This window comes from Oncorhynchus kisutch, linkage group LG11 (assembly GCF_002021735.2).
Source record: "Oncorhynchus kisutch isolate 150728-3 linkage group LG11, Okis_V2, whole genome shotgun sequence".
Taxonomy (NCBI): Eukaryota; Metazoa; Chordata; class Actinopteri; order Salmoniformes; family Salmonidae; genus Oncorhynchus; species Oncorhynchus kisutch.
In genome coordinates, this window is record NC_034184.2 from 41938132 (window position 1) to 42226489 (window position 288358).

The 288358-nt window shown below is 42.7% G+C and overlaps 10 protein-coding genes across 24 annotated transcripts; 5 read left to right on the top strand and 5 right to left on the bottom strand.

Moving 5' to 3' along the window:
* Positions 1–2736: 2736 nt before the first annotated feature.
* LOC109899671 (synuclein) lies at positions 2737–19184 on the top strand. Of its 2 annotated transcripts, XM_031835806.1 has the most exons (6): positions 2752–3152; positions 11575–11616; positions 11765–11892; positions 12220–12282; positions 16734–16772; positions 17835–19184. In XM_031835806.1, the coding sequence occupies exons 1-5, from the start codon at positions 3032–3034 to the stop codon at positions 16770–16772; spliced, it is 393 nt and encodes a 130-aa protein (XP_031691666.1). In that variant the 5' UTR covers positions 2752–3031; the 3' UTR covers positions 17835–19184. The 2 variants fall into 2 exon arrangements, with proteins under 2 accessions (XP_020350690.1, XP_031691666.1); XM_020495101.2 differs by lacking the exon at positions 12220–12282 and having other exon boundaries at positions 2737–3152.
* A 7646-nt stretch (positions 19185–26830) lies between these two features.
* LOC109899670 (RNA-binding protein cabeza) lies at positions 26831–29800 on the top strand. Its single transcript, XM_020495100.2, has 3 exons — positions 26831–26982; positions 28118–28345; positions 29504–29800. The coding sequence occupies exons 1-3, from the start codon at positions 26913–26915 to the stop codon at positions 29620–29622; spliced, it is 417 nt and encodes a 138-aa protein (XP_020350689.1). The 5' UTR covers positions 26831–26912; the 3' UTR covers positions 29623–29800.
* Positions 29801–31869: 2069 nt separating this feature from the next.
* Positions 31870–33131, bottom strand: LOC109898837 (glutamate dehydrogenase, mitochondrial-like). The gene is made up of 2 exons (XM_031835005.1): positions 32966–33131; positions 31870–32026 (listed from the first exon to the last, which is right to left on the bottom strand). The coding sequence occupies exons 1-2, from the start codon at positions 33129–33131 to the stop codon at positions 31899–31901; spliced, it is 294 nt and encodes a 97-aa protein (XP_031690865.1). The 3' UTR covers positions 31870–31898.
* A 3962-nt stretch (positions 33132–37093) lies between these two features.
* On the bottom strand, positions 37094–60305 carry LOC109899669 (glutamate dehydrogenase, mitochondrial-like). Its single transcript, XM_020495099.2, has 13 exons — positions 59303–60305; positions 50287–50367; positions 50107–50162; positions 48996–49059; positions 47572–47666; positions 44654–44833; positions 43409–43546; positions 43023–43160; positions 42736–42816; positions 40921–41044; positions 39923–40014; positions 39080–39142; positions 37094–38200 (listed from the first exon to the last, which is right to left on the bottom strand). The coding sequence occupies exons 1-13, from the start codon at positions 59703–59705 to the stop codon at positions 38081–38083; spliced, it is 1635 nt and encodes a 544-aa protein (XP_020350688.1). The 5' UTR covers positions 59706–60305; the 3' UTR covers positions 37094–38080.
* On the top strand, positions 59282–85473 carry LOC109899668 (nuclear factor NF-kappa-B p100 subunit). 10 transcript variants are annotated; one of them, XM_031835815.1, is made up of 25 exons: positions 59363–59676; positions 69447–69539; positions 71664–76141; positions 77913–77955; positions 78081–78153; positions 78489–78529; positions 78887–78985; positions 79277–79431; positions 79628–79740; positions 79931–80089; positions 80260–80364; positions 80486–80571; positions 80709–80847; positions 81018–81146; positions 81290–81484; positions 81598–81739; positions 81861–81975; positions 82101–82308; positions 82716–82885; positions 82989–83091; positions 83320–83531; positions 83673–83754; positions 83841–84007; positions 84357–84468; positions 84657–85417. In XM_031835815.1, exons 3-25 carry the CDS (start codon positions 76125–76127, stop codon positions 84731–84733), a joined length of 2742 nt encoding a protein of 913 aa, XP_031691675.1. In that variant the 5' UTR covers positions 59363–59676; positions 69447–69539; positions 71664–76124; the 3' UTR covers positions 84734–85417. The 10 variants fall into 10 exon arrangements, with proteins under 10 accessions (XP_031691676.1, XP_031691675.1, XP_031691670.1 ...); XM_031835810.1 differs by lacking the exon at positions 69447–69539 and having other exon boundaries at positions 59564–59676; positions 71664–75231; positions 76072–76141; positions 81018–81161; positions 84657–85414; XM_031835809.1 differs by lacking the exon at positions 59363–59676 and having other exon boundaries at positions 69441–69539; positions 71664–75231; positions 76072–76141; positions 81018–81161; positions 84657–85414.
* LOC109899667 (PH and SEC7 domain-containing protein 1-like) lies at positions 85268–136004 on the bottom strand. Of its 2 annotated transcripts, XM_031835807.1 has the most exons (16): positions 133329–136004; positions 133003–133114; positions 130110–130650; positions 129507–129968; positions 106087–106278; positions 105639–105719; positions 105415–105527; positions 105208–105266; positions 104912–105001; positions 94386–94429; positions 91061–91239; positions 90817–90887; positions 90563–90720; positions 89896–90040; positions 89412–89555; positions 86225–89106 (listed from the first exon to the last, which is right to left on the bottom strand). In XM_031835807.1, the coding sequence occupies exons 1-16, from the start codon at positions 135813–135815 to the stop codon at positions 88912–88914; spliced, it is 5073 nt and encodes a 1690-aa protein (XP_031691667.1). In that variant the 5' UTR covers positions 135816–136004; the 3' UTR covers positions 86225–88911. The 2 variants fall into 2 exon arrangements, with proteins under 2 accessions (XP_020350685.1, XP_031691667.1); XM_020495096.2 differs by lacking the exons at positions 129507–129968; positions 130110–130650; positions 133003–133114; positions 133329–136004 and adding an exon at positions 120617–121261 and having other exon boundaries at positions 85268–89106.
* Positions 136005–166809: 30805 nt separating this feature from the next.
* On the bottom strand, positions 166810–169803 carry LOC109899665 (uncharacterized). 3 transcript variants are annotated; one of them, XM_031835817.1, is made up of 8 exons: positions 169713–169803; positions 169050–169131; positions 168795–168932; positions 168497–168661; positions 168194–168316; positions 167985–168064; positions 167717–167801; positions 166810–167318 (listed from the first exon to the last, which is right to left on the bottom strand). In XM_031835817.1, exons 3-8 carry the CDS (start codon positions 168835–168837, stop codon positions 167287–167289), a joined length of 528 nt encoding a protein of 175 aa, XP_031691677.1. In that variant the 5' UTR covers positions 168838–168932; positions 169050–169131; positions 169713–169803; the 3' UTR covers positions 166810–167286. The 3 variants fall into 3 exon arrangements, with proteins under 3 accessions (XP_031691677.1, XP_031691678.1, XP_020350681.1); XM_031835818.1 differs by having other exon boundaries at positions 169689–169788; XM_020495092.2 differs by lacking the exon at positions 169713–169803 and having other exon boundaries at positions 169050–169607.
* A 10-nt stretch (positions 169804–169813) lies between these two features.
* LOC109899666 (elongation of very long chain fatty acids protein 6-like) lies at positions 169814–174328 on the top strand. Its single transcript, XM_020495095.2, has 4 exons — positions 169814–170122; positions 170696–170827; positions 172158–172309; positions 172500–174328. The coding sequence occupies exons 1-4, from the start codon at positions 170025–170027 to the stop codon at positions 172925–172927; spliced, it is 810 nt and encodes a 269-aa protein (XP_020350684.1). The 5' UTR covers positions 169814–170024; the 3' UTR covers positions 172928–174328.
* Positions 174329–192045: 17717 nt separating this feature from the next.
* LOC109899664 (ninein-like protein) lies at positions 192046–229339 on the top strand. Of its 2 annotated transcripts, XM_031835820.1 has the most exons (28): positions 192046–192440; positions 199081–199289; positions 204347–204443; positions 209125–209324; positions 212718–212784; positions 212969–213159; positions 213440–213595; positions 214825–214992; positions 215647–215783; positions 217100–217240; positions 217426–217600; positions 218128–218238; positions 218365–218454; positions 219029–219173; positions 219950–220018; positions 220123–220247; positions 220454–220821; positions 221070–222506; positions 223490–223594; positions 223725–223794; positions 223968–224252; positions 226482–226595; positions 226707–226853; positions 226988–227137; positions 227694–227807; positions 228126–228335; positions 228411–228524; positions 228612–229339. In XM_031835820.1, the coding sequence occupies exons 2-28, from the start codon at positions 199107–199109 to the stop codon at positions 228801–228803; spliced, it is 5361 nt and encodes a 1786-aa protein (XP_031691680.1). In that variant the 5' UTR covers positions 192046–192440; positions 199081–199106; the 3' UTR covers positions 228804–229339. The 2 variants fall into 2 exon arrangements, with proteins under 2 accessions (XP_031691680.1, XP_031691681.1); XM_031835821.1 differs by lacking the exon at positions 221070–222506 and having other exon boundaries at positions 192049–192440.
* A 13902-nt stretch (positions 229340–243241) lies between these two features.
* On the bottom strand, positions 243242–257857 carry entpd6 (ectonucleoside triphosphate diphosphohydrolase 6). Its single transcript, XM_020495090.2, has 14 exons — positions 257615–257857; positions 256891–257218; positions 256089–256165; positions 255817–255960; positions 253455–253530; positions 251660–251695; positions 251072–251160; positions 250405–250484; positions 248763–248827; positions 248092–248196; positions 247797–247937; positions 247626–247682; positions 247290–247402; positions 243242–247154 (listed from the first exon to the last, which is right to left on the bottom strand). The coding sequence occupies exons 2-14, from the start codon at positions 257156–257158 to the stop codon at positions 247071–247073; spliced, it is 1335 nt and encodes a 444-aa protein (XP_020350679.1). The 5' UTR covers positions 257159–257218; positions 257615–257857; the 3' UTR covers positions 243242–247070.
* Between the last annotated feature and the right edge of the window lie 30501 nt (positions 257858–288358).

The following is a 288358-nucleotide window of genomic DNA, read 5'->3' on the forward strand; positions in this document are numbered from 1 at the left end:
CACAAGCATTACGCTAAACCCGCAATAACATCTGTTAAACACGTGTATGTGACCAATAAATTTGATTTGATTTTGATTTTGACTTCTACGCTTTCCGGTCTTTCCCTCAACGACACCACAGCACTCTCCTTGTAGAACATCCGGAGCTGTATTAAACTGAAGCACAAATATACGAAACCGTATCTATATACAATTTATCTCTACATCATTTTAAAAAATGTGATACTATATCTGCACCACCTTTTAGCATGTGCTATGATTATGGATAGCTTTTCCAGGTAAATCACTCTAAAGGGGCTCTCTTTGCCATTCACTTTGAAGTAGAGAGGAGCCATATGTAACTAACTTCACATGCGCTAATTATAGCTCTGGGCTTCATGATCCATTCCCCCTCCCTGTCCTCCTGCTGCCAATGAGATCAAATACAGCGAGCTGGATTAGAGCGGCCACTTAAATCTCATTAGTGCCTCTATGGTTTTCTGTATTATTAATGGGAAATATCGCAGTGGCATCTCGATTTCTATTAGGGGAAAACCTGCCTGTCAATGTACAAGTAAGTGTGGTGTGTATACGGGCTATGCATTATATAATGTGTATAGTGGGATGTACAACATATACATTTTGTTTTGTGCTGCTTTTGTTTGTTATTTTGTTCTTTATTATTTTCAACCAACCCTACCACCCCTCCCCTAATTGGAGTAAACTAATTAAACAACAATAAGGCTTCTACTTCCAGCTTATAAACTTAGCAAAAAAAGAAACTGTCTTTCAAAGATAATTCGTAAAAATCCAAATAACTTCACAGATCTTCACTGTAAAGGGTTTAAAACACTGTTTCCCATGTGTGTTCAATGAACCATAAACAATTAATGAACATGCACCTGTGGAAAGGTCGTTAAGACACTAACAGCTTACAGACCGTAGGCAGTTAATGTCACAGTTATGAAAACTTAGGACACTAAAGAGGCCTTTCTACTGACTCTGAAAAACACAAAAAGAAAGATGTCCAGGGTCCCTGCTCATCTGCGTGAACATGCCTTAGGCATGCAGCAAGGAGAGACGAGGACTGCAGATGTGGCCAGGCCAATAAATTCCAATGTCCTTACTGTGAGACGCCTAAGACAGCGCTGCAGGGAGACAGGATGGACAGCTGATCGTCCTCGCAGTGGCAGACCACTTGTAACAGCACCTGCACAGGATGGCAACAACAACTGCCTGAGTTACACCAGAAAGGCACAATCCCTACATCAGTGCTCAGACTGTCCGCAATAGGCTGAGGAAGGCTGGACTGAGGGCTTGTAGGCCTGTTGTAAAGGCAGGTCCTCACCAGACATCAACGGCCTCATCGTTGCCTATGGGCACAAACCCACCATCGCTGGACCAGACAGGACTGGCAAAAAGTGCTCTTCAGTGACGAGTCGTGGTTTTGTCTCACCGGGGTGATGGTCAGATCCACGTTTACATTTCGAAAGGAATGAGCGTTACACCGAGGCCTGTACTCTGGAGCGGGATTGATTTAGAGGGTCCGTCATGGCTGGGGCTGTGTGTCACAGCATCATCGGACTGGGCTTGTTGTCATTGCAGGCAATCTCAACGCTGTGCGTTACAGGGAAGACATCCTCCTCCCTCATGTGGTGACCTTCCTGCAGGCTCATCCTGACATGACCCTCCAGCATGACAATGCCACCAGCCATACTGCTCATTCTGTCCGTGATTTCCTGCAAGACAGGAATGTCAGTGTTCTGCCATGGCCAGCGAAGAGCCCGGATCTCAATTCCATTGAGCACGTCTGGGACCTGGTGGATCGGGCCATTCCCCACAGAAATGTCCGGGAACTTGCAGGTGTCTTGGTGGAAGAGTGGGGTAACATCTTACAGCAAGAACTGGCAAATCTGATGCAGTCCATGAGGAAGAGATGCACTGCAGTACTTAATGCAGCTGGTGGCCACACCAGATACTGACTGTTACTTTTGATTTTGACCCTCCCCCCCTTTGGTCAGGGACACATTATTCAATTTCTGTTAGTCACATGTCTGTGGAACTTGTTCAGTTTATGTCTCAGTTGATGAATCTTGTTATGTTCATACAAATATTTACACATGTTAAGTTTGCTGAAAATCAACGCAGTTGACAGCGAGAGGACATTCCTTTTTTTTGTTGCTGAGTTTACATATTATATAAAACATTTTCAGACACAGCTTATTTTACATGAGTTATCTTTTGTTTATTTTTAGTCCCATCCTTCAGCTCCACTCAACCCCTCCCATCTCTGAAGACTATCCAGTTTTGATTTACATGTACTGTTTGATGTGTTGCAAACTTCACAAAACTATTTTTATTATCAAATTGGGCAATAAAGTGTAAGATCATATATCTTACTGCTATATTACATTGCATCATATCAGTATCAGTATCTGTATCGCATACTGCTGAGGATGGCATGTCATTGAATCTTAGGGGGTAATGAAAGAGGGGGAGCAGAGAATTAGCAGTTTTGGTGTTGAATAGCATTTAAAATGTGTCATTCCAGGTTTGACAGACAGATTAATCCAGGCTTGAATTATCCACTAAACCTGTGAGTGTATTTGTGCCTCTGTGTGCATGACAGCAGAAGAAATGGGGCAGCATAACTGCAGCATCCATCTCTGCATTCCTCACCCACTTGCTCTTTCTTTCTCCACCTCTTCTCTCCCCATGTCCCTCCCTCCCTCCCTCTACCCTCCCTCTCCCCATTTCATTCGCTCAGCTGCTCTCCTTGTTAAGGGTGTCCCAATCTGCCTCAGCAGCACAGATCAGTCCAGCCCCTCTCTCGCTCTCTGTCTCTCTCTCTCTCTGTCTCTCTCTCTCATAAGAGCAGCGCATGCACATACACTTGCGCACACACCCACCTACCACGCAGAGACACAACCTCAGGCGCGCACACGCAGACACACACGCAGGCACGGAAGGGCACACCGAGCAACCTCATCTACCAGCTCCAAGACACAGCCAGAGCCAGCTAAAAGACACAGCCCTGTAACAGCAGACCAGCATGGATTACCTGAAGAAGGGATTCTCCATGGCCAAGGAAGGCGCGGTGGCTGCAGCGGAGAAGACCAAGGCAGGGGTGGAGGGGGCAGCTGCCAAAACCAAGGAGGGGGTAATGTATGTGGGTGAGTACAGGAGTGATGATGGGGAAAGGTGTGGAAGATAGACAGCGGTGGAGAGGGTTAGCTGAAAATAGTACATCACAGTTTTTATGTGGGATAATCTGGCTTACATTTTGATCCTGTGAAGCCCTCCTGGTGTGCTTGTATTTGATGGATGAGTGATGGATGAGTGATAGGTGAGTGATGGGTGAGTGATGGGTGAGTGATGGGTGAGTGATGGGTGAGTGATGGGTGAGTGATGGATGACTGATGGATGAGTGATGGGTGAGTGATGGATGAGTGATGGGTGAGTACACTAATTGTTCTGCAAGGTTTGAATAAAATGGGACAGACAACCAGACAGGGCTAAATATGGCTGGTGATGGAAACATGGATACAGATAGGAAGGGAACGTTGAACAAGAAAAGGAGAATGATGGCAAAGGACTGAAGGCAAGACAATGGAGAAAAGCAGAAAAAAGGGTCAGAAAGGGAGAGAAAGATATTGATGTATTTTAGATTGCATATGCCTCAGGCAAGAGATGTTCTATTCAAAGAGGGAAAAGTCTGGTTGAGTGGTACTGAGGTACTCTATTCATTATGTAGAGTGTAATGACCAACAGAACGTTGACAAACAATATTGATGGTCATATAAATTATTTGCACGCTACCATCTCTCTACTCACACACACACACACACACACACACACACACACACACACACACACACACACACACACACACACACACACACACACACACACACACACACACACACACACACACACACACACACACACACACACACACACACACACACACACACACACACACAGACACAGTACACCTGTTACTTTCCCCAATCGGTGCGTATGTGATAATACAGTATAGTGGTGCTGGGGAGAGGTCTATGATTGTGAGTATAGTTGAAATCAGCTCATCTCTGCTGTACCACCCACCTGTCTGTCAGCCCGCTGCAGCAGTAAGATTTAACATGGGCGTCTCGGATTCTCAGAGTGACTAATGCAGCTAGCTCCACTGTCGGACCCCCCGTCAACCCAGCCCAACCCAACACAGCACAATATAGCACAGCCCAACTCTGCAGCCCTGAGCACCACTGACACACACAGAACACTGACACATACGTTCTTAGAAAAAAGGGTTCCAAAGGGGTTCTTCGGCTGTCCCCATAGGATAAACTTTATTGGTTCCCGCTAGAACCCTCTCGTGTTCCCTGTAGAACCCTCTGCAGAAAGGGTTCTTCATTGAACTCAAAATGATTCTACCTGGAACCAAAAGGGTTCTACCAGGAACCAAAAAGGGTTCTTCAAAGGATTCACCTATGTGGACAGCCGAAGAACTGACACATTAGAACTGACACACTGACACATTAGAACACTGATTCATACAGAACACTGATTCATACAGAACACTGATTCATACAGAACACTGAGACATTAGAACACTGATTCATACAGAACACTGAGACATTAGAACACTGATTCATACAGAACACTGACACATTAGAACACTGAGACGTTAGAACACTGATTCATACAGAACACTGAGACATTAGAACACTGATTCATACAGAACACTGACACATTAGAACACTGAGACGTTAGAACACTGATTCATACAGAACACTGACACATTAGAACACTGACTCATACAGAACACTGAGACATTAGAACACTGATTCATACAGAACACTGAGACATTAGAACACTGATTCATACAGAACACTGACACATTAGAACACTGATTCATACAGAAAACTAACCTTGCTCTATGTCATTGTCTTTCACCACTTTAATGACCAGTGTCCCTGTAACAGCACCAATAACCTTTGGGCACAGCACATTTAATCATGGGATATCAACAATTCAAAGTTGGCCTTAGTGGGAGTGGCCATAGAATTCTATGGGCGTGACCTATTAAGAAAAGTACACTACATGACCAAAATTATGTGGACACCTGCTCATCAAAAATCTCATTCCAAAATCATGGGCATTAATATGGAGTTGGTTCCCCCATTGTTGCTATAACAGCCTTCTGAGAAGGCTTTCAACTAGATGTTGGAACATTGCTGCAGGGACTTCCATCCATTCAACCTCAAGAGCATTAGTGGGGTCAGGCACTGATGTTGGGCAATTAGGCCTGGCTCGCAGTCGCATTCCAATTCTTACCAAAGGTGTTCGATGGGGTCAGGGCTCTGTGCACGCCAGTCAAGTTCTTCCACACCAACGTCGACAAACCATTTCTGTATCGACCTTGCTTTGTGCACGGGGGCACTGTCGTGCTTAAAACAGGAAAGGGCCTCCACAAACTGTTGCCACAAAGTTGGAAGCACAGAATCATCTAGAATGTCATCGTATGCTGTAGCGTTAAGATTTTCCTTCTCAGGAACTAAGGGGCCTAGACCGAACCATGAAAAACAGCCCAAGATCATTATTCCTCCTCCACCAAACTTTAGAGTTGGCACAGTGCATTGGGTCAGGTAGCATTATCCTGGCATCCGCCAAACTCAGATTAGTCCGTCTGACTGCCAGATCACTCCAGAGAACGCGTTTACACTGCTCCACAGTCCAATGGCGGTGAGCTTTACACCACTCCAGCCGACGCTTGACATTGCGCATGGTGATCTTAGGTTTGTGTGCTGCTGCTCGGCCATGGAAACCCATTTCATGAAGCTCCAGACAAACAGTTATTGTGCTGACATTGCTTCCAGAGGCAGTTTGGAACTCGGTAGTGAGTGTTGCAACAATTTTTACACGCTACACGCTTCAGCACTCGGCAGTCCTGTTCTGTGAGCTTGTGTGGCCTACCACTTCGCTGCTGATCCGTTGTTGCTCCTAGACGTTTCCACGTCACAATAACAGCAATTACAGTTCCCCGGGGCAGCTCCAGAGGGCAGAAATTTGATGAACTGACTTGAACTGACTCGTCCTATGACGGTGTCACGTTGAAAGTCACTGAGCTCTTCAGTACGGGCCATTCTACTGCCAGTGTTTGTCTATGGAGATTGCATGGCTTTGTGCTCGATTTTATACCCCTTGGCAGCAATGGGTGTGGCTGAAATATCCAAATCCACTAATTTGAAGGGGTGTCCACATGCTTTTGTATATATATTGTATTTGTCATCATTTGGGGGTCCGGAACATAATTACAAATAATTTGTAGACTGCAAATTGACCTCTAGAAGCCCAAACATGTATAATATTTGACTAAAATATAATAATTTTAAACCTTTCTTACATTCGTATACGATCACGTCTCCATATTATGCGTGGGAATAGTTGAAGAGATTTCTTGAATTAAAATCACTTAATTTACTGATGTTTTTACATTTTATGTCCATCAATGAAAATAAGAAAATAAAAAATAAAACTTGTAGGGCCAACTGAAACCACCCGCTGGCCAAATTTGGCTCGAGTGCCACCAGTTGAAGAACCAAGTTTGATGAGTTGGTCCACCAGACTCTTCACACATTTGGGCGGAAGTGTCTGGGTACCAGATTACAGCACTAACAACCTAGAGAAGAGGGGCGGAGAGGAAATGGTAGAGAACGAAGGAGAACAAGAGGGAAAGGATAAATGAATTAATAAATTAAACATTTGAGAGTGACGTGATTCCTGTTGGGAGAAGAGGAGAAGAGGATGGGAAGAAAAAAGAATAAGAGAGAGAGGCAGAGAAAGAGAGATGAGAGAATGAGAGCGAGGGAACGAGATTATGAATGAGTGGGTGCTGCACTCAGAATCCAGTTCGTGGGATTATCATTCATTGGATGTCAATAAGCAGAGACAGAGGAGGCTGTATCCATCTTCATCCATCATCATAAATCATCCCCACCACACGGAGGCGGTCTGTCATCCACCCCGTTCTGCTGAACGACCTAGTGGAGCCATTCAGCCACAGAGGGCAGAGCCCATCACATTTCATTGGTGTATTGATCTTCACAGCACTGTAAAGAGATCATTGAACCTCTACTGCACAGCCAGATATCTCATCAGCATGACCAAGCTACATGTCGGTCTATTCTCCTTTATTTTTTCATCTTCGTTGTTCTTTCCCCTTCTTCTGAGAGAGAAGGGTGTAGCCCCCCATCAGATCTGTGATCAAACAACTGAGTGCTCTGAGACAGTGCTGTTGGAGCAGTTGAGCGTGCGGAGCATACTGAAGCTTTTACACACAGCCAAGCCCCACCAGGCCTCCATCACACACGTTACTGTGTGAGTCATCTACAGAGTGTAAGAGAGAATGGATTATGTTTTTTTTTAAAGGAGGAGATTTGTCACGAATCCCCCCTAACCCTGATCTGCTGCCTCTGTTTATCTGCACAGCCTCTCAGTGAGCCCTTATCCTGTGTGTGTGTGTGTGTGTGTGTCCATGTCTGCCCGTGCCTGTGTTCGTTGACTACGTTCATCTGTTTGAGTGTGAGCACTTTATTCAGTGAGTGCGGGATTGACTGATGTCTGTACGCAGTGTACTATCGTGTGAGGCGATCTAGTGTGAATTCACTACTGTGTGGTCCACAGGATGCTGGTGCTAATGGCTGGAGCGGAATCAGTGGAATGGTAGCAGCCTCCTGTGGTATGGGCGTATTACAACATACTAGGCTTTGAGCAGGTGCATTATGTGTTGTTTATATATATATATATGTGTGTGTGTGGGGGGGGGGGGGGTGCGTGTGTGTGTGCGAGTGTGTGTGCATGTGCAGGCATATATCTATATATTGGCGTGAGGTGTAGGTGTAGGTGTGTGTGTGTGTGCATGTGCAATGGTGCAGGCATGTATCTATATTGGTGTGTGTGTATGTGATGCTCAGCTGCTGCTGGGTGGGTGGCAGACAGTCACGAGGCCCAGTGCTCCAGGACAGGGAGTGTGCAGAACTGAGAGGAGGGAGGGAGGGCACAGGCTGTCTCCCACAATCACAGATGAGAGGTCACAGTGTGCCAGAGTGTCCCCTCACATCACAGCTGAGACGTGAATATACTACCACCACTACCACCATCACACACACACACACAGTTGCACGTACGCATGTACACACACACACACACACAGTTGTGTACGTATGTCTACACACATACACACACACACAAACATGTGCACACACACACACAATGGTAGGTAATGATCCCATTATGTCTGGATTGTACTGCTCTCCATTCATTTAGCCACAGTGTTCTTTTGTTCATCAAACGATAACTGAGCTGTACAGTGTGTGTCTTTCAATTGATAAACAATGTTAAAATGCAATATTTCTTATTCCTCCTCCTCATTCGTCCGCTGCCTTCCCACTCCCTCTTTCTTCTTATGGTTACAGAATAAGCACCATCTTACCATAGAAGGATTAAGATGTGTGTAGATGAATCAGAAGCAGTGAGAAGAGACAGACAGAGAGAGAGAGAGACTGGATGGAGAGAGAGAGACTGGATGGATGGATGGAGAGAGAGAGAGAGGGAGAAGAAAATGCAATGAAACCCACCAATACATCTCTCATGGCAGACAAAACATTTAGCTGGCCAGCACGCATGTGAGATTAATTTCTGGGTGCCGAGATTACTACACACAGAATCAAAGATGCTATAGCATTCTGATGAGACAATGAGGTCCTGTGTTTCAGTTGTTATCTTTGAATATAAACACGCGAACAGGATGTTTTGTGGGTGTGTAGTCATGTATTATAGTAACAGTATTTACCATCTCAGGTGCAGGGGAGGTAACTGTAGCCACAGTCACAATCTCCCTCTGCTGATATGAAGTCATGTTAGATTCCTCACGAAAACTGACATCAAGTTACAACATTGATGGCTGCCTGGTGATGTTACCATCCTCTCTATTGATTTTACAGCATTAACAATACAATAGCCTGGCTCCTGTGTCTGTGTTTTTTCCTGTGTTCTACATTGGACAGTTGGACTTTAGCTCATGGCAATTTCCATGTCCCTAGTACTAAATTAGCCCATTGTCGTGTAGGGAGTTAAATAACAATGACACGCTTGACTTGAGCAATGTGTTTGTGTGTGGGGACAGGGGAGGGATTTTCAAAAACGCCCAGCTCAAAGGGTCAGCAGGGGGAACAGAGCAACGGCTTGTTGTGCTGGTGATTTGCATGAGAGGTAGAGAGGTAGAGAGGTAGAGAGGTAGAGAGGTAGAGAGAGAGAGAGAGAGAGAGAGAGAGAGAGAGAGAGAGAGAGAGAAAGAGAGACAGAGAGAGAGAGAGAGAGAGAGAGAGAGAGAGAGAGATCCACTCCAATGCTCCATGCCAGTTGTATTGAGGAGGTTGAGTGGGTTTGGCCGGCCAGCAGGCCTCAACCCATACAGCTCTATGGCTGAAGGAATGGCTGACCTTTTCTCTCCTCAAGGAGTCTTTGTGAGCCAGAGATGGGCTGAGCTCCAGAGGGCCCAGAGAGACAGAGCAGAGCACTGTGACAGAGCCTGGGAGAGAACAGACAATACTGGACCAGCTGAGCAGAACCCATTGCTCTTAGAACAGACAACAAGGATCTGGCCCTATGTAATAACCATTAGAGAGGGAGACTGATTCTCTGTGCCTAATTCATCAAGTACTGAAGTGTTAGGGAAGCCTGGAGATGTTGATCCTGGTGTCCTCGCTAAGTTATTCCAATTTGCCTTTTGATTTGGAAGCTGAGTGCCCCCATCCAATGTTAATCCATCTAGAGAGGAACCAGGCTCTGAGGGGTGGCCAGTCCTCTTCTGGATGTGCCGGGTGGAGATTATAAGAGTACATGGCCATTTAAGGCCAGAGTGTTTTTCTAGATGTTCAAACGTTTATAGATGAACAGCAGGGTCAAATAATAATCAGTGGTTGTAGAGGGTGCAACAGGTCAGTACCTCAGGAGTAAATGTCAGTTGGCTTTTCATAGCCGAACATTCAGAGGTCGAGACAGCAGGTGTGGTAGAAAGAGAGAGAGTCGAACGTAGAATGTCCGGTGAACATGGCAGGGTTCCCTAGCCACAGGCAGAGCAGTTGAAACAGGAGCAGCAGCACGACCAGTTGGATTGGGTACAGCCAGGAGTCATCAGGCCGGGTAGTCCTGAGACATGATCCTATGGCTCAGGTCCTCCAGGAGAGGGAGAGAGAGAGAGAGAATTCGAGGGAGCATACGTAAATTCACACAGGACACCAGATAAGACAGGAGAACACCAGATATAGCAGACTGATCCTAGCCCCCCGGCACATAGACTATTACAGCATAGATATTGGAGACTGAGACAGGGGTGGGTCAGGGGACACTGTGGCCCCGTCCAACGATACCCCCGGACAGGGCCAACCAGGCAGGTTATAACCCCACCCACTTTGCCAAAGCACAGCCCCCACACCACTAGAGGGATATCAACAGATCATCAACTTACTACTCTAAGACGAGGCTGAGTATAGCCCACAAAGATCTCTTCCACCGCACGAGCCCGAGGAGGAGCAAAACCGAACAGGAAAATCATGTCTGTGACCAGGATAAGACCAGGATAAAAGCCACTCAAGTGACGCACCCCTCCGAGGGACGGTACGGAAGAGCACTAGTAAGCCAGTGACTCAGCCCCCATAATAGGGTCAGAGGCAGAGAATCCCAGGGGAGAGAGAGGAGCCGGCCAGGCAGAGACAGCAAGGGTGGTTCGTCGCTCTAGTTCCTTGTGGTTCACATTCGAACCCCTGGGCCAGACTACACTCAATCATAGGACCAACGGAAAGTATGAGTCTTCAGTAATGACTTAATGGTCGAGACCATAAAAATTGAGCTCTATAGGAGAAAACCCTGCCTCCAGGTGTTTGCTTAGAAATTCTAGGGACAATGAGGCCTGCGTCTTCTGACCGTAGCGTACACGTAGGTATGTAAGGCAGGACTAAATCGGAGAGATAGGTAGGAACAAGCCCATGTAATGCTTTGTAGCATAGCAGTAAAACCTTGAAATCAGCCCAAGCCTAACATGAAGCCAATGTAGAGAGGCTAGCAATGGAGTAATATGATCAAATATTTTGGTTCTAGTCAGGATTCTAGCAGCTGTGTTTAGCACTAACTGAAGTATATTTAGTGCTTTATCCGGGTAGCCGGAGAGTTGAGCATTGCAGTAGTCTAATCTAGAAGTGACAAAAGCATGGATTAGCTTTTCTTCATCATTTTTGGACAAAAAGTTTCCGATTTTTGCAATGTTACGAAGATGGAAAAAAAGCTGCCCTTTAAATATTTTCGATATGTTCGTCAAAAGAGAGATCAGGGTCCAGAGTAACGCCGTTGTCCTTCACAGTTTTATTTGAGACGACTGTACAATCATCAAGATGAATTGTCAGATCCAAAAGCAGATCTCTTTGTTTCTTCGGACCTAGTACTAGCAACTCTGTTTTGTCCGAGTTTACAGTGCTTGGAGTTTGAGAAACGCCATTCAAACATAAATCCTCTAGCATCTGTTTCTCTCTTTTACAGGGAACAAGACAAAGGATGGAATGGTAGCAGGTGTGAACACAGGTAAACGCAACACTACCCACAGAAAGTATCCTGCGCTACATTTCATAAGTATACAGGGATCAGGCTTTTTTCACAAACCAAATTCTGAAGTGAAACATTGGTTCCCCCGAGGATAGACTTTGACAACCTCCTGTCCCCCTTCTCCCAGTGGCCCAGAGAACAACTGACCAAGCCAATATTGTCGGGGACGCAACGGTCGCCGGAGCCAATGAGCTGTCTCAGCAAACAGTGGAAGGGATGGAGAACGCAGCGGTGAACTCCGGATTGGTGAACCAGGTGAGTCACATCCTGTCTTTTCATATTGTGAAGATTATTACAAACCCCTCTCCACTACGGGGAACTGTGGGCAGGAGTAGAGACTTCAACAGGTCCATCCTTCAACAATCTTATCCTGGTCTCAAAAACACTGATTTTTCCAAGTTGACTTGTCGTATTAATGTTTGTGTGCATATCTCTGATTTTAGTGTCTCTGTTATAAGGAATGCCGAGGAAAAGGATCAACGCTTACTTGTGTCTTTTATGTTTGTGTGTGTCTGTCTGTGCGTATTGTTGGTAACTTGTATAATTTCTTCTCCTTCCACCCATAACTGTTGTGTCTGGCAGGAACAGGAAGAAGCTGTAGCTCTGGACGCTAAGCCTGAGGTGGCTGGTTCTGGTTCTGAAGGGGTGTGTGGTGGATAGTTTCGTAGAATGAATGAATGAATGAATGCACGGCATGATGCTTGCTGCCTTTATTGTCTTCTTCTCATTGAAGCACCGTGCCTTTATATGCAGTAATACGCTGTCAACTTGGGTGCTGGCTGGTACAGTAGTCTATAGGAGTGATTGGGTGCTGGCAGGTAGGCAACAGTAGTGATTGGGTGCTGGCAGGTAGGCAGCAGTGGTGATTGGGTGCTGGCAGGTAGGCAACAGTAGTGCTTGGGTGCTGGCAGGTAGGCAGCAGTGGTGATTGGGTGCTGGCAGGTAGTCAACAGTAGTGATTGGGTGCTGGCAGGTAGGCAGCAGTGGTGATTGGGTGCTGGCAGGTAGGCAGCAGTGGTGATTGGGTGCTGGTTGGTTTGAGGGTGGACAGGTGGGTGTGCGACCGGTCAGCTCCAAATGAGCTAATATTTCCTCAAGCTGGGAATTTATGTTCACATTGAGAAAACATTTCCAATCACAAATCATACAATGAATTCAAAGGAATGTAGACCATGTAATTGTTTTCTATGCATATACATGAAATATACATGAAATATACATGAAATATACATGAAATAACACAACACATGTCAAGGTAGAGTATGAATACCTTTAACAGATTACATTGATTAAGATTCATTTAAAAGCTGCCCTTCATTATTGTGTTGTGGTCGTTTGTACTGCAGTGAAGATACAGCAGTTGTGTCCCCGCTATATTACAGTCGGAGGCATCATGCCCAGAGGGGGCACAGGGGCACGTGCTCCCTCAGATTTGTCTTGTTTGTTTCTCTGTAATACTAATAGCCACCTAGCAATTTGATGAAGTTGGCTTTAGCTAGCCCAGATAGATCCAATCTCCCAACCTCATAACTAGCTACCAAGAAGCCATTTCAGGCTATCAATCAAGTTAGAGTAGCTAGCTTGTCTAACTAGGTTGGCGGACTTTGGAAAATGAAGCTAAATGTACTGAATAAGACTCACATTCCTTTCTCCCATCTTTTACCCAGAGATCATAGCAGAGATGCAGAGAAGCATATTATATTCCTTAAAAAAAGAAAAGAATGACCAGACTGCTCAAGATGCATGCTTAGATATGCAGATTTTATTTCACCTTTATTGAACTAGGCAAGTCAGTTAAGAACAAATTCTTATTTTACAATGATGGCCTATCCCAGCCAAACCCTCCCCTAACCCTGGATGACGCTGGGCCAATTGTGCTGCGCCCTATGGGACTCCCGATCACGGCCGGTTGTGATACAGCCCATGGATCGAACCAGGGTCTGTAGTGACGCCTCTAGCACTGAGGTGCAGTGCCTTAGACCGCAGCACCACTCGGGTGCAAAATTACTAATTCCACTCTAAATCTATATTCTGTGTTTGTGGGTGAACATGCAGGCATGGGTGAGTGTACGTTTATGTATGCCTGAGTGCGTGGGTATGCGTGTGTGGGTGCATGTGTGCATTTGTGCATGTGTAGACTTGACGTAACATAGTAAATGTCAATCCGAGACACTCAAATTAGTATGATATGTTACGTTAGGTATGTTAACAGATGGTTACTTAAGGCAAAAATGAAAGTAGGATGGTTGGTCGGGGTCGATGGATGGGCGTATAATGTGAACGTCTAGCAACCCAAAGGTTGAGAGTTCAAATCTCATCATTGACAACTTTAGCATTTTATTTCTTACTTACACATGTTTTACTACTAGCATGTTAGCCAACCTTCCCCTAACCTTAACCCTTATAGCTAACCCTTCCCCTAACCTTAACCCTTATAGCTAACCCTTCCTCTAACCTTAACCTTTATAGCCAACCCTTCCCCTAACCTTAACCCTTATAGCTAACCCTTCCCCTAACCCTAACCTTAACCCTTATAGCTAACCCTTCCCCTAACCTTAACCCTTATAGCTAACCCTTCCCCTAACCTTAACCTTAACCCTTATAGCTAACCCTTCCCCTAACCTTAACCCTTATAGCTAACCCTTCCCCTAACCTTAACCTTAACCCTTATAGCTAACCCTTCCCCTAACCTTAACCCTTATAGCTAACCCTTCCCCTAACCCTTCCCCTAACCTTAACCCTTCCCCTAACCCTAACCTTAACCCTTATAGCTAACCCTTCCCCTAACCCTAACCTTAACCCTTATAGCTAACCCTTCCCCTAACCCTAACCTTAACCCTTATAGCTAACCCTTCCCCTAACCCTAACCTTAACCCTTATAGCTAACCCTTCCCCTAACCCTAACCTTAACCCTTTTAGCTAACCCTTCCCCTAACCTTAACCCTTATAGCTAACCCTTCCCCTAACCCTAACCTTAACCCTTTTAGCTAACCCTTCCACTAACCCTAACCCTAACCTTAACCCTTATAGCTAACCCTTCCCCTAACCCTAACCTTAACCCTTTTAGCTAACCCTTCCTCTAACCCTAACCCTAACCTTAACCCCTTTAGCTAACCCTTCCCCTAACCTTAACCCTTATAGCTAACCCTTCCCCTAACTCTAACCTTAACCCTTTTAGCTAACCCTTCCCCTAACCCTAACCTTAACCCCTTTAGCTAACCCTTCCCCTAACCCTAACCTTAACCCTTTTAGCTAACCCTTCCCCTAACCCTAACCCTAACCTTAACCCTTTTAGCTAACCCTTCCCCTAACCCTAACCCTAACTTGAACCCTTTTAGCTAACCCTTCCCCTAACCCTAACCCTAACTTTAACCCTTTAAGCTAACCCTTCCCCTAAACCTAACCCTAACCTTAACCCTTCCCCCAACCCTAACCCTAACCGTAACCCTTTAAGCTAACCCTTCCCCTAACCCTAACCTTAACCCTTTAAGCTAACCCTTCCCCTAACCCTAACCTTAACCCTTTAAGCTAACCCTTCCCCTAACCCTAACCTTAACCCTTTAAGCTAACCCTTCCCCTAACCCTAACCTTAACCCTTTAAGCTAACCTTTCCCCTAACCCTAACCTTAACCCTTTAAGCTAACCCTTCCCCTAACCCTAACCTTAACCCTTTAAGCTAACCCTTCCCCTAACCCTAACCTTAACCCTTTAAGCTAACCCTTCCCCTAACCCTAACCTTAACCCTTTAAGCTAACCTTTCCCCTAACCCTATGCTTAACCCTTTAACCTAACTCCTAACCTTAACCCTTTAAGCTAACCTTTCCCCTAACCCTATGCTTAACCCTTTAACCTAACTCCTAACATTAACCCTAACCCCTAGCCTATCTAATATAAACCACCTAGCTAGGATTTGAAACATACTGTATCATACCTTTTGCATATTCATAACATATTATAAATTTAGCAAATTTGTAACCTGTAATACGAATTGTAATTCGTTACATATTATGCGTAATGGGTGATGGACGTCCACAAATGAATACTTACCATACGAAACGTAATATATCATACTAAATGGAGTGTCTCCGATTTACGTACAGAATAATATGAATGCCCTGAGCCCCGAGACCAGGTTGCTGTGTGTGTGTGTGTGTCCTTTCTTCTTTCAGGCTCTTTATAATGTAAATCAAGAAGATCCATCTGTAATTACATCCACAGCTCAAACCATCTGTCCATCGCTCCTCTCCACAGCATACATTCAACCCCCTCCCCTTTTCAATCTCCTATCTCTCCGTCTCGCTCTCACAGCTCGGTCATGTGCCATTTTCAAAGGCACTTAAAAGCCTTTTGTGGGAGAGAGTACAGTAGAGGCAAGGTCAAGTATAACAACCATATCCATACCCGATGACATGCTACAATCACTCTCATTTTCACAATCTCAGTCTCTGATATATGATGTGGTTAGGACATGATTAAAGTCAGTTCCTGCTAGAATTGCCCGTATGAATTATAATCATTATAATATTGGGGATTGAGGTCATATTTATTCCCACAGCAATAACTTTAATTATATTAACATTTCTACAACCAAATCAGGCAATATTGCCACTGCCATGAATGATCAGAATCAAACTTGATTATCAAACTTTAGACCATTCACCAAACTATTACCATAATGCCATGCCGGGAGTCATAATTATAATTGATATCCTAGTAGAGATGATTGCAAAGGTAATTGTTGGGCATGAATAAACTCGTGAGGAAACTGTCTAGGACGTATCTTTTTTCCTAAGTGCCTGAGCAGTAATATCGCAATGCATGTTCTCCCATTGAAGCCTCAACTCCCCTACTAAAGAGATGCCCGTGCATGTCTACTAACCAAAACCGTGGTTTAAATACACGGACATCCTTATTTCTTTCCAGCTTAACCCTCCTCCAAATCCATTACTCACATGCTCAGCTGGATATTGCATCAGAGGAAGTTGTCATCGCCATCCTCCTCTGTAGCAGCAACAGGCGGCTGCAGCAGCAATAGGAGTAGAGACGGTATCTATTCATTCACATGCTGATCCCAATTCTCTGTTTGTACCACACAGAGTGACTTCTCTCAGGGAGCTGAGCAGGCAGGACAGTAGGTGAGTGTGTTTGTTTGTACAGTAGGTGTATAAAGGGGTGGGTTCTGTGTGTGCTTTGCGTGTTGAAGTATACCTATGTGCATGTGTTTATGTATGACCAGGCGTAAGGTGGTATGACACCCATCTCCTCTTGGAATAGCCATATGCTAATGTGACCTGCTTAAAGGGGCAATCAGCGGTTGCTACATCAATCTTTTGGACTTAGAAATGAATCATATGTACCCATTGATTCTTGAAGAACATAACTTATCATCATGAGCTTAGTTCATCTGTCGTACCCCATCAGAACTCAAGATATCAGCTTGTTTTACTCCAGCGTTTGTAAACAAATGACATGTAAACAAACACTATATAGTCTCAAAACATGGTTAAAACTATCATTTTGATATCATGGGTGGTCAGTCCTTGCGTCCATAGCTCTGCCTATGAATTTGAGAGTGGGTACATTTCTCCAGCCCCATCCCTCAGCTTTTTTACCGAAACAGGGCTGGGGAGCTTGCTTTGATATTATTTCTACTGCTGATTGCCACTTTAATGGGGTTCTAATATTGCTGTGACATTTGATTTAGTGTTAAAATAACAGAAGTGATCTACTAATGTGAAAAGGTTTAGTTTTACTCGAGAGGCCATGGGGAAAAAAAGCCTTAGCTCAAAGACTCAAGCGGTTACGATGACCCCACAGCTCCAGATATGGGGTTAGATGTGAGCTGGGGGATTTGGTACACCTGTGCATCATTCACACATACCCTATAGCAGGAACTATATGCTCTCGTAAATTGAAGCAGACCTTTTTATATACTGTATTTATATAACGTCCACTTTCTAAAATGGGGCACGAAATGAGGGTGGCACCCAAAACTGCCAGATAATCCAACACTCTGCCTAAACAGACACATTGGATAGTCTTTATCCATTATAATCGCTTCATTGGAACGTAAAGTGTACTGATGTGTACCATCTGCAGTGGAAATATGTGACTTCTGCTCCTCTCATTCACAATATGTACCCTTTCTTTCTTTCTTTCTTTCTTTTTCTTTCTCTCTTTCTCTCTCCTTACCTCAGGAGTGTTGGTTCTGACATCCGTGATCTGCAGCAGCCTCCCTCGTCCTCTCTTCCGGAAGAAATAACGTGTTAGATGCTGCTCGTCCCGCGTCTCCCATTGCCAACTTTTGTTTCTGGGGAGGACAACCAACCCCGGTGTGCCCCCCCCCCCTCTGATGCTTTCTTTGTGTGACTCGATGGAAACTAAACATTCTGAAAGATCCTCCCCATCCACAACATCCCTCACCATACAAGCTACACATTCCTGCCCCGTATACCTTTACCGTCCATGTCCGTCACCCCTGACTATTACCCACCTTACCACTGTGACCCCCCCCCCCCCCATTCCCTTTGCCCACCACTCCAGGTCATCCTACACGATACCACACATACACATACACAAACATACAGTTCACACATGCATACACACCAGGACATTGAGAAAGACTTCGCAGAACAATACTTTTAGTCCTCTCCGAGAGGGTTGGCAATGTGAGACTTCCTGGTAGTGTGCACTCTGTCAGATAATGTAACACCGGTACTTATACAGTAGATGTACTTATGTCAGTGTATGCGTTGGTCAGGTTTGTTGATGAAGATGTGTTTTGAAGTGAGTTAATTTAACCCCTTGTGTCTTAATGCCTGACGCCCCCTCATCCTTATTGTGACAGAACAGAGGGTGACACTTTATTTACATAGCCTGGATTTTCCATCTGTAGACGCTCTACAGATGGCCATGCGATCAGCAAACTATCTTGCTAAGGTTACTGCTAGGGTTAGGTTTAGAATGCGGGTTAAGGTTAGTAGATAGTTAGTTGAAATGTTACTGATAGTCTATAGATGGTCCATCTGTCGATACTCTACAGACTATCCAAATAAAGCGTTGCCAAACAGGGTTCAGGGTCAGAGTGAAGGTGAAGTTATGGATTAACAGCTCCCCCATCACATGACCCAGGCCGTCTCGCACCTGCAATGGGGCTGCAGTACAGACAGGCTACTCTGTATCTCATAAACAGATACTGTCTGTGGTGTTTCCTGCTGTCTCTCTGCCCCGAACCCTGGGTCTGCTATATAGAGAAATCAAAGAGAGAAAGGTGACGTTAGGAGTTTGCAACGGCCTTTATCTTGTGTTTGACTAGTTGCAATGAAAAAATTATATGTATGTATGTGATCAGACTAAAGATATAGTATAATGGCCCCACTTCCAGATTCAGTATGTATGTGATCAGACTAAAGATATAGTATAATGGTCCCACTTCCAGATTCAGTATGTACCTCAGAAGTAGGATACGAGTAGTCGACAGGTCAAATACCTTGACATCCCATCTGGTCTTCGAGGAATACAATTTCTCCACCCCCTCATCATGCTTTCACTCTGATCCTTCATTCAAGCGACGCCCTACGGTCACTCAACAGTGTACCCTGCCCCCTCCCCTGTCTGTCTGCTTTCGGTGACTTGAACAGGTCTTTTAAACCATCACGGTGTTTGTCCTTTGAAGCCGTCTCAAACGAGACTGCGTGTTGCCTTACTAACATCCAGACACATAGACTCAGACACACATTCATTGGTACTAAAAACACAACCTCACACAAATTCTAATTCACCTATTACACACACGTATCCAAGAATTAGAGGTTACATACACACTGACACACACATTCATCCAAAAATACAAAATATATATGTTCGCATCAAAGCAGACTGCTTCTTTTATAAACAGTACAACTGAACTGAAATAAATACAATTTTATTTAAATCCAAAATGATTGTTTGTATCTGTCTTGTTTTATTCTCTTTCATTATGGGATAATAATTATTCTCAAGCCTGACACAATACAAAATTGGGGCAAACACCAATAGACTGCTCATTTAATTATTTACATTTTCTCTCATGCATGATATTCTTGGCTACTCCTTTATTATTCTGTCTTCTCTCTCTTGTTCTCTCTCTCTCTCCATCTTTCTCTCTCTCTTTCCCTTTCTATTTCCATACTCACCAGACTATCTGTGCAGTGGAGCCTAATGAATGCCTCTAGAAAGAAATGGACTGTAAACTGTATGGTCATTCTGCAATGCTATTGAAGCAGGGTTCTTTATTGACTCTTTGTCTGGTGTACTGATGACCTGCAGAGAGACGAACAGCAGAGCAGCGGCCGTAATAGACAGAACGTCGTCACAGACTCCCAACTGCCACCTAGTGTTGATTTGTGAAAAGCAGAGTGGTCCGCTTGGCTCTAGTTGAAAACAACAGAGCAATTACTTATTTAAGCCACATGCCCTGCACTTCCATTTGCTTCCGAGAGTGATTCCCCAGGGATAGCCGAAGAAGCACACACACACACCTGTAAACATGTCAGAACTAGAGTTGAAATGTATAAGACTTTGAGTCCCAATATTACGCTTCATATACACTTTAGTCATTTAGCAGAAGCTCTTATCTAGAGGAACGTATAGTAGTGAATGCATAGGTTTTCATTTTTAATGGCCTTCTGTGGGAATGACATATTAATAACATTCCACCCATGAGGAAATTTGGTAATGTATGTACTTTGCAGGTTTGTTGCAAAACCCGATCCTGAATCAAGTTGCTATGGAGACATTCCTAGAAATAATATTGATGTTGCCCCGTCCTTCAACCTGGTTATCACAATTCGTCTTCGGACATGTTTATGCTTGTTATGCTATGCATATTATTCATTGTTTCAGTGTTTGGACCAGCTCAGCAGGAAACAAAAAACACCAATTCAACTCTGCAACAAAGGCTGCGTTCACACAGGCAGCCCAATTCTGATCTATTTTCACTAATTGGTCTTCTGACCAATCAGATCAGCGCTGAAAATATCTGATGTGAAAAGATCTGAAGTGATTGGTCAAAAGACCAATTCGTGGAAAAAAAGATCAGTAAAGGACACACACACACACACACACACAAAGTCACAAACATACACAGGAGACAGGGCGGTGAGAATGTTTTCACACACGGGTCCGTCTGCGTCACACGCATACTGTACACACACACACACACACATTGTTTACCAGAGGGGCTGTTTCTGTTCCCCCCTTCCTTCTGTGTATTCTTGTCCTGATTTTAGCATGTATAAGCATTCATCCCTCAGTGGACAATGTAGGATGGTAGTCCCAGGAGGACTTGATATGGTCTGTAGTTATTCTCTGGTCAGGTCACGAGGCACTAAGGCAGTGTTGGAGAAAAGTCCTTTAGTAAAAGTATAGCTACCTTAATAGAAAGTTACTCAAGTAAAAGTGGATGTCACCCAGTAAAATACTGCTTTAGTAAAAGTCTAAAAGTATTTGTTTTTAAATATACTTAAGTATCAAAAGTAACTGTAATTGCTAAAATATACTTAAGTATCAAAAGTAAAAGTATAAATAATTTGAAATGTCTTATATTATATTTTTTGTTTTAAATTCAATTGAACATATTTTTGGCAACAGACATATACAACCAAATTGACAATGTGGACCCAGAGGATATCACTTGAAGGTATTAATTAAAACGCTTATTTCTAAACTGATAAAAACAACAACACATAATGATTAAAAGACAAGACAAAATGACAAACAACCATAAATACATGTATTTATATTGACATCCTAAAAAGTGACACTATTCACTGCACTTCTCCCTAACCTTAAAAATCAACCATATTCATTTCACATCAAACCGATCCTTTAAATAAATACACCTGACCAGCAGTAGGGGGCACAAGGGGCAGAGGAGTGGTTTCCCTTAGACAACCTTATCCAAATTAATAACTTTGCCTGCTTTTTAAAGCTATTTTATTTGCTTGATCTCCAAGGGAAGTCTATTCCATAGACAAATGCCTGTATGGAAAAACTCAATGTTTACTCTTGGGATTTTACGAGACATAACACTAGCTCTGGTATTGTGACTGTGTTGGTTATAGACCATATCAATGTGGTTTTTCATGTAACCTAGGGCATGATCATTTAAGTTGTCAAACATATGATTAAGTTTAAGTTGGTCCACTCCACTCTGGACTCCAAAGGCAACAAGCCCACCTCCCGGAACTCCTGTACCCCTATGTGGGTCCTAGGGGGGACATTCAGCATATTCCTGCTAACATTATTTTGCATAACCTGCATGATCCTTTTCTGCTTTTTCGATAGCCCTCTATACCAAGCAGAGCAGGCATAATCAAAATGACACTGAATCAAGGTTGAGACAAGCAGTTTCTTAACTTTAATGTTAAAATATCTAGTGTTACGATATAAACATCGTACACACTCCCAACACTCAGACATTATTTACAAAAGATGCATTTGTGTTTAGTGATTCCGCCAGAACATGGGCAGTAGGGATGACCACGTGTTCTCTTGATAAGTGTGTGAATTTGACCATTTTGGGTTGTCAGGGAAAACCTATGGAGTAAAAAGTATAATATTTTCTTTAGGAATGTAGTTTAGTAAAAGTAAAAGTAGTCAAAAATATAAATAGTAAAGTAAAGTACAAATACCCCCAAAAAACACTGAAGTAGTACTTTAAGGTATTACTTAGCACCACTGCACTAAGGATAGGTTACCAGGCGGTGCATCTGATGATACCGACACCGCCAATCTGAACCTCCGGCATGATGAGAGCACAACAGCAGTTGAGATGACACATTCAGGACCTAATGTACAACACAGCACTCACCCTCCTATTCATTCTCCCTGTGCCCAGGTCCATCTGCTCCCTACTATCAAATATTCATCAGGGCCAAATAGATACACAGCCGTCCTACATCACCAAACAATAACATGAGCCTAATGGGGTCGATTCCACACTAGCAGGAGCGGAAAATATTTTTGCTACCTCAGATTGTTCTGGCAATTCTCACATATAAATTTCATTGGGAGAAGGATGTTTGAAATCCTTTTTACATTTGTATCACAAACCATTTTTGAGAAAAGCATGATGAAAGTGGCCATTTTAGGCCCATACACGCTTCCTATAAGACCCTTTGATCTGTGAACCGTACATGAAACAGTCAACATCTTGGTGTCATTAAACTCCTGCTCTAAAATATAAAGTATGTCTTGATTCTGAAAAACAATTTTTCACCTAAATGTATTCAACATAAAAAATATGAATTTCTCAAAACTACTTTCATTTTGTTCATTTATATTGTTTGGAACAATATCCATCACATATTATGAGCACCACCAACACAGTGACTGGTAAATATTCTCAAAAACTCAACCCTAGGCAACACAGGGACTAGGAACTGGTTTCAATGATGGTCTCTTTTGGCATAGAGAAACTACGTCACTGTCTATGTTACTACTTTCCCCTCTTGAATAAAATACAAAAAACACTGAACAAAAATCCCATGTTTCATGAGATGAAATAAAATATCCCAGAAATGTTCCATTCGGTACGCACAAAAGCTTATTTCTCTGAAATGTTGGCGCCAAATCCCTCTGAATTTGCATTTCTCCTTTGCGAAGATAATCAATCCACCTGACAGGTATGGCATATCAATAGGCTGATTAAACAGCATAATCATTACACAGGTGCACCTTGTGCTGGGGACAATAAATGACACAACACAATGCCACAGATGTCTCATGTTTTGAGGGAGCGTGCAATTGGTATGCAATACAAAGGACCTGATCGTGGACTACAGGAAAAGGCGGGCCAAACAGGCCCCCATTAACATCGACAAGGCTGTAGCGGAGCGGGTCGAGAGTTTCCACTTCCTTGTTGTCCACATCACCAACAAACTATCATGATCCAAACACACCAAGACAGTCGTGAAGATGGCACGACAAAACCTTTCCCCCACAGAAGAATGAAAAGTTGTGGCATGGGTCCCAAGAGCCTCAAACATTTCTACAACTGCAACATCGAGAGCATCCTAACCGGTTGCGTCACCGCCTGGTATGGCAACTGCTCGGCATCTGACCGTAAGGTGCTACAGAGGGTAATGCGTGCGGCCCAGCACATTACTGGGGCCAAGCTTCCTGCCATCCAGGACCTATATAATAGGCGGTGTCAGAGGAAAGCCCATAAAATTGTCAGAGACTCAAGTCACCCAAGTCATAGACTGTTTTCTCTGCTACCACACGGCAAGCGATACCAGAGCGCCAGGTCTAGGAACAAAAGGCTCCTTAACAGTTTCTAACATCAACCCATAAGACTGCTGAACAATTAATCAAATGGCCACCAGACTATTTACATTGACACCCCTCCTCCATTTGTTTTATACACTGCTGCTACTCGCTGTTTATTGTCTATGCATAGTCACTTCACCCCTACCTACATGTACACATTACCTTGACTAACCTGTACCACCACACACTGACTCGGTTCCGGTACCCCCTGTATATAGCCTGGTCATTGTTATTATTTTTTACTTTAGTTTATTTGGTAAATATCTTCACTATTCTTGAACTGCACTGTTGGTTAAAGGCTTGTAAGTTAGCATTTCACGGTAAGGTCTGCATTTGTTCTATTTCATGCATCTGACAAATACATTTTGATTTGATTTAGATTTAATTTGACTGCAGGAATGTCCACCAAAGTTGTTGCCAGAAAAGGGTATGTTCATTTCTTGTTTCGGATTGAAACGTTGCCAATAAAGCGGTGAATTGTGAGCTTGTTCTATACTATGTTCATTTCTCTACCATAAGCCGACTCCAACGTCATTTTAGAGAATTTGGCAGTATGTCCAACCGGCCTCACAACCGCAGACCACGTGTAACCATGTCAGCACAGGACCTCCACATCCGGCTTCTTCACCTGCAGGATCGTCTGAGACCACCACCCATAAAGCTGATGAAACTGTAGGCTTGCACAACAATTTCTGCAGAAACTGTCTCAGGGAAGCTCATCTGCGTGTTCGTCGTCGTGGAGAAGTTAGCTCTTCTCACATGAATCCCAGCTTCAACAGTACAGGGCAGACGGTAGAAAGCGTGTATGGCTTCGTTTGAGCGAGACGTTTGCTGATGTCAACATTGTGAGCAGAGTACCCCGTGGTGGCGCTGGGGTTAGGGTATGGCCAGGCCTAAGCTACGGACAACAAACACAATTGCATTTTATTGATGGCAATTTGAATGCACAGAGATACCGTGACGAGATCCGGAGGCCCATTGTCGTGCCATTCATCTGCCCCGCCGTCACCTCATATTTCAGCATGATAATACACTGTCCCATGTCGTAATGATCTGTACAGAATTCCTAGAAGCTGAAAATGGCTCAGTTCTTCCATGGCCTACTCTCCAGACTAGTCACCCATTGAGCATGTTTGGGATGCTCTGGATCGATGTGTATGACAGTGTCTTCCAGTTCCCACCAATATCCAGCATCTTTGCGCATCCTTAGAACGGGAGTGGGACAACAGGCCACAATCAACAGCCTGATTAACTCTATGCGAAGGAGATGGTGGTCACACCAGATCCTGACTGGTTTTCTGATTCACACCCCTAGCTTTTAAAAAAAAATCTGTGACCAACAGATGCATATCTGTTTTCTCAGTCGTGAAATCCATAGATTAGCGCCTAATGAATTTATTTCAATTGACTGATTTCCTTATGATCGGTAACTCAGTAAAATGATTGAAATTGTTGCATGTTGCATTTATATTTTTGTTCAGTGTAGTAGCTAGCAAGATGCAGATCATGGAGGTTATTTTTAAGGAGTGCATTTGGCAAATGGCTAGTTTGCATCAACTTCCTTAACTAAAACCACTGCAAAGGTTTTGCCTGTGTTTTGAATCGCAATGTTCTGGCATGTCTGCCTCGTGATTTGGCAGACATACCTCGTGATGATTCATTTTCCCTTATCGATGTAGGCAGCGACATAGCTCCTTTATGCCAAGAGGGTCTATCATTGAAACCAAACTTTAGTCACTGTGTTGTCTAGGGTCTGGCTTTTGAGACTTATGTTGCATTAATGTGCTAGTCGGAACTAGGAAATATCTAAAAATAGTCAAGAAGGGTAGTTTAGAGATATTCATATTTGTAATGTTGAATAAATGAATGTGGAAATGTTGTTTCATTATCTAGACATACTCCGTATTTACAATTTACTATCATATGTGAGAATTGCCAGAACAATCTGAGATACCCAAAATATTTTCTGCTCCCACTGGCGTCGAATCCTCCTTCCTGTCTAACTGTCTTATATTATGTGTACAGTGTAGGTCTACATCTACTCAAAAAGAAGGCACTCTTATACAATTATAGATAAAGTCAGGATAAGCATGTCTGACATAAAAAATAAAAAATAAAGGAAATTGTGAATGCACCATCCCACCTCAGATCCCATGCAAACTCAGATATTAGTACATTGCAAATTGATGAGTCATATGGCACAACCACAGAAATAGAATCCACAACAATGCATCATCAAATATTGATGAGAGGTAAGTAGTCTTATGGCCGATTGATTTCTTACTTTGTTACATTGTTCATTGCGAGCATAGGTCTCGTGGATGCAGTATTTTTCTGTCACTCATGAGCTAGTGGAATGTTGAACCAATCACACGAATGATGGCAGATGGACAGTTTCTTGTTTTTCCCACCACTCTTCATGGCGCACTTTGAAGACAGACTCAAAACAGAGCTCTGCTCCAATGGGCAGACTTGTATTTTGGCTACTGCATTTAGGCCCCTTTCATCTCTTCGTCTGTGACAGAGAGTATCATTATGGTCATTTCAAGCATTCCTACTGAGGGTGGAGACAGGGCAGCGTGCCAATCTTTCCTTTCACAGTTTCCAAGAGCCAGCCTCCCCAACACACACATTCACAGGCTACTCACTCCTGTACTGCGTTGTAGCTACCGAGCCCTACAAAGAAGCTTTTATTCGGGGGGAAAGGCAAGCAGTCATGGAATTCACTCTCAAAAGCAAGCCAGCCCCCCTCCCTTCCCCTTCCTACCGCCCTGAGTTACACCCTCTTGCCATATCCTGAACTCTCTGGCCAATCGGTAGAGCTATGAGAGGCGTAGGCTTAGGGACTGAGAGTGCCAACCTCTATAAGACTCCATGCCCTCCTCCGCCCCCACATACTACTCCGACATACTCTCTCAGGCTCATACACACTGCTCTAGAGACGCTGACTACTCTTCAGAGACATGTCTTTCCTCTCAGGCATTTTGGGTGACTCGGCTGACAAATATGTGGACCAGGCAGTGGATACGGCAGGTGAGCATTGGGGGGGGGGAGATGCGGGAAAGGGGGGAGGAGATGGGGTTGAGTGAGGAGAAGAGAGTGACGCACAGCTGGAACTTGTTTGTTTGACTTTTGTTCTGCGTGATTCATTTCTGTGGAGCGTTCCACTGTCCTACTTTGCATAGGCTGGAGTGAGGCTGGTAGCAGCTGGAAATGATTAAACATAGATTCATTTCACTTTCCTCTAAATATACACTTTTACACATAAACACACACAAACTGACGTTTACTTTTAAAACTCAGCATCCTTTGGTATAAGTTGGGCCTCTGTCATACAAACCTTGGCATTTAAGGGCGGTTGCTAGGCTTGGACAGACCTGACTTGTTTTTGTCATTTTTTCCATTGCCTTGGCCTCTGCGCTCAGATCAGCGTGTAAACTCAGCTCAATGACATTCCTCTTTCAGCTGCAGTAAATAATGATCCGACCATCTCTCCTCTAAACTCTTTGTAAGCATGTCAGCACGCTTTGAATCAATCTGATCCTCTGTTTTCACAGTTTCTCATTTACTCTAATTAGATGTTACAGAGAAAGTGAGATGAATCCTTCTGGATTTGACTGGCAACTGGAACCTCGGTATCAGCATCAACTTGTGCTTATTAACCATGTAATATATGGACAGCTCATGACGGGGAAGCATACAAAATGCAATACATGGCATTTGTCTTTTAGAAATGTACTGGAAGCTAGGCCACAATTATGTTCAAATATGCATGTCCTGTTTGTTAAATGTGCATATCCTTGAAACTAGCTGCATTACAGTGTAATTACCGAGATGTCAACAACATGTAGGCCTAAGAAATGTTTGCTTGTAATGTTGCCTGACAATGCTGCCAGTCCACTATGTAAAGCTACACCCATAGAAGGTCATCGTGAATGTGGCATCTGCGACCAAATAAATAAAACCACAGATGTATTTTATATCGTAGACTGTTGCTGTCTCTGAAATATCACACAGTTTATTCAACTTTAAAATACAGTAGAAGGGTGTCAGTAGAAGGGTGACTACAACAATAATAATAATAATAATAATAATCACATTTTAGTTTCATGCATCATATATGTTTCTGGTCAGATTTCTAAACAGTTCACTTGGTGATGTTTTGCAGCTAAAGTTGCCAAAGAAAAGGTGAAGAGCATGCTTGGAGGGGATGATTCAAAGAAGGAGGAGTCCAGCGGGGGCAGCAGTGGGGGTATTGGAGGATTGTTTGGAGGATCAAAGGATGACGACAAGGGCAAAGACAAAGAGGGAGGCGGCTTCGGAAGTCTCTTCTCTGGCAAGGATGAGAAAGAAGAGTCAAGTACTGGAGCAGGTGGAGCCGGAGGAGGTAACAGAGGTAAATCAACTTACATTTGGTAATAAATAAATACCCTACATTACATAGTACAATAATGTACAAATGACATAGTATTATGAAGTACAAACCTCATGCATCCTATTCAGGTGTGCCTTAGTATGTTGTATTTCCTGTATATTCTCCACATGAAGCAAGGGGAACTGCCCCTTACTTGCTTAAGGCTACTTAAAGTCAATTTAGAAAAAGCCCGATCTTAGGGCCACGAAAAGTCCATCTAGAAAAAAGCTGTATCCCTTCTAAACAAAACTCTGTCAGAACTCTTCTCTGACCTGGCACCCAAATCGTTGAAAAAACTTCTCCCTAATGTCAGGACCAACTATGTGTATAAACCCTGGATTGATTATGTTACTGTCACCAATGAGAGGCTTTGAAGCCACAAGCCGCCATATTGGTAACTCTCATTAGGAGCAGTCCTCCCTCTATAGGAATGAATGGAATTCGACAGTATTTCAAAAAAGTGACAAAATGACATGTATTTAAGTATGTATTTGTTGTAGTGGGGACAATAACATTAGTACTCTCTAAAAATGGAATGTTTTTATATAACATCTTTATGTTTAGTTCACCTAATATCATTTAAGAGTCTGCATTAAGGTGTCTTTTCAAAAAAGCTCCAAAGTATAGCATCTTTAATTTTTTTACAATGGAGGAGTACAAAATGGCTGCGATGAGGCTTCCAAACAGCACCCCCTGCCGGTCATCTAGGTTTAATACATATCATTGGTCAGGGAGGACGGTCGAAAACGGCTGAAAACCTGTCTCCAACCTTTTATGTGCACTGTCAAACACAGGCTTTTATCCGCAACAGGTCAATTTGATGGAAATACATTTCTGGAAGGGAAAATGTGCATAGGCCTATTGTTTTAATGCAGATTTTAGAATGTTCAGCATGAAAATCTGTTGCCAATTGGATGGAGAGAGTGATATATGGTTGTGTCACCTAGCTAAATCACTCTGCATAAGATATTCTACTACATGACTCAAATGTAAATATATTGTCTGATATAAGCTTTGCAGCTGTTTTTGCTGCTGCTGTTTAGACAAGAATTCATGTTGAGCTCCATCTGTAGCCTTGCAACCTATGGTCATGTTTATTTCTAAATTCTACAATTCTGCTAACCTCTGCTTATCCTTCAGACCTGACAGACACACTGGGAGACATTGCAGGAGAGATGTCTGGTGAGAGTGACGACAAATCTAAGGACAACAGCGCCGCAGACCAAGTGCTGTCATTTGGGAAAAGTCTCTTCGGCTGAGTCAGACTTTGAAAGGGTTTCTCTTCCTCTCATTGTCAGTCAATCTGACAGACCTCTGGTTATAGCCTATGAAGAATATATTATTTTACCATCATAATCTGTTACTGTCACTACAGTACATTGTGAAATGTTATGTATTATATTTGAAAAGTAAATAAAAATGTTTATTCCAAAAGTCTGTTGAATTAGGTACAGTGGGGATTATGCAACCAAAACCTAGCTATTGATATACAAAATAAGCAGAATTTACCGTTCTCACATATTCCCTCCCATCTCCCCTTCCAGTAGCCTTCAGCACAGAAACCATTCTGATATGGGTCAAATTCTGAGGCAAGACAAAGCGTTCAGGTTTAGAACAAAGGCACCGAAACGGTGAACAGAACAATCTTCTGGAATTCAGCGTTTTAGTGTTGTGCCAACCTACTTACAAACATATAATAAGTCTGTATTTGTAACAAATATATTTTATGATATCATCTTGAATAGTGTAGAAGCACATGTTGTGCACTGCTTTATAAGCACACTGAAGTCTTAGTGGGAGACTTTAAATAGAAAGAACATTCTGGTGTAGGTAAGAAAACTTTCTCCATTTAGGTAAACATTTGCTCCATTTCACCACAGAAGAAACCGGTGCAATTAAGGCTTTAAGTGTGTTTCTGATATGCTCTACATTCTATTATATTGACTAACTTACTCAAATCTGTCTGTAGATCCATAACAGATACTGAAATTCCACAAAGGATGGATCCTCAGTCAGACGTGACATTAAAGTCATCAGATTGTGTGTTAATGGTAGAGGGGAGCAGGGTAACGGTCTGAATCTTCATCCTATCTCTGCTCTCTCTGGCATCAGTGCTGGGCCTTAGCAATGATGAGAGACTAACAAAGTCCTGGCTGCCCCAGTTACCACTGCTCGCACGCACAGCAAACCGGTGAGATAGGATGTGGGTGTGGATGTGGGTGTGTGTGTGTGTGTGTGTGTGTGTGTGTGTGTGTGTGTGTGTGTGTGTGTGTGTGTGTGTGTGTGTGTGTGTGTGTGTGTGTGTGTGTGTGTGTGTGTGTGTGTGTGTGTGTGTGTGTGTGTGTGTGTGTGTGTGTGTGTGTGTGTGTGTGTGTGTGTGTGTGTGTGTGTGTGTGTGTGTGTACCATGTTCGAGAGTGATTTATTTTATGAGCTTGAATGGGGAACAAAAAAAATGGTGGCAAGATAGCAGTGAAAAGGCAATATGAGCTTAGTGCTGTTTGGGTAATGAGATGTGTAAAACAGAAATGGAGCTTGTCACTGGACCATTGAAGCATGACTTCAACTTTCAAGACTTCATTTCCCCGAACAGGAGTAATGGGATGCCTCAGGACCTTGTGTTGGATTAACACAGCATTTCCTTTGAATAAAACCCCTGTCCCTGGACCTGTGAGGAACCGTTTAGCCCAGATAATCATGTTTAAGCAATCGGCCTCTTACCCTGGCAGACCTCTCCATGGTGTAGGCCAGTCCTGAGTGCACAATGTCCTTCTCTGAGGCTTCCTGGAACCAAACAGAGAAAAATCATTGAAAATAGGGCTCAGAGCTCACATTTAGCCCACTAAACTAAACCCTTACTCATCTCTGGAGAAATGCAGCTTAACTGTGATATACAGAGTTCCAAACTGCATCTGGAAGCAACGTCAGCACAATTCATGAAATGGTTTTCCATGGCTGAGCAGCCACACACAAGCCAAAGGGCACCATGCGCAATGCCAAGCATTGGCTGGAGTGATGTAGAGCTCACCGCCATGATTCTGGAATGAGATGTTTGACCAGCAGGTGTCCATATACTCTTGGTCATGTAGTGCTACATTTTGGCCATGTAGAGTGTTGCAACCAAGGACAGACGATTTTTACGCTCTACGCACTTCAGCAGCCCTGTTCTGTGAGCTTGTGTGGCTTACCACTTTGCGGTTGAGCCGGTTGCTCCTGGACGTTTCCACATCACAATAACAGCACTTACAGTTGACCGGGGCAGCTCTAGCAGGGCAGAATTTTGACTGACTTGTTGGAAAGGTGCCACGTTGAAAGTCACAGAGCTCTCCAGTAAGGCCATTCTACAGCCAATGTTTGTCTATGGAAATTGCATGGTTGTGTGCTCAACTTTATACACCTGCCATCAACGAGTGTGACCGAAATAGCCAAATCCACCAATTTGAACGGGTGTCCACATACTTTTGTATATATAGTGTATATCATATCTTAATCAAATATTAGGGGTATTGTTTGATTGAAGGGAGAGTAATCCACGATCATAGAAAGGCCAGTGTGGGGAGGGTTGTACTCACAGCGATCCTGGCCTGGAACTCAGAGGTAGGGACCACAGGGATGGCTCCTCCGTGCTTCCCAAACTTCCTCTCCAGACTCTCCTGGACGGACACTGAGGGAGACCACAGACAGTTCATATGTATATGACTAGATGATGTATATTATGTTGTAGTGAATATGGATATGAATCTGACTAAATCCTCATTGAACCATCATGAAGGATACAGCTCATAAATCTTCACTTTTAGGTCATTTTATAGTTAGTTCACCTGCATTAATAATCTGGTATAAATGTTCTCTTTCTACAAAAACGTTACGTGTTTGGCAATTCACAGCCTTATCTAATCTGAGCTCTTTTCCACGTCTCCAACACTGCCCAGTCTTGCCACTCTCGTGAGACTAGGGAATGGCTTCAGCTTCTGAAATATTCAGAAACCATCCCACTCAGCTACTAGCTTAACCCCAGCTCAGTCCTCCACTGCAATGTACTGACAACCAAATCTACATACATGTTCTGAGGGGCTTTTGTGTGAAAATGCATGTGCACAATATCAGACTGCCTCATTGATGCTGCTGATAGACCGGGAAGAGAGAAAGAGGGTGAGTGTTAGACAAGGCCTGCAGACAGTCAGCATCCACCTCTTCCTGGAAACCCTACATAAAGTGACTGACAATAATTTTCTCGCTCACCAGGCACGGAGGAGGGGCTGTACTGTGTGTGCTGTGCGTGTGTGTGTGTGTGTGTGCTGTGCGCGTGTGTGTGTCTGCGTGCCTACTCTGCAGTCCAATACATTTTTTATGTGCAACATGAGTCACAGCTGTAAAAAAACAAACAAAAAAACAGTGTGTTTAATCAGCCTCGGGTTTGACATTTCTAATAGTTCTCATTCCCATTCTAACAAATCTCCCCGTTGACACGGGGAAGTAATTAAAGATTTACACTTTAGTATAATACAAGATCAACAACATCCATCTTTGTGACATAACAGAGAGCAGGCTGAACTTAGTAGAAGCGAGTGCTTCGCTACAGGTAGAGAAATGTCAGACTTACTGAGCAGGTGGTAGTTGGAGTCCCTCTCGTACTTGAAGGTCAGACTACCGTAGCTGACATGGTTCAGGTTCTTCAGCCACTCAAAGTAGGAGACAGTCACTCCACCAGCATTCAGGCACATGTCCTGAATAAACAAGAGATGGTGAACGTTTACAGACACCAACATTACAGCTTAATGTAACATACAGTCGTGGCCAAAAGTTTTGAGAATGACACAAATATGAATTTCCACAAAGTCTGCCCCTTCAGTGTCTTTAGTTATTTTTGTCAGATGTTACTATGGGATACTGAAGTATAATTACAAGCATTTCAAAAGTGTCAAAGGATTTTATTGACAATTACATGATGTTGATGCAAAGAGTTAATTTTTGCAGTGTTGACCCTTCTTTTTCAAGACCTCTGCAATCCGCCCTGGCATGCTGTCAATTAACTTCTGGGCCACATCCTGACTGATGGCAGCCCATTCTTGCATAATCAATGCTTGTAGTTGGTCAGAATTTGTGAGTTTTTGTTTGTCCACCCACCTCTTGAGGATTGACCACAAGTTCTCAATGGGATTAAGGTCTGGGGAGTTTCCTGGCCATGGACCCAAAATATCGATGTTTTGTTCCCCGAGCCACTTAGTTATCGCCTTATGACAAGGTGCTCCATCATGCCGGAAAAGGCATTGTTCGTCACCAAACTGTTCCTGGATGGTTGGGAGCAGTTGCTCTCAGAGGATGTGTTGGTAACATTCTTTATTCATGGTTGTGTTCTTAGGCAAAATTGTGAGTGAGCCCACTCCCTTGGCTGAGAAGCAACCCCAGTAGCGCTCAACTTGTCTTCTCCGGACAAGCTTTATTCCGGATGCCCCAAACAATCGGAAAGGGGATTCGTCAGAGAAAATGACTACCCCATTCCTAAGAAGTCCAATCCCTGTACCTTTTTCAGAATATCAGTCTGTCCCTGATGTTTTTCCTGGAGAGAAGTGGCTTCTTTGTTGCCCTTCTTGACACCAGCCCATCCTCCAAAAGTCTTCACCTCACTGTGCGTGCAGATGCACTTACACTTGCCTGCTGCCATTCCTGAGCAAGCTCTGTACTGGTGGTGCCCCGATCCCGCAGCTGAATCAACTTTAGGAGACGGTCCTGGCGCTTGCTGGACTTTCTTGGGCACCCTGAACCCTGAAGCCTTCTTCACAACAATTGAACCGCTCTTCTTGAAGTTCTTGATGATCCGATAATTGGTTGGTTTAGGTGCAATCTTACTGGCAGCAATATCCTTGCCTGTGAAGCCCTTTTTGTGCAAAGCAATGATGGGATTCCATTCATTTGCATGGCAAAGAGGGACTTTGCAATTAATTGCAATTCATCTGATCACTCTTCATAACATTTTGGAGAATTTGCAAATTGCCATCATCTAACCTGAGGCAGCAGACTGTGAAAAATAATATTTGTGTCATTCTCAAAACTTTTGTCCACGACTGTACAGGCAATCAAGAGCTGTGAAGTCAAAGAGTAAGTAACACAGAGACAGATGAAGCATCTATCTGCACCAAATTGCTTTCTAAACTAAATGTATGATAATTGTTATTGTATGCATTGTCTTAAAATATCCCTGGACTATGATTCATCTCCACTCAAAGAAGTAGAGTCAGACTCTGGAACCCAGAGGTATGCAATCCAACTCATCAATGTTCCTGAAATCCAAGTCTTCATTGTAGATTTAACATGTCCGAATCTGGCCTACTTCCAGGCTATTTTTCTGTTGTTGATCTTGGTCTGTGAAACCGACTCTAAAAATATCTACGTCTCCAGGACCAACATAATCTAATGGAACCTGCTACAGGTGTAGGGCGGGCCAGCCCCTGAAGGGACTCTTATCAACTCTACGTAAGTGGGTTTGTCTTCTCAAGAATTCAGCATTCTCCGTGTTGCTCTTGCCATTCCCCATTTTCTTACATCTCTGTGAAGCAGTAGGTTCTGTTGTGAAAACATTCTGTAATCTGATTGGAAGTTGACCAATAGGATTACTGTTGAGTTAACTCAGAATCAGTCCATTTAAATAAATTAACTATGACCTAATCTATGGATTTCACATGACAGGGAATACAGATATGCTGGTCACAGATACAGTGGCTTGTGAAAGTATTCACCCCCTTGGCATTTTTCCTATTTGGTTGCCTTACAACCTGGAATTAAACTAGATTTGGGTGGGGGTTGTATCATTTGATTTACAAAACATGCCTACCACTTTGAAGATGCAAAATATTTTTAAATTGTGAAACAAACAAGAAATAACACTAAAAAACAGAAAACTTGAGCGTGCATAACTATTCACCCCACTCCCTCCTCCCCCAAAGTCAATACTTTGTAGAGTCACCTTTTGCAGCAATTACAGCTGCAAGTCTCTTGGGGTATGTCTCTATAAGCTTGACACATCTAGCCACTGGGATTTTTGTCCATTCTTGAAGGCAAAACTTCTCCAGCACCTTCAAGTTGGATGGGTTCTGATGGTGTACAGTAATCTTTAAGTCATACCACAGATTCTCAATTGGATTGAGGTCTGGGATTTGATTAGGCCATTCCAAGAAGACATTTAAATGTTTTCCCTTAAACCACCCAAGTGTTGCTTTAGCAGTATGCTTAAGGTCTTTGTCCTGCTGGAAGGTGAACCTCTGTCCCAGTCTCAAATCTCTGGAAGACTGAAACAGGTTTCCCTCAAGAATTTCTCTGTTTTTAGCACCATCCATCATTACTTCAATTCTGACCAGTTTTCCAGTCCCTGCCGATGAAAAACATTCACACAATATTATTATGCCACCACCACGCTTCACTGTGGGGATGCTATTCTCGGGGTGATGAGAGGTGTTGGGTTTGCACCATACATAACGTTTCCTTGATGGCCAAAAAGCTCCATTTTCATCTCATCTGACCAGAGTACCTTCTTCCATATGTTTGGGGAGTCTCCCAAATGCCTTTTGGCAAACACCAAACGTGTTTTCTTATTTTTTCTAAAAGAAATAGCTTTTTTCTGGCCATTCTTCCGTAAAGTCCAGCTCTATGGAGAGTACGGCTTAAAGTGGTCCTATGGACAGCTATTCTCTGTTGTGGAGCTTTGCAGCTCCTTCAGGATGTGTTATTTTAGTGTTCCCTTTATTTTTTTGAGCAGTGTATAATATATACTGAGATCATGTGACACTTATATTGCACACAGGTGGACTTTAACTAATTATGTGACTTCTAAGGTAATTGGTTGCACCAGATCTTATTTAGGTGCTTCATAGCAAAGGGGGTGAATACATATGCATGTACCAATTTTTTTCATTTCACTTTGGACTATTTTGTGTATGTCCATTACATGAAATCCAAATAAAAATCCATTTAAATTGCAGGTTGTAATGCAACAAATAGGAAAAACGCCAAGGTGGCTGAATATATATATTTTTTAAGGTAGGGATGTGAATCAGAAAACCAGTCAGTATCTGGTGTGACCACCATTTGCCTCATGCATAACACAATATATTCTACTAAATGCCTCAAATGTAAATATATTGTCTGATTTAAGCTTTGCAGCTGTTTAGACAATAATTCATGTTGAGCTCCATCTGTAGCCTCACCACCTCCGGTCATTTTATCTATAAATCCTACAATCCTGCTAAACTCTGCTTATCCTTCAGACCTGACAGACACACTGGGAGACATTGCAGGAGAGATGTCTGGTGAGAGTGACGACAAATCTAAGGACAACAGCGCCGCAGACCAAGTGCTGTCATTTGGGAAAAGTCTCTTCGGCTGAGTCAGACTTTGAAGCTGTTTCGCTTCCTCTCATTGTCAGTCAATCTTACAGACCTCTGGTTATAGCCTATGAAGAATATATTATTTTACCATCATAATCTATTATTATCACTATGCTACATTGTGTAATGTTAATGTTATGTATTATATTTGAAAAATAAATAAAAATGTTTATTTCAAAAGTCTGTTGAGTAGGCTAATGTTGGATGAAATAGTTACAGTGGGGATTACGCAAGCAAAACCTAGCTATTGATATACAAAATACGCAGAATTTACCTCAATGGAAAAATCTTTGCATACCCCATGGGGAATCATGGTTTCTGGTTTGGATCAATGAATACAATTATATAAAAACAATTGAGCATTTTAAAGTTTAATTCTGTATCAACAAAAAGGCAGTACAAATTCTCTTACATAGAATCCCCAAGCAGTCAATCAAGGCCATTCTCACATATTCCCTCCCATCTCCCCTTCCAGTAGCCTTCAGCACAGAAACCATTCTGATATGGGTCAAATTCTGAGGCAAGACAAAGCGTTCAGATTTAGAACAAAGGCACCGAAACGGTGAACAGAACAATCTTCTGGAATTCAGCGTTTTAATGTTGTGCCAACCTACTTACAAACATATAATAAGTCTGTATTTGTAACAAATATATTTTATGATATCATCTTGAATAGTGTAGAAGCACATGTTGTGCACTGCTTTATAAGCACACTGAAGTCTTAGTGGTAGACTTTAAATAGAAAGAACATTCTGGTGTAGGTAAGAAAACATTCTCCATTTAGGTAAACATTTGCTCCATTTCACCACAGGAGAAACCGGTGCAATTAAGGCTTTAAGTGTGTTTCTGATATGCTCTACATTCTATTATATTGACTAACTTATTACTCAAATCTGTCTGTAGATCCACAACAGATGCTGAAAAAGCACAACACTGATTCATAAAAGCAGTATCCCGTGAAAGCTGTAGACCAGAATTTTTGGTGTTTACTGACATAAGAATATAGTAACAGGAATAAATGGGTTGGAGTCCATAGAATGACTGAGGTTTCTACAGTAAAGGAAAAAAATGACCATAGACACAGTAGCGTCATAGAACAGCCCTACTGGGTTTAAGGCAAGCTAGAACATGGGTTCTCTTAAAGACATGAGAACGCAAAAGAATGTGCATATTGCTTGGCTGGTTTTACATATACAACGAGTAAAGCTAACGGTCATGTGTAAAATGTAAACACTTGATATGTTGTGTGATTGTTGGGGGGGGGGTGGGGGTGGGGCCTGGGTCTGCTCGGGTGGACGGACAGACAGACGGAGGCGGGCGGGGTGGTGAGGAGCCGCCTATGTGAAGGTAACACCAGCCTCGTTGTACACCTTGAAGACCTTCTCGATGGCGTTGACGTACGCTGCCGTCCTCAGGTCAAGGCCCAGGTTGTACTTGTTAGCGGTGCGCATGATTTGCTAAAAAGGGGAGAGAAAACAAAGAATATAAACTCAACCAAGATATTCATCTCCGTGTCCCTTCAAGTAATCATTATTTTCCCATCCTCCATTTCTTACCTACAGCAATACACCACTATTGTTCCATTATCAATGCAGTGATCCATTTCCACAGGACAATAAAGCATCTCTATGTGTACTTTTAAAGAAATAACCCCCAGGGAGCAATAAGCAAGTAACAAACCAGCAGACTCTCATGCAGTATGTCTGCACAGACTACGACATTTCCTGGGAGATGGTATAGGCAACCCCATATGATGCAGGGGGATGTCATTCCACAAAGGCTGGATCCTCAGTCAGACGTGACATTAAAGTCATCAGTGTTTGTGGGATAGATAGTGTGTTAATGGTAGAGGGGAGCAGGGTAACGGTCTGAATCTTCATCCTATCTCTGCTCTCTCTGGCATCAGTGCTGGGCCTTAGCAATGATGAGAGACTAACAAAGCCCTGGCTGCTCCAGTTACCACTGCTCGCACGCACAGCAAACCGGTGAAAGAGGATGTGGGTGTGGATGTGGGTGTGTACCATGTTCGAGAGCGATTTATTTTATGAGCTTGAATGAGGAACAAAAAAAATGGTGGCAAGATAGCAGTGAAAAGGCAATATGAGCTTAGTGCTGTTTGGGTAATGAGATGTGTAAAACAGAAATGGAGCTTGTCACTGGACCATTGAAGCATGACTTCAACTTTCAAGACTTCATTTCCCCGAACAGGAGTAATGGGATGCCTCAGGACCTTGTGTTGGATTAACACAGCATTTCCTTTGAATAAAACCCCTGTCCCTGGACCTGTGAGGAACCATTTAGCCCAGATAATCATGTTTAAGCAATCGGCCTCTTACCCTGGCAGACCTCTCCATGGTGTAGGCCAGTCCTGAGTGCACAATGTCCTTCTCTGAAGCTCCCTGGAATCAAAAAGAGAAAAATACATTGAAAATAGGGCTCAGAGCTCACATTTAGCCCACTAAACTAAACCCTTACTCATTTCTGGAGAAATGCAGCTTAACTGTGATATACAGAGTTCCAAACTGCATCTGGAAGCAACGTCAGCACAAAAGCTGTTTGTTTTCCATGGCCGAGCAGCCGCACACAAGCCAAAGGGCACCATGCGCAAGGCCAAGTGTCGGCTGGAGTGATGTAGAGCTCACCGCCATGATTCTGGAATGAGATGTTTGACCAGCAGGTGTCCATATACTCTTGGTCATGTAGTGCTACATTTTGACCATGTAGAGTGTTGCAACCAAGGACAGAATTTTTTACGCTCTATGCACTTCAGCAGCCCTGTTCTGTGAGCTTGTGTGGCTTACCACTTTGCGGTTGAGCCGGTTGCTCCTGGACGTTTCCACATCTCAATAACAGCACTTACAGTTGACCGGGGCAGCTCTAGCAGGGCAGAATTTTGACCAACTGACTTGTTGGAAAGGTGCCACGTTGAAAGTCAGAGCTCTTCAGTAAGGCCATTCTACAGCCAACATTTTTCTATGGAGATTGCATGGCTGTGTGCTCAACTTTATTCACCTGCCATCAACGAGTGTGACCCGAAATAGCCAAATCCACTCATTTGAACGGGTGTCCACATACTTTTGTATATATAGTGTATTTCATATCTTAATAAAATATTGTTTGATTGAAGGGAGAGTAATCCAGGATCATAGAAAGGCCAGTGTGGGAAGGGTTGTACTCACAGCGATCCTGGCCTGGAACTCAGAGGTAGGGACCACAGGGATGGCTCCTCCGTGCTTCCCAAACTTCCTCTCCAGACTCTCCTGGACGGACACTGAGGGAGACCACAGACAGTTCATATGTATATGACTAGATGATGTATATTATGTTGTAGTGAATATGGATATGAATCTGACTAAATCCTCATTGAACCATCATGAAGGATACAGCTCATAAATCTTCACCTTTAGGTCATTTTATAGTTAGTTCACCTGCATTAATAATCTGGTATAAATGTTCTCTTTCTACAAAAACGTTACGTGTTTGGCAATTCACAGCCGTATCTATTCTGAGCTCTTTTCCACGTCTCCAACACTGCCCAGTCTTGCCACTCTCGTGAGACTAGGGAATGGCTTCAGCTTCTGAAATATTCAGAAACCATCCCACTCAGCGACTAGCTTAACCCCAGCTCAGTCCTCCACTGCAATGTACTGACAACCGAATCTACATACATGTTCTGAGGGGCTTTTGTGTGAAAATGCATGTGCACAATATCAGACTGCCTCATTGATGCTGCTGATAGACCGGGAAGAGAGAAAGAGGGTGAGTGTTAGACAAGGCCTGCAGACAGTCAGCATCCACCTCTTCCTGGAAACCCTACATAAAGTGACTGACAATAATGTTCTCGCTCACCAGGCACAGAAGGAGGGGCTGTACTCTGTGTGCTGTGCGTGTGTGTGTGTCTGCGTGCCTACTCTGCAGTCCAATACATTTTTTATGTGCAACATGAGTCACAGCTGTAAAAAAACAACAGTGTGTTTAATCAGCCTCGGGTTTGACATTTCTAATAGTTCTCATTCCCATTCTAACAAATCTCCCCATTGACACGGGGAAGTAATTAAAGATTTACACTTTAGTATAATACAAGATCAACAACATCCATCTTTGTGACTTAACAGAGAGCAGGCTGAACTTAGTAGGAGCGAGTGCTTCGCTACAGGTAGAGAAATGTCAGACTTACTGAGCAGGTGGTAGTTGGAGTCCCTCTCGTACTTGAAGGTCAGTCTACCGTAGCTGACATGGTTCAGGTTCTTCAGCCACTCAAAGTAGGAGACAGTCACTCCACCAGCATTCAGGTACATGTCCTAAATAAACAAGAGAGAGGGCGAATCAAGAGCTGTGAAGTCACAGAGACAGATGAAGCAACTATCCGCACTATATTGATTTCTAAATCAAATGTATGATAATTGTTATTGTATGCATTGTCTTAAAATATCCCTGGACTATGATTCATCTCCACTCAAAGAAGTAGAGTCAGACTCTGGAACCCAGAGGTATGCAATCCAACTCATCAATGTTCCTGAAATCCCAGTCTTCATGTAGATTTAACAAGTCAGAATCTGGCCTACTTCCAGGCTATTTTTCTGTTGTTGATCTTGGTCTGTGAAACCGACTCTAAAAATATCTACGTCTCCAGGAACAACAGAATCTAATGGAACCTGCTACAGGTGTAGGGCGGGCCAGCCCCTGAAGGGACTCCTATCAACTCTAAGTAAGAGGGTTTGTCTTCTCAAGAATTCAGCATTCTCCGCGTTGCTCTTGCCATTCCCCATTTTCTCACATCTCTGTGAAGCAGTAGGTTCTGTTGTGAAAACATCCTGTAGGTCTGCTATCTGATTGGAAGTTGACCAATAGGATTACTGTTGAGTTAACAACTCAGATTTAAATATAAACATATTCAAAGGGTTAGAAAAAGGGTATTAGCTTCATTGTGTCTCTCTTTGTTCCTGACCTGCGCTGGTGAGACACACTCGCCCTCTTTCTCTCGCCACCCCAGGGATACCTGGGGCGTGGCTTTTCAGGCTATGACGTCTCTCTCTCAGTCTCCCTCTCCCATGAGCTAAGGCACAAGCAATGGATTCTTTGTCTCGTTCTCTCCCTCTCATGCCTTGAATAATGCTTTGAAATATTAGTAATGCCTTGTAACTTAAAGGGATATGTCGGGATTTTGGCAATGAGGCCCTGTATCTACACTATCGTTCAAAAGTTTGGGGTCACTTATAAATATTCTTGTTTTTGAAAGAAAAGCACATGTTTTGTCCATTTAAATAACATTGAATTGATCAGAAATACAGTGTAGACATTGTTAATGTTGTAAATGACTATTGTAGTTGGAAATAGCTGATCTTGTATGGAATATCTACATAGGCGTACAGAGGCCCATTATCAGCAACCATCACTCCTGTGTTCCAATGGCACGTTGTGTTAGCTAATCGGAGTTTATCATTTTAAGAACGCTAATTGATCATCAGAAACCCCTTTTGCAATTATGTTAGCACAGCTGAAAACTGGGTATCTACTAGCATGCTAGCAGATACCCATAGACTTCCAGTCACTGCGCTGACGCTAGTTAGCAATTGCGTTAGAGCTAGTTAGCAACTCCCTTCAAACTGCTAGCACATGGTATCCACGAGTTCATCTGACCCTGGGGAAGTAGATAAAGGGCCTCAATGACAAAATCCCAAAGTATCCCTTTAAGCCTTGTATGTGAATTTGTTCATTTTACAATGTAATTAAATCAATTAGCCTTTAGAATTCCATTCCCAGACCTTTCTAATACTTTAACTCAACTACAGTCTCTTGCACATTGCTAAATCATCTTTATGGAGTCAGATAGTTAATTTAATAGAATTTGTTAGCATACACGCTACAGTTATTACGGGTTGCATGCGAGGTATAAATAATATACAAACATGATAAATATTTCCCAACTACACAAGTGGATAAATGGATAATTAATTCATATGCAGTCTGAAATATGAATGCAGCCTCTTACAGGAATCACCATGATATTCCTCTCCAGGAAGATCTTGTCAGCGTCCGGAGTGGTGGGGCCGTTGGCTCCCTCAGCAATGATCTGGAACAAACAGAGGATTTAAATACAATCAACGTACAGAATACAGCTCTCCACAAATGTGTTTTTACTGTTAGTGATGATTGTGTACGTTTTACATAACTTACATAAACATGACTAAACACCCCCGATTAGCCTGCTCGGGTCAAACTGACTGGAACAAACACATTCATGTGGAATTGTTGCACATCGCCCAATGCTGGTCTGACCTTGGCTTTGATTTTGTGCGCATTGTTCCTGGTCAGCTGCTTCTCGCTGGCGGCGGGGATCAGGATGTCACAGTCGGCCTCCAGGATGCTGCCTTCGTACGGTGTAGAGTTGGGGAAGCCCACGATGGTGCCGTGTTGCTGGTGAGAAGGAGGAGAGACGAGAGAGAAGGAGACACAGAGAGATAAAGTAGACAGACAGTACCACTTGTCATCCGTCTCAGATGGCTGTATGGCTGTGGGGGACTTTCAGAGTGTAGCGACACTGTACGTCCTCTAGGTGGTAGCCTTAGACAGTACGCTCCACTGTGCTCCCCACAAGGACAGGGAACAGCCAGAGGTCGGGCGACCTGCAGGCTATTGACCGTAGCTAGGAGTTGTGTACTGACCAGCTTGTAGTCCTCCAGCTCCTTGGGGTCGATGCCATTGGGGTTCCAGATGCTTCCATCCATCTCTCCAACACCGACACACTTGGCACCGAAACGGTGCAGGTAACGCATGGAGTGCATGCCCACGTTACCGAAACCCTGGGAGAAGAGGAAGAAGAATGACACGCTTCAGAATAAAAGAGAGAAAATGGGCCAAAAAGGTTCCAACCTAGGTGCCCTGTGGTAGACAATTCACGCGTTGCTAAGCCTGTTCCGCTTGTTTGCACCAAATGTCCATTTACGTTTATGTTCTTGTTCATGAGACACATGCTCGGTTGGCACAGTAAACATGTCATGTAGTGTCTTCTGGTCCAATGAGTTTATTGTTCGGTAACGCTAATGAGGACACAGTAATAAGTAGAGATTGTAATTAGCAGTAGCAATGTGTTCTACTGTAGGAGGGAGGACAGTCCTCTACACATCCAAATGGAACACCTTGCTAACGAGCCATTATCCCGTCTGTTCGTGATAATACCGACCTCGTGGGTTCCATCCAATAGTAGCCTCGAATGTTGCTACCTCTAACCAAAACGAAAATACATGTTGTGCTTGATCTGATGACAACCAAGCAGAGTGGATATTCCAATACCTTTTAACATCCGGGAACATATTCATACATCACTCAGATATCAATTATTTATGTCATGAGGAAAGTAGGCAGCTCCACTACAGCAGCGGCCAATAGAAAGACACAAGTCAGCAACCTAGATTACTGACGGCACTCCCTCCCCACGGTCTTTCCAGGCGAGCAGAAACATGCTCGTGAGGTATGGATTTCAAGGGATAAGTATGCGTTAGATTACAGACACATTTTTTAAAAAAGGCATCTGGATCGAATTAAATCTGGCCTCCAAGATGTTTTCCTAATGACATTTCCCATAATTACATTAGAAGGCTGCAGAACAGAGGAATTGATTCTCTGGCCAATTTTGCACTGAATCACGTACAGCTGATATCTTGTCAACATGAGGGGGGGAATCTATATGTGGAACATAAAGGCTTATTGCTTGGTCTCAGTGCCAAAAGGTACAGTCATTCTGTAGACATATAAGCAGTGCTGAAGTAGATGCATACATTGCATTAAACAGCGCTGCCATAACAGAAGACACTGTTAGGTGCAGAGCCAAACCTCTTATTGCTTTGAAACCTGATGAAAGACGCTTAATGAAATGCCATTCCTAATCAATAAGTGCCGTGTCTGTGTACCTGGATGACAAAGGTCTTGTCGGCGAAGCCGGGGCTCAGGCCCAACTGGGTCATGTAGGCCGTCTCGTTGATGAAGTTCTCGATGCCGTGGAATACTCCACGCCCGGTGGCTGAGATCCTGCCGTGGATGCCCCCCTGGCTGATGGGCTTACCAGTCACACAGGCATGGGCATTGATGTCCTGGACACAGAGGAGAGGAGCGTGTGGTTGGTTAGTGGTGGAATTAGCAACTTCAAAGAAAACAAATTCCTCAGTCGGCCATTTTATTATACATATTTTGTAAACCTTGTATTAGGTACTCTGGACAGTGTCGACAACATATGTTGGGATCTACTGAAGACAAATCTTTCAAGGGGAAAAGATAGGGATCTAGCGAGACTCCACGAAAGAAATATTTGACTCAGAAACAAATCTAATTAGAAATCTGCAGTCGATGACTATGCCAAAAAAACAAAAGTCACACTGTGCCCTCTTCTCGGTTTTCTTCAAGAAGTTAAATCCGCTTTGTGTTTCATTTCCTTGCCACGATACTAACAAATATCACAATACTGGTATCGTCCACAGCACTGTCCTGTCCTCAAACTATGATAAGCCTAATCCTAGACAGCACAAGAGCACACGTCTCTTCATAGTGCTGTTTTTAGACTGAGACCAACTTCTATGACTATGCTATAGGGTAGAAGTTGTAGTGTACAGTTGAAATGCTTTACCTTTTGGAGTGCTCCCTGACCTCTTCCCTGACAATCAACAAAACATATATGAGCATGCAATACAGCAAGAGACTGGTTGAGCTTCGTCTTTCGAAACGCTGTCATTAGAACTGGAACAGTAGCCTTATGACAAGAAAATACTGGTAGAAGTGTCAGTTTATGGAAAGTCAAAGCACTTCCTCTACCGCCAGGGCGATTGGAAATGGATCTCAGAATACTGTCTGGAGCCAAGGAGCGACGGTTACGAGGCCAGCAGAACTTCCTGGAAAAACGCTAATCAACAAAAGGGATAGGGGAAAAAAACAGTGACATAGTGGAGATGTTTACTCAGCAAAGACAATAGGGATGGCTAGTGTGCAAACAGAATAATCACAACTTCAGCAACCATACACAGATAAGCTCAGCTTTGTGGTCTGCGGTTGTGTAACAATCGCTTCGTTATCAGGGTGATAAGACACGAACAGATTAATGGTGATAAAATATGCAAAGCAGAGGAACACCTGAGAAAGTTACGTATATACTAGCCTAAATAAAGCAAACACCTGAGAAAGTTACGTATATACTAGCCTAAATAAAGCAAACACCTGAGAAAGTTACGTATATACTAGCCTAAATAAAGCAAACACCTGAGAAAGTTACGTATATTCTAGCCTAAATAAAGCAAACACCTGAGAAAGTTACGTATATACTAGCCTAAATAAAGCAAACACCTGAGAAAGTTACGTATATACTAGCCTAAATAAAGCAAACACCTGAGAAAGTTACGTATATTCTAGCCTAAATAAAGCAAACACCTGAGAAAGTTACGTATATTCTAGCCTAAATAAAGCAAACACCTGAGAAAGTTACGTATATACTAGCCTAAATAAAGCAAACACCTGAGAAAGTTACGTATATTCTAGCCTAAATAAAGCAAACACCTGAGAAAGTTACGTATATACTAGCCTAAATAAAGCAAACACCTGAGAAAGTTACGTATATACTAGCCTAAATAAAGCAAACACCTGAGAAAGTTACGTATATACTAGCCTAAATAAAGCAAACACCTGAGAAAGTTACGTATATACTAGCCTAAATAAAGCAAACACCTGAGAAAGTTACGTATATACTAGCCTAAATAAAGCAAACACCTGAGAAAGTTACGTATATTCTAGCCTAAATAAAGCAAACACCTGAGAAAGTTACGTATATACTAGCCTAAATAAAGCAAACACCTGAGAAAGTTACGTATATACTAGCCTAAATAAAGCAAACACCTGAGAAAGTTACGTATATTCTAGCCTAAATAAAGCAAACACTTGAGAAAGTTACGTATATACTAGCCTAAATAAAGCAAACACCTGAGAAAGTTACGTATATACTAGCCTAAATAAAGCAAACACCTGAGAAAGTTACGTATATACTAGCCTAAATAAAGCAAACACTTGAGAAAGTTACGTATATACTAGCCTAAATAAAGCAAACACCTGAGAAAGTTACGTATATACTAGCCTAAATAAAGCAAACACCTGAGAAAGTTACGTATATTCTAGCCTAAATAAAGCAAACACTTGAGAAAGTTACGTATATACTAGCCTAAATAAAGCAAACACCTGAGAAAGTTACGTATATACTAGCCTAAATAAAGCAAACACTTGAGAAAGTGAGGGATACAAAGTATATTGAATGCAGGTTATTCCACATAAGTGAGGTTCTTGAGTTAATTAGGCAGTTAACATCCCATCATGCTTAGGGTCATGTATAAAAATGGCCAGTTGCTAGTAGAGGAGATCTCGGTGACTTTGAAAGGGGGTCTCAAAGGAGCATAGGTGGTTTAATGGGTGTATGCGTGTCTCTCAATCCAATTGAACACTGATGGAACATTCTGGAGCGGCGCCCGAGACGGCCTTTTCCACCACCATCAACAAAACACCAAATTATGGAATTTCTTGTGGAAGAATGGTGTTGCATCCCTTCCAGGCAGAATCTAAGCCAAGGCGCATTGAAGCTGTTCTGACGGCTCGCGGTGGACCAACACCCCAATAAGACACTTTTGTGTTGCCATTTCTCTGTATTTTGGCAGTTACCTGTATACGCATTTCCTTTTCCTTCATTTCAGTGGTTTACAGTAATTGTTAAAAGCCATTTAACTTAGTTGATAGGAAGTTCTGGGGAAAACTCAATGTCTATTGTTGGAGAGGGCAGTGAGTTTATACAGGGAACACGTACATGATGGCCCATGGTGTTGGCATAGGTGTCAGCGATCCATGACATCTCCCGCTCTCCAGTGCTCATGTCAGGGGCAGGGACATCAATGCCAGGTCCTGACAGGAGAAAGACAAAATAATGTCATTTTAAAGTAAACTTATAGGATAACTAAAATGGCTTCAGTAAAAAAGAAACAACCAATACTGAAACATGCAGACCCATCTAAATATATTGCTGTGAAACAATAGAGGCACTCATGGCCCACTTTGAAGCTATGGCAGTGTACGGAAGACACAGTGCCAGAGGGTATGGTTGCCGTGCAGGGTTACACACCCCTTAAGCACACACACACACCGTTCAAAAGTTTGGGGTCACTTAGAAATGTCCTTGTCCATTAAAACAACATTGAATTGATCAGAAATACAGTGTAGACATTGTTAATGTTGTAAATTACTATTGTAGCTGGAAACTGAAGATTTTGAATGGAATATCTACATAGGCCCATTATCAGCAACCATCACTCCTGTGTTCCAATGGCACATTGTGTTAGCTAATCCAAGTTAATCATTTTAAAAGGCTAATTGATCATTAGAAAACCCTTTTGCAATTATGTTAGCACAGCTGAGAACTGTTGTTCTGATTTGAGAAGCAATAACACCGGCCTTTAGACCAATTGAGTGTCTGGAGCATCAGCATTTGTGGGTTCGATTACAGGCTCAAAATGTCCAGAAACAAAGGACTTTCTTCTGAAACTCGTCAGTCTATTCTAAAACATGTAGCTATACAAACAGTCCCCTCCTCCCTCTATGGGAGAATGTTGGGGATGCCTTTTAATAACAGGCTCCTCTGGACTGGTCTGATACCTTGCTGATTGGTGACCATGTGGACCACATTTACAGCTTTGGATAACAAATAGCGACAAAGTGAGCAATTCTTGTCTTTTGAAACAATGTGGACTTGTCATGCTAGAAGCCCCTAATAGGTCACAGGCACAAGCATTGAATACATAACCCTAAAATAACTCTTAAACAAGCGGACATCCTCGGGAGTGATAGGGAATTGTTACAAGGAAATGTGACGTTAATGTGAACTCCTTCTCTAATTGCGATGTCAAAACCCCCAAAAAATATTTTGTGGATTATTGCGTTTTAGATAGTTTCTGGTGTACCGTTTTCCCTGTATTCCCATCCTGAGAGGTTTCCCCTTGTGATTCCTGGAAGGTCAAGCTGCCTTCATGCCTTGTCAAGCCTTTTGTTTAACCCCTCTCGCATCGTGGCCATTTGTGTGTACTGCACTGTGGGCTCATGAAACCCTGCCTCTGACAGTATGGGCTAGGGGGAAGGCAGACCCATTCCAGGGGACCATGTGTTCATGCGGCCATAGACATTACCGCCAGATATTCACCAGCAGCCTTCAATGTTCCCCTGGACACAGACACAACTCACCAATAAAACCCTTCTTGGCCAGCTCAATGGTGAATCTTCTGGTGATTTTCTCCAGTTCATTGTCCTGCACACAGAGTATAACGGTATGATAAAAGGGCATTGCATATTTCACTGGTAGTAAAGTCAGACAAAAGAAGTAAAGGCACTACTATCACAGAACAAAAACGTCCTACTCAAATATTAAGAAGCAACATCGTCTTCAGGTAAGTTAATACGACTAAATTAAAAGCTGGATTACTTGAATTTATTCAAAAGAACACCAAAAGTGACACTCATCCACCTGGCTCAAGGACAGAAAGTTCTTGAGTATCAGTGACTAAAATGCTTCAACTTTCAGAGCCAGCAGCCTAGCAGATAAGAGGGGGGTGGGTGTCCCAGTCATGATGTCTACCAGCTGATGGCTCAGCAGTTCTCCCCCAGAGCAGAGCTGCCAATGTCTAATGGAGCCCTAGGGCCACTGGCAACAACAGACGGGATGGGTCAGCACTGGGCTGGCAACAGGAAGGGGAGCGAGATCCCACTGACTAACAGCTTCCTGTGTAGAGCTCTATAGAACACTGAATGGGGCGATCTATTATTTTACACAAGATATTCAATATATTAATAACTTCTGATACAGTATGTACAACCTGCACTTAATCAAGTCATTTGCAAATTCAAAAGAGAACCTTATTAAGTGCAGGATATGCATATTTTGTATTCATGATAAATCATTTTCTATACGTAATCTCAGCTATTTTGGGGTCAAAGTTGAAGGTGGAGATTCCCTCATCCTTGTTCCTATCACTGCGAAAACAAACTCCACTGTATGGTCACATACTAGAACATCCTGCACAAGGGGTAAATACAGAGCAACGAACCAAGGGAGGTAAAAATTAAATGCCTTGACAGCACTCTAATCACTAGTTTAGATGACTTGGTAATGTGAGCCTGTATGCTAAGCTCTGAGAGTCACAGATAAACCATTTCACAATAAAAGACCAAATGGCCTTGTTGAAAGGGAACACACCCTAAAGCTAATGTGAAAGTGACACGTGACTGGGTGAAAGGACATCAATAATAAGTAGGTCATCAAATACTCTGGCGAATCCAGAAACAAACGAATACCCACAGTGTAATTCTTTACATTGATCTTCACTCCAGCTTTGGCTCCTCCAAACGGCACATCTGTAAAGGATTTAAATGGACGGGGTTGCAACAGAAAGAACAGCAATAGGCCATATAAAAAATGACTTATGTCTGGAGGACTTGTGTCTAGAATATACTGTGTAGGCTTAGAAAAAGCCCTTACCCACGACAGCACATTTGTATGTCATCAGCGAGGCCAGGGCTTTCACCTCGTCGACAGACACCTCGGTGCTGTAACGGATACCTGGAAAAACACAACATGACAGAGTTAGTAGAGCGAAACCTGTGATATCAGACTTGGCTGAAAAAAAGTTGTTTCCCCCATTTTCATCTCTAGCTAGAGTACGTGTGTATAAGAATATTAGGAAAAATGGTATACTTTAACTTTATACTTTCTGCATAATGAAAACAATGTCTTAATAAGTTGCTGTACAATAAAACCAGCGATCCCACTAGCTTCATCAGTTTGGGATTTTATTCTCCAACACAAGGAGGTGGACTAATGCAATTAGCCTACTCACACACAATCACAAGCTAGGGGGTATTTTGCACCCTGATTACTAAGCCTTTAACTGGTCTCAGAACCACTCATAAAAAAAATAACTTGTTAGAGGAGTATGAGCGGGAGAGAAATAGAGGGCACAATTTGTCCAATGTAGACTAGCCCTGGTCTATGCCAGCCCAGTCAGCTCTGGAACAAGACCCCATTTTGTTTATTTTACAAAATCCAAATACTCCATTTCATACTAGGCCTCTTGTAGTTATCGCAGGGAGGCAGTTTTAGGAAATGCACAAAATGGTTGCAGCTGCCCAGTGTCTGAGAGTTACACTAGAGCTCCGTAGGAGAGGAGACGCTTGCATTTGAGGGAGGTAGAAACCACACACACACCGCCTAGCGCTATGACTCACTGAGGGGATTCAATTAGGCTGAACCGGGTTGCACCAGGCTATGGCCTGTAATGCGACCGGGCAAAAGCAGGGAGGTAGGAGCGCCCTTCTCAAACAGTAATCTGCTCCGCCCAGTCCTATTGTCAACCAGGCAGTATGGTGCATTGTTCAGAAACACAAATGTATGCTTAAACTTTCAAACTAGTTTTCCTCGTGAAGGCAGATAAAGCCCCCCCCCCTTTTAATCAAAACCAAAACACTTTCGCGTGCAAAAACTCAGAATCCTAAATCATTACTCCATGTGTCTGACATACGTCACTTTGTTGAGTAGACTTCACCATAATGCTTTGAATGGGGTGCCCTGCTCACGCCTGGAAGGCAGCCAGGTTTTAAAGCTAATACCATCAATCACTTTCACCCAGTGCAAACTCCACCCACCCGGGGCCAGCTTAAAAAAACTCCCTCACTCCTGAGACCGCAGGCCAGGCCCCCTCCACTCCTCTCCTCCACAAAGAGAAAAAACATAGTGAGATGGAAACTGGGTGTGGTCCTGGCAGGTTTGTCTTGTTCACTGACTACCACTATATACTACACATATTACCTCACAAACCCTTCTACTTCTGAAGACACTGAAGCTTTTAATAGCTGCATAAAAAGTAGGATATTTCTAATTAGTGCAATATGAAGCTAATGGTTAAAACTTGATGCAGAGAACAGATTTTGGGAAAGGTGTTCTATTCAAAAGCAGACCAAACAGGATTTAGGATTGAAAGGAGATTAATGTATTTCCCCTGGGGAAATAATTGTGGTTTGGTGTGATTAGTTTAATCACCACCACTTTCCTTCAACAAATCAGATTTCATTCTTAACAATCTGCCATAGGCGATAGGCATACACCTACTGTATGCCAGTGACATATGGACAAGTGACCCAACTGTGGTTTGTGACTACTATGAGTTCCCATTGTAGACAATTCAGCACAGTAAAGTAGATATGTTCAGTACAATATCAAACAAAAACAGTGAATAAATAAATCGCCAAACACTATTTTTCAATGGCGATTGACGAGACTAACTGAAATAGACCCAGAAAAAAAGTGTGATATATATATATACACACACACACACACACACACACATCATTTAATTTTAGTTGACTAAAACAAGACTAAATTATCTGTGACTAAGATCTGTCACCACCAGCCTTCTAGTTAGCTACCCTTCGCCTGGTTAAGAAACACCAGCTGCTATACTTAATTACAAAAAAAATGCATTGAATTTAATAGTAAAACAACTGTCTAGTTATGTTTCTCTCCCTTAAGTATAGAAAAGTAGACTCTTTGTAGTGACGTTCAACCCTCCCCCTTACCCACTACATTTCATAGCCAGGTTCTGTAGCCAAGTCTTACTCTTTTCCGAATAGAAAACGTCTTGATTCTAGCCCTTAACGTTCAAAATATATGACCCATAATAGCGGCACTGCATTTTACATTCATAAAGCATATCGTGGTCCGTTCTAAAAGTAAGCTACTTGCGGACTGGACTATTAATCATTGGTTTAGGCTACACCTTGTTCAGTCATGATACCTCATTAGCTAGCTATAGCCAACAACCTGGGGTGCGGTCAGCAAGACTAATGTTTAGATAGAAATATGCTATGTAGAACAAGCATACTTCTGACATGTTGAATAAGGAATAACGTTGGCTCTATTCATGGTATTTCTACCTGTAACGTTCAAGAACGTTTTGCAACTGAATGTGGGCCTGGTAACATTACCAGTAATCTATATGCAAACGTGGTGGCACAGAAAGAAAGGAAAGAAACAATTTGACAAAATTCCTCTTACCACTACACGATATCTGACTTTATTTTGAGTTCATGTGGATCCAGTGACTCAGAACAGGATTCGAGCACTGGGACTATGACTTGTCAGTCACCAATGGTCGAGTCACTTGGTCTTGAGTACAGGGGACTTGGGACTCGATTTGGACTCTAGATTTAGTGACTCGACTACATCACTAGGTGAAACAGTCATTAGCCCCCGTTCTACTTTTGGACACCAATGTGGCTGCAGCGTCTGTGGAACGTTGATAACAATGGCAATGATGCGACCTAGTGACGGAGGTGCAACCCATACTACTTTGTGGCACCATCTGGTGATTGTGCTACTCTCCCTCGCTCTCTGGTGTGTGTCGGTTTTGTATGTAATGTGGTGTTGTTACGAGGGCCCACGAGGAGGCCATGCACAACGGGGGTGATTTACAATTACACATTAACACGGGAACCAGGATCGCCCTTCCTGCCTTTGATTTGGTCACCAGAGCTGGAATGGGTTTCATTATATGACTAGGTCATAAAGGCCACCAGGGACAATATGTAATCTGTTTTCCCCCTTTGTTTACGAGTGACCCCTGGAAAGAGCACAAGACAAAATGCAACCCGTTTCAGAAGCTAGGAGTATGAGGCACGTCCCTACTTCACAGGAGAGGCATAGAGTGCTATGAGCCACGTAAACCCTCCCCTAAACCAGACGACGCTGGGCCAATTGTGCACCGCCCTATGGGACTCCTGGTATGGCCGGTTGTGACACAACCTGGGATCAAACCCAGGTCTGTAGTGACGTCTCAAGCACCGCAATGCAGTGCCTTAGACCGCTGTGGCACTCAGGAGGCCACGTACGACAGCTTAAAAAAAAAAAAGATATAAAAAACTGCAAAAGTGTTTCTGCTGCTCACAACTGAATTTAACAGGTGTTATCGACAAAGATCAGTGCAGTGGGAAAATGTTGTGATTGACTATTTTCTGGAGGATGATCATGCCTTGCTGACTCTCTCTTACTCTGAATGAATCAGACGATGAGGAAATCCGATTTAGGTAAAAACATTTCCATTGAATCAAACATTGCAGAGTCTTCTGATGTCAGTGATGGGGAAGAAACAGCAATCAACAGTGTTGTCATGGAGGAAGTTGATCAAGTTTTGAAATCATTGGAATGCTTGGTTGAAGCAGAGTATGATTGCCAATGCGGTGGGAGTCGAAAAGAGAACACGGGCGGCTGTCGTATAAAATCTCCGGATTACATCTTCAAATTAAGGGCAAACATGGCATCCATGATAGAGAGGGAGCAGCGTTCATCCATGTATACGGATAAGAGTCTAGCTACATTTTGAGATATTATACATTCTAATTTTGTCAGATAGTTGTTTTTATTGTAAGTTAAGGCGTACTGTTAGCTAGCTAGCTAGCTAACGATAGCTGGCTGGCTCACTGGCTAACATTATGTGCAGCCTCCCTCCGACTCTGATCACCCCGAGGATTTGGTCATATTCTGGGGCAAGAGAGAAGATGGCTGTCCTTAGCCACTTTCCTACCGGCTTTCAGCTCCTCAGGAAAGCTAACTGCTTGTGCATGCTGGAGGAGTAGTGTCTCTGCCGCGAGGGAGGTGGGTATGGAAGCCACCCCATCTGAGGTCCGGTGTGGCGGCGATCAGATCCGGCAGTGTTAGGTATTGTGCTAGGTCAGGGAGAGCGGTTGTTGGTTCCGCTGTAGCATTGGGCGGATTTCCTTAACTCATGAGCTTCAGTTGGTTGCAGAGGGGCCGCACGACAGAGCTGTCGACCACTCGTTCTCTGGTTGGGACAAAAATGGTGGTCCCAAGTTCCAGCAATGGGGTTGAGCCAGTTCCTTAAGGGTTTTACCACGAGTAACGTCATCAGCAGGATTGTTTATGCTGTCAACATACCCCCAGTCCTGGACTTCAGTTAGGTCTTGGGTTTCTGCAATGCGAATTCCGACGAACACTTTATACCTGCAGGACTCCGAGAGGCCAACTGGGCTCCGGAAAGGGCAGCACTGAGTTCCAGCCTAGGCATTGACAACTGCGTCTTGGGTGCGACACTGGACCTGGCCATGACAAAGGAGACATGGGTGTCCTCCACTCTTAGATGCACTCTGAAGCGTCACAGAACACATGCAGTTCCAAGCATGATCCCAGTTGGTCAACACAGGGTGGTACATACCATCTTGGCATCTGTTCCCCAACATATCCATCGTTCTACTAGGTCAGCCGGGTGGATTGGTTCATCCCAGTCCCTCTTGGTCTGCCACAGGTCCTGGACTAAGACTTTGGCCTGGGTTGTGTATGGCAGGATATACCCAAGGGGATTGTATTGACTGGCCAGGTTGGGTTAGATGGTGCGCAGAGTGGGGGTTGCCGTACTCAGGGCTGAGCAGTGCTTGTGCCTCACGGTATCTGGTATGCAGCTCCATCTCAGTCCTAGAGTGGGCTCTTGTGGGTTAGCGCCAGACTGCGAAAGCCATAGTTCACTACTACTGGACCTAGCTTATGGCGGGAGGTGCTGGATAACCTCCGCTCTGTTACTCGCCCATTGTCGGATCTTGAATCCCCTTTGGACAGGACATTCTGTACTTGATCAAGTACGGAATTAGACAATTCTTCCTTCTCCATTTCCTTTTCACCCGTCTTTGGATCAGTCATCATCCTGCTCGAAGGACCATTGAAAGATTAGTGGACAGGTAGGATGACTGACAGTGAAGGTGAACAGGTGGTCACAGGTCAGGTGACAGGAATGGATGAGACTGAGGCAGGAATTCCTTTAACCATGAAGTGGTATATTTAATGGGTAGTCTGTTGATTCATGGACGCACAGAACGTCTGGATTAGACAGAGTTAAGGAAGAGAAAGCAGCGAGATCGGGCGATGGCGATTTCCTCTTTTTAATGAGTTGAGATCTGTCTGACATTTCCACCTGACCTAATTAAAGTGCCCCTGGCCCAGCTGAGCAAGTGGCCATGACTTAAGAGATTCTTCCACCAACTCCATGGGCCTTTTCTACAACCTGTGTAGTAATATTATTGGTATCTCAGAAAGCCATTTACATTGCTAGTTAAAGCCTAATGTTAGCTAGCCAGCCAACATTGAATGCAGTTGGTTAGCTAAGGGCAACCATGGCATCCATGACAGAGGAGAAGAGTTCATCCAGGTATATGGGTAACAGGCTGACTACACCGCTCACGTCGCGTACATTTAGAAATCTATGTTAAATTATTGCGCCAACGAGGGTCTGCATTGCCAAAGGCTAACACGGAACCCAAACCGGCTGCGTGCATGCGCCATCGTACATGATTTTATTTTGTCCACCTACACCAAATGCGATCACGACACAGGTTAAAATATCAAAACAAACTCTGAACCAATTACATTAAATTGGGGACAGGTCAAAAAGCATTAAACATTTATGGCAATTTAGCTAGTTCGCTAAATAGGACAAATTAGCTAGCAAGCTAACTTGCTGTTGCTAGCTAATTTGTCCTGGGATATAAACATGTGGTTGTTATTTTACCTGAAATGCACAATGTCCTCTACTCCGACAATTAACTTCTTTGGGAACGGGGGGCAGTATTGAGTAGCTTGGATGAATAAGGTGCCCAGAGTAAACTGCCTGCTACTCAAGCCCAGAAGCTAGAATATGCATATAATTAGTAGATTTGGATAGAAAACACTCTAACGTTTCTAAAACTGTTAAAATAATGTATGTGAGTATAACAGAACTCATATGGCAGGCAAAAACCTGAGAAGAATCCAACCCGAAAGTGGGAAATCTGAGGTTTGTAGTTTTTTAAAGTGATTTGCCTATCTAATATACTGCGTCTATGGGGTCCGAATGGACTTCCTACGGCTTCCACTAGATGTCAAGAGTCTTTAGAAAGTTGTTTCAGGCTTCTACTGTGAAAGGGGAGCGAATAAGAGCTGTTTCAACCAGTGGTCAGGCTAAAAGCCTTGAGTTGTTTATCGGGCGCGAGCTCCGTTCCCTTTCCTTTCTAATGACAAAGGAATTGTCTGGTTGGAATATTATTGAAGATTCATGATAAAAAAATGTGTCTTATTTGTGAGTGCACATTGTGCATTTGGATTACTGGACTAAACGCTCGAACTAGAGGTATTTGGACATAAAGATTAACTTTATCGAACAAAACAAACATTTATTGTCTAACATGGAGACCTGGGAGTGTCATCAGATGAATATCATCAAAGGAAAGTGATTAATTTTAATGTTAGTTTTCTGTGGCTAGGAGCTGACCTAACATAATCGTATGTTGTGCTTTCGCCGTAAAGCCTTTTTGATATCTGACACAGCGGTTGCATTAAGGAGAAGTTCCTTTAATCGTATGTATAACACTTGTATCTTTCATCAATGTTTATGATGAGTATTTCTGGAATTTGATGTGGCTCTCTGCACTTTCACCAGATATTTGTTTGAGACGATGCATTTCTGAACATAACACGCCAATTTCAAAGGAGATTTTGGACATAAAGATGAACTTCATCGAACAAAACACACATTTGTCGTCTAAAATGGAGTCCTGGGAGTGCCATCCGGTGAAGATCAAAGGTGAGCAATGAATTTTAATGCTATTTCTGTCTTTTGTGACACCTCTCCTTCTTTGGAAAATGGCTGTATGTTTCTCTGTGGCTAGGCGCTGACTTAACATAATCGCAAGGTGTGCTTTCGCCGTAAAGCCTTTTTGAAATCAGACACTGTGGCTGGATTAACAAGAAGTTTATTTAAAATGGTGTATAATACTTGTATGTTTAAGGAATTTTCATTATGAGATTTCTGTTGTTTGAATTTGGCGCCCTGCAATTTCACTGGCTGTTGGCGAGGTGGCGTACCACATATCCTAGAGAGGTTAATCCACACATAAAAACGGTAAATCGAATCGTTTCTAGTCATGTTTCCTCCTTCCAGGCTTTTTCATCCTTGAATTTATATGGTGATTGGCATCTAAACTTTCATGGTATTACCACGACAACCAGCAACACAGTTCATCTTTCAATCACCCACGTGGGTATAACCAATGAGGAGATGGCATGTGGGTACCTGCTTCTATAAAACAATGAGGGGATGGGAGAGGCAGGACTTGCAGCGCGATCTAGGTCAGAAATAGAAAGGAGTTCTATTTTAGCCCTTGGCAACGCAGATACTCACGAGCAGTGTGGGTGCAATAATTGAATAACAGACTTCTAAATTTATTTTGCAAAGCATGTGCGAGCGGTGTTAGCTACATTTTCAGATATTATGGTGCTTTCAAGACAACTGGGGACGCAGAAAAATGCGAGGTCAAATCCTGAGGTCAGTGATCTCCAGGTCTGAAAGTCGGAGCTCTAAAAAGAGGCCTGAAGATTTACGAGTTCCCTGTTCCCAGTTGTTTTGAACACGGCATGACTTGTCTTGGAACTGTGACAACAGGAAGCCTCTCCCAGCCTGGCTAGATGGGATATGTAATGATTTTGCCAACACAGCCAGATATGTACATATTCTTGTATCCTTAACCTTTTTTAAACTGAACATCTTATTTGGTGCCCCACTCTGTCAGGTGGCCATGTCCTCTCAAAAACCAAACGTTAAATAATTAAGCACTATAGTAATTAGTATGATTCTGTGTTCCCATGCAAAAGTGACCGCTTTTGATAAGTTCTTAATCTGCCTTCCCAATGAAAATTCAAACATTTATTTTATTACAAAATAGATGTATGTTTCTGGACGATGCACCATGCTGCCTGGTTGACAACATGACCTAGAGGCAAAGATTACGGTTTGGTTTGAGATTACGGTTTGGCTTTTCGCCAGATGACATGATGGGCCATTGCCCGGTTCAAACCTGGACAGCATAAAATAACTCCCTCTATATATCGACACACCCACTACTTTTCTTTCGACACACCCACTACTTTTCTTTCGACACACCCACTACTTTTCTTTCGACACACCCACTACTTTTCTTTCGACACACCCACTCGCCCATACTCCAGCCGCCCTATCACAGACAGAACAATGAGACAGATATTTCACTGGATGTTTAAATGTGAAGCATCCAATTGGCGTTTCCACTCACTGCCAAATATGGAAGTGGGAGAAGATGGAACGAGATGGATTTTGGCCGAAATTCTGCAAATGTTCTCAACGATGAAACATTTGATCTCAATACAGTTTTATGTTCCCAAAACTAGAATCTGTTATGAAAAGTTTTTTTGAAATAGCGTTGTTATGCAGACGATAGTAGATCGAGCCAATAGGATCTCGCTAGGTCGTGCTTAGTTCTGCCCACTATGGCTCATTTGTTCCAATTGGAACTGACAGGGTGTAGTCCAGTTGGGTTAGTTCTAAAAACCTTAGGCCATTTGTTTGCAGCTACCCGCTTCTCAACTTGATAGGCTAGATAGCATGCTAGCTATACTCCGCTTCAGCACCACCCATTCGCCGGCTTACCTCCTTTACAGGGGGTCCTGTGTTGGCTGTGCTGGGCACGATATCCCTCAATCACCTCCCATTCGCCATCGTCTCGCTTGATAGGGAACGATACACTCAGTATATGGTTGCAGGGCTTGATGATCTTGAGAATTCCGCGTACTCGGTGTCTCTTCTGCACTGGCGTCTCCTTGTTCTTGAGGTCCTCCACCAGTTTATCCTCAACGATATTGGCACCGCGGTCAAAGAATCCCTCCACCATGCCAAAGAAGTTGGGGTCATCTGCATCTTTCTCTCCTGCGACCTCGCTGTAGTGGCGCATCCGCATCAACGACGCGGAAACTGGAAGAGTCGACTTGACACATCCCGAGGCCAGAGCACTGCTTGCTCCACGAGTAAGTAATTCTCCGAAATACCTGTACATTTTTCACTGAGTTAAGGCGTTAGTAACGAATGAAACTTAAAGCAAAGTGAGGGGAAGACAATGAAATGGGTAGGGGGAAAACAAACGTGTAACGAGACAACTGCTCTGCTTCTGGTCCTGTTTCGTACTGATCTGACAGCAGTCGTGCATTCCGTTTCTTTAGAGAACAGGCGTGTTTGTGTGTATGCCCACCTCACTGGGGAGGGACCCACTTGAACGCGCATGCGAAGTAATGCGCGTCTCCGTGACAAATTCAGGTAGTTTCCACCCAGTTTCGTTCAGTTTGCTTTCGGTTAAGAAACGTTTTTTCAACAGAATCGGCGTAATGAATACCCCATTACAGGGCAGAGCCGCACATGTTTTGAGCCTCAGTTTGAAAACATCTGTTTAGCAAAAAAAAAGTCGTTTGTCTGTTTTGCATGCTATTTTAGCATTAAAGGTGTTACATATCAGTTTGAAAACAGTGTAACAAAAAACATTGAATTATTATAATAAAAACATGGTATCTTTTTTGCTTTCTAGAGTAAGGCAGCTCCAAAATGCGGGTGTTTCAGGCTAGCTCAGTCCTATCTGTGGTGGTGGAGCAGCCAGCAGAAAAATACAAAGAGTAGGGAGGGGTTGGTTATGTTCTCTAGTTGCGCTGTGATTATTGGCTCAGTGTTATGTCACTCATATTTTGGAGTCCGTGGCAAACTGCAAATGTTGCAAAGCAATCACTAGCCTGCTATTTAGTAGAGAGGGTGTGTGGTTCAAGTCTTTTTCAAGCTTTAAAGGATAAACATTCACATGCAACCCCATGGACCAGAAAGGGTGGAATAAACAACTGTAAACTCACAACTGGGAACTCGGAAAAACGAGCTCAGACTGGGTAAAACGGTTATCCAAGTCAGAAACTCAAGCGTCTTTCAAGAGCTCCGACCTGAAGATTACTGATGTCATGATTTTACATTTGTTTTTTTTTAACGAGTTCCCAGTTGTCTTGAACGCACTATACATCCAGAGAATGACAAAGTTGATGACAATTTGCCCACAAGAAGGACCTCTGCACCACCTTCCTGTTCAAGTGAGCATAGAACAAAGGTCCAAAAATGTCATCTATGCTACTGCATAAATTATGTGATATGTGTACTGTAGCAAAGAAAGTAATACTAAGTCTATGTTGTGTATTAAGCTGTTAGTAGCCCATGTGCCTCACCCTAATAATTTGGTCCCTTTCCCCCTCATAACTTAGCCTACTGTTCTGACTTGGTGTTGCACATGTAGCCTATAGCCTGCTTTAGAGAAATGTCATCAACTATTGTAAGATATTTAATTGTCTGCTTATAGGCCACCTTTATTTATACTACGGTTCTGACTTTGTGTACAGGGAGAATACTGTAAGAACGGCCCATGTTCTGAATTCTGTCACTGTACATTCAAAAGTGCTAAACAAATTGTTACATTGACTCCGTCCGTCTTAGCTCACTCATTAATGTCTTAATCAAAATTACGCATTGCTTATCGTTCCCTTATGCCATAGTTTGTACATCTCAATTGTCAGTAGAAACCACATTTGTTTAAGAAAGTCAGCCTTATCAGCTATGTTTTTAAAAAGGCAGTAAATGAGGCTGAATGAACTCTTTCGACAAGGCTCCCCGCTGATAGCCAGCTGTAGCGGTGGTAAGGATTCACTCCATGGGGCTGAAAAGAACATCTTTATGGAACAGCTTTATGTAGGCACTGTTTGTCACCGTTATAGTGGAATTAATGTATTGTTTATTGTTGAGTTTGGCCTCCTGAGTGGCGCAGTGGTCTAAGGCAGTGCTAGTTGTGCCACTAGAGATCCTTGTTCGAGTCCAGGCTCTGTTGCAGCCAGCTGCGACCGGGATACCCATGGGGCGGCGCACAGTTGGCCCAGCCCTGTCCGGGTTAGGGGCTCTCTACCTTCGCCTCTCCCGAGTCCGTACCGGTGTTGCAGTGATGAGACAAGACTGTAACTACCAATTGGATATCACAGAATTGGGGAGAAAAAGGGGTAAAAATAAAATAAAAAAATATGTTGATTTTGCCCCACCTAGATTTACATTACTAAAATTGCCACTGATAATAAGGAATCACATCAGCTCTAGTCTTGGCATTTCTATCTGCAAGCTCCACAACGTTCTCTTACTGAACATGGCCCTGTTGTCTTGATGTTGATTTAAAGCTAAATGTCAATACTTTTGTATAATCCTGTACAGTGAATTATGTGGTAGCATAGAGGGTTAATTTGCATTTGTAGAATAGAACCCCACAGTGGAGGTGTCATAATACCCATAAAACCTAGCGGTCAAACAGGGAAATGGTTCCATCCATTTTTCCATAGGGGATTTTAGAAACACTTAAAATAAGGTCTGTGTTTTGTGTAGGCTTACCCTGGCGTGACGTTTTGATAACCATGTAAATCTCACTCTGACAAGGTGACTTTTATCAATATATTAGTCTCTATTTACTCGGATTCAAAAATGCTACTTAGCATCAAAGTAGACATCATGCAAAACTACAAATCCCTGCAAGCTCCTGCACGTCATCTCTGACACCTTTGCTAACAGGTTCACAGAATTGTCAATTTAAAGACATTTTCCCAATTTATTCATAACTACATTTAGCGAACATTAGATAGTTCATCCAGATATTGTTACCTTTGCCTCGATTTTGAGGTTCTTTATGGCACATCATTGAACGAGGGAGAGCTCAGTTTGTTGTTTTGGAAAGTTTTTAAAGTCTATTGAAAAGGTTTCGTAACTAGCTAGCTGCCTTTTTTGAATTTGGATCCTGAACGCGGTTGGCATAAGTTGCTCGGCTCTCTATCTGTCTATCTGTCGTTCTGCCCCTGAACATGGCAGCTAACCCACTGTTCCTAGGCCGTAATTGAAAATAAGAATTTGTTCTTACCTGACTTGCCTAGTTAAATAAAGAAAAAAAAGAAAAATAGCTAGCCTAGCTGCCTATCAAGCTAGCAGAGTTTTCTTGAGGGCTTGAACGCAGCCCACTCCGCAGTTAGCCGTTGTGGGACCGTGGATTGTCCTGGGCTTGTGGCTGTCTAGATCCCTGCAGTTTGTTGTTTCCTATCTTCCCTGTAACCTGCTCCTCTGGAACGGCGAGGAGTACGTTGCTACCATGACAAAGACCAAAGCCGGCAGGAGTATCATTGAGGACAGTGGTGTCTCTCTATCACAGGTGAAGGATCTTTTAAACAAACAAAAATAGTTCTACAAGCAGTTGTTCCAACAAGAAGAAAATAGCTTCAAGTGTTGTCCAAATACTAGTGGAGTCAACTAATAAAAGACGATCTGAAAATGGCAAGATGACAGCAATCTGTAAATCATTGAGCGAGGACATCAGTTCTATATTTGAATTCATAATAACAATGACAGAGAAATCAGATTATCTCGAGGGACAGTCCAGGCAGAACAACAACAACGGAATTTCAGAATCTCCACGAGCCCTGGATGGAGTCTGGGGACAAAGTGAGGTAAATAATCTTGGAGAAACTGAAGATGGACCACAGGAAGATTGAGATGGAGTGTGCCCACAGGACTGGAAAACCCACCACCAACCCAGGTGACAGGCCCAGGCCGATAGTGGTCCAGTTCCTGAAGTTCAAGGACAACGTAGCTGTTCTGGAAAGAGCCAAGAACTTGGGAGGAACGTACTTCTTCTTCAACGAGGACTAACCTGAAGCTGTGTGCCAGAAGAGGAAATAATTTATCCCAGTCAGTATGTGGACACCCCTTCAAATTAGTGGATTTGGCTATTTCCGCCACAACTGTTGCTGGCAGGTGTATACAATTGAGCACACAGCCATGCAATCTCCATGGACAAACATTGGCAGTAGAATGGCCTTACTGAAGAGCTCAGTGACTCTCAACGTGGCACCGTCATAGGTTGCCACCTGTCCAACTAGTCAGTTCGTCAAATTTCTGCCCTGATGGAACTTCCCCGGTCAACTGTGAGTGCTGTTATTGTGAAGTGGAAACTTCTAGGAATAACAACAGCTCAGCCGTGAAGTGGTAGGCCACACAAACTCACAGAACGGGACCGCTGAAGTGCGTAGCGCATAAATTGTCTGTCCTTGGTTGCAACACTCACTACCGATTTCCAAACTGCCTCTGGAAGAAACTTCAGCACAAGAACTGTTCATCGGGAGCTTCATGAAATGGGTTTCCATGGCAGAGCAGCCATACACAAGCCTAAGATCACCATGTCGAATGCTAAGCGTCAGCTGGAGTGGTGTAAAGCTCACCACCATTGGACTCTTGAGCAGTGGAAACGCGTTCTCTGGCGTGATGAATCTTGCTTCACCATCTGGATTTGGCAGATGTGAGGAGAATGCTACTTGCCCCAATGCACTGTGCCAACTGTAAAGTTTGGTGGATGAGGAATAATGGTCTGGGGCTGTTTTTCATGTACACTACAGCATACAATGACATTCTAGACGATTCTGCCCTATGCACGAAGTGTGTTCAATACAATAATGTTTTTTCAAGATAGGTGTGGAAGAACTTGACTGGCCTGCACAGAGCCCTGACCTCAACTCCATAGAACACCTTTGGGATGAATTGGAACGCAGACTGCGGAGCCAGGCCGAATCTCCCAACATCAGTGTTCGACCTCACTAATGCTCTTGTGGCTGAATGGAAGCAAGTCCCCACAGCAATGTTCCAATATCTAGTGGAAAGCCTTCCCAAAAGACTGGAGGCTGTTATAGCAGCAAAGTTGGGACCAACTCCATATTAATGCCCATGATTTTGGAAGGAGATTTAGAAATAAGGTTAATGAATAAGGTTCATGAAATCAATAACTTGCTAACATCATAACATTCATATATTAGCCATTTCTGAGACTCACTTAGATAATTGACTTGATGAAACAGCAGTAGCAACACAAGGATATAACATCTATAGAAGAGACAGAAAAGCTTATGGGGGAGGTGTTGTATATATTCAGAGCCATATCCCTGTAATGCTTAGAGAAGATCTTAAGTCAAGTGTTATTGAAGTGTTGTGGTTGCAGGTTTACCTGGCACATTTATAGCCTTTTCTTTTGTGATGTTGCTGTAGGCCACCAAGTGCTAACAGTCCGTGTCTAAATAATGTGTGAATGCTAGATAGTGTATGTGACGTAAACAGAGAGGTCTACTTTCTTGGGGACCTGAATATTGACTGGTTTTCCTCAAGCTGTCCGCTCAAGAGGAAGCTTCTTACTGTAACCAGTGTCTGTAATCTGGTTCAGGTTATTAATCAACCTACCAGGGCGTTTACAAGCACTACAGGAAGAAGATCATCCACATGTATCGATCACATTTTTACTTATACTGCAGAACTTTGTTCTAAAGCTGCATCCGTGCCCATTGAATGCAGTGATCATAATATATTGGCTAATATCCAGGAAAGCCAAACATCTAAAAGCTGGGCCTAAAATAGTGTATAAGCAATCATACAAAAGATTTTACTGTGACTCTTATGTGGATGATGTTAAAAAAAATGTTGGTCTGATGTGATTAATAAGGAACATCCAGATGCTGCACTTGATACATTTTATTAAATTGATTCTTTCAATTATTGATGAACATACACCTGTTAAGAAACTGTTAAGGCTTCATGGATTAATGAGGAATTGAAAATCTGTATGATTGAAAGAGATGGTGCAAAAGGCTAATAAATCTGTCTGCACATCTGACTGGCTGACTTACTGTAAATTGAGAAATGTTGTGACTAAACTCAACAAAAGAAGAAGAAACTGTATTATGGAGCCAAGATTAATTATATAAAGAATTATGGAGAAAAAATATACTTTAAATGAAATGATGAGCAGAAAGACCCTCAACTCCATCTTTCATCGAATCAGATGGCTTATTCATCACAACCATTTGGTGTTGCCAATTATTTTAATGATTACTTAATTGGCAAAGTGAGCAAACTTAGACAGGAAATGGCAACAACGAACAGTGAGCCATCGTACTTATGCACAAAAAAACAAATAATGAAAGAAAAGCATTGTAAGTTTCAATTTTCAAAGGTTGGGAGAGGTGAAAAAATTGTTATCGATCAATAATGACAAACCTCCTGGCATTGACAACTTAAATGGAAAGCTACTGAGGATGGTAGCTGACTCTATAACCACGCCTATCTTTCATCTGAGCCTAGAGGAAAGTCTTTGTCCTCATTCCTGGAGGGAAGCCAAAGTCATTCCGCTACCCAAGAGTGGTAAAGCAGCCTTTACTGGTTCTAACAGCAGTCCTATCAGCTTGGTGATAATAAGAAGATTGCGGGAGCTGTGCTGTTAGATGGCAGTGCAGCCTTCGATATTATTGACCATAACCTGTTGTTGAAGAAACGTGTCTTTGGATTCAGAGCTATCTATCTAATATAACTCTGAGGGTTTTCTTTTAATGGAAGCTTCTGTAATGTCAAACATGTAAAGTGTGGTGTACCACAGGGCAGCTCACTGGTGTTAAACAAAGCATGTGTGTCCATGTATGCTGATGATTCAACCATATCATTTTGGACCATTCATCTTTACAAACTGTTTCAGTTCAGCAATATTCTTATGATGTCTGGTGTGAACCGCTCTCTTGAGGTCATGCCACAGAATCTCAGTCGGGTTGAGGTCAGGACTCTGACTGGGCCACTCCAGAAGGCGTATTTTCTTCTGATGTCATTCTGTTGTTGATTTACTTCTGTTTTGGGTCGTTGTCATGTTGCATCACCCAACTTGTGTTGAGCTTCAGTTGGCGGACAGATAGCCATACATTCTCCTGCAAAATATCTTGACAATCTTAGGAATTCATTTTTCCATCTGATAGCATGCTGTCCAGGCCCTGAGGCAGCAAAGCAGCCCCAAACCATGATGCTCCCTTCACCATACTTTACAGTTGGGATGAGGTTTTGATGTTGGTGTGCTGTGCCTTTTTCTCTCTCCACACCTAGTGTTGTGTGTTCCTTCCGAACGACTCAACTTTAGTTTAATCTGTCCACCGAATATTTTGCCAGATGCGCTTTTGCCAACTTTAGACGTGCAGCAATGTATGTTTTTTTTAACAGCAGTGGCTTATTCCGTGTGCCTTTCGTTCGCTTTGCAGGCTGTATCCAGTGCCCTAAAGTTTAAATGCAACAATGTTTCACACAAGTTATTTTCAAAGAGATGGCTTATTTTTTATTTTGATTTACCCATCAAAGAGATGGCTAGTGAGTGAGCTCCAATAAAATAAAAAAACAGATGATCATTTAAACTTAACTTCTTGTTAAAAGTGATTCTTGAAAACTTTTAGCAACAACATCCTTTTCGATAAGACCTGTTGCAGCCACCGCAAACTAGCCTTCAACAAAAGATCGCTAGCTAGACTGGGAAAACGACTGCTTGCTATTGCTCAGTGACCTGTTGTTCTTTGAGAAGGCAGACGTTTTCATAAATGTTTTGTAAAAATGGTCCCACCCATTACAAGTAAAAATGTGATTGGTTGATTCTACAGTCATTCCAAAATGTTGCCCTAATACAGTTGAATGGCAGATGCCTTCTATCTAGCTTCTGATGGCCTAACCAATGGCTGACTTAGCTAGCTAGATTTATCTCCCCAGAGACCACCAAAGAGAAATCCTGATTGGATCTTTTTTTCTCATCAGCGTTAACCCTTTCCTTTCCAACAAAAACTGAATAGATTAAATCAGAAGGCCATTGAAAAAAATAATGTTATTAGAATTATAAAAAAAAAAAACATTTGTCCTTCTCTGAAGGTGTAGAAGGCCTTCATTGTTCCCCACGATGTTTTGGATGAGTAATAATTAGTATATTGGCTCTATTTTCCCTCAGCATGGATTCCCCCCCCCCCCACCCCCCCCCCCCCCCCACCATTCTGAATTTCTAAAGAATCCGTTATGTTCTTCTGAAATATGAACACAGAAATACTGGACATTTTCAACTCTTATGCTGGCGATTTGACAAAATTACAATCGTGGTCTTGAATTGGACTTGCATTTCTCTGGTCTCGGTCTTGACTCGGTCTTGGATCCTTGTCCCCCTCCCGCGCTCGGTCCCACCCCCCCTTCGGTCTTGACTCGGACTCGATTTGCTCTGGTCTTGAATTGGTCTCGCTTTAGGTGGTCTCAAACACTACACTGCTAATTTGCATTGCATTTTTTTGGGGGGGGGGGGGGGGGTAAAAACAGGTGAATATATTGATAAAAGCCACCTTGTCCTAAAGAGATTTACATGGTTAACAAAATGTCATGCCAGGGAAAGCCTACATGAAACAGTTTGACTGCTAGTTTTTATGGGTTTTATGACTCATACAGTGGTACTTTATATATATTCATGAGTTGGAGGGGTGTGTTCAAGGGGTGTGGGCTATACAGGAAATACTGAATTATGAAAAGGAAATGGATTGGGATACACATTCTGGGTCTTTCCTTCTGACCTGCAGCACCATCAAATTGACCCCAAACCGCCTTCAAAAAGTGTCATGCCACTTTGAAAGACAGCAGGTTCACCCATGGTATGGGAGTAACGTTGAAGAGCACTGTGGAGAATATATTCCATATGCTGTTTTTTGTTTTAAACATGTAGTTATTTTGCAGACTTTAGCAGTTGTAGAGACTGTAAAAGTCATACACCACTACAGCCCAATTTTTTAGGAATGAACACCAATGAACACCAAGGTAGTTAGACAATGCACGTTGGTGTGTTTTATGGGTGTCCTCATGAAGCCATAGGATGGCAGGGAAGAAGGATGTCGTGTCACATCTGTACCGGTGACTCCCAATCTGACATCTGGATGTAGATCTATCACTAATAATTTGAGATTGAGTGTGTCCAACCGCAAGCCTCAGTGGGCTCCAAAGACCCAGCACTGGCTGATGCAACCTGATATCAAACAGTAGGTAGCATGTTGCATCCTTGCTATACGAAGCTGTTTCATTTTGTAAATCCTTACTACCTCTAAACTGGTGTTAGTTGTGTAGGGAATACCGACCCCCTTGCTGTAGACTCTACCCTGAGTAAATAGATAAGATCACCCCTAAGGTCGGACACACAGTCCACCACGCTCGCTTAAATTAGAAATCTAGCAATGATCAACCACAGCTCTTTTCCAGGGGCTTCTGGAAGAGAAGTGTGTCAACCAGTAAGACTAGTAAAGGACTGGCCTTGGCCAAATTACTGTATGAGACATGATGGGCCAGTTTGTGTGTGCATATTATATTAACTGGGTCGTGATGGTATTTGTCATGAGGTCAGGGAGAGGTGCTTCTTCTTTTCACATCGCTATAGGAAGTGGTGACTTTTAATGAAATAAGACCAGTACACCTCAGGACGCGACTCCAGGAGATATTAAACCTGTTTTAACCTGCAGCAAATGGATTTGAATGGTATTAAGGGATCAGACTAGGGCACTCCCCAGTACAAAATGCCATTGTTTTTGCTCTAGCTAGATACAATTTGACATTTCCATGTATTTCCATGTATTTGTGACCTAAGTGCTCTATTTTTATTTTCATGAGTTCGGAACACATTGCATACAAACTTTGGCAGTTTTTCTGTAGTATAAGCACACTCATAACATTGATAATCAGAAGGCACACTTCAGTCATTTCATAACTTTCGCTTCCTTCTCTCTAGTCTTAACATACTTTTTCATTGACCACACTTGTATATCCTTTCATTTCCCTCTCTCTCTCTTCTCTCTCGCTCTCATATTTTCCTGTCTCTCACCCCACCATTCTGTAGTTTGAGGGCTGCAACGAATCTCGATGTGGTTTCAAAGAGCACGGTTCTAGTGTGTCATTGGCTCATGTGCTCACAACGCCCATCTTCTGATTGGTGAGTTCTGTGGAGTTTCCCAATTACACTGCCTTTTTGTCTTTTTTTTTCCATAGGAAAAAAAACCTCACATGCCAGGAATGTGTACATTTGTCTCTGACAAATGACCTCTGTTATTGTTGCCAGGTGTGGCGCTGTATATCTCTGCTGCACTAAAGTCCCTGTGAAGCTGGGTTTTCAGAACATGGGGTCTCTACCATGTGTTGTTCAAATCACCACTTCTGCTGACTCGTGAATTATACATTTTTAAAAAATCTCATGTTGACTTGATGAAAAAGTTAAATGTATTGTGCTTTTATCATATATCCTTGGAAGTTTTTATGACAAGTGTGCCATGTTTGAAGAGAGAAAGGGGGCGGGGGAGGATGAGGGTAGGATCCATGGAATTGACGGTCGAGATTGGGTTGACGCCTCATCGGAGCCCGGCGAGGTGCCCAATACCAGCAAGCACGGTACCAGACTCCAAGGTCCTGAGACCCAAACCGGATCTCCCTTAGAGAGAGAACCGGGCTGTCCTGGGCCCTTTGGAGAGCTCACCTGCCCAGAATGAGCAAGCAGGTGGCAATGATGAGGACCTGTGTTCTGAGTCACTGAGGGAATATCTGGACAGGGCTTGAGTCTGCCCCTAGGTCTGACCTGCAGTCATACCCAACCCCTGCTCCATCTGTGTTTGTGGAGACTGAGTACCTCAGTGTATGGACAGTCAGCCAGGCCCTGCTCCTGGGAGTAAGACTGTGGACACAGCCAGAGACCCACACCATTCACTTCCAGCTCCCCAGAGCTGTACAGCCCAGCAACCCCCACTCAGACCCCTATACAGACCTCACCTGGAGATGTGCTACTCATCACTGTGGAATGTTGTCCCACTCCTCTTCAATGACTGTGTGAAGTTGCTGGATATTGGTGGAAACTGGAACGCGTTGTCGTACACGTCGATCCAGAGGATCCCAAACATGCTTAATGGGTGACATGTCTGGTGAGTATGCAGGACATGGAAGAACTGGGACATTTTCAGTTTCCAGGAATTGTAGACGGATCAGTGGAGGCTGCTGATCATAATAATGGCCTAAAATGGAGCGATGGACTGGCATCAAACACCTGGCGTATTTGATACCATTTCACTAATTCAACCCCAGCCATTACCACAAGCCCGTTCTCCCCAATTTAGGTGCCATCACCTAAATTGATACAAATCCTTGCAACATGGGGCTGTGCATCATCATGCTTAAATATGAGGTGATGGTGGAAGATGAATGGCATGACTATAGGCCTCAGGATCTTGCAGATGAGCTTCCCTGAGTTTTATTTTTTTTGCAGACATTTTTCTGGTGTGCAAACTCCGTTTCATCAGGTGTCCGGGTGGCTGGCCTCAGACGATCCCGCAGCTGAAGAAGCTGGATGTGAAGGTCCTGGGCTGGCGTGGTTTCACGTGGTCTGCGGTTGTGAGGCCGGTTGAACGTACTGCCAGATTCTGTAAAATGACATTGCAGGTGGCTTATGATAAAGAAATGGACATTAAATTCTCTGGCAACAACTCTGGTGAACATTCCTGCAGTCTGCTCCCGTAACTTGAGACAAATGTTCACTAACAGGGATCTAAACAAATTTGTTCACAAAATTGGCAAGAAATAAGCTTTTTGTGTGTATTAAACATTTTCGGGATCTTTTATTTCAACTCATGAAACATGGGACTAACAGTTTACATTTAGCGTTTTTATATATATTTTTGGACAGTACTTATTCCAACCTGGGCACCTTTTAGGCCTTTGCCCAATCTGGTGACTAGATGGGAAATTACACCATGATTTCTCAAGTGCCTTTTTTAAATTTAGCTTGTGGCATATTTATCACCCCTTCCTAGAAGTTGTAGAATTTCTAATATCACAGTTTTCTTTTTTGATGGTGTAGATTCACACACTCCCTATTGCTTTCTGCACTTGGCATAGTGTGATCATCCGAATAGCTTTCTGATAAGTGATGAATTAAACAATCAATGCGTTTCAGAGGGTGTGTCTTTACGTGACAGTATTTGTGAAAGCCCCTTGCACATGTTAATCTTTGACCGTTGAGTCACAAAATCCCACATTACATCTAGAGTTGATTTAATGTTTCTGTGTTCTGCAGTCTCTCATCGTGTGAATGGCCGGTCGCTGTGGTTACCTGCGCGAGATTCCCTGCTGGTGTCCGTTCCTCCTCACGTCCCTCAGAATCCTAATGCCATCCCCTACGCCCCTCTCGGGACTCTGAGGCCAGACACACTGGTGCAGATGTAACAGTGTTGCTTCCATCCCTCTTCTTGCCCCTACCTGGGCTCGAACCAGGGACCCTCTGCACACATCAACAACAGTCTCCCGCGAAGCATCGTTACACATTGCTCCACAAAAGCTGCGGCCCTTGCAGAGCAAGGGGAACAACTACTTCAGGACTCAGAGCGATTGACATCACCCGATTGAAACGCTATTAGCGCGCACCAGCGCTAACTAGCTAGCCATTTCACATCAGTTACACAGACACTGCTCTGAGTCACAGGTCACGCCTCAGACTAGGAGAACGCATAATGTATATCCACATAGCATGGTCACATGGACAGAGATTACCACAGCTGTCACTCAAACCAGTATATACACACGTCTGAATCTATCCCTTTTGTCTGATATGCATTTTGTTTGACTTTGATATGGAAGGTGGTTGTATGGACATTATTACATGAGACATCATTACAGCCATCACTACATGAGTGTGACAGCAGCAGCCTGTGTGTCTGGCTCTGTTTGTGTCTCCCAGTGTTGCAAGCCTTGGCAGAGTACTGTGAAGGCTGTGCTGACTGTAGAGCAAGGGGATAGACAGCAGGGGGCAGTGTTGCTCTGGGGAGCTGCATTGACCTGGCTGCAAAGCAGCCGCATCAACAGGAACAAAAGTAAAGTCAGGACAAGTAAAAATGAGTTACAGGGATTTTTACGATAACTTTGTTAAACATTTTGCAAAGTGCTAGAAATCATTCTACTTGTATGCATTACATAATCCAGCTAGCTATTTAACTATTTAGATCATGCTTAATGTGTGAGCTGCCGTCCCCTGCTCCTGTGCAGATGCCGTGTGGGAGTTCAGGGTGCTGTTGGTGAGGGAGAGTATGACGTCAATCCTGCTGGAGCTCTACTCCACCCCCCCTGGGGCTTCTGTGCCAAACATAGCAGCAACAGCCTGGAGACAGATCTTAGCACTCTTGTCCCAGAAGTACACTGGTGAGCAGCTACAACAGGTTTTGTTTGCTAAATGGTGGGTTGGGGCCTACTCGTATGACTCATGGCCGTTGCAGTTCCTACAAAAGACTGGGCTGTGGCCAGAAACATTACTTATTTGGAGGGTCACAGGAAAATACAATTTGTATTTTTTTGGTTGGGCAAGGCACAAAAATGTTTGCCTGGCGACTCATCCTGAATTTAATTCTGCTGCTCCTATCAGTGCATTTGGAAAGTATTCAGACCCCTTGACTTTTTCCACATTTTGTTCTGCTACAGCCTTATTCTAAAATGGATTAAATACATTTTTTTCCTCATCAATTTATAGACAATACCCTATAATGACAAAATAAAATACATTTTGGGGGGATGAAGATATTATTTTTTTATTTTAAAAAAGCATCCAGCTTCTATGAATCAACCTTGATGTTTCTACAACTTTATTGGAATCCACCTGTGGTAAATTGAATTGATTGGACATGATTTGGAAAGGCACACACCTTTCTATACAAGGATGTCAGAACAAAAACAAAGCCATGATGAGGTCGAAGGAATTGTCCGTAGAGCTCCGAGACAGGATTGTGTCGGCACAGATCTGGGGAAGGGTACCAAAACATTTCTGTAGCATTGAAGGTCCCCAAGAATACAGTGTCCTCCATCATTCTTAATGGGAGAAGCAAACTTTTTTTTTTTAAACAGATTTTTGCTTTGTCATTATAGGGTATTGTGTGCAGATAGATGAGGTGGAAAAACGAGTTAATTTTAGAATACAGCTGTGACCTAACAAAATGTGGAAAAAGTCAAGGGGTCTGAATATTTGCTGGACAGTTGTTGTTTTTTTTGTTTTTGCTGGACTTTTCTTTTTTTTTCCCCCCCAATGTCTTTCAACCCATGCATCTTATCTCTTTCTCATCTGCAGTTTGTGACCGTCTCACCGTCAGTATTATTTATTTCTCACAGCAACAGATTAGTGCAGGTATTGGTTGAGTGCAGGTATCCTTACTTGTCATTCTCAGACACACCTTCCTCCTTACCATCTGATGAGAGCAGTGTCCCCACTGCCGGGTCTTCTTACTGCTAGATTTGTAAGTAATCTCTACTCACTTGATTCAACTCCAAATGTCATATCATTTTACCAGACACTCTTATCCAGAGCAATTTACAGTAGTGAGTGCATACATTTTCATACTGATCCCTACACAGAATTCTACATGGGAATGACCCTGGCGTTGCAAACCGACTGATCTACCGACTGATCTACAACGGCTGTGTTTGAACTACCCTACCAGACTGCTCGAGATTTGATATTTGGTTCTGATCGAGAACACATGAAGCAGTGCAGTCATCATAGTCACAGATCTTTGGGGTGTTCAGGCACAATCCCAGAAAGTATTAGTCTGATATGTAAATTGACTTTATTTTTGTATGAATTGGTTGGAATATTAATAACTTTGCCTCATGTGAAATACAAAGTTATTTTCAGTATACAAATTTTGCAGTATAGTGCCGTAGCATATTTTGTTTGGTCATATCAAAATTTATTACAGAAACATACAAACCTCAATACGTTCTTCCTTGCACCTCTTGATTGCAAGCCACGTCATTTTATAGCTTTTTAAATGAGGGTGGGAATTTGTAGGCAAGCCACTTCCCTTCATGTATATAATCACTTAGTTGCTAATGCTATGTATTGCTTATTGAGAGGCTTTGAGAACCACCGTTCGGCCATATTGGCACTACCCAGTAGGAGCAGTCCTCTATAGGAATGAATGGGATTCTACAGTATTTCAATGAAATGTTTCATAGACAAAATTACATGGATTTAAGTGTTTTGTTGTAATGGAGAAAGTAACCGTAGTAATCTAAAAAATTATACTTTAAGGATAAAAAATTAAAAAAAATATTTAGCTCACAATGTAATTTAAAAGTATGCATTAAGGTGTTTGTAATATAATACATGTGGCAAAAACGAATGTAGACATAAATAAGAGCGTTTCTATAGCTTCCAAAATATGTTTTACAATGGTGGGGCTGCCAAGATGTAGTCAGTGGCTTCAACACAGTGCCCCCTATTAGTCATCCAGTGTATATATAAATTATTTTGTCACTTCCCACAACCAATCGGTAGCTCGAGTTTGACACGTGTGTCTGCGGAATTCCCCCAACACTCCGGGGCTTTCCAGCTGACTGATAGACGGTATGCGATCATAACAGTCTAACTAACCAGATAGAGTGGATACAATCAACGGTTGACTCGATGGAGAAATACATGGAACAGAAATGCATGGAGCAAATCCCGGATTTCAGCTGACACTGAAGTGAACACCACTGTGTGCAGTGTGCTTTTGAGGGTACGCCGTGACATTCTACAATCGGTTTGATCGACTACAACAGCAGCTGTTGTGCTGTCTTGTTCATTGCGTAGAGGTGGATCAAGTTCAAGGAGTTCAAAGGTACGGAATTACATTAACAGTTATTGTCTGTTGGGCCAAAATGCAGTTTGATGTGTATTGTGGTGTATATAGCCTATTGTAGTCTGTTCCCTGCTACAGGTTTATAATCATATAACGTTACATTAAAAACCGTGGATAGTGATAGTTTATAATATGCAAGGGTAATGGGGCCATTCCATGGTAACATTGATGCGGAGACTCGTTTTTTTTCTCTCTCACTTAGATGTATATCAAATAAAAACCAATGATTGCAAAGTTAAACAAACAATACAACTTTATGCACAAGGACGACTTCTAACAATGTCTACAGAACATTTTACGAAAACACGTACACGAATAACAGTGCAGATGCGAAGTTACGTAACAGGATGACGGCACAACCCGTAATTCTGTTACCCAACTTTGCATCTGCACTGTTATTCGAATAAATATATTTTAAAGTGAAAAATCAGGGAGCCCCAGTGACACTCCTATTGTTGTCACTCAAACTCATTTGACAAGAAGCCCATCTTGCTGGAAAGTTGTGGCTATTGTATAAATGATGGTTTATGATACAACTTTAATGGCCGAATAAAGACTTTGCTTCCAACTGATTGTCTGTGATTTGCATTATAATTTGTTCAGGATTGTTTCATGGGGAAAAGTGGGTTGCGGGTTTGTCCCCATCTCAGCAAGCAGGGCCTGGAAATTCTGTTATTAGTCTGTACCATTTGGATATGAGCACACACACTTGCTGTACAGTTAGCTACTAGTGGAGGTTGTAGGGGCAGACCATAGGATGACGTTAAACCCACAGGAAATACCCAATGGACTAATAACAGCAGGTTAATTTTATTGCAGGGAGGTGACAGTGAGCCTGAAATATCATCATCTATGATCCACTGACGGGCATCATGTCTGGAGCACTGAGGTATGTACTGCTGCTAGGATTTGTTGTGCTGCTTTTGTTGGCCTCTACAGTCTTTGACAGCTGATTGTTCTCTCCAGTAAGATTGGGGTCATTTTTGAACAGACTGGGACTATGAGTCCAGTTCAAGGACCTGAGGTCTGTTTTTTTTTTTTAAAGGAATGGACCGTGAAATGGTTGTGCATGTTTTTGGTGTAAAATGAAGTTACACACAAATACAATTTTACTGTTTGGCTAATTCTGCTGTTTTCTAGCTTTGATAGCTGAGGTGGAGTAGGCCTATCCAACGTATTGAGAGTTAAATGGTGGCTATGTCCATCTTTCTGCTGCTGCGGTGGTGTTTGCCAACTTTTATCTAGTTGTAGTCTTTGCCGTATTCATCCGGTAATGCATAATTGCACATTCTTGAGTCTTCTGATACACCCACACGTCGTCTTATGCCACTCGGAATGTAAGGGCTCGGTTCTGTTTAGTGTTTTCACGATACCTCTATTGCGATGCTACAATACCAGGTTTTCCTTGGCGAAAAAACAAAGCAGATTTCACTCTTATGGTCCTTTTTTTTTTTTTTTTTTTTTTTTCCTACTTTTGCAAAATAAACTATTGACTCTGGGTGACAACCATAAGTCAGTTTTTAGGACTGTTTTAGGACAAAATTAGCACCGTTAGCCTCAAGAAATGAAGTCTGCTTCATGTTTTTGTTTCCTGTCCTTCCTTCCTTATCGCGATACTGGTATTGTGACAACCACCGTTTCTGTTCTGGATTGCAGATGTCACTGCTGGCATTGATCAAACCTCCGATTTACTGTCAATTCATCATCATGACACTGACAGTTTGCGTGACAATGTTACACATGTCATATATATATATATAACATGAACACGGCCCAGTCAGTGGAAGCAACTGACAAAGAATGTAGAACCTGACGGGCACAGGAGATGCATACTGAAGGTTTCATTATTCTAGAATAGAATAGATCCCTTTGTTGGCGTCGATTGTCCCTATTGTTCAGAGTCGGAAGACTGTTTCAGGCAAGTCATTTAGCAGATGCTCTTATCCAGAGCGACCCTCAGTTAACATCAGTTTAAGTCAGGACTTTTATCCAAGTAGCCTTATTCTATAGTACTTAAGTTCAGTAGGATTTTTTTTTTTTATTAAAAACTTTTCTCTGCGCTTGCGAGTCAATTTAGAATGGTAGCTACTGAAGGAAAAATCTTCAGGGAGCTGAAGAGGCGGAACGCTGAAGGTTGGATGTTATCTGAGGGAAAGAGACATATAGAGGCTGAGACCCTTTTTATTAAAAAAACATCAAGCTTTTGTATCTGGTGTAGTGCATCAATCTGACATCCGTGGCAGCACTGAGCTGGTATTCTGGGGGCTTTCCTCTGTCCCCCCCCCCACTCAACTTCTTTGAAGTGATGTGTGAGGTAGAGGGGAAAGAATAGAACACTACAACACCCTTCCTTGTTCACTTACTGTAGATTATGAGAAAGTGAAACCACAATGTTCGAATCCAGTGTATGGGATTGAACGTTTTATCTTTTGTTTTTTGTTTTTTTAATTGTTGGTTTTGAGGGGGGAAGGGGGGGGGAAATTACACTTGAGTCAAGTGAGCATTGGGTAGTACTGAAGTAAACCGCTTCCTGTCTGTGTTACGTCTCTACAGTACATAACTGACAGGTCGGGTGACTAGTTGTTCATGAACAGAAAGGAGAAAAGACATTTTATTTGGCAAGCCAGTACATTTGGTCATTTGTATTCCTCGTGTTTCAGAATGGATGAAGCTCAGTACAGCATGAAAATGATTGAAAATGAGGTAAGACCTACAGTATATTGACATGTTTTTTTTGCTTGGCTGTGTTAGAAAAAAATTAAATGAGTTAGTGTTAAAGAAATGAAGTGGTAACAACGCGCCAATAACAACACCTGTAATCTCCCCAGCTGATGATGAATTTGTCCTATGAGTTCATGCCCCCTGTGGATGTCAAGATCGAGCCCTATGTACCGGAGACCGGTGAGTTTCTACTTTCTACCCTACATACACATGGTAACAGCATACGCGAGTCGTAGTGATGTAACTTGATGTGGCTGTGGTACTGTGCACTCAAGTGGAAGTGATCTCACCACACGTTTTTGATATGGCTTTCAGAACTGCGCACATGTTCTGCATGGTTATTATGACGTCGTACACACTTGAAACAGTTTTTTTTTTTACACTATGTAATGCATGTGCTGTCTGTGTATTTTTGTTCGGTGGGTTCTCTGCCTTGGTTTATTTGAAGGGCTTGGATGTGAACCTCTATGTAGCCACCCCCTTCCAGTGACAGTGACTCTGTTTCTTTGTCACAGCTCATGGACCCTACATTCAGATCATTGAGGAGCCCAAACAGGTGAGCTCAGAGTTTCTCGAAACAGTGCAATGACGTCGTCGTTTCTGTTCAAATAAGAGCATAAGACTGAACAGAAGCTCTTCCCTCTTTTCATTGTGAAACTATGACATTTACATAATCGGGTTGATTCACACCCCAAAAATGATATCGGTACGTTAGATCTAACTCTACTCTCCCAGAGAAGATACCCTTTGAACTAGAATGGAATGTACAAATGTAAATAACCCCCACTCCGGTCTTTAATGGCATTAGAATATGACGGTGGGTTGGAAAGTCCAGGATTTATAAAGTTACAGTAAGTGCTGTCACTGCTGTTGGGGATTATCCCTTGACTTCCTTGTCCCCCCGTGTCTGCAGAGAGGCTTCAGATTCCGCTATGAGTGTGAGGGTCCGTCCCACGGTGGGCTCCCAGGGGCCTCAAGCGAGAGGAACAGGAGGACCTATCCAACTGTCAAGGTCAGCTATTGTACTGTAGTACACAGGGTTGGATACTTGGCTGTCTTTTAGTTTGACTGACTCAGCCTGCTTTTCATCAGGCGTCTTGGTTCAAGGGAGTTGAGATGCATTGCTTTCAGCCCAATAAGCTTTCGAAAGTGTATATGGGATATATTGACATGCTAGAATTATTTGAGATGCATGTTATGAATAAAAACAATTGTTTTAGTGTCATCGAGTATTGAGAGAAATTCTATCATTATAGAGCATGGACATGTTTCTCTTTAATAATAGTCTAACCCCCCCCCCCAGGTGTCTAACTATGTGGGGATTGCCAGGGTGGAGGTGCAGCTAGTGACCCACTCAGACCCCCCCCAGGTCCACGCTCACAGTCTGGTGGGGAGGCAGTGCTGCACGGAGAGTGGCATATGCAGTATGGATGTGGGCCCAAACGACCTCACAGCACAGTGAGTACTGATGGGTTGTCTAGCATTGTCATATTTTATTGTGTTGAGACTGTAGTAGTAATAACAAGCTAGATATGTACCGCTTGGATTAATTTAACATAGTCTGTGAATGGAATATGTGTACAATAGCTGCAACATGACTGGCGAATGTCAACATCTCTCTTAACTTCCCGTTTCCATGTCTCTCTCTCTGTAGGTTCAGTAACCTGGGCATCCTTCATGTCACTAAGAGAGGGGTGGGGGAAGTGTTGTGCAAGAGACTGAGAGATGAGAAGAGGAGGCAAGGGGGGCAGCACTATCATTTTACTGGTAAGAGCCTGAAACCCTATGTCACTGTCTTTTTTTTAAAATGAGGAAATCTAAGGAATCCGAACTTGAGATATACTATGTGCAACCAACATATTTGTGCAAATCTTAATGCATGACTTACACACACATAAATACATTTCTTTGTGAAAACTGCAACAAAACACGCCCACTCTCTGTCTACCTGACTCAGATGCAGAGGAACAAGCCATAGGGAGAGAAGCCAAGGAGCTTGGGAAGATCATGGACCTGAACATAGTGAGGTTAAAGTTCACGGCCTACCTCCAGGACAGTAACGGCGGGTTCTCTAGGGCCCTGAAGCCGGTGGTCTCCAACCCCATCTATGACAGCAGTGAGTACAGCCCCCTTCACCCCAGTGTTCTTCAATCTTGGTCCTGGGTGTGCAGGCTTTTGTTCCAGTCCAGCACTAATCCATGTTATTCAACGTGAATACCCAGTACCCACCCTGGGGTAGTTTTATTTCAAGTTATCAGTAATTAACTTGATGTTTTCTCTACTCAGAGTCACCCAATGCCTCGAACCTGAAGATCTCCCGTATGGATAAGACCAGTGGGTCTGTGCTGGGAGGAGATGAGATCTTCCTACTGTGTGACAAAGTACAGAAAGGTGAAGGACCACCTCCTACCTATATGGGGGCCGATTCACCCCGCACTGATTTTACAATAGTTTGTGTGGAAAACAATTTACACAATTTCACTCATTTATCATATTTTGGTGTACTTTCCAGATGACATTGAGATCCGCTTTTATGAAGAGGATGATGGAAGCTGGGAGGCCTTTGGTGATTTCTCTCCAACTGATGTCCACAAGCAGGTACAGAGTCATTACTCAGACGTGTGTGTTTGTTTTGTCGGTGAGGATTTAAGTATTTGGAATCAGTTGACGTCGCATCATGTGTCATCCTACTCATAACTTTCTCGTTGATGTCGCTGCGCTCCCCACCTGTGCAGTACGCCATTGTGTTTAAGACGCCGCCGTACCACAGCGCCGAGATCGAGCGTCAAGTCACTGTATTCCTCCAGTTGAAAAGGAAGAAAGGCGGCGACTGCAGCGACCCCAAGCAGTTTACCTACGTTCCCAGAGTTCAAGGTGAGTTAGTCTGCTACTCACAATCCCTTTAGTACGGGAGAAGGATGTCGAAATGCAGAGCCAGTGACCCCCCCCGTTGGATTGAATCAAACCCTTTCAACTCTCTCTTCCCCCCCCTCTCTTTTCTCTCCCTCTTCTCTCCATCACTCCTCTATGTGTGTGTAACCTAGATAAAGAGGAGGTGCAGCGTAAAAAGCAGAAGCCCTTCTATAATGACCAATGGAGAGGACCTCTGGGAGGAGCTGGGGGTGCAGGGAGAGGGGCCGGAGGATTCGGAGGCGGAGCAGGTGGCGGTAGCGGTGAGGAACCTAGATGTACATACTTGAACTCCTGTTTCTGTCGGCCCTTCGTCTCGTTGCTATTAGATGAAACGCTGGCCTCATCCGTTAACCCTTGTGACAGCTATGTCATCGGCACTTAATCGTTTCTTTCCTATCCACAGGCTTCCAGTTTAACCAGCAGATGAATGGAACGGGGTGGATGGGGGGTGGATTCTCTGGTTTTGGGGGAGGTGGAGCCCAGATGTCAGGCACCACTGCCCAGGCTGAGGGGACCCAGCAGCAACAGGCAGGAGGGATGGCCGGACAGACGCCAGGACAGACATCCTCACCACTACAACAGCAGCTCTTCCAGATTGGTAAGCCGCATTTAGAGCAGTGCTGGGGCAGGGGGAAACTACAGCTAGCTAGCTGTTGGCAAAATAGTCATTAGAGTTGTGTTGTACTAATGAGACAATCCTGTTGTTTCCAGCTGCCACTCTCCAGAGCAGGGCCACTCGGATGAGCAAGCAGACAGCTGGAGCTCTACTACAGTACTGCACCACTGGGGACGTCCGGGTCCTTCTGGCAATGCAGAGACACCTATGTGGGGTCCAGGATAAAAACGGAGACACGTGAGTCGAACTCTGGCTTCACAGTAAATCTTTTGTTTTTAAATATCTGAGTTGAATGTCTGCCTTCATTATGTATACACGTGTTTGCTGTGCCTCACTTGTGTGTTTGGTCTCCCCACAGGCCTTTGCACCTGGCCATCATTCACCAGCAGTCAGCTGTGACCCAGCAGCTGGTTCATACACTCCTCACCATCCAGCAACACAAAGTCCTCAACAAGCTCAACCACCTCAGCCAGGTACTCGTCCTTCTTCCTCTCACACCTGGACAAGACCGCTAGCTGTTCAGTGTCAACGCGATAATTCCCAACGTGCCCTTGTCTTCCTTCCTGACCTTGTCCGCCATCTCTCTCTCTCTCTGAAGACTCCTCTCCATCTGGCGGTGATCACCAGGCAGGTTAAGGTGGTGGATGTTCTCCTCCGGGCCGGAGCAGACCCCACCCTGCTGGACCGGGACGGCCGGAACGCCCTGCACCTGGCAGCGCTGGCCGGGGATGACGTCACACTCCGGGTCCTGCTGGGCCACCTAGGAGAACGCTACCTCCACCTGGTCAACATGGCCGACTATCATGGTGATTTGGGATGGTGGAAAGAAGGGGTTTATTCCGCTTATGAGAGACTTTAACATGATAAATGGCCAGTCTGTTTTTTAACCCTATGTGAATTACCAATCAAGCAATGGTGTACAAGGCATTTTATTGTTGCTGCTTAGTCTCAGAAGTAAACTCAGCTGTAGTATTTCTGTTCATTTAAGGCTGGGATTCAATCGAATCCGCATTAGATCTCCGTTATATCGCACTTAGCATTTTAAAGGTAATTTCCGATTGAGCCGACATGTGCAGGAACAATGCCTTTTTAGAAGACTCATTGCCTACAAGCGCGGTTGGATTGAATCCCGGCCTTAAATTGGAAAAACTACAGCTGAGCAGTATGTGCTTATTGATGTAGTACATTGTATTAATCTCTCTCTCTCTCTCAGGTCTCCATCCTCTCCACCTGGCTGTTAGTAAGGGAGGAGAGCGCTGTCTGCGTCTGCTGGTGGAGGGCGGGGCTAAGATCAACGCCCCGGAGCAGAAGAGTGGATGCTCCGCCCTCCACCTGGCTGTTAGAGAGAACTACTTCAAAGTGGCCTGCACTCTCATCACAGAGGTACCCGTCGTGACACACACACACCTTATATAAACTGTGCTACTCATACTATTCTTACTCCGACTCTGTTATGTAACCTGGCACGTCCCCTCCTGTCCTACAGCTGAAAGCAGATGTAAACATGTGTACGTTTGGAGGGAACACTCCTCTCCATCTGGCCGCCAGTCGCAGCTCCCCCCCTCTCTGCTCCATGCTCATTGCTGCAGGTGAGATGCATGCATACCACCTCCCCTGCTAACCATCCAATGCATGTCATATGCATGGGATGTTTTTATCTCAGTCTGTTTGAAAAGGGGCTACAGTAAAGTCCAGATTCTAGTGCGTGAGCAGTAATTTGTGGATCGCCGGGGTGTTTTTGTTTTGGAAAAGCATCTGCTAAATGGCTAGTAAATGAACGTGAACAGAACGCTGACGACTTTCCCGTCTCTCCTCAGGAGCCGACAAGAATCTGGAGAACGACGAGCCGCTCTTCTTCAGCTCCTCCTCGTCAGATGAGGAGCAGGAGGATGGACCAGTAAGCGATTTCAGAGAGTCGGCGATCCAACAGCTACCGAAAACAACACCACTTTCAGAGGGAGAACAAGTCAACCCTCGTAAGAGGTCAGCGACAGGACATACACCCTTTGACCTGGCTAAATGTCATAAGGTGAGATTGATTTAGCCTTATCAACCCAACGTTTGTGTCGGGGGAAAAAGTGATTTCAAAACAGTACTTGTTGTGGTGTGGATGGAGAGGCTGAGTTTTTTTTTTTGCCATTGCGCTTACATAAAGCTTCCTTTGCTACAGGTGAGAAACCTTCTAGACACCAGACAGAGTCCCAAGCCCAGTCAACAATCAAGTAAAAAGCCTAAACCGAGCAGCATGGAAGGTAAGAACTTTCATATCACCATTTCGACTCTGAACATTTACCTGTGGTCTGCCTAGTAATCTAACTGCTGTTTCCGTTCCCCTCAGCAGAAAGAGGGCAGCTAGACAGTGAGACGCTAAGTAAGCTGTGTGAGCTCCTCAGTCTGAACGATGTGCCCTGGAGACAGCTGGCAGAGAAACTCAACATGCTCTCACTGGCACACCTATATCAGGAGAGTCCCTTACCCTGTCACAACTTGCTGGAGAATTACCAGGTGAGCAAAGGGGGCTTTTTATGCACGTTTGCGCATGCGCACATGCACATGTCAGTCTAGTTAGGGGTAAGTATGCATTACTTAAGGGCTTAATTCAGTCCATATCGCCGAAGTTCAGCACTGTAGCGCACTTGAAAGTTAAAGGTAATTTCTGATTGAGCCGACATGCGCGGCATTTACCGCGGCTACAGCCTCCGAACGTTGGAACACTGCATTTACATTTAAATCGCGTTGAACTTCAGTGGTATGGATTGAATCGAGCCCTGAGTATGCCGTTTTAGAACGGCAAGACTGTGCTTGATGAGTATTTGGCTAATAGTGCCAAAGCTGACAGTATCTCTCTGTGTAGTTGGGTGGCGGTCCAGTGGAAGGCCTGGTGGAAGCTCTACAGTCTCTGGGTCTGACTGAAGGAGTGAGACTACTGAGACAGGCTGAGCTGAGAGAGGACAAACAAAACACAGGTACTGAACTCATCCTACATTGCAGAACCACTAATATAGTCATAAACATTATCTCTCTACCATACACTTGACCTTGCAAATACATACGGTATGTAGTTCCTTTCCAAAAACAGATGATTTGTATTCTATTTGACTGTTTATGCCTTATAAAATAAGAACAAATCTTTTTTTTTATCTCTGCTAATCAGATCAGACAGTGGACAGTGGCTTTGCTAGTCAGCCAATGGAGGAGGAGATGGAGGAGCCAGCCTTGGCCAACCAGTGAGCAGCAGGAAGGGTGAGGGGTAAGACCCTCGTGTGAGGGAGGTTTCACCCCAACGTTTCATCATGGAGATATGACTAACTCTGTTCAGCACGCACATTGGGAATCTGATGTCATACCCAAGCCTCTACTGATAAATGCAGAATTCTCTCTCTGCCATGACTGACAGTCAACCAGTTTGAATTTTCCTAACGAGCTGAAGGGAAGAAAATCTCAATGTACAATTTTAAGTGGCGTTATATCTTGTTCCGTTATTTCTGATGGTGACTGAAAGGTTGGGTTTTTTTATGGTCCATTTGTGCCTTTCAAAAAGTCCCAGTATAAATGAATTCTTAAATGTGCAACATCAAATTGATCAATGGAATTATCAATTTAACTCCTATTTATTGGCTGACAATCTTACTAATACTGTGTATTCATTTGGTTTAACATTCAACCAAATATAATTATACAGCCTTATTTCAAATGTATGTGGAAGGTTTGCTATGTAACGTTTTGAAAACTTGTCAATGTTGAATCAAATGCATTTTTTTTTTTTTCTGACAAATGGATCTTTTCAAAATGTTTATTTTTGTCCTCTGCCCCAAACATACAAACCATTTAGTATATTTCACAGAGCGCAAAATCTTAATGTGTTATTGACAATATGTACAGCTAACGGGAAATTAAAGAAATAAGTTGCATTCAGATGCAGTGTCTATGGGGTCCATTAAAAACATGCTTCTACATGAAGCAGTATACTATCTTTTTTTGTTGACAAATACTTAAGACCAAGTTGACTTGATAAGCAGAAAAGAAATGGGGCCTACTCTTGAAGTAGAATATCTAAGCCAAAGTGTAAAAGGGTGTGACACATTATAACCCCTGTTTTTATATCACAGAAGCCCTACTCTGGCTTGTAATTCTGTCTATCCATGGTCTCTTACCATACCACCTCACATATTTACACTGGGGGAAAGAGACACACCCAAAAGTGATTTGTGACATTCTGCATGACTGCACATATCATGCCTTACCGTGTCATGGTCCCTGTAGAATTACACTGACAGCCAACATTGCTAAATGTGACCAACTGAGTTTGAACCGTGTCCTCTGAGCAACAAGACTGTTAGCCCGCTGAGCTAAAGCCTAGATAATAGTTTGAGGCAAGGGCACTCACAGTTACACTAAGCCATTTTGTGGTTTTCTTCAAACAGCCATATTTGCGGATGCCTAACTCAACAACAATCATCTCATTCTGTTTGCAGTGGGGGTCCTCATGCATAGAATCACGTCACCATGGTCAAAGTTTAACATGGGGGGGAGGGGGGGTGATCCCTGTGGGTCTATGATGACACCCAGATAACTATCACGCACTCCTGTTACTCATACAGTACAACCTGCGGCCATTGTTTCCCATTGGAACAGCAAGCTCTGGTGACCATATGGTGGCATTACTGCACTGGTTCACAGACCACACTGCAAGCCTGAGAAGAAAATGGCTATGCCTCGGCATGAAATTTATTTGTACCTTTATTTAACTAGGCAAGTCAGTTAAAGAACAAATTCTTATTTTCAATTCTATATACACAGTGAGAAATTGTTGTTTCGGTTCTCTACTCAAGTACTTTGGATTTTAAATGACTGAGGTTAAAGTGCAGTCAGTCCGCTTTAATTTGAGGGTATTTTCATCCATATCGGGTGAACCATTTAGAAATTACAGCACTTTTTGTACATCGTCCAAAAGTATTGGGACAAATTCACTTTTATTAAAGATTGTGCCCAAAAGAAATGGTAAATAGGTGTAATTTGAGTCACTTTTATTGTAAATTAGAATATAATCTTTCTAAACACTTACATGAATGTGGATGCTACCATAATTACAGAAACTCCTGAATAATGAGTGAGAAAGTTTGACAGACATATACTACCAAGACATGCTAACCTCCCCTGTTATTGTAATGGTTTGAGGTTAGCATGTCTTGGGGTTATGATATAAAATGCTAACCTCCCCTGTTATTGTAATGGTTTGAGGTTAGTGTGTCTTGGGGGTATGATACTGTATTTGTGCTTGATGCAGTCATTGTGTGCTCTGAATATGGGACCAAATACTTTTAACTACTACTTTAATAGACTAGAACGTCCCTAAACTTTTGGTCTATGTTAAAGAAACATATATTTTTTTAAGTGCTATAATTTCTAAACGGTTCACCCGAAATGGTTGAAAATACCCTTAAATTAAAGCTGATACTCAGCACTTTAACCCCATAGTCATTGTATCATGTCAAATCCATAGTGCTTGAGTACAGAGCCAAAAAATTCACTGTCCCAATTTTGGGACTTTTGGAGCCCACTGTATTTACACATGTTACATTCTTTTATGCATATACACCGAGTGTACAAAACATTAGGAACACCTCTTTCCATGACACTGACCACATGAAAGCTATGATCCCTTATTAAATACACTTTAATCAGTGTAGATGAAGGGGAGTAGACAGGTTAAAGGATTTTTAAGCCTGTGGACAAGTGAGACATGGATTGTGTATGTGTGCAATTCAGAGGGTGAATGGGCAAGACAAAATATTGAAATTCCTTTGAACGGGGTATGGTAGTATGTGCCACGTGCACTGGTTTGTGTCAAGAACTGCAAAGCTGCTGGGTTTTTAACACTCAACCGTGAACATCCAGCCAACTTGATAACTGTGGGAAGCATTGGGGTCATCATGGGCCAGCATCCCTGTGGAATGCTTTCGACACCTTGCTTGTAGAGTCCATGCCCCAACGAATTGAGGCTGTTGAGGGCAAAAGCCAGTGCAACTCAATATTTGGAAGGTGTTCCTAATGTTTTGTCCACTCAAGTGTATACTAGATTGGGTGTGGTAGGCAGGCAGTGCCTTATTTTCTTTCCTCATTACAATTCACGATACTGAATTTAAATCAACATTCAACCAACATTTTAAATCAATCCGTCATCAATTATCTGATGAGTTGTTCCTGTAGAGACATTTGCCCTCAGCGGAGATGTACTGTAAACTAAGCCTTCTGTCATGTTTATTTTTTTTCTTCCTGTTATACAAATGAAAAACACCATGTGAATCACATAAGGGAAAAAAAGGGATAGTCTTGATACCATAGCGAAGCATGTCCTCTTGAGTGAGTCTTCCATCTCCTCGTACGCATGCAGTCCTCCTACTCTTCAAGTTCATTAAACCGATAGACAGCCAGTCTGTGTGATCAACCTACTTCATCAACCCATTAGTAAGACAAAACACTCAAGGATTAGTGGCGGTGCCATAGCTGATGTGTGTAAATGTCCTTAGAAATAACAATGAGATCCAGCAGAGCTTCACAGTTACAGTAGAAGGGCCTGGCTCTGGGCCAGTTCATTTTGCCACAATAAAAGTCCTTAGAATAACAAAATCATAGCAAAGACTTTGGAGAACATTTGTATGTGCATGCAGCATCATAAATTATGTCCAGTAACCTGCTGTATTCCTTCCAATTGATCATGTCTCTCGTGAAGAGCCCAGCGTTCGCCCAGTTTCCTCCAAATGCATTGTGGTTGGGTTGAGGTTCTGGCACTCTGGTCGGACGGAATGATCCCGGGCTCCGTTTAGTCTCCATGGTAACAGTCAGATGAGCCGATGCAGCCCCGTCTCTGTCCATCCTAGCTGGTCGGCACGGCATCTCACTTTACACGTGGAGGTGGTGGGCTGTGTGCAGTAATCACATAGATGTAATTTATGGAGACAGTGAAGGGAGGGAGGAAAATAACCTACGACTCTCAACATAATCAGATCTAATGGCATAAGTCCATGTCATCTTTAGATCTCTAAACAACAATTGGTCCAAAAAGCACGTTCAAATAAAATAAATGTGGATATGACCCAGAATTTAGGACCACACAGAAGTTATGTGTATAGTAAAATGAAGGACTGAGTGCCCTGGAGCATCCAGTGCCTGTGGTTTCTCGGGATAGAAGCATGCAACAGGTCTATCCCCCATCATCTTCCTCCATCTCATTTTCCAGTCACACCAGTGGTTCCCGTCTATCGATCAACACAGATAATCCAATTGTTTAAGCCAACGTGTCCACCGCAACACCCTCCAGGGTCCCCTCTCACTGTTTGACAGCCTTCCTGTAGCTGTTTCTCTGGGGCTCAGAGCGCTTGGTCTTGCTGCTCCCCCTGGTGCTGGAACTACTGCTGCTGCCCCCCCCTCTTGGCACTGCTGGCCTGGCTGCTGCTGCTGTGTTCCTCCCGCAGAGTGGGGCTGGAGTGGGCCCTCTGGAGACCCCCGTCGTCAAAGAGACGCGACTCGAACAGAGACAGGTCCTCTTCCCCACTCCGGATCTTAGCCCTCAGTAGCATGGCGTACGTACCGTAGCGAGTTTTCTGTATCAGAGAGATAAAGAGTACTTGATGTCAAACAGGATTCTCCATAGCTGATATCAGAGCCAGTTCGGCAATAGAGCTTGGCAATCGGTCCTGGACTCTGGCACCAATCTAAATCATTCTTATTTCCATTCTGGCTGACCTGGAAGGGAATTGTCTTAAAACATTTGATAGCCAATTTGGCAGCCATTCAATTCTGAATATCAAACAAACGCAGTCTGCCAAACTCGGCTAGACTACGGCTCTGGTTGCAACTATCAATCCCTATAACCATATTGAACCAGACAACAACAATAATCACTCACCTCAAACTCCAGGTACTCCTCACGTTGCTTGTGCTCCTCCAGATCACGAACTTTGGCTTTTTTGTCTGGAATTACAGCGGTTAACTCATTCAGCTCAGAGGAGATGGCCCGGAAACGTGTCTCATGGGATTTCACCTGCTCTTCCTGTCACATGACAAAGGAGGATCATTAACATAAGGCTACACCAAAGTCAGGTTAACTTATACAGAATTCTGCTCAGCATGGATGCTTACTTACGCATTTTAGTAATTTTATGGTTGTAAATAGCAGTTCTTCTCTGTTTTTAACACAAAAAGAGGTATACAGGAGTGTGTATTTAATGATTGCCTTAAGTACACAAGTTTTTTTTAAATGTGGGGATTGATCTAACTACAGAACAGATACTGGATGGTGGAAATAGGTTTGGACTGGGAGCTAGTATGTGGAAGCAGAGAGAGAAAAAGAGAGAGAGAGGGTCATGGTGTGAGTGGAGGCCTCTGTGTACCTGAGACAGCTTGGTGTTGGAGCCTGGCAGCAGCGGACGGCTGAATTTCTTCTGAGAGCCGATGGCCGCAGGGAAGGGTGGCGCTGAGAACATGGCTGACACCGCGTTGATACGGGTGATCCACGACTGCATCTGCTCTGCATTACTGAGATGGAGGACAAGAGAGTTGAAATCTGGATACTGACTAAGGGCACAATTCTCAGCCCCAGTAAACAAAAAAAGATAGAATAGAAACAGGCAGATAGACAGGTTTGGGGTCAGATATCAATTAAATAAGAGGGACAGTTATTTTCAATTAGGATTTGATTTTATTCCACTTCCTGAATTGAAATAGAATTGATCCCAACCCTGAAAGAAAGTGTGTATCTAGGACATACCAGACAACTGTGTCCTCCAGGGACACAAAAACATAATGATAATCTATCTGAGCCTGGGGTTCTATGACAGGGGCACTGCCCACTCTGTACTCAATCACTACTGTTTCGGGGGAACGTAGTACAGCCTTAGTACTGTACAGCCTTGTAGAAGGCAGAAATAGCCATGTACCAATACAGAGCACAAAATTGGGTCAGATAAATACTTTCTTAATTGTATGGAATTAGAGGTGGACTTGGTGGAGATAAGAAATGGGTGGAGAAGGGTGGAGATTGAGGATGAGGAGACCCACGGTGCTTGGAAGAGGAACACTCTCCAGTCTGCAGTGCGCAGGTAGAAGACGTTGGGCCTCTTGCTGTAGTCTGCTGCCCTCATGGCCAGAGAGTGGTGAATGGACACAGCATTCTTCAGATCCTCTTCAGACAGCTGCTTTTCTGGACGGTACTCTCCCTACAGACCAATCAGAGAGCAGAATGTTATCACACACGTCCAATCACGGAGTGGGATATACTGTTAGGATGCCGCGAGGGGTGTGGTTTGGTGTACCTTCTGCAGGTAGAGGACCAGTCCCTTCAGCATGACATAAAACGTCTTCCATCCTCTCTTACCTCTGGGCGCTGAAAAACAGACCATAGAAAGAAAGTAAATATCCACTCAATATCCCAAATGTGATTTTGAATCGAAATTAGTGAAAGTACAGCATTGTTTAGACAGACATGGTCGGATTTATCAACCGTGAGATAAAACAGATATGGTTGACAGGTGACAGGGGAGGGTAGAGGGAACCTACTTTTCTTGCCGTCAGAGTCTGCGTGGACCTTCCGTACCAGGAAGCCGTTCTTATAGATCAGGGCATCAGGATTCTGGGCCACGCCTAGACCACTGCCGATTCGCTTCATGGTGTGGGAGGCGGAGTCAGTGCGCAAATCGGCCAACTCGGAGAAGGACTTGCGCAACTCCTCCTCATCGCTATGGAGAAGATACAATTCAAATACAAGTTGTAATTCCCCTCGTCATCAACAAAACCCGCTAGTCCCCAACTCTTTTCAATCATCTCTTCCAGTTCAGATCCAGGGCGTTTGAATGATCAGTCCTCATAGCTTGGAGGGGAAAGGGCCATATGTCTTAATGCACTCAGCATGCCACTCATGTGAGAGCCTCTGGATTTCAGGGTCACTGGCTGGGTCACCCAGGCTGAGAGGTAACATCCCATAATGCTCCAGCTGAGCAGCTTACGTGCATCTTACTGGCCAATCAGAGAAATATTTGCAAAGTTCTCCTGCAATGCTAACAAACTGAAACCCAGCCCTGACACTGACAACTGATAGAACACACTTTGACAAGCATGAACATAATGACTATCATCCAGATATCTATAATTCATCTCTTACAGAGACCTGTTTTTGCTGTAAGAGCAAGGATCCACATCGGTCTGAGTGGTGAGAGACTCACTGGCTGTTAGATAACAGGTCCTGGTATCTCTTTGACTGACTGTGGCAGTTTTAAAGATGCCATTTTCCCGTGAACTCAGGAGCCTGAGTGTTCCGCGATGCTATAAGAGAGAATCTGACGGTACTGACATTTGGGGATGATGGTGTCTCTCACCCACTGAAGACACGGACTGAATACAGACCAGTGAAGCCTTGCAGCTGCTCGCATAAACATTCATTAATGTATGAGCTTTAAATTGCTGTTTGTCAGAGGGGGTGTGCTGCTGTGTCACACGGTACTGTCCACCTCCTCTCTCTCTCTCTGCTAGACACACACTGATATATAAATAGAGGCACACACACACTCGATCTGTAAGATTCAATCATCCACTGTCACAGAAGTAACATACCTGTGGACACAAACCACACACAGAGTCTGCTCGTCCTTCTGGTGTGACCCTCCCCGGGATCTGTGTCTTAAAATAACTCTCCATCCCTCTCAATCAATCTTTCGTTTATCATATCTCTTACAATATCTCCACAAAGCCATAGGGAACACTTGAAGCTGGCTGTTGGAATGCATTATGATTCAAATATACTGCATTGCAAGACTTGTTGTAAGCACGCATGTCCCTATAATAATGTCTTAGAATCATCTCATAATGTTTCTGACTAAATACCAGTCATTATGAGTCAGTACAAATATAAATGTATAGCGATAACACAATAAGCCTTACTGTAAGACATAAAATGGCTTATGAATGCCTATAACAAGTTATGGCATTATACCTGCAGGTACAATGTAAAGAGTTACAGGATGTTATCAATTTATCTTTAAAAAGACAATGCATAAACTAAGCGACGAACCACTTGTGTTGCCACTGCTAGATTCATTCTGAAGAGTATAAAATCGGCCAGTTAGCACTCAGCACATACCATACACAAAAGCTCTGATCTGTTGCTAAGTAACTGCTGACCTCTCTGAATCCACAGGAGCATGTGGTGGGAAAAGGCACAGAGAGAGAAAAAACGGGAGAGTGAGGCAAAAGCGAGAAAAGGGGAGAGGGAGAAAGAGAGGAGGCTACAGGCAGAAAAACTAGGATGGAGGAGAGAATAGAGAGCAAGGCACATGGCGAGCCTTGGGATGTTGGGACCGGGAAAGATTAAAGCAGCGTGCAGAGTGAAAACGAACGCGAGAGAAGATGATTTTCCCACTGCTCTCTTTCAGAGGCTGACTGAACCCCCAAATGTGGGGGCGGACGTGCGCGCGTGCCTGCTTAAGAATTGGAGTGAGACGTCGACCTGTAATTACAGAGAGAGGCAAGTCGGGACCTGTATCCATGGCAACGAAGTCTGGAGAGCTTAAGTCTTAAATTAGGGTCTCAGGGCATCACAAAGGCTAGGTCCAGAATAGCAACCATTGGCACACACACACACACAGTCTGGCAAATGCTACAGGGGCACAGTTGGTAGTTGATTCTGTAAGGGGGATATTGCTTGTAGACTGATTACAAGTAGATGTATAGCTAATTCCATATTCTGATATGCTGATTTTGTAATGTTATGAAAATGTATCCAAACCTGAGATTAATCATTATTCAGGAAACCTGAACAGCAGTTTTGATTAAATAAGGCAAGTGCAAGCAAATAAAGTCAAACATATGCCCAACATTAACATGATTCGTACACTGTATAAAAAAAATATTACAAAATCTAATTTATTATTAAGTAACTGGTTCCACAGCCTTTTTTGTTTGTTTGTTTACTCAACTTTTCAGTTCAAGTGTTACCTGAACAAAACAAAAACATACTTGGCCCAAAAATTCTGTTAACAAAATGATGTGTTTGCTCAACTTGTCACATATGTTCATTTAACTAGAAATTATTATTTGGGCATCTTACTTTGAAAAAAGTCTGTGGAACTAGTTACACACACAATGCTTTTAACATGCAATGTTTTCAACCTATATATTTGACACGCATGATCATTTTTGTGCATGCTCTTTTATACAGTAATTATTATTCAACATGTCCTCACCTGGGATTTGAACTCTTGGTTCATGGCATTTTGATCTTCCTGCTACGCCAGCTTGTCTGTGTTAAATGTCAGTTAATCTGACTATTCTCTTATCATTTATTAGAATTATTTATTTCAGCAATTTTTGTATTTTTTGTATGGTTGTTTAATGTTGGTGGGGCATATTACTCTGTTTAAAATGTTACTCCTTAACCACTATAATAAATCAAATTGTTTTTCTTCTCGAGTGTACTTTTAACAAAGCTGAGATTTACTTTGAAGTGCCAAATGTAGCAATACGGGTGAAATCAGTTATTGACATGGTGTTGTAGCAGGAAAATTGGAATGCCATGAACCAAGCAGTTAGGAGTTCAAATCCCAGGTGAGGACATGTTTAATGACATACTACTTCCTCAGATGTTTTTATGTAAAATGCCCAAATAATAATTTCTAGTTCAATGAACATATAAGACAATTTGATCAAACATACATTTTAAGTTGACTGAATTTTTGGGCCCCACTTTATTTTTTTTATTTTTTTTCTTCTTCAGGTAACACTGACTGTAATGTTGAGTTAACAACAAAAAAATAGGCTGTGGAACCTGTTATTTAATAATAATTAGTTGAAACAAAAATATATATATATATTTTTTGCAAAGTACACTTACATGGTCCACTGGAGCTTCTCGTTTCTGATAGAGTTGTACAAGGCCTAGAAAAAAAAAGACCAGACAAAACAGACGTCACACATATGAAAACGTGTGTGCGTGCATGTGCTCGCTGAATGTGTAATGAGTGGGGTGGGACTTTTGGTCATCCTGGTATCATGTCGGACAACAAATCAATAGAGCTCCTAAATAAACCAGTTCACATTGATCTTATTAGTCACACTGATCGCAACACAAGTCTGCTCCTTCGACCAAATTAAACCACATAAATTTACCCTGCATTTTCCAAGCTGTGCCTTCTTCTTGCGGGCCTGTGGGTGGTTCTGTCCATCCTGGGACCTTCCCAGCAGGTCAGGAAAGGACAAGGGTTTGAGGGAACGAGAGCGGGGGGCGCGGGGGTAGCGGAAGGGATCCATCACCCTGAAGTCCCGCCGAACACGCACAGAGCAAAGAGAGCGGGAGCGATTTCGCCCATCTGAATGGATGCTGTTTACACCAATCATGATGACGGACCAATGAGAGCAGGGTCCAGAGGGTAAGAGTTTGTGGAGGGAGGGATAAAGCGAGATTGGTCGAAGGTTCTATGGATTCTGTATATGGCCTCTTTCAAAGCGTAACACCGAAACGTACAGGATTCAGTTGAAGATAGGAGAGAGAGAGAGAATACAACATAAATAAGTGGCTGTAAATAGAGAGGTCACTCTTCAGACAGACAGAGAGGCACACAGTCACTGTCACTGGTGGCTGACAACAGGGGTCTGTAGGTCTTACTAACAGCGCTTCACTGTTCTTTTGAGGAAACTACTGAGGAGGTTAACATGGGCTTCAAGCCCTCCGAGGGGACTCCAGTTCCTGCATAATGGATCCTTATGCATTCATTATGCATGTATGGCGAAACAGTGGTGTGCAACTGCAAATCCTTTAGCACCATTCCGTGTCAAGTCCATGAAGGTGGAAGTCTTTCTGGAAGGATGTCATGCAGTTGGCAACATGTTACGCAAGAGCTGGTGCATACATACAGTTCCACCATACAGTTCCAATGATACCCAAGAGAGTCACACACACACACACCTACGCACTTACACACAAACACTCACAGGTGAACAACAACCCAGTTAGAGGCTGAAGGATGACTAAGACAATTGTAACAACCAGAGACAAGCAATTGAGTTCACATACACATCGGTCAGTGCGCACAAACACACACACACACTCCCAACACAGCAGAGCGCAGGCGGAGGGAGACAATTCCACCCACTCACTCACAGGCACAGCTGTCGAGGAGAACCCTCAAACTGACGCCTTGCCACGTCCTCTGGGACCCAACAACATGTATCCAAGGCTTGACAATACAGATGTTGTGTCCAACATTGCAGAATACAGATGTGGGAGAGAGGCAGGTGGACAGGCAGGTGGAGCTAGGACTATCCTGTTGCTGTCTAATAATGACAGTTTGGTGGCATGAGGATGAGGGACTGAACAGGTCCCCTCTCTCTTCCACTCTCTTTGTCCTCTCCGTTCCTGGACCCTCTCCTCTTCACAGGTTTGTCTTCAAACTTGTAAATGGTTTCCCACACATCCACTTATTTCACCTCCGTATGAGTCAGTCTCTTATTTCCCTCTCAGAAAATCCTGAAAATATCTTCTGCGCTTCGCACTCCTTTTTCCTTCGTTTACCTCACTCTTTTCAACGTTGTTCTATTTTCCCGTGTGCTGCAGATGAAGAAGCAGACAGAATCGCAGTGACAAAAGAAAGCTGACGATTAGGAGCGAGAGTTCCCTCTCTCCTCCCTCTGTTCTCACTCACTCTCTCTTTTCTTGCTCACCCCCCCAGTCTCTCTCTCTCTCTATGCGCATTTCTCTCCAGCTGAGCAACAAATCCCAGTCCATGTTTCTGTTCATATCCCTCCCTCCTTGAAGTGTCTATCATTTGCCTACATATCACCGTTTTCTTAAAATGCAGACTTCCTCACACTCCATTTCCACCAGTCTAACAGTGTAATAGAAATGAATGCTCAGTCTACAGTGCTGAGTGAAAGTCTACAGACCCCTTACAGAAACAGATTTTTTTACTGCCAATTTACACAAACTACTCCACATTCCCTGACGGTGACAAGCATACACATAACATGATGCTGCCACCGCAATACTTGAAAATACAGAGAGTTTCACTCGGTGTTGTATTGGATTTGACCCAAACCTGAAGTTTATGTATTTATTTGCCGTGTTGTCTTGACTGCAAACAGAATATATGATTCTAAGTTTTTTTTTTTTTTCCACAGGCTTCCATCTTCTCACTTTGTCATACAGGCCAGTAATGTGGAGTGATTGGAATGTTATTAATCCTCTGTATTTTCAAGTATTGTAGTGGAAGCATTAAAGACACACCAAAATGGCTTCCAAGAGAGGGTTGTTGAGTGATCCTGAACGGTCCAGTCTGCTTGAAAATCAGAGATGAGGTTTGATTATTGCTGTTCATTAAGGATTTCCTAACCAAAGTTAATGAGCTTGAGCAATTTTGACAAAATCAATGGATACAGTGCATTCGAAAGGTATTCAGACCCCCTTGACTTTTTACACATTTTTTTACGTTACAGCCTTATTCTAACATGGATTAAATTGTTATTTTCCTCAAATCGACACACAATACCCCATAATGACAAAGCAAAAACAGGCTTTTAGAAATCTTAGAAAATGTATATAAAAAAATACTTAAATATCACATTTACATAAGTATTCACCCTTTACTCAGTACTTTGTTGAAGCATCTTTGGCAGCGATTACAGCCTCGAGTCTTCTTGGTTATGACACTACAAGCTTGGCACACCTGTATTTGGCATGTTTCTCCCATTCTTCTCTGCAGATCCTCTCAAGCTCTGTCAGGTTGGATGGGGAGCGTCACCTCACAGCTATTTTCAGGTTTCTCGAGAGATGTTTGATCGGGTTCAAGTCCGGCCCCTGGCTGGGCCACTCAATGAAATTCAGAGTCCCGAAGCCACTCCTGTGTTGTATTGACTGTGCGCTAAGGGTCCTGAGCTCTCTGGAGCAGGTTTTCATCAAGGATCTCTCTGTACTTCTCTCCATTCATCTTTTCCTCGATCCTGGCCCTGTCCGGGGGTGTCCTCGGATCGGGCCACAGTGTCTACTGACCCCTCCTGTCTCAGCCTCCAGTATTTATGCTGTAGTAGTTTATGTGTCGGGGGGCTAGGGTCAGTTTGTTATATCTGGAGTACTTCTCCTGTCCTATTCGGTGTCCTGTGTGAATTTAAGTGTGCTCTCTCTAATTCTCTCTTTCTCTCTTTCTTTCTCTCTCTCGGAGGACCTGAGCCCTTGGACCATGCCTCAGGACTACCTGACATGATGACTCCTTGCTGTCCCCAGTCCACCTGGCCGTGCTGCTGCTCCAGTTTCAACTGTTCTGCCTTATTATTATTGGACCATGCTGGTCATTTATGAACATTTGAACATCTTGGCCATGTTCTGTTATAATCTCCACCCGGCACAGCCAGAAGAGGACTGGCCACCCCACATAGCCTGGTTCCTCTCTAGGTTTCTTCCTAGGTTTTGGCCTTTCTAGGGAGTTTTTCCTAGCCACCGTGCTTCTTCACCTGCATTGCTTGCTGTTTGGGGTTTTAGGATGGGTTTCTGTACAGCACTTTGAGATATCAGCTGATGTACGAAGGGCTATATAAATACATTTGATTTGATTTGACTAGTCCTCCAGTCCCTACCGCTCTAAAACATTTCCACAGCATGATCCAATGTTATCCCTTTTTAGATCAAATTTGAAGACAGTGCAATGGGTGTGTAGACTTTCACTTGGCAATGTAGGCAGTGGTGTAAAGTACTTAAGTAAAAATACTTTAAAGTACTACAAGTAGGTTTTTACCAGAGATATTGACTCGAGTCACATGACTTGGACTCGAGTCAGACTCAAGTTACAAATATGATGACTTGCAACTCGACTTTGACTTTAACACCAATGACTCGTGACTTAACTTGGACTTGAGCCTTTTGACTCGACCTGATACCCTCCCCAAGCACAAATATTTAAAATGAGGCTGTTAAAAAAAGTATGCAACGCATCAACTCTTCATTTAACGGATTACAGTTAGAATCGGACAGCAACCAATCAAATTGTGCCATCTGAGAAAAAGTTGTGTGTGGCAGTACAGAGGAATGTCGGCGGGTGAATTAAGATGGAGCCCTTGGAAAGATGATACCCAAAATTATTATTTTCGGATATAAAGATGACACTGTTTCAACAAAAAACGGATTGCAACTCGCAAAACATGTGGGAAGAAAATTACAGACGAAGGCGCAACAATTTCCAACTTTGTTCGATATTTGAAGCTGCACAAAGAACGGTAAGTTGTGGCTAATATAGCAGACAGCTATATATGTTATTACTTTACTAGTGTAGCATGTAGGTTAACGTAACGTTAAATCAATGAGCCTCCACACAGTCAGTCAGTGCGGGAACGTGATCATTGCACCCAAGATTGAGCTAGAACTGGCTAGGCAGTTGGTAGCCTAAATCCTGCCTGATGTTACTGCTGCTCCTAAAACCATTGACATAGGTTAGCCTACTGTAACCACACAGAGAGAGAGTGTGTGTGTTAAGGTTGGGCGATTGTGTACAAGCCTACCTCGCCTGATTGCGCCCCATAGCGATCCTCGATAGTCAATCACTATTGGGGGGGTCTTTCTCATGGCTACCCATGTATCCATGGAAATATAACAATTATTTGGAAAGTAATAAATAAATAGATATTTTTAAAAGCATTCATGATTTGCGTAAATGTAATATACTATTACTCTTGTTAAAGCTATGAAATGGTATTACATTTAGGACCCGTAACTCAAAGTTTAGGACTTGAGACTTGACTTGATACCTGTCGGTCTTGACTTGATATGGGACTTGAGTGCTAAGACTTGAGAGCTAAAACAATGACTTGGTCCCACCTCTAGTTTTTACAATTTATATTTTTGACAACTTTTACTTCACTACATTCGTAAAGAAATTATATACCTTTTACTCCATACATTTTCCCTAACACCCAAAAATACTTGTTACATTTTGAATGCTTAGCAGGACAGGAAAATGGCCCAATTCACACACTTATCAAAAGAACACCCCTGGGAATCCCTACTGCCTCTGATCTGGCAGACTCATTAAACAAAAATGCTTCATTTGTAAAATATGTCTGCGTGTTGTAGTGGCTATCTGTAAATTTAAATTTTAAAAAACAACATTTGTGCTGTCTGATTTGCTTAATATAAGCAATTTGAAATTATTTATACTTTTACTTTTGATACTTAAGTATATTTTTGCAATTAAATTTACTTTTGATACTTAAGTATATTTAAAACCAAATATTTAGACTTCTACTCAAGTAGTATTTAACTGGGTGACTTCACTTTTACTTGAGTCATTTTCTATTAAGGTATCTTTACTTATACTCAAGTATGAACGTTTGTTATTTTTTCCATCACTGACTGTAGGTAGAAGTATGACACAATGGTGCCTTTATAATACAGTAATTCATAGTCTGCATTACAGATAATTCTACTAAGTTGTGGCCTGAGATGTTGTACAAATAAAGGACAGAAAATGATCACCTATGGTATGAGCAATGTATAGAACATAATGTAATACCATTACTAAACAAATCTATATACAGTTGAAGTCAGAGGTTTACATACACCTTAGCCAAATACATTTAAACTCAGTTTTTCACAATTTCTGACATTTAATCCTTGTAAAAAAAAATCCCTGTCTTAGCTCAGTTAGGATCACCACTTTATTTTAAGAATGTGAAATATCAGAATAATAGTAGAGAGAATGATTTATTTCAGCTTTAATTTATTTCAGCACATTCCCCAGGTGGGTCAGAAGTTTACATACACTCAATTAGTATTTGGTAGCATTGCCTTTAAATTGTTTAACTTGGGTCAAACGTTTCAGGTAGCTTTCCACAAGCTTCCCACAATAAGTTGGGTGAATTTTGGCCCATTCCTCCTGACAGATCTGGTGTAACTGAGTCAGGTTTGTAGGCCTCCTTGCTCGCTTTTCCTCCAAATATAACAATGGTCATTATGGCCAAACAGATCGATTTTTGTTTCGTCCAAGAAGTACGATCTTTGTCCCCATGTGCAGTTGCAAACCGTAGTCTGGCTTTTTTTATGGCAGTTTTGGAATCAGTGGCTTCTTCGTTGCTGAGCGGCCTTTCAGGTTATGTCGATATAGGACTCGTTTTTACTGTGGATAAAGATTTTTTTTTTACATGTTTCCTCCAGCATCTTCACGAGGTCCTTTGCTGTGGTTCTGGGATTGATTTGCACTTTTCGCACCAAAGTACGTTCATCTCTAGGAGACAGAACGCGTCTCCTTCCTGAGCGGTATGACGGCTGCGTGGTCCCATGGTGTTTATACTTGCGTACTATTGTTTGTACAGATGAACGTGGTACCTTCAGGCATTTGGAAATTGCTCTCAAGGATGTACCAGACTTTTGGAGGTCTACAATAATTTTTCTGAGGTCTTGGCTGATTTCTTTAGATTTTCCCATGATGTCAATCAAAGAGGCACAGTGTTTGAAGGTAGGCCTTGAAATACATCCACAGGCACACCTCCAATTGACTCAAATTATGTCAACTAGCCTATCAGAAGCTTCTAAAGCCATGACATAATTTTCTGGAATTTTCCAAGCTGTTTAAAGGCACAGTCAACTTAGTGTATGTAAACGTCTGACCCACAGAAATTGTGATACAGTGAATTATAAGTGAAATAATATGTCTGTAAACAATTGTTGGAAAAATGACTTGTGTTGTGCATAAAGTAGATGTCCTAACCGACTTAAATTAACAGGAAATTTGTGGAGTGGTTGAATAATGAGTTTTAATGACTCCAACCTAAGTGTATGTAAACGTCCGACTTCAACTGTATACACCTAAAGAGTCAAACTCCAAATTGAGATCTAACGTTTCCAGGTCACTGAGGAAAATAATCCTCCGTCTGAGCCTCCCTCAATCTGGTAATGGCTAAAAATAATTCCAGGGTGGTGGTACCGTACTAGTGTTTGTACTGTGCAGAGTAGAAGACAAACAACATGTTCATACTCAAAAGGAGGCGGTTTAGTTTGACTAACATAAATAAGATGTATCATTTTATGATACTCATAATCATCAAGTGGCCTCCTCTCTCTCCCTCTGTCTGTCCCTATTCCACTCACTCACTCACTCACTCACTCACTCACTCACTCACTCACTCACTCACTCTCCGTTTGTCAGATAGTTCTAGATCCCAGATGCCTTATAAGCTTCAGTGCTTCCCTGAGTTCTGCAGCTTTACTTAAACCTGACCTCCTTTCAGGCACACCTCCCTACACTGTCACATGGCACCTCTCCACTGGGAAGGAGAGGAGCAGCAGTTCACCATTTCTTAAAACGCACACTGCAATCTGTCTCTGTTTGTGTATCTCTGCATGTGTGTGTGTGTGTGTGTCTCTGCACGTGTGTGTGTCTCTGCGTGTGTGTGTGTGTCTCCTCGTGTGTGTGTCTCTCTGCGTGTGTGTGTCTGCGTGTGTGTGTCTCTGTGTGTGTGTGTGTGTGTGTGTGTGTGTGTGTGCGCACGCGTCTGTGTCTCTGTGTTTGTGTGCGTGTCTCTGTCTCTGTCTGTCTGTCTGTCTGTCTGTCTGTCTGTCTGTCTGTCTGTCTGTCTGTCTGTCTGTCTGTCTGTCTGTCTGTCTGTCTGTCTGTCTGTCTGTCTGTCTGTCTGTCTGTCTGTCTGTCTGTCTGTCTGTGTGTGTGTGTGTGTGTGTGTCTCTGTATGTGTGTGTGTGTGTATCTGTGTGTGTGTGTGTGTGTCTCTGTGTGTGTCTCAGTGTGTGTGTGTGTGTGTGTGTGTCTCTGTGTGTGTGTGTGTGTCTCTGTGTGTGTGTGGGTCTGTCTCTGTGTGGGTGTGTGTGTGTGTATGTGATTGTGTGTGATTGTGTGTGTGTGTGTGTGTGTGTTGGTCCTGTGGGATAGTAGGGAGTTGACAAGCATACAGAGGTCCTATTTCATCCACCCCAAAATGAAAGGAAGCAGCTGTCTTAACAGAGAATGACAGGGGATGAACCACAAAGGAGTTAGTCTGTTGACAGGGCTTTACATCTTACCTTAAAACAGTTTTTTGTTGAGTCAAATTGCTGTGCCACAGGCCTTCCGAGTGGCGCAGCGGTCTAAGGCACTGCATCGCAGTGTTGCGGCGTCATTACCGGTCATTACCGGGTTAAGAGAACGGGTGTTAAGATGTGCAATTTGGCGGGTCAGGTTTCAGAGGACACATGACTTGACCTTCGCCTCTCCCGAGTCCGTTGGGGAGTTGCAGAGACGAGACAAGATCAGAATCCCGAAATTGGGGCAAAAAACGAACTAACTGTTTTACAAACAGATCTCATTACTGTATTACTATTATTATTATTATTTAATTGTACCGATGTCACAAATGTATCATTTGTACAGTTTTTTATATTTTTTAAATGTAACAGTTTGTGACATTCGACTGTGTAAACCTAGCAGTACTTATTTCTCTGAGAGTGAGGCGGATATATAGCGTTTTGCGGAAAAAAAAAACATGATTATTTGTCTCTCTGAAAAGTAACCATCAAGTGATACATTTTTTTTTAAATGCATGTGTCACTGAACAGCCCCAGGCCATGATTAAACAGTGAAAAAAACACACCAATCTCTTTAAAAAGTTATTTAAATGATAATAATTTACCAACATTTCTGAAAATTGACATACAGCTTTTTGGAATAAAACTGAAGCAAAGTGAACCTCTCCACTTGAGAGGTGAGTTGTGCTGTGCAGCGCTGTGCAGCGCAGCAACAGAGAACTACGCCCTTGACGCTCAGATAATTTCCTGGGGAAACGTACACCACACTGTCTGCATTAACATACCTGCATAATCACCACCCAAGAGACACAGCAACATTACTCATACCTTACACAAAAAATAGAGGATATGGAGAAGAATATGTAGAGAAAGAGAGAGAAACATAGAAAGAGAGAAAAGGGTGGAAGCAGAAAGCAAGGAAGACAGTGATTTGTAACGCCTTGTATGATAATACCATGACAAAACGCTCAACACAGCAGGGGTTACCATGTGACAGCCAAATTCCCATTTACTTAGATGCCTGTCCTCCCTCTCACCCGTCGCCAGTAATTTACCATATGAGCCCTGCCCCACTGACTACTGTTCTGTAGCAGCCTCCTCTCTGCACCAATAGACACCGCCTGTTGACTTGGACAATCTCTCTGTGCTGCTTTAATACCCCTTACAGACCAGCGCAAACCATTACAGAGGGCGAGATGGATGATGAAAGACATGGATGGATGATGAAAAACATGGATGGATGAAGAGATGAATGAAGAGATGGATATAGGAAATTGGTCGGTCTGTTGTGAAAGATCGTGACACACAAGCGATTGTGGAGCGTTCCATAATATTTCATGGAGCACTCAGCTGTGATATGAATAGTTAACTGAGAGAGCCTGAGGAGGAACACAGCTTGGCCACCTCTGTGGGCTGCAGGCAGCTGGGCTGAGCTCCCACAGAGGTAGGTGGAACAGAGATAGGAACACCATAGACGGAGAGCAGAGGAGCAGAGGAGCGATAGATAGAGGGAGAGAGAGAGAGAGAGAGAGAGAGAGAGAGAGAGAAACCTGATAAATAAAATGGAGGATGAGTGAAGAATACAGGCAGGCAGATGGACAATTATCTGCCAAGGGGTGACATGATACGTAACAGAATGAGAGAGAGAGAGACTGTAATAAACACAGAGACATGAAGGGAGGGAGAGATGAAAACAAGGGAGTAGGAGGTGATGCTGTTCACAGGAGTGAGGCAGAGAGTGGAAGGACAAGAGGAAGGAGAGCGAGTGGGAGGTAAAACATGTTGGCTCTCTCTCTCTGATCTATACAATATGGCTCTGTTCACACAACAGCTCAGAGGTGGTCAACAGACCAGAAACCCCCTAGAGTCAGAAACCCCTTCCACTGTAACAGGAAGGAAATATATCATGCTGGATCATGCCTGTAAACACACACTATCTGCGGCACAGGAGGTTGGTGGCATCTTAATTGGGGAGGATGGTCTAGTGGTAATGGCTGGAGCAGAATCAGTGAAATGGTATCAAATACATGGATTTCATGCGTTTGAGTCCATTCCATTTGCTCTGTTCCGGCCATTATGTACCGTCCTCCCCTCAGCAGTGGAGGCTGGTGAAGGTGAGAAATGTTATGTCTCCCTGGCACCCTTTAGGACATGCCTCTCTCAATATCAGTGGTGCAAGTTACTCTGACGTCAGCAATACACTATCTGGAAAACCCGGAAACCGATTCATGGATATCAAGAGATCATGTGGTCAAATAGAGGTCATGCAGCTGAAACAAGGGTCCCACGGTACGCATGTGGTTGTATGCACATGGTTCGACACATCTATATCGTTTCTACAGTATGTTTTAACTAATTCAACACACCTTGAGCAGTTCCTTGGGAAAATCCTTTCCGTTGTTTAGCCCTTCCAGGTTGCCGATGAACTGCAGGACGGACATTTTCTTGCCGATATTCTGAGGAGGGAGAAAGGGGCACCTTCACTCGCACTGTCTCCTTAAGGGCCCCTCTAGGAAAAACCACCGCTGTATATGTTATAGGGTATATATCACATTGTTTTAATGGTCTTTCTTTTTGACTAGAGAACTTTAAGCTCTTTACCCACATTTCAACATGAGCCCTCCACAGCTCTCTAGCCCCTGGCTCCCCCACAGGTACTCACATGGCCATGCAGGTCTGTGTTGAGCAGCATCAGGGCACAGGTCAGGGTGTGGACACTGTCTGGAGCAGGGAGAAAGAGAGATGTTTCAGTGAGTTCTTGTGCAGTATCAGTGAAAGAGTCCTTCCTGCCCCCCCCCTCCCAGTGGCCCCTACTGGTAATGTGTCTGCTACGTTGACACCTTGGAACGGACACTCGTCCCTGTCTTACCTTCAGAAGGTATTGCATTGGGGTTGCATTGTAGATATCTCCTAGAGAAGTGGGCCAGCACTCGCTCTCTCTCCTGTGTCTCTCCCATGAGGGCAAACTCCCTCAGGAAGGCTCTGCGGATGCCATACAGCATTGTGAGTGTTCAATATTCATTGGGGGGGGGGGGGGGGGTGACTAGGTCATTGTGCTACATTTTTAACCATTTCCACTGAAAGGTATCTTACCTTAGCGCTTGGTCAATAGTAAGGCCTGAAAAGTTGAAGTAACTGAGGTATTCTTCTCCCACCATCCGACTGAATTCATTACTGCAAAAAGACACACACACACACACACACACACACACACACACACACACACACACACACACACACACACACACACACACACACACACACACACACTTACTGTGCATGAAAGGTAAACAAAAGACAAAGGCAGAGAAAAGTGAACAGGTACCTGGCCTATGTACAACCGGTCCCAAATCACTACCTATCCTTATCTTGGCCCTAACCCCTCAACGATAGCATATCTGACGGGTCTGGATAATTATATGCAATGTAATGGTAAAGATTCCACTTCCACCTAATAGATCTGCAAACATTGAATGGTAAGGACCCAAGGGAGGGCTATAGCTCGAATTGGGACCAGCTGGTACTGCTCCAGTATACTCACTTCTTGCTCAGGTGCCTGGCCACGTCAGACTTCCTGAAGCCGTCCAGGTTGAAGAGGTGTTTGGCTAGGCGCTTAGCAGCCTGCAGGTCAGCCTTGTTGCCGTTGGCCAGGGCCTCGGTGCTGCCCAGGGCTAAGCGCTCGCCCACGTCCTGCTGTGGGAGCGGGTCTGGAGCCCAGTGGCCTGGCTTCTCCCTGACAGACGACAAGAAGAGAGATGATGCTGTTATAGCACTATTATAACAGGTAGCTGGGTAACAAACTAGTAGACCAGAAACGTTAGGTTCTGTTTCAAATGTAACTGTATTACATTTCACCAACTGAATAAGGAAGAACAAGAAAAGGGCAACAGTAAAATCATACTGTTGTCAAACTTGGCACACAGTAAAGCAGATGGTTGTCACTGGAAGGTGCCATATTTATATTAAAAACAAAAGAAACTGTTTTAAGTGAGAAGTAGGCATTGGTCTGAAGCCAAATAAGAAAGGAAATTCACATGAGCACCACAATGCCTACTTTACACATGCTCTACCAAGGTTTTCCATCACACAGCTTTGACCTACAGGGCCTTCAGAAAGTATTCACGCCCCTTAACTTTTTCTACATTATATTGTGTTACAGCCAGAATTTGAAATTGATTACATTTCGATTTTGTGTCACTGGCCTACACACACACACACAACACCCCATAATGTCAAGGTGGAATTGTTTGGTGGCTGCATCATGTTATGGATATGCTTGTCATCGGCAAGGACTGGGGAGTTTTTCTATGATAAAAATAAATGGAATAGAGTTAAGCACAGGCAAAATCCTAGATGAAAACCTGGTTCAGTCTGCTTTCCAACAGACATTAGGAGACAAATTCACCTTTCTGCAGGAAACAAGGCCAAATATACACTGGAATTACTTACCAGTGTTCCTGAGTGGCCTAGTTACAGTTTTGACTTAAAAAAAACAATTGGCTTGAAAATCTAAGGCAAGACTTGAAAATGGCTGTCTTGCAATGATCAAAAACCAACTTGACAGAGCTTTAAGAATTTTTAAAGGAATAATGTGCAAATATTGTACAATCCTGGTGTGCAAAGCTATTAGTCTTACCCAGAAAGACTAACAGCTGTGATCGCTGCCAAAGGTGATTCTAACATGTGTGTGAATACTTATGCAAATGAGATATTTCTGTATTTCATTTTCAATAAATTTGAAAAAATGTCTAAACATGTTTTTACTTTGTCATTATGGGGTATTGTGTGTAGATGGGTGAGAAAAAAATTAAATATAATATATTTTGAATTCAGGCTGTAACAACAAAACATGGAATAAGTTAAGTTAAGGGGTATGAATACTTTCTGAAGGCACTGTACTACAGTAGCTATGTTGGTCTATTGTACGTTAAACGTGTTGGCAGGTAGCTTAGGATTCAAACCTTCTCAAACTGCCTAATTCATACTCTTTGTGGAGATGCTCCCACAAAACTTGGTTTGTACTGCATACAAGGTAAAGTATTGGATTCTTCACACACACTATACGAAGACATTATCCACTGCTTTTATACTTACACGACCATCAGGCTTGATTGAGTGAGCTGTTGTCTTAGTAATGTGGTGCCTGTCTGTATTTCTTAATTTTAATCATATCTGTCAAAATATTTCGTAACATATTTTTGGGGTCAGTAGGTGCCCAACATAACTACAGGTGGTGGTGTTAATTTTTTAAATTTAATTTAATTTCACCTTTATTTAACCAGGTATGCTAGTTGAGAACAAGTTCTCATTTGCAACTGCAGCCTGGCGAAGATAAAGCATAGCAATTCAACACATACAACAACACAGAGTTACACATGGAATAAACAAAACATACAATCAATAATACAGTAGAAAAATACGTCTATATACATTGTGAGCAAATGAGGTGAGATAAGGGAGGTAGAGGCAAAAAAAAGAACATGGTGGCAAAGTAAATACAATATAGCAAGTAAAACACTGGAATGGTAGATTTGGAAGAATGTGCAAAGTAGAAATAGAAATAATGGGGTGCAAAGGAGCAAAATAAATAAATAAATAAATACAGTAGGGGAGAGGTAGTTGTTTGGGCTAAATTATAGATGGGCTATGTACAGGTGCAGTAATCTGTGAGCTGCTCTGACAGCTGGTGCTTAAAGCTTGTGAGGGAGATCAGTGTTTCCAGTTTCAGAGATTTTTGTAGTTCGTTCCAGTCATTTGGAAGCAGAAAACTGGAAGGAAAGACGACCAAAGGAGGAATTGTCTTTGGGGGTGACCAGTGAGATATACCTGCTGGAGCGCATGCTACGAGTGGGTGCTACTATGGTGACCAGTGAAATAAGGCGAGGCTTTACCTAGCAGAGACTTGTGGATAACATGTAACCAGTGGGTTTGGCGACGAGTATGAAGCGAGGGCCAACCAACGAGAGTGTACAGGTCGCAATGGTAGGTAGTGTATGGGGCTTTGGCGACAAAATGGATGGCCCTGTGATAGACTGCATCCAGTTTGTTAGGTAGAGTTTTGGAGGCTATTTTATTTATTTTATTTGTCATTTTTGAAGTGTACCTATGATGAAAATTACAGGCCTCTCTCATATTTTTAAGTGGGAGAACCTGCACAATTGGTGGCTGACTAAATACTTTTTTGCCCCACTGTAGGTCTGTAGCAGTTTGGGTCTAGAGTGTCACCCCGTTTGAAGAGGGGGATGACTGCGGCAGCTTTCCAATCTTTGAGAATCTCAGATGATACGAAAGAGAGGTTGAACAGGCTAGTAATAGGGGTTCCAAAAATTTCAGCAGATAATTTTAGAAAGAGAGGGTCCAGAATGTCTAGCCCGGCTGATTTGTAGGTGTCCAGATTTTGCAGCTCTTTTAGAACATCAGCTATTTGGATGAAGGAGAAATGGTGGGGGCTTTGGCGGGTTGCTGTGGAGAGTGCCGGGCAGTTGACCGGGGTAGGGGTAGCCAGGTGGAAAGCATGGCCAGCCATAGAGAAATGCTTATTGAAATTCTCAATGATAGTGGATTTATTGGTGGTGACAGTGTTTCCTAACCTCAGAGCAGTTGGCAGCTGGGAGGAGGTGATCTTATTCTCCATGAACTTTACAGTGTCCCAGAACTTTTTTGAGTTAGTACTACAGGATGCAAATTTCTGTTTGAAAAAGCTAGCCTTAGCTTTCCTAACTGCCTGTGTATATTTGTTCATAACTTCCCTGAAAGGTTCCATATCACGGGGGCTATTCGATGCTAATGCAGAACGCCACAGGATGATTTTGTGCTGGTCAAGGGCAGACAGGTCTGGAGTGAACCAAGGACTATATCTATTCCTAGTTCTAAATTTTTTGAATGGGGCATGCTTATTTAAGATCGTGAGGAAGGCACTTTTAAAGAATAGCCAGGCATCATCTACTGACGGGATGGGGTCAATGCAATTCCAGGATACCCCGGCCAGGTCGATTAGAAAGGCCTGCTCACAGAAGTGTTTTAGGGAGCGTTTGACAGTGATGAGGGGTGGTCGTTTGGTCGCAGACCCATTACGGATGCTGGCAATGAGGCAGTGATCGCTGAGATCTTGATTGAAAACAGCAGAGGTGTATTTGGAGGGCGAGTTAGTTAGGATGACATCTATGAGGGTGCCCGTGTTTACGGATTTGGAGTTGTACCTGGTAGGATCATTGATCATTTGTGTGAGATTGAGGGCATCAAGCTTAGATTATAGGATGGCCGGGGTGTTAAGCATGTCCCAGTTTAGGTCACCTAGTAGCACGAGCTCTGAAGATAGATGGGGGGGCAATCAATTCACATATAGTATCGAGGGCATAGCTGGGGGCAGAGGGAGGTCTATAGCAAGCGGCAACAGTGAGATACTTGTTTCTGGAAAGGTACATTTTTTGAAGTAGAAACTCGAATTGTTTGGGTACAGACTTGGATAGTACTACAGAACTCTGCAGGCTATCTTTGCAGTAGATGGCAACACAAATCAAATCAAATCAAATGTATTTATATAGCCCTTCGTACATCAGCTGATATCTCAAAGTGCTGTACAGAAACCCAGCCTAAAACCCCAAACAGCAAGCAATGCAGGTGTAGAAGGCAGTCCTTTGGCAGTTCTATCTTGGTGGAAAATGTTATAGTTAGCGATGGAGATTTCAGGGTTTTTGGTGGTTTTCCTAAGCCAGGATTCAGACACGGCTAAGACATCCGGGTTGGCAGAGTGTGCTAAAGCAGTGAGTAAAACAAACTTAGGGAGTAGGCTTCTAATGTTAACATGCATGAAACCAAGGCTTTTACAGTTACAGAAGTCAACAAATGAGAGCACCTGGGGAGTGGGAGTGGGGCTAGGCACTGCAAGACCTGGATTAACCTCTACATCACCAGAGGAACAGAGGAGAAGTAGGATAAGGGTACGGCTAAATGCTATGCGAACTGGCCGTCTAGCACGTTCGGAACAGAGAGTAAAAGGAGCAGATTTCTGGGTTCGATAGCATAGATTCAAGACATAATGTACAGACAATGGTAATGTAGGATGTGAGTAAATTGGAGGTAAACCTAGGCATTGAGTAATGATGAGAGAGACACTCTAGAGACTCTTAAACCAGGTGATGTCATCGCATATGTAGGAGGTGGAACAACGTGGTTGGTTAAGGCATCTTGAGCAGGGCTAGAAGCTCTACAGTGAAATGAGACAGTAATCACTAACCAGGACAGTAATGGAAGAGGCATATTGATATTAGAGAGAGGCATGCGTAGCCAAGTGAACATATGGGTCCAGTGAGTGGTTGGGCTGACTGGGGACAGGCGATCAGACAGTTAGCAGGCTGATGCTAACAGGCTAACAGTTAGTAAGTCGGAGCTTAACAAGCTAGCAGTTAGCAGACCGGGGCTGGCAAGATAGCAGTTAGCAGACCGGGGCTGGCAAGCTAGCAGTTAGCAAGCGGTGTGTTGGACACAGTCACTTACATTAGAGGTCTATCGAGTCCGTCTGCATTTGGATTTCTGTAAGGCTAACTTAGCTGTGTAATATTGACATGTGCTAAGAACCATGTGTTTTGCAAACGAGGTTCTGTTTTTATCAATTGCTGTGCTGATCAACAGACACTTTATTGCCTCTGTCTAATTACCATGTAATCTAAAGTTGATTGTATTTGTATTTCTTTTTGCAATAAAGATGGTGACACTATAATAATACACATTTACACTAGGTCTACAGTGTATCTAAAAAATACATACAGCCTAACGATATATAAGTGGTAAGGTTATTGTCATGGGAAGTGGGCACACAGCCCTTCCATTCTTGGCATGCTGTTTTAACAAAGTTGTAACAAAACCACTGTTTCAAGTGTGTAGCTGTATTTTAACTAGAGGTCGACCGATTATGAGTTTTCAACACCGATACCGATTATTGGAGGACCAAAAAAGCAGATACCGATTCAAAACGGCCTATTTGTATTTATTTTTTGTAATAATGACAATTATAACAATACTGAATGAACACTTATTTTAACTTAATATAATACATCAATAAAATCAGTTTAGCCTCAAATAAATAATGAAACATGTTCAATTTGGTTTAAATAATGCAAAAACAAAGTGTTGAAGAAGAAAGTAAAAGTGCAATATGTGCCATGTAATAAAGCTAACGTTTAAGTTCCTTGCTCAGAACATGAGAACATATGAAAGCTGGTGGTTCCTTTTAACATGAGTCTTCAATATTCCCAGGTAAGAAGTTTTAGGTTGTAGTTATTATAGGAATTCTAGGACTATTTCCCTCTATACCATTTGTATTTTATTAGCCTTTGACTATTGGATGTTCTTATAGGCACTTTAGTATTGCCAGTGTAACAGTATAGCTTCCGTCCCTCTCCTCCCTGGGCTCGAACCAGGACCACAACGACAACAGCCACCCTCGAAGCAGCATTACCCATGCAGAGCAAGGGAAACAACCACTCCAAGGCTCAGAGCGAGTGACGTTTGAAACACTATTAGCGCACGCTAACTAGCTAGCCATTTCACTTCGGTTACACCAGCCTCATCTCGGGAGTTGATAGGCTTGAAGTCATAAACAGCGCAATGCTTGACACACAACGAAGAGCTGCTGGCAAAACACACGAAAGTGCTGTTTGAATTCATGTTTACACACCTGCTTCTGCCTACCACCGCTCAGTCAGATACTTGTATGCTCAGTCAGATTATATGCAACGCAGGACACGCTAGATAATATCTAGTAATATTATAAACCATGTGTAGTTAACTAGTGATTATGATTGATTGATTGTTTTTTATAAGATAAGTTTAATGCTAGCTAGCAACTTACCTTGGCTTACTGCATTCGAGTAACAGGCAGTCTCCTTGTGGAGTGCACAAGGACTAGTTAACTGTAAGGTTGCAAGATTGGATCCCCCGAGCCGACAAGGGGAAAATCTGTCGTTCTGCCCCTGAACGAGGCAGTTAACCCACCGTTCCTAGGCCGTCATTGAAAATAAGAATGTGTTCTTAACTGACTTGCCTAGTTAAATAAAGATTAAATCAAGGTGTAAAATAATAATAATAATAATAATGGGGAAAAAAAAGAAAAAAAAAGGAAAAGAAAAATACAGATTTCGGATTGTTATGAAAACTTGAAATCGGCCCTAATTAATCGGCCATTCCGATTAATCGGTCGACCTCTAATTTTAACCATACAAGCCTTTCAACGTACATATATTTTAACATGCAGTACGCAGAGACAAACTCTGTTTTAAAGCTAGTGTCTCTAAAGGGAAGCGCCCTGGATTTGCTCCATTGCTCAGCAAGCATTTCTTACACTCATAAAAAGCAGCCTGAATTTAATTATTTCCAGCTCTTCCACCTTAAGGCTCTTAGTAATATCAGCAGGGTATCAACATGTCTATTTCGGATCTAAACTTGACCCCCTCCCCCCTCCCCATAGGACTCTATTTCCCAACAGGATGAACAACCTCAAAAAAGGGTTTTATGCATGAATGTGCTACTACAGCTCATAACATAATATATGCATTGAAAATTATTATTCCCAACAGTAGACCTTTATTAATAAAGTGACAAAAGTGAAAATGTTGGTGCTTTTTGGGTTGTCTCTAAAATGATTATCTATTTATTGTACTTCTGAAATGGAAATGTGCCAGAGAATTTCTGGAATAAAGTTAATGCAGTACTTTACTATACGCTCTTTACTGCTGGAGTATCTGTGTGCAAAGATTTGGGTCATGTAAGGACAAGATACATCTCCATAACATAATAAATTCTCTATAAAAGAGAGATGTTTCAAAAGGTTAAACATTTCCATTTACAAACTACACCCACAAATCAAATTCACTAAAGTCAGACTTCTGTCTCTGCAGACATTTGAGAAAATAATCAGAGAGCCACTTTAAGAGCATGGATGGAACTGTCAGCAAGTCCTTCCTACAACAACATAGTAGAGTTACATACATGCATTGCAGACATGCCCATGCATTTACAGTGGGTGATTCCCCATCCAAATAAATTGAAGTAATCTGCCCACCTCGATCTAACAGAATGGTCACTTGGTTAGTGGTCCACCATGCTTTAAATCAAGAGTTTCTCCTCAAACACAGGACTCCTCTCAAACCTCCACAGTAAGGTAGCAACCGATCTCAGGATATAGAACACCCCCATCCATGTGCTGTGTTTGGTTCATTCCACCGGCCCTTTGAGTCACCCCCTCTAACAGGATGATCCACACAATTGAGGCGAGTGCGGAGAGGAGTAGAAAGGGGCTGAGTTTATTTTTTCTTAAAACGTTGGTTGTAAAGTTGGTTGTAAAGTATAAAAATTGGCAAGCCAACATCTTATGTCCCCAAGACCGCAGTTTCATAAACTGGTTGTGCTGCATCACGAGAACAGTCAACAAACAATCCAGAGAAAGTGCTTCCTTCTTGCCTTTGTTGACAAGGGCTGACAGTGCTGACAATAGACAACATATCACCTCTGAGAACACACCCTGAGAACAGAACTAAGATGGACATACAAAGCCCCAGTTGAAGAACCTTTTAATGGATTTTTAAAAAAGCTATTACATCTAGAAGATAACCAAAGTATGCTGAACAATGGGCCTTATCTGTTCTCTGATGCATTTGATCTTCAACTGAGGCTATGCAAAGTCTCCACCATAGAACAGAGCCGCAACAGGACTGATGAGCGTGTGTGGTCACTTAATAATATTCAGGCTCCAAAACTGATATCTCTCCCTTGTTGACTTTACCTTTTTCTCAGGACACAACATTCCACAGTCACTAAAGACGACACAGAATATATAGTATATATGTATTCACCTTAAGATACCACAGCTACAAAGAAACACCGTTGTTTGGGAAGTTATTAAGTTTACTTGAAGGTGTCAAATTCCTTTCCCTGTTAAAAGATCTCAGAGAGATTTTACACCAGTTCTAATCTGCACTATGAATGATTGATTGAGCTCTTGACGTATCCTGGATGTACAGATGGTTCAGAGAGCCAAAACCCAAACTATTAACTTCAAGGGGTTTCACTAAACACATTTCTAACCAAAAATATAAACCCTAATCAACAATTCAATACTGCAATCTACACAGAGCGGAAATCTAGGCCCTACAGTTTATTTACAGAGGCAATGAACAGGAAATCTATGTAGTTGATTCAGTCTCCGGTCAGGAAATTGCAAGTTAGCTGAAATGATTGTAACATTCTGTAACATTCTAGAACTTCTTTGGTTGTAGGTTATTATACCTACACCAAGTTCTCATTTACAACTGCAACCTGGCCAAGATAAAACAAAGCAGTGCGACACAAACAATAACACAGCGTTACACTTGGAATAAACAAACATACAGTCAATAACACAATAGAAAAAGTCTATATAGAGTGTGTGCAAATGAGGTAAGATAAGGGATGTAAGGCAATAAATAGGCCATAGTGGCAAAATAATTACAATTTAGCAATTAAACACTGGAGTGATAGATGTGCAGAAGATGAATGTGCAAGTAGAGATACTGGGGTGCAAAGGAGCTAAACATAATAATAAATAACTGTATGGGGATGAGGTAGTTGGATGGGATATTTACAGATGGGCTACAAGATATGAGTAATGTAAGAGAAGTAAACATTATTAAAGTGGCATTGTTTAAAGTGACTAGTGATCCATTTGTTGAAGTGGCCAGTGAGTGGGTCTCCATGTAGGCAGCAGCCTCTCCGAGTTAGTGATTGATGTTTATCAGTCCGATGGCCTTGAGATAGAAGCTGTTTTTCAATCTCTCGGTCCCAGCTTTGATGCACCTGTACTGACCTCACCTTCTAGATGGTAATGGTGTGAACAGGCAGTGGCTCATGTGGTTGTTGTCTTTGACAATCTTCTTTGCCTTCCTGTGACGTTGGGTGCTATAGGTGTCATTGAGGACAGGTAGTTTGCCCCCGGGTGATGTGTTGTGCAGACCGCACAACCCTCTGGAGAGCCTTGCAGCTGAAGGCTGAGCAGTTGCCGTACCAGTCTGTGATACAGCCCGACAGGATTCTCTCGATTATGGATCTGTAAAAGTTAGTCAGGGTTTTGGGTGAATAGCCAATTTTCTTCAGCCTCTTGAGGTTGAAGAGGCACTGTTAAACCTTCTTCACCACACTGTCTGTGTGGATGAACCATTTCAGTTTGTCATTGATTTGTACGGCGAAGAACTTAAAAACTTTCCACCTTCTCCACTGCTGTCCCTTCGAAGTGGATAGGGGGGTACTCTCTCTGCTGTTTCCTGAAGTCCACGATTATCTCCTTTGTTTTGTTGAAATTGAGTGAGAGGTTGTTTTCCTGACACCTCACTCCGAGTGCCCTCACCTCCTCCCTGTAGGCTGTCTCGTCAGTTGTTGGTAATCAAGCCCAATACTGTCGTGTCGCCTGCAAACTTGATGATTGAGTTGGAGGCGTGCATGGCCACGCAGTCGTGGATGAACAGGGAGTATAGGAGGGGGCTGAGCATGCACCCTTGTGGGGCCCCAGTGTTGAGGGTCAGCGAGGTGGAGATGTTGTTTCCTTCCTTCACCACCTGGAGGCGGCCCGTCAGGAAGTCCAGGACCCAATTGCACAGGGCGGGGTTGAGGCCCAGGGCCTCCAGCTTGATGATGAGCTTGGCGGATACTATAGTATTGAATGCTGAGCTGTAGTCAATGAACAGCATTCTTACATACAGTTGAAGTCAGAACTTTACATACACTTAGGTTGTAGTCATTGAAACTAGTTTATAAACCACTCCACAAATTTCTTGTTAACAAACTATAGATTTGGCAAGTCGGTTAGGACATCTACTTTGTGCATGACAAAAGTAATTTTTCCAACAATTGTTTACAGACAGATTATTTCACTGTATCACAATTCCAGTGGGTCAGAGGTTTACATACACTAAGTTGACTGTGCCTTTCAACAATTCCAGAAATCTATGTTATGGCTTTAGAATCTTCTGATAGGCTAATTGACATAATTTGAGTCAATTGGAAGTGTACCTGTAGATGTATTTAAAGGCATACCTTCAAACTCAGAGCCTCTTTGCTTGACATCATGGGAAAATCTAAAGAAATCAGCCAAGACCTCAGAAAAAAAATTGTAGACCTCCACATGTCTGGTTCATCCTTGGGAGCAATTTCCAAACGCCTGAAGGTACCACGTTCATCTGTACAAACAATAGTACGCAAGTATAAACACCATTGGACCACAGAGCCGTCATACCGCTCAAGAAGGAGATTAGTTCAGTCTCCAAGAGATGAACGTACTTTGGTGCGAAAAGTGCAAATCAATTCCAGAACAACAGCAATGGACCTTGTGAAGATGCTGGAGGAAACAGGTACAAAAGTATCTATATCTACAGTAAAACGAGTCCTATATCGACATAACCTGAAAGGCTGCTCTGCAAGGAAGAAGCCACTGCTCCAAAACCGCCATAAAAAAGCCAGACTATGGTTTGCAACTGCACATGCTGACAAAAGATCGTACTTCTTGGAGAAATGTCCTTTGGTCTGATGAAACAGAAATAGAACTGACCATTATGTTTGGAGGAAAAAGGGGGAGACTTGCAAGCCGAAGTACACCATCCTAACCGTGAAGCACGGGGGTGGCAGCATCATGTTGTGGGGATGCTTTGCTGCAGGAGGGACTGGTGCACTTCACAAAATAGATGGCAGCATGAGGTAGGAAAATGATGTGGATATATTGAAGCAACATCTCAAGACAACAGTTGGGAAGTTAAAGCTTGGTCGCAAACGGGTCTTCCAAATGGACAATGACCCCAAGCATACTTCCAAAGTTGTGGGATAAATGGTTTAAGGACAAAGTCAAGGTATTGGGGTGGCCCATCACAAAGCCCTGACCTTACTCCTATAGAACATTTGAGGGCAGGACTGAAAAAGTGTGTGCGAGCAAGGAGGCCTACAAACCTGACTCAGTTACACCAGATCTGTCAGGAGGAATGGGCCAAAATTCACCCAACTTATTGTGAGAAGCTTGTGGAAGGCTACTCAAGTTAAACAATTTAAAGGCAATGCTACCAAATACTAATTGAGTGCATGTAAACTTCTGACCCACTGGGAATGTGATGAAAGAAATAAAAGCTGAAATAAATAATTCTCTACTATTAGTCTGACATTCACATTCTTAAAATAAAGTGGTGATCCTAACTGACCTAAGACAGGGAATAATTTTTACTAGGATTAAATGTCAGAAATCGTGAAAAACAGAGTTTAAATGTATTTGGCTAAGATGTATGTAAACTTCCAACTTCAACTGTAGGTATTATTTTTGTCCAGATGGGATAGGGCAGTATGCAGTGTGATGGCGATTGCATCGTCTGTGGACCTGTTGGGGCGGTATGCAAACTGAAGTGGGTCTTGGGTGGCCGGTAAGGTGGAGGTGATATGATCCTTGACTAGTCTCTCAAAGCACTTCATGATGACAGAAGTGAGTGCTACGGGGCCGTAGTCATTTAGTTCAGTTACCTTTGCCTTCTTGGGTACAGGAACAATGGTGGCCATCTTGATGCATGTGGGGACAGCAGACTGGGATAGGGAGCGATTGAATATGCCCGTAAACACACCAGCCAGCTGGTCTGCGCATGCTCTGAGGACGTGGCTAGGGATGCCGTCTGAGCCAGCAGCCTAGCGAGGGTTAACAATTTTAAATGTTTCACTCACTTCGACCACGAAGAAGGAGAGGGCGCAGTTCTTGTTAGCGGGCCGCGACGATGGCACGGAATTATTCTCAAAGCGGGCAAAGAAGGTGTTTAGCTTGTCGACGGCGTTAGTGACGTGGCTGGTTCTTTTTGTAGTCTGTGATTTCCTGTAGACCCTGCCACATACGTCTCGTGACTGAGCCGTTGAATTGCGACTCCACTTTGTCCCTGTACTGTCATTTTGCTTGTTTGATTGCCTTGCGGAGGGAATAACTACACTGTTTATATTCAGCCATATTCACAGACCTCTTTCCATAATTAAATGTGTTGGTTCGCACTTTCAGTTTTACACAAATGCCGCCATCCATCCACGGTTTCTGGTTAGGGTAGGTTTTAATAGTCACAGTGGGTACAACAGCGCCAATGCATTTCCTTATAAATTCACTCACAGAGTCAGCGTATATGTCAATGCTATTCACTGAGGCTGACCGGGAACATATCCCAGTCCACGTGATCAAAACAATCTTGAAGCGTGGATTCCGATTGGTCAGACCAGCGTTGAACGTTTCTAGTCACTGGCACACCCGATTTTCTGCCTATAAGACGGTAGGAGCAAGATGGCGTCGTGGTCGGATTTTCCGAAGGGATGGCGGGGGAGGGCTTTGTATGCATCGCGGAAGTTAGAGTAACAGTGGTCGAGTGTATTACCCCCGCGCGTAGTGCAATTAATATGCTGATAGAATTTAGGTAGCCTCTCAAATTTGCTTTGTAAAAATCCCCAGCTACAATAAATGCAGCCTCGGGATATATGGTTTCCAGTATACATAGAGTCCAGTGAAGTTCCTTTAGGGCCATGTTGGTGTCTGCTTGAGGGGGAATGTACACAGCTGTGACGACAACTGACGAGAATTCTCTTGGAAGGTAATATTGCCGGCATTTGATTGTGAGGAATTCTAGTTCGGGTGAGCAGAAGGACTTGAGTTCCTGTATGTTGTTATGATTACACCATGAGTCATTAATCATGAAGCATACACCCCCGCCCTTCCTCTTCCCAGAGAGATGTTTATCTCTGTCGGCGCGATGCATGGAGAAGCCCGGTGGCTGAACTGATTCCAACAACATATCCCGAGAGAGCCATGTTTCCATAAAACAGAGAATGTTACAATCTCTGAGGTCTCTCGAAGGCAACCCTTGCTCGAATTTTGTCTACCTTGTTGTCAAGAGACTGGACATTGGCGAGTAGTATACTCGGGGGCGGTGGGCGATGTGCACCTCTACGGAGCCTGACCAGAAGGCCACTCCTTCTGTGGCGCAGTTGTTTTGGGTCGTCTTCTGGGATTAGATCCATTGTCCTGGGTGGTGGTCCAAACAGAGGATCTGCTTCAGGAAAATCGTATTCCTGGTCGTAATGTTGGTAAGTTGACGTCGCTCTTACAGCCGGAAATAACTATTGGATATATGTAATAAGACTTAAGATTTCCTAGGGTAACAATGTAAGACATAATACATAAAAAAACGAAATACTGCATAGTTTCCTAAGGAGTTGAAGCAAAGCGACCATCTCCGTCGGCGCCATCTTGTTCAAAATCATTTCACACTTAATTATTCATAACGTTGGACCATTCATTACAAACAAGCACCTAATAATGTAAGCCTCCACTTTCTTTGAGAACTTAAAGCAGAGTTTCCCAAACTCGCTCCTGAGGCCTCACAGGGGTGCACGTTTTGCTTTTTGCCCTAGCAATAAATAGCTGATTAAAATAATCAAAGCTTGATGATGAGTTGATTATTATAAATCAGCTGTGTAGTGCTAGGGGTAAAAACGAAATATGCACCATTCATGGCACCCAGGACTGAGTTTTGGAAACAGTGCCTGAAAGCGATAGTTCACTCAAAGTACAAAATGACACATTGGTTTCCTTACGTAGAAGGTATGACAGCAATCCATGCTTTGGTTTAGTTTCCCTAGCACTGGCAAGCACTGTTTCCAAATGCTAACGGTCATGGGATAGATGTTAGCATTTTTCGCACATAACAAATCATTGTTAAGTGACTTTAGTGAGCTTCAAAAACATTTTTAGATACTTTAGGATTATTTATTATTTATTTATTATTATTATTTATTATGTGCAAAAAAGGCTAATATCGCTCCCATGACTTGAATGGGATCCATGCCACAAATGCTAAAATGTTAGTATTTGGAAACAGTGCCAGGGAATCATATCTTGGCCATAGACTGCTTCTTGAGTAAGGAAACAAATATCTAATTTTGTAATTTGGACGATCTATCCCTTTAACACTGTCTGGGTCCACACACCTCAGACAGACAGACAAATTGACCATTGGAGGTAAAGTACAGTGAAGTGAGGAACTCACCGGTATATGGCCGGGTAGGGGACATCCAGGCACATGTCTTCCAAAGCCCCACCCCCCCAGCAGAGCAAATAATGCGCCATATTGTCCCCAGAGCCACGGCCCTTTCACCCAACCACGGCATTCGGCAGTGATGTAACCCTGGCAGTCAACAGTCGGATCTACTGACCACAGCGATCCTCTGCCCAATGTCTAGCCACACGTTGACACTGCCCTGCTCTCAGCCTGAGCCAAGCAGGATCTTCAATGTGCATTTCACAACATATTCTCTTCCATTTCCCCTCCTTTGTGTCTGGATTCTCTCTCTGCCTTATTTGGCGCCCTAATCTGTTGCCTTTAGCCTGTTGCTGCCCTCCCCTGCTGTCTTGTCTGCCTCTCTCTCTCTCTCGCTCTCTCTCACCCTCAATCCCCTTCCCTCTTCAGCTCCCTGTAACTCTCTCGTTCCAAACTTTGAAGTATCCAAGCTGGTGGACACAGTATGTGGTAATAACTTGGCAGGATCTTTGTTGAACTCAAAGTTACACTTGGTCAGTCTCAGTCTTTCTCTCTCTCACTGCCCTCTCTCTCTGTCTGTTATTGGTCTGTGTGTGCCTCTCTCTGCGAATCGCTCATCAGCTGGGCTATTTTCCGCTGCTGGAGAAGGTATGCATTTCCTCTCTCCATGGCTGCAAACCCCCTCACTCTTCTCTTCCTCTCTTTGTCTCCCCTTACATTCCCTCTCTCCCACTGACCCCCCTTTCTATGTTTCTAACCTACTTTCTGATTTCACATCTCAGTCAGCTCCTATATCTCAGAAAATACACATGTATCAGATTTAAAGCAACAATCAAGGAATAAATGTTTCAGTAAAGCCAAACAAGTAGGAATGAAAGCTAAATCAAAGTAGCCTACGGCAGTTATTCCCAAACTAGGGGTATGCGCAATGCCGTCAGGGGCACGCGCAATTAAAAAAAATATATATATATTTTTTCTCTTCACATTTTTTAAACTGTCCATCTATATTTTCCATTTCCCCCTTGCCCGAGTAGCCTCATTTCACTGCCAAAAATAAAATTAAACCATCTCGTGTTCAGCGAAATAACAATGTCAAATACAGGTAGCCTAGTCAAATAATGAACATCCAATCACATTAACCGTTTCTCTCTCGTGGGAATTCCACTAACGGTCTGTATGTAGCCAAACAAGGCTGCTGCTCATTCCGTTCGCTCGAAAATTGATGAATGGTTTAAAAAAAGTAAGGCCCGTGTCCAAAGAGACACATACCAGCTCTACCGGTAGTACTACTACTACTGGCAGTACTACACCTGCACCTGTCGACAACACAAGTTGTTCTGCTTCCACGAGCACATCCAATGCTAGCATGAGTAATTCTACATTTGTTGTTAACCCAGCTAGCATGTACACTGACAGAATCTGATGCAGCCGAAGAGCTACTGCCCCCTTACCCGGGAAAGCACCGAACAACAGGCGGACTTTGGACCATCAAAGAGGCGCAAATATGATGAGAACTACATTGATTTGGGGTTCACTTATATTAGTTTGTTATATGTGCAAAAGTGCTATCTTACAACTCTATGAAACCATCACTGTTGCGCAGACATTTAGAAACAAAACCTGCCATTTAAAAAAATAAGCCACGGGAGTTTTTTGAGCGAGATCTAATGACATGTATAAAAGCAACAGATACCATGAATAAGAAGGGGCTAGAAGCGTCTTATATGGTGAGCTACGAAGTGGCTAGGATGGGCAATCCCCATACTATTGTGGAGGGCTTAATTCTTCCTGCTGCCGCAGATATGGCTGGGACAAAGCTGGGGGAAAAGGCTAAAACAACTATACAGACAATGACTTCATCAAACAACACTTTCACGATGGCATCAGTGACATGGCAGATGTTTTGAAATAATTACTGCTTCGCATACAAGCCAGTGAATTCTATGCGTTACAGCTGGATGAGTCAACAGCTCCTGGTATATGTCCGTTACGTTTATGGGGGGTCAATTAAGGAAGACATGCTCTTCTGCAAACCACAGGAAACCAAGACAACAGGAGAGGATATTTTTTTTAAGTACTGGACAGCTTTGTGACATCAAATGGACTTTGGTGGTCAAGATGTGTTAGTATCTGTACTGATGGCGCAAAAAGCCATGACAGGGAGACATAATGGAGTGGTAACACACGTGCAAGCAGTTGCTCCCGGCGCCATTTTGGTACATTGCAGCATCCACCGAGAGGCTCTTGCTGCCAAAGGAATGCCTGACAGCTTGAAAGACGTTTTGGACACAAAATGGTTACTTTGTTAAAGCAAGGCCACTGAACTCTCGTGTATTTTCTGGACTAGGCAATGATATGGGCAGCGACCATGTAATGCTTTTACAACATACTGGTTATCAAGGGGCAAAGTATTGACACGTTTTTTTGAATTGAGAGGCGAATTTAAAGTTTTCTTTACTGACCATAATTTTCACTTGTCTGACTGCTTGCATGATGACAAGTTTCTCACATGACTGGCCTATATGGGTGATGTTTTTTCTCGCCTGAATGATCTGAATCTAGGATTACAGGGACTCTCCGCAACCATATTCAACGCGCGGGACAAAATAGACGCTATGATTAAGAAGTTGGAGTTCTTCTCTGTCTGCATTAACAAGGACAACACACAGATCTTTCCATCATTGTTGAATTTTTTGTTTGAAAATGACAATGTCAAATGTGATACAGTGAAGCACCTGAGTGAATTGGGTGCACAATTAAGCAGGTACTTACCTGAAACAGATGACACAAACAACTGGATTCGTTATCCCTTTCATGCCCTGCCTCCAGTCCACTTCCCGATATCGGAACAAGAGAGCCTCATCGAAATTGCAACATACCCCCGGCTCTGTGAAAATTGGATTTAAATCAGAAGCCACTGCCAGATTTCTAAATTGGGCTGCGCTCAGAGTATCCTGCCTTGGTAAATAGCGCTGTTAAGACGCTGATACCCTTCGCAACTACGTACCTACGTGAGAGTGGATTCTCGGCCCTCACTAGCATGAAAACTAAATACAGGCACAGACTGTGCGTGGAAAATTATTTAAGACTGAGACTCTCTCCAATACAACCCAACACTGCAGAGTTATGTGCATCCTTTCAAGCACACCCTTCTCATTAACCTGTGGTAAGTTATTCACAATTTTTGATAAACAAATAAAGTTTCATATGTAAGATGGCTAAATAAATACTATTATACTATCATTTGTGCCCTGGTCCTATAAGAGCTCTTTGTCACTTTCCACGAGCCAGGTTGTGACAAAAACTCACAGTCATTCTTATGTATTATAAATGTGTGTGTGTGGCAGGCTTACAATGATGGCAACAACAACAAAAAACATTTGAGAGTGCGCTAACCCTGGTGCTAGAGGGGGTATGCAGCTGGAGGTTGAATGTTTAAAGGGGAACCACTGGCCCACAGCAATGACACCATATATGTTCCTTTATAAAAACATTTACGGTATTATGGTTTCTTATGGTTTTACTTGTTCATATTTTTTACAACAAATCTGGTCCTAGAACAATGGGTCTTGGATCAAAAGCCAAGTGAGGTAAACTTAATTTTCTCAAAATCAACTTGTAAACCTGGACGGATGGTTAAATCAGCATTTTATTAGATCAAACTGCCTTTCGTATCATTACAGACTACAAAGGGATACACAGCCAAGAGCTGCCCAGTGACACAAGCCTACCAGACGAGCTAAACTAACTGCTCGCTTCGAGGCAAATAACACTGAAACATATATGAGAGCACCAGCTGTTCGGGAAGACTGTGTGATCACGCTCTATGCAGCTGATGTGAGCAAGACCTTGAAACAGGTCAACATTCACAAGTTCGCAGGGCCAGACAAATTACCAGGACATGTACTGCGTGCATGCGCTGACCAACTGGTAAGTGTCTTCACTGATATTTTCAACCTCTCCCTGTCCGAGTCTGTAATACCAACATGTTTTAAGCAAACCACCATAGTCCCTGTGCCCAACACTAAGGTAACCTGCCTAAATGACTACTGACCCATAGCACTCACGTCTGTAGCCACAAAGTGCTTTGAAAGGCTGGTCAAGGCTCACATCAACACCATTATCCCAGAAACCCTAGACCCACTCCAGTTTGCATACCGCCTTAACAGATCCACAGATGATGCAATCTCTATTGACTACACACTGCCCTTCCCCACCTGAACAAAAGGAACACATATGTGAGAATGCTATTCATTGACTACAGCTCAGTGTTCAACACCATAGTGCCATCAAAGCCCAGTACATCACTGGGGCCAAGCTTCATGCCATCCAGGACCTCTACACCAGGCGGTGCCAGATGAAGGCCCTAAAAATTATCAAAGAATCCAGCCACCCTAGTCATAGACTGTTCTCTCTGCTACCGCGCGGCAAGCGGTACCGGAGCGCCAAGTCTAGGTCCAAGAGGCTTCTAAACAGTTTCTACCCCCAAATCAAATGGCTACCCAGACTATTTGCATTGACCCCCCTGTTTTACACCGCTGCTACTCTAACCGGTGCTCCCACACATTGACTCTGTACCGATACAGAGTTTAGTCTCGCTATTGTTATTTTACTGCTGCTCTTTAATTACTTGTTACTTATATTTCTTATTCTTACTCATATTGTTTTATACTGCATTGTTGGTTAGGGGCTCTTAAGTAAGCTTTTCGCTGTAAGGTCTACAGCTGTTGTATTCGGCGCATGTGACTAATACAATTTGAAGTAAATGACTATCGCTCCGTAGCAATCACTTCTGTCATTATGAAATGCTTAGAGAGACTAGTCAAAGATCATATTACCTCCACCCTACCTGTTACACTAGACCCACACCAATTTCGTTACCGCACCAATAAGACCACAGACGATGCAATCGCCATTCACACTGCATACTGCCCTATCCCATCTGGACAAGAGGGACACCTATGTAAGAATGCTGTTCATTGGCTACAGCTCAGCATTCAACACCATAGTACCCTCCAAACTCATCATTAAGCTTGAGACCCTAGGTCTCGACCCCGCCGTGTGCGACTGGGTCCTGGACTTCCCGACGGGCCGCCCTCAGGTGGTGAAGGTAGGAAACAACATCTCCACTCTGCTGATCCTCAACACTGGGGCCCCACAAGGGTGCATTCTCAGCCCTCTCCTGTACTCTCTGTTCACCCACGATTGCGTGGCCATGCACGCCTCCAACTCAATCATCAAGTTTGCAGACGACACTACAGTGGTAGGCTTGATTAACAACAACGACGAGACAGACTACAGGGAGGAGGTGAGGGCCTTCGGAGTGTGGTGTCAGGAAAATAACCTCTCACTCAATGTCAGCAAAACAAAAGAGATGATTGTGGACTTCAGGAAACAGCAAAGGGAGGACCCCCCTATCCACACCAACGGGAAACAGTGGAGAAGGTGGAAAGTTCCTTGGTGTACATATCACCAACAAACTGAAATGGTCCACGCACCCAGACAGTGTAGTGAAGAAGGAGCAACAGCGCCTCTTCAACCACAAGAGGGTGAAAAACAATTCTGAACTTTTACAGGTGCACAATTGAGAGCATCCTGTCGGGATCTATCACAGCCTGGTACGGCAACTGCAGCGCTCACAACAGCAGGGCTCTCCAGAAGATGGTGCGGTCTGCACAACGCATCACCGGTGGCAAACTACCGGCCTCCAGGACACCTACAACATCCAATGTCACAGGCAAAAAAGATGATCAAGGACAATAACCACCCAAGCCACAACCTGTTCACCCCTCATCCATCCAGAAGGCGAGGTCAGTACAGGTGCATCAAAGCTGGGACAGAGAGATTTAAAAACAGCTTCTATCTCAAGGCCATCAGATTGTTAAACAGCCACCACTAGCACAGAGAGGCGCCTGCCTACCTACAGACTTCATATCATTGGCCACTTTAATAAATGGAACACTAGTCACTTTAATAATGCCACTTTAAGAATGTTTACATATCTCGCATTACTCATCTAATATGTATATACTATACTATCCATTGCATCTTAGTCGCTCTGTCACTGCTCATCCATATATTTTATACTTATATATATATATATATATATATATATATATTCTCATCCCATTCCTTTACTAGATTGTATGTATTAGGTTTTGTTAGATATTACCTGTTAGATACTGTTGCACCTTCGGATCTAGAAGAATAAGCATTTCACTACACTTGCAATAACATCTGCTAACCATTTGTATGTGGCCGTTGAATTTTGATTTGATTTGAACTGGATGGGAAGATACAATGGATATGAGTCGGTCTACACATACTGTAGAACATACACTGAGTGTACAAAACATTAAGAACACTTGCTCTTTCCATGACAGACTGACCGGGTGAAAGTTATGATCCCAATTGTTAAATCCTCTTCATCTACACTGATATGAAGTGAAGGAGACAAGTTAGAAGGATTTTTTAAGCCTTCAGACAATTGAGACATGGATTGTGTCTATGCCATTCAGAGGGTGAATGGGCAAGTCCAAATATTTAAGGGCCTTTGAAATGGATATGGCAGTAGGTGCCAGACGCACCAGCTTGTATCAAGAACTGCAATGCTGCTGGGTTTTTCACGCTCAACAGTTTCCCGTGTGTATCCAGCCAACTTGACACAACTCTGGGAAGCATTGGGGTCAACATGAACCAGCATCCCTGTGGAAGGGAGGGCGGGGTGGCGCAACTCAATATTAGGAAGGTGTTCCTCATGTTTGGTATACTCATTATTTGTTTAACATAATGTACACGTATGCATACTGTATATGAACATTCACTAGTAGGGCCCGAGTACCTAGATTTTCTCAGGCCCATATTAATAGAATTTGTCTCGTAAACAAATTAAAATAACTGCAATGAAAATTACACCAATTTAGTTACTCAACATTACACTTGTTCACTTTTCAAGTAAATCATCAGGCACACACATCCAATCAAAAGTCCACACCAATACTTTAACCAAGGAGGTATCATACCGCTGAGCCCAAATCACAGGAATTCAAACCACAACTCAATCCCTCCATGTTACAGACAATACGGTACTCAAAACTAATTTCTGGATAAACGTTCAACAAAAGAAACAGTGGCTCTCTGGCCTCATCTAGTGGTACAACTGAATTTCTGCGGTTGAGTTTCACAGGCATATAAAGTATACCATACTCACACAAAAGAAGTATGTGGACACACCTTCAAATTAGTTGATTTGGTTATTTCAGCCACACCCGTTTCTGACAGGTGTATAAAATCAAGCACACAGCCATGTAAATCTCCATAGACAATCATTGGCAGTATGACGACCTTACTGAAGAGCTCAGTGACTTTCAATGTGGCACTGTAATAGGGTGTTAACTTTCCAACAAGTCAGTTCGTCGAATTTCTGCTAAAGCTGCCCCAGTCAACTGTAAGTGCTGTTATTGTGAAGTGGAAACGTCTAGGAGCAACAACGCCTCAGCCGTGAAGTGGTAGGTCACACAAGCTCACAGAACGGGACACACGAGTGCTGAAGCCTGTACAAATCATCACTCCTCGGTTGCAACACTCACTACAGAGTTCCAAACAGCCTCAGGAAGCAACGTCAGCCTAATAACTGTTCGTCGGGAGCGTTATGAAATGGGTTTCAATGACAGAGCAGCCACACACAAGCCTAAGATCGGCAAGCGTTGGCTGGAGTGGTGTAAAGCTTGCTGTCATTGGACTCTGGAGCAATGGAAAAGCCTTCTCTGGAGTGATGAATCACGCTTCACCATCTGGCAGTCCAACAGATGAATCTGGGTTTGGCGGATGCCAGGAGAACGATACCTGCCCCAATGCATAGTGCCAACTGTAAAGTTTGGTGGAGGACGATTAATGGTCTAGGACTGTTTTTCATGGGTCGGGCTACACCCCTTAGTTCCAGTGAAGAGAAATCTTAACGCTACAGCATACAATGACATTCTACACGATTCTGTGCTTCCAAATTTGTGGAAGCATGTCAATGCCCCCGTGCAAAAAGCGAGGTCCACACAGAAATGGTTTGTCGAGATCAGTGTGGAAGAACTTGACTGGCCTGTACAGAGCCCTGACCTCAACCCCATCGAACACCTTTGGAATTAATTGGAACGTCGACCGCGGGCCAGGCCTAATCACCCAACATCAGTGCTCGACCTCACTAATACTTGTGGTTGAATGGAAGCAAGTTCCCGCAGCAATTTTCCAACATCTAGTGAAAAGCCTTCCCAGAAGAGTGAAGGCTGTTATAGCAGCAAAGGGGGGACCAACTACTTTTGGTCATGAAGTGTATGTCTACACAGTTCATTTGGTCAGATCAGTCATATTCTGATCAAAATAGCTATTTGCAAAGCAGACACTGTCTGTCAATATTGGAAATGCCAGACCAAACATATGCCAGTCACACATGTTTAGATCATAGGCCCTAAACATCTAAATGTAATCGAAGTAATTGGGAACAGCCATTCCAGGGACAACACATGGCATGAGATTTTTGTGACAGTGGTCATCTAACAGCAGTAAAGAGATGTATTACCAATGCAGCATAAGCTGTTTATCATTATGAAACTGCATAATATGATCCTATATCTTATAATAGGATCTTCATATAACAAAATGTGTTGCCACCATCACCAGCACACGCCCCTGTGGACAATGGCAAACAAACACAAAAATGCACTCGAGATGTCACAGCTAAACGATCCTTTAGAGATTGTTAAAATGTTGTGAGTGCAGCTGTGTGTGCGTGTGTGTGTGCGCGTGCGACCACTTTCTCCTGCACGGACACTGCAGAGAAGCTGATACAAAAGGGTCTAAATGAAGCAGACCTTAAGATGTCCACTGTCCACGTTTGTCTGTCACTCACCTGATGAAAGGCAAGCCTAAGTTAGTTCGCAAGCAGTCTTTCTCCAACCGGGACTTCCCTCCTGACGTATAATCCTGCTCAGAGGTGCTGCTGAGCCCCTTTCCTGTGGAGGCCAGGGTGTTCTCAGAGCATGTGGAGTCAGACACACTGGGGAGCTCTGGATGGGCCAGGGGGGCAAAACTCAGCTCGATGATATGACGAGCACTCTCGCAAATTTGGCTTTGGATCTTAGGGGTGAGGGTGGGCAGGTCAAAGGTGAATATGGGTGGGCCGCTGGAGGTCAAGAGGTCAACGCTGTCCAGGCTGCTGTAGGAGGTGCCCTTGGCTCGGTGAGACTCCATGATCCTTTCGAAGTGGCGGCTGAAGGAGTCCAGGCTATCCACTGAGGTCCTGCGAGGGCTAGTCACTGAGATGGAGGACTTCAGGGCTGACTGGGCATCCGATATGTGGTCCAGGGGACAACTACAGGAAGACACCATGTAGAATGTATTAGGAACACATGAGGTATCTGATTGGCAAATATCTACTATATTTGTGTCTCTATAAATGCTTTACATACTGACTACAGGGTATGGTGTGTCTGAGCTGCAGTGAATATCTCACCCCTTCAGCAGCAGACTGTACACCTGATTGTCCTCCTGGGTGGCATGCTGTCTCTTCTTATCCCCCTGCATCCTCACACTGGCCCAGCTCACCACCTCCTCCTCTTCCTCCTCCAGCTCGTCCTCCTCCAACTCGTCCTCCTCTCCGTCAGTGCGTACTATGGTACTGGCGCTGGAGGCAGAGGTGCCGAGCACACTGCGGTTACTCCCAAAGGCGGAGTCCACCTCCTCCTGCTCTCTCTCGGCCTCAGCCAATATCACCTCATCTAGGTCTGTTTCCCTATAGCATTTCAGGGGCACAGCATCTAAGTCCGTCTCAGCGTAGTTGATGGCTCTCCGGATGATGTCCGTCTTGGGCGAGAAGCCAACCACAGTGACCGGGGGCGGAGTCACCAAATCCACCACCTGCTGGACATCGTGATAGGATAAACTCTGACTCTCATCATCCCATCCCCTCCAGTGACCTGTGGGCTTCAGGAGCAGGGAGGAGGTGGGCAAGGGAGACTCACTGGAGGTCCCACTCGGGGGGGCTTGAGAGGAGTCTGGGATATCAAAAGAGACAAACAGAGCATGTAAAAGTGAGTAGGAATAATATAGAACAATTAGCCTGTTCTAAAAACCATGCAAATCTGGTTTTAAAAAAGTCCTGTTCTAAAGCTCAGTAGTCATTTTGAGATTGTATTCCATTATGATTGAGTATTGAGTGGACTGACTACGGTAATAACATTCAACGTTTGGTAGCACTTAGTAAAATGACCTGTTCTAAAAAAACATGCAAATATAATAAAATTACCTAAATGTATAGATTGTTATTACGGTGGTAGTGTTTATGGTGTTCACTGTTTTGGGACCTATAACAGACTGTCTGGGATGAACTGAGTACTGTAACATAATAGGGAAGGATGGAAAATGAGTGATAGAGATGCAGAGATATAGAAAATGTCATCAAAATCAAGGGAACAGATTCTCTAAAGTCCAAATACTTAACAGGAAACAGATTAGCTGTGTATGAGGCTGAGATGTCTAGACTCTAAACTATCAATAAAGGTAAACAAAGAAAGTGTTTGTTTGAGAAGGAAGAGAGTCCGACTTTAATAAGGACAGAGCTGATGCCAGGCCATGATGGCGCTAAAGCCAAAGCTAGCCAGAGCTAATTGGATTACAAGAGTATTGTGAAAGTAGCTGCTTGTTTACGAGAAGGGGCTGACGAACTAGGAAGTCCGAAATAGAGGAGGAAGAGTAAGACAGTGAGGCAAATCCTGCATCCATAACCAAGTGGGAAGGTAGTAATTCCCAGTTGGATGCATTTACGTGTTTTGAACTAGTTTGAGAAACGCTGATTGGCTAATGGTCAACAAGCTGCGCCAACCACAAACTAAAAGAACAGCTTTCATGTACACTCAGTGCACAAAACATTAGGAACACCTTCCGACTATTGAGTTGCACCCCTTTTGCCCTCAGAACAGTCACAATTTGTCAGGGCATGGACTACAAGTTGTTGAAAGTGTTCCACATGGATGCTGGCCCATGTTGACTCCAATGCTTCCCATAGTTGTGTCAAGTTGGCTGGATGTCCTTTGTTTCCCACAACTAATAACCAGTTGGAGCGATGTTCAAGTAGATTTTTCCCCGTAGTAAAACTCAGCAAAAAAAGAAACGTCCCTTTTTCAGGACCCTGTCTTTCAAATTCGTAAAAATCCAAATAACTTCACAGATCTTCATTGTAAAGGGTTTAAACACTGAACAAACATGGAAAACAATGAACCATAAACAATTAATGAACATGCACCTATGGAACGATCGTTAATACACTAACAGAGTACAGACGGTAGGCAATTAAGGTCACAGTTATGAAAACGTAGGACATTAAAGAGGCCTTTCTACTGACTCTGAAAAACGACGTGCCTTAGGCATCCTGCAAGGAGGCATGAGCAATGCAGACGTGGCCGGGCAATAAAATTGCAATGTCCGTACTATGAGATGCCTAAGACAGCGCCACAGGGAGACAGGACGGACAGCTGATCTTCCTTGCAGTGGCAAACCACGTGTAACACCTGCACAGGATCAGTACATCCAAACATCACACCTGCGGGACAGGATGGCAACAACAACTGCCTGAGTTACACCAGGAACGCACAATCCCTCCATCAGTGCTCAGACTGTCTGCAATAGGCTGAGAGAGGCTGGACTGTGGTCTTGTAGGCCTGTTGCAAGGCAGGTCCTCACCAGACATCACCAGCAAAAACGTTGCCTATGGGCACAAACCTGAGTCGCGGTTTTGTCTCACCGGGGGTGAAGGTCGGATTTGTGTTTAATGTCAAAGGAATGAGCGTTACACCGAGGCCTGTACTCTGGAGCGGGATCGATTTGGAGGTGGAGGGTCCGTCATGGTTTGGGGCGATGTGTCACAGCATCATTGGACTGAGGTTGTTGTCACTGCAGGCAATCTAAATGTTGTGCGTTACAGGGAAGACATACACCTCCCTCATGTGGTACCCTTCCTGCAGGCTCATCCTGACATGACCCTCCAGCATGACAATGCCACCAGCTATACTGCTCGTTCTGTGGGTGATTTCCTGCAAGACAGGAATGTCAGTGTTCTGCCATGTCCAGCGAAGAGCCCGGATCTCAATCCCATTGAGCAAGTCTGGGACCCCCCTTTGTTTCCCGGGACAAATTATTCAATTTATGTTAGTCACAGGTCTGTGGACCTTGTTCAGTTTATGTCTCAGTTGGTGAATCTTGTTATGTTCATACAAATATTTACACATGTTAAAAAAATAAATGCAGGTGACAGTGAGAGGATGTTTCTTTTTTTGCTGAGTTTATATGGTAAATACCACCTTCCCACTTGGCTATGAACGCAGCATTAGATCTCTTTCAGGACCACCCACCTTTAGAATCATGGCTGTCCTCTATGGGCTGTCCAAACAGGAACTCCCATTTGGCACGGGCAATCTTCTGGGAGTGCAAGGATGGGCCCAGCACAGAGGATCCGCTTTCCGACTACAACACAACATACAATGAGAATGATTGAGTAGGTGATACATAAGGTATAATGTACACTTGTAAACAGTCACACACACACACACACACACACACACACACACACACACACACACACACACACACACACACACACACACACACACACACACACACACACACACACACACACACACACACACACACACACACACACACACACACACACACACACCTGCATCCCAGATGCTGTCTCTTCAGTGTCATTGCTCTTCTGGCTGGACTGGCTGGATGTCTCTGGAGAGAGACAGTCCCGTTCTGGCTGAGTGCTCTCCCCCAGACTGCCTGTCACTCCACTGGAGCTTTGGGAGGACCCCAGTGCCCCACTATGGTCCTGGGTCTCCCCCCTCTGTTCCCTGTTTACTCCATGTTTATACCCCTGATACCCCAACACAGCTACACCATTACTTCTCTGCTGCAGCTCCTCCTTGGTCACCACATACACTTCATCACCATCAGCAGTCGGACTCTCACTATAGGACTCCTCCCTGTGTGCAACGGACCCATTCTCCCTCCACTGCTGCATCCTGGAGCTCCAGCTCTCTGGCGGCTCCATGTCAAGTCCTATAATCAGGCGCCTGTTGCTCTCTGGGTTGTCCCTCGGACCCCCTCTGTCGAAGCGGGTGTCATACGGTCTCCTCTCCAGGCTGGGGGAGCCTCGGTCTCCCATGTACTGCGGGGGCTGATGGCGGTGCAGGGTGGGGCTGTCTTTCGTCAGCAGCTCAGCTCTCTGCAGCCGTGGGTCTATGATAGGAGTGTGGGATGCTACCACCAGGTGCAGCGTAGCTGGCATAGCAGGGGAGGAGGTTCCCTTCTGCAGTAGGAGGGGGGAGGCTTGCCCCTGTCCTTGACCTGGTCTAGACTCTCTGGAGTGGGGTCCAGCTCTAAGAAACTCCTTGTCTGTCCACCTATGGTCCTGTAAGTGTGTGTGAGTGTTAGCTTCAGGGTGGGGCTGTGCTGGAGAACCCTGGCCCTGGAGGGTGGCGTAGGGTTGAGACTCCATGGAGATGTAGCCAGACTTGGGGCTCTCTGACCTGGTGGAGTTAGCCTGTGACAGAGTGGGGGAGGGAGTCCCCCTGTCCATGAAGATAGTGGACAGCTTGGTTGCGTCCTCCGCCAGCTTACGGGCCATGTGAGGGCTAGTGGCTGGGGAGTTACTTCTTCTGTCACTCGTCTGGTTCAATCCCTCTCCCAGCTTGCTGTCATTTGACTGACCTGACTGTTTGGAGTTGACCTTGTTTGGTAAGCAGGGGCTATCGCTAGGAGTGCGGTGGCTGGTGTGGCTGCTAGCCCTCTGGTCGCAAGAGGTTGGGGTGCTGGTAATCATGCTTGCTGGTATTTCATGCTGAATTGCAGTGGGCCTGCCTGCAGGTAATGGTGTGCGAAACTTGGAAGACAACCTTGGGCTCTCGTCCCCAAACTTGCAGGCCAACCTGGGGCTGTGGTCCCCACATTTTGAGGACAGCCTGGGGCTCTCGTCCCCCAGCCACAGCCTGTGGTTCTGGACACCATGGTGGCAGCTAACACTGGAAGGGGACATGGTGAAGTTGTAGTAGGACTGCCTGGCTTGAACAGAGAGCTGGTGAGAAGCTGGGCTTCTGGGGAGGCCATTCAAACCACGGTTCCTGTCAGAGTCTATGAGGTGTGCATTGATTGGCAGCGTTTTGGCACCCCTAGGCAGGACCGGGGACCCACCCCAGGACTGGCAGCGGGGCTGCTGCTGGTAGTACCGAGGCAGGCTGGGGCTTCTGTCTGGGCTGTAGGCCGCCAGTCTGCGCCTCAGTTCCGGGGAGCCAAATTCCTCCATGGCCCTGTAGGTGGTCTCTCTGGCCACAGTGTCCAGAGTGGCCCTGCGGAGGCAGGGGGAGCTCCTGGGGGACCTGCCCGAGGTGGGACAGGACAGTTTGGGGCTGGAGCTACCGGAGCTATCTGACCACACAGGGTCACTGAGCCTCTTCCTAAGGTGGGCAGGCATATACCCCTCCTCCACACCTCTACTGAAAGGGTTCTCAAGTACACTTGGGCACACAGCACTGCGGGGGCTGTCCACAGACTTAATGCTGGCTTTCTCTATGTAGCTAAAGCTGACAACAGAGCACTTGCCCTCGTCTCCCACACCAGAGCCATCGTAGGACCTGCGCCCACTGGTTGGAGTCGAGGGGGACGTTATTCTCCCAGAGGAGGCAGGGGATAGGGGCACCCTCCTGTGGTAGTGCTCAATGTCTGAGGAGCGGGCGAGCACCAGACTGTCATGCTGCGGCCCATTGGGTGCAGGCTGGAGATTGGAGAGCAGCTGACCAATCCCCTCATAAGGCAGACGCTGCTCGTGGTGTGTGGGCGGTCCGGAGTTGTCCGGTAGGTCCAGCTGGAAACTGACAGATTGTCTGGAGGAGGACTTGGAGGTGAGGCTGGGACTGCTGCCCCCATCTTTATGCAACACCCCTGGGGACATGGAGGCTGGGCTGGGGGTGGAGGTGGATGGGCAAGTGCAGGTACAGGTAGAGGTGGAGGTAGAGTGGCTGGGGGTGCACTGGGTCCGAGGTAGGATGTCAGGCCCTTGGAGCACTAGTGGGTGCATCCCCTCCACACCACCTTCCAGCTCCTTCCCTGGGACAGACCTCACCTCCACATACAGGTGCAGGATCTTGCCTGACTTAGACATGGTCTCCACACTGGCCTCAGTGGAGCCTTCTGTCTAATTTTAGTATTTTTTTGGTCTTTGATAGTACTAGTGCTCTTATCCGAAACCTCCTAACCCCAAATGAAACAAAATGGGTCCATTTGGTGAGGGTTAGTAAGCTGGAGGATGATCGGCAGGCCTTTTTGCCATGCTGCAATGCTCAGCTTCTTTTCAGTCTGCCAAAGATAAAGAAAAAAAGAGTCAATAATATATTAGGACCATTTAGAAGAAAGACAATAAAACAAACAAGCAAACTGACACAGAAGGATATTCAGAATCCATGGTTGAATGTGTGTGTGTGTGGTGTGTATTTTTTGTTTGTGTGTGTTCACCTAAGTTTGTCTCGGAGGAGCCGAATGTGTGTTATGTTATATAAAAAACCTCTGATCCGATCATTTGCATAACCTGGGAGGTGATTCGGTCATGCCATTGTCTACCAGAATCACCACATGACCCCCTGGGCAGGTGACTGTAGGCAACACAGACATCAGAAACAGCTACTCCCAGTCATTTTGGGTGAGGCTCAAGGTTGGTAGCTCTGAACCTACTATCATGGTTAGCAGGGTCAGGTCCTGCTGTATCGTTACCAAGCAGTGGAACACAATTGTGCATAGAGCAATGCTGGAGAAAGTGCATGCATAGAGTACTCACGTCCTGTAACTTACTAATTGATTAAAAACTCATCAACCACAGCCCTGTCAACACTTAACACATACAATCGTGGCTAAATGTTTTGAGAATAACACAAATATAAATTTTCACAAAGTCTGCTGCCTCAGTTTGTATGATGGCAATTTGCATATACTCCAGAATGTTATGAAGAGTGATCAGATGAATTGCAATTAATTGCAAAAGTTCCTCTTTGCCAAATTCCATTTTTCCCTCATTTCCACTGCATTTCAGCCCTGCCACAAAAGGACCAGCTGACATCACGTCAGTGATTCTCTCGTTAACACAGGTGTGAGTGTTGACGAGGACAAGGCTGGAGATCACTCTGTCATGCTGATTGAGTTCAAATAACAGACTGGAAGCTTCAAAAGGAGGGTGGTGCTTGGAATCATTGTTCTTCCTCTGTCAACCATGGTTACCTGCAAGGAAACATGTGCTGTCATCATTGCTTTGCACAAAAAGGGCTTTCACAGGCAAGGATATTGCACCTAGGGGCCTCCCGGGTGGCGCAGTGGTTAAGGGCGCTGAACTGCAGCGCCAGCTGTGCCATCAGAGTCCCTGGGTTCGCGCCCAGGCTCTGTCGTAACCGGCCGCGACCGGGAGGTCCGTGGGGCGACGCACAATTGGCCTAGCGTCGTCCGGGTTAGGGAGGGCTTGGTCGGTGGGATGTCCTTGTCTCATCGCACACCAGTGACTCCTGTGGCGGGCCGAGCGCAGTGCGCGCTAACCAAGGTTGCCAGGTGCACGGTGTATCCTCTGACACATTGGTGCGGCTGGCTTCCGGGTTGGATGCGCGCTGTGTTAAGAAGCAGTGCGGCTGGTTGGGTTGTGTATCGGAGGACGCATGACTTTCAACCTTCGTCTCTCCCAAGCCCATACGGGAGTTGTAGCGATGAGACAAGATAGTAGCTACTACAACAATTGGATACCACGAAATTGGGGAGAAAAAGGGGTAAAATTCAAAAAAAAGATTGCACCTAAATCAACCATTTATCAGATCATCAAGAACTTAAATTGTTGTGAAGAAAGAAGGCTTCAGGGCACCAAAGAATGTCCAGCAAGCACCAGGACCGTCTCCTAAAGTTGATACAGTAAAGACACGACACTGCCCTTCTTGACACCAGGCCATCCTCTAAAAGTCTTTGCCTCACTGTGCATGCAGATGCACTCACATCTGCCTGCTGCCATTCCTGAGCATGCTCTATGGATTCTTCACCGATCTTTTATACTTTCTCCGGAACATGAAATTTGTTCGTACCTCAAGTTGTGTGAGGTGGAAGGAATTCCTTTGTTCTCCATGAAAATCTACTCTCTCTATACTGTGTGTCCATGAGGAGATCCTCAGGAATTTACGACGTCTCTCTGACCACAGCAACCTAGTTGAAGGTGGCAAGGGGGAGGCAGGGAGAGGGGGATGGGGCTTGAATACCCAAAGAGGCCAACGTCATGACAGCAGCAAAGAAGCCACTTCTCTCCAGGAAAAACATCAGGGACAGACTGATATTCTGAAAAAGGTACAGGGATTGAACTGCTGAGGACTGGGGTAAAGTCATTTTCTCTGATGAGTCCCCTTTCCGATTGTTTGGGGCATCCGGAAAAAAGCCTGTCCGGAGAAGACAAGGTGAGCCCTACCATCAGTCCTGTGTCATGCCAACAGTAAAGCATCCTGAGACCATTCATGTGTGGGGTTGCTTCCCAGCCAAGGGAGTGGGCTCACTCACAATTTTGCCTAAGAACACAGCCATGAATAAAGAATGTTACCAACACATCCTCCGAGAGCAACTTCTCCCAACCATCCAGGAACAGTTTGGTGACGAACAATGCCTTTCCCGGCATGATGGAGCACCTTGTCATAAGGCAAAAGTGATAACTAAGTGGCCCGGGGAACAAAACATCGATATTTTGGGTCCATGGCCAGGAAACTCCCCAGACCTTAATCCCATTGAGAACTTGTGGTCAATCCTCAAGAGGTGGGTGGACAAACAAAAACCCACAAATTCTGACAAACTCCAAGCATTGATCATGCAAGAATGGGCTGCCATCAGTCAGGATGTGGCCCAGAAGTTAATTGACAGCATGCCAGGGCATATTGCAGAGGTCTTGAAAAAGAAGGGTCAACACTGCACATATTCACTCTTTGCAACTTCTTGTAATTGTCAATAAAAACCTTTGACACTTATGAAATGCATGTAATTACACTTCAATATTCCATAGTAACATCTGACAAAAATATCTAATGACACTGAAGCAGCAACCTTGGTGTGTGTCATTATCTAAACCTTTGGCCACGACTGTACAGTACATCACGTTTTTTCCCCGCACACAAACATTTACATCTCACAATTCCCTGGCTAACTGCCGACCTAAACAACATTTCCATATCCTTAAAAGAGAGACCAAAACAGCTATTAGATATGGTAACACAAGGCGATCACTAGTCTCAGCAGAAGCCAGAGGTAGGCTGTTCTAGAGACACCCTGGTCCTACAAAGCAAGGCGTCCTTGGCTGTCAATCTGACTGGCATGGACTTCCACGTGTGCTTTCTATTCCTGCTATTAAATAGCCATGGCGAAGCAGCTTGAGTGTCTGCGGAGGTAGGTAAGAGAAGTGTTCTGGTGTTCTCAGCTCTGTTAGGTGTTCTGTGAGTAATTTGTTGTTACCAGAGAATCCTCAACTACAGAGAACAGTCGGACTCCTCGCAAAATAGTGCACCAGAAGAGTAAAACCTGAAAATGTCTTGCCAAAATAGTAATGTATCATAGTATCATAAGCTCCTGGCTGTAAACAATTTGTTATCATACAGTACAGGTCTTGCTTGGATGGTTGGATCTGTGATGGACTCCACAAATGTGTCTGATTGCTAGTTGGAAACAGACCTGTCTGTTGGATTAATCAAAGCTTTTTTCAAAGGTGAGGGATCCTTGAACTTGGAGGCTCAGAATGAACCAAAACATGAGACAAGGCAGGCAGACAAGTTACTGTGGTTACCCAACACATTCCATGTTTTTTTATTATCAATCCAAATTTGTAGTGTCTGTCAAGTTCACACTCACACCATCTCCTCAGTCTGGAAAGCCCCAACCACTGCCAGCACCCTGCTCTAATATTAGCTCTTACCGGACAAATTGTTGTCAGTCTGATCCTCACACATCACGTACAGACACTCAGAGACACCAGTAATTATAGTGTAGCGGGTAGTTACCAAGGCCAGATAATGGTAATTAAGGCAAAGTAATGAATAGTTTGAAAATATTATTATGCTTTATTTTTGTCTGGAAATGTGATCACTAAAGATAAACAATCATCTCCCATGTAATCAGTGTCTCACACATCTGTGTATGTACTAGAGGTCGACCGATTAATCGGAAGGGCCGATTAATTAGGGCCGATTTCAAGTTTTCATAACAATCGGAAATCTATATTTTTGGGCGCCGATTTGCCTTTTTTTTTATATATACCTTTATTTAACTAGGCAAGTCAGTTAAGAACACATTCTTATTTTCAATGACAGCCTAGGAACGGTGGGTTAACTGCCTCGTTCAGGGGCAGAACGACAGTGAAATGGCTAGCTTGAGTTTGAGTTTATTTTTATTTTTATAGGGACAGTGCACATTAATCAACGTTTCAGTAAAAGTGCCGGTTTTAGCCAGCCGGCTAATTTTCAACCGCAGTCCCTGGGCAGGTTATTAAAAACAATTACAATATAGACAATAGCAACATAGAACAAGCAAGACATAGCAACATAGGACAAGCAAGACGTAGCATACAGACAGAGCAACATAAAACAAAAAGCAGCAAGACAAGATTCATAAAAGCAACAAAGTATTTCCACACCTCACAAGCTACAGACAACTAGTTAGCGCGCGCTAATAGCTTTTCAAACATCACTCGCACTGAGCCTTCTAGTAGTTGTTCCCCTTGCTCTGCATGGGTAACGCTGCTTTGATGGTGGCTGTTGTCGTTGTGTTGCTGGTTCGAGCCCAGGGAGGAGCGAGGAGAGGGACGGAAGCTATACTGTTACACTGGCAATACTAAAGTGCCTATAAGAACATCCAATAGTCAAAGGTATATGAAATACAAATGGTATAGAGGGAAATAGTCCTATAATTCCTATAATAACTACAACCTAAAACTTCTTACCTGGGAATATTGAAGACTCATGTTAAAATGAACCACCAGCTTTCATATGTTCTCATGTTCTGAGCAAGGAACTGAAACGTTGGCACATATTGCACTTTTACTTTCTTCTCTAACACTTTGTTTTTGCATTATTTAAACCAAATTGAACATGTTTCATTATTTATTTGAGGCTAAACTGATTTTATTGATGTATTATATTAAGTTAAAATAAGTGTTCATTCAGTATTGTTGTAATTGTCATTATTACAAATAAATAAATACAAATTTTAAAAATGGCCGATTAATCGGTATCGGCTTTTTTGGTCCTCCAATAATCGGTATCGGTATCGGCGTTGAAAAATCATAATCGGTCGACCTCTAGTATGTATGCCTTCGAAATGCCCTTTGGGAAATAGTGTCATCCCAGACCCTAAATAAATCTCTCACACACACGCACATGCACACGCGCACACGCACACACATGATGCAGGGGCTGATCATGACTATCCGAAATCCCAGGAAAAAGCAGGGTTGTGTTATGACTCTCCTGGGAAAGTGCCAGGCATGGTAGAGGGCAGTCACACATATACGCCTCACACACCCATAACTGCACAGTCACTGCAGAGACACACTAACGCACAGGGAAGGGAGGGATCCTGTCCAGTAGTTGTAAACAAGTATATCATATAACCTACCCTTGGCCTGTACTGTGTCCAACAACCTTTATAAAGAGAAGGGAAAAATATTTATTAGTGATTCAACACAGCAGCCTCTGGTCTCACACTGTAGAAAATGTAATGAAATGTCAAGGTGACAGCAGATTGTAAATTACACAGAGAGATCCACATTGACGCACACACTCGTACAAACACGTACTCCGATAGGGGCGTTCTGAGAAGATGTCTGTGACAAATGCATGGCCTTTGTGATTATGAACCTGTTGAATTGACTGCAGTTAGGCTACGTGACCATCTTACTAATCATATTCCCCAGCACCATTTACCCTCATCTTTTGGCCTGAGCCTCCCTGTGCAGTTTCATTTTCAGCCCTGTACAGTAGGTATAATAAAGTATTCACCCACCCTTGGATATTTTTCACATTTTGAACACGTTACAGAGTGGGATTGAAATAGACTTAAATGTATTTTTTGTGTGTGATTGAGCCACACAAAATACTCCATAAAGTCAGAGAGAAAGTCCTGTGGAGAATCCTGAACATGCAACCAAACGTAGCAGGGGTCATACACTAACCTGAGGACAGTTTCACTCTCTGAACAACAGCACAGAAAGGGCTGCATTTCAGAAAAGCAGGTAGAGCCCACCACAGTGCCCAATATTAAACTACAGTATGTACTATAAGTATTCACCCCCTTGGACTTTTTTCAAATTTTATGCATTACAAAGTGGGATTGAAATAGCTTGATCTGCACAAAATACTGTATAATGTCAAAGTGAAAAGAAATTCTACAAATGAATCGAGGAAAAAAATGAATCAACAAAAATATAGTCGTGGCATAAGTATTTCTCTTTGTTTAGGCAAGCCTAAATTAGTTCTGGAGTACAATTTTGCTTAACAAATTACATATAAATTACATTGATGTAAAATAATATGGGTTGACATTATTGAATGGCTACCCCTTCATCTTTCACCCAAACTGTACATCTGTAAGGTCCCTCAGTCAAGCAGATTCAACAAAACATACCAGGGAGCTTTCTGAAAGCATCCTAAAGAAGATAATTGATTAATAGATGGTAACAATAACACATCAGACATTTAATATTTTTTTAAGTATAGTTGCAACCCCCCCCCCATGTCTCTGATCACTACTTTGTTACCTCCAACCCTACTCACTCAATCCTATCCTCTCTTCTTTCTGCTAAGTCCTTCTCCCTCCAGTCTCCTGACTCTGTCTATTTGACCCTACTTTTCTCCCTTTCTGCATTCTTTGACTCTCACAGTCCCCTTTCCTTCCAGCTGGCCCAACCTTCCCCTCCTGCTCCGTGGCCGAGTGTCTCACTGCATGCTAACAGAACAGGGCTGCGGGCAGCTGAGTGGAAATGGAGGAAAAATAAACTTCCGGAGGATCTATCATGCTTTCGCTCCCTCCTCTCTACCTCTGTACCGGCTGCTAAAACCGCTTTAAATCTTTTTTTCTTTTTTCTTAAAAAAAAAAATCATTTTCTGTATTTATTATTTGTTTGACTCCATATACAAAATGTATACGTATGAACAAAATCCACTTTCTATCACTCAAAATGCCTCCAACCCTGGGAAACGCCTCCCCTTTCTCATCCCTCCTTAATCCTCCTCTCCCTCCATGTGGGTGACTTTATCAAGCACTTTCATGTTTTTGTTAAAAAGGTTGACGGCATCCGCTCCTCCTTCACTCAGCCTACGGAGTCCACTGGTCCCACTCACACAGAACTACACTGTGACTTGGGATGTCTGGCCGCCCGACAACCTGCCAACTTGAACCCATCCCCTCCTCCCGACCATCTGGAGACCTCCCATTCCTCACTTCCCTCATCAACTCATCCCTGACCACTGCCTGCTTCCCCTCTGACTACAGACCGGTATCCATTCTTTATTTTCTTTCCAAAACACTTGTGCATGCAGTCTCTGACCAACTCTCTATCTCTCAGAACAATCTTCTTGACCCTAACCTGTCATGTTTCAAGGTGGCTCACTCAACTGAGACCACTCTCCTCTGCGTCACAGAGGCTCTCCGCTCTGCCAAAGCTGACTTGCTTTCCTCTGTTCCTCCTCGATCTATCTGCTGCCTTGTACACTGTGAACCATCAGATCCTCCTCTCCATTCTCTCAGGGTTGGGCATCTCAGGCTCTGCACACTCCTGGATTGCATTGTACCTGGCAGGTCGCTCCTACCAGGTGTTGTGGAGAGGATCTGTGTCTGCACCAGGTGCTCTCACTACTAGTGTCCCACAGGGCTTGGTTCTAGGCCCTTTTACACAAAGTCACTCACCTCTGTCATATCCTCACATGGTTTCTCTTATCATTGCTATGCAATATCCTCACATGGTTTCCCCCCCCCCCCCCTTCTGACACCCAGGTGGCGACACGGATCTCTGCGTGCCTGGCAGACATCTCAGCTTGGATGTCGGTCCACCACCTCAAGCTCAACAAAACTGAGCTGCTCTTCCTCCTGGGGAAGGCCTGCCCACTCCAAGACCTCTCCATCACGGTTGACAACTCCACTGTGTCCCCTCCCAGAGTGCAAAGAACATTGGCTTGACCCTGGACAACACCCTGTCGTTCTCCGCAAACATCAAAGCAATGACTCACTCCTGCAGGTTCATGCTCTACAACATTCATAGAGTACGACCTTTCCTCGCACAGGAAGAGGTGCAGGTCCTAATCCAAGCTCTTGTCAGCTCCTGTCTAGTCTACTGCAACTCTCTGTTGGCTGGGCTCCCAGCTTGTGCCATCAAACCCCTGCAACTTATCCAGAATGCCACAGACCACCTGGTTTTCAACCTTCCTAAGTTCATCCATGTCATCCCGCTTCTCCGCACACTCCACTGGCTTCCAGTCGAAGCTTGCATCATCTTCAAGACCTACGGAGCAGCAAGGGGAACTGCCCCTCCTTACCTTCAGGCTATGCTCAAAGCCTACACCCGAGCACTCCATTCCGCCACCTCTGGTTTCTCGGCAGTTCCCACTCAGCCCAGTCAAAGTTCTTATCTGTCCTGGTACCCCAACGGTGGAACAAACCTCCCCCAAAAAGTCAGGACAGGAAGTCCCTGCCCATCTTTCGAAAACATCAGAAACCTTACCTCTTTGATGAGTATCTTAAATAACGCTCACAGCGCCCTCAATTTATTTCAATCCCACTTTCTAACGCAACAAAATGTGGAAAACAATCCAAGGGGGTGAATATTTATGATACCCACTGTACAGCATTGCTGTTTGAGACCACAACACATACAGTAGTTCACCTCAGCTATCCCTACACACTGGTCAATCATGACTAGTAAGGTTGTGTGTTAACTACAGAACACACAGAGGAGCGTTGAAGAGTCGAGTCACAAGACAAGTTGTAACACTATCTGTGAATGCCAAGGTAACTGACAACGACCTGAAATGGACACCTACTTGTGTAATAGAATGCTGGGTGACAGTTTTCCAAAAGCACCAAAAAGGGGGGTGTTAAAAAAAAAAAAAAATTAAGAGTTCAGTACAAATAACTTCTGGTTGGCTTTCCCCGAGACGTTTTGTTGTCCTTATGCATGTAAAAATGAATATTACATAGATACAGAAATAAGCAAACTATAGATGTAGTGTATCGAATTACACAACAAGGTTAAATACCTGTTCTTGAGACAGGGGACAGGACCCGTGCTTACGTCATTGAATACAAAGTAGTCTGGCAGGAGTCAGACGTGAACAAATGAAGGAAAGGACACTCTAGGCCACTGTATAAATAGTTAATTGGCCCTGTATGAAGTGGAATAAATCCAGGGCCCAGTTTTTCAAAAGTTATCCATCTGGATTTGGTTGTTGAAAAAGGCACACTGCGTAGAGTACAACCTCGTAATAGCACACTCAAGGATCAACATGTGTCCCCCCCTTCTCTTCCTTCTTTCTCACACACCCTGATAAGCAGGGCAGTTAGGCAGACCTTTTCTGTACTCTACCTAATAGGATTCCCCCCCACCTCCTCCATTGCTGTTCAAATCTAATAAAATGTTAGTTGTCACATGCTTCGTAAACAAACAGGTGTAGACTAACAGTAAGTAAGCATTTTCCTGTCAGTCTACACCGGTTGTTTACGAAGCATGTGATGAATAATTTGATTTGACTTGATTTGTTCAATCCACAGGCACACATACACTGAACACCAATCTCTCTTACCTCAGACTCCTCCCCATCTTGCTAACAGCATCCCCTGAGTGGCAGCAACAAAGGCTGGGACTGACTCCTTCCTCCCTCTCTCCTTTCTCCTCTTCACCACCTCTAAACTCACAGTGGCTGTCCGCTTTGCCAGCTCATCCATACTGGATTTACGCCTCCCACACTACTCAGATTGTGCTCCTCCCTCCCTCCCTCCTCTTCCTCCTCCTCCTCCTCCTCTAGACTCCCTAAGTCCAATGGAGCGCTGTTTTCCACCTCCTGCCACTCATGGTGCTTTGTCCCTCCCTCCAGGAAGAGTTCTCGACCAATCAGATCCCTTGATCCAGTGCCGTCTTACCGGCCCAACGGCTAGTGGTGTGAAGTAGTTTGTTTAGCACTAACAGATGGCCGAAGACAGTGCAGCTTATAGTTCCTGTGGAGGTAACAAGGTCAGACAGGACTGGCGCGCCAGGATAAAGAGACTAATTTGAAGAGGCTAATTTGAGTCGTAGAGTCCGGGGTAAAAGTTGTGATCCTCTGAGGAACTACAAAGATAGACAAATCCGGGGCGTCAGGTTCACACGCTCACCCTCGGACAGTGTTTTTCTATCCCTCTGATAACCCTACTAGCAGTCACTCTAGGTATCAACACTGACTGGCTGGCTGTAGCATGGTCTCTACAATTGTATGTAATACATTCTGTCAATCACGTTTGATGACAGATAAACAGCAGAGCAGAGACCATGTAAGTTATTATGCGCTCACTGCCACATGGAAGTGACAGCTTAACAAATGGCACCCCACTGTATTGTGCCAGTCCTACCCCTCCCAGCCTGCCACCCCGCCTCACTCTCCATTTTCTGTGGCTTGGCTGCGATCAGAAGTGAATTTCCACACAACTTCCCCAGTCAATCTTCTCCTGGCTGGTGTCTGATCCTTCCAGACAAGAACGAGGGGAAAGGAAATGCAGACCTCTCTGGATTGGTCTTTCCAGATAGACAGCTTAACCCGACAACGGAAAATCCAAAATCCAGACTGGGAAAACAAGCTTGACTAATGGTGATCTTTAGAGACTTAATAAGACTTTGTGAAGCTGTAAATGGTGCTGAGGCTTCGCTGAAGTGAATGTGTGACTGGATTGACTTCACTTGGCTGACACCAAGTGGGATTCAGAGTCTCCTCAGACCCAAACACAATGTCCGATTTCAAAACAATGGAGCCTATAAAACAGCTGAGACAGATTCACGTGAGACTGATTCAATTTCATGTCACAAGACTGACCCTGAAGTCAATTGTATGTAGCTATATCCTAATCTTTTGACCCATCAGCAGCTGAGCATATAAGCAGATCAATTCCATGTACAGTGCGGAACAATCAACCCCTTACTCACCAAGATGCTTATCACCAACAGTCAATTGTTAAGGGGGATTCCTGCGTTATGAACATTACATTTGCATGCAAAAATCAAAAAAAACTTTTCGAAATTAAACATTTGACGAGTGTGTCTATAGTACCCCTTCAAGGGAGTGTATACCCCAAAAAGCTGACTTCTAAATATTGGCTTGTTGGAGAAATAATGCAAATAAGATGCGTTATGGATGTTACATTAAATGGAAAAGCTTTTTGGGGAGACTGAATATATTATTATAAGTCTGAGTTTGTAAGTCTTAGGTCAAAACATGACTAGGCATTTCGAAGGAAAGGTTTGGCTGAACACAAAAACTATTATTTTGAAAAGATTGTCATTTCAATTATTACTTTCAATAAAAAAAACTACCGTTATGGATATTACACCCTCCGTTATGGACGTTACAGAGTCTGAAATAGACATTAACATTTTAAAGATGTCTTGGTCAAAATCTAATACAAATAGATTTGTAATTTTGGAATGTTTTTAAAATGTCAGAAAAAGGCATAGAACATTAGGATTGCATAATTACAGGTAGTCTGAATAGGATACAAGGCCAGACACCACAACCGAATAGGTCATATATACAGTACCAGTAAAAGGTTTGGACACAACTACTCATTCAAGGGTTTTTCTTTATTTTTTACTATTTTCTACATTGTAGAATAATAGTGAAGACATCCAAACTATGAAATAACACACATGGAATCATGTAGTATCCAAAAATATGTTAAACAAATCAAATATTATTTTAGATTTTAGATTCTTCAAAGTAACCACCCTTTGCCTTGACAGCTTTGCACACACTTTTCCTTCACTCTGCCGTCCAACTCATCCCAAACCATCTCAATTGGGTTGAGGTCGGGTGATTGCGCTTTCATTTGAAAAATACTAAGCCTGTTCTCATCTTTCTATCTAAAGAATAGTACTGTCATATATGAGAAATGCATTTCAACATGGTTTTCCAAGAGAATATTACCTAGAACACATCATTTTCACATCATATCAACATTTGCTTCAGTAAACATCTGAAGAATACATCTCAGAACCGGCACAAACAATGTGGTGTATGCACAACATTCTGAAGCTAAGACATGATGCATCAATACCCATCACATCCACAACCGTTATGGATTACGGATATCATAACGCTGGAAAGGGGTACTGATAATGAAAAGAGAGAAGGCAATTATAGACCATACAAAACCTTAGCTTTACAGAAAAAGTTGATGATCCGATGTAAGGTGCATGTTTTACAAAAACCTTTCCTAAAAAACATTATGGATGTCACATCGTCTGTCCCAGTTACCTCCCTCAAATTTGGTCTATAGACACTCAAATTTGGTCTGTAGACACCTGAATTTGGTCTGTATTGCTTCATTAATGTCTCATCTTCATAACTAATATTGGGGGATAGCTGTGAATGGAAAAACAAGCTCTGCGACACCGAAAGCTTTTTTTCCCCAGACTTGGACACATTGTCTGTAATGGTCCAAATTCATGCAATTTCCTACTTAAACTTTTCAAATAAAGCCTGAACTCCAGCATATAGACCAGGGTTCTCCAACCCTGTTCCCGGAGAGCTACCCTCCTGTCAGTTCACTCCAACCCCAGTTGTAACTAACCAGATACATGTGATCAACCTGCTAATAATTAGAATCAGGTGCGCTAGATTAGGGTTGGAGTGAAAACCTACAGGAACAGTAGCTCTCCAGGAACAGGGTTGGAGAGGGCTGATATAGACCTTAAGGATAATTATGAATGTGGTATCATTTGGAAATGACCATCTTGATTTGTGGATGCTCAGGTTGACTTTCCCACGTTATCACCCTACACGGAATTACAGTCACATCCACTGACCATGCAAAGTGAGCCGTTTCACCTGGGGACAGTTTAAAATCCCCATCATAGCTCAGATTCTAAGAAAAACATCACAGCATGTGAATGAAAACATTAACCACTGAATGCCCCTGCATTGTCTTCAGTCCAGCTATATTGCATCAGAATGTTTTATGGCCCTGAAATCCCACTTTATGCTCTGGCAGACAGATCGATGGCTCATATGCTTAACCAAGTGCCTTACACAGTCAGATCAATCTGGGCTGGAGAATGGCGCAATGCACTACCTCTGTTATTGGAGCAATCTATTCTCTGAGGAGATGCAGTGCCAAGCCAGGCTGCAGTGGGGAGCCTGCCTACTGGGCACACACTGGTTGAATCAACGTTGAAGTACTGTATAATATTCACTGGAGGAATCAGAATTATATTGTCACCTGGAGGTGGCAGACTGAAGGTATTCAAAAAATGCCCCCCAATCCTTCTTTTAGAAATGTCCTTCCCTCCATGGCTCCACCCACTGGGCAACCACTGTTTGATCAATGTTGTTTTCATGTAATGTGTCCACATACATATTGTGACGTATTGTGACGTTGAAAAAGGCATCAACCGGTACTGTTTTCATCTAATTTCAACCAGCATTGTAAAAGAAAAAAGACTTGAACCCAACATATCAATCATTCATTTGTAGACCAACTGGACAATGAATTTTGAACGCAACCAAATGTTAACATTCGAAGATGTATATTCTGCTTGGATAGACAATACACTGTATAATGTGAATAACATATATAAAATCAAATATCCAAAGGTAAAAGAGATAGATGTCCCAGCGTATTACTGGGAATGCACATCAAGCCTAGAAGACAGTGCAGATCTAGAGGCCACTATTGGCTGCCTAGGCTAGGTTGATAGCATGACGTTGAAACAATGATGCTGATTCAAACATACCATTTTACTATCAACATTGAAACAAGGTCAAATAAAATATATCTAATCACATCTAAAACTCAACATCATTTCAACCACCCAATCACTGAGTGTCCAAAACATTAGGAGCACCTTCGTAATATTGAGATGGACCCCCTTTTGCCCTCAAATCATCAGGTTGGCTGGATGTCCTTTGGGTGGTGGACGACTCTTGATACACACGGGAAACTGTTGAGTGTGAAATACCCAGCAGCGTTGCAGTCTTTGACACACTCAAACCGGTGCGCCTGGCACCTACTACCCCGCTCCAAGGCATTTAAATATTTTTTCTTGCCCATTCACACAGACAATCCATGTCTCAATTGTCTCAATGCTTAAAAATCCTTCTTTAACCGGTCTTCTCCCCTTCATCTACACTGATTGAAATAAATGTAACAGGTGACATCAATAAGGGATCATAACGTAGCTTTCACCTGGATTTGCCTAGTCAGTCTGTCATAGAAAGAGCAGTTGTTCCTAATGTGTTATACACTCAGTACAAAACACATAGGATGAAAAAAAAAGTTCAATGCAATTTCAACATATACAGTGGGGCAAAAAAACTATTTAGTCAGACACCAATTGTGCAAGTTCTCCCACTTAAAAATATGAGAGGCCTGTAATTTTCATCATAGGTACACTTCAACTATGACAGACAAAATGAGAAAAAAATCCAGAAAATCACATTGTAGGATTTTTTATGAATTTATTTGCAAATGATGGTGGAAAATAAGTATTTGGTCACCTACAAACAAGCAAGATTTCTGGCTCTCAGTAACACACTACGCCACCAGGGACTCAAATCCTGCAGTGCCAGACGTGTCCCCCTGCTTAAGCCAGTACATGTCCAGGCCCGTCTGAAGTTTGCTAGAGAGCATTTGGATGATCATCTTTTTAAGTGGGAGAACTTGCACAATTGGTGGCTGACTAAATACTTTTTTGCCCCACTGTACATACAGTGCCTTGCGAAAGTATTTGGCCCCCTTGAACTTTGCGACCTTTTGCCACATTTCAGGCTTCAAACATAAAGATATAAAACTGTATTTTTTTGTGAAGAATCAACAACAAGTGGGACACAATCATGAAGTGGAATGACATTTATTGGATATTTCAAACTTTTTTAACAAATCAAAAACTGAAACTTCAGCCCCCTTAAGTTAATACTTTGTAGCGCCACCTTTTGCTGCGATTACAGCTGTAAGTCGCTTGGGGTATGTCTCTATCAATTTTGCACATCGAGAGACTGAAATTGTTTCCCATTCCTCCTTGCAAAACAGCTCGAGCTCAGTGAGGTTGGATGGAGAGCATTTGTGAACAGCAGTTTTCAGTTCTTTCCACAGATTCTCAATTGGATTCAGGTCTGGACTTTTACTTGGCCATTCTAACACCTGGATATGTTTATTTTTGAACCATTCCATTGTAGATTTTGCTTTATGTTTTGGATCATTGTCTTGTTGGAAGACAAATCTCCGTCCCAGTCTCAGGTCTTTTGCAGACTCCATCAGGTTTTCTTCCAGAATGGTCCTGTATTTGGCTCCATCCATCTTCCCATCAATTTTAACCATCTTCCCTGTCCCTGCTGAATAAAAGCAGGCCCAAACCATGATGCTGCCACCACCATGTTTGACAGTGGGGATGGTGTGTTCAGGGTGATGAGCTGTGTTGCTTTTACGCCAAACATAACGTTTTGCATTGTTGCCAAAAAGTTCAATTTTGGTTTCATCTGACCAGAGCACCTTCTTCCACATGTTTGGTGTGTCTCCCAGGTGGCTTGTGGCAAACTTTAAACAACACTTTTTATGGATATCTTTAAGAAATGGCTTTCTTCTTGCCACTCTTCCATAAAGGCCAGATTTGTGCAATATACGACTGATTGTTGTCCTGTGGACAGAGTCTCCCACCTCAGCTGTAGATCTCTGCAGTTCATCCAGGGTGATCATGGGCCTCTTGGCTGCATCTCTGATCAGTCTTCTCCTTGTATGAGCTGAAAGTTTAGAGGGACGGCCAGGTCTTGGTAGATTTGCAGTGGTCTGATACTCCTTCCATTTCAATATTATCGCTTGCACAGTGCTCCTTGGGATGTTTAAAGCTTGGGAAATCTTTTTGTATCCAAATCCGGCTTTAAACTTCTTCACAACAGTATCTCGGACCTGCCTGGTGTGTTCCTTGTTCTTCATGATGCTCTCTGCGCTTTTAACGGACCTCTGAGACTATCACAGTGCAGGTGCATTTATACGGAGACTTGATTACACACAGGTGGATTGTATCTATCATCATTAGTCATTTAGGTCAACATCGGATCATTCAGAGATCCTCACTGAACTTCTGGAGAGAGTTTGCTGCACTGAAAGTAAAGGGGCTGAATAATTTTGCACGCCCAATTTTTCAGTTTTTGATTTGTTAAAAAAGTTTGAAATATCCAATAAATGTCGTTCCACTTCATGATTGTGTCCCACTTGTTGTTGATTCTTCACAAAAAAATACAGTTTTATATCTTTATGTTTGAAGCCTGAAATGTGGCAAAATGTCGCAAAGTTCAAGGGGGCCGAATACTTTCGCAAGGCACTGTAGTTCTGATGATTATGTTGAAATTAGATTGATGTAACAACCTGTTAACTCAGGTTAAGTCAATGTATTTAAGTTTTACCCTAATCTCAAAAACAGTACTGGTTGATTCCACATTGACAAATTATGTTTAAAACACCATTGACTCAACCAGTGGGTGCCCAGTGGGTGGGGACATGGGGAAAGGGACATTTCTAAGAGGGGGAGTGAAGGCATTTTTTAAGGACTGCTGAAATATCATGGCCTCAGCATTAAAACTATGTTATAGGCTCCTGTGTGCCTGTCTGTCTGTCAGGCATGCACACTGCCCTTATCACCAGGCAGCATCTGCATAAATCATTATGGCCACACAGTGTGGGGGGGGGGGGGGGGGTCGATGAATGAGAAGTGGACTCACTGGAGACAGAGCATCAGAGGAGAAAGAGGGTGGAATTGATGAGGTGAGATGTACAGTACAAGGAAGGACAGAGTGAGAAGAAAGTGTGTTTGTAAGAGAGAGATCAAGAGAGAGACCCGGAAGTATTGTGCAACAGCCTTGCTGACTGAGTAGCACCTGGGCCAGGGGACTGAAGTCAGTGAAGTGCAGTTTATAGAATTTGTTTATGTTTTAATTTATTTAACTAGGCAAGTCATCGGATGTCATCCGATAGGCTGGAGGTAATGAACTAGGCCTACTGCCTCTAAAAAGGCTTGTCAGACACAGTGATTGGATATGTACTAAATAAGATACTCAAATAATCTTGTTTTTCGTGGTTTATGGACAGCAATGATACCAGGTCGCAGTTAGGGGCAACAGTTTGACATGGCAGAATAAATGTACATGAATGTCTGTTGGACAGATCTGACACAAAGAAAGATGACTATGTTCAGTCTTGTTGAATGGGAAAATAATACTTCAGTAGGGAACAGGTGTTTGATTACCAAACATAAATCTGCATTGCCTATGGCTTGAGCAAAATCAAATAAACAGACCACTGAAAAAAAGTTTTGAATGGAGTTAGGCTATGTCAGATTTTAAGATACTATAGGTCTGCAATGGGAATATTGTCATATCAATAGTTGACAAGTGAGCTCTGCACCTTACAATCTGTCCCAAACAACTAGCATCTGCCCTATGGTCACTGTTCTGCGACAGAACTGTAAAGTGATGTTGTTGGGTGAACTAGATCATAGAAGATGGAAATGATAGCTCTTGTGTTGAAGCCTATCTTAAAAAAAGATAACAATAGGCTATTATAGCTGGAACAATTCCTGGAGAGATATTTTCATTCATTAATGAAGAGTCGCATTGCTAGCCTACAATAACAAACCACACTGCAAGCTTGTCACGGTTCATGAAGATAGTCACTTACCCCTGCTAATTATATAAGATGCAGCAGAACCCTGATAGAGCAGCCGTGTTCACATTCGCTGCTGGTTAACCCCTTTTTTTCTGCAATGAGTAGGTTGACGTAGTAACCTTGGTTGAAAAGCGGATTTCCATTCATAGCTAAATCGTTCTGAAACGGACAGCTCCTCTGATACACCCTCACTCCATGAAGAGCACGCCATGCGCGCCGCTCACGCACGCGCACCCTCCTAGCGCGAGCATCAACAGCTCTTCTCTCACAGAAGCGCGAGCTATTTACGCCTCCTCGAAGCCGTGTTTGCAATACAATTTGCACTGAAAACGGACTTGAAGTCTATATTAGCCTATCTAACAGACGGACCATATAGCACCCAGGGCATACTACTGCTAGGCTAACTTGTGCCAAAAAGAACATAGTAGGCCAACTATTATAAGACAATAATGGATATTAGGCTGCTATCTCTTTACCTAGCAACCTAGTGTACATTCCCATTCTTTTAAAACCATATACTCTACATGACCAAAAGTATGTGGACACCTGCTCGTCAAACATCTCATTCCTAAATCATGGGCATTAATATGGAATTAGTCCCCCCTTTGCTGCTATAACAGCCTCCATTCATCTGGGAAGGCTTTCCACTGTTGGAACATTGCTGTGGGGACTTGCTTTCATTCAGCCACAAGAGCTAAGTGAGGTCCCACTGATGTTGGGCGATTAGGCCTGGATGGCAGTCAGTGTTACAATTCATCCCAAAGGTGTTCGATGGAGTTGAGGTCAGGGCTATGTGCAGGCCAATCAAGTTCTTCAACACTGATCTCAACAAACCATTTCTGTATGGACCACACCTTGTGAACGGGGACATTGTCATTCTGAAACAGGAAAGGACCTCTCCGAACTGTTGCCACAAAGTTGGAAGCACAGAATCGTCTAGAAAGTTGTGTGCTGTAGCATGAAGATTTCCCCTCACTGGAACTAAGGAGCCCAAACCATGAAAAACAGCTCCAGACCATTATTCCTCCTCTACCAAACATGACAGTTGGCACTATGCATTGAGGCAGTTAGCGTTCTCCTGGCTTCGTCCAAACCCAGATTTGCCAGTCAGACTGCCAGATGGTGAAGCGTGATTCATCACTCCAGATAACTTGTTTCCACTGCTCCAGAGTCCAATGGCGGAGAGCTTTACAACACCCCAGCTGACGCTTGGCATTGCGCATGGTGATCTTACATGCTGACCAGACCGGACACGTCTCGTGCACGAGCGTTGCAAAAATAAATGTACACATACATGTTATTCATTACGCTCGCGAGCGTGTGCGTAGCCAGGCGCTAAAATAGAACTTGGTTCAATTTGTGACACTCGACGCGGTGCAAGTCCTGCTTCTCCTCATTGTTTTTTAGGAGCCTATACCCACATGTCATCTCCTCATTGGTTTGTGGGAGCATATATCCACTTGGGTGATTGAAGGATAAACTGTGGTCCACACACCAGTCCAATTGGTTGTGGTAATGCACCTTAAAGTTGCCAACCGCCATATAAAGTCCAAAGAAGAAGAAGAAGCCTGAAGGAGGAGCGATTACTATAAACAAACTCAGTTGACCATTTTATCTGTGGATTCATTGTCGGAGTAGAGGACCTTGTGCATTTCAGGTAAAATAACAACCCAATGTTTATATCCCAGGACAAATGAGCTAGCAACAGTAAGCTAGCTAGCCAAATTGCCATAAATGTTTAATGCTTTTCGACCTGTCCCCAAATTAATATAATTAGTTCACAGTTTGTTTTGATATTTCAACCTGCGTGTCCTGATCAGGTCTGCTGTGGGTGGACAAAATCACGCAGGCATGCGGTCTGGTCAGCATGTTAGGCTTGTGTGCGGCTGCTCTGCCGTGGAAACCCATTTCTTGAAGCTCCCGACGAACAGTTATTGTGCTGACTCTGCTTGTGCTGACATTGCATCCAGAGGCCGTTTGGAACTCGATAGTGAGTGTTGCAACCGAGGACAAACGATTTGAACGCGCTACACGCTTCAGCACTCGGCAGTCCCGTTCTGTGAGTTTGTGTGGCCTACCACTTCGCAGCTGAGCCTTTGTTGATCTTAGATGTTTCCACTTCACAATAACAGCACTTACAGTTGACCGGGGCAGCTTTGGCAGGGCAGAAATTTGACAAACTGACTTGTTGGGAAGGTGGCATCCTAGGAAGTTGTCACGTTGAAAGTCACTGAGCTCTTCAGTAAGGCCATTCTACAGTCAATGTTTGTCTATGGAGATTGCATGCATGGCTGTGTGCTCAATTTTATACACCTGTCAGCAACGGATGTGGCTGAAATAGCCAAATCCACTCATTTGAAGGGGTGTCCACATACTTTTGTATATACCGTGTATTATATCGTGTTTGAGGTGTGCAAAATCCACTTAAATCTCGCTGGATTGAAAGAAAGAACTTCATTTTGATGGGTGTTCATTTTTTGTGGAATTGAAAAAAGTAATAATTTAACACAGTTGATTTTTACAAATTAAATGGGCTGAAATGAAAGCAACCTCCGAAAATGATATAGTGATATTACAGGAGGTTGGTAGCACCGTAATTGAGGAGAACAGGCTCGTAGTAAAGGCTGGAGCAGAATTAGTGGAATGGTACCCATTCCATTTGCTCCGTTCCAGCCATTACTATGAGCTGTCATCCCCTTAGCAGCCTCCTGTGAGTGATATTATGTCTGATCTCGCAAACATTGTAAAGTAAGTTTAGATAGTTGTAATCTAGAGCCAAGCGTGTTTATTTTTAATCCGAGGGTATCCTGCTATTGACACACTTGTTGAATTATGCATCAGAACATGACAACAGTAATTAATGAGGCAGTCTAGACAGCGCAGGTGAGTGCGTCACCCCTCTATATTAAAGTATTCATACAGTGGGGAGAACAAGTATTTGATACACTGCCGATTTTGCAGGTTTCCTACTTACAAAGCATGTAGAGGTCTGTATTTTTTAATCATAGGTACACTTCAACTGTGAGAGACGGAATCTAAAACAAATATCCAGAAAATCACATTGTATGATTTTTAAGTAATTAATTTGCATTTTATTGCATGACATAAGTTTGCCAACGTTATAGTTCCTCTCAGTGGGATTAAGACGATGGGAAAGCAAAGCCAAGGAGAGGAGTGATAGCAGGTAACGGTTCTTTACCGTGATGTCATTAAGGCCCCGGGAGTTGATACACGGGGGGCAGGGTTTTGTCCTTCTCCACAAAGGAGAACCATGCACCGGCAGGGGAGGAAGAAGGATGAATGAACCCTGTCCCAGAGAGTCCTCAATGTACCCTTCCATGGTCTTTGGTGTCCGGACTAGACAGGGAATAAAGCCGCCCCCGAGGCGGTGTAATGCCAGCGAGGAGGTCAATGTGGCAGTCATAGGGTCGATGCGGAGGAAGAGATGTGGAGTGGGCCTTGTTGAAAACCTTCCGGAGCTCCTGATACTCCATGGGAACGGCGGAAAGATCAGAGGCTTTACCCAAGCCCACAGGAGGACGTCCAGGGGAGCGCTGCGCCACCTTGAGGCAATGCACATGGTAGAACGGGTTCCAACCTGCAGCCTAGTTGATCAGGGGGTTGTGCATCTGGAGCCACAACAATCACAAAATGACGGGTGGCTGAGGAGATTCAGTGAGCAGGAACCACAAGGACTCACTGTGATTCCCTGACACTCACAGGTTGATAGGAATAGTACTGCGAGTGACCCTGCCAATAGAGCATCCGTCCAATGCTCTGGCATTCATGGGAACGGAGAGGAGTTGTGTGGAGATACCCAGCTCCGACACCAGGGTGTCCATAAAGCTCTCGTTGGCCCTAGAGTTCATGAGCACCCAGAGAGATTTAGACCGGTCACCCCACAACATGATAGCATGGATGGCCCACCAGCGTACTTATACCTACTGATGATCCAGGGCTTTTTACTGGACAAGTGGATATGTAATGTCCTGAAGCTCAGTCTGCGTAAACGTTCCTCAGGAGAATCTAGCCCTGCCCAGTTGCAGGGGCACCGGAGGAGACAACGGATTCTCTCGGGAATGCAGGCGTCAGGTATTTCCATGGCTCTTCGGAGGCAAGGGGAAAACCGTGGATGGGCGCGTGTACCCGGGATCAGATCTCCTCTCCCTACTGCACTTCCGTAGTTGCTCATCGATCCTTATGGTCAAAGCTATGAGAGGGTCGAGGTCCAAGGGCAGCTCCCAGGCTGCGAGCACGCCCTTAGTTCCCTCCAATAATCCATGAAGGAATGTTTCAAACAGGGATTCCAGGTTTCAGGCATTCTCCGCGGCTAAAGTCTGCCGATCTACGGGAGTCTTGCTGCAGTTGAAGTAGCGTCTGAGCCGCCTCTCTCCCAGACAACAGAGAGTCGAACACCTTCCTTACTCCCGCCATGAAATCCTCCAGCCTAAGGCAAACGATGGATTGTTGCTCCTACACTGTCGAAGCCCAGGCGAGTGCCATCCCGGACATCAGAGTTATAAGATATGATATCTTTGAACGGTCCGACAGAAACAAAGAGGGCTGCAGCCCGAAAACGAGGGAGCACCGCAGGTTCCGAGATCCCCAGTGTAGCGCTCGGGAGGAGTTAAGCGGGGTTCTTGGAAAGCCAGGGTAGGCTGGGGAGAAGCACCACTGGTAGCGGGGTTACTGAGAGTCTGGGAGGTTTCCGTTGTGGCTTGCTGCCTAATAGATAGTCAGCGGAATTGTTCCATCAATGCACTGACTGCATGGTCATGGTGTTCCACCAAGGCATGGAATCATTCCATAAGGTTATGTTCCTCATGTCTTCCTAATTCCTCATGTCTTCCAATGGTGGCTCTTTGTGAGGATAATAGGGAAAAATAGGAGACTCCTGGTGGGGGGTGGAGACAAGCACAAGACAGGTGAAACAGATCAGGGTGTGACAATTGAAACCGTCTTTCTCCCCAATGCCCCCAGTCCATTCAAATTGTTGACGCGAGCGGCCATTCCTGACTCCTGTGACTGTTAATAGACATAGTCAGCATAGGCCTCGCTGCTTTGCATCGATGACATTCGTTGCATTGAGCAGATTTCATATTTTGCTCATGAGTATTTCCTACGAGTATTGCCTATACATAATCTTGCGCTATCATCCCTTGAACTGAATAAACTCGAAGCTAGCTAGCAGTATACTGCACCTCAAACAATTTTCCAATTTGGGTCTCCCGCCCTCTCTCTCTTACATACACAAACGCACACACACACACACTTTTTTCTCTCTCATTCTCACACACTCTGTCCTTCCTTGTACTGTACACCTCACCTCATCAATTCTACCCTCTTTCTCCTCTGACGCTATGTCTCCAGTGAGTTCACCTCTCCTTCATCAACATCTCCTTTCACCACCCACTGTGTGGCCATAAGGATTTATGCAGATGCCGCCTGGCTGATTTGAGCAGTATGCATGCCCGACAGACAGACACAGGAACCTATGACACAGTTTAAAAGCACCGTTTGGTGGGTTCGAAGAGTGGAACGTCAACTATAATGAAAGTTAAGACCAGATAGAGGCAGCATACAGGGGCTCTAGCTACAAGACGTGACATGACAGGCAACCACCATCTCCCTCACTGCTAGCTATTGGGCAGGCAAACAGTGAATACTGGACTGTTCGCTTGTCTGAAACGTCTTTACCAATTAATACTTTTTCTTGGACATTTACTTTTGCTTCGTGGACGTAAGGAATGGGAATTACTTTTTGTATCAGTGTGATAATGGAACCGAAGAAGACCATGGGGATGCGTTGGCTTGTTGCGTGCATGCAGAATAAAATAATGGACATGGGGTTCTGCTGTGACTTTTTAAACACTGTGACTGAGAGGTTCACCAGACGAATGGACTTAATTTACAAGTAAAGGTAGGGCTAAATGCATTTTCCTTTGCAATTTGCGGGTTAGACTACTATCAAATCATGAGAATAGACAACATCCCTTTGAATGCATTTGATTTATCGAGCTACAATTTCATTTTGATGAGACACTGTTTTGACGTTTTGAACTGCATTTTCTGTCATTTCGATATTGAAATGTAGTTAGAACCTTATTTGTTATTTATGTGTGCGTGTAATAATATTTCACATAATATTATTGTGTTTGTGTGTGTGTGTTTTTTTTATACGCGTGCCGAATTGTAAATCCATTGTGAAAGGCCATCGAATTTGCGTTGCGAATTATTCAGATGAAATGTGTCCATATATTGCTCTTTTAGTGTCACCTATCAGTTGTAATTGTGGATGCTACATCGGTCTGTGGCTGAGCTGAGTTGAACAGTGTGTCATTTTGTTGGATGATATGGAATTTACTGCCATCAGAGGTGAACATTGGGTGAAAATTGTTTGTCAAATTCAGTTAACAGCCTTGTTGAAGCTAACTTTTGCATGGTGAACATGGGTTAATCAAGGTTTATTTGTGAGTAAATCTGACTTTGCTAATAGCCAGTGCTCACCGACCTCACCACACCTCACTGAAACACACAATTATTGTCACATGTTCACACATACCACACAAAAGTAGATAAATCAAAACAGTGACTTACAAAGATAGAACAGAGACAAATACAACACACACAGATCCTCTCTCACCTGCAGTATGTTGGCAAGATGGCTCCGACAGAGAGGGTCGCCTCGCTTCTAGTCCTTAGGAAACTATGCAGTATTTTGTTTTTTTATGTATTATTTCTTATATTGTTAGCCCAGAAAATCTTAAGTGTTATTACATACAGCCGGGAAGAACTATTGGATATCAGAGCAATGTCAACTTACCAACATTACGACCAGGAATACGACTTTCCCGAAGTGGATCCTTTGTTCGCACCACCACCCAGGGCATTTGATCTGATTCCAGATGTCGACCCAAAACAACGTCGCCACAGACGAGGTAGAAGGAGCGGCCTTCTGGTCAGACTTCGGAGGCGTTGACACCACCCACCGCTTCCGAGTATATTACTCGCCAATATCCAGTCTCTAGATAACAAAGTAGACGAAATTAGGGCAATGGTTGCTTTCCAGAGAGACATCAGGGATTGTAACACTCTGTTTCACGGAAACATGGCTCTCTCAGGATATGTCGTCGGAGTAGGTAAAGCGACCAGGATTCTTTATGCGTCGAAATAAATATCTCTCTGGGAAGAAGAAGGGCGGGGTGTATGCCTCATGATTAACGACTCATGGTGTAATCATAACAACATACAGGAACTCAAGTCCTTTTGTTCACCTGACCTAGAATTCCTCACAATCAAATGCCGACCATATATTCTCAGAAGAGAATTCTCGTCGGTTATTGTCACAGCCTTGTATATCCACCCTCAAGCCGATACCACAACAGCCCTCAAGGAACTTCACTGGACTCTGTGCAAACTGGAAACCATATATCCTGAAGCTACATTTATTATAGCTGGGGATTTTAACAAAGCAAATTTGAGAACAAGGCTACCTAAATTCTATCAGCATATTGATTGTGGCACTCGTGCGGCAATACACTGGATCACTGCTACTCTAACTTCCGCGATGCATACAAGCCCCCCCCCCCCCCCCCCCCGCCCTCTTTGCAGCAAATCTGACCAGGACTCCATTTTGCTCCTCCCGTCCTATAGACAGAAACTCAAACAGAATGTACCAGTGACAAGAACTATTCAACGCTGGTCTGACCAATCGGAATCAACGCTTCAAGATTGTTTTGATCATGCGGACTGGGACGTGTTCTGGGTAGCCTCAGAGAATAATATTGATTGTTATATACGCTGATTCGGTGAGTGAGTTTATATGGAAGTGCATTGGAGATGTTGTACCAATGGTGACTATTAAAACCTACCCTTTCCAGAAACCGTGGATAGATGGCTGCATTTCCACAAATCTGAAAGCGCGAACCATCGTACAGTGCCTTGCGAAAGTATTCGGCCCCCTTGAACTTTGCGACCTTTTGCCACATTTCAGGCTTCAAACATAAAGATATAAAACTGTATTTTTTTGTGAAGAATCAACAACAAGTGGGACACAATCATGAAGTGGAACGACATTTATTGGATATTTCAAACTTTTTTAACAAATCAAAAACTGAAAAATTGGGCGTGCAAAATTATTCAGCCCCTTTACTTTCAGTGCAGCAAACTCTCTCCAGAAGTTCAGTGAGGATCTCTGAATGATCCAATGTTGACCTAAATGACTAATGATGATAAATACAATCCACCTGTGTGTAATCAAGTCTCCGTATAAATGCACCTGCACTGTGATAGTCTCAGAGGTCCGTTAAAAGCGCAGAGAGCATCATGAAGAACAAGGAACACACAAGGCAGGTCCGAGATACTGTTGTGAAGAAGTTTAAAGCCGGATTTGGATACAAAAAGATTTCCCAAGCTTTAAACATCCCAAGGAGCACTGTGCAAGCGATAATATTGAAATGGAAGGAGTATCAGACCACTGCAAATCTACCAAGACCTGGCCGTCCCTCTAAACTTTCAGCTCATACAAGGAGAAGACTGATCAGAGATGCAGCCAAGAGGCCCATGATCACTCTGGATGAACTGCAGAGATCTACAGCTGAGGTGGGAGACTCTGTCCATAGGACAACAATCAGTCGTATATTGCACAAATCTGGCCTTTATGGAAGAGTGGCAAGAAGAAAGCCATTTCTTAAAGATATCCATAAAAAGTGTCGTTTAAAGTTTGCCACAAGCCACCTGGGAGACACACCAAACATGTGGAAGAAGGTGCTCTGGTCAGATGAAACCAAAATTGAACTTTTTGGCAACAATGCAAAATGTTATGTTTGGCGTAAAAGCAACACAGCTCATCACCCTGAACACACCATTCCCACTGTCAAACATGGTGGTGGCAGCATCATGGTTTGGGCCTGCTTTTCTTCAGCAGGGACAGGGAAGATGGTTAAAATTGATGGGAAGATGGATGGAGCCAAATACAGGACCACTCTGCTAGAAAACCTGATGGAGTCTGCAAAAGACCTGAGACTGGGAAGGAGATTTGTCTTCCAACAAGACAATGATCCAAAACATAAAGCAAAATCTACAATGGAATGGTTCAAAAATAAACATATCCAGGTGTTAGAATGGCCAAGTCAAAGTCCAGACCTGAATCCAATCGAGAATCTATGGAAAGAGCAGGTCGCAAAGTTCAAGGGGGCCGAATACTTTCGCAAGGCACTGTATTTAACCATGGAAAGATGACTGGGAATATGGCCAAATGCAAACATTGTAGTTATTCCCTACGCATGGCAATCAAACAAGCAAAATGCGAGTACAGGGACAAAGTGGAGTCGCAATTCAATGGCTCAGACACGTCTTGCTTCCAGACAAACTAAACACCTTCTTTGCCCGCCTTGATGATAATCCAGTGCCACCGATGCGGCCCGCTACCAAGGACTGCGGGCTCTCCCTCTCCTTCTCCGTGACCGACGTGAGTAAAACATTTAAACATGATAACCCTCGCAAAGCTGACGGCCCAGACGGCATCCATAGCCGCATCCTCAGAGCATGCACAGACCATCTGGCTGGTGTGTTTACGGACATATTCAATCTCTCCCTATCCCAGTCTGCTGTTCCCACATGCTTCAAGATGGCCAACATTGTTCCTGTACCCAAGAAGGAAAAGGTAACTGAACTAAATGACTATCACCCATGTCACTCACTTCAGTCATCATGAAGTGCTTTGAGAGACTATTAAGGATCATATCACCTCCACCTTACCCGCCACCCTAGACCCACTTGAATTTGCATACCGCCCCAATAGGTCCACAGACGATGCAATCGCCATCACACTGCACACTGCGCTATCCTATCTGGCCGAGAGGAATACCTATGTAAGAATGCTGTTCATTGACTACAGCTCATCATTCAACACCATAGTACCCTCCAAGCTCATCATCAAGCTTGAGGCCTTGGGTCTCAACCCCGCCCTGTGCAACTGGGTCCTGGACATCCTGATGGTCTGCCCCCAGGTGGTGAAGGTAGGAAATAACATCTCCAATTCACTTATCCTCAAAACTGGGGCTCCACAAGGGTGCGTTCTCAGCCCCCTCCTGTACTCCCTGTTCACTCATGACTGCATGGTCATGCACGCCTCCAAATCAATCATCAAGTTTGCAGACATAGTCTTGATCACCATCAACGACGAGACAGCCTATAGGGAGGAGGTGAGGGCACTCAGAGTGTGGTGTCAGGAAAACAACTTCTCGCTCAATGTCAACAAAACAAAGGAAATGACAGTGGACTTCAGGAAACAGCAGAGGGAGCACCCCGCTAACCACATTGACGGGACAGCAGTGGAGAAGGTGGAAAGTTTTAAGTTCCTCTGCGTACACATCACAGACAAACTGAAATGGTCCACCCACACAGACAGTGTGGTGAAGAAGGCTGAAGAAATTTGCCTTGTCACCTAAAACCCTCACAAACTTTTAGCAAGATGTCCAGGCCCTGAGGCAGCAAAGCAGCTCCAAACCATGATGCTCCCTTCACCATACTTTACAGTTGGGATGAGGTTTTGATGTTGGTGTGCTGTGCCTTTTTTCTCCAGATATAGTGTTGTGTGTTCCTTCCAAACAACTCAACTTTAGTTTAATCTGTCCACTTCAGACGTGCAACATTGTTTTTTTGGACAGCAGTGGCTTCTTCTGTGGTGTCCTCCCATGAACATCATTCTTGTTTAGTGTTTCACTTGTCGTAGACTCATCAACAGAGAAGTTAGCATGTTCCAGAGATTTCTTTAAGTCTTTAGCTGACACTCTAAGATTCTTCTTAACATCATTGAGCATTCTGAGCTGTGCTCTTGCAGTCATCTTTGCAGGACGGCCACTCCTAGGAAGAGTAGCAACAGTGCTGAACTTTCTCCATTTGTAGACAATATGTCTTACCGTGGACTGATGAACATCAAGGCTTTTAGGGATTCTTTTGTAACCCTTTCCAGCTTAATGCAAGTCAACAATTCTTAATCTTGGGTCTTCTGAGATCTATTTTGTTCGAGGCATGGTTCACATCAGGCAATGCTTCTTGTGAATAGAAAACTCAATTTTTTTGAGTGTTTTTTATAGGGCACGGCAGCTCTAACCAACATCTCCAATCTCGTCTCAATGATTGTACTCCAGGTTAGCTGACTCCTGACTCCAAGTCATTAACCTAGGGGTTCACATACTTTTTCCAACCTACACTGTGAATGTTTAAATTATGCATTCAATATGAACAAGAAAAATACAATAAATTGTGTGTTATTAGTTTAATGAGACTGTTTGTCTGTTATTGTAACTTAGATGAAGATCAAATCTAATTATATGACCAATTTATTCAGAAATCCATATAATTCCAAAGGGTTCACATACTTTTTTCTTGCCACTGTATATACTGTACTTTTGTACCATCTATTTCATCTTGCCTATGCCACTCGGTCATCGCTCATCCATATATTTATATGTATATATTATTTTTCCTTCCCTTTACTTAGATTTGTTTGTATTAAGTAGTTGTTGTGGAATTGTTAGATTACTTGTTAGATATTACTGCACCGTCGGAACTAGAAGCACAAGCATTTCGCTATGCTCACAATAACATCTGCTAACCATGTGTACGTGACCAATAACATTTGATTTGCCTTGTCTTGACTGCAACCTGAGATGAGTCATCCACTCTGTCCACATAGCCTACTAGTAATAATTCAGTTTTTGCTCATTGAATAAACCATATTTTTATACCTCACCCCCTCTATAGTTATCCAGACATTGCAGAGCCCAAGTGTAGTGTAAGTATTCCTCAAGCAATTCCATGTTATTTGTTCACAGCCACAACAACATTGCATTATTCTTACGTTTTGGACATGCTATGAGAGAGGACCATGAGCTGAGGTGGCTGGGTGGAAACAACCTCACTCACTGAGGAATCGTTCTTAAATCTCCCTCTGCGACCCCTGTTCTACTGTCTCATCACTACACACTTACCACATACTTGTTGTTATTCCTCTGAGCTCACCTGAAGTAAAACCGCGAAGCAGTGAACCATGATATGCACTATGCAAAGGTGCAAGGCCACCCATAACTCATGGTTTTTCAAACACAACTTCACATACAAAACCCCCACTAAGCCCTGTCCAAAGCTTCCCTCATTTCTCTATATCCTCTTTATGTGCAATAACTGGTGTGTAGTTTACTGTGGCCTGTCAGAAGTATGTTTAGTGCTCGGAGAGGGAAAGCACCCACGTATAGGTCTCCCTGAACAAACCACCCACACCTCAGCCCTGTTTGAAAAGTGGGAATGTATATGGTGGGTTCTGCTGCACACAGAGGTCGACTCTCACCCAGCCCACAAGCCCTGCAGATTAGAAATCACACCGTAGGGAGCCTATTCCAGCCTGTAAATGTGGACTATTTTTAATTCTTCCTCTCCTAAACCAGATTTTTTTTTAAATGCTAGGCCTATATATATCCAACCCACAATACCTTTTCATCTCATCACAAATTATTTTCTATTCAATAGGAACCAAACAGAGCCAACGGGACCTACCTGAATCTGACCAATAGAAACTCTCGTTTTTGTTGCAAAATGCAATTATTTGCTAAGGTTTGGACTAATGATTACACCAGAAGATGGCAGCATTTCTCACTTCCATCCCCACTTGTGTCTGTAATCATGTTGTCAGTGCATTCCTACAGTATACAAGACATTCTCTATCTCTGAGAAAACAACCTGAGGTTGACGAGTTCAATTATTTCCAGGAACTAGGCTCTTCTGGAAGAATGTTAATTAGGATCAAACAGAACCAGGTTAACTACATTGTTTAACTGGGTAGGTTCTGTTGCTCTGCAGTCTGTGTCATCATAGGAAAGTCACAGACACCGTAATAAACTACAGCTCATTCAAAAGCTATGCCAAAAGGGGATGATCAGCTTGATGGGCTCAAAAGTTCAATAAATATTTGTATTTAATAAAACATACCCAAGCTTGCCTATCTTGCTTACTTGTAACTAGTTCTTATCAGCCAAGTTGACTTATATTATCAACTTATCATTAATTATATAGCAGAGTAGTGGGTGTATAGCACAGGTTGGTTGCACCTTGTGTTGCACCATGTGTTTGATGCCATTCCAGCCATTATAATGAGCCATCCTCCCCTCGGGCAGCCTCCTGTGATGTATAATATGGTAAAATAGGGAGCTGTTGGATAAATATTGTTTAATTAGAGCATCAGAGGACACAAGACATAGCTCTCTTTGGGAAAAAGGTGAGGCCTAACACCTAGGAAACCTAAAATGAGCAACAGTATAATATTGCTATATTGATGTTTGCAGATTAACAGTATTAAAAACAAACATAATAATGGAAATAATGTACAGCATTTACAACACAATAGTATTTGTAACTAACAACATTGTTAATTTAATGTTACCATTCTCTTTTTACATTATCATAAGTAATCAATAAATAAATTAATATAGCAGTTAATCATATATACCAAAAACTACTTTTCACATAGGCCTATATTTTGAATGCAAGATATGTTTATTACTAACGTAAGTATTGGGCTAAGTGATGAGACAGAAAGTGGCGGTCTTCAAAGGTGGCAGTCTCAACATTATCTTATTTGGAGAGTTCATTTCTGTTGCTTCCATTAAATGTCACTCGGTATTAAGACGTGGTCCTCAGTTGACGCAAACATCAGTCAGCTGAGACTCTGGAACAAAAATGCGGACAAAATAAATGTAATATCTCCACGTGACCCGATATGATAAATAATCTAGGCATAGAGCAGAATCTTCACCATGAACAACCTATGCAGATACAACTTCCTCTATATCGGAGTCAAATGGGTTCAGCGCCAGATTGGCAGGCATAGAGTTCTCTTGAATATCTGAGGGAGAAATGAAGCCCATCTAATAACTCATGTTGTACATATGAGTGCTGCATATCTGTACAAGTTTACATTTGTACAAGCTTTACATTAATTACAATGTTTGGTGTGATTATGGTCAGTACCTCACTGTTTTATGCACTGAAAAACATACACCTAAAGATAATTACATCTAATCTCTCAGTAACAAAATAGTGTGTGATCTATCTACAGTAACTCACTAGGCAGAGGCTCCCACTCTCTAAGGCTGACAGCACTCTTTCCATTTGCACAGTCTGCAAATTGTATGTTTGACTCAGACTCTTCCTACAGAAGCAACGAAACAATAATGTTTGAAATACACTTATACAACACACAGACTCAGTCATTAACAGTTTAAACACATACATAGACAGTTTGAAAAATGTACAGCTTGTTTTGACTACTGCTATTGCATCTCACAAAAAAAAAATATATATATATATATATCTTCAAAATAAATGATGTAACCTTGGGATAATTTGCCTTCAAACCGTCAGCTATGGATGATGTATTTTCCAAGTGAAACAATGAAGCGATGCTCTGCCGATCTAAAAGGAAAGAGGGCATTGTTACAACAGTATGTGAGACCCTGCAGTCAGTGTAGACTTAACTTAGCCAGGGATCACACGTTCAAGCAAGTTAACGGCACACAGAGTAAGGCAACATAGAGAGTGTACATTTGGATAAAGTTGACTGTGGTTCAACAGGGGGTGGTTCTTTTCTCTTCAGCCTGGCATCAGCTAGAGCGTCAGATCTTCTTCTGGCCTCCATGGAAACTCGGACAGAGTCGTAGATAAACACTGGTGAAAAAAAGCCCAGGCACAGACCAAACGTGATAACATTGTTGCTGCAACATACCCCAGCTGCTGCTCATTTTAATATACAAAGCAGATCTACATTAAAGCTATATCAATATCAACTGATGAACAGTACATTTCCATGCAGTAAAATGACAGCAGAATGTTATGTAGCTACTGTACCTATCACGATGAAGCCATAGAAAAAGAGGCCCAAAATCATGTTAACTTTCACAAGTGGCTCGAAGTAAGTGGGGTCTGTCAATATGTTGACTCTGGGTTTGATTTCATTGGTGCTCTTCTTTGTTTTTGGAGCTTTTCCCCACAGTTTGAAGACGTGATCATTGCCTGCATCGGAACAAAATGTACAATCCATTTCAAAATCCATTTCACAATGGGATTTTACAATTCAGCAATTGTGAAAATCACACAGGTTTGTGCATTCAAACAAAGAGTAGGAACAGAATAAAGGGCAAATCACCTTGTGATGCTGTTTGCTTCTTGTAAGTCTGTAGAACAGACATTAGAGACTTCACAAGCCCCTGGGGGTCTTTAGCATTTGTGTAGGGTTCGGGATATCCTTGAGTCACCTGGTCCAAATTACCTGGAGAAGTACCATCTGTGGGAAATCAGAGGAAAATGTCAAATGTTGCCACAACCCAAGCTTAGACATTTGCCTCTCTGACTTCATTCTGTTAACGCTAGGCCTAGACTAACTTCTGGATTCCTGTCTCACCTTTCACCAGCAAACTCTCAAATTGTCCAAGCAATGCGTTTACAAAATGGGTCCGTTTTGGGGTTGTGACATCGGGGTTGTTCTGAAAAGGGTTGATCAAAGTCATGTGCTCCAGCGATGATGAGGAAGCAAAAACATTTGCAGGAGTTGGCTTTGCAAAAACTGGCTTTATGAGACAGAAAATAAAGGCCAAACATAAAATCTTGATATTGCACAGCCCTTCCTTGTGGGCACACTGTGACATTTTGATGACAAATATAGCCTAATTCTCAAAGACAATGAGTAAACATTAACAACTCAAACTACTAGCTGACTCGCTGTGTGTTATACAATTAAGTGTGTGGGAAACTGAACATTCTGGAGCTATTTTATGTACCCAGCTTGCCCATTGGCATGGTAACCAACCGTCCTCACTATTTATGACATCAATCAAATTGTGTGCTCAAGGATTCTTTTCAAATTCGGCGGAGTTGCCAGGTTATGATTTTGCAATGTGGGGGTCAAAGCCTTAAGACACATTCAGATCAATCTGACCAAATCTGGCAACCTGTTATCTGCAGCACAATTGTCTGTCTGCCACGTGCGTCGGCATTTTCGCAGCTACAATGTAATAATGTGTAACCTGCAAAGTTAGCATACCTAAATAATAAATTATATGCCTACTGTTAGTTCTGTGAGTTTTCCTTTGGTTAAGCATTTTATAACGACCCTGTTCGAAACCAAAATTCCCCAAGTATCCTCCCACAGTGGGAGGAGAGAGGGCAGGGCAGAATCCCATCATAGTCCACGCCCGTATATAATAAAGGTGTTATTTGTGCGTAAATGAAATCAGGTGTGAGTAGAGTAGTGGTGGAGAGGACGCATGTGCGCGTTTATGATTAATCTAACATCACTAGGTAGCCTCCTATCTACTGGGATTTTAAATCATAGAGAATAAATTATACATAGCCTAGTTTAGAGAGAGCAAGACCGAAAATGAATGAGACTGAATATAATCAAGTGCCACTTTCTCAATATGGTTTCGAGCAGCAATTTGACGAGCGAGGCGCTATCGAATGGATGCAAGAAAACTGGTATGTTTATAACATTTGTTTGGTTTCAAAATAATGATAATCACTTTGTTCGTGTGGTCGAACAGGACAGCTGAGTCAGGGTCAGGTGTTGCCCTTGATCACTTCAAATTGAAGAGCGTCAGGTGTGACGTCAATTCTGACAGCCTAAGGTTGAAGCCAACTATATTATACAAATTTCTTTACCACCTTATTACTCAAATAACAGCCACGTTGTTCTGTTGCTTTTGAAATTAGAATATCCACCTCTAGTAGTGGTTTACTCTGGATGGCTAGTAAAGAAGTCAGCCAAACAGCATGGGAAAAGATTTTGTACAAATGTAACATTTCATTTCAAGCCAGCTACTATCAACGGAAGTGGCTAGGGCTGATTGCTTTAGTCAATAAATTTCACATATCACCATAGTAAACTGGGTGTGCCATGTTAAATACCTTCAGCATGAGTAATAGTGAATGTAAAAACATCACTTCATTAAAGTCCTAGGGTGTGCTCAATCACTGAAATGCATTGCAGCTGAGTAACCTTGCCATGGGCACAATCGAAGGAAACTTACTGACATGTTTCTCTCTCACCAGGAGTAAGGCTTTTTTGTTCTGTGGCTTGTATGCAGCGCTGGTCTTTGGAGGCCAACATTTCATGAAAGAGAGGCCTAAACTTAGTCTGCGCAGACCACTGGTGCTGTGGTCACTCAGCCTGGCCATCTTCAGGTGAGTTAACACAGAACACCCACATTTACCTCTGACATTTGAGTGAATGGAAGATGTACACGGTCTGTTTGCCAACAGTAATCTTGTCATGTCTCTGGAAACTGAAATACCCTACGCTTTAAATCTATATTGTGAACTTAGTATTTTTTTGTTTGTTCTTTACATCTAACAAGTCACTTTCATTATGCATCCATCCGTTAACAATCCTGATGGTAGAAAGATGGCTTGTCATAATCATTTAAGTGTTTAAAATTCTTACTCCTACTGTTTTAAGATCACTCTTTGTGCTGAAATGAAGAATTGTTTTGTGCAGAAAGCACCCTCATGCAGCATCTTTTCACGTGGTGGAACTAAGCATACTGTACATGTGCACTGCTTTGTAAGGGCAGTTTCCTAGATGCCAACTTGACCTTACTACATATATCTTCCTAGTGCAAGGCTCTCAACCATTTTCCTGGAGTGCTTCTATCCTGTAGGTTTTTCACTCCAACCCTAATTTAGTGCACCTGATTCTAATAATTAGCTGGTTGATAAAAGGAATCGGATTAGTTAAAATCTACAGGAGGGTAGCGCTTCAGGAACGGGCTTGTGGAACCCTGCCCTAGTGACATGCTGTCAGGAAGCCCTATACTACATATGTGGTTTAAGGAGTTAGTGATGTAACTTTAGTGAACTCAGAGTTCAACTCGGGGAACACCGGATTCACAAATGGCTCAACTCTTTAGCCAGGTATATTTGGCAACAAATCCTTCAGAACTTAGGTAACTCAGGTAACTCGGGGGGGGGGGGGGGGGGGGGGTGCTTACTCCATTTATCCTGAATGAAGTGTCTGTGCTATGAGTTGCGGACCAAAGACATCAGGTTCCCTCATTGTAAATGTTGCATCATCCCCTTCATTTGAGGAATGGTTGCTATTTATTTTATTTGAACATTACTAATGACAAAAATGCATTAACTTCACACAGCGAAAGTTGTGGATGACTTAATATAATAACTTAATTGATAGGTGTGGGGGGGGGGGGGGGTGTAAAAGGTGCTTGTGCATTGATAAGCACACCAATGACTGCATTAAAGCTAAATCATACAAATAAAGATGGAATTACAACAAGCCTATTTCAAACCATAGCCTGCTGATTTTTGCAAGCTAACTTGTTTCATCGTGATTTTGGCACATATGAACATGTGGCACCGACTCAGCCATGGCTTGATGTTTCAGCATTCTCAACGAATAGATTGACTAGACATGCACACGATGTTACAAGCCTGCTAGTGTAACTTTTAGTATTGCTTTTGCCCACTAGTGCAATGCTTAACTTTATTTTAATTGCAGTATCATTGGAGCAATTCGAACAGGATGGTACATGCTGTATATCCTCTCAACCAGCGGTTTCAGACAGTCTATATGTGACCAGAGCTTCTACAATGGACCAGTGAGCAAGTTCTGGGCCTATGCCTTTGTCCTGAGCAAAGCCCCTGAACTGGGTAAGAACCGGGGATGGAACTGCCAGTCGTTTGTCTGAACTTGGCAATTTGTCCACTCCTACCATGAGTGTCTAATTTATGACAAACCATATAACTTAGTCGAAGATGTGCAGTAAATGTTTAAGTGCGTCTGCATGTCTGGGACCATAACTTTGTCGGTCCTGATGTGTCCTCTCAATGACCTCCACAGGCGACACGGCATTCATTGTGCTCCGTAAGCAGCGGCTGATCTTCCTGCACTGGTACCACCACATTACCGTGCTGCTCTACTCCTGGTACTCCTACAAGGATCAAGTGGCTGGAGGCGGCTGGTTCATGACCATGAACTACTCTGTTCACGCACTCATGTATAGCTACTACGCGGTGCGGGCAGCCGGCTACCGGGTGCCACGCCCCTTTGCCGTGGTCATCACCACCTTCCAGATCGCTCAGATGGCCATGGGGCTGACGGTCAGTTGGCTGGTCTACCACTGGATGCAGGAGGGGGACTGCCACTCCTACCTGAACAACATTATGTGGAGCTCCCTCATGTACCTCAGCTACCTGCTCCTCTTCTCCTCCTTCTTCTACCAGACCTACATGAAAGGCAAAGGTGGCAAGAGCTCCAAGATGGACTAATTTGTGGGGTGAGGGATTGCTACGTTGCCTGACGGGGCCCAGTTTTAAGCTTTTCACGACAATGGCAGCGATAAGTATCCATTCCCTATACACCTTATGCCATTAGTTTACCAGCAGTGAACTATTTTCCTGAACCTGTCAAGTGACCTCTACTGTCTGAAGTGTTTACAGAAATGTTTTCATGAAGATGTTGCTCGTTGTATCATAGTTCCGATCTGTGCTTTTCAAAAGGCACATGTAATGGCACCCCCTGCGAGTTTCTGTTCAGGCTGGTGCGACTGGTTTTCATACACATTTTCATGGTTCTCTTCTGAGCTTGTCAATGGACCAATAAGAGGGCTGGCAGCTGGTACGCCCATACCCAACCCCAATATTTGGCATTTCTCATTACCTTGGATTAGCCAACACCAGCATATTTCACTATGACTGTCTCGTAGGTGTGGGCCTTTGGTTTCTCTGAACTGGTTTCCAAAACTCACCCTGTGAGATATTTGGTCACTTTAAATGGTGTAGTTGTGTTCTAACTCAAAGGAATCTTCCTGAAAGCAGCTACTTGTCGGGTGTTCATGTAAATGTATTTATTTGATCGTATGATGGCAGCTGGAATAGTGCCGGAAAAGTCCAACTTTCCCATGGTCTCTCACTGCACAATTATTAGATTTTTTTGCACTAGAGATGACTAGTTTATTTTTGTGCTCTTAGGATGCAAGCAATGCCATGTTGCTTTTTTCTGATGCATCACAGGAGTGGTTTTTGGTTTCACTGTCACTTTCTGGTGAGAATGCTGTGTATCCTGAAAAGAATTCCTAATTAAAAGAAAAGCCTGTTCTGCTGTGAAAATGTCAGGTATTTTTGTCCCACCTCATTCTAAAGTTGTTTTTTAGAAAGGGAATGTTGAGCTTTGTTTTTAAGTAGCTGGAAACAGACTTGGTATCTTGACATGCATATATTTGTTGTCTTGCTGATAATTCAGTTCTGTTTATTTAATGAATAATATTTATTGGTCTTTACAGGTTAAAGGGAGTATGAATGTATTTTGTTCCTGGGGGGGGGGGCGGCGCGCTGAGAAAGATACTTTTATTATGCTCAGCGTTAAACACCATTTTCACTCTAGCTAAACTTGCCAGTGGAATTTGAATGCCATGTTTACATTTTGTTAAAATTTGCAGCAGAAAAAGCTAAATGTATTTTAAGATGTGCCAAATGATGCTGAACAACCCTATGTCAAGATTATCTGTATGTATTGCCATATTGAGCAGATGGCCATCAGCCGATGAATTCTGTGATCCTGATCCGACGTGTTTGACATTGACATGTACTACGTGTTATAAATGAAAACGGACCAACTAAAGCCTTCTAATATTTGAAATGTACTATAATAAAGCACTCTTTTGAAATCTGTTTTTAAATCCTGTGATTTGCTATAACCCGGTAAACAAGCAAGTAGGTGACTGTAAGAACTTTAGTAGCTACATTTTGTTAGTGACATTATAGGAAAAATGTCACGGGGGGGGGGGGGGGGGGGGGTGAGGACTGGTGTACAGTAATTCATTATTGGCTTTCATTGCTACGGAAGGAAATTTGAAATACACTGAACAAAAAACAGTTTCCATGAGCTGAAATAAAATATGCCAGGAATGTTCTATACATGCTTATTTCTCAATGTGCACATGTTTACATCCCTGTTAATGAGCATTTGTCCTTTGCCAAGATAATCCATCCACCTGACAGGTATGGCATATCAAGAAGCTTATCACTCAAGTGCACCTTGTGCTGTGGACAAAAGGCCACAAATGTGCCATTTTGTCAACGCATTGCCGCAGCTGTCAAGTTTTGAGGGAGCGTGCAATTGGCATGTTGACTGCAGGAATGACCGGAGCTGACTGTTCATTTCTCTACCATAAGCTGCCTTCAATGTTTTAGAATTTTGCAGTACCAGCCTCAAATGTAACCATGCCAGTCCAGGACCTCCAAGGCATCATCTGCAAGGTCATCTAAGACCTGCCACCCGGACAGCTGACGAAACTGTTCATTTGCACAACCAAAGGATTTCTGAACAAACTATCAGAAACCATCTCAGGGAAGCTCATCTGCATGCTTGTCTTGACCTGACTGCAGTTTGACGTCGTAACCGGCAAATGCTCACCTTCGATGGCCACTGGAGAAGTGGGCACTTCACGGCTGAATCCCCGTTTCAGTTGTACCAGGCAGGTGGTAGATGGCTTGTGTTGTGTGGGCTAGTGGTTTGCTGATGTCAACATGAACAGATTCCCCGATGGGGTTATGGGCAGGCATAAGCTACGAACAATTGCATTTTATCGATGGCAATTTGAATGCGCAGAGATACCGTGACGCGATCCTGAGGCCCATTGTTGTGCTATTCATCCACCGCCATCACCATGTTTCAACAATGCAAGGATCTGTACACAATTCCTGGAAGCTGAAAATGTCCCAGTTCTTTAATGGCCTACATACTCAGACATGTCACCCATTGAGCATGTTTGGGATGCTCTGGATCGACGTGTACGACCGCATGTTCCAGATTCGACCAATATCCAGAGACTTTGCACAGCCATTGAAGAGGAGTGGGACAACATTCCAGAGGCCACAATCAACAGCCTGATCAACTCTATGCGAAGGAGAGGGGTCGAGCTGCATGAGGCAAATGTCGGTCACACCAGATACTGACTGGTTTTCTGATCCACACTAACTTTTTTTTAAGGTATCTGTGACCAGCAGATGCATATCTGTATTCCCAGTTGTGAAATCCATAGATTAGGGCCTAATTTATTTATTTCAATTGACAGACTTCCTTATATGAACTGTAACTCAGTCAAATCTTTGAAATTGTTGCATGTTTAGTATATTTCTGTTAAGTGTAGCATTTTTGACAAAGATGGAGGAAAAAAAGTGTAATTAATCTTCGTACAGCACTTACAGTATGTACTGCTGGTGAAGAATTATCTTTACGTTTCAACATTTATTTAAATTGTATCAAAATGCTGAATTTTTTCACGAAGATACACACTAGCATTAAATGACAAAAATATACAAAGTATTTTGCAAAATGTAAAGACATTTTCAGATATGCCACTGGTTTAATATCAAGTCATGTCAGAACAACAAACCATCTGCAAGCTGTTACCAGAATAAGTCACTCATTCATGGCTGTGCCGGCACTCTTTTGTTCCAGAATGTTCTGTATGGCATGTTCAGGAGCTTTCTGGCCCATCTCCTTCCAGCTCTTCTGCAGCAGAAAGTTATTGCTCTTTCCCTGGGTGATGAGGCAGTGGGGAAACCATAGCCCTTTGAATTGACTGGTGCGATACTGAAGAGAGTAGTCAGATATCAAGGTCAAAACAATAACTTTCTGACGGGAGAGGGAAGAGAAGAGTGAGGATCACCTACCTGGGCAATACACAATATAAACAAAAGTATGTTGACTAGAGGTCGACTGATTTTATGATTTTTCAACGCCGATACCGATTTATTGGAGGACCAAAAAAAGACGATACCGATTAATCGGCCATTTAAAACATTTTAAAATATGTATATTTGTAATAATGACAATTACAACAATACTGAATTAACACTTATTTTAACTTAATACATAAATAAAATCCATTTAGTCTCATAAATAATGAAACATGCTCAATTTGGTTTAAATAATGCAAAAACAGTGTTGAAGAAGAAAGTAAAAGTGCAATATGTGCCATGTAAAAAAGCTAATGTTTAAGTTCCTTGCACAGAACACTAGAACGTATGACAGCTGGTGGTTCCTTTTAACATGAGTCTTCAATATTCCCAGTTGAGAAGTTTTAGGTTGTAGTTATTGGAATTATAGGACTATTTCTCTCTATACCATTTGTATTTCATATACCTTTGACTATTGGATGTTCTTATAGGCACTATAGTATTGCCAGCCTAATCTCGGGAGTTGATAGGCTTGAAATCATAAACAGCACTGTGCTTCAAGCATTGCGAAGAGCTGCTGGCAAACGCAGGAAAGTGCTGTTTGAATGAATGCTTACGAGCCTGCTGCTGCCTACCACCGCTCAGTCAGACTGCTCTATCAAATATCAAATCATAGACTTAATTATAATAAACACACACAAATACGATCCTTAGGTCAATATGTTCAAATCCGTTAACTATCATTTCGAAAACAAAACATTTATTCTTTCAGTGAAATACGGAATCATTCCGTATTTTATCGAACACGTGACAACCCTAAGTCTAAATATTGCTGTTACATTGCACAACCTTCAATGTTATGTCATAATTGTGTAAATTTCTGGCAAATTAGTTTGAAACAAGCCAGGGACCCAAACTACTGCATATACCCAGACGTGACATAATTTTCCTAGTTAATATTGCCTGCTAACATGAATTTCTTTTAACTAAATATGCAGGTTTAAAAACTATTCTTCTGTATATTGATTTGAAGAAAGGCATTGATGTTTATGGTTAGCTTCATTGGTGCAACGATTGTGCTTTTTTTCGCCAATGTGCTTTTGTTAAATCATCACCCGTTTGGCGAAGTAGGCTGTGGTTCGATGATAAATTAACAGGAACCGCATTGATTATATGCAGCGCAGGACACGCTAGTTAAACTAGTAATATCATCAACCATGTGTAGTTAACTAGTGATTATGTTAAGATTGATTGTTTTTTATAAGATAAGTTTAATGCTAGCTAGCAACTTACCTTGGCTCTTTGCTGCACTCACATAACAGGTGGTCAGCCTGCTACGCAGTCTCCTCGTGAATTGCAATGTAATCGGCCATAATCGGCATCCAAAAATGCCAATAACCGATTGTTATGAAAACTTGAAATCGGCTCTAAACAATCAGCCATGCCTCTAAAGTGGACACCCCTTCAAATGAGTGGATTCGACTATTTCTGCCATCAAGCACACAACCATAAATAAAGCACACAACCACGCAATCTCCATAGACAAACATTTGCAGTAGAATGGCCTTACTGAAGAGCTCAATGACTTTCAACGTGGCACTGTCATAGGATGCCACCTTTTCAACAAGTCAGTTTGTCAAATTTCAGCCCTGCTAGAGCTGCTCCAGGCAACTGTAAGTGCTGTTATTGTGAAGTAGAACGTCTAAGAGCAACAACGGCTAAGCCGCGAAGTGGTAGGCCACACAAGCTCACAGAACGGAATTGCAGAGTGCTGAAGTGTAAAAATCACCTGTCCTCGGTTGCAACAATCACTACCGAGTTCCAAACTGCCTCTGGAAGGAATGTCAGCACAATAACTGTTAGTCGGGAGCTTCATGAAATGGGTTTCCAAGGGTGGCAGGTAGCCTAGTGGTTAGAGCGTTGGGCCTGTAACCGAAAGGTTGCTGGATCGAATCCCAGAGCTGACAAGGTAAAAATCTGTCGTTCTGCCTCTGAGCAAGGCAGTTGTTCCCCGGGCGCCCGAAGACGTGGATGTCGATTAAGTCAGCGTCCCACACCTCTCTAATTCAGAGGGATTGGGTTAAATGTGGAAGGCATTAAATTGTACAACTGACTAGGTATCTCCTTTCCAAACTGCCTCTGGAAGCACAATAACTGTTTGTTGTGAACTTAAGGAAATGGGTTTTCATGGCCGAGCAGCCGCACACAAGCCTAAAATCACCATGTGCAATGCCAAGCGTCGGCTGGAGTGGTGTAAAGCTTGCACCATTGGACTCTGAGGGCAGTGGAAACGCGTTCTCTGGAGTGATGAATCACGCTTCACCATCCGAAGGATTAATCTGGGTTTGGCGGATGCCAGGAGAACACTACCTGCACGAATGCATAGTGCCAATTGTAAAGTTTGGTGGAGGAGGAATAAAATAAACAGGGGCTGTTTTTTATGGTTCGGGCTACACCACTTAAGGTGTAGGGAAATATTAATGCTACAGCACACAATGACATTCTAGAAAATTCTGTGCTTCCAACTTTGTGACAACAGTTTGGGTAAGGCCCTTTCCAGTTTCAGCATGACAATGCCCCCGTGCACAAAGCAAGGTCCATACAGAAATGGTTTGTCGAAATCGATGTGGAAGAATTTGATTGGCCTGTGCAGAGCCCTGACCTCAACCCCATCGAACACCTCTGGGATGAATTGGAACGCCGACTGCGAGCCAGACCTAATCACCCAAAATCCATCTGAATTATCAACAGCGAAACGACAGTAAATGCATGTAGATAGCACAATACAAGGTTAAGGCACACACATTGTACAAAAGTGTATATACCCACCTGAATGACTTCGTCAGTGGTGGTAAAAGTACCCAATTGTCATACTTGAGTAAAAGTGTAGATACCTTACTAGAAAGTTACTCAAGTGAAAGTAACGGGCCTCCCGAGTGGCGCATCGGTCTAGGGTGCTGCATCGCAGTCTAAGGCATTGCATCGCAGTGCTTGAGGTATCACTATAGACCCGGGTTCGATCCCAGGCTGTGACACAGCCGGCTGTGACTGGGAGACCCATGAGGCGGCATACAATTAGCCCAACGTCGTCCGGGTTAGGGGAGGGTTTGACCAGCCGGGATGTCCTTGTCCCATCGCACTCTAGTGACTCCTTGTGATGGGCCGGGGACTTGCTAGTTGACCTCAGTTGCCAGTTGTACGGGTCGTGTTTCGGGGGACGCATGGCTGTCGACCTTCGCCTCTCCCGAGCCCGTACGGGAGCTGCAGTGATGGGAAAAGACTAACTACCAAGTGGTTATCAAAAAATTGGGGTGAAAGAGGCAAAAGTTGAAAAAATAAAAGGGAAAGTCACCCAGTAAAATACTATTTGAGTAAAAGTCTAAAAGTATTTGGTTTTAATGTACTTGTAAGTAAATGTAATTGTATCACAGCCAAGCTGACGGCACCATTTCCTTGTAAAAAAATGTAGCCAGGGGCACACCAACAGACATTATTTACAAAATATGAATTTGTGTTTTGTGAGTCCGCCAGACCGTAAGTGTGTGAATTTCACAATCAATTGTGTGCTAAGCATTTAAAATTTAACGAGTACTTTGAGTTGTCAGGGAAAATATTTTCTTTAGGAATGTAGTGAAATACAATTTGTAAAAAAATATAAATAGTGAAGTACATATACCCCAAAAATTGCGTAAGTAGTGCTTTAAAGTATTTTTTACTTTAAGTACTTTCCCACGGTACACAATACATTCTAAGGCTAGGATTGGACAGTCTTCCCAAACAAATGTGCATAGGTAGCCTAGCAACATACTACTTACTGTACATGACCAATGAGCTAAATGTCAAGTGAGGTGCTTTATCATGATGTAACATACGGTGTGTAACCAAGTAAAACAAACATTAAATAGGCCAGTTAATAGAAATATATACAGTGGGGAGAACAAGTATTTGATAACCTGCTAAATCGACAGTGTTTCCCACTTACAAAGCATGTAGAGGTCTGTCATTTTTATCATAGGTACACTTCAACTGTGAGAGACAAAATCTAAAACAAAAATTTAAAAAAATCACATTGTATGATTTTTAAGTAATTAATTTGCATTTTATTGCAAGACATAAGTATTTGATAAATCAGAAAAGCAGAACTTAATATTTGGTACAGAAACTTTTGTTTGCAATTACAGAGATCATACGTTTCCTGTAGTTCTTGACCAGGTTTGCACACACTGCAGCAGGGATTTTGGCCCACTCCTCCATACAGACCTTATCCAGATCCTTCAGGTTTCGGGGCTGTCGCTGGGCAATAGGGACTTTCAGCTCCCTCCAAAGATTTTCTATTGGGTTCAGGTCTGGAGACTGGCTAGGCCACTCCAGGACCTTGAGATGCTTCTTACGGAGCCACTCCTTAGTTGCCCTAGCTGTGTGTTTCGGGTCGTTGTCATGCTGGAAGACCCAGCAACAACCCATCTTCAATGCTCTTACTGAGGGAAGGAGGTTGTTGGCCCAAATCTCACGATACATGGCCCCATCCATCCTCCCCTCAATACGGTGCAGTCGTCCTGTCCCCTTGCAGAAAAAAATCCCCAACAAATGATGTTTCCACCTCCATGCTTCATGGTTGGGATTATGTTCTTGGGGTTGTACTCATCCTTTAGACCAACAAGCTCTATTTTTGTCCCATCAGACCACATGACCTTCTCCCATTCCTCCTCTGGATCATCCAGATGGTCATTGGAAAACTTCAGACGGGCCTAGACATGCGCTGGCTTGAGCAGGGGGACCAGCCCAGCCTTGTGCAGGTCTGCAGGATTTTAATCCATGACGGCGTAGTGTGTTACTAATGGTTTTCTTTGAGACTGTGGTCCCAGCTCTCTTCAGGTCATTGACCAGGTCCTGCCGTGTAGTTCTGGGCTGATCCCTCACCTTCCTCATCACCCCACGAGGTGAGATCTTGCATGGAGCCCCAGACCAAGGGTGATTGACCGTCATCTTGAACTTCTTCCATTTTCTAATAATTGAGCCAACAGTTGTTGCCTTCTCACCAAGCTGCTTGCCTATTGTTCTGTAGCCCATCCCAGCCCAGCCTTGTGCAGGTCTGCAATTTTATCCCTGATGTCCTTACACAGCTCTCTGGTCTTGGCCATTGTGGAGAGGTTGGAGTCTGTTTGATTGAGTGTGTGGACAGGTGTCTTTTATATAGGTAATGAGTTCAAACAGGTGCAGTTAATACAGGTAATGAGTGGAGAACAGGAGGGCTTCTTAAAGAAAAACTAACAGGTCTGTGAGAGACGGAATTCTTACTGGTTGGTAGGTGATCAAATACTTATGTCATGCAATAAAATTAATTACAAAAGAATCATACAATGTGATTTTCTGGATATTTGTTTTAGATTCCGTCTCTCACATTTGAGGTGTACCTATGATAAAAAATTACAGACCTCTACATGCTTTGTAAGTAAGGAAAACCTGCTTTCACAGGCATTACTGTGATGAATAAAACAAGTTTTTGTTATATATCCAGCAAAACTATTTTACATAGATCTTGGACTCTCATCATAGTTTTATCAACAGCGCTTTGAGCAGTATATCTTGGGGTTTCGGCTGCCTTGGAGTCAGTCACACATGGCACAAAGCCTCCCCCTAGTGGACAAGACAGACAATTACTCAGCAACTTACTCAGGTTGGAACTATATCCTGCAGTGTTGATTTTCAATTCCTGTGCAGCAGATTATGAGGTCTGCAGTTATCTCTGTATCCTTGTTGGTCACGATCACCAAGTCCTTGTGGGTTATATTGAGCTCCAGGTCAGAAACTTTCTCCCCTAGTGTCAGCTGGAAGGGTGAAGCCATAGGGGGACATTGTGAAATACACAAGTGGAATTACATTACAGCAGATGAATAACACCGCGATTCTAATAAATATGTTTAGTATGTAACAGATGATCAAAGACTCAAAGTTTTACACTATTTATTCTTGTATACAGAAGATAGCCCTATTTGTTAAAATACGATAAGTCCATATTATGGCAAGAACAGCTCAAATAAGCAAAGAGAAATGACAGTCCATCATTGCTGTAAGACATGGTCAGTCAATCTGGAAAATTTCAAGAACTTTGAAAGTTTCTTCAAGTGCAGTCGCAAAAACCATCAAGCACTATGATGAAACTGGCTCTCATGAGGACCGCAACAGGAATGGAAGACCCAGAGTTACCTCTGCCGCAGAGGATAGGTTCATTAGAGTTACCAGCCTCAGAAATTACAACCCAAATAAATGTTTCACAGAGTTAAAGTAACAGACGTATCTCAGCATCAACTGTTCAGAGGAGACTGTGTGAATCAGGCCTTCATGGTCAAATTGCTGCAAAGAAACCACTGCTAAAGGACACCAATGAAAAGAAGAGACTTGCTTGGGCCAAGAAACACAAGCAATGGATATTAGACCAGTGGAAATGTGTTCTTTGGTCTGGAGTCTAAATTTGAGATTTTTGGTTCCAACCACTGTGTCTTTGTGAGATGTGGTGTGTGTAGACTGATGATCTCTGCATATGTATTTCCCACCGTAAAGCATGGAGGAGGAGGTGTTATGGTGTGGGGGTTCTTTGCTGGTGACACTGTCTGTGATTTATTTAGAATTCAAGGCACACTTAACCAGCATGGTTACCACAGCACTCTGCAGCGATACGCCATCCCATCTGGTTTGGGCTTAGTGGGACTATCATTTGTTTTTCAACAGGACAATGACCCAACACACCTCCAGGCTGTGTTACCAAGAAGGAGAGTGATGGAGTGCTGCATCAGATGACCTGGCCTCCACAATCACCCGACCTCAACCAAATTAAGATGGTTTGGGATGAGTCGGACTGCAGAGTGAAAAAAAAGCAGCCAACAAGTGCTCAGCATGTGTGGGAACTCCTTCAAGACTGTTGGAAAAGCATTCCAGGTGAAGCTGGTTAAGAGAATGCCAAGAGTGTGCAAATCTGTCATCAAGGCAAAGGGTGACTATTTGGAGAATGTGAAATAGCCACCCTATGTTTAACACTTTTTTGGCGACTACATGATTTCATATGTTATTTCATAGTTTTGATGTCTTCACTATTATTCTACAAATGTAGAAAATAAAGAAAAACCCTTGAATGAGTAGGTGTTCTAAAACTTTTGACCGATAGTGTACACAAATAATAATGAAAACTAAAAAACAAGAACTCACGAATGCCAGTTAACAACCCAAATAACACTATCAGTAATCCAAATGCAATCTATGTGTATATACACCAAACATATATACTAAGAATGATATATACAGCAGTAGATATATTACAGTGAGCTATGTCAATAATCCAGTATATAAATACTGGAGAGGTATATAAACAGTGTAACAAAAATTTGGTAACAATCCAGTGTATAATCTAGTATTTTGGCAATCACCCTCTGTACACACATGGGCTCTCATGGACATTCTCTGTCTGCTGAGCAAGATATAATCATAAAACATTTACTCTGACTAGTGCTGTTTTCCATCCAATTGGCTACAGATTTTCATGTGAATATTCTAAAATCCCATAAACAATATGCACATTTTCCAACCAGCACTATCTGCGCACTGTTGGCTAGAGTGGACATATAGCCTACAGTGCATTGGGAAAGTATTCAGACTCCTTGACGTTATCCACATTTTGTTACGTTACAGCCGTATTCTAAAATTGATTCAATTGTTTTCTACCATCATCAATCTATACACAATACCCCATAGTGACAAAGCAAAAATAGATTTCTAGAAATGTTTGCAAATGTATTAAAAAAACAAACATTTTATATAAGTATTGAGACACTTTACTGGGTACTTTATTGAAGCACCATTGGCAGCGATTACAGCCTCGAGTCTTCTTGGGTATGACGCTACAAGTTTGGCACACCTGTATTTAGGGAGTTTCTCCCATTCTTCTCTGCAGATCGTCTCAAACTCTGTCAGTTTGGATGGAGAGCGTCTCTGCACAGGTATTTTCAGGTCTCTCCAGAGATGTTCTATCAGGTTCAAGTCCAGGCTCTGTCTGGGCCACTCAAAGACATTCAGAGACATGTCTTGGTTGTGTACTTACAGTAGGGTTGTTGTCCTGTTGGAAGGTGAACCTTTGCCCCAGTCTGAGCTCCTGAGCGCTCTGGAGCAGGTTTTCGTCAAGGATCTCTCTGTACTTTGCTCCGTTCATCTTTTCCTCGATCCTGACTAGTCTCCCAGTCCCTGCCGCTGAAAAACATCCCCCAGCATGATGCTGCCACCACCATGCTTCACCGTAAGGATGGTGCCAGGTTTCCTCCGGACGTGACGCTTGGCATTCATGCCAAAAAGTTAAATCTTGGTTTCATCAGACCAGAGAATCTTGTTTCTCATAGTCTGCGAGTCCTTTAGGTGCATTTTGGCAAACTCCAAGCGGGCTGTCATGTGCCTTTTACTGACGAATGGCTTCCGAGGAGGAGTGGCTTCCACTCTACCATAAAGGCCTGATTGGTGGAGTTCTGCAGAAATGGTTGTCCTTCTGGAAGGTTCTCCCATCTCCACAGAAGAACTATGGAGCTCTGTCAGAGTGATGATTGGGTTCTTCTTCAACTCCCTGACCAAAGCCTCCTCCCCCGATTGCTCAGTTTCGGTGAACGGCCAGCTCGAGGAAGAGCCTTGGTGGTTCCAAACTTCTTCCATTTAAGAATGATGGAGTCCACTGTGCTCTGGGGATCTTCAATATCTCGGCGCTCTACGGACAATTCCTTCAACCTCCAGGCTTGGTTTTTGCTCTGACATGCACTGTCAACTATGGGACCTTATATAGACAGGTGTGTGCCTTTCTAAATCATGTCCAATCAATTGAATTGACCACAGGTGGACTCCCAAGTTGTAGAAACATCTCAAGGATGATCAATAGAAACTCAATTTCGAGAATTTTCAGTGATCTTCAGGTCAGAAAGTCGGAGCTCTAGAAAGAGGCATGAGTTCCCGAGTTGGAATTCGGAGTTGCATGACCTTTCAAAACGATTTTCCCATTCAGAGCTTGTTTTTTACTTGTTGTGGAAAGGTTTTCATAAAAATGGCAGTTGTACAGGAAAGTCCACACAGCCAGCTACAGTGGAAAAAGGTTCATAATAATCAACAAAAACATGAAGAACTGTGGAAAACGAGCTCACATCTTTATTGAAAGATAGAAATTACATTAAATTCTGAACTAAAATGAGCAGTTGAGGTAGAAAATAGCATAACTGTAACCAATAATGATTAATTGTAACCAATTACTTTTGACACATTTACATGCCCCATTTACCTATTCATGTTTATCTGATTGGTCATAGCAATACAATACTTGTGTATGTCTTTACAGGACAATGTGTAACATCTAGTCTGAGTACCAGTCTCTTTAGCGAACATTCCACTCCTTGCCACTCCCTGTCATTGCCAAAGAGACTGCTCATTGGTTGTTGGAAATAACATTCATATTTTCCATGTGGAGCCTCGGAAAAAAAGAATGAGTATATATAACAAAGACAAAAACAAACATTTAGCTGTTATCTAGGCAAGTTGTTGTAAAACTATGGCGTTTTGTAGTTGGAATTGCAGTATAGTATTTTTTGTTAGTTTTTTAATTGGAGAAAAATCAGTATACATATAAGTATACAGACAATGATAACATATGCTAGGGGGTACAACAAATGAGACTATACAAAGACCTTAAGATGCACACATTGATTGTTTTAACAGCTTTCTTATTAGAGGAATGTATAATGAATGGTCTTAATGTACTGCTCGAATTCCTTATAGAAAACACAGAAGCATTTTTATTAGTGAATTTATATTTATGAATGACATTTTTCCATTAGCACAAGGTAAAAATGTTTCTTTATTATGTTTAAGGAAACCGAGCAGCACATTCTCCCATAAAAAAACAAAAGTCGTAAAGAATATTAACAATTACAAAACTGTGAATATCTTTCCATAATTGTTTTACATGTAGACAATGCCAAAATAAATGTGAAACTGTTTCTGGATGCTCAACAAAAAAAGTACAATCAATGTTAATGTCTTTGAGTTTCTTCGGGTAATGATTCGCAGGGTAATACTTATGGATAGCAAATATCCATTACTCCAGTAGTCCTGTGCAGTTAGAATGAAGGTTAAATCACCTTAGAACCGGGAGCTATCTAGGTAGCCTATGTTGACCACCAGGCACAGTCTATGGTTGATTTCGGATCCGTTGATGAAAGTGCGCCCTTCGATGAAGAGCTTTTTCCACAGCTGGCCAGTTTCTCTCCTTTCGAGAGGTCTTCAGCAAAATGTAGATTGTTATCGCGTAGGAAAGTAGATTTATTGGCTGCTTTCCAGATGGCATCCCTGTAGGTCCGTGATGTGAACTGGAGAATGACACCTCTAGGCTTGGAGTCACCCTGCCTTCTCGTGCCAAGGCGATGTACAGTGTCGACAACATCTGCTAGTTTAGCCCTCTCCACAGGTAGGATAGCTTGGCAGACGTTCTCCCCATCTGCTTCGGAAACTCCGTACAGTATCAGATTCCACCGTCTGGAGTAGCTTTCGAGTTCCGCGATTCTTCTTTGGCACAAGTCCATCTTTACCTCCTCCTTTTCAACACGCTTTTCGATGTGGGCTACCTTCTTCTTAACATCCTTGATTTCCATGCATGCAAAGTCAACCGTTTTTTTTTAAGCCCTCGATTTTCATTGAGTTGTCGCCAACCATTTTCTCTAAGGCATCGCACCTTGTATTGGTGAGCCTGGAAAGAGTAGCGATAACATCATTATTGGCAGTGGCATCTGGGCCCAGTTCAAACATGCCTTTCTTGGAAACTGGAGGTTTGTTTGGGATTATAGGCAAAAAAGGAAAATCCTCATCTGACACGGTCAGAGTCTGTCAGACCAGTATAGTTGTGGCAGTTGTCAATCCAAAGCATTTGCCTCCTGTGTAATGGCATTGGATGATGCCTGAGCATTGCTAGCTGAGGAATTAGCCGTACGCTTTCTCTTTCTGTCAGCGCGTTGTGACATTTTGGAAAATATCATCTTAAATCATCAATTCCCTTCCACACACAAAAGTACTGGGACCCAGCAGAATCTCACTACTACACCCAGTCTCTCAATTCTCCATAATAATATTAATACCTCCAATAGTAGGTCACTCCTTTTAGATTTACCAGATGATAAACTATTCAATACAGACAGAGAATCTGAGCATACTATAATTCTAATTCTAATTCCTCCACCCACTGGAAGCAACTACTATTGCCAACAGTACAACTGAGTATACTGACAGTTCATCTGTTAGTCTTCTCCATATCAAATTCAGAAATTCAAATGCCTGCTCCTGTGCGCCCACTATCTGGGTCCTTGGATCCATGTGTGAAAATATATATATTTTTTTAAAGCATAAAACCTCTACCAATGTAATTGTCAACCAGTTTCCCTATATCACTGACTTCTGATCAATCTTTCCTTTTCTCTACCAAGGTTAAATCAACAACAGGATCTGGGAGTAACCATTGAGGAACATCCCTTATCACCACAGAAGGGCCAACCTCCAACTCCCTCATACCACTCATCAGCAAACTGTCCAACCAAAACCACTGACTTGTCTACTAGTATATTCCCAACAGTCATCTAGAACAGTAGCAGTGGGATGGTCAAGAGCATTGCATCTTTTTCTTCTTTGGGTTTTATGGAAAACTACACTCAAAAGGAGAATTGTTGCCACCAACTGGACTGGGGTAAAACATGTACAAAATAATATTAAATTCCATTAGGGGAAGGCAAAATGTACATTAATCCACATACACTGCCCAAAATAATAACATATATATATATATATATATATACCGAACAAAATATAAACGCAACATGCAACAATTTCAAAGATTTTACTCAGTTACAGTTCACATAAGGAAATCATTCGAATTAAATAAATTCATTAGGCCCTAATCTATGGATTTCACATGACTGGGCAAGGATGCAGCCATGGGTGGGCCTGGGAGGGCATAGGCTCACCCACTTGGGAGTCAGGCCCACCCACTCGGCAGCCAGGCCCAGCCCCACAAAAGGGCTTTATTACAGACAAAAGACAAAAATACCATACTGGCCTTTAGCCGTACCCTTATCCTACTCCTCCTCTGTTCCTCTGGTGATGTAGAGGTTAACCCAGGCCCTGTGTGTTCCCAGGCACTCTCATTTGTTGACTTCTGTAACGGAAAAGCCTTGGGTTCATGCATGTTAACATCAGAAGCCTCCTCCCTAAGTTAGCTTTATTCACTGCTTTAGCATACTCCGCCAACCCTGATGTCCTAGCTGTGTCTGAATCCTGGCTTAGGAAGGCCACCAAAAATTCTGAAATTTCCATCCCCAATTACAACATTTTCCGTCAAGATAGAACTGCTAAAGGGGACGGAGTTGCAATCTACTGTAGAGAGAGCCTGCCGAGTTCTGTCCTACTATCCAGGTCTATGCCCAAACAGTTTGAGCTACTACTTTTAAAAATCCATCTCTCCAGAAATAAGTCTCTCAATGTTGCCGCTTGTTATTGACCCCCCTCAGCTCCCAGCTGTGCCCTGGACACCATATGTGAATTGATTGCCCCCCATTTATCTTCAGAGTTCGTACAGGTAGGTGACCTAAACTGGGATATGCTTAACACCCCGGCCGTCCTACAATCTAAGCTGGATGCCCTCAATATCACACAAATTATCAAGGAACCTACCAGGTACAACATGGGCACCCTCATAGATATCATCCTGACCAACTTGCCCTCTAAATACACCTCTGCTGTTTTCAACCAGGATCTCAGCGATCATTGCCTGCGTCTTATGGGTTCGTGGCCAAACGACCACACCGTATCACTGTCAAATGCTCCCTAAAACACTTCTGCGAGCAGGCCTTTCTAATCGACCTGGCCCGACGTTCAACGTTCTTCAAAAGTACCTTCCCCACCATCTTAAATAAGCATGCCCCTTTCCAAAAATGTAGAACTAAGAACAGCTATAGCCCTTGGTTCACTCCAGACTTGATTGCCCTTGACTAGCACAAAAACATCCTGTGGCTCACTGCACTAGCTTTGAATAGTCCCCGCGATATGCAACTTTTCAGGAAAGTCATACACCAATATACACAGTCAGTTAGGAAAGCAAAGGCTAACTTTTTCAAACAGAAATTTGCATCCTGCAGCACTAACTCCAAAAAGTTTTGGGACACTGTAAAGTCCATGGAGAATAAGAGCAGCACCTCTCAGCTGCCCAGTGCACTGAGGCTAGGAAACACTGTCACCACCGATAAATCCACGATAATCGGGAATTTCAATAAGCATTTTTCTACGGCTGGCCACGCTTTCCACCTGGCTACCCCAACCCCAGCCAACAGCTCTGCACCCCCCGCAGCTACTGGCCCAAGCCCCCCCCCCCCCCCCCCCCCCCCAGTGCTTCTCCTTCACCCAAATCCAGACAGCTGATGTACTGAAAGAGCTGCAGAATCTGGATCCCTACAAATCAGCTGGGCTAGAAGATCTGGACCCTCTTTCCTAAAATTACTTTCGTATCGTCTGAGATTCCTAAAGATTAGAAAGCGTCCACAGTCATCCCCCTCTTCAAAGGGGGAGACGATCTAGATGCAAACTGTTACAGACCAAAAGTTGAAGTCGTAAGTTTACCTACACTTAGGTTGGAGTCATTAAAACTCATTTTTCAACCTCTCCACAAATGTATTGTTAACAAACTATAGTTTTGGCAATAAACAGTACTGTGCAGTAGTCTTCATCGACCTGGCCAAGGCTTTCAACTTTGTCAATCACTGTATTGTTATCGGCAGACTCAACAGCCTTGGTTTCTCTAATGACTGCCTCGTCTGGTTCACTAACTACTTCTAGGATAGAGTTCAGTGTGTCAAATCAGACGGCCTGTTGTCCAGACCTCTGGCAGTCTCTGTGGGGGTGACAAAGGGTTCAATTCTCGGGCCGACATTTTTCTCTGTATATATCAATGATGTCGCTCTTTCTGCAGGTGATTCTTTGATCCACCTCTACGCAGATGACACCATTCTGTATACATCTGGCCCTTCTTTGGACACTGTGTTAACAAACCTCCAAACAAGCTTCAATGCCATATAACACTCCTTCGTGGCCTACAACTGCTCTTAAACGCTAGTAAAACTAAATGCATACTCTTTAACCGGTCGCTGCCCGCACCCGCCCGCCCACCCAGCATCACTACTCTGGACGGTTCTGAATTAGAGCATGTGGACAATTATAAATACCTAGGTGTCTGGCTAGACTGTAATTTCTCCTTCCAGACTCGCATTAAGCATCTCCAATCCAAAATTAAATCTACAATCGGCCTCCTATTTTGCAACAAAGCCTCCTTCACTCATGCTGCCAAACATACCCTCGTAAAACCGACTATCCTACCGATCCTCAACTTCGGCGATGTCATTTACAAAATAGCCTCCAACACTCTACTCAGCAAATTGGATGCAGTCTATCACAGTGCCATCCGTTTGGTCACCAAAGCCCCATATACTACCCACCATTGCGACCTGTATGCTCTCGTTGGCTGCTCCTCGCTACATATTCATCGCCAAACCCACTGGCTCCAGGTCATCAATAAGTCTTTGCTAGGTAAAGCTCCGCCTTATCTCAGCTCACTGGTCACCATAGCAACACCCACCCGTAGCACACACTCCAGCAGGTATATTTAACTGGTCATCCCCAAAGCCAACACCTCTTTGGCCGCCTTTCCTTCCAGTTCTCTGCTGCCAATGACTGGAACGAATTGCAAAAATCACTGAAGTTGGAGACTCATATCTCCCTCAAGCATCGGCTGTCAGAGCAGCTTACCGATCGCTGCAGCTGTTCACAGCCCATCTGTAAATAGCCCATCCAACTACTTACCTCATCCCCATATTTTTATTTTCTGCTCTTTTGCACACCAGTATTTATACTTGCACATCTATCACTCCAGTGTTAATTGCTAAATTGTAATTACTTCACCATTTTGGCCTATTTATTGCCTTACCTCCTTACTTCATTTACACACACTGTATACAGATTTTATATTGTGTTATTGACAGTACATTTGTTTATCCCATGTTTAACTCTGTGTTGTTGTTTTTGTCTCACTTACTTTGCTTTGTCTTGGCCAGGTCGCAGTTGTAAATGAGAACTTGTTCTCAACTGGCCTACCTGATTAAATAAAGGTGAAATAAAATAAAAAAATATTTTGCACAGAATGCTGTAGTATACGTATGTGGGATAGGTGTCTTTTGTAGCCTACTGTGCAGGCATAAAGCTAATAGACGACTAATTTGGCACTACAGTCTGGAGCAGTCAGTCATGTAAACTAGGGCAGTGTTCGAGAGGATCAAAACCATGATATATGATGGGTAAATTATGATTGATTGACTGATCTGCAAATAATAATGAGTCGTTTTTTATGATGCAAGCCAAGGTGATTTGTTGATCAGTCAGTCGGCAGTTGCCTGCACTCGTTCAAGCCCCAGCTCTCTGATTCTAAATAAATACATAGACAACTGTCTGACCAGTAGGTGCTGCGAGCTTGAGCCTCCAGCATGAAAATGGTTCCATTCCCCTGCTCAGACGTTGCATGCATCAACCAATGGTTGCGTGCCACGTCATCGATTTACAGGTTGCTATAAATTACGATATGGTTAGCTGATACTTAAAATACTTATCCATGCGTTGTAAGATCTGGCATGCGTCAGCAACGCCTGTGCAAAAATAACGCGCACGTTTTCTTCAAACGCCTCAAAGCAAAGCACAGCGTATCCTAGTTTTCGGTACTTCTGAGTGCCAGCCTCCAGTGGACGCTAGGAGGAAATTGAGAGAGATCTTCCCTCTGTAGCCCACGTAAGGAGTGAGATTTCCACACGCCACGCTCATATCTACTTGTGGTCACTTCATAGACAAGAGCTATGCAAACATGACCCGTTTTCCATAAAAGAACCCCGAGACAGACGGAACCCATCTTCATATTTTCAAAAAGAAAACGCATAATCCGATGCTCATGTTGGACCAGCTGTGACTATTCTTAGAGGCTTCGGTATAGGCTACTGTTAAAACGGTAAGAACAATTTAATTATTATTAGGCTAGCCTACTCTGTCAGAAAATAGCAATAATTATTGTTTACAAATGGAAAGGATGATGCCACTTGGTAACGGTTTTAGTTCATAGACTGCGCGAAAAGTGGATAGTTTGGATAGGCTACTTTGTATCCTTTTTGTCTTCTATTTTACCTTATTTTTGTTTCGTCATGGCTTGTTTCCCGTTCCCATGGTGAAGCATAGCCGACTCACGCTTGCGACTTCAAGCCAAGAAGCCTGCTGCCTAGTATTGATCAATCTGTGATAGAATGAATGTAGCCCTTGATCACGCCTCTGTTCTATTACATTACACAAGTCATTGGATGGCGTCTTCTGTAGGGGAGGAAGTTTTTTGTTATGAGCGGTGTGTTCTGCCTGAAAATTATGCAATACTTGCGGTACGGTTTTGGAAGCATAAGGAGGTTAATTTATATTGGCAAGAAATAATAATGCAAATAAATATGTGTGTTAAATCGATACACGTTAGGGTTCCCACACGGTCTAATTTCCATGTTACAGTGCTTGTTTACGGAAAACGGATGGAAGACCGAGTGGACTACCAGTGGTAATAGGCTTTATGCATCTCTCAACACGTGTGTAAAGGGAATACTGATGCCACAAATGTGTTGTCACTAAAAAAGACTAGGCCGCAACTGTGTTAACCGATTTAAACAGCGTACGAGGCTACATATGGGAGGACGGCTCATAATAATGTCTGGAATGGAGTGTAATGGAATGGTCTCAAACACATGGAAACCGTGTTTAATGTGTTCCTTACCATTCCATTTATACTGTTCCAGCCTTAAGGCCCACTATGAGCCCTTCCTCCCCAATTAAGGTGCCATCGTCAGGGTAAGTGTGTTTTGCATTTGAAATTATTTTGATGTGATATGAAAGTAGAGGGATTTATGTTTCTAGGACCATACAGCATGATTCATGTTTAGATGGAGTATTTGGCTGTTTTGTCTTCCACAGCCAATTAGCCCTTTTTAAACAAAGTTTATTTTTTAAATTGTATCTTTATTTAACTAGCCACGTCAGCAAAGAACAAATTGTTATTTACAACCCGAAAGACGCTGGGCCAATTTTGCACCGCCCTATGGGACTTCCAATCACGGCCGGTTGTGATACAGCCTGGAATCAAACCAGGGTCTGTAGTGACTCCTCTAGCACTGAGATGCAGTGCCTTAGACCGCTGTGCAACTCGGGAGCCCATGTAAGGTCCTTGGACTAAGGAGTAACGTTAGGATCCTTTAGTCCAATGCTGGGCTAGAACAAACTATGACTAGTCTGTTAATGCATGACATTAGACAGGCTATATTTTTCTTTGCACAGTGTGCAATTATGGGCAACTTTATTTATTCAATGGGGTGATTGGAAAAAGACACATGCATCAATAATGATTTATGTGAATTTGTTTATTCCTACTTATAAAGAAAATCAAATAAAAACAAATTGTCACATGCCCTTAATACAACAGGTGTAGATTTAATCATGAAACGCTTAGTTACGATCCCTTCCTTACAATGCAGAGATAAAATATATTTTTTTAATAGCTTTGGTGCAGTTTTCACAAGTAGGCCCATGTAGTACATTTCCACAACTCTTAGTACAAAACTTAACAGATCATTAAAAGGGCAGAAGTTTCATAACTCTAAGCACATTTTCAATTAAATCAGCCACTTTTTCACTCAACTTAATCAGTGTTTCATCTTTCAGATGGCAATACATGTTCATATAAAGTAATTGCCTTTTACAATATAATGCTCACATTATTTTTTATTTCTACAATGGCATTGTTGAACAGTCCTTTCTGATTGTCTTGAAGCGCATTCTAGAGCATGTGGTGGTTCCCTATAACGCACAGTTATTTGCGTGATAGAATGCAATGGCTGTAGTTCATTTTTTGTTTTGTTTGAACCGTTTTTGAAAGCAGAATTCGAATATAAAACAGGCCTATTTGGTTTTGTTGAATTCGATTTTCATAATCGCAAAGTAGGACTGATGGTTTGGATAGCTAAATAGCAAGTATGTTTGTTTGGTTACAACAGCAACTTGTACTGTAGCTATGTAGTAAACTTGCTAGCTACTTCAGTGGATGTTGAACACATTTCTACCTGCAAATCAACACATTTCTAGTGGAAAATGTGTTAAATTATAGCCTTAGTTTAAAAGGAATAATCAATGAGGGGCTCTATGCGTTCTCTGGAAAATAATGCAACTCAGTGGAAGGTTGATTATCCCTTAGATAATTCTCTCTTTTGTTAAAATACAGTTTACTATTACTTAAAGCTGCAATATGTAACTTTTTGGGTGACCTGACCAAATTTGCATAGAAATGGGTGTTATAGATCTGTCACTCATTGAAAGCAAGTCTAAGAAGCAGTACATCTGTTCTATGCTTCCCGTTATTACATTTTGTTTTTGTCTCTTTCTTTCGGTTATGTACACCAGCTGAAAATGACATATTTTTGGTTATGGAAAATATATTTAGAAGCGGTTTAAATGGTACAATGATTCTCTACATTATAATTGCTTGTTTTGCACCACAAACTGAAATTAGACAAACTATTACATGCTGACTAGACCGGGCATGCGCCATTGCGCGCATGTTGATTTTTTTTCCATCCACACCAGACGCAATCATGACACGCATGTTGAACTATCAAAACGAACAATGAACAAACTATATTAATTTGGGGACAGGTCGAAACACTTGAAACATTCATGGACATTTGGCTAGTTATCTTGCTGTTGCTAGCTAATTTGTCCTGGAATATAAACACTAGGTTGTTATTTTACCTGAAATGCACACGGTCCTCCACTCTGACAATTGAATCCACAGATATAAGGGTAAAACTAGTTTGTTTCTAGTAATCTCTCCTCCTTCGGTCTTCTTTGGACATTATATGGCAGTTAGCAACCAACTTTAAGGTGCGTTACCACTACCGACTGGAGTGTGGACATCAGTTCATCTTTCAATCAGCCACGTGAGTATATGCTCCTAAAAACCAATGAGGAGATGGGAGAGGCGTGACTTGCAGCACATCAGCTGTCAAATTGAACTAAGTTCTATTTTAGTGCCTGGCTACGCAGATGTGCACGAGCAGTTTGGATTAAATGATTGACTAACATATGTGTACATTTATTTAGTAATGCTCACACACGTAACGCAAGCGGTGTGGTCAGTCAGCATGTTAGATTTTTAGCAACCAGGAAATGGTGAAGTGATTCTTTTCATAGTGCATCTTTAATCTGACTTTCTTAATTGATAATCACTTAACCGTTTGATAAACCTATAGATTTTTAACTGGTTTGTCTACTACAGACTTTACAGACATACATTTTTCATTATGTAGTTCTCAAAGTAGAAACATATATAAAGTATGGTGTGTGTATATACTCTAATGTACAATGATGATAATGACTATCAATCAAACTGCTCGAAATGGATAACTACTGAACCAAGATTATGTAGTGCCTAGTTAACGTACTGTAAAACTAATTGGATTTGCAAAGAGTCATCAACACAAGGGCATTTTGTCATTTTTGTTTCACCCAACTTTAAACCTAAATCCACTGACATAGTGAAATGTCATTGGATTTGTCAATGCCAATGTTCACATTGAATTCACGTTAGTTGACAACTGAACCAAATGTCCTGGAATTATTTAGATTTACAAGGGCTGCCTACTCATATACTGCATTCTCCATCAGCCAGTGTGCTTCAATTGCACATACTGGAAAGAGTCACTCTTATGTACTACCATTAGGAATTATAGTGTAGTGTACAATGCACTGCTGAAATAGCTGGGTTTTATATAACAATATATTCCACTCATTATGTGAGTTCCATTGAAACACTTTCAAACAGAGAGACAGGTGATAATGTATCAGTTGACAAGTCACGTAGAAAATGTGATCTGGTACAATGTTGCATGGGGCAGAAATGGCATACAACACTGATACATGTTAACATTAGCTAACAATACCCCTATTTCTGATGATTTGTCCTTTGTATGTACTGTATAAGGATAATGAAGCTGAAGCTGTATTTATCAACATGCTCACAACCTGCCATTAGATACATTTATTTTTATAATTTGTATGTCAAGTTATAGTCAAATACTGTATAGAAAATAATATTTACCATCTACTATGCTTTCTCTTCAGCACTTCAAAGAACAGTTTTGAAATTTGTATCTTGTATTTTTTGCTATTGGATTAAAGATGCAATATGCAGAAATCACTCTGCCATTTCCAGGTTGCTAAAATTCTAATAGTTTGCCTAATTTCAGTTTGTGACAAAACAAGCATGTGGAGAATCATTGTACCATCAAAACCGCTGTGAAATATATCTTCCATAACCAATAATATTGTATTTTTAGCTGTTTGAAGTTGGTGTACAAAACTGAAAGTAAAGCAACATTTTAAGAATGGAAAGCATAGAAATGGCGCACACAGAACAGATCTACAGCTTCTTAAACTTGCTTTCAATGAGAACGACAGATCTGTAACTCACATTTCCAGTCAATTTGGTCAGGTTGTCCAAAAAGTAACACATTGCAGCTTTAAATGCTATTTTAAATGATTTAATAGTGAATAAACAAAATGTTCTCATAGTATTTCATAATTCTTTGTTGTTGCTTGAATGATTTGGAGGTGAAAGATATGTGAAACCCCAATGAATGCACAATCAAATGTTCTGAAAATAAGATGGGGTGCATTACAAGTGTTATCAGTTTAAAGTTTTGTACTTTTTGAAAATGTACTAATTACATTTGAAAAATGAGTAGCAGCAGTATACAGTGTAAGTGTTAGTCTGTGTGCGCATGACCGGCCACTTGGTATTTGCTAAATGGCACCTAAAGGACTCTCAGACCATGAGAAACAAGATTCTCTGGTCTGATGAAACCAAGACTGAACTCTTTGGCATGAATGCCATGGGTCACATCTGGAGGAAACCTGGCACCGTCCCTGAAAAAGCTGTGCAGTGACGCTCCTGTCCAACCTGACAGAACTTGAGGGGGTATGCAGAGAAGAATGGGAGAAATTCCCCAAATACACCTGTGCCAGGCTTGTAGCGTCATACTCAAGGCTGTAATCTCTACAAAAGAGATTTTGCTTCAACAAAATCACATTTACATAAGAACTTTTTTATTTATATATATATATATATATATATATATATATATATATATATATATATAGTTTTGTAAAAATGTTTAAATAGTTTTTGCTTTGTCATTATGGGTGTGTGTGTGGGGATTGAGAGGGAGAATTTTTTTCCAACATGCCGGCTCAGTGATTCGAACTAGTAAACTTTCGGTTACTGGCCCAATGCTCTTATGTTGTCAGTGAACTTAATGATTGAGTCGTGCGTGGTCTCGGTTGTGGGTGTACAGGAGGGGACTAGGCACACACCCCTGAGGGGCCCCCCGTGTTGAGGGTCAGTGTGGCGTAAGTGTTGTTGCCTAACCTCACCACCTGGGGGCGGCCCGTCAAAGTCCAGGATCCAGTTGCAGAGGGAGGTGTTCAGTCCCAGGGGACCGAGCTTGGAGGGGACTGTTGAACGATGAGCTGTAGTCTTTGAACAGCATTCTCTTCTAGCCTATTCTCTTCATTGCCAAATGTTGACCCAACCTCAATCCTTTACAACTTGTGCCAGAGTTTATTCAAAGTGACATAATTGGACATTAATTGCTGAATATGCTGGTATTTATGAACTGCTGTTACTTGTGCTACTAAACCCGAAGGTCGTAGACGGTCATATATAGCAAGTTATTTTTTTTATTTTTTGCAATGGTATGTATAGGGGCCAAACAAAATAATTAGCCTTTAAGGTGATAACAATAATGACAGAACTCACCCGCCTTACATAATTGATGCCAATCAAGATCAACTCCAGAATTCAGTGCAGGTCATTGCAACCACTGAGGCAGATGTTTTGGGCCTGTGCTGTAATCCAAGGCCATGGGGGGAAAAATCATGCATAAATGTATTTTGTCCCGCCACACCAAACGCAATCGCGATACGTAGGTTAAAATATCAAAACAAACTCTGAGCCAGTTATATTATTTTGGGGACAGGTTGAAAAGCATTAAACATTTATGGCAATTTAGCTAGTTAATTTGCACTTGCTAGCAAATTTGTCCTATTTAGCTAGCTTGCTGTTGCTAGCTAATTTGTCCTGGGATATAAATATTGAGTTGTTATTTTACCTCAAATGCACAAGTTCCTCTACTCCGCAAATGAATCCACACATAAAAGGAGGAGATGGGAGAGGCAGGACTTGCAGCGCGATCTGCGTCACAAATAGAACTGACTTCTCTTTTAGTCCTTGGCAACAAATCTTGTTGGCGCAATAATTTAACAATTTCAAAATGTATTTAGTGACGCGAGTGGTGTAGTCAGCCTGTCAGGGCAGCAAATAATTTAAATGGTCCGTCTCACTAAAACATTTTACCACCGTACGTAGTTCAGGCCTAGTAGTCTATTGCAATGTATAGAGTTGTCTGGATGTAAGACTAATTGAAGTTGTGCAGATGTAGACATATGTGATTGAACGTTTATTGTGCTTACCACAGTCTCTTCCTGTCCGCCATCCCACTTCACTGTAGGTGCAAGCCTTGCAATATGTACTGGGATGGATGAGGAAGAGCAGAACCGCTATGTGGCCCAGCTGAAGGAGGAGTTTCACAGCTGTGACACCACAGGCACTGGTTACCTGGACAAGGAAGAGTTGTCAGCCCTTTGCCACAAGCTATCCCTGGATGCTCACCTTCCCCTACTGTTGGACACCTTGCTAGGACCACACCACTATGCTCGGGTATGAGACCAGACCACTTTAGTAACTTCTCTCTCTGTTGTGGATTTACCTTAAATTCTTCTTACCTTAAAACATGTTAAGTTCTGACATGCATAGTTGTGTAATAGCTGTGTTATGACACTTTCCTACCTTTTTATTCAGTAGTCAAATCAAATTGTATTTGTCACATGCGCCAAATACAACAGGTTTAGACCTTACCGTGAAATGCTTACTTACACGTTTTTAACCAACAATACAGTTCAAGAAATAGAGCTAAGAAAATATTTACTAATTAAACTAAAGTAATTTTTAAAATTAAAAGTAACACAAGAAAATAACAATAACAAGGCTACAGTATATACAGGGGGTAACGGGTCAATGTGCGGGGGTATTGGTTAATCGAGGTCATTTGTACATGCAAGTAGGGGTAAAGTAACTACACATAGATAATATAAAGTGTAAATAGTCAGCAGTCTTATGGCTTGGGGGAAGAAGCTGTTGAGGAGCCTTTTAGACCTAGACTTGGTGCTCCAGGCCTGCTTGCCATGCGGTAACAGAGAACAATCTATGACTTTGGTGACTGGAGTCTCTGACAATTTTGAAGTGACTGGAGTCTATGACACCGGCTAGTGGTGTTGTGCCCTCTTCATGACTGTCTTGCTGTGTTTGGACCATGATAGTTCATTGGTGATGTGGACACCAAGGAATTGGAAACTCTTGACCTGCTCAACTGCAGCCCCATCGGTGTGAATGGGGATGTATTCGGCCCTCCTTTTCCTGTAGTCCATGATCAGCTCCTTTGTCTTGCTCACTTTAAGGGAGAGGTTGATGTCCTGTCACCACACTGCCAGGTTTCTGACCTCCCTATAGGCTGTCTCATCGTTGTCGCTAATCAGGCTTACCACTGTTGTGTCGTCTGAACTTAATGGTGGTGTTGGAGCAGTTCTGGGTGAACAGGGAGTATAGGAGGGGACAAGGCATGCATCCCTGAGGGGGCCCCTGTGTTGAGGATCAGCGTAGCATATGTGTTGTTGCCTACCCTTACCACCTGGGGGCGGCCCTTTAGGATCCAGTTGCAGAGGTAGGTGTTTAGCTTAGTAATGAACATTGTGGGCACTATGGTCTTGTACGCTAAGCAGTAGTCACTGAACAGCATTCTCACATTGTTTCTTTTGTCCAGGTGGGAAAGGGCAGTGTGGAGTGCGATTTGAGATTGCGTCATCTGTGGAACTGCTGGGGCAGTATGCGAATTGGAGTGGGACTAGGGTTTCTAGGATAATGTGAGCTATGACCAGCCTTTCAAAGCACTTCATGGCTACCGACGTGAGTGCTACGGGACTGTAGTCATTTAGGCAGGTTACCTTCCCTTTCTTGGTCACAGGGACTAAGGTGGTCTGCTTGAAACGTACAGTTGAAGTCGGAAGTTTACATACACTTAGTTTGGTGCATTAAAACTCATTTTTCAACCACTCCATACATTTCTTGTTAACAAACTATAGTTTTGGCAAGTCAGTTAGGACATCTAGTTGTGCATGACACAAGTCATTTTTCCAACAATTGTTTACAGACCGATTATTTCACTTATTCACTGTATCACAATTCCAGTGGGTCAGAGGATTACATACACTAAGTTGACTGCCTTTAAACCGTTTGGAAAACTCCAGAAAATGTCATGGCTTTAAAAGCTTCTGATAGGCTAATTGACATAATTTGAGTCAATTGGAGGTGTATATGTGGACGTATTTCAAGACTTACCTTCAAACTCTTTGCTTGACATCATGGGAAAATAAAAAGAAATCAGCCAAGATCTCATAAAAAAATTGTAGACCTCCACTGGTTCATCCTTGAGAGCAATTTCCAAACACCTCGAGGTACGACGTTCATCTGTACAGACAACAGTATGCAAGTATAAACACCATGGGACGACGCAGGCGTCATACCTCTCAGGAAGGAGACATGTTCTGCGAAAAGTGCAAATCAGTCCCAGAACAACAGCAAAGGATCTTGTGAAGATGCTGGAGGAAACATATACAAAAGTAGCTATAGCCACAGTAAAACGAGTCCTATATCAACATTACCTGAAAGGCTACTCCGCAAGGAAGAAGCCACTGCTCTAAAACCTCCACTAAAAAGCCAGACTACGGTTTGCAACTGCACATTGGGACAAAGATCGTACTTTTTGGAGAAATGTCCTCTAGTCTGATGAAACAAATAGAACTGTTTGGCCATAATGACCATCGTTATGTTTGGAGGAACATGGGGGAGGTTTGCAAGCCGAGGAACACCATCCCATCCGTGAAGCACGGGTTGGAAACATCATGTTGTGGGGGTGCTTTGCTGCTGGAGGGACTAGTGCACTTCACAAAATAAATGGCATCATGAGGTAGTAAAATTACATGGATATATTGAAGCCATCACAAAGCCCTGACCTTAATCATATTGAAAATGTGTGGGCAGAACTGAACAAGCGTGTGCGTGCAAGGATCCTACAAACCTGACTCCGTTACACCAGTTCTGTCAGGAGGAATGGGCCAAAATTCACCCAACTTATTGTGGGAAGCTTGTGGAAAGCTACTCAAAATGTTTGACCCAAGTTAAACAATTTAAAGGCAATGCTACCAAATACTAATTGAGTGTTTGTAAACTTCTGACCCACTGGGAATGTGATGAAAGAAATAAAAGCTGAAATAATTGTCTACTATTATTCTGACATTTTACATTCTTAAAATAAAGTGGTCATCCTAACTGACCTAAGACAGGGTATTTTTACTAGGATTAAATGTCAGGAATTGTGAAAAACTGAGTTTAAATGTATTTGACTAAGGTGTATGTAACCTTCCTATTTCAACTGTAGGTATTACAAACTCAGTCAGGGAGAGGTTGAAAATGTCAGTGAAGACACTTGCCAGTTGGTCTGCGCGTGCTCTGTGTACACGTCCTGGCAATCTGTGAATGTAACCTGTTTTAAGGTCTTGCTCGGATCACACAGTCATCCAGATCAGCTGGTGCTCTCATGCATGCTTCAGTGTTGCTTGCCTCAAATCGAGCATAAAAGCCATTTTGCCCGTCTGGTAGGCTTGCATCTCTGGGCAGCTTGCGGCTGGGTTTCCCTTTGTAGTCATGTCTCACAATGGTACGCAACAGTCATTGAATTTATTCTTATAAATGCACTAGTTGGACCATGGATTTCTTTCAAATCGATCAGATATTGACTGAATTATACCACATAAAACAAATAATGAATGGAGTAAAGGCATTTTGGTGGGAATTCAGGTATTCGATCTATTGTTAAATTTCACTTCTTATAATGCACTCCTTTTAAAAATGTTAATAAATATTGGACTGTTTCGGTGACTGTATTAGTGCCACACTGTCGGTCACGAGGTGTGACCGTTTAGTCACTATAAATAGGCTTCTCCATGCTCTGCTACTGCTGATGGCCATTAGTAGCCTACCAAACTTGCTAACTGCCTGCTACTCGGCACTCTTTTGTCCCGAATCACTCTGACATGAATGCAAAGTTATTTGAAAATCGAATCAAACATGAGCCCAAGCTCTGTCAGGTTGGATGGGAAGCGTTGCTGCACAGTCAGGTTTCTCCAGAAATGTTTGACCATGTTCAAGTCCGGGCGCAAGGACATTGAGACTTGTTCCGAAGCCACTCCAGCATGGTCTTGGCTGTGTGCTTAGGGTGAAACTTGTTCCCCAGTCTGAGGTCCGGAGCGCTCAGGAGCAGGTTTTCATCAAGGATCTCTCTGCTCCGTTCATCATTCCCTCGATCCTGACTAGTCTCCCAGTCCCTGCCGCTGAAAACCATCCTCACAACATGATGCTGCCACCACAATGCTTCACTATAGGGATGGTGCCAGGTTTCCTCCAGACGTGATGCTTGGCATTCAGGTCAAAAGTTTCATCAGAACAGAGAATCTTGTTTCTCATGGTCTGCGAGTCCTTTTGGCAAACTCCAAGCAGACTGTCATGTGCCTTTTACTGATGAGTGGCTTCCGTGTGGCCACTCTATTATAAAGTCCTGATTGGTGGAGTGATAGGAGAACCTTTCAGAAGGACAACCGATCTCCACAGATGAGCTCTGTCAGTGACGATCGGGTTCTTGGTCACCTCCCTGATTGCTCAGTGTGGCCGGCTCTAGGAAGAGTCTTGGTGGTTCCAAACTTCTTCCATTTAAGAATGGAGGCAACTGTATTATTGGGGACCTTCAATGTTGCAGAAATGTTTTGGTACCCTCCCCCAGATCTGTGCCTCGACACAATCCTGTCTCGTAGCGCTATGGACAATTCCTTCGACCTCATGGCTTGGTTTTTGCTCTGAAATGCACTGTCAACTGAGGAACCTTCTATAGTCAGATGTGTTCTTTTCCAAATCATGTCCAATCAATTGAATTTGCCACAGGTGGACTCCAGTCAAGTTGTAGAAACATCTCACCTGAGCTCAATTTTGAGTCTCATAGCGAAGGTTCTGAATACTTAGGTGAATAAAGTATTCCTGTTTTTTATATGTAGGTAATGTGAAAACATTTAGATTTTTCATTGTGTCGATCGATTTTTATTGAGTATATTTTAGAATATGGCTGTAACATAACAAAGTGGAACAAGTCAAGGGGTTTGAATACTTTCCAAATGCATTCAGAGCGGTCCATACAATCAGTGTTAATTTTCGTAAGTTGCTTTAATTTCAGTGCATCTCATTTGTAAACATTTCAACTGTATTTTTCAATTGCGCAAAAAATCACTGATGAAGCGTTTTAGCTTTCTTATAGATCCAACGTTAAGCCAATGTATTCCATTGAGGCTGCTTCAGCCATCACCAGAGTGTTTGACAGGTCATTACAAACATTTCCACTGTTTTTGTTAACGGAGAAAACTAATGGCACAAGCAAGATTGGGAAGAGCCGCCAGAGTATGAAAACAATCAGTGTTGCGAGATTTAAGTGACAAGTGGATTTTGCACCCCTCAAACACCGGAAATAGATGGCTAAAAAGAACAGATCCTCATGTGGGCGGGGCATGTGCGTTGCTAATAGTGTGCACAATTAATTAACTTTCCCTTTTGTTATGCAGGTGAATTTTGAGGAGTTCAAAGAAGGCTTTGTAGCTGTGCTATCACGCTCTCTGGACTTCAGCACCTCTGAAGAGGAGAGCAGCTACCTGGAGCCAGGTAAAACATGTATGCTGGGGAGGTGGGGCTTTGCATTTAGATGCCTGCGCAAATCCAATGATTTTGTTTATGTACCTAATCAGTTCAGTTTGCTGTTTTTCCATGTCAACTGGCCCCATGTGGTGAATAAGATGGGTTTATTGATCAGATTCGAGGTGCGAATGCCGGGGGGGCTCATCTCCCCTTTTTAATGAGCCGTTAGCTTCCCTAAATGCAACAAAAGTCAAACTTTGGAGCGTCTCTAAATAATGCAAATTGAACAATTTGCCATATTTACCACTGTTAAACAACTCAATTATAGGGAAGGAGTTCCTTTTTATGTTTTGTGTACTCAGTGTATTTAGCTTGAGTATTTTCTAGCAATATTTGTTTTCTTTCCTGGATCAGCTGATGATGGCCAACCATCTCACTAGACATCTAGCCTACAGCTAGACATTAATGCGCATCCAATCCATCCAGCCTCTTTCGGTTAGAAGAATTCGATTTTGCAATGGCATAGGCCTACATTAACTGTTTCCTCAGCGATGCATAACGAAGTGTTAAGTAGACATAGTTACACTTACAGTGCACTTTCTGTGATCTCCAAGATCCACGATTTGTACAGGATTTAAGTTAAATGTTCTAATTAAATTGTTAAATGCTAAATAGTGACATAACACTGTCATAAATGTCATTTCATGTAAAGAAAGAAACGTTTGTCACACGAGCTGTGAAGACTCCACCCATTAACTCATGAATTATGGACAACTCATGAACTTGGGTAGAAAACAACATGTTTTGATTCAACTCCATGTGTTATATTGAATGTAGGCTACCTGTTCTGCGTGTGTAAAATTGCTTCAGCCGAGAGGATAGGCTACCGACAACGGTTTAGGCCTAGTGCAGGGTGAACACAGTTTACTCACCCTTTCAGAAAAATGCATTGAAAGTATATGGAACGATACTTTTTTTAAATTTTACCGCGACAGGCAGAGTTTACCTAAAAATATCTATTTTATTCCACTACATCACTGGCTACCGTCATACCTATTTCAAGTTCATGTTGATACACATTGTAGCCTAGTCTAGTATGTTGACCGTGTGTGTGTGTGTGTTAGGGTGACCATTCAGTTTCAGCCCCATTTACAGTTGTCCCAGCTTTTCAGGCTACAAAAAAAATACAATTTGTCAGCAAGACGTGTAGGCCGAATCAATGGCAATCACCGAATGTCATTGGTTACACTGTTTGGTGTTTTGTAACCGATGTCTATTTCCTTTCGTAAAATGGCGTGAGTATACAGTGGGGCAAAAAAGTATTTAGTCAGCCACCAATTGTGCAAGTTCTCCCACTTAAAAAGATGAGAGGCCAGTAATTTTCATCATAGGTACACTTCAACTATGACAGACAAAATTAGAAAAAAAATCCAGAAAATCACATTGTAGGATTTTAATGAATTTATTTGCAAATTATGGTGGAAAATAAGTATTTCATATGTTTCTCATATGATCTGTTTGACAATCAGATGAAAATATGAGTGGTTGTGTTCATACCACACTAAAAGGCTATTCATTTTTACCATTTTAGGCCCATGAAAATTAAATTGCGTAGCACAATAGAGACCCACCTGAATGTCATGGTATAATTTGTACTCTAAGATGGATTGTTTGAAGTAAACATTGTATCCTTGTGGATAAACGTCTGCTTTTATATGAGATAGTCTGCCTTAGTATGGTGCCCTCATCAAAAGCAATCAAAATCATTTTTTAGACTCGTACTTCAATTTGGATATTCTGGTTTGTTGCACAGGGTGGATTGACCGTGAGATCACCTGAATGAGGACTCCTACAGTAAATGACGACCGTACTATTGGAGACATCAAAGGGATAGGCTATATTTAGTATCTTCCCTCCCTACGGAAATGCAGTTGATCCAGTTAATAATCTCTGTCCTGATTTAGCTCCAGGATGGATTTTATTCTGAAACAAATACTGATTCAAGTGTTTTAAACTTCCTGTACCTTTTTTAACAAACCCAAACTCAGTTAAGATATGTATTGTACAGCCATTCACTTTATATGATTTGCGAACTTTAGTTGGCCATACATTGGTGTGTGTTTTATTTTGAAATGTGTTTCTTGAGTTTTAGGGTATTACAGTAAGAGGATCTAGGAGGGCACCAGAGTTTCCCTCCTCCTTCCCAGAATGTTACAGTATGATTTAAGTTTATTGCCAAGTTAGTTTCTGGGAACTGATGACCACTGTCCTTTTGAAATGCCCTTTTTTTAAAGGGTGTGTTTGACAATGTTTTTTGTATGACCAGAGATTTGGCTACTACTAAGTCTGCACTACAGTTTATCCCTTGTTTCTTTGTAACTAAACATTAACAAGATTTTGTGAGAATATGTTTATAGTAGTAATTGTGGGCAGACAAAATGCCCAGCTGGTCTAAAAAAACAATTTCTTTAGTACAGATACAGTTGATACAAGAAGTGATACTACTTTAATTGATACGGTTACATATTGTGATTTTTATCTTTGGATGATGTTTTATGTGGAAAATATTATATCGATACTTTGACTCCAAGTATATCAATTTGTAAAATAAATGTATATACTTTTTTTTTCTAGGTAGTGCTAGCTAGTCTGCTGTTTTTAGTTTATTAGGATCTCCCTTAGCTACTGCACGTGCAGCAGCTACTCTTCCTGGTGTCCATGTAAAATATACAAATAGTACAGAACAGTTATAGACAAGGACATATTTTTCATCCTATATCTTGTTCTCTGTCTTCTTTTTAAATAGTGAGCCAACATATTTGATAAAGGAAGGCTGGGAAAATTGTTTAAGACCAGCCACCCAAGCCATAGGCTGTTCTCTCTGCTTTACCGCGGTACCGGAGCAACAAGTCTGACACCAACAGGCTCATGAACAGCTTCTATCCCCAAGCCATAAGACTGCTAAAAGTTCGAACACAATGGCTTCCTGGACTATCTGCATTGACACTTTTTTTTCTGTATTACATGTTTTAAATCTTTGCACTGACTATGCACACTCACTCCCATACAGGACCAGTCAAAAGTTTGGACACACCTGCTCATTCAAGGGTTTTTCTTTATGTTTACTATTTTCTACATTGTAGAATAATACTGAAGACATCAAAACTATGAAATAACACATGGAAATATGTAGTAACCAAAAAAGTGTGGTATGTATGTATGTATGTATGGTATGGTATGGTATGGTATGGTATTTATGTGAGCTTCTTCAAAGTAGCTGCCCTTTACCTTGACAGCTTTTCCAACAGTCTTGAAGGAGTTCCTACATGTGCTGAGCATTTGTTGGCTGCTTTTCCTTCACACTGTGGTCCAACTCATCCCAAACCATCTCAATTAGGTTGGGGGATTGTGGAGGCCAGGTCATCTGATGCAGCACTCGTCACTCTCTTTCTTGGTCAAATAGCTTGTACACAGCCTGGAGGTGTGTTGGGTCATTGTCTGTTGAAAAACAAATAATAGTCCCACTAAGCTCAAACCAGATGGGATGGCGTATCGCTGTGGTAGCCATGCTGGTTAAATGTGCCTTGAATTCTAAATAAATCAGACAGTGTCACCAACAAAGACCCATCACACCTCCATGATTCACAGTGGGAACCACACTTGCAGAGATCATCCGTTCAGCTACTCTGTGTCTCACAAAGACATGGCGGTTGGAACCAAAATTTGGACTCATCAGACCAATGGAAAGATTTCCACCGGTCTAATTTCCATTGATCTTGTTTCTTGGCACAAGCAAGTCTTTCTTCATATTGTTGTCCTTTTTAGTAGTGGTTTCTTTGCAGCAATTTGACCATGAAGGCCTGATTTCACGCAGTCTCCTCTGAACTGTTGATGTGTCTGTTACTTGAAATCTGTAAAGCATTTATTTGGACTGCAATCTGAGGTGCAGTTAACTAATGAAATGATCCTCTGTCTTCCTTTCCTGTGGCTGTCCTCATGAGAGCCAGTTTCATCATAACGCTTGATGGTATTTGCGACTGCACTTGAAGAAACGTTCAAAGTTCTTGAAATGTTGCTGATTTGACTGAACTTCATGTCTTAAAGTAATGATGGACTGTCATTTATCTTTGCTTATTTGAGCTGTTCTTGCCATAATATGGACTTGGTCTTTTACCAAATAGGGCTATCTTCTGTATACCACCCCTACCTTGTCACAGCACAACTGATTGGCTCAAACGGATTAAGAACGAAAGAAATTCCACAATTTAACAAGGCATACCTGTTAATTGAAATGACTACCTCATGAAGCTGGTTGAGAGAATGCCAAGAGTGTGCAAAGCTTTCATCAAGGGAAAGGGTGGCTACTTTGAAGAATCTGAAATACATTTTGATTAGTTTAACACTTGGTTATTACATGATTCCATATGTGTTATTTCATAGTTTTGATGTCTTCACTATTATTCTACATAATAGTACATGTAGAAAATTGTAAAAAATAAAGAAAAAAAACCTTTTGACTGGTACTGTACGTGTAGCTTACTTATCTTATTCTTATTTATTCTTCTCGTGTTTTTGTTCTACTTTATTTTATAGTACTACTGATATTGATTACTGCATCGTTGGGAAAGAGCTTTCAAGAAAGGCATTTCACTGTAATCTCTCTCTGTCCTTCCCAATCACCATCTCTTTCCTCTCCCGGCCCTCCCAGTTGTTCCTGAGGAAGTGAAGCCCAAGTTTGTGAAGGGAACGAAGCGCTACGGCCGGCGGTCCCAGCCGGACAGGCCCGACTCTGAGCTCCCAGCTGACTCAGAGGGCTCTCGTCCTTTCAGGACGGAGCAGAAGGAGTCCTCTCCCGCTGGCGTGAGGAGGATAAAACTCAGACGCTCTACTTCTCTAGAGAGTGTGGAGGTAAGAGACGTGCTCCTCCTCCACCCCTCTCACCTTTTTGTCTGCTGTGTTTTATTCTGTTGCTGTGCCCTAATTTGAGTCACTGACAAAGATGGCTGACTTTTGACTTTTCAAGCTTGGCGCAGGGCCTAATATAGATCAGACTGTTTGGAGAGAGATTCCCATTTGTATTTATTTTTGAACTAGGCAAGTCAGTGCTTCACTTCAATTTCCTACACATCCCTTGAATGGTGTGGTGCTGGGTGAGGTCTGAATCAAATATCTCTATAACCTTCAATTTGTTGGCAACCACACATTTTGTAGGATTCCACACCATACTTCTCTTCAGACCACTGTATAACTGAGTGAGAGAGTTGAGTCTGAGGTACTTGGGGTTTTGAGCAGACCGCTCCACTCCACACCCAGGAAGTGGGATTATATGGAATGTGCTACTGGCAGCGCTCATGGTTGCTCCCCGCTCCTGCCCCACAACATCCATTCCCCCAGTTTTAGCTTTGGCTCTCTCGCTCTCTCTCTCATTGCTTTATTGGCATGAAAAACATTGTGTAAATATTGCCAAAGTGTCAATGTATGTGATATCCATTGTAATAAAATAATAAGCTCTCTACTAGTCAGGACCTCTACCTTACGGAGGAGAGCTTTGGACCATCTGATTATACTGTATTTTGTGATTTTGAATCTGCTGACTCAGTCTGATTAATATTGGAATGAGTGGAATCCTCTGTTATGCTGCTGGCTTGGTGCATATTCCAGGTACTTAAGGGATCTGATCTTCCATGGCTTTGTCTTTCATTGGTCTCATTGCATTTTATTACAGTATTATTAGGTGTGAAATGACGGTAACGAGGCCCAGGAAAAGTCATGGTTGGGGGGGTGCTGTCTGCTTATCTCCCAACATCATGTTTATTGAAGGCCCATTGTTTTGGGATCTAAATTGTATAACCGTAGAAGACAACTAGTGAAGGAAAGGTCATTCTGGTGGCTGACGGGTATCTGTCTGTGTTAAAGACTGCGTGAAACACCGCTGTGAGTGAAAAGTTTGGCGCCCTTTGCAGTTGACCTGTGTGTGTGTTCGTTCTGAGTCTGGAATGAGTAGGTTAGTTGAAGTAAGAGTTGCATAAATGGCCTGATAGAGATTTTGATAATGAGGCTATACACTTCTCACATTTTATCTATGAGTATGCATACATAAACCTAGCCGACATAATCATCGAAAAGCAATGGTTGACCTCTGTCGGCCGCTGCCTGTGAACAAAGTGCTCCTTTTAGAAACCCATCCTGTTATCCCAGATTCTCTCTCTCTTTTTTCACTTTGAAATATTTAGAGCTTTTATGTAACGCTGCACTGACTATCTCTAACTCGTGAGATTACGTCTTTCCAAAGCCCCTCTCTCCCTCGTCAAGCCATAGTGCCAGATAGATCCCTGTGCCATGTTTCTCATTAAGCTCTCCACCAATAATCTATTTTTAAATAGTTAACATTTCCAGCAGTTAAGGCATTATGTAAGCAGCTTTAAGCCTTGGTGGATTCCTTGCTACTGGAGGATAGAGAGTTGAACTACTGCATAGTATCCCTGTCGTATTGTTGGTTACAGTGGATGGGTCACAGCAGTTTACCCAGGTAGAGCGTAGTAACAGTCAACTCCTTGGTAACAGGGACATAGTTATCTGGGTGAACTATGTGATTGGAATGGGGGAGGTTGGGATTCATGGGGCTGGGGAGTTGATAGGTCGTTTACCGCTTTTGGGCTGAAACACGGTTTCTTTGTGGAATTTTGGTGGTGGAATGTTGCCGTCGGCTACCCCTTATTATGTAAATAATTGAACTGGTTCTGTTAAATATTTCACACGAGGTTATCCCTCTTCACATCACTTCATATGTCTTATTAAGTTATCATACGCAACCTACATTTGTCTACACATCCTCCTACAATGCAGCGTGTCGTCCGGGTTAAGTGCCCGAAGAAGCATTTTCAAGGACATGTTAATGTTGGTGTCCCATTTAGCTGGCATGCTTAAGTTAGCATCCGTTTCCATTCACCTTTCATTCGCATTCTATTTGTTGAGAGTTCTGTAACATTCTCCCTGTTCAGACGGAGTATTCCTTTTTGTCTGGTTACAGCGGGTAGTCAACCATCGTCAATCTGTTGTTGACTTACGGACATGAATGTTAGGATTTCATCATCCAGCTGAAATGATTGGTTTTGAATGTTTTTATCCTTTGATATGTTGAGGATTAGTCATGTCTTTACCTTCTCAGCTGACTATATGACTGCCCACCATTTTGTGTTGTTAGTGTTTGTTTACATTTCTTAAGCCTCGGGCCACTGTAGTAAGGAGCACAATGGTGTTCTGTGACCCTGAAGTGGTGCCTATGACAACAATAATAAACTCACTGACCAGGGGTAGCCTGCCATGTGTTGGAGAGAACCAAATGGATTTGTTAGAGAGAAAAGGAGGGGGAGGGATTAGACAATCCCGAAACCAGCACAGTGTTCCCATTTTGAAAAGCCTTTCATGGATGAGTTAAATGTTGTTCAAGAATTTCAGCTGATAAAAAATTGATAGTGTCTTGTTGTCCCATGATAAGTGGCCTGTTTCTGATGTGGCTCTGCAGCTTGGTGCCGTGCCCAGATTGATTCCTTATAAAGAAGCCATGAAATCAATAGACCAGTCTTCCACATGGGATTGATTTAAAATGAGACATTTCAAAGATTTTTGAGGGGGAAAATGTGACCTTGGCACCAAGACGGTAGCAGCCAATCCTTCCACAAATATATTCTCTGTTTAAGATGTTGCCAGGATTAATTTGGTTAGATTAGGGAAGTTTGTATTACATAATAAACTGAAGTTACGCATTTAATTCTACAAAGTGCTTTGGAACTTGCCTCAGTATACAGTACTCAATAACTGACTTCCATTACTAGCTTCAGTTAAACTTTATTATGTAAGACCATAATTAGTTTGTCTGCGTGAGAGCCAACGGCCCCATATGCTGCTGGGGAGTCCAGTCTACTCTTGAGCCTGCTGGAATCACAATTTTCTGGTTCTTCTTGCGCACTGTAGCAGAAATAATGTTGAGAAGGGGTTGGAATTCCTTATGGTCAGTTAATTTGTCTCTCTCTGTTGTCATTGCTCTTCGCTAACAGGCTAGCACTCGCTTACAGATGTCTCTCTTTCACACTCAGAAGGCACACTTACACACACACACACCTCATCTTCTGTACACTCTCTCACATCACACAGTTCACACACAGACCTACACACTGACTAAACAACAAGGCCAGATTATGATACTGTATGTGGATAGGCATACATACGGGTCAGCATTTTAGGCCGTGTCATTTTTCAGTTGTGAACACTTGGTGACACTCGTCAATGTCTTACTTCCAGAGTCTCAAGTCGGATGAGGACACCGGAAGCCATAAGGACACCATCCATCAGACTTTTGAGGCACAAGGTACTTCAATATTTTTATTTAAAGGTGATTTAAACATTTTAAGTGTACTTCATTGTACATTCATTTTTCAAGACCGGAGTTTTTCCTGGTTCAGTCATGTGATCAGGAAACTCCTGGCCCTTTTCATACAAGTCTACTGCTATACCCTCTGAGGGACTTCCATCCTGACGTGTGTGTCTCTCAGGGCAGCAGAAGCGATGGAAGCGGGACAGTTCGGAGAGCACGCTCCACTCCCCTGAGCCGCGGGCCGAGGTGACAGACAGCCGGATGAGGGCGGTGTGGGAGGAGCTGGGGGTAGGAGTAGGTGGCTTTCTGAACAGGCAGGAGCTGTCCCTGGTCTGTGACCACCTTGGCCTGCAGGACCTGAATCCAGAGGTATGGCCAGCCCAACATTCCAGCCAGTGGTTGTTTTAATTCCCGGAAGTGTGCACTTGCTCACTCCCCCTCAAGGGATCATAAGTATTGGATTAGTGTAAACTTGGGCTAAAGGGAGTTTTCACCGTTTCGTCTATCAGTAGGTACGTCCGTCCATTCCTTTTTAATCCATGGGTGCACACCAAGGTAGTTAGACTGCAGTCAGTGGTTACAAGCCAATGATTTCTGTGTGAATTTGACTTTGTGTTTTTAACCCCTGACTCTACGTGTTATCACACAGGAGTTGGACGCCCTCTTCAGAAAGTTGGACACTGACCTGGATGGGAGGGTCAGCCTCAGGGAGTTCCAGAAGGGTCTCTTCAGAGAGGGGAGTGTCCCAGCTCCCACCTCTTCCTCCACCCCCATACGTGCCAACCCCCAGCAGTCACTCCAGCAGGTGAGCAGACAGACGGACACCCTTTTTAGGGCATGCGTACATGTTTTAACAGTAATTGATTTCTATGGAAACGTATGTGAGTGAGTCTGGGTCAGTAGAGTAAATGTATGTAATTAGGCCAGAACAATGATCCGTGGATAACACAAATGACAATATATTGGCACGTGGGACCTCCATCTGGCTCGAACTGAAGGGAGTTTTTGAGATTCATTCTATGTATAAGAAATACACTGTCACTTTACTTTAAATGGCTGGCTGATAGTTTTTTTTTTTTAAGAGCCTATTGCGATCTTCTCTGTGGCTCATAGTTTTTATTAAGATATAGGCGTGATAAAGTATTCAAAATTATATGATTTATTGATTTATACATTATCCCTTCAGTATCCGACATACAAAGCCTACTAATTATACTGGTACAGTTTCTGTGTGTAAGTTTGCCGTCTGTCACTCAGACCAATTTCCTGCTGGTCAATTAAGGAACTTTAGGCAGCTGCCGATCAAGTCATTGACTGTTGAGGGCAGAGCTCAGTCTGCCCTTCCTGCATTCCTTTGCCGAATGACCATATCCACACAAGGAGAAAGTCCGCCAGAAATCATGTATTGCATTTCAGGCCTGAAATCTGCCTGTGGTTTGTTAACATGGACTATGAAAGACCTCATCTGTTCTTTCAAAGCTGGGCATGTTGATGCCTCTCAGGTATTAGGAACAACTTGCAAGTTGTTTTGATAGCTACATGAACCAGCACCGAGACCCCCAGTGTGTTTCTCAGCCTGAAAACTACTGCCACTCCTCCATATCCTAAACTGGTGGGTGTAGTGGTAGATGTACAGTATGTCATGTGCAAATAGGGAATGGAAAATGGGCTAAGCCAGATGAAGTGTTACAACACCAAAAAGGTGTTTATTAGCGGCGTGTGAAACACACGTGTGTGTGTGTGTGGCACTGAGGCTCTTTTGTCTGTGGGAGCCTGGATTAAACTATGCACAGTGGGGGAGGTCAGGTTATTCTTAGCGAGGGGCAGCGTGACCGATGGAGGTGTTCCTGCGACAATGCCATGCCTCTCGAGGACTTCTTTGTGTTTCTATGGCATTGTGGGAACAGCAGTGAGGCTACACAAGCACGGCCGCACTGCAGTGGTCTACAGCGGTGTTCTGCGGCGGAGGAACCGAATTGGGCCATCCGCTAGCCTGTTCCTGTAGCTCTCATGTCTTCCTCTGTTTTCTCCCAGGCCTTCGAGGAGCGGACGGTGCGCTCCACCTCTCCCTCTCTCCTGTCTGCCACCGTGGGTCAGAGGCTGCTGACCAGGCTGGACGAAGGGTCGGGCTGCACCAGTCCAGAGAGAGTCATTGCCCTCTGGACCGGCGAGGGCATACGGAACAGCAGGGACATCCTACAGGTTAGTCCCAGACTAGTTTTGAACCAATGCACATGTTCATGCAACTACTGTTTTTTTTTTAAATCTCCTGTTGTCACAGATACACATGCTCATTGCTTGTGCCAGTTATTTTCAGAAGTAGCCTTGAAATGTTGAGTGCTCTGCCTTTTACGGCTGCTTGAATTGATATGTTGTTGAAGAGCCTTGGTGTTGGTTTGTACGGGATAAAGAAAGCTGCAGGGTTTCTAGGGGCGTCTCCTTCCTGTGTGTGAAAAGTGTAATAGGAGTAGAATTGAGATTGCCAGTTCCATGTAGCTGATGCTCTTTTGCTTTCGATTAGATGCTTTAGTGTGGAACTATAATCTATGTAATGCAGCCTACAAAAGCCCCTAGCTAGACACACTCTGATTTTTATATTAAGTGTTACCGAGATAATAATGGTGTAATCTGCCACATTTTTTAGTACCGTAGAACGTAAACATGAGGATGAGCTGAACTTTGACCTGAATTTATATATACCATACACCAGTTGTCAAAACACCTAGTCCATGAGAGCTTCAGGGATGGAGGTTGGCTCTAAAACACCAAATTGCACTCCAGGACCAGGGTTGGTGGTGATTAATTTACCACTGCCATGCGTTTGTAAATTGACCCGTGCTGTTTGGTCCCCGCCAGACTCTGGACTTCCCCCTGGATGAGCGGGTCAGTCTGTCTGAGCTCACCCTGGCCCTGGACAATGAGCTGCTGGTCAGCGGCAACGGCATCCACCAGGCAGCCCTCATCTCCTACAAGAATGAGATCCAGTTCCTCCAGTGGGTCTTTGGTTTGATACTGTATACTTTGGTACTGCACGCTTCCATTGGATTCTAGAATGAAGGTCATGGGCCAAAGAGAGTCCATAGAGAGCAATAGTAATGGTGTCCTTTTTGTAGGCACTAACGCCGCCCTGGCTCATTGGTTTAAGCATAATGGGGAAATTAATGGGTTAAATAAGGTCAGTGGTAAACAAAGGCTTAGGACTTTAAGTTTTGTTCAAAGCATTTTGAAGCATTTATGGAAGCAAAACGAGCACATAAACATGACCTTTATGAATTATAAAAGCCTTTAACTGACTGATATTATCTCCTAGAACATAATATTTCCTACGGTCTGAAGTTAACACAGGCATATTTTCTGCGCTCATCCCAAAACCCCATTCATCTCCCCCCCCCCCCCCCCCCCCCCCCCTGAACTAACCATTGGTAACTCATTTCCTTTTCTTTTTTTAGGACTACAAGCTGGCGAGCTCTGTTGCATCCCCTGGGTTAATTTCCCTTAAATTAATTTACGTCGACTGTTTATTGATTTCATGGTCAGGCATTGCTTTAAGGGGAATCATTGGTTCAACTTCACTAATGTGCAGAGAAACTGTAGCCTACATAATGGATTTAGGTTCTGACGGATTTTACTACGGCTCCGACGAGATGTTGCTTTTATATTGTTGATTGTAAAAGTCATTCCTTTGTCAATTTAATGACCAACTTTGGAACCAAAATACAGCACTCTTTCATTAAGTATTAATTTGCCAGTATGTGTAATGTAGATATAATATCAACTCAGCAAAAAAAGAAACAACCCTTTTTCAGGACCCTGTCTTTCAAAGACAATTAGTAAAAATCCAAATACCCCCCCGCCCCCGCCCCAGAAATGCAAGGAACTTGCAGGTGCCTTGGTGGAAGAGTGGGGTAACATCTCACAGCAAGAACTGGCAAATCTGGTGTAGTCCATGAGGAGGAGATGCACTGCAGTACTTAATGCACCAGATACTGACTGTCACTTTTGATTTTAACCCCCCCCCTCCCCCGTTCAGGGACACATTATTCAATTTCTGTTAGTCACATGCCTGTGGAACTTGTTCAGTTTGTCTCAGTTGTTGTATCTTATGTTCATACAAATATTTACACATGTTAAGTTTGCTGAAAATCAACAGTGAGAGGACGTTTCTTTTTTTTGCTGAGTTTATATATATATATCTCTTTCTCTCTGCTGTTAAAGTTAGTCCTCCATGATGTCCTGAGCTATCGGGTCAATCTGGTGAGTGATGTGGTAAGGTCCATGCTGAAATGTTTGTCCACTGGCTGTCCCTCAGGGTCCTAGCAGACCAGGCGTGTCGGGAGAGGGACAAGGTCAAGGCTGACCTGGAGTGGGCCGACAGGAGGAACCTCCAGCTGGTCAGCGAGGTGGATGACAGACACGCCGCCATTGAGTCACTGAATGAAACCAAAATCAAGTAAGACCTGTTCTTCCTTCTCGTTATAGATTACAGACTGATCTTGTGGTTGGAAAATCTTGCTTGACTGGTTGTGAATTTTCATGATCTGAGTGTGAGCTGTTGACCTTGTTGAATGTACTGTAAAGTAACTCCTGTTGAATGGAGGAGAGGCAAATTTAGTCAAACTTCTCTCTGACTGGCAGGGGTCTGGAGCAGGAGTTCCGGGATAGGCTTACGGCCCTGCGTAGTGAATCTGCGCAGGAGAACGACGTCCTGCTGCAGCAGGTGGAGCATGAGCGGGCCAAGCTCAAAGAGGAAGTGGAGGTCCTACGGGCACACGATGCCAGTCTGCACGAGGAAGTCTGCAATGCCACCCAGGTGCCTGGCCCTATAGAGATGCCCCATGAGGTTTTTACAATGAGAAAAGCGTGCTAATAAGACAGGCAATTGTTTGACCACCCCTCCTACAAGATTCCTCGAGCTTAACCTCCTATTATTGATCTCATTGCTTTAGGCTCCTTAAGCTTTTGAATAGACTTTTGTGTGAGTATAAACTGGTTAATGTTCTGCAAGGAATTTTTCATCTCTCTCCCAGTCTCTTCTCTAGACTAGAGAACTCAAAGGAGAGGATTAGATTAGCCCATGTGATTTAAAAAAATAATTTAAAAAAAAATGTGGCTTGGCCTTCCTGCTTTCAACATCTACCTTCAGACACGCTCTATTCACACTCCAACTAGACCCACCCGTTCACGGACAACCAACCAATGGCAGACTGCTGCTTAGCTTCTTAACAATCCGCCCGTTGTTAGTACCCCCTATTGTTTTCTATTGTGGCGTGATTATACTGTGTTGGATATCTTAAAGCGTTATCGTATCACTAAGTAACCCTCCCTCTGGGCTAACAGGAGAAAGGCCGTTTGGAGGAGGAGGGCAGTGTTCTGAAGGGGAAGCTGTCAGAGACCGAGAGAACCATCTCTAAACTGCAGAGAGACCTGGACCAGCTTCTACTAGACAAGGTGAGTGGGAGCTATGTGAGGATGGGCGTGATGCCATTCTGTGGTAACTCATCCCTCTGGTAATACTGCATAGCTCACTCCCTATGAATGATTGATGACAGTTTCCGTTTTGGTTGGCTGACGCAGTTTGGGAGCCTGGATCCGAACAACACAGGACTGCTTAACCAGGAGGAGCGCTTCTCTGAGATCATCAAGGAGTTCGAGCTGCAGTGCCGGGTAAGCGAGAGGAGCCAGAGAAAGTGTGTATGTGTGCTCGCGTCTGTGTTTAAAGAATCATGCCTTGCGTGGAAGCCCCGAGGGGGCTTGACTTAGCCTGGCTACCATTCTTTTTAGCTAACATTCCACTAATTTGTCAATTGACAGGACTGGTAAGGAGTGGATTGTAAGCTACAAAAACTGTTTTACCTTTCACAATTTTCCAAAGCATAGTAATTGGTTGTACACTGCATGCATAACATTCATGATTCATGGCAAACAGATTTTTTTTTTGCTCACTTGCCTGTAAAGAGTTGAGATCAGTTTGAGTGTATCATGACAAACCTCTTGATTTATCCAAATGCCTCCCATTTTTGGGAACCTAGAAAGTGAAGGTGAGCGCGTGTTATTCTGGGTTCACAGAATGAGTGTTGCTGTGTGGCTTTACTAGCATGTGCACTTGGCAGTTAGTGAGGACACTGTTGACTGGTGCTGCTCTATCTCTATAGTAAGTCTGCTGTGTTTTGCTGGATGTGTTATTTATGTTTGTCTGAAGTGTCACCACTCTGCTAAATGACAAGTTTGTGTGTCACAGGCGCTGCGGGACCGGAATGACGAGTTGAACTCGGAGGTGGATTTTTTAAAGAGTCATGGGATTGGGAGGAGATCCAGACAGGAAAGGGACACATCCACACACGCCTGGTCCAGCCAACGATCACTGACTACTGAGTCAGACTCGGGTATACCCCTGTTTTCACCTGATCTTTGTCTCTAGAATCTATTTGTGTTAAGAACATATTTAAATATTGTTTTTCTCGTTTTCAGTCTTTACTTTGAAATGTATACTGATAAAAAAATATAAACGCAACATGAAACAATTTCAGTTAGTTCATATAAGGAAATCAGTCAATTGAAATAAATTCATTAGGCCCTAATCTATGGATTTCACGACTGGGCAGGGGTGCAGCCATGGGTGGTCCTTGGAGGGCCCCCCACACGAGGTGAAGGAGCTGGATTTGGAGGTCCTGAGCTGGTGTGGTTACTCCCTCAACTTGACATCTGTGGCATTGTGGGTGACACAACTGCACATTTTTAAAGTGGCCTTTTGTCCCCAGCACAAGGTGCACATGTGTAATGATCATTATCAGCTTCTTGATATGCCACACCTGTCAAGTAGATGGATTTTCTTGGCAAAAGAGAAACGCTCACTATCTGGGATGTAAACACAAAATTTGAGAGAAATACGCTTTGTGCGTATGGAAAATGTCTGGATTTTTTTCTTTCAGCTCATGAAACATGGGACCAATACTTTACATGTTGCGTTTTATATTTTTGTTCCGTGCATTTATTTAGACCTACTGTATACTAAAGTGTTAACTGAATATTTTATCAAATGTGGTTCTCTAATGCACATACACACACCTTCTCATTCCTCCACTGCGTAGCTCTCCAGTTACACAGTTTAGCTTAAGTCACTAAACAACTCTTTACTGTAATCCTGTCCATTGTGCTTCAGATGACCCGGAGATGAAGAGAGGCATAGCTCCCATGGCGAGGAAAAAGCTTCAAGTGGCCAATAAGAATGGTAAGAATTGGAAATGTCAATCTTTTTTTTTCTTTTTTTCTCTCCGTAAAAGCCCGTTGGGTGTGACTCGCACAACCTTGGTTATTTTGTTTCTGTTCCCTCAGGCCTGGGTTCTCTGGAGAGTCTGCCAGGTCTTGTTGTGAGCATTGAGACTGAGATGGCCATGGGACAGCTTAAGGAGAGGCACAGCCAAGAGGTGCAGGACCTGAAGATTGAGTTAGAGACCAAGGTAGAGAGGAGGCGTTGTGACAGACAGGCTCACGCATTTTTGTATTGTTTTGATTATCGTCTCCAATTTTTTTTTTTTGTAAAATTAAGAGGTCCAAAATTGTAGGTAATTTGAGTGAAACTAAAAAACAAGGAAGATTAGTACATGGAAGGTGCATTTTTCAAATTCTGGGATATCTCTGACCCCTCATCATTCTCGCCTCAAAGGTGAACTTCTACGAGCGCAGCCTGGAGCTGATGCGGCAGAACATGGAGGTGGAGAGGAAGGACATCTCTCAGGGCTTCAAGGTGGAGATCAGTGATCTGGAGGAGCAGAAGGCCCAGGTGGAGGAGCAGGTTAAGAGGCTCAGGGAGGAAGTGGAGAAGCTGCAGGCCCAGCTACAGCGCAGCTCCAGGAGCCTGGGAGGGCCAGGCTGGGGCACTGACCAGGAGAGAAGGGCCCAGCGCGAACAGGCAGAGCTGGAGCAGAACTATGCCCGGGAGATCAGTAACCTGGTCCAGAGGCTGACCTCAGAGAAGGACCAGCTGGAGGCTGAGCTGAAGCTCAGAATGGACCAGGAAGTGCTGCTCGTAAGGTAGGTGTAGCCAACTTATCTTACTTCCTTGGCCTGTATTTTGTCATTCAACTCAATTAATTTCAAGTTCACATTGTTTTATAGGTTGGCTACCTGCTTCTCATTCAAAAAATTGTAATTTTTTTGTGCCAACCGTAGTCCCTACAACTTCATCCCTTTAAGTCATAACACATACACTGGACTTACAAAACAATGGTGTGCAGTTTGTGTGTGTGTACCTAAGTGAACAGTCTGTGCTATGTAATCAGAGAGGCAGATCAGCAGGTGTCTCAGATGCAGACACAGCAGGCCCAGCACAGCCTCATGCACCAGCTACGCTGTGAGTGCCTGCAGGAACCGGAGCAGGAGAGGCACAGGGAGAGGCTCCACAGCACAGAGAGGGTGAGTGAGGAGCAGGCCAGGATCTGCAGCCGGGCCGCTGTGGAAAGGAAGAGGCTGGAGGAGGAGCATCAGGAGGAGGTTCTGCAGCTGAAGGAGCACACAGCCACTCTGCAAAAGCAGGCTGATCTGGCCTCTGAGTCACATATACAGCACAGTCAGTCAGAGGCTAAACTGGAAGAGACTTGCGGTCAGTGCAGTCAAATGCAGGCCAGACTGGAGGTGGTTTGTGCCCAGCTAGAGGAAAGCACTGTGTCTCTGGCGTTTCATGAGACTTTGACCAAGCGCCTGACCTCTAAACAGCAAGCTGTAGAGGAGCTGGGGTTGGTGAGGGATAGAGAGAGAGCGCACTTCAGTGAGGTGTCTCAGCTAAGCGAGGAGCTGCGTATTCTACGGTCTGAATCTGAGACACTTCTTCAGGACAAAGAAATGTTGGCAGAGAATTGCAGCCGTCTGTCCAGTGCTTTCATACAACAGCAAGTTCAACTGAGGGCCAAAGAGGAAGACACGGCGACCCTGAGGGGGGAGTTGGAGACGGCACGGGTGGGTCTGAGAAACGAAGTTGAGCAACGCTCAAGGCAGTCTGCTGAGATGGTCTCCCTGAAGATGGACCGAGCAAAGCTTAAGGAGGAGCTGCGGAAACGCACGACAAGCATTGACCGTCTGCAGTCAGATCTTGACTGTGTCACTGAGGAGTTAGACCAATGGAAAAGGGCAGAGGAGAATCTACAGGAAGCCTTGAGGCAGGAACGAACCAAGGTCACACAGATCCAATCCACCCTGGACCTGGAGAGGGAAGAGACGGACAGTCTGAGCCAGGAGAACGCCCACTACATCCGCCTGGCTGACCAACTCTCCAACCAGATCGTAGAAATGGAAACGGAATCATCCAAACTCCGAGACCACATCCAAGAGCTGAAAGCCCAACTGAGTGAAACGTTCAACCTGGTTTCTAATCTAAGGGCCCAGCTAGAGGCCAAATCCACAGAGGTACACCACCTTGTGTCAGATATGAAGCAGATGGCAGGTCTGTTAGAGATGGCGGAAGCCCTGTCTAATAAGCACTATAGGGAAAAGGAGCTGCGGAACACCCAGCTGGAGACCAAGGAGAGTGAGCTGCACTCCCTCAGAGGAAAAGCTGGCAGAATTGTCCAGCTCCAGCAGGCGCTGCTCTCCTCTCGGGCAGAGGTCCACGGGTTGGAGGAGGCCTTTGAGAAGGAGAAAGGCAGGATGAAGGAGCAGCTGGTGGAGATGGAGAAGCTGGTCATGGCTCTGGAGATGGTGATGGACCCTGCCAGTCCACACAGGTTTGTGACGTGCAGGCCGGTCACCAGAAATCAAACCAACCTTCAAACGACTAACCTTCACCTGCCTGATTGCAATGTTTTCTTCCCCAAATATGGAGGCTGAGATTTGAATGACTAATTGCAACCGACCAGCTCTCATCTGAAAGAGATCCTCACCTTTTTCTCTTCAGAAACCTTCTGTCTTAGACCACTGCGCCACTCAGCCCAAGGCATTGCATCGCAGTGCTAGAGGCGTCACTACAGATCCGGGTTTGATCCTGGGCTGTGTCGCAGTCGGCCGCGGCTGGGAGACCCCTGAGGCGGCGCACAATTGGCCCAGCATCGTCCGGGTTAGGGGAGGGTTTGGCCGGCTGAGATGTCCTTGTCCCATCACGCTCTAGCAACTCCTTGTGGCAGCTGGGTGCATGCACGCTGACTTCAGGTTGCCAGCTGAACTGTGTTTCCTCCGACACATTGGTGCGGCTGGCTTCCGGGAGCAGTGTGTCAAGAAGCAGTGCGGCTTGGCGGGTCGTGTTTCGGAGGACACATGGCTCTCGACCTTCGCCTCTCCCGAGTCCATACAGGAGTTGCAGCAATGGGACAAGACCGTACCAATTGGATACTATATAATTGGGGAGAAAACAGGGTTAAAAAGTACAATAAATAAAAAATATATATTAAAAAAAATGACTTCAACCATTTCTACACCTCCAACATCAAACTGTCTGGAATGCATTAACAATTTACTATCTCTCTCTAACGGAATGGTTTTCACCTAGGTGTGCATGCTAGTAGATTTCATTTGTGTGAATAACATTTGTATCATTTGAATGTTTACCTGTCTAATCCCGTGTCCATTTTACTTCACCACAGAACTGCATTGATTTCACCCAGTTTTATTTGGAACTGAAATGTTAGCGTCAAATTGTAAATTCTTCCCCGAAATTATTACCCAGAAAAATGCATTTGAGGAGAAACTCATATCTCAACTATTTCAACACTAGATCTCAGCTAGACAAGGTCAACTGTGAGAACAGTGCACTGAAGGACAGATTGGCCATGTTACAGCAGGATGTCCAGAGACTTGAGGTGGAGATTATCCAGAAGAAGTAAGTTGATCCGTCAGTAATGTTGCTGTGAGAAAATGCTCAATTCAGATAGGGCTTACAAATGTCATATTTAAGCTTTATCCTGTCTACACGGCATTGAATCATTCCTTTCCATCTTTGATTCCATCAGAAAGAAACTGGACAAAGTGGAGCAGGAACATGAGAAGAACAGGGAGGAGCAGGAGAGGCATTGCAAAGAGGTTTGTTTTCAAAAGTTTTTTTTTTTCTTCTCCATTTTACCATAATCACCCTGCATAGTTCAACTGACCCTTTCAGCCTTATAGATTTTCATAGCCTACATTTGATCAATGGGCACATGAACATTCTCAATGACCCAGTCTGATGAGCCCTTCCTCGCTCCCCTCCCGCTCAGAATGCCAAATACCGTGAGGAGCTCCTGGACATGAGCGCCCGGAACCTGCAGCTGAGCAACGAAAACGCTGAGTTGAGCTCCCGTCTCCGTGGCGACCAGGGGGCAGTCCAGATGCTGACAGAGCGGCTAGCGCATGTGTCCCAGGAGCAGGAGGAGGGGGCGGCCGCAGCCAGGCAGCTCCAGGAGACCTCCACCCAGCAGGAGAGGGAGAGGTTCCACCTGCAGGCAGCCTGGCAGCATGACAAGGAGCTGCTGGAGAGAGAGCTCAACACCACCAAGGAAAAGGTATATATGGGTGACCTTTGGGACAGAACAATAATTATATATATTTATCACACACACACACAGTACCAGTCAAAAGTTTGGACACATCTACTCAGTCAAGGGTTTCTTCTTTATTTGTACTATTTTCTACGTTGTAGAATAATAGTGAAGACATCATGAAATAATAAACGTCTTGTTTTCGAGTTGATAGTTTACGGATTCTACCATATTAATGACCTAAGGTTCGTATTTCTGTGTGTTATGTTATAACTAAGTCTATGATTTGATAGAGCAGTCTGACTGAGCGATGGTAGGCACCAGCAGGCTCGTAAGCATTCATTCAAACAGCACTTTCGTGCGTTTTGCCAGCAGCTCTTTGTTGTGCTTCAAGCATTGCGCTGTTTATGACTTCAAGCCTATCAACTCCCAAGATTAGGCTAGTGTAACTGATGTGAAATGGCTAGCTAGTTAGCGGGGTGCGCGCTAATAGCATTTCAAACGTCACTCGCTCTGAGATTTGGAGTGGTTGTTCCCCTTGCTCTGCATGGGTAACGCTGCTTCGAGGTTGGCTGTTGTCGATGTGTTCCTGGTTCGAGCCCAGGTAGGAGCGAGGAGAGGGATGGAAGCTATACTGTTACACTGGCAATACTAAAGTGCCTATAAGAACATCCAATAGTCAAAGGTTAATGAAATACAAATGGTATGGAGAAATAGTCCTATAATAACTACAACCTAAAACTTCTTACCTGAGAATATTGAAGACTCATTTTAAAAGGAACCACCAGCTTTCATATGTTCTCATGTTCTGAGCAAGGAACTTAGCTTTCTTACATGGCACATATTGCACTTTTACTTTCTTCTCCAACACTTTGTTTTTGCATTATTTAAACCAAATTGAACATGTTTCATTATTCATTTGAGGCTACATTTATTTTATTGATGTATTAAGTTAAGTTTAAATACATTTTTTAAAAATTGGCAGATTAATCGGTATCGGCTTTTTTTGATCCTCCAATAATGGGTATCGGCATTGAAAAATCATAATTTGTCGACCTCTAGTCTGGGCCACTCGAACTTTGAGACTTGTCCCGAAGCCACTGTGTTGTCTTGGCTTTGTGCTTAGGGTTGTTGTCCTGTTGGAAGGCGAACCTTCACCCCAGTCTGAGTTCCTGAGAGCTCTGGAGCAGGTTTTCATCGAGGATCTCTCTGCACTTTGCTCCGTTCATCTTTCCCTCGATCCTGACTAGTTTCCCAGTCCCTGCCGCTGAAAAACATCCCCACAGCATGATGCTGCCACCAGCATGCTTCACCTTAGGGATGGTGCCAGTTTTCCTACATATGTGATGCTTGGCATTCAGGCCAAAGAGTTCAATCTTGGTTTCATCAGACCAGAGAATCTTGTTTCTCATGGTCTTTGGTGCGTTTTGGCAACTCCAAGTGGGATTTCATGTGCCTTTTACTGAGCAGTGGCTTCCGGCTGGCCACTTGACCATAAAGGCCTTATCCTTCTGGGAGTTTCTTCCATCTCCACAGAGGAACTCTAGCGCTCTTCTCAGAGTGACCATCGGATTATTGGTCACCTCCCTGACCAAGACCATCTCCCCAGATTGCTCAGTTTGGCCGGGTGGCCAGTTCTAGGAAGAGTCTTGGTGGTTCCAAACTTCTTCCATTTACGAATGATGGAGGCCACTGTGTTCTTGGCCCTTCAATGCTGCAGAATTTTTTGGTACCCTTCCCCTTTGGTTATGCATCAGTAGTCACCCAATTAGACCATATCAGCAAAAATGTTGTAGATAGGTCTAGCGGCCAGCTATCTAAACTTGTAGTAAGCATGGTCGAATTACTGTCCAGGGTGGGGACGATTTTTAAATAATCAATTATCATATTTAAAACTGCAAACATTTGCTTCCACTCGATGACAAAATGTGTAGAATTGCATGAAATGTACTTAAATGTTCTCTTTGTTGTCACCAAAGGGGGCTAGCTGAAATGGGGGGGGGGGGGGGGGGGGGGTTATAGATGTGAGTACGCAAACCCACGAGCCACTGCGGCCCCTCGTGATGTGTTCCGTTTGAGTTTCTCCTGTCAAAGTTGACCATCCCTGGTCTTGATACAAAGTTTGGTCTAAATTGTGAAGAATGTAAGCCAATTTATTGTTCAGCATTTAAAAAAATTTAAAAACATTTTGATCGTCTAGCTAACTGGTCTCATTAATGAACCTTGGTTCTTGAATGTTTTGTTTGTTCTTAGCTCCAACGTTTGTCTGAGGTGGAGTCCTCGCTGACCAGCCTGACCCTGAAGCACCAGTGGCTGGAGCAGGATAAGGAGAGGCTGCTGAGGGAGGCAGAGGAGAGGACCCATAAAGTGAGAGAAGGATCTACTTGGCTATAGCATCTCTGTTGGGGGGAGGCTTGTCATCTTCCAAGTACTAAATGCTAGGTTTCCTCTGACTATGTATGAATGTTTTGTTTACAGGTTGAGATGCTCCAGGATTCTCTTCGCTCTGTGGACTCCCAGACAGAGCTGCTTCGTTCCAAACTCCAGGCTGTGGGTCAGGTGAAGACTGATCAGGACCAGGAAGTTGCCAACCACCAGAGGATGCTGCAGGAGGCCCAGGACAAGGTGGGTGACATCCCGACGATTAAAACGTTTAGAAATATCGCCTCACTTTTTGCTGCTCCTGAATTTGCTCTTTAATATAGAGTATTGATACAACACCTCTTTGACGGACTTCATTGTTGTGTGCTGATCATCAGGTAACGGAGCTGGAGGCCAGCATGGGCAGGCTGAGTAGGGAGAAGGAGCAGCTGCGTCTGGCCCAGAAACATCATGAGGAGGAGGCCATCATGGCCCTACAGGAGGAGTGCCAGAGCCTGCACCTTCGAAACCAGGAGCTACTCCACGAGGTAGGACTACGTCACTTGCTCCTGAAGCTATTTTTCTTCCTTGTTCAACAACCATATAACACTGAGGCAGTTGATGTGATGGGCAGTAAGTTAACATAGTAGCACAGATAGGAGACAGATGTCTCACCGGCTGTATAAATCTGAAGCATCGGTTTAGCACTTCTTCTCGCCACCAAATATGGAGATTGAGAGGAAGTCCACTCTTAAGTCTCATGCAATGTAGGCTTGCATTGAACACCACATTTAGGCTACTGACCTATATCATAGAAGCCTATTTCTATGTGAAAATGTTATGGGATTTGCTCTTTGTTTTGTTGGTAGGCCTACATTATGCCTATTGGCTACTGTCTAAAACTGTAAGGGTACAGCCACAGTGTTCACTATAAATGCACGCCGGAAGTTGCACCAAATTCTCACCACGTTCAAGTTTCCGCTAACAAGACCTAAAAGTTGCTCACTGCCCCCAAAAAATGTGAGGGAACATTGGTGACCAGTGTCTTTGGTAGTCTTTCTGAAATGTAGGTTGAAGTTCACGGTTATGCTTTGTTTCCTTCAGGTGTGTCAGCTGCAGGGCCAAGACTTCGAGGTACAGAGTCTGACCCAGGAGTGCCTGACTATGAAGAGCAAACAGGCACAACTGGAGGCTGCTTGGGCGGAGGCACAGGACCAGGTGACTACGCCACACATTTTGGTCAAATCATTTATCAATTTACTTTTGCTGAGGCACCAAATCTCTGAAACTGAAAGCATTTTTGCCAATTTAAACTCAAATTAGGCAACTAACACCATGGTCCAAGTTTGTACTAATCCTCCACCTCAGGCTTGTGAAAGTTTAGGCTAATTCCTTTCATGAAAATGTCCAAACTCCATTCTTATGTCCTATTGAGTCTATCAGCATGTTTGAGGGGATCTGTTTGAGCAAGAATAGTTTGGGATGCAAATCTGACTACAATGTAGTCGATGCTCAAGCACAGTTTTTTTTGTGCAGGCACTGCGGGCAGAGACAGCCTTGACCCTGGCCCAGGTCCAGCATGCACAGCAGCTGCAGCAGTTCAGGGAGCAGGCAGGACTGGGGTCTAGGGAGCAGCTGGCACACCTCCAGGCCCAGCTGGCAGAGGAGCGGCGCAGGGGGCAGCAGCTGGAGGAGACCCTCCGCACACAGGCCCAGCAAGCCAGTGCCCAGATGGGCCTGCAGCAGGTACTTTACTGCATCACAGGAAATGTGTATGATGTTGACATGGTCTAAATGCTCTCTCTCTCTGTTGGTGCTCAGGAGCAATATGAAAAGGTGATGGGGGACATGCAGGAGAGGATGGAGGAGGTGGAGACCAAGCTGAGGAGTGTGCGCATGATTCTGCAGGAGAAGGTCAACCAGCTGAAGGAGCAGGTCAGTTTACCGTTCATATGAGACAAACAGCAGAGAAACATGTCCTGAAAATCTGACTATTTAATTGTGTCCCTTTCCCTCCCACAGCTGGCGAAGAATGCCAAGTCGGACATCATGCTGAAGGACCTGTATGTGGAGAACTCTCAGCTGATGAAGGCACTGCAGGTCACTGAGCAGCGACAGAAGACTGCTGAGAAAAAGAACTTCATCTTAGAGGAGAAGATTACAGCCCTCAACAAGCTCCTTCGTAAGATCGCCCCTGCCTCCCTCTCGGCGTAGGAGTTCCCTACTACTCCAAACAATGCTACTCCCCAAAATACATTGACATTTGTGAAACAGTTTCCTTCCCTTAACCTTAGTATAGGGATGACTTTCCCAATGACATGTCTATGCTTAATGTGGCAAGTGGTCCACAATGTACAAAATCATAATCTATAACAAAATCACTGTGCTACACCTTCCTCTTGGGATGGTGGGTTTGACTGCACAGGTTGTGGGTAAGTGGAACAGAACTGTTTTCAGCTACTAGGGTAATATGCATGACTTGTTTTTGTGTGTATATAAAATATATTTTTTTATTTTAATTATATTAAGATTAACACGAGACCCTTTTTTTGTGATGGTCGATCGGAAGTTTCTATGAAGTATTCTCTCTGTAGAGGCAGCTAGTCTGTTAGGTTATTAGAAGGTAACGAACAGACTATCCTCCAGCATCATGCTGTGTTGGTAGGTCTGAGCGTCAATTAGATGTTTTAATGTATAAATAACATTCCAGTTTGATCACCAAACACACTCCATTAAAGTACGTAACTTTACGTTTTGGTCTGTCTGCGATGAATGGTACTGCAAGCGTAAAGCTGAAACCTCTTAGTCACACAAAATGAATCACAGAAATGGTTTAGCTACTTGTTTAATAGAGTTATTAATGGTATTTTTAAAGTATCAACCAAAAGCGCAGTACAGTATTTACAAATATAAAGTTTTGATACACATGCCCTTTTTTATAAAATTTTACAAAAATGTTCAACCCTGATGCACTGCTGTACAGTCAACCTTTTGAGTACTAAAAAAGGTTGTTGGGACAATGTATTTAGGTAATTATTGTAAAATCACTAACATGCCAGCTGTGGATTTGTCATGCACTACACAATCAATGTAAAACAAAACTGACCAAGTAATACATGTCCTCGAGCTAAGTATGTATTAATTCTTGTTTTTAAAGCACTTTTTCAAAATGGCATGACCTGAAGCAATTGTATCACTCAATGGGTAATCCTCTCTGCCGACACAAAGGTATGGTATTTGATCCAAGACGTGATATGCTCCAAGACTCCCTGGCAAATCAACTGCTCACACTTCCATTTTGGCAAAGTGCTGTGGAGACTGAGAAGTTGAGTTTGAGTGTTAATCATGTTCATTGCCTCACAAAACACATACACAGAACAAAAATATAAATGCAACATGAACACGTTTTTCATGAGCTGAAAAAGCTTCATGCACAAAAAGTGTATTTCCAATTTTGTGCACAAGTTTATTTACATTCCTGTTAGTGAGCATTTCTCCTTTGCCAAGATAATCCATCCACTTGACAGGTGTGGCATATCAAGAAGCTGATTAAACAGCATGATCATTACGTCTGAGACCAGCCACCCGGACAGCTGATGAAACTCTGGGATTGCACAACTGAAGAATTTCTACATTGTCAGAAACCATCTCAGGGAAGGTCATCTTCGTGCATGTTGTCAGGGTCTTGACCCAACTGCAGTTCAGCATTGTAACTGACTTCAGTGTGCAAATGCACACCTTCGGTGGCCACTGATACGGTGGAGAAGTGTGCTCTTCACGGATGAATCCCGATTTCAACTGTACTGGGCAGAAGGCAGACAGTGTATGTCATGTGGGTTTGCAAATGTCATTGGTATAAAGTACTTAAGTATTTTTACTTAAGTAGTTTTGGGGGGTGTCTGTACTTTACTATTTATATTTTTGACAACTTTTACTTCACTTAATTTATCAAGAAAATTATGTACTTTTTACTCCATACATTTTCCCTTGCACCCAAAAGTACTCGTTACATTTTGAATGCTTAGCAGGACAGGAAAATGGTCTAATTCACACACTTATCAAGAGAATATCCCTTGTCAGCCCTACTGCCTCTGATCTGGCAGGCTCACTAAACACACTTGGTTTGTAAATGTCTTGAGTGTTGGAGCATGTTCCTGACAATAAAAAACAAATGGTGCGGTCTGGTTTGCTTAATTTAAGGAATTTTACATTTTTATACTTTTGATTTTGATATTTAAGAATATTTTAGCAATTACATTTACTTTTGATACTTAAGTATATTTAAAACAAAATACTTTTTAGACTTTAGACAAATGTATTTATATAGCCCTTCTTACATCAGCTGATATCTCAAAGTGCTGTACTGAAACCCAGCCTAAAACCCCAAACCGCAAACAATGCAGGTGTAGAGGCACGGTGGCTAGGAAAAACTCCCTAGAAAGGCCGAAACCTAGAGAGGAACCAGGCTAGGAGGGGTGGCCAGTCCTCTTCTGGCTGTGCCGGGTGGAGATTATAACAGAACATGGACAAGATAGTCAAATGTTCATAAATGACCAGCATGGTGAAATAATAATCATCACAGTAGTTGTCGAGGGTGCAGCAAGTCAGCACCTCAGGAGTAAATGTCAGTTGGCTTTTTATAGCCGATCAATAAGAGTATTTCTACCGCTCCTGCATTATCTAGAGAGTTGAAAACAGCAGGTCTGGGACAGGTAGCACGTTCGGTGAACAGGTCAGGGTTCCATAGCCGCAGGCAGAACAGTTGAAACTGGAGCAGCAGCACGGCCAGGTGGACTGGGGACAGCAAGGAGTCCTCATGCCAGGTAGTCCTGAGGCATAGTCCTCCGAGAGAGAGAAAGAAAGAAAATTAGAGAGAGGATACTTAAATTCACACAGGACACCGGATAAGACAGAAGTACTCCAGATATAACAGACTGACCCTAGCCCCCCGACACAAACTACTGCAGCATAAATACTGGAGGCTGAGACAGGAGGGGTCAGGAGACACTGTGGCCCCATCCGATGATACCCCCAAACAGGCAGGATATAACCCCACCCACTTTGCCAAAGCACAGCGCCCACACCACTGGAGGGATGTCTTCAACCACCAACTTACCATCCTGAGACAAGGCCGAGTATAGCCCACAAAGATCTCCAGGGCACAACCCAGACAGGAAGATCACATCAGTGACTCAACCTACTCAAGTGACGCACTGAAGATTATTTAGTACGTTATCTGGGTAGCTGGAAAGTAGAGCATTGCAGTAGTCTAACCTAGAAGTAACAAAAGCATGGATTAATTTTTCTGCATCATTTTTGGACAATGTTTCTGATTTTTGCAATGTTACGTAGATGGAAAAAAGCTGTCCTTGAAACAGTCTTGATATGTTCGTCAAAAGAGAGATCAGGGTCCTTCACAGTTTTATTTGAGACAACTGTACAACCATCAAGATTAATTGATTCAACAGAATATCTCTTTGTTTCTTGGGACCTAGAATAAGCATCTCTGTTTTGTCCGAGTTTAAAAGTAGAACGTTTGCAGCCATCCACTTCCATATGTCTGAAACACAGGCTTCTAGCAAGGGCAATTTTGAGGCTTTACCATGTTTCATTGAAATGTACAGCTGTGTGTTATCCGCATAGCAGTGAAAGTTAACATTATGTTTTCGAATGACATCCCCAAGAGGTAAAATATATAGTGAAAGCAATAGTGGGCCTTAAAACGGAACCTTGAGGAACACCGAAATTTACAGTTGATTTGTCAGAGGACAAACCATTCACAGAGACAGACTGATATCTTTCCGACAGATAAGATCTAAACCAGGCCAGAACTTGTCCATGTAGACCAATTTGGGTTTCCAATCTCTCCAAAAGAATGTGGTGAACGATGGTATCAAAAGCAACACTAAGGTCTTGGAGCACGAGGACAGATGCAGAGCCTCGGTCCGATGCCATTAGAATGTCATTTACCACCTTCACAAGTGCAGTCTCAGTGCTATGATGGGGTCTAAAACCAGACTGAAGCATTTCGTATACATTGTTTGTCTTCAGGAAGGCTGTGAGTTGCTGCACAACATCTTTTTCTGAAATTTTGAGAAGAATGGAAGATTCGATATAGGCCGATAGTTTTTTATATTTTCTGGGTCAAGGTTTGGCTTTTTCAAGGGAGGCTTTATTACTGCCACTTTTAGTGAATTTGGTACACATCCGGTGGATAGAGAGCCGTTTATTATGTTCAACATAGGAGGGCCAAGCACAGGAAGCAGCTCTTTCGGTAGTTTAGTTGGAATAGGGTCCAGTATGCAGCTTGAAGGTTTAGAGGCCATGATTATTTTCATCATTGTGTCAAGAGATATAGTACTAAAACACTTGAGTGTCTCTCTTGATCCTAGGTCCTGGCAGAGTTGTGCAGACTAAGGACAACTGAGCTTTGGAGGAATACGCAGATTTAAAGAGGAGTCCGTAATTTGCTTTCTAATTATCATGATCTTTTCCTCAAAGAAGTTCATGAATTTATTACTGCTGAAGTGAAAGCCATCCTCTCTTGGGGAATGATGCGTTTTAGTTAGCTTTGGGACAGTATCAAAAATACATTTCGGATTGTTCTTATTTTCCTCAGTTAAGTTGGACAAATAGGATGATTGAGCAGCAGTAAGGGCTCTTCGATACTATACGGTACTGTCTTTCCAAGCTAGTCGGAAGACTTCCAGTTTGGTGTGGCGCCATTTCCAATCCAATTTTCTGGAAGCTTGCGTCAGAGCTCGGGTATTTTCTGTATACCAGGGAGCTAGTTTCTCATGACAACTGTTTTTAGTTTTTAGGGGTGCAACTGCATCTAGGGTATTGCTCAAGGTTAAATTGAGTTCCTCAGTCAGGTGGAACTCGTTAACAAGTTAAAACTTGTTATGGCTGCTGTCCCTGTACAGGGATCAACATCAGGGGAAATTTCAGATTGACAACTAATAGTACTTGATAAAACTCAAACTTTCATTAAAACACACATGCAGGGTACTCAATTAAAGCTACACTCGTTGTGAATCTAGCCAACATGTCAGATTTTTAAAATGCTTTTCGGCGAAAGCATGAGAAGCTATTATCTGATAACAAAATAATTTGCGTAGCCGGCGCTACACAAAACGCAGAAATAAAATATAAAACATTCATTACCTTTGACGAGCTTCTTTGTTGGCACTCCAATATGTCCCATAAACATCACAATTGGGTCTTTTTTTTCGATTAAATCCGTCCATGTATACCCAAAATGTCCATTTATGAAGCCCGTCTGATCCAGGAAAAAACAGCTTTCCAAAACGCAACGTCATTTTTTTAAATTAAAAAAGTTGCCTATAAACTTTGACAAAACACTTCAAACTACTTTTGTAATCCAACTTTTGGTATTAGTAAACGTTAATAATCGATCAAATTGATCACGGGGCGATCTGTATTCAATAGCAGCAAGTCTTGAAATCATGGGCCATATTCTCTCTTTCATATCTTCCCCCGGTGTACTCGATGACAGGAAGTGCCTATTTCTCATTTCACCAAGGATTAACTTCAACCCAATTGCCAAGACTGGTGACATCGTGTGGAAGCTGTAGGAACTGTAAACTGGGCGCTATCTATTTTCCCTTGCCATAGACAATACAGAAAACTGGCGGAGGGATATTTGTTTTTTGTGAACAGTTTTCCTTGGGGTTTTGCCTGCTACACACGTTCTGTTATAGTCACAGACATGATTTTTTATTTTTGTTTTCTATCCACACATACTAATCATATGCATATACTATATTCCTGGCATGAGTAGCAGGACGTTGAAATTTTGCGCGATTATTAACAAAAAGCTGAAAAAATTCACACGCTCCATAACTGATTGTTGTCCTCTGACGTCCTTGGGTAGGCAGAGGGAGTCTGGAATCTTTGGGTTGTCTGAGAATTTATAGCATGACTTTTGATGCTCCTTGGTTGGGGTCTGAACTGATTATTTGTTGCGATTGCAAACATAATAAAATGGTGGTCCGATAGTCCAGGATTATGAGGAAAAACATTAAGATCCACAACATTTAATCCATGGGACAAAACTAGGTCCAGAGTATGACTGTGACAGTGAGTAGGTCCAGAGACATGTTGGAGTCAATGATGGCTCCAAAAGCCTTTTGGAGTGGGTCTGTGGACATTTCCATGTGAATATTAAAATCACCAAAAATTTGAATATTATCTGCTATGACTACAAGGTCCGATAGGAATTCAGGGAACTCAGTAAGGTATGCTGTATATGGCCCAGGAGGCCTGTAAACAGTAGCTATAAAAAGCGATTGAGTAGGCTGCATAGATTTCATGACTAGAAGCTCAAAAGACGAAAACATCATTATTCTGTTTGTAAATTGAAATTTGTAAATGTTAGCCATACCTCCGCCTTTGCGGGATGCACGGGGGATATGGTCACTAGTGTAACCAGGAGGTAAGGCCTCATCTAACACAGCGAATTCATCAGGCTTAAGCCATGTTTCAGTCAGGCCAATCACATCAAGATTATGATCAGTGATTAGTTCATTGACTATAATTGCCTTTGAAGTGAGGGATCTAACATTAAATAGCCCTATTTTGAGATGTGAGGTATCACGATCTCTTTCAATAATGGCAGGAATGGAGGAGGTCTTTATCCTAGTGAGATTGCTAAGTAGGATTTTGCCGGGAATTGGAAAATGCTGTCGTACACGTCGATACAGAGCATCCCAAACATGCTCAATGGGTGAACTCCCCCTAACTTTACTTTTACTCTGCTATGACAATTGGGTACATTTCCCACCACTGGCTAATGTCAATGTTGTGAACAGAGAGCCCAGTGGGGTTATGGTATGAGCAGGCATAAACTATGGACAACAAACACAATTGCATTTATTATCGATGGCAATTTCATTGCACAGAAATACCGTGACGAGATCCTGAGGCCCATTGTAGTGCCATTCATCCGCCGCCATCACCTCATATTTCAGAATGATAATGACAAGGATCTGTACACAATTCCTGGAAGATGACAATGTCCCAGTTCTTCCATGGCCTGCATACTCACCAGACATGTCACCCATTGAGCATGTTTGGGATGCCCTGTTTCGACGTGTACGACAGCATGTTCCAATTCTCGGCAAAATCCAGATACTTAGCACATCCATTGAAGAGGAATGGGACAACATTCCTTAGACCACAATCAACAGCCTGATCAACTATATGTGAAGGAGATGTGTCGAGCTACATTAGGCAAGTGGTGGTCACACCAGATACTGACTGGTTTTCTGATCCACGGCCCTACCTTTTTAAAGGCATCTGTGACCAACAGATTTCCAGTTGTGAAATCCATAGACTAGGACCTAATGAATTTATTTCAATTGACTGATTTCCTAATATGAACTGTAACTCTGAAATTGCTGCATTTATATTTTTGTTCAGTGTATATACTGATGGTTTTCACATGTATAGTAAGGTTATGGGTTTTGAACATACCTGACTGTTTTTCTTCAAAATAATGACAGTCCCGTCATCTATTTCAAACTCGACCATGATCTTTTAAACAGCGCACCTATGGAGTGAAATACATTTGGTGATCAACAACCTAAATGGCAAGAGGGTAAAAACGATAGAAGATTCCAATACCTACAACTAGCAAGGAAAATCAAGGAAAATCATCTATGTTGATCAAGTGTGTGTGTGTGCTATAGTTTGAATAGATTGATACAGTTAATGACGAAGGGCCCGATTCAGATTTAGGAAATCTACGCATTTTCTAGGCACTTCTCAGTAGTTGCTATTCAGACTTACCAAATGCAGGCGTGTAATACGCTCTATAGGTGTGTCTACCTTGCAAGCACTGAATAAATGTATTTCAACCTCTGAAAACCCTCCCACTAGCTGTCCAACAGATTTGTGGCGTTTTCAATCAATAGGGTTTTCAGTACATTTATTTTAAGCCATCCCTTTAAATACGGTGTACCTTTAATTCGAATTTTGTTGACAGATTCGCTAGAATACGTATAGAAAATGGGTTCAGAATATAGTGATCAATGAAAGAAATCCATTTAAATGTATGCATTTGTCTCCATTTCAGCACTAATTGGTAGATACATTTTTTAAAATCTTGTAGATTATTTAGGCAAATATTAGGGTTAGGAAAGTATGTATGAATCATAAAAACAGGTTTGGAGAGCCTTTACGCACACAATATATTGAGAAATCAAAATAGTGGTTTGGTTCATCCTGAAAGTTGACATTCAAGTTCAATCCGTGGGGGAAAAGTGTACAATAGGGGTTGAACAATAGTCCAACTAATCTATTCTAATCCTCACTAATCATGGAACTGTATGACAGCGGTCCAGTCATTGTGAACCGTGCGCCAGGCTCCAGGTTTAAACTGCTATCCGTGGACTATGAGCTCTATGAGACTATGAGTTCCATAATGATTCAAAATAGGCTACATGTCCCAAAATGATGTTAGCCTAATATGATCCACTAATGCTAGCGACCCTCAGGAACTACTACATGGATGTGACTGAGGAAAGAAAGGTAAACGGAATTGAATGGACTGATGCAAAATGTAGGCTACAAATGAAAGGAAACTAACACTAAAGTGACAGTTATAAAGGTATGTGGGTTACTGAGGGTGGTTCCCGATAGTGGCTAATTAACATGCTACACAAATTGTCAAATTTAACTGAGATTTAACCATTCTAAAGCGCATACATTAAGTCAGCAGATTCGGACCTACATACAGTGCCTTCGGAAAGTATTCAGACCCCTTGACATTTTCCATATTTACCTAGGTTACAGCCTTATTCAAAAAATGGATTAACTTAAAAACTGTCCTCTGCAATCTACACACAATACCCCACAATGACAAAGCAAAAACAGTTAAGACATTTTAGCAAATGTATTAAAAATAAAAAACAGATACCTTATTTACATAAATATTCAGACCCCTTGCTACAGTATGAGACTCAAAATTGAGCTCAAGTGCATCCTGTTTCCATTGATCATCCTTGTTTCTACAACTTGATTGGAGTCCACCTGTGGTAAATTGAGTTGATTGGACATGATTTGGAAAGGCACACACCTGTCTATATAAGGTCCCACAGTTGACAGTGCATGTCAGAGCAAAAACCGAGCTATGAGGTTGAAGGAGTTGTCCGTAGAGCTCCAAGACAGGATTGTAGGGAAGGGTATCAAAATTCTACAGCATTGAAAGTCCAAGAACACGGTGGCCTCCATCATTGTTAAATGGAAGAAGTTTGGAACCACCAAGACTCTTCCTAGAGCTGGCCAAACTGAGCAATCTGGGGAGAAGGGCCTTGGTCAGGGAGGTGACTCAGAACCTGATGTTCACTCTGACGAAGCTCTAGAGCTGACATGTGTAGTGTTGATTCGTCCGCATACATAGCCACACTGGCTTTACTCAAGGCCAGTGGAATGTCAGAAGTAAAGATTGAAAAAAGTAAGGAGCCTAGACAGCTGCCCTGGGGAATTCCTGATTCTACCTAGATTATGTTGGAGAGCGTTCCTTTAAAGAACACCCTCTGTGTTCTGTTAGACAGGTAACTCTTTATCCACAATATAGCAGGGGGTGTAAAACCATGACGCATAAGTTTTTCCATCAGCAGACGATGATCGATAATGTCAAAAGCTGCACTGAAGACTAACAAAACAGCTCCCACAATCTTTTTATCATCAATTTCTCTCAGTCCAATCATCAGTCATTTGGGTAAGTGCTGTGCTTGTTGAATGTCCTTCCCTAAAATAGTGCTGAAAGTCTGTCAATTTATTTACTGTAAAATAGCATTGTATCTGGTCAAATGCAATTTGTTCCAAAAGTTTACTAAGTGTTGTTAACAGGCTGATTGGTCGGCTATTTGAGCCAGTAAAGGGGGCTTTACTATTTTTGGGTAGCGGAATTACGTTTGCTTTCCTATAAGCTTGGCACACCTGTATTTGGGGAGTTTCTCCCATTCTTCTCTGCAGATCCTCTCAAGCTTTGTCAGGTTGGATCGGGAACATTGCTGCACAGCTATTTTCAGGTCTGACCTCAGACTGGTGCGAAGGTTTACCTTCCAACAGGACAATGACCCTAAGCACGCAGCCAAGAAAACGCAGGAGTGGCTTCGGGACAAGTCTCTGAATGTCCTTGAGAGGCCAAGCCAGAGCCTGGACTTGAAACGGATTGAACATTTCTGGAGAGCTGAGCGCTCTGGAGCAGGTTTTCATCAAGGATCTCTCTGTTCTTTGCTCTGTTCATCTTTCCCTCGATCCTGATTTGTATCCCAGTCCCTGCCACTGAAAAACATCCTCACAGCATGATGCTGCCACCACCATGATTCAGCATAGGGATGGTGCAAGGTTTCCTCCAGATGTGACGCTTGGCATTCAGGTCAAAGAGTTCAATCTTGGTTTCATCAGACCAGAGAATCTTGTTTCTCATGGTCTGAGTCTTTAGGTGCCTTTTGGCAACTCCAAACGGGCTGTCATGTGCCTTTTACTAAGGAGTGGCTTCCGTCTGGCCACTCTACCATAAAGGCCTGATTTGATGGAGTGCTGCAGAGATGGTTGTCCTTCTGGAAGGTTCTCCCATCTCCACAGAGGAAGTTCCGAACTCTGTCAGAGTGATCATCAGGTTCTTCATCACGTCCCTAACGAAGGCCCTTCTCCTCCGATTGTTCAGTTTGGCTGCAGGCTCTAGGAAGAGTCTTGGTGGGTCCAAACTTCTTCCATTTAAGAATGATGGAGGCCACTGTGTTCTTTGGGACCTTCAATGCTGCAGACATTTGTGGTACCCTTCCCCAGATCTGTGCCTCGACACAATCCTGTCTCGGAGTTCTACGGACAATTCCTATGACCTCATGGCTTGGTTTTTGCTCTGACATGCACTGTCAACTGTGGGACCATATATAGACACGAGTGTGCCTTTCCAAATCATGTCCAATCACATGAATTTACCACAGGTGGACTCCAAGTTGTAGAAACACTTCAAGGATGATCAATGGAAACAGGATGCAGCTGAGCTCAATGTCGAGTCTCATAGCAAAGGGCCTGAATATGTAAATGAGGTTTTAAAAAAATATATATATATATACATTTGCAAACATTTCTAAAAACCTGTTTTCGCTTTGTCATCATGGGGTATTGTGTAAAATAATGTAATTTCGGAATAAGGCTGTAACGTGACATGTTGAAAAAATCAAGCGGTCTTAATACTTTCCGAATGCACTGTAGATACAGACACAGAGATTCAGATACAATCTTCTAAAAAGTGGTTGTGGTTGTTGAGTTGCTCTGGTAGATGGTCCCACTCAACAGCGCCGGTATATAAAAACAATTTCTTAGACTCATATTTAAAACAGTGTATATTAGAGTCTCAGACTAATCTAACAAATGAAAAATAGGTGGATAGGTACCTGGGGGCTGAGTCCATGATGATTCTGTGTACCAGGCAAGGCCTCCTTGTTCGCACATGCTTTTTCAGTTCTGCCAACAAATTTCTATAGAATTGAGGTCAGGGCTTTGTGATGGTCACTCCAATACCTTGGCTTTGTTGTCCTTAAACCATTTTGCCACAACTTTTATTGTATGCTTGGGCTCATTGTCCATTTAGAAGACCCAAAGTACGTCCATCTCTAGGAAAAGAACGCATCTACTTCCTGAGCGGTATGATGGCTGCGTGATCCCATGGTGTTTATACTTGTGTACTATTGTTTGTACAGATGGACGTGGTACCTTCAGGCGTTTGGAAATTGCACCCAAGGATGAACAACTTGTGGAGGTCTACAATTTTTTTCTCTGAGGTCTTGGCTGATTTTTTAAAAGATTTTCCCATGATGTCAAGCAAATAGGCACTGAGTTTGAAGGTAGGCCTCGAAATACATGCACAGGTACACCTCCAATTGACTCAAATTATGTCAATTAGCCTCAGAAGATTCTAAAGCCATAACGTCAATTTCTGGAATTGTTTAAAGGCACAGTCAACTTAGTGTATGTAAACCATTCCACTACCACTGCATTGGTTGACATGAATGACCAGTGGCTCAATGCTATGGATAATGGCAAATTTGTAGGTGTACTATTTTTAGATTTCAGTGCAGGATTTGATTTAGTGGATAATGAAATAATTTTGACAAAATTAATGCATTATGGTTTTAAGGAGGTAACATTGAATTAGGTACAGTCATATCTAACTGACAGGAAACATTCCACCTATATCAATGGTTAATTTTCTTCCCTTAATGTGTAAAACTGTGGAATACCGCAGGACAGCTGCCTTGGCCCACTTCTTTACTTAATATATACCAACGACCTTCCCTATGCCTTGGTTGAAACTCAAGCTACTATATTTGCAGATGATACTACAATTTATCAGTTCAACAGGTACAGCAGGCTTTTACAAGGAGATTTGGAGAATATCAGGAAGTGGGTTTGCCAAAACAAACTTGTTTTAAACACCAAGAAAACCAAAGTTATGTTGGTCTGTTCAACTAGGAAAAGGTCAAAACAGCATGGGATACAATTAAGTATGGGAGGAGTACAAATTGAAGAAGTGGCAGAAACCAAACTATTGGGAGTGCAGCTAGACAACTGTTTATCATGGTCGTCTCAAATAACTAATCTATGTAAAAAAATATATATTAAAACAGCATGCATAATCAGAAGGATAGCTAAATATTTACCAGGAAAAATTCTTCAGCAAATAACACAGGCGTTAATTGAGAGTCAGGTGAACTACTGTTCGGTGGTCTGGGGAAATGCATCATCAAGTAAAGTTAGGAGGCTGCAGAATGCACAGAATAAAGCCGCAAGGATTGTTTTAAGGTGAAGATATGGTTCTTCTGTTGCAGTCATGCTCAATGTTCTTGGTTGGTCATCAATTGACAAGATAATTGAAAAAAACATGCTTATTTCATAATATACATCATTTAAAACAGCCAAGTTCTATTCACAACGGTATTCAGTTGGTAAGAGACAGGCATTCCGTAAATACTAGGAATAGATTGTCCACCATCTATGCGTTATCCAGACAGAAAAGAGAAATAGGCAAAAGAACATTTTGATTTAGAGCAATAAAGAAATGGAATAAATTAACCGTGCAAACTAGAAACCTTTCAATATATACATTTAAACATTATTTTAAAACAATTTAAATATAGTATATAGAAATGTTGTGAGACTATAGTAGATGAAGAATCAATATTTTTTAGATTGAGTATTTATTGGGTCATTATGCTAGTATATTATGTATGTTTGTAATAGTGTGTTATATGTGAAAGTGTGTTTGTATTATACATTGTATTTTAATGTTTAAGGACTCTTGGAAGATTAGTCCAAATGGGGACTAAAAGAGATCCAAATCAAATCAAATCAAAACCTCTGACCCACTGGAATTGTGATACAGTGAAATAATCTGTCTGTAAACAATTGTTGGAAAAATTACTTTTGTCATGCACAAAGTAGATGTCCTAACCGACTTGCCAAAACTATAGTTAACTAGAAATGTGTGGAGTGGTTGAAAAACGAGTTTTAATAACTCCAACCTAAGTGTATGTAAACTTCCAAATTCAACTGTAGATTGTCATTATGGAGACGCCTATTTCCAACCCCTTTTTTGTAAAACATATTAATACGCTATAACTGATGCACATCAAGAGATAATGCAGGCAAAGCCCTGGCAAACGACTTTGGGCGCATTAACCCATTACATAAATTCGCTCAGCTCTATCACAATTGCCGATCAGTTGTATGAATGCATTAGATTGGAAATAAAACGTTTAGTGTATAAATATGGTAACTACACTCTTGCTGTGAAAAATACATTTGGGCTAGTTTTCAGGCCTTTGGGGCAGGTTTTGAGTGCTCATTGGAATCGAATGCAACCCTACATGTATACTGATCAAAAATATGAACAATTTCTGCAATAATTTCAACGATTTTACTGAGTTACAGTTCAGAAGGAAATCAGTAAATTGAAATACATTCATTAGGCCCAAATCTATGGATTTCACATAACTGGGCAGGCAGAATGCCTATAACTAGCCAATCAGAATGCTTTCCCCCCCCACAAAATGGCTTTTTTTGTGTGTAATTTTTACACCCTTTTTCTCCCCAATTTCGTGATACGATCTTGTCTCATCGCTGCAACTCCCTAACCGGCGAGTTGGTGAAGGTTGAGTCATGCATCCTCCGAAACATGACCCGCCAAGCCACGCTTCTTTAAAAAAACAAAAAACATTTTATTTTAAAGGATTTTCTTTTGCAATTTAGTACAGAACAAAAGCACACAAAAAATTTAAAAAAAAAACACAGCTGCCAGACATATGAAATTAAATATTGCTTAAGCAAGACATGGGACAAGAATAGAGCAACAATGACAGTTACAACAATAAGCGTTCCTAGTCAGTGTTCACAGTCAGTCTCTGTCCAGATTGTCCAGAAACCAGTGGTGGAAAAAGTACCCAACTGCCATACTTGAGTAAAACTAAAAATACTTTTACTGGGTGACTCAAGTAAGTCCCCCAGTAAAATTCTACTTGAGTAAATATCTAAAACGATTTGGTTTAAAATATACTTAAGTAGTAAAAGTATAAATCATTTAAAATTCCTTATATTAAGCAAACCAGATGACACCATTTTCTAGTTTTTTTTTTTAATTACAGAAAGCCACGGGCACATTCCAACATTGACATAATTTACAAACGAAGCATGTGTGTTTAGTGAGTCTGCCAGATCAGAGGCAGTAGGGATGACCAGGGATGTTCAGTTGATAAGTGCTTGAATTGGACTATTTTCCTGTCCTGCCAAGTATTCAAATTGTAATGAGTATTTTTTGGGTGTCAAGGACAATGTATGGAACAAAAAGTACAATCTTTTCTTAAGGAATATAGTAAAGTAAAAGTAGTCAAAAACATAAATAGTAGAGGACAGATACCCCCCAAAATTACTTAAGTAGTACTTTAAAGTATTTTTACAACACTGCCAGAAACAGACCCCAAATCTTGAGAAATCTGCTGGAGGAGTTAGTCCTGAAAAAAAAAAAAAAATCCAAATTAATGGTGTTAATCATTTCTACAGAAGCAAGGGGGGTGGGTGACTTCCATACTGTGAGGAATATTTTTGGTTTGTTCCTCATAGGACAAGCCACACTTAACACCCGCTCAACCCACAAAAGAGCTTTATTACAGACAGAAATATTCCTCCATTTCATCAGCTGTCCGGGAGGCTGGTCTCAGACGAACCCGCAGGTGAAGAAGTCGGATGTGGAGGTCCTGGGCTGGCGTGGTTACACGTGGTCTGCGGTTGTGAGGCTGGTTGGACGTACTGCCAAATTCTTTAAAACGACGTTGGAGGCGGCTTATGAACATTCACATCTCTGGTAACCGCTCTGGTGGACATTAATGCAGTCAGCATGCCAATTGCATACTCCCTCAACTTGAGACATCGGGCCTCCCAAGTGGAGCAGCGGTCTAAGGCACAGGATCGCAGTTAGGGGAGGGTTTGGCCAGCCGGGACTTCCTTGTCCCATCGCGCTCTAGTGACTCCTTATGGCAGGTCGGGCGCCTGCAAGCTGCCCCCGGTCGCCAGCTGGACGGTGTTTCCTCCGACACATTGGTGCGGCTGGCTTCCGAGTTAAGCGACCTGTGTGTCAAGAAGTGCTGCTTGGCAGGGTTGTGTTTTGGAGGGTGCATGGCTCTCAACCTTCACCTCTCCCGAGTCCATAGGGATGGAACAAGACTAACTACCAATTGGATATCACGAAAAGAGGTAAAAAGAAAAATTGAGACATTTGTGGCATTGTGTTGTGACAAAACTGCACATTTTCGAGTGGCCTTTTAATGTCCCCAGCACAAAGTGCACCTGTATAATGATCATGCTGTTTAATCAGCTTCTTGATATGCCACACCTGGACGGTGGATCTATTATCTTGGTAAAGGAGAAACGCTCACTAACAGGGATATAAACACATTTGTGCACAACATTTTAGAGAAATAAGCTTCTTTGTGTATGGAAAGTTTCTGGGATCTTTTATTTTAGCTCATGAAACATGGGACCAACACTTTACATGTTGCATTTATATTTCTGTTCTGTGTATGCTGGACAACATTTCAAGAAGTTTTCGGGGCCCTCAATTCTGCTTTCCAGCTCTTTCCTTGTAACTTCATTCTTTATGGTGGGACGTTTGCCCAGGTTGAAGTTGAGGATCGACGGCACCTCACAGACCACTAAAAGGACAACAAGTCAGTTAAGAACAAATTCTTATTTACAATGACGTCCTAGGAACAGTGGGTTAAGTGCCTTGTTCAGAACGACACATTTTTACCTTGTCAGCTGGCAAGCTTTTGGTTACTGACCCAATGCTCCAACACCTAGGCTATCATCCTCCAACAGTAACTAAACTTTGCAGCTTACCACATACTACCTGTGGTCTGAAAGAAGCATTTTGAAGCTGAGCTGTTTATCACCAGGGGAATGGAGCCAGCGGACATTTTGGACCCTTTTGTCCAAGCCACCGCCCTTATTCAGGGGGAGAAAGTGGTGACTCAGTGCTGCCCTTCCTTGTGTACTGTCACTCAACTACCATCTGCAAAGTATACTGAGCACAAGTCGTCACCTAGTCAGTCTAGTGAAAGCACTGCGGCAGTCACTCAAACGCTGATTCCAGGGGTTGTTTGTGAATGTCAGAATGGAGCACTTGGATGAACAGGCAACAAAACTTCCATTTGGTGACCATGTATACATAATGGCTGCACTGCTGGACCTTTCTTTCCACCTGTTCTGGCTTGATCATGATGCCATCCTCATACCATATGAAGATCAAGCTGAATTGAAGGAGAGTGTGATTGGTAGGGACAATGCATCACCGTTACAGAGAGCAGTAGTGGAGAAGAACAACCACCACCACCTGCAAAAAAGGGAGTCTTCAAATAATTTACCAGGTTTATAGACCTAACCAACAGCAGGCAGAAAGCCATTGACAAAAGGGACTTGAAACTTGACTTGGACTCTACCTCAAAGACTTGTGAACATCTCTGCTAGTTATTTCAACATGTTTAGACCTACTGGAATATTAAGTGCAAGATTTAGGCCTATGGCTCATAGAAACAACTAGATCTGTTATTAGGGTGAGAGGGTAGACAACCTAGTTGTTTGACTACTAGTCTATCATTGCACAGCTGTCTCTTGTAGAAATGTTGACCGCTTCTCAGGGGACTTTGTTGCCGAACCGATGAGTGATAAACTGCACTGACTCACTGTCGGGAATTGGAGAAGTCTTCTGAAAGATACTGGAGGAGCAAGATTTTGACAAAGTGAGTACATTTGTTCCTTTTTACTAGCATACTGTGGATGACCCAGCACTTCAAATTCCATACATTCAAGACTAGATGGCTACATTTGCCAAATTCATTCAATTAAATTTTATTTTTGTTTTTTCAGAAATGGGCAGCTCTCTGAAGTTCGCATTGAGTTTGCCTTGGCAAATGGGGACTTTTAGGCCCTATTGTAAAAGGGTAAGTGTTTTCAGTTTATGGATTTTTGGGTGTCTCAATCCTGATCCTACATGCACATGTTTGTTCTATCCCTGTAGCACCAACACACCTGATTCAACTAATCAAGCCCCTAATTCGCTAATCAGGTGTTAGTGCTAGGCAAGAACAAAAAGAAGAGCACCACTGAGTGCCCAGGACCAGGATTGTTTTGATCTTCCACCATGGACAGTAGCCCCACATCGCTGACCTGCAGTCAGAACAGGCCCACAACAAAGTAATATTTCCTAATTTAGGATAACTGCTGCATCTCTTATTTTTAGGCCTTTGTGGTCCTGGGTCAGTTCCTGCTGCTGCGGAAGGACGGGGAGCTGTTCACGGAGTGGCTGAAGGTCACTAGCGGAGCCAACACCAGGAATGCTGCATCCTGCTCCCAGTGCCTGAACGAGTGGTGTGATGCATTCCTATGAGACTGGGGATATGCTGCTCCCCAATGTCATGTTGAAGATCAATTCTGTTTAATAGTGAAAATATGTCAGTGGTATAGGCTATGGCTTGTCTGAGCAGAATATGCTATTAAAGGTATTGAATCTGTAAATTGTTTCAATTTGTTTTATCATTCAAAATACATATGCCTTCAATATTTTTGTTCATGATTCTGAACCGTATACAATTGTACAGACATTAACATTTTAACAACTTTATATTTAAAAATACCAAATATGTAATAGGTCATGCTCCTTCAAAATACACCATGTGCTTGATTACTATACAACTAACATTCCTTTATAAGTACAAAACAATCACACCTGCCAAAAGATAAGTCAAACATCCAAAGGCGACTGGTAATATAAACTCACATTTTGATAAAACTTAACAGGTACAATCACCAGGGGGCATTTTCCCATACCATACTTTGCAGCACAGAATCACTGGCACATCATGGCAGTGACAAGTGAGAGGAGAGACTGGCAGCTCACTGACTGCGGAGGGACTCGATGTAGTGGAAAGTAGCCCCCAGAGCCCAGCTAGTCTCCACTTCGTCAATCTTCCTCGCCAGCTGAAAACACACACCAATCACAGTTCTCTTTGGCCGTCCGATGCAGACCCATGGAAATGCACAGCCTCAGTGCGACACCATCACAGTTGATTTCGAATGAATGATAAATGGCTTTTATTTGCATTTGGTTCTTACCTTAAATACTTTATCTTTGGGGAAACCAAGCTCTTGCAGCATCCCAGAGATGTAGGTTAGATCCAGACAAAGGAAAGGATTCTCTCCTGAAGTAACCGCCATTTCGTTGCACACTGCGAGAAAGCAAGACATGCTTGTAAATTAGCATACTATATGCTGATTTCTTGCAAGTATTCACTAAATTCCAATAGAACTTGGATTACTTATTTATAAAAAATGTGTGAATGCTCAAACGTTGATGAATAAGGGATAAGTCATGTTTCTACTCAAAATTCAGTTTGGTAGCAGTGAACCACATACAGTACACAAAACTGCCGCATGGGTGCGCCGTCTTACCTCTCTTGGCAGCATCAATGTAGTCGCTGACTTTTATAGTCCCTCCTGTTTTCTCATCTGAGTTAGTGGGGTGATTAGAATAGAACTACATTCAGTTACTAAATTAAGATATCAATTATAGAAAACTGGGCAGCATATTCATTTGTGGCAAAAGGCAGGTAAGGTTCCTACCAATAGCACCCAGATCCACAGCTCTGTCATAGTAGTAGGAAAAGGCATAGAATTCCATATCTTTGGCTTCCCCTGCCTTCTTCACCTTTCTATACAGCATCTTCTCCACTTTCCTAAGGCATGACTCATAAATGGGCTCTCCTGAAACAGAATCAAAACTGTTTATACACACCAGAATGGGTCAGATCAGTCACGATCTGACAGGCAATTAATTGTTCATTAACTGGCGTAACAATTGGTACTTAGAGTTAGTAATATTCATTTTAAGTTAGTTATTAATCTCTTTTTACCGTACCTGCCTTCTGGCCCTTCACAGTATACAGAACTTCTGCATGTTCCCATTGGCCAGAGTATTCCGGGGCCAAGCAGGGGCTTACTAGCTCTGTGCTGCTGCCCTCTACTGTTGAACAGAGAGAATGCACATTGAATTTTGACCTGACCAGCATAAGACATGTTTTGGTACACAGGCGGGATATATTTGAAAGCTATGGCTGGAGAAGGCTACATTTTACAAAAATAAACATCGAACTAACGTGGTGTTGTCGTTTGGCCAACAATTTCCACAATAAGTATAAAGCCGTAAGGGGACACAGCATCTGAAATCGCTGTGCTCCAACAGGTTTTATGACTATTGGCCGACATCTGGTGGCACACTAAAGCAACCCTATAACCAAAAATAAATTGAGGGAACATTGAGAATAAATAGATTATACAACAAACAAATGTATCAAAGAAATCTGATTAAAATTCAAGTGTATAAAATGAAAATCCCCATGGAGAACTGCATCCGGGGCATTCGACTGCTGGCGGTTCTTAAAGCCAGGCATCTACTACATCACAGCAACAGCTGGCATGCAAGGAATTCATCTTGGTCCATGTTATTAAAAGATTAGATAATGGCTTATTTATCGGGACGGGGAGGGTCTTTAAAAGTCACCGATGAAAGCAAACTGAAAAACCACATACAAGGCTGTCCCTCGATTCCTCCCAAGATAGCTAGTCTTGCCGACATCAAGCCTAGACCAAGGTAGCTGTGAAAAAAAGAAAGCAGAATCAGTCTGTGATACACAGAAATAAGAGAGTGAGAGAGGTGTCAGACTGTGTGTAGTCATACAGTTTGTGCAACATGCCAAAAAACATAGCAGGGTCATACACTAACCCGAGAACAGAAAGAATACATGTATTTCACTCTCTGAACAACAGCACAGAGGGGGCTGCATTTCAGGAAAGCAGGTAGAGCCCTCCTCAGTGCCAAATACTAAACTACAGTATGTACCATAAGTATTTACCCCATTGGAGTTCACATTTTGTTGTTGGGATTGAAACAGATTTCATTGTGATTGATCTACACAACTCTATTACTGTCAAAGTAAGAAGAAAAAAAATCTACAAATGAATAAAAATAGTCATTGTGTAAGTATTCATCATTCTAAATTTCACACTGAAATAATATGAGTTGACATAACTTTATAACTACCCCTTCCTTCATCTCTCATACATATAAACACCCGTAACATCCCACGGTCAAGTATTTAAATTCAACTACAAAGACCAGGGAGCTTTTCAAAAGCCTTAAAGAAGGGCAGTGATTGGTAGATGGGTAACAATAACACATCAGACATCGAATATCTCTTGAAGCACGGTCAAGTTAATTACGCTGTGGATGTTGTAATAAACCAACCAGACATCAAAGACAGTCGTCCTTCTGAACTTGCAGGACAGAAAGGACACTGCTCAGGGATGTCACCATGAGGTCATTGGTGATTTTAAAACAGCTACGGAGTTCAATGGCTGTGATGGGAGAAAACTGAGGATGGATCAACATTGTAGAGAGACTCCACAATAATGATTTAAATGAGGGTAAAAAGAACACAAATATTCCAAAACATGCATATGTATGCAACAAGGCACTTAAAGTAATACTGAAGATAAAAGAACACAAAGGCACACGTTCTGGCCAAATTGCAAAACCTTCTGGGGCAAATCCAACAACACGTCACTGTCTCCTTTTCAAGCATGGTGGTGGCTACATTATATGGGTGTGCTTGATAACGGCAAAGAGTTCTTCAGGATAAAAATAAACGGGACAGAGCTAAGCACAGGCAAAGTCCTAGAAAACCTGCTTTACACCAGACACAGGGAGAGGAATTCACCTTTCAGCAGGACAATAACGGCAAGTCACAGTTTTGACTTAAATCCATTTGAAAATCTATGACAAATTGCTGTCAAGCCATGATCCCAAACACACAAAAAAATATGAAAGAAATCCAAGGAGGGTTAATACTTATGATACCCACTGTAAATGTCCCACTGTAAATGTCCTACCAAAGCTGCTTTAGCACTTAGCCTTCGTATAAGATATTATTAAGCCAAAGAGTGTACTTCAGAGCATATATATATACACACACACAGCCATATACATTTGTGCTACAGATTTCCTCTTAAAACTCCATGCAAACAAAAAATGGTAGGAATCATTTCAATAAAAATATATATTGACAGCTGCAATAATATAGCCGTTTGCATCACACCGTAGGTTTAACATAAAGAGGGAGGAGGGCTTTCCAAAAAGCCCAATTATCCGTCGAAACATAGTGCACGATAGTACCTGTGTGAGTAGAGTGTGTGGGTGCTGTTGAACATCTGAAATGATGTAATGTAGTTGATGGGTGAGGTCTGGATGGTTTTCTGGAGAGAAAGAGAAGATGCAACACATAAAATTGTGTGGCTTTATACATTTGCAAACAAAACATTTCTAGATTTAAAAACGTCAGAATGGTACATGCTTTCTTATATGAACCCCAATTCCTGGGTGACCAGCTAGAGCTTATACAACCAACATCACACTGTGCTGTTTAACATCAAACAGACAAGGAGGATCTACTCAATAAGAAGAGAGAGAAAAAAAAAAACCTGCTGCAATCTGCAAAACCAATTTCACCCCTACGGCGTGAACGGCTTGCCGGGAGAGTTTAAACTCTTTGAAAAGCAGTGTAATGACATGGTAAATTGGTCCTCAATCCCTCACGTACAAGGCCTGACCTAGTTAAGGAACAAGAAATCCCCCTCCAACCTAATGTCCAACAACATTTATTTACCAGCCCTTTCGGATTAGCGTGGCATTTGCTGATTAAGCCCTAAGATGAGAGGACATCCCGGTAGTTTGTGTTGCTTTAGAGAAGAGATCTGGCTTCATTATCTACTGTGTGTGTGTGTGTGTGTGTGTGTACGGGCATGCACATCCCCTATCAAACACAGTAGTCGCCTTATTGTACCTCATCCTGGGGGGAGAAGGTGATCTGGGTGGACCCCCCTCCCAGATCCAGCATCCCCACAGTGGGTGTGTCAGAGCCGTGGAGACCCCCTGCAGAGAAAGCGAGAGGAGGAGAGAGAGAGAAGGGGAGAAAGAGCGGGGGGAGGGTGTGCCAGTGTGGTCACCAAGGAGGAACTGGGGATGCAGCGCTAGGCTAATCCAATAACAGGTAATCAACATTTCCTGATTAATCTATTTAGCTGGTGTTCTGTTTATGTACCAGAATAAAGCCTGTTCTGAACATTGAGCTTGGGGCCAGGGCCCCTGAGGGTGGTGGGGTCAGTACAGGACGCCTTGGCCATTAGTTCACCGAATCGTTCCAAACTAAAACATATCGCTCCAGTATCGTATCCCATGTATCTGGATACGTATCAAATCGTCTTGAAAGGGAAAGATGCAAATCCCTAGTAGATGGTCACATTCCCACTGGAATATATTTTCTCTTACATCTAGTACACCTTTAATCTTGGAGTTTACTCCATATCGATCCTTACCAATGCTATCTATGCCATTAGCAACTGACAGTAAACAAAGTTTGAAAGCATCTCACCTATGAGGAAGTTGACAGTGATCCAAGCAGAGATCCCTGTGAGGGGAAAAATAAAAAATAAAGAGATGGTGATTACCTCATCCCTCTTACATAGTTTGTACTGAAATCCTTTAAACAAAAAAAACAAAAAAAATGTAAATGTCTAACCTTTAACAGTTAGTCATGCAACAGTGCTTAGGGGTCAACTATTTAGGTCAAATGAGGAGATTATGCTATATACATTATGTTTGCACTCAGTGAGTAGGACTCCATTGTGTGTATTAGTGCCTTTAACAACCCTTTCCTAGTTTATGGACTCAGAACTATATCATAGGAGCTTTAGGATAAAACTCTTACAGTAAGATGTCAAGAAGCAATTGACATTTACAAACAAACAACTTTAAAAAGAGTGCTGCGCTAGTAGTCATTATGACCAAAACACTGTCGCTTAGATACCATACACTTTGCCCACTTTATCCCTCCGTCCTCCCTCAAATACCACTTATATTTTTTTTATAAGTCTGTTCGATTCAGAGAAGCATGTGTAATCTCCACTAGGATTAGCATCTGGGGCAAGAGCGGCAAAAATCGAACTGATAATAAGGCAGTGAAATCCGGTTATGGATCGAGCGGGAGTTTAGCATTACAGCTCAGCAATGACGCCAGAGGAATTTGTCCATTAGGCACAAAAACGTGAACTTCAAAATTAATTCAGTAATCATAAAAGGTATTTTCCAAGGGTCAGGTCACCTCCACTGTAACAAGCTGATAGACTTGGGGAAGAAGACAACATTTTTCAGCCTCAGAAATCAAATGGAGGATATTCGGTTTGCAGAGATTAAACTAAACATTATCCTACATGCCCATAATTGCTTGTATAAACTACTTTAAAAAGGATTGGATTTAAAATATTTTATGTACTGCTTTTGTGCCTATATCAAACATGGCTTTCAACACAAAACACCAATGTATATCTTATTTCAATATAACAATCCTATTAAAGCGTTAATGCCCACAATAATTGCAGAGAATTGAATGGTCAATACCAGGCCAAAGGACCAGAACCTAGTAGCCACAGAAACATAGCCAGTCACCAAACAGCTTGATGTTGCTCAAACAAGCCAGTAATGGACCAGAGTGGGCCTCTACCATCTAGGCCGCTCCACTGGACACAGAGAGCTCCAATACAGTCCCAACTCCATTATTTACAAATTGTATTAATTCTGCACTCCTATCAAAAGTTTTGCTGTAATTAGTCATGGAGGTTAAAGCGGATATTGACACATTTAACTAGCTTTTTTCCCATAATCCACTAAATGCCTCTGTATGCATTGGGTAATTCAGGGCAGGGTCAAACTGAGTGACCTCTCTCAGAGTCAATGCAACACTGTGCAGAAACATCCTAATCAGTGATCCAGTCCTGTGATAACTTCTGTTACCTCCAATTCATCATGCAAGACGAAAGAACATCTAGAAATGGTTATGAATTAGAAGAACTATCAAATGAGAAAAAAATGTTCTACATCAAAAACTCACACTGTTGTTACAGGATGTACAGAGGATTTTAAAAAAGGAAATGTCCATAAATTGGCACGGCCATGGAAATATTGCTTCACTAAGACCCAAATGGGTGCAGTGTAAAAACATTGAATTCTAATTGGATTAAGGGGGAATCTTGCATCTATAACAAAATAAATAAAAAAATAAAGGTTTTATTGGATACAAAAATGTGAGTCCCACAGTACATGACACTAGAAACACCTGCAAGGGAATGACGTGTTTTGTGAAACTACAAGTGGGTGAGGGCCAGACATACCTTCATCAGTGCCATCCATTATGGACACACTGTCCCCTCTGGACAAGAATGGAGACTCCCCAAACACCTCCCTCACCTAGATAGAAAGCTTAAGGTCAGTTCTTCCTCAACCATGTTTGGAAGCTGTTTTCCACATACAGTTGAAGTTGGAAGTTTACATCCACTTTGGTTGGAGACATTCAAACTCATTTTTCAACCACTCTACAAATCTCTTGTTAACAAACTATGGTTTTGGTAAGTCGGTTAGGACATCTACTTTGTGCATGACAAGTCATTTTTCCAACAATTGTTTAGACAGATTATTTCACTTATAATTCCAGTGGGTAGGAAGTTTACATACACTAAGTTGACCCTGCCTTTAAACAGCTTGGATAAGTCCAGAAATTGATGTCATGGCTTTAGAAGCTTCTGATAGGCTAATTGACATAATTTGAGTCAATTGGAGGTGTATTTTTGGATGTAGTTCAAGGCCTACCTTCAAACTCAGTGCCTCTTTGCTTGACATCATGGGAAATCAGCCAAGTCTGGTTCATCCTTGGGAGCAATTTCCAAATGCCTGAAAGTACCACGTTCATCTGTACGAACAATAGTACACAAGTATAAACACCATGGGACCACGCAGCTGTCATATCACCCAGGAAGGAGACGCGTTCTGTCTCCTAGAGATGAACGTATTTTGGTGCGAAAAGTGCAAATCAATACCAGAACAACAAAGGACCTTGTGAAGATGCTGGAGGAAACAGGTGCAAAAGTATCTATAGCCACAGTAAAACGAGTCCGATATCGACATAACCTGAAAGGCCGCTCAGCCAGGAAGAAGCCACTGCTCCAAAACCGGCATAAAAAAGCCAGACTACGGTTTGCAACTGCACATGGGGACAAAGATCGTACTTTTTGGAGAAATGTCCTCTGGTCTGATGAAACAAAAATAGAACTGTTTGGCCATAATGACTATCATTATGTTTGGAGGAAAAAGGGGAGGTTTGCAGCCGAAGAACACCATCCCAACCGTGAAGCACGGGGTGGCAGCATCATGTTGTGGGGGTGCTTTGCTGCAGGATGGACTGGTGCACTTCACAAAATAGATGGCTTCATGAGGAAGGAAAATTTATCTGGATATATTGAAGCAGCATCTCAAGACATGAGTCAGGAATTTAAAGCTTGGTGGCAAATGGGTCTTCCAAATGGACAATGACCCCAAGCATTCTTCCAAAGTTGTGGCAAATTGGCTTAAGGACAACAAAGTCAAGGTATTGGAGTGGCCATTACAAAGCCCTGACCTCAATCCTGTAGAAAATTTGTGGGCAGAACTGAAAAAGCTTGTGCGAGCATGGAGGCCTACAAACCTGACACAGTTACACCAGCTCTGTCAGAAGGAATGGGCCAAAATTCACCCAACTTATTGTGGGAAGCTTGTGGAAGGCTACCCAAAACGTTTGACCCAAGTTAAACCATTTAAAGGCAATGTTACCAAATACAAATTGAGTGTTGAAAGAAATAAAAGCTGAAATAAATCATTCTCTCAACTATTATTCTGACATTTCACATTCTTAAAATTAAGTGGTGATCCTAACTGACCTAAGACTGGTCATTTTTACTAGGATTAAATGTCAGAAATGGTAAAAAACTGAGTTTAAATGTATTTCGTTAAGGTATATGTAAACTTCCAACTTCAACTGTACATGACACAATTCTTTCTATAAGGTATTATCTACATGAAATCAACTTTGCAATATATAAATACTACTATTCACGAGCTGTATAGATAGCACATTTCTGCATCTTTAGGACAAGGATGACGTGCATTCAATTCACACCCCTCATTGTTGTAAAAAGGAGTTGGGTGTGTTAACACTTGGCCACGTAATAGTTCAACTACAAACTAAACAGGTTTAGGGTGTGTAGTCCTTAGGTGAAACTGTCATAGGCTTTTAAATGGAGAGAGAAAGAGAGAAGAAAAAAAAGAGGTGCAGAGGAGGATCTGTGAAAGGCGTGGAGGACCTGGAACACTGACAGGTGATCAAACAAAGAGGTCACTTATGCAATTCATTCATGTCATTAATTGCTTTCAGCTGATGGTATTACTGTACCAGGAGGACCACCAACAGCATGGGGTAAATTTAGACAAGTTATGCAATTACATAGCCTAGCTCATTTGTAAGTGGGCAACCTACATGCTTTTCCCAGCACAACTCTTGTCTTTTTCCAATGTAAAATCTGAAATCGGGGTGAAATGTAACAAAACAGCTAACGGAAATGCTAACTCCACAAGGTGAGAGAGTAGGAACTGTGCAGTGTTTGTGGTATGGCAATCTATCTACACAGTGAGTCCACAGACATTGGCCAGTGGTGAAAGGCTCACCCTGTCCAGTAGGTGTGTGGCCTTCTCCCCAGGCAAAAGACGGAGGCCTGCAGTGGCCTTGAGGACCAGAGGAGTGCTGCTCCATACGGAGGAGGGAATGCTGCCTTGGGCCACAGCCAACAGCTCCAGGATCCCTTCTTTACACTAAGAAACAAACCACAGTGGAACCAAGAGATTAGATTTCTAAAGATAACGTCAGTGCAATAACAAGAGATGGTCTACATTTAGGAGTATCTTGACTGTTCTTTTCAAATAGATATGAAGTTGGTAACCTTTTCTGGGTCATCGGCATATGCAGATAGACCTGGTTTTATTGCTCTGAATGTTTCATGTGCCAATTTAGGAGCCTCTGTAGAAAAAGACAGAACAAATAGCATGAAGCCCATTGCAGTGAAATACAGTTGACATTTAATTCACAATTGAAAGAATTGTAGGGTGCTAATGTAGATTTGAGTAATGCTAATAGTTACCACCAAAGCCATGGCAAGCAGTGTGATATTATAAAGTAGCCTATATAACACTGCCATAAAAATTGACATGTTCTATCTTCTCAGAATTTCTACATTGCTTCTGTGAACCTCTACTTGACATGTTGCGTGCTTGGTAGCCATCAGAATATAACAATCATTGGTTTAATAATAAAGCCAAAACAGCACTTAAATTATTTAGCTTAATGTTGAAATAATGCGGTAACTAAGCCATTTGGCGATGCTTTACAGTAACTTTTTGGGGGGATTCCTGGTATGGGGTAGAGTAAGCCTAATATGAGGCACATAATACAAATTAAGCCTGAAAGCCTTACATGTCTCACATGGATTCAAATCTGTAATTAATACTTTTGCTACCGCACATAGATTACAAATTCTGAAAGCAATGCAGAGAGCTACATTTAATTGATCCATTTTGGTCAACTACATATGCAGATGCTATTCCTAATACTATTCACCAAAACAAGTCCATTAATGGATGGAAGAGAGACAACGTTTTAATTTTGGGTTCAGAGGTATGTAGGTAACATTTCTACCTCTCCCAGTGTAATATATTTGTTTTCAACAATGCACACATGTACTGTACCGTTGTCCTCCAGCTGAAACTTGAAGACATGGATCCTTGTCCCTGTGCTCCCAGCATCAAACATAACGCCATAATGGAAACGTCCGCTGACCACTTCTGAGGATGTTGGTCTGTTGGGACTGCCCGACAAGCCCAATCTGTGTGGGAAGTGAGGTGGTATTTTGGAGATGGCTGGCCTTACACCATCATAGTGGCGCTTAACAAACATCAGGTAAGCTGCCAGGCAGCCCAAGAAGACAAAAACACTGGCCAATTTTGGTAATCTCATGGTGACTGGTGTGTGTAAGGCACATTCTGCAGTTCCATACAGAACTGAAGGCCGTTCGTCCTAAAAATGAAACACATACAGCAGTTAGCGATCTGATAGAGGGCTGTTAGAAAGGTGACATCACGGGGGTCACCAAAGTTTAGCAAGCTACTTGTATACATCATTTCCAAGCTTTTCAACACCAGCGCCACTAGCTATAAAACACCGTTTTAGAACTAGCTAAATAAGCTAGCTAATTGCTTTAGTGACTAACTAACGTACACTACTAGGTACTGTAATGTTCTCCCTTTTGAATTGCTAGCATGAAATCTTATGTAGGATAGTGTAAATACTGGCAGGCTAGATGTCACTGTATTGTAGTACAGTAAGAGACAAACAACATTTACTAACGTTAGCTAGTGTAGCAAATAGCTAACTGGCTTTGTTCCTGGCTTGCTTATATTGAAGACAACTTACGAGAGCAAATCCTATGCGTGTAGCATAAATAGCTAGCTAGCTACTTATTCTGATTCCATTCGCATTTTCGGTGTTCCTATCTGGGACGATAGTTTGAAAACTCATGTCAAATAATTAATTAGCTTGGTGCGCGGACAACTATCCAATCCAAGTCTCTGTTTGATTACATCAGTGTGTGTTTTAGTGATGACGTGTGAAGAAAATGCCGCGTTCACAAACTAGTCGGAATTAGAAAACAAAAAATGTCCGACTTGCTGACTGGTTGAACGCGGTACGTGTATAACTGCATCCATTTAACAAGTCCGACATTTTCGAGTTTCCTTGTTCCGACTAGCAGATTAACCCGGCAAAATACCAAATAGCTTCTATATAGGCTCAAAAGTGGTTTGTACATTATCTGGCAAATTAAAAGTGGCAAGATTATTTCCAGTACTGAAGGTTGGCACTACCCAAATACACTGTGACCATAATTCTGACAATTATTTAGTCCAGATTTTGTTAAACTACCTACCTACCTAGTGAAGCCACACAACTTCAGAAGTAGGTAAATGTATTATGGAAAGTAAATCATTTGTCTGTGAGAAAACAAAAACAACTCTTATCCATTGTTAGAATCGATTAAACAGTATGACAAACAATAATCAGACAAATATATCCTATGACTGCACAACATTGCAGAACGTACCCCCCAACACAACCACACACACTCATGCATATAAGTATGCTGAACAAAAATATAAATGCAACAATTTTGAAGATATTGCTGATATAACAGTATAGACTTTACGCCCATCCCCTCGCCATGACCTGGGCGCGAACCAGGGACGCTCTGCACACGTCAACAGTCACCCTCGAAGCATCGTTACCCATCGCTCCACAAAAGCTGCGGGGAACCACTACTTCAAGGTCTCAGAGCAAGTGACGTCACTAGCGCGCACCACCGCTAACTAGCTAGCCATTTCACATGGACTACACTTACCCCCCCTTTTGACGTCCTCCTCTCACCGATTGAAACGCCACTAACACACACCACCGCCGCTAACCTCACCCCCCTTTTTACCTCCTCCTCTTTCCACAGCAACCAGTGATCCGGGTCAACAGCATCAATGTAACAGTATAGACTTTGCGTCCATCTCCTCGCCCTGACCTGGGTGCGAATCAGGGACGCTCTGCACACGTCAACAGTCACCCTCGAAGCATCGTTACCCATCGCTCCACAAAAGCCACGGCCCTTGCAGAGGGAACCACTACTTCAAGGTCTCAGAGCAAGTGACGCCACTAGCGCGCACCACCGCTAACTAGCTAGCCATTTCACATCGGCTACACTGAGTTACAGTTTATAAAAGTAAATCAGTCAATTGAGATAAATTCATTAGGCCCTAATCTATGGATTTCACATGACTGGGCAGAGGCACTGCCATGGGTGGGCCTGGGAGGGCATAGGCCCACCCACTTGGGAGCCAGGCCCTTCCAATCAGAAATCGTTTTTTGACCACAAAAAGGGCTTTATTACAGACAGAAATATTCCTCGGTTTCATCAGCTGTCTGGGTGGCTGGTCTCAGAAGATCCCACAGGTGAAGACATGGTCTGCGGTTGTGTTGTGTGACAAAACTGCATATTTTAGAGTGGCCTTTTATTGTACCCAGCACAAGGTGCACCTGTGAAATGATCATGCTTTTAAATCAGCTTCTTGATATGCCACACCTGTCAGGTGGATGGATTATCTTGACTAAGGCTCAAATGCTCACTAACAGGGATGTAAACAAATTTGTGCACAACATTTTGAGAGAAAAGTTTTTGTGAGTATGGAACATTTCTGGGATCTTTTATTTCAGCTCATGAAACATAGGACCAACACTTTACATGTAGCATTTATATTTTTGTTCAGTGTAAATAAATGACTGATTGAGGGGCTTTGGGAATTTGAAGGGAGGTTAGTGATGGTTTTGTAGATATTCAATTAGAGTCACAGAATTCAAAGTATTCTCTCTCTCTCTCTCTCTCTCTTTCTGAGCTTTCTGCAGTCTAAAGCCTTTACACTCTTCATGAGGTAGAGAAATAGTACAGTTTCATCACTCTGTGGTCCATATATGTAATTTAATATTTAAGCCCCTAACAGCTTTTTATCAGTTAATGGGTCAGACAACATGCTTGATGGTTCTGTAATCTTTCTCCTCCATGAGCAAACATTTTAATAATAATGATAATAATAACAAAAGCACGTTGAGTGGATCCTAATCGGCACAGAGATTTACATACAAATGACATTTAGAACAATTATTTCAGATCATTAAGGGGCACTTTCAATGGAATGATGACTAATCCAACTAAGTTGTTAAGCGAGGCAGAAATGTCTGCGTGGGGAGGAAAGAGCCCCTCTGACCTGCTTCGGCTCCCATCATGCCTATGATCATGGATTCTCAAGGAATGTCTTTGCCGCCTTAGTTCTATCTAGTCACTTTTAACCACACGGTAAGTGGTAACCACTACTAGTACTACTACTTCTACTATTACTACTACTAAATTGCTTATAAGCTATTGTGAACACGAGTAGCAGTAAGAATATAACTACATAATATTGGTAGTGTTTTCTCAATGTTCTAAACAGTAAACTACTAATAGTAGTAGTAGTAGTAGAATAGATAGATAGTAGTAAAAGTAGTGGTAGTAGTAGAGTGCAAACCATGTGTATATTCCTATATTTTAAGGAGGGTTCACTTAGGTGAGTCTGTAGATGGTTGAATTCTAATAATGTCCTAAAGCACTTTTTCCTTTCAAATTCCAAATATAGAAATCGACAAATCAACTCAACACAGAGGATGATTGAGATAAATATTGTCCAAATATCTTAATGCACGGACTATGCTTCCCTTCATTGTGGATAGAAATGGGTTAGGACTTTTCAAAATGTCCCTCTTTTCATAACTAGCATCATAGTCTCTTCTATCAGACTCTTGAGCCACAGTAAATAAAGACAGCAGGTTGACACAGCTTTGTGGGATTACTGTTAAAACTAGGATGACTCAATAACACATATTTGACCATTTCTGTTTCCCTAATGGCTTGTTTTCTATGCACACAGTTACGCTAAAGGAGTGGAACTTACTTTCCACGGAGTTGCATTATTTTCCAGAGAACACATAGACCCCCTTGTTGATTATAACCCTTATATACCATGGCTATAATTTCCCGCTAGAAATGTGTTCATTTGCATGTAGAAATGTGTTCAACATCCACTGAGAAGTATCTGGCAATTTTACTAGATAGCTACATTAGTTGCCTTGGTAACCAAACAAACAGACTTGCTAGTTTAGCTAACCAAACCATTAGTCCTAGCTTGCTATTATGAACATCGAATTCAGTCATGCTAATAATGTTTTCAAGTCGACTTTTGCTTTCAAAAGCAGCTCAAAAATAGAACATGTGAGAATGAACTAAAGCCTTTGAATTTTTTGTTGCGTTACGCCTAAAAACAGCCCTTAGGCTTTGGCCTTATTGCTATTATAAACAGGTTACCACATAAATAGAGAGGTAAAAATAACTGTTTTGTCATATCCGTGGTATATGGTCTGATATACCATGACTGTCAGGCAATCAGTATTCAGGGCTCGAACTACCCAGTTTATGAAGGGAAATAATGTACGCACCTGAATGCCCTTCAAGACAGTTAGATATTAGTATTCAATTATTCATCATAAGGAACAAGGATTTGATGTGTTTGTCCTATATTTAGGACCTATAAGAACGTTTAGGATTTTTTTTTTAAACAAACATATTTAACCCCATAGTTTTGTTGGCACAAAATTACCTACATGCTTCCATTAATTTGTATGGGTTACCTTCAGACGAGTTCTGTGTGGGTTGTAGAGCATAACGGAGAACACTGTTGTTAGTTTTTAGGCCAAACCGTTAGGACTGTCAGATGTTTTCGTGAGAAGACCGATTTTGGAGATGTTTCATGGTCTGACAAACACCGCTGTAGCTCGGCCACCTTCCAACCACTGACACGGAAAGCCGACATGGGCGGAATTGGTGGATTGAGACACACCCCATACTAATCAGATTTCTCTAGTTTAAACTGACAGATTTTGACAGGGATATTTTTTGTTACTTAGATTGACCAACGGGTGAGCAGTAGCCTACACCCTGAATAATAAGAAAACCCCTTACATAAAAAAATGGTCTAATCCAGCTCTTATTGGTAAATCTAAATATACATAACCTCAGTAAAAGCCATGACCTGCTGTATTTCATGGGGACAGGGCGACATCGGATGAGATGACATTTAATCGACTTTTGGAGAATTAGTCATTCCTTATTATCAAAGTGGTTTTTCAACTAACATAACAGGATTTTCCTAGAAAATCCCATTGAACACACATTTTAATTTCTTTTCTACTGGTCAATCATGTTGAAGGCAACGTAAATAATCCAATGAGATTAATCAGTAGTCTATTTCTTTTTGCAGAGTTTGGTACAGTATGCTTCAAGAAAGGCTGGATTACAGACTTTCAGTCTTGGGTTTTAGATTTTTGAATTAAACAGCTCTTTTGAATATTATGATCCCAAATACTGAAGAGGATGAAAGATAACAATGCATCATTCTTCGATAGTCAGAATGATGGTATATAAACAGCCAATGCTTTGCTCGAAGAAATACATAAAATACACATATTTACTTAGAAATATTAAAGGTAGCTCAGGCCAGATGTCCATGCTGCCCATCTCCTAATCCTTTGAGAACCCTGATTTAAAAGATGAAAGTGGAATCTTCTATTACTTACTATTCTAATATACTGTATTTACACTGAATTATATCCCTATAAATCCCTGAATTATTTCCTAATAATCCTCCTTATAGTATCATGTGGCCTAGATATATAGCAAGTAACTACAAGTCACATGGTTGTTGACAGAATCCTCTCCTCTTTCTCACATATTCACCGGCCTTTTGATTTTGGATTGTATTCTCCAATATAAATAATGTGGGATTTCGTGAGGTGTTGATACTACAATCCAAACTGTAAAACCAGAGAAAATGCAGAACATATCCAAAAGAGCTTACATTTACATTCTAGTCATTTACCAAATTTGCCATCATACATGGAAACTGACTGCATAATCATTAACGACGGGCTGACACTAGTGTCCCCCAATTTCATATGTCCATCCTTTGCCAACTGAGCCAAAGGTCCAGGTGAAAACTTCAGGTTACTTTCAGCACTCTTAAGCATCACCTATGTCAGCAAATCTTAAAACGTTATACAAAAGTACCCAAACACCTCCACTATTTTTCAACCCATGTAGGCACAGGACCTTGGTTGCCCTTTGTTGAGGCTATTGCTAATATAGTCCTGTCTCCACTCCAGTATTTCACTTATAGCTGATTGCATTATGCAGTTCCAATCCAATATTTACTAGCTCAGGTCCTTTATAAATGGGAAATAAAAGGGATAAGTGGGTAATACCACTTTGATTCATTATATAATGATTTAAAGGAGTGCAGGCAGGGGAACTATAATAATATTAATGTGATAATTTAATGCAATTTTCTTTATTTGATGTGTTCTGAATCGTCAGGCTAATCTGCAGACATTGTTTATTAAATGAAAAAAGGGAAGAATCACAACTATGGCTAATCCCTTAGCCAATGTTCTGTTGGGGGAGCAGGTGGGGAAGAGAGATTTAGAATTCACTGAGAGACTTTCACTTAAGGAAAATTAAGTTAGCCTAACCTGGCTTATTTTTACATGCCATGTATTGTATAAGGAGAAGGGCATCATGAATGGTATGTGGAGCAGCAGTGGAATGTGTCATGCAATCTGAGGGTTACGTGTTTTGGCACATCAAAAGATACATCACACACTCAATTGTAAAACTGATTTTTATACTGTAGATCGTGCCCATATTGCCACCTTCAACCACTGCACAGAATTAATGTTAAAATTAATTATACTGATTCTTGTAGGCTTTCTGTCACTTGAAGTTTGAGGTTCCAGCGTAATCCCTTCCGGGAATAGCTTTCTCACTCATTTTATGGACCAGAGATATATATCACTGATTCAATATAAGGTTGACATCTAAGCTATGAAAATATTGAATTTTAATGGCACACATGATCTGTGGTATTCCGATTAAAATGAATGTGGAGATCAGGACTTTTGTCCCAATCTGTTTATTTAGCTTGGAGACATTTTATATGACCAACCATCTGTCTTTCAGGAAACTCCACTGAGAATTGTCTGTGACTGTAAATGCAATTACCATAGCTTGCACTCTCAAAATAAAGGTTATTTCCATGATTTGATCAATTCATTTATGATTTGGCAGATTGTATCGGGGTATTTTACTGTACCATTGATCAAATGTTAATGTTATTTATGAACTGAATATGTAGAGATATCCCCATACAGAAAAATTCTATATTTACATGTATTTTAACAACATGTATGTAAATGTAAATGTATTTATGTATAAGTAAATTACTGATACATAAATATATGTTTAAGTCTTATATGTACCAAAATACATGGACATATTACAACATATTTGCCGTTTTCATATACTTATACATAGTGTATTCTGAAAGTAGTCAGACCCCTTCACGTTTTTTAAACATTTTGTTACGTTACAGACGTATTCTAAAATGGATTAAATTGTATTTTTTTCCCATTCCCATTTTTTCCCATTCTCATTAATCAACACACAATACCCCATAATGACAAAGTGAAAACAGGTTTTTAGAGATGTTTTAATTAATTAATTAATTACATAAATACTTAGACCCTTGCTATGAGACTCAAAATTGCGCTTAGGTGCATCCTGTTTCCATTGATCATCCTTGAGATGTTTCTACAACTTGATTGTAGTCCACCTGTGGTAAATTCAGTTCATTGGACATGATTTGGAAAGGCTCAAACCTGTCTATATAAGGTCCCACAGTTGACAGTGCATGTCAGAGCAAAAACCAAGCCATGAGGACGAAGGAATTGTCAGTAGAGCTCCGAGACAGGATTGTGTTGAGGCACAGATCTGGGGAAGGGTACCAAAGAATGTATGCAGATTTGAAGTTCCCGAAGAACACAGTGGCCTCCATCATTCTTAAATGGAAGAAGTTTGGGACCACCAAGACTCTTCCTAGAGCTGGCTGCCCGGGGAGCAATCGGGGAGAAGGGCCTTGGTCAGTGAGGTGAACAAGAACTTGATGGTCACTCTGACAGAGCTCCAGAATTTCTCTGTGTGTGGAATTGGGAGAACCTTCCAGAAGGACAACCATATCTGCAGCACTCCATCAATCAGGCCTTTATGGTGGAATGGCCAGACGGAAGCCACTCCTCAGTAAAAGTCAAATGACAGCCCGCTTGGAGTTTGCCAAAAAGGCACCTAAAGGACTCTCAGAACATGAGAAATAAGATTATCTTGTCTGATAAAACCAAAATGTTACCATTTGGCCTGAACAGTGAAGCATGGTGATGGCAGCATCATGCTGTGGAGATGTTTTTCAGGGACTGGGAGACAAGTCAGGATCAAGATATCCTTGATGAAAACCTGCTCCAGAGTGCTCAGGACCTCAGACTAGGGTGAAGGTTCATCTTCCAACAGGACAATGACCCTAAGCACACAGCCAAGACAATGCAAGTGTGGCTTCGGGACAAGTCTCTGAATGTCATTGAGTGGCCCAGCCAGAGCCTGGACTTGAACTTGATCAAACATCTCTGGAGAGACCTGAAAATAGCTGTGCAGCGACACACCCCATCCAAATTGACAGAGCTTCAGAGGATCTACAGAGAATAATGGGAGAAACTCCTCAAATACAGGTGTGCCAAGCCTGTAGAATCATACTCATTAAGACTTGAGGCTGTAATCGCTGCCAAAAGTGCTTCAACAAAGTACTGAGTAAAGGGTCTGAATACTTATGCAAAAGTGATATTTCAGTTTTTAATTTGAATACATTTGCAAAAATGTCTAAAAACCTGTTTTTGCGTTGTCATTATGGCGTATTGTGTGTATATTGAAATTATCCATTGAATGGATTTAGAATAAGGATGTAACGTAACAAAATGTGGAAAAAGTTAAGGGGTCTGAATACTTTCCGAAGAAAGTATTCATACCCCTTGACTTATTCCACATTTTGTTGTGTTACAGCCTGAATTCAAAATGGATTAAACATATTTTTGTCTCACCCATCTACACACATCATTAAGAAACGCTATGTTACCTCTGAAGTTGCTACATATTTTATTGAGTTTATTGAGTGTACGAACAATACTCCACCACCTATTCTGACTTCCTCTTGTGATGATTTAGTTGATCACTTTAAAAGCACATTAAGGGCAACCATAGCTCCAGTCAAGTTGAAAAAGGCCACATCCACAAAATTGCACAAAGGTAAAGTTGAGAAAGTCAAAGTTGCAGGTCCATTATGATATTCTGAGAGAAGAACTTGTCATATATAAGAAGGTAATTAGAAAGGCCAGACAAGCACATTTTTCTAACTTGATCACTATAAATAATTTGAGAGTGCTCTTCTCGACCATTGATGGCCTGATAAATCCTACCCCCTCAAACCTATGTGAACTTTCCTCCACATGTAAATGTGATGCGTTTGAGGCATATTTCAGAGATAAGATTAGGCTGGTTATCAGTCAATTAAGATCTGATGAGAAGTTTGATGATATGTGCCCTAGCCTAATATGCAACGGCACTACAGGTTTATTTTACCTGGTTGACACAGGCATGCTCAGGAAAGTGATATCACAACTTAAGCCTTCAAACTGCTTTCTCGATTCTATCCCCACTGTCTTCTTCAAAACAGTTATAATTGCATATCTGAAGAAGTGCAAGCTATTGTTAATCACTCCCTGTTCACAGATATTTTCCCCACTGCACTAAAAACTGCTATGGGGAAACCCCCTCTGTCGAAAATAAATCTAGATTCTTCAGCTCTTAGCAATTTTCCTTTCATTCTTAAGCAAAATTCTTAAGAAATGGGTTTTCAAACAGACACATTATTTTATACCTATTTAACTGGTCAAGAGTGTTTTGTCACCCTTGGTGAACATAACTCAGAGAAATACATATCACATGTGACGTTCCACAAGGTTTGATTTTGGTTCCGGTACTGTTCAGTTTATATATACAGTTGAAGTCGGAAGTTTACATACACTTAGATTGGAGTCATGAAAACTCATTTTTCAACCACTCCACAAATTTCTTGTTAACAAACTATAGTTTGGCAAGTCGGTTAGGACATCTACTTTGTGCATGACACAAGTCATTTTTCCAACAATTGTTTACAGACAGATTATTTAACTTATAATTCACTGTATCACAATTCCAGTGGGTAAGAAGTTTACATACACTAAGTTGACTGTGCCTTTAAACAGCTTGGAAAATTCCAGAAAATTAGGTCATGGCTTTAGAAGCTTCTGATAGTTGACCTCATTTGAGTCAATTGGAGGTGTACCTGAGGATGTATTTCAAGGCCTACCTTCAAACTCAGTGCCTCTTCGCTTGACATCATAGGAAAATCTAAAGAAATCAGCCAAAACCTCAGAAAAAAAATTGTAGACCTCTACAAATCTGGTTCATCATTGGGAGCAATTTCCAAATGCCTGAAGGTACCACGTTCATCTGTTTATCTATAAACAACATTGGACCACGCAGCCGTCATACCGCTCAGGAAGGAGACGCATTCTATCTCCTAGAGATGAACGTACTTTGGTGCGAAAAGTGTAAATCAATCCCAGAACAACAGCAAAGGACCTTATGAAGATGCTGGAGGAAACAGGTACAAAAGTATCTATAGCCACAGTAAAACGAGTCCGATATCGACATAACCTGAAAGGCCACTAAGCAAGGAAGAAGCCACTGCTCCAAAACAACCATAAAAAAGCCAGACTACGGTTTGCAACTGGACATGGGGACAAAGATCGTACTTTTTGTAGAAATGTCCTCTGGTCTGATGAAACAAAAATAGAACTGTTTGGCCATAATGACCATTGTTATGTTTGGAGGAAAAAGGGGGAGGCTTGCAAGCCGAGGAACACCATCCCAACCGTGAAGCACGGGGGTGGCAGCATCATGTTGTGGGGGTGTTTTGCTGTAGGATGGACTGGTGCACGTCACAAAATAGATGCCATCATGAGGAAAGAAAATGGTGTGGATATATTGAAGCAACATCTAAAGACATCAGTCAGGAAGTTAAGGCTTGGTCACAAATGGGTCTTACAAATGGACAATGACCCAAAGCATACTTCCAAAGTTGTGGCAAAATGGCTTAAGGACAACAAAGTCAAGGTATTGGAGTGGCCATCACAAAGCCCTGACCTCAATCCCATAGAAAACTGAAAAAGCGTGTGCAAGCAAGGAGGCCTACAAACCTGACACAGTTACACCAGCTCGGTCAGGAGGAATGGGACAAAATTCACCTAACTTATTATGGGAAACACAAAATATAATGTTCAAATGACCTTTGTGCACTTAACATCTGTATTTCAAAAGTATGTATTTGAATGTCAAATTCATAGTTACAATGCAGATTCCTTCACCTCCAGTGTCCATTTTCAGACTCACAAGTTGACAGCTACACTGTGGATAATGCAGAGTCAGTGAAAACATTCCACACAAGATGAAGAATTAGGGGTTAATGTTCATGAACATAAAATTGATGCTTACAGTGCAGATTCCTTCACCTCCAGTGTCCATTGCAAACTCACACATTGACAGTTACCCTGTGGATAATGCCGGGACAGAGAGTCAGTGAATCAATTTCACACAAGATGAAGAATAAATAAAGGGTTAATGTTCATGAACACATTTCATTGTGAACAAGCTAGCTAAATTATACAAAATACTTCTTACATTGCCTGGGGTCTGTCAATAGGCAGCTGAGGCTCCAGACCACTGTAGGTGGGCAAAAATAGAGATAATATATGTTATAAATAATCTAGGTAGCTATAAGTTCTTTCAGACACCCAACCCTCACTAAAGCTAGCTAAGTTAGCTAGCTTGCAAGCAACACATTGCTTGTCTAGCCAAGAACATTTAACATTAGCATTGTCAATTAAATTATATCTAATACAGACATGACATTAATTCTACTGAACAATCCATTTAAATTTTCAACAAAAAAAAAATCCTACCTTGGTCAGTCACACTGCACATTGGTGGCAAGCTAAAGAAGAGGCTAGCTAGGTAGCTAGCTAACGTAAACTCACGTAAACTCGTACATCACCTTGGTCCGTACAATTGCCATTATTTTAGCGCCCCAAAAACGTAATACTTCCAGATCAACTGTAATGTCAATACCATTGTAAAGCACTATTTCTCCCCTTTCCAACAGAATCAATTACATGACCTAAACGCTGCCGGTTTCTGCATAATTCAAGCAGGCATTGAGCCCCGTCGGGTCTTTTTAAAAATGGCGGGTGGGGAAGCGAAACTAATGCATGATAGTGAGAAGGAGAGATGTTGTGTGGGAAAATTGCTTTTTTTCACTCGATCTGTCCAACTTACCACCGTATCACCTCTAAAATTTAAATAAAACACTATAAAGAGTTTATATAATGTGTCATTACATACCTATTTGAAAGTTTGTGTCGAATTTGAATCTGGTTTTTAGGGCGGTGCTAAAGTGATCTTAGAAGTAAACAGCGGCTTTGAGAATGATGATCGCATGCAATGATGACGAAAAAAATGACTAGGTATCCCCCTTACCCCCGTCACTGTCCATTTCTTGATTTTAAAGAATGATAGAAGTGCTACAGCTGGTGGAGAGAGATTGTAAGACAGAAATAGTTGCTTTATGCATGTACGTTACGACATGACACGTCAAGATGTAAGTTTTTCAACTTTTCTCCAATACTATAGAGCCATTACCATGTCGAACAACGCTTGAATAGGAACCTAGTTCACACCCCCAATTTTGACGTCAACACAGTCGCTACAGTCCCATTAGTTTTCTTTGTAGCCTCGTTTGAATGTTGCGGTTGCGCACATTTGTACGGAACGGGGTGAGTTTACGTTAGCTGAGTTAGTAAGCTCAATGAAAGCCTTTCTGGATTGTTGTTGTAGATTCCGTCTCTCACAGTTGAAGTGTACCTATGATAAAAATTACAGACCTCGACATGCTTTGTAAGAAGGAAAACCTGCAAAATCGGCAGTGTATCAAATACTTGTATTCCCCACTGTACATTAAACAACCTGCCCAAGACAACTCTTGTTTGGATTCAGTCTTTGCCACTGCATTTCTTAACGACCAAGCTGTAGACCACACTATCTACCAAGAGAGTTCTCATCTATATTATTCGTAGCCGTCTATTTACCACCACAGACCGATGCTGGCACTAAGACCACACTCAACCAACTCTATAAGGCCATAAGCAAACAAGAAAATGCTCATCCAGAAGTGGCACTCCTCGTGGTCGGGGACTTTAATAAAGGCAAACTTAAATCAGTTTTACCAAATTTTTACCAGCATGTGCAACCGAAGGGAAAAAAACTCTAAACCACCTTTACTCTACACACAGAGGTGTACAAAGCTTTCCCCAGCCCTCGATTTGGCAAATCTGACCATAATTCTATCCCCCTGATTCCTGCTTACAAGCAAAAACTAGTGACTAGTTCAATACGGAAGTGGTCAGATGACGCGGATGCTATGGTTCAGGAAAGACTGTTTTTCTAGCACAGACTGGAATATGTTCCAGGATTCACCCAATGGCATTGAGGAGTATATCACCTCAGTCATCAGATTCATCAATAAGTGCATCGACGACGTCCTCCCCACAGTGACAGTACGTACATATCCCAACCAGAAGCCATGGATTACAGGCAACATCCGCATCTGGCTAAAAGTCTAGAGCTTCCGCTTTCAAGGAGTGGGACACTAATCAGGACGCTTATAAGAAATCCTGATATGCCCTCAGACTAACCATCAAACAAGCAAAGCGTCAATACAGGATTAAGATTGAATCCTACTACACCGGCTCTGACGCTCGTTGGATGTGGTAGGGATTGAAAACTATTACGGACTACAAAGGGAACCCCGACGCAAGCTGCCCAGTGACACAAGCCTACCAGACGAGCTAAATGCCCTTTTTGCTCGCTTTGAGGCAAGCAACACTGAAGCATGCATGAGAGCACCAGCTGTTCTGGATGACTGTGTGATAACACGATAGCCGATGTGAGCAAGACCTTTAAACAGGTCAACATTCACAAAGGCAGGGCCAGATGGATTACAGGACGTGTACTCAAAGCGTGCGCGGACCAACTGGCAAGTGTCTTCACTGACGTTTTCAACCTCTCCCTGACTGAGTCTGTAATACCGCCATGTTTCTAGCAGACCACCATAGTCCCTGTGCCCAAGGAAGTGAAGGTAACCTGCCTAGATGATTACTACCACGTAGCACTCACATCGGTAGCCATGATGTGCTTTGAAAGGCTGGTCATAGCTCACATCAACAGCATCCTCCCGGATACCCTAGACCCACTCCAGTTTGCATACAGCCCCAACAGATCCACAGATTACGCAATCTCAATCGCACTCCACACTGCCCTTTCCCACATGGACAAAAGGAACACCTATGTGTGAATGCTGTTCATTGACTAGAGCTCAGCGTTCAACACCATAGTGCCTACGAAGCTCATCACTAAGCTAAGGACCCTGGGACTAAACACCTCCTTCTGCAACTGGATCCTGGACTTCCTGACGGGCCGCCCCCAGGTGGTAAGGGTAGGCAACAACACGTGTGCCACGCTGATCCTCAACACTGGAGCCCCTCACAGGTGTGTACTTAGTACCCTCCTGTACTCCCTGTTCACCCACGACTGTGTGGCCAAACACGACTCCAACACTACCAACAGTGGTAGGCCTGATCACAAACAACGATGAGACAGCCTATAGGGAGGAGGTCAGAGAACTGGCAGTGTGGTGCCAGGACAACAACCTCTCCCTCAATGTGAGCAAGACAAAGGAGCTGATCATAGAATAAAGGAAAAGGCGGGCCGAACAGGTCCCCATTAACATCAACATGGCTGTAGTGGAGTGGGTTGAGAGTTTCAAGTTCCTTGGTGTCCACATCACCAACAAACTATCATGGTCCAAACACACCAAGACAGTCGTGAAAAGGGCACAACAAAATATTTTCGCCCACAGGAGACTGAAAAGATTTGGCATGGGTCCCTAGATCCTCAAAAGGTTCTACAGCTGCACCATTGAGAGCATCCTGACAGGTTGCTTCACCGCCTGGTATGGCAACTGCTCGGCATCTGACCATAAGGTGCTACAGAGGGTAATGTGTACGGCCCAGTACATCCAGGACCATCCAGGACCTATATAATAGGCGGTGTCAGAGGAAAGCCCATAAAATTGTCAGAGACTCCAGTCACCCAAGTCATAGACTGTTTTCTCTGCTACCGCATGGCAAGCAGTACCGGAGCGCCAAGTCTAGAGGACCAAAAGACTCTTAAAAGCTTCTACCCCCAAGCCATTAGACTGCTGAACAATTAATCAAATGGCTAATAGACTGTTACATTAAGTTCGATTTGATTTGAACTCTTGTTTGGCTTCAGTACTGGCCACTGCATTTCTTAATGACCAAGCCGAAAATGAGGCCAAATCAGGAAGTTCAGCCCTCCTTTAATGTTTACCATGATGTTTCAAAACTGGGATTTGCTAATGAATAAGCTCTTCAACAAGTTATACTATAGAGTACTATAAAATACCACTCATACTGTGACCTAGGGCAGATTAAGTTGGTATAATATCAAACTTTTGGTGAACTCTCAGATAAATGTATATCCTGGTTGCTTTACCAGAATGTTTTGTTAGTGCATTGAGCACGATTAAACCATTATTATAATATCCCATACATGGTATATAAGCAGTGACGTCGTGAGCATTTAGTCATTGAATTCAAACAAATGTATGGGGCACTGAGACTCTGTAGACCCAAATCCTTTTCTCATACACTGTTGGGCTTATATGAAATTCAGCAAATTCAATTGGTAAAATAAGCGGCAGCGATAAAGCAGCAATCAGAACTCACCCAGTTTAATCATACAGTAGATTAAAAAAACATTTTTATAAAGCCAGTAAAAGCATTGTGACCTTTAATATCAGGACAATAACAGAAAATACATTTAACTGGTAAATCTGTTTCAATCAGTTTCAATCAGAAAATCTGATTGAACTGTAAAACATAACTTTCCCCGGGAAACGTGCTAAATGATTTGTGTTGCCTTAAGGTCATGGGTCAAATTACGGGTCAATTGTCACCCCAAGTGTCAATCAGTATGGGACACATACCCAATAAGCAAGTACCTTGACTCAACTTGAAGCCTAGCCCCTTTAAATGTGAGTTGTTTCATTACATGATAAACTGTTAATTTAATTGTTTTTTTACTTACATTACATGATTACCGCAACAACCCAGGGAATCAAATCACTTAATGCATTACTGTCTACAGGATGATGTATTGAGGCCAGGCCAGGCACTCAAGCTCCTTTAGCACAATGACTGTTGATATTTGCTTTTAATTTAAGCAATTCCAATCCAGTACAAGACTCATTAACGTGCCTGTAGATTAACTCATTCGAAGCAGAGGTTATCCTCCCCTTAATGCCTTTTTCATGAAGGATAATCCGAGTTAACTTGGATTTAGGGCCTACAATGAGATAAGCAGCAAATATTAAGTGATGACCAAATGAATAAGATGCCTCCTGATGCAACCTGTGGTGTGGGTCCTGGCTTTTGTTGTCTGATCTCACAGAGGATGATTGTTTTTGTCATTTACAGTCATTCCACTGGAGGCATTCAATTTGCTTAATTTGTAATGTGTGTTATTGTCAGTCATTGTAGCTAAGAGCTCGGAGGTGATACACTGTATTTAGGGAAAACATAATGATTTTTGAGGTAGCCATTTCTGCGACACACTAATGTATTGGCTGTGACTTTTTTTATGTGACATGCTAACTTTACCATAAACCGCAGGAAAAATGCATGGACTTCAACATTTTGAGTATTAAATAATGGGAACCTATTTACCATTCCCAGTGTAAAATGGTGTAAAAATGGTGTTTGAGTGTGGTCTTTTCTTTTCACTGCTGTATCTTCTTCCTTGATAACATATTCATGATTAAAACACATTTTGAGTCTCTACGGAATGAAATAAATGATCATATCATGGATACAACCAATTCTGACCAGGCATCTGGTGGGGCATCCTGGGGGGATGTCAAGGAGCATATGCATAACATTAGCTGGGGAACAACTGTTTCACCTCGGGGAGGGAGAGGGTCGTAGAACCAACTGTGCTACTTCTGTTCTCCCTGTCCGAGGACTGCACGCCCCACTGCACAGCCACACAGGCTCTAGAACACAGGCCAATGCTACTCTGTGCATGGATGGTAGAAGATGGCCATGCACTCTGCCATCTGTGTTAGAAAGTCCAGTTTACCCACAGACAGTGTAATGTGTCTAACGTTGCAATAAGAAGGGTAATACATTATTTCTATTTCTATGGGTAATACAAAAGAGAGATGTGTAAAACAAACATGATGATAGTGTAAACTCAATTGTATCCTGGGGAACATTAAATGAGAATGGCAACTGCATTGACAGTGAAGCTTTTGGCCTTCATGTAACAGTGCAAACGATATAAACAATACATGTAATTAACTATGACCTTTGCGGACTCTTTTCTTTGCAGCATTCATTTTGGAACAGTTTATTTGAAATTAGTAATACAAAAAAAGACAAATAGAAAAAAAATGCCATGTACTCTCATTGGCCACCAAGCATCTACGAATCAACTCGTAGTTTTATTTTAGATTTCACAGACTTGAAGGTTAAATTCATTGTCATTAATTGTGAATTAATGTTTGCATTTTAAACCGATTTTCTTCTTATTTTCCTTTCCCCCTCTTTTCCAATCTGTTCTTAGCCTCATTTACTCTAATCCTGCCACACAGTTGGTGGGGAAGGACGAAGCGGGCACACGCCTGTAAGACAGAGACAAACGTTAATGGGAGGCATTACTGCCCTGGACACTTTATACACATCACCCAGTAACCCCCCTCTTCTCCTGCTTCCCTTATCCCCCCCTCCCTTCCTCTGGTCTGTATTGAGGTAGTAATAGCCAGGGAACGATGAATCGCTAATGAACTCCCGATAGCACCCACCAAGGAGCATCTACAGTGCCTTTAAAGGTGAAAATGAGCTAATGTATATTTTGTATACTTTTACTCTGTCAGACATACAACAGCTTAATGTTATTATTTTTATTTGACCCCTTTTTTCCCCAATTTCATGATATCCAATTGGTAGTTACAGTCTTGTCCCATCGCTGCAATTCCTGTATGGACTCACGAGAGGTGAAGGTCGAGAGCCGCACTGCTTCTTGACACACTGCTCGCTTAACCCGGAACCCAGGATCGAATCCGGATCTGTAGTGATGCCTTAAGCACTGCATTGCCTTAGACCGCTGCACCACTCGGGAGACACTAATGTTGTTGTTTTTGAGAGATTTACATATTCATTATTGCAAAAGAGTGAAACAAATTCAGGCTCACTTGTACAGAATTCCCTGATCGGTGACGTGGATGTGGGGTAGAGCATTCGTGGCAGGTGTGCCCTCTATCAAACTTTATGGTCACGTGAGGACGGAGGGCACTCGTGGCAGGTGTGCCCTCTATTTAACTCTATATATGGCCATGAAGGTATATATAGGTATTTATATGGCAGATTTGAGGGCGCTTCCTTTCAATCCGGATCCTTCACCCAGATAGAGTTGAGCAATCGAGCACGCCAAACAATTCTCATAACAAGAAACGCATTATTGAAATAGAAACCATACAAACATACTCTACAGACCCACTGGCTAGTCCATCCTAATTAAAGCCAACCAAGTCACTATTCAAGACTGGTTACAACTGTCAATGTTAATTCCATGCCATGTAGCATCTTCCTAATCTGAATATATAAAGACATTCATAATTGCATCTCTGCATCCGTCCTGCTCTCTAACTGGAGTCTCACCTAAACCTCAACCTCAATGAGTTTGTTTCCTGGAGACTAACCCAGGTCCCTGGAAGTCTGGCCCTCTGGCCTTAGGGAGATAGGGGACTACTGCCTGCCCACTGCCCCACATGAACATACCCAAAGTGGCAGATTGAAGACAGATGGGGGGTATGAGGAGCACGGGTCTTCATTTACTGAGGAGGAGGAGGAAGATGAAGAGTGGCTGAGTTGGGTCAATCTTTTTAATCATCAAATGATAACACAAGACATCTGCTGCCAGGGCCTCAGTGCCAAGGGTCTGGCGACACGTCGAGGAGTGTGCCAGGCTCCTCTAATCGTACCAAGGAATTGCTTTATTCCTCGATATTCCTGTGTGTTCACAGTTTAATCCCAATACACCCCCCCCCTCCCCGCGCCCCCCTGCCCGCGCCCCCGCTCCACATACTATTTAATAATCTTGTGTAAATACTGCTGTAGATACAGGTATTATCAAAAAATGTAATGACTGGTGCAATCTGTTGTGAAAATAAATCTCCCAACCTCACAGCTTGAGTTTGGTCAGTTTTGGATAAAAGAGAGGTATAAAATATTTTTATCATGACGCTAAGCATAAAGACACATGGCTTAGTCTTTGCATGCAACCTGATAAATGTGGAACAAAACCCAGATTTGTGTCATGGCCAGAGAATGGAGAATTAGATACTAATAACTCGGTAATCCATCAGAAAAATTGTACTTTTCTATTCTTCTTCCCTCGCAACATGGACCATATGTCTGGTACTGGGCCATATGTGATCTGTTCTACCAGACAGAAAAGGGGCAAAAGCAACAAACAAAAAAAGTATTAATCCATCGACTTTTTATAGCACAGTTATTGTTTGAATCAAGGGCAGATTTTGTTTTCATTTTCTTTGTAATACTCTTAAGGTTCCTCCCTATCTCTTTCACCCAGTCTTCACCCAGTTAAAGCTGAACTCTCGCCCCTTGAGCTGAGAGAGGATTTTCAAAGCAGGTGGACATTCCTTTAATCTTATGACCACCTGATGTTTTCAATAGTTTGTAGAAAGAGAAAGGGGGGGGGGCACTAAGCTAACACATGGATTTGTTTTAAGATAATCATACCATGGATCATTTAGCTATTTTAGGACCCCTTTAGGTATCCATTTTTATATATTTGATAAAACATTGAATTTAGCCTTTACTACTATAGCCAATATAAATGCATCGAAGAACACATTCATAAATGGCAAAAAAGACAGTCAGAAAATAAATTGTGCGGACGCTACAGACGTTTCGTGAGAAGACCGATTTTCGCAATGTCTCGTGGTCTGACAAACACTGTTGCAGCTCAGCGACCTTCCACCGCAGATGCGGAAGGTCAACATAGGCGGATGTGTTGGATTGAGACACAGCCCTGATATCTCTAGCTTAAACTGACAGATTTTGATGTTACTTAGATTGATGCGCGTAAACAGACTATTAAGAATGAGTCTCTCCATAATTGACTTGATGATCTAATTACCACACATGATCTAATTACCACACATGATCTAATTACCACACATGATCTAATTACCACACTTTGAGAAGGTGGAGAGAGAGGGAAGAGTGAAAAAAGGAGAGATAGAGAGCTTTCACCCTAAGATGAACTGAGTCCAAAAGACAGGTTTATGGCTGAGAGGAGAATGGCAGCATTTTGAGACTGGCTAACTGAAACAGACAGATTATTTTAATAGAAGTGGGGGTGAAGAATGGGGGGGGGCTTCCCAACAGTCTGTTGGCTTCCCAACAGCAGTGACTCAAGAAGACCAGAATAGTATATACCTTAAGTTTTTAAGTTTGCAGGACTCCATTTCCCTCTCTCTCTCTCCATATCAGTCTTGAACTAAAATGTAGCCCTGATAGGAGATTGGTGAATTAGTGACCCTTTGCCTCATCAAGCAACAAAGATGCTTACAGGACAAGGGAGAGGGGCCATTCGGAGAAATGATCAGGCAGCCTATTGGGATCCATACAGACGGGCCTAATAAGGCGACTATCCGGAAAATAGGGGTTCTCTGCCATGTCCCCATACCTAGCCCCTTCTCTGTGATAGAACGTTGGAGAGGCCACCTCGCTATATAAATACTGTTCTAAGGAACATGTAGGGCTACTGTATAGGAAAAAGGTAGGGGGGATTCATTTCATAAAGTTCATAGAAATGAAAAACAAAATAAAACTATATGAGAAATGTCCTGAAGAAGCAAAAGTTGAAAGCGACAGTTCTTTCAGTGCCCTTTTAGAGCAGGGATGGGCAACTTTGATGGGGGTGAGAAACAAAAAAATCTGAATTCATCATGAGTGGCCGCAGTTGCTCATGGGTCTGCGTACCCACTTTCCAAGGGGTGCAATTTGTTTTACATCTATTCCAGCTACGAACCCCATCTAGCGGGCGTCGCTATTGTCCATTTCTAAGCTTGCCAACCGCTGAAAAACATCCAAAAGAAGAGGACAACACAGAATTAGAATTGGAGACATGCCATTTTGATTTCGAACATTCATTGTGTGGACTAAAGATCCATTGAACTGAGTACCCAACTCAAGGGTCCACTCAAAATGGCTAAGACCCAATGGTTGAGTGTGTTTTTTAATTAGCTTTTAATGGCGGCTGATATCTTGATTCCTAAAAAGTCTCAACATTTCCTGTGACTCTTCAGAGGATCAAAATAATGACTGGGAGAACAGAGAGAGTGTTTTAGAGTGACTCGAAACCATTTCATTCTCAAACCTTTTGGCACTGTGACCCAAATAAAGGGTCTCAACATAGACCCTCCAGATAATCAGAATCCTGTCACAACTCTGTCATAAGCAGTGATCCAGTGGGACTTGACATCAACCCACCGTTGGATCTCGACTGACCATTGGATCCCAACTTACCATTGGATCCCAAGCCACTATTGGATCCCAACACACCATTGAGGAAACACAGCACTAAACCCAGCACCACGTTTAAAAAAACCTTACAGTGACCTTGACTGTGGCAAATGCTTCACTCAGACTGTCTGACTGACGACTCACTCGAGGATTCACTCAGAGGATAAAACTATTTAATTGTGCTGACTATGGCAGGCACATACTGACTAACACAGGAGAGAAACAATTTAGCTGTTGTGAATGCGGCAGTGTAGAATGGTGCATATACTGACTCTCACAGGAGAGACATCATTTAGCTGTGGGGACTGTGGGAAAAGCTTCAATCTCAAGGTGGTCCTGAAGGCTCTAAAGATGCACATACTAAATCACACAGGAGAGAAACAATTTAGCTGAGGTGACTGTATGCATATGCTGAAACCGTTTATCTTTGGTGACTGTGGTAAAGGCTTCAATCGCAAGGAGTATCTGAACAGGAATGCAGTCGGAAGTTCACATACACCTTAGCCCAGTGGCATGCCATGGGCCTGGGGGCTGGGCCTTCAGTGAGGTCCTACACAGTCCCACCCGAATTAATCCACCTCTTATTACCATCATTATGATGCCATGGCTCTAGACACTATACATTTAGACAGAAACGCAGTATAACCAGGCGTTGCGTCACCTTGAAATTAACATTTTTATTCAGAGAATTGCAGGGGAAGAGTACAATACCTTTTCATTGTGCAGCTCCGTTGCCCTGCGCGCTTGTTCGTTGAGCTGTAGATCCACTCGGGTGTCCCCAAAAGTTTTCAAAAGCACCATTGCTTGTAAGTGCCCAGCCGTACTTTGGTGTCTCGTTGCTGCGTTGGTTAGACAACTCAGGTTTGCAAAGCCAGTGTTGCTCCAAACACCAAATCACTTGCAAATAATAGGCATTCCCAGCAGTACAGTTTGTAGTGCTTCTCGGAGCCTGTGAGCCATTGATAGCGCTAGTAGTTGGAACTTTGAAAGTGGCGAACGAACCCCTTTCCCGCCTGTGACAGGCTTTGTAGCGTCGGCGAGCTCTCCTGACAATGTCTAACTTTTCTTGAAAAGTTTGTCTTGAGAATGGCGTTATAATTATGACATCATTTTCTGGATTTTTCCAAGCTGTTTAAAGGCACAGTCAATTTAGTGTATGTAAACTTCTGACCCACTGGAATTGTGATACAGTGAATTATAAGTGAAATAATCTAAATAATAATCTAAAAAATGAGTTGTGTCATGCACAAAGTAATGTCCTAATCGACTTGCCAAAACTATAGTTTGTTAACATGAAATTTGTGGAGGTTTAATGACTCCAACCTAAGTGTATGTAAACTTCCGACTTCAACTGTATACTGACTCATACAGAAGATAAAACTATTCATTTGTGCTAACTGTGGGAAAAGCTTCAAAAGGCAGAGACACCTAACTGAACATAATGACTCACACAAGAGACATTTTTTTTCCTATAATTGTGCTGACGGAAGGAATAGCTTAAGACACAAATTGATCCTGAACAGTCATATACTGTTTGTCCACAAAGAAAGAAAACAGGATGAAAATGGAAAGAAGAAAGAAAATTAAGACCCAGAGATCATCTGTCAAGAGATGGGAACAAAAAGGCAGGATCAACACTGTTAGGAATGAAAAGCAAGAGATCTTTCTTGCTGTGGGTTTCAGATAAATTGATGTTATGGATTTACCTTTGTAAAACGTTTAATGTCAATACAGTTTTTATTTTATTTTGCAATGATGTAATTATCGAACTGTACAGAATATTTTAGGAAACCATGGACCATTGATTGAAGTCCAAGGAAATAATGGATCCAGCTGGACTGCAAATACAATTGTATGGCTCTATTCAATCAAGCTTTTATGATTTCAGTTTTTTGCAACAAAGGACCTTCGGATCCATACACTCAAGGAAGTAACAAATTCATATAACTTCAAACATGGTAGAATAATTTGAACTTTGGATTTATCCCAGAAATGTACTGGTTTTGAATTGTGTTTTCAATGTTAAGCCACTTTTCTGCACTTTTCTTGAAGTGCATATGAAAAGTATTATAGAATGTGGTTCAGTTTCAAAGGTAGCCTTCATGCCAATATCATTTTAGTTGTGCAAAAATGTGATCCTTGTCTGATGTTTACAGTTTTCAAACTTGACCTCATTCTAACTTTATAGAAGACAGTTGTAGTAGCACAGTCAGTTTTGATAATTTTTTATTCTACAAGTGGCCATACATTTCTGTATTGTTTCCTAAAATGCCAATTATGTCTCAATTAGCATTTTGCATACTGAAATGTTATTCAGACACTTTTGGAGAAAGATGTTGGTTAATTGAAGAGATAGCAAATTAGCATATGTATGTGCTTTGTAGCTTTTTTTTTGTCAGATTGGCACGTGTACCAATTCTGGTTTGTGCACCAACATGGCTCCACAAATGCATGGCTGGACGGTTGCTGCTTGGATTGAAAGAAATGGCTGAGACATGGTGTCAGTACGGTGGTAACCCTTAATCATTAGCCATTACTGCTAATGCCAGCCGACATGATTGTATTGTGTGTCATGTCTGGCTTGGCCTCACTTTAAGGGTGTGATTATGGACTATATAAGGAGGGGCCCCATTAGAAGACTGCACCCAGACTTCCAGACTACTAGGGGTCATTATAAACCATTGTCTAATTGACAAAACTTTAATCCCAGTCGAGGAGTTGTTTACATGAACAAATTAGGTTAATCTATCCTGGGCTATTTGCATAAATGTGCATTTTTTAAATAATTACTGGGCCATCGTCAGACTGCGTAGGGTTGATTTGCAGGTGGATGAAGCGTGGCCAGACTATCGTATCCTGTGCCATAGGCTCATTTAAACAATGGACCAGCAAAACAATTAACAACACAACCAAGAAGGCCTGGTCTTCAGCATCATTTGTGCTGGTGACCTCAGGCATTATCACTGTCTGGGAGGAGAATTATAGGGCTGCAATTACTGCTATTGCTTACGATGCCCTTTGCATTCAATTATTTCAGTCATTTAAGGTCACATAGGGTAGCAAAGTAGAATTAATGTGATGAAAAACTATGTTAATTGTTTAATTTATTTCATTAAATTGTTTCGGGTTTTATGTTAATGTGTGGAAATATAATTCTGTAAACGTAGTTGTACTGCTTTGTTGTTCTTTCTTCAAATCCATTGGTGCTTTCATGTTTTTAATTAACATTTTGGATTTACAGTGCCTTCGGAAAGTATTCAGACCCCTTGACTTTTTCCACATTTTGTAACATTACGGCCTTATTGTAAAATGGATTAAATTTTTAAAAATCCTCAGCAATCTACACACAATACCCAATAATGACAAAGTGAAAACAGGTTTTTGGACATTTTTGCAAATGTTTTAAAAATAAAATAAATAAATACCTTATTTACACAAGTATTGAGAGCCTTTGCTATGTGACTCGAAATTGAGCTCCTGATGTATCCTGTTTCCATTGATCATCCTTGAGATGTTTCTACAACTTGATTGGAGTCCACCTGTGAAAGATTATATTGATTCGACATGATTTGGAAAGGCACACACCTGTCTATATACAATGGCTTGCGAAAGTATTCAACACCCTTAGCATTTTTCTATTTTGTTGCCGTACAAACTGGAATGAAAATTTATTTTTTGGGGGGAGTTTGTATCATTTGATTTACACAACATGCCTACCACTTTTAAGATGCTAAATATTTTGGGGGGTGAAACAAACAAGAAATAAGACAAAAATACTTGTAGAGCCACCTTTTGCAGTAATTACAGCTGCAAGTCTCTTGGGGTATGTCTCTATAAGCTTGGTACATCTACCCATTGGGATTTCTGCCCATTCTTCAAGGCAAAACTGCTCCAGCTCCTTCAAGTTGGATGGGATCCGCTGGTTTACAGCCATCTTTAAGTCATACCCCAGATTCTCAATTGGATTGAGGTCTGGGCTTTGACTACGCCATTCCAAGACATTTAAATGCTTCCCTTAAACCACTCGAGTGTTGCTTTAGCGATATAATTAGGCTCATTGTCCTGCTGGAAGGTGAACCTCTGTCCCAGTCTCAAATCTCTTGAAGACTGAACCAGGTTTCCCTCAAGAATTTCCCTGTATATAGTGCCATCCATCACTCCTTCAATTTTGACCAGTTTCCCAGTCCCTGCCGATGAAAAACATTTCCACAGCACGATGCTGCCACCACCATGCTCAACTGTGGGGATGGTGTTTTCGTGGGGATGAGAGGTGTTGGGTTTGCACCAAACATAGCGTTATTCTTGATGGCCTAAAAGCAAAAGTTTTGTCTCATCTGACCAGAGTACCTTCTCCCATATGTTTTGGGAGTCTCCCACATGCCTTTTGGTGAACACCAAATGTGTTTGCTTATTTTTCTTTAAGCAATGGCTTTTTTCTGGCCACTCTTCCATAAAGCCCAGCTCTGTCGAGTGTACTGCTTAAAGTGGTCCTATGGACAGATACTCCAATCTCTGCTGTGGAGCTTCACAGCTCCTTCGGGGTTATTGTTGGTCAGTTTGTTGCCTCTCTGATTAATGACCTCCTTGCCTGGTCAGTGAGTTTTGGTGGGGGGCCCTCTCTTGGCAGGTTTGTTGTGGTGCCATATATTCTTTCAATTTTTTTATAATGAATTTAATTGCGCTACGTGGGATGTTCAAAGTTTCAGATATTTTTTTATAACCCAACCCTGATCTGTACTTCTCCACAACTTTGTCCCTGACCTGTTTGGAGAGCTCCTTGGTCTTCATGTGCTTCTTGCTTGGCGGTGCCCCTTGCTTAGTGGTGTTGCAATCTCTGGGGCCTTTCAGAACAGGTGAAGTCGGAAGTTTACATACACCTTAGCCAAATACATTTAAACTCAGTTTTTCACAATTCCTGAAATATAATCCTCGTAAAATGTCCCTGTTTTAGGTCAGTTGGGGATCACCACTTTATATTAAGAATATGAAATGTCAGAATAATTAATGATTTATTTCAGCTTTTATTTCTTTCATCACATTCCCAGTGGGTCAGATGTTTACATACACTCAATTAGTATTTGGTAGCATTGCCTTTAAATTGTTGAACTTGGGTCAAACGTTTCGGGTAGCCTTCCACAAGCTTTCCACAATAAGTTGGGTGAATTTTGGCCCATTCCCCCTAACAGAGCTGGTGCAACTGAGTCAGGTTTGTAGGCCTCCTTGCTCGCACACGCTTTTTCAGTTCTGCCCACAAATGTTCTATAGGATTGAGGTCTGGGCTTTGTGATGGCCACTCCAATACCTTGACTTTGTTGTCCTTAAGCCATTTTGCCACAACTTTTGAAGTTTGCTTGGTGTCATTGTCCATTTGGAAGACCCATTTGCGACCAAGCTTTAACTTCCTGACTGATGTCTTGAGATTTTTCTTCAAAATATCCACATAATTTTCATACCTCATGAGGCCATCTATTTTGTGACATGCACCAGTCCCTCCTGCAGCAAAACACCCCCACAACATGATGCTGCCACCCCCATGCTTCACGGTCAGGATGGTGTTCTTCGTCTTGCAAGCATCCCCCTTTTCCCTACAAACATAACGATGGTCATTATGGCCAAACAGTTCTATTTTTGTTTCATCAGACCAGAGGAAATTTCTACAACAAGTACAATCTTTGTCCCCAGACATATGGGGAGGTTTTGGAGCAGTGGCTTCTTCCGTGCTGAGCGGCCTTTCAGGTGATGTCAATACAGGACTCGTTTTACTGTGGATATAGATACTTTTGTACCTGTTTCCTACAGCATCTTCACAACATCTTTTGCTGTTGTTCTGGAATTGATTTGCACTTGTCGCACCAAAGTACGTTCATCTCTAGGAGACAGAACGCGTCTCCTTCCTGAGTGGTATGACGGCTACGTGGTCCCATGGTGTTTTATACTTGCGTACTATTGTTTGTACAGATGAACGTGGTACCTTCAGGCATTTGGAAATTGCTCCCAAGGATGAACCAGACTTGTGTAAATGTAAAATGTTGTTTCTGAGGTCTTGGCTGATTTCTTTTGATTTTCTCATGATGTCAAGCAACGAGGCATTGACTTTGAAGGTGGGCCTTGAAATACAGTGCGGCAAAAAAGTATTTAGTCAGCCACCAATTGTGCAAGTTCTCCCACTTAAAAGATGAGAGAGGCCTGTAATTTTACCTCCTCCTACCTCCTCATGCCATTAATACAGGTAACGAGTGGAGGACAGAGGACCATCTTAAAGGAGACGTTACAGGTCTGTGAGAGCCAGAAATCTTGCTTGTTTGTAGGTGAACAAATACTTATTTTCCACCATAATTTGCAAATAAATGTATTAAAAATCCTACAATGTGATTTTCTGGATTTATTTATTTTTTCTCACTTTGTCTGTCATACTGTAGTTGAATTGTACCTATGATGAAAATTACAGGCCTCTCTCATCTTTTTGAGTGGGAGAACTTGCACAATTGGTGGCTGACTAAATACTTTTTTGCCCCACTGTACCTCATCCCCATACTGTTTTAATTTATTCACTTTTCTGCTCTTTTGCACACCAGTATCTCTACTTGCACATGATCATCTGATCATTTATCCAGTGTTAATCTGCTAAATTGTAATTATTCCTATGGCCTATTTATTGCCTACCTCCTCATGCCTTTTGCACACTATGTATATAGACTCTTTTTTTCCTACTGTGTTACTGACTTGTTTATTGTTTACTCCATGTGTTGTCTGTTCACACTGCTATGCTTTATCTTGGCCAGGTCGCAGTTGTAAATTAGAACTTGTTCTCAACTAGCCTACCTGGTTAAATAAAGGTGAAATAAAAAATAAATAATAAATAGTGGCCTCCATCATTCTTAAATGGAAGACGTTAGGAACCACTAAGACTATTCCTAGAGCTGGCCGCCCAGCCAAACTGAGTAAACGGGGCAGTAGGGCCTTGTTCAGGGAGGTGACCAAGAATCCGATCGTCACTCTGAAAGAGCTCCACAGTTCCTCTGTGGAGATGGGAGAACCTTCAAGAAGGACAGCCATCTCTGCAGCACTCCACCAATCAGGCCTTTATGGTAGAGTAACCAGACGGAAGCCACTCCTCAGTAAAAGGCACATGACAGCCCGCTTGTAGTTTGCCAAAAAGCACCTAAAGACTATCAGACCATGAGAAACAAGATTCTCTAGTCTGATGAAACCAAGATTGAACTCGCTGGCCTGAATGCCGATCTAACATCTCTGTACTGCTGTTGTTGTTGTTGTCATTTATCTATTACTACTGTGCCTTCAGAAAGTATTCACACCCTTGGACTTTTTACGCAATTTGTTGTGTAACAAAGTGGGATTAAACTGGATTTAATTGTCATTTTTGGTCAACGGTCTCCACAAAATACACTGTAATGTCAAAGTGGATGAAAAATTATAATATTTATTACAAATGTATTACAAAGACAACACTAATATATCTTGATTAGATAAGTATTCTCACCCCTGAGACAATATATGTTAGAATCACCTTAGGCAGTGATTACAGCTGAGACTTTTGGGGTGAGTCTCTAAGAGCTTTGCACACCTGGATTGTACAATATTTGATAATTATTCTTTTTTAAATTCTTCAGGCTCTGTAAAGTTGGTTGTTGATCATTTCTAGAAAGCCATTTTCAAGTCTTGCCATAGATTTTCAAGACAATTTAAGTAAAAACTGTACCTACGCAGGCACAATCGGTGTCGTTTTGGTAAGCTACTCCAGTGTAGATTTGACCTTGTGTTTTAGGTTATTATCCTGCTGAAAGTTGAATTAATCTCCCAGTGTCTGTTGGAAAGCAGACTGAACCTTGGTTTTTCTCTAGGATTTTGCCTGTGCTTGGCTGTATTCTGTTTCTTTTGATCCAAAAACCTCCCTAGTCCTTGCCGATGACACTCATATCCATAACATGATGCAGCCACCACCATGCTTGAAAATATGAAGAGTGGTACTCAGTGATGTGTTGTGTTGGATTTGCCCCAAACATAACCCTTCGTATTCAGGACAAAAAGTTCATTTCTTTGCCACATTTTTTGCAGTATTACTTAAGTTCCTTGTTGCAAACAGGATGCGTACTTTGGAATATTTGTATTCTGTACAGGCTTCCTTCTTTTCAATTAGGTTAGTATTGTGGAAAAACTACAGTGTTGTTGATCCATCCTCAGTTTTCTCATATCACATCCATGAAACCTTGTAACTGTTTAAAAATCACCATTGGCCTCATGGTGAAATCCCTGATCAGTTTCCTTCCTCTTTGGCAACTGAGTTAGGAAGGATTCTGTCACGTCCTGACCATAGAAAACCAGTATTTTCTATGGTAGAGTAGGTCAGGGCGTGACTAGGGGTTTATGTTCTAGTTTATATTTTCCATGTGGGGTTCCAGGTTTGATTTTCTATGTTGGGGATTTGTATTATTCCCAATTAGAGGCAGCTGGTTATCGTTGTCTCTAATTGGGGATCATACTTAAGTAGAATATTTTCCACCTGTGGGTTATGGGATATTGTTTGTATGTATGTGTTTTGAGTTAGTGCACATAGCATATATGTAGTCAGGTTCGTTGTTAGTTTATTGTTTATTTGTTTTTTTCTTTGCTTAGTTTCACTTCCATTACAATATGTGGAACTCAACATACGATGCACCTTGGTCCAATCATCATTATTACGACGTGACAGATACCTATATCTTAGTTACTGGGTGTATTGATACACCATCCAAAGCCTAATCAATAACTTTTGCGTCTGCTTTTTATTTTTTTGAAATGTACTCATCGACCCATAGGTGCCATTCTTTGTGAGGCATTGTAAAAACTTCCCTGGTCATTGGGGTTGAATCTGTGCTTGAAATTCACTACTCGATTGAGGGACCTTACAGATAATTGTATGTGTGGGGTAAAGACGTGCTAGTCATAAAAAAAATCATGTTAAACACAATTATTGAACACAGAAGGAGATCATGCAACTTATTATGTGATTTGTTAAGCACATTTTTACACACATTTTTACATTTTTACTTCTGAACTTATTCAGCCTCACGTTAACATGTCTGTTATATTTTTGTAAAAAACGAAACAATGGAGAATAAAAAGCAACCATTGAAGTTTGTATCAAATATTTTCTACAATAGAGAAAAATACATAAATGTATATGTTAACGTGAGCGCAAGAAGACAAGATAAATAATGAAATGTGGCCTAATGCGTCCATCACACATGCTGTGACCTTTTGAGTATGGACTCCTCTTATTGGTGATGATTACGGACAGGGGCTGATTTTAACAGATGCAACCACGGGCCCCTTTTCAATCTATCATCAAGTCATCCAATGGAATTAAATGTTGCTGTACTTACAGAACACAAGCAATTAATTACAAAACCAAAAGCCGAGAAAACTCTAAAAATGTTAAGATATGAAAGAAAGATAAAGTACTAAACCGACAGAAATCTGGATCAGGATAAAAGCTCTGAGAGCAAAGAATCTAAAAACCTTAATCTGAACATTATTCATCCCCCAAAATCAATGAATCCTCTTCTTGATATAATTATAATCCATGTTGAAAATTAAATATGACATAGGTTTCTGAAGTGAGCAGCGGTTTATGGGATCTTACCCCATGCCATGCACGCACACACACACACACACACACACACACACACACTTTAGTAGATTTTGGATGAGCACTAAACCTTAACACTGTAAGTACATTTTTAAATCATACAATCAGAACGGAGGTGGACACATTGTATACCCTTTGTAAATCTGCACATGTTTAGCGAT

Bases quoted from the DNA above. Each gene is read 5' to 3' on its own strand.
- LOC109899671 (XM_031835806.1), top strand. From the start codon at position 3,032: ATGGATTACCTGAAGAAGGGATTCTCCATGGCCAAGGAAGGCGCGGTG. The intron at 3,153-11,574 runs GTGAGTACAGGA...TCTCTTTTACAG, and splicing joins GGAGGGGGTAATGTATGTGG to GGAACAAGACAAAGGATGGA. The intron at 11,893-12,219 runs GTGAGTCACATC...TGTGTCTGGCAG, and splicing joins ACTCCGGATTGGTGAACCAG to GAACAGGAAGAAGCTGTAGC.
- LOC109899670 (XM_020495100.2), top strand. From the start codon at position 26,913: ATGTCTTTCCTCTCAGGCATTTTGGGTGACTCGGCTGACAAATATGTG. The intron at 26,983-28,117 runs GTGAGCATTGGG...GATGTTTTGCAG, and splicing joins CCAGGCAGTGGATACGGCAG to CTAAAGTTGCCAAAGAAAAG. The intron at 28,346-29,503 runs GTAAATCAACTT...CTTATCCTTCAG, and splicing joins AGCCGGAGGAGGTAACAGAG to ACCTGACAGACACACTGGGA.
- LOC109898837 (XM_031835005.1), bottom strand. From the start codon at position 33,131: ATGTTGGTGTCTGTAAACGTTCACCATCTCTTGTTTATTCAGGACATG. The intron at 32,027-32,965 runs GTAAGTCTGACA...GGTCTCCCTCAG, and splicing joins CTCCAACTACCACCTGCTCA to TGTCCGTCCAGGAGAGTCTG.
- LOC109899669 (XM_020495099.2), bottom strand. From the start codon at position 59,705: ATGTACAGGTATTTCGGAGAATTACTTACTCGTGGAGCAAGCAGTGCT. The intron at 50,163-50,286 runs GTAAGGGCTTTT...AATCCTTTACAG, and splicing joins ATACAAATGTGCTGTCGTGG to ATGTGCCGTTTGGAGGAGCC. The intron at 49,060-50,106 runs GTGGGTATTCGT...CTCTGTGTGCAG, and splicing joins TCAATGTAAAGAATTACACT to GACAATGAACTGGAGAAAAT.
- LOC109899668 (XM_031835813.1), top strand. The intron at 79,741-79,930 runs GTAAGAGCCTGA...TACCTGACTCAG, and splicing joins GCAGCACTATCATTTTACTG to ATGCAGAGGAACAAGCCATA. The intron at 82,886-82,988 runs GTACCCGTCGTG...CCTGTCCTACAG, and splicing joins CCTGCACTCTCATCACAGAG to CTGAAAGCAGATGTAAACAT.
- LOC109899667 (XM_031835807.1), bottom strand. From the start codon at position 135,815: ATGTCTAAGTCAGGCAAGATCCTGCACCTGTATGTGGAGGTGAGGTCT. The intron at 105,528-105,638 runs GTAAGATACCTT...TGGCATCCGCAG, and splicing joins ACTATTGACCAAGCGCTAAG to AGCCTTCCTGAGGGAGTTTG. The intron at 105,267-105,414 runs GTAAGACAGGGA...TCCCTGCTCCAG, and splicing joins CAATGCAATACCTTCTGAAG to ACAGTGTCCACACCCTGACC.
- LOC109899665 (XM_020495092.2), bottom strand. From the start codon at position 169,293: ATGTCACAGTGTGCCCACAAGGAAGGGCTGTGCAATATCAAGATTTTA. The intron at 168,662-168,794 runs GTGATTTGCCCT...GTTCCGATGCAG, and splicing joins GAAGCAAACAGCATCACAAG to GCAATGATCACGTCTTCAAA. The intron at 167,802-167,984 runs GTTACATCATTT...TTGCTTCTGTAG, and splicing joins TGAAGGCAAATTATCCCAAG to GAAGAGTCTGAGTCAAACAT.
- LOC109899666 (XM_020495095.2), top strand. From the start codon at position 170,025: ATGAATGAGACTGAATATAATCAAGTGCCACTTTCTCAATATGGTTTC. The intron at 170,123-170,695 runs GTATGTTTATAA...CTCTCTCACCAG, and splicing joins GAATGGATGCAAGAAAACTG to GAGTAAGGCTTTTTTGTTCT. The intron at 170,828-172,157 runs GTGAGTTAACAC...TTTTAATTGCAG, and splicing joins CTCAGCCTGGCCATCTTCAG to TATCATTGGAGCAATTCGAA.
- LOC109899664 (XM_031835820.1), top strand. From the start codon at position 199,107: ATGGATGAGGAAGAGCAGAACCGCTATGTGGCCCAGCTGAAGGAGGAG. The intron at 204,444-209,124 runs GTAAAACATGTA...CGGCCCTCCCAG, and splicing joins GAGCAGCTACCTGGAGCCAG to TTGTTCCTGAGGAAGTGAAG. The intron at 218,239-218,364 runs GTGAGTGGGAGC...TGGCTGACGCAG, and splicing joins ACCAGCTTCTACTAGACAAG to TTTGGGAGCCTGGATCCGAA.
- entpd6 (XM_020495090.2), bottom strand. From the start codon at position 257,158: ATGAGATTACCAAAATTGGCCAGTGTTTTTGTCTTCTTGGGCTGCCTG. The intron at 248,828-250,404 runs GTACTATCGTGC...TTTTTTTCACAG, and splicing joins CACACACTCTACTCACACAG to CTACCTTGGTCTAGGCTTGA. The intron at 248,197-248,762 runs GTATGTGGTTTT...TCTGTTCAACAG, and splicing joins AGGAATCGAGGGACAGCCTT to TAGAGGGCAGCAGCACAGAG.